This window comes from Pelmatolapia mariae, linkage group LG18, assembly GCF_036321145.2.
Source record: "Pelmatolapia mariae isolate MD_Pm_ZW linkage group LG18, Pm_UMD_F_2, whole genome shotgun sequence".
Classification (NCBI taxonomy): domain Eukaryota; kingdom Metazoa; phylum Chordata; class Actinopteri; order Cichliformes; family Cichlidae; genus Pelmatolapia; species Pelmatolapia mariae.
Window position 1 is genome coordinate 28,100,043 of NC_086243.1, and position 282,208 is coordinate 28,382,250.

General features: G+C 39.6%; 1 protein-coding gene and 5 non-coding genes across 6 annotated transcripts; 1 reads left to right on the forward strand and 5 right to left on the reverse strand.

The window, feature by feature from the left end:
* The first annotated feature begins 78,315 nt into the window (after positions 1–78,315).
* LOC134616533 (contactin-associated protein-like 4) lies at positions 78,316–218,290 on the forward strand. Its single transcript, XM_063461394.1, has 24 exons — positions 78,316–78,473; positions 112,504–112,614; positions 123,785–123,978; positions 131,211–131,358; positions 134,929–135,135; positions 150,100–150,272; positions 150,372–150,518; positions 153,129–153,396; positions 153,517–153,666; positions 158,296–158,467; positions 171,172–171,278; positions 173,028–173,147; positions 174,911–175,111; positions 179,170–179,332; positions 180,766–180,893; positions 182,358–182,528; positions 187,089–187,307; positions 198,434–198,673; positions 202,810–203,034; positions 204,563–204,696; positions 206,775–206,862; positions 212,296–212,514; positions 213,850–213,921; positions 215,228–218,290. The coding sequence occupies exons 1-24, from the start codon at positions 78,389–78,391 to the stop codon at positions 215,422–215,424; spliced, it is 3,939 nt and encodes a 1,312-aa protein (XP_063317464.1). The 5' UTR covers positions 78,316–78,388; the 3' UTR covers positions 215,425–218,290.
* On the reverse strand, positions 141,779–141,861 carry trnal-uaa (transfer RNA leucine (anticodon UAA)). Its single transcript has one exon. It is a non-coding gene; the product is annotated as a tRNA-Leu (tRNA).
* On the reverse strand, positions 161,036–161,118 carry trnal-uaa (transfer RNA leucine (anticodon UAA)). Its single transcript has one exon. It is a non-coding gene; the product is annotated as a tRNA-Leu (tRNA).
* trnal-uaa (transfer RNA leucine (anticodon UAA)) lies at positions 163,751–163,833 on the reverse strand. Its single transcript has one exon. It is a non-coding gene; the product is annotated as a tRNA-Leu (tRNA).
* trnal-uaa (transfer RNA leucine (anticodon UAA)) lies at positions 164,130–164,212 on the reverse strand. The gene has a single exon. It is a non-coding gene; the product is annotated as a tRNA-Leu (tRNA).
* On the reverse strand, positions 165,285–165,367 carry trnal-uaa (transfer RNA leucine (anticodon UAA)). Its single transcript has one exon. It is a non-coding gene; the product is annotated as a tRNA-Leu (tRNA).
* Positions 218,291–282,208: the final 63,918 nt, after the last annotated feature.

Below are 282,208 nucleotides of genomic sequence, written 5' to 3' on the forward strand. Positions count from 1 at the left end.
TGAAAAGGGCAACAAAAAGGACTCGTGTTTTTTTTTTTTTTTTTATGAAAACATGCATGAGCCAGAGGTTAGCTCATGCATGAAGGACATGTATGCACATAGTTCTTCAGAATTTTGAATTCTCTATAATTGCTCTTATCTCAAGCCCCACATTAATACACCTTCATTCTTCCAGGAAAACAGTTTAGCTGAGCTTGCATTCTTTCTCTTTCTAAAGACTGTCCTACTTTAAATTGCTTCAGTTACACATTCATACCCATGAGATGAGGTTAAAGCTGTATTCACCAATTCAATAAAAACAGCTTTTTTAAAAGATGACTTTGACTCAAATTATGTCACAGATTTAAAAAAATAAATAAATCGCCCATGTCCATCTTAGCTGTGAAAGTCCACTGGTTTGAGACCAGAAGACGTAAAATCAACCTCAGGGGGTCACAAAGCTGGTGTATTTAATGCAGCCTTGCAGTACATTGGAGGGTTTGCGTCAGGAAGGGCATCCCGTGTAAAATCTATGTCAAATCAACATGCAGATCCATCCACTGTGGTCAAATAAGGGTCGAGCCCAAAGTACCACAGTCAAGATATATAGGGTTTTCCAAATTTAGCAGTTTCCTCCTCCTTATCTCTTGTACAGAGAGTAAAATCATTTAAAGCAATCTTATGATTTATGGTTGTGTGCGGTAAATACTTGATCTGCTTTTAAGGCAGAAATATGATATAAAATAATCTCACAAGGCTGACTCACAGTCTGGTTGGAGTATAATGTAAAGGCTGTAACCGCAAACACATCTTCATCAGGTATTTAAGCCACATATATTTGACTGAGACTGAAAGATCGAGGACAGGTTTCTTTGAGTATTGGTGGATTATTGTAGTTGACTTTGTCCTGATGTGGAAGCGGAGAGTTTCATGCTCTTCAGTTGGACTTTTGTGGCCCCTCTGAGGATTTTAACACTGACCTTGCAGTCTGTCCTCTGAATTATAATCAGCTAAAATTAGGAAGTTAACATCAATACTCTTAACTCCAGCCTTACAGAGTAAGAAGATTTCTCTGTTATCTTCGAAATTACACAGTGGTGGATGTTGCTGCTGGTGCTCCACAGTGAGGCTGCACCTCAGGCCCCGTGTCAGGCTCCATCAGTGGGGACCATCATTAGCTGTATCCCTGAGGAGCTGTTTCTGCTCCACTTCACCCTCAGCCCTTTGTGGCCTGTGCTGATAAGGCCAAGCTAATATCTGCTCAGTCACTGGCTGCATGGGAAATGATAAACATAGACTGAGCTGCTGTCCACTCCACCGGGACAATAAAAACTCAAAGTCTAACACCTAAAGTGCACTTTTAGCTTTATATGTGGTTTTTAACTTACACTGAAATATTTCATTTGGTACCTTTGATTAGCTTCACTTTGACAAAACCATCAATTAAAAAAATCATCATCTCATAAAAATGAAAAAAGCAACAAATGCTGAGATGTGAGGAGCCACATTCAGTAGAAGTTAGTTAAACTTGATTAAATGACTGATGGATTATGAATAGAAGACAAGCAAGGGAACAGATAATACATTTCTTGGCAATATTTAGAAACAACAAAAGCAACAGTAACTCAAATAACTGCTCCTTATAACCAAGCTATGCAGAAGAGCATCTGTGAACACACAGGACTGAAGAAGTCACTTGGATGAGTGACGAAACGTTTCTCCCACTGAAAATGCTACGTCCAGATGAACAGAATCAACTTTTGGAGATAATGCAATTACCAATGGCCTAATTTTACCTCAGTCTCACGTCTCTGTCAGAATCTTAGAGCCTTAAATCTCCAGTCAAACTGATGCATTTACTCTCCCTAAAGCAAAATCTCTCTCTGCCTTGCTGTATTATAGCCTTCACCCTTTCCCTGAGTCTAAAGTCACAGGTCCTACAGTGGATGTTTTTCGGCAGTTGCTGGTATTCATAATTTTTTCCCTTTGGCTGTAACCCAGAGGTCATGACCGCGTACGAGGGTAGGAATCAGATCAACTGGCTCAGGCTGGTAATGCTACCCCTCATCACCGCAGATGCTCCCGTCTCCGCTTCATTCATGAACAGGATCCCAAGATGCAGCTCTTTCACTTAGGCCAGCATTTGTCTCCCCACAGACAGTTAAATTTAATAGCTGTGTATTTTTTTTTTATTAAGACTTATGACTATCTGCTACATTAATTAAAAGCAGTATAACATTAATTTACATCTCATTAAACAGCTGAGTGACAGCTAGCCTCACAGGATGAAGAGATGCTGTCTGCTGACGACGGATAGCAAGGATAGAGGGTTTAAACGTGTATGTTGCAGGCTGACACAGTTTTTATCTCTTCGCTGAGCGTTTGAATGCATGCATATGTATGTGTGGGACCACCTCTGAGGAACTCCCCTTTCTTCTACAGACATGCAAATGTAGACAAACCTACCTCTGTGTCTCTTGCTACTGGTTCTGCATGGTAATTGCATTCTTCCTGGTTATTTAAAAACACACACACACACACACGCACACTGGTTGACAGGGTTCTTCTCTGACTCCTGATTTTTGTTGCAAACTAAGACTGTACGTTTACTCTGAGGCTCTGCTGAATGGAAACCAGAGAGCGAAGAAGACAAGCAGACTTCAGTGCAGCTACCTCACAGCGTGCTGCATGCAGTATTGAATTTTACTCAAAGTCATTTGAACTTGTTAAACGTGTGTGTATGCTTTATAGTAACGAGTTTAACTCACAGACTTAACAATTGCTTTTCTTGGCACAGTAAAAAAAAAATTACAGACATCAACACTTACATGAATTTAAAAGTGCAGAGGATAAAAGCTTCCTGTGTTTTAAAGTTCCTGTCAAGATTTTTATAAACTCCTTTTTTTAATGATAGTCTGTGGGGATGAAGTGGGTTTAAGACTGCTACAGTGTTGCAGTTTTAAACTTAAACAGACAGGCTGTAAACCTTATCTACTGTGTAGTTCTGAGGTCTCATCGCACATCAATACTACAGTCATTATTTATTATCATTAATCAAGTCTGGAAAACTTTTTAAAATCTAGTTTTAATTAGTTAAACTTTATGTGAGATTTGGCCATTTGCTCAATAATAAAAACTTTATAGTTAATGTTTTGTTCATGTTCTGCAATCATATGCCAGATTTAATATCTAAAACAAATATGAGCATTTATATGTTTTTCAACATAAAAATGGCTGCACACAATACAATGTTTCTTATTTGGTTACTTCTACAGTGGTGCCACTGCTACAGTTTCTATTGCACAAATATGTTATTTGTTAAGTATTTAGTGACAAAAAACAAAACAGAGCATTATAATCAGCCGCCTATCTCGCAAGTAAGTGTTTTGTCTTTGTGTCCATGCGGTACTACAGTCAATCAATAAATCAGTTACAGATACTCCTGATTATTGTATAAAGCACCTGTTCACAGAATCAGTTTGGGCAAATGATGTCAGGGACATGATTGTAGATTGGAATGGGCTACAAGACCCTCAGCAAGAAGCTTTGTGTTGGTGTGCTTATTCGGGGATAAAAGAAGTATTAAATGACCGTCAGTCGCCCTCAGTCTGGAGCTCTATGCAGGATCTTGCCTCATGGGGTGAGGATGGTCATCAGAAAGGTGGAGAATCAGTCCAAAACTACACAGGGGGCGCTAGTTAATGACCTGAAGGCAGTTAGGACTACAGTCACCAAGAACACCACTGGTAACACACTGTGCTGTAATGGATTGAAACCTTGCAGCGCCCACCAGGTCACCCTGCTCAAGACAGCACATGCACAGGCCTGTCTGAAGTTTGCCAGTGAATATCTAAAGTGAGAGAAGGCTTGGGACAAAGTGCTGAAACCAAAATCAAACCCTAGAGCTTGGATCAGCATTTAGGGGTTAGTGGACAGAGCCAGGTACTGTAAAATCTTAGACGATAACCTCCTTCCCTCAGCCAGAACATTGAAGACGGGTTGAGGATGGGTCTTCCACCATGACAATGACCCAAAACATATCGCCAAGGCAACAAAGGAGACTCTAAAGAGAAAACAAATTAAGGTCATGGAGTGGCCTAGCCAGTCTCCCGACCTCAATCCTGTAGAAAATCTGTGGATGGAGTTGACGTTTTGAGTTGCCAAGCAGCGGCCAAGAAACCTAAAGGATTAAGAGAGTTTCTGTGAAGATGAGTGGGCCAGAATCCCTCCTGAGATGTGTGTAAACCTGGTGACCAACTACATGAAACTTCTTACTGCTATGCTTGCCAACAGAAGTTTTGCCACCAAGCACTAAGTCATGTTTAAATTGGGAATACTTATTTCTCTCAGTTACATTCAAATCAGTTTAAAACTTATGTATATCTCCACTCTATTCACAGTATGATGCACTGATACACTGAACTTCAATAACTTATTTTTCTACTATTCTACTTCTACTCTAACCTTCTGAGCATCACTCAGCTCACATTATGAGCTATCACTTTCTAGCCTTAAAAAGTTACAGTAAGGATATGAACATTTTGACATTCTTTGTACTGTTGGGGTGTCTGTCTGTCTAGGCCGTTTCTTCTTCCCCTTTGCTTTGTTCATCTGTAAGTCTTCCTTATAACCCAGGTCTAACAAAATTTCTCCACACTGCCCACATATGTGTCGCTGATACTGTACTATACTGATAGTACCCGTCGTGCTATGAAATGTATAAAATGGAACATAAGTTTTCCCCTCTTATCGTAACCACTTAGTTAAACTGCTGGAACCTGATCAGACCTTGGGGAAAAGAAGACTTGTTTTGGAAATAGTCAGATTTGGTATGGAAAGCACTGATAACGTATGGGAATGTGAAGCTCTGTGTAGGTGCAGCTAAACATGTTTACTTGAACAACAGGAAAAACAGTCACAACTGCTTCTGGTGTTAAAGCTCTGGGCTGGTTTTTGTCTCCTCATAAGGCTTTGGGTTTCACTGGTTGCTCCAAACTGTGAGATCTCTATTAAGATAGACCTGAGTGACAAGAGCTCCAGGTAGCTAACAATCTCTCTGTATCCCCCGCTGGTTGGCAGTGATGGTGTGGTGTAAGCCACTCACTAGTGAGAGGGGGACAGAAAAAAAAGCTAACCAGCAGGATAAAAATCTGCAGGGAAGCTGCTCAGCCTTTTGAAACGTTGCTCTGAATTTCCACTATATTTTTATCCAAGACAGCCCTGAAGAGTCACTCCTTATCTGTCAGAATGAGCTGGAAACTGTCAAAATATATTTCACACACCCGCTCTTTCCTACCCAGATTTTTCTCCCTGTATCTGCTCTTCTTTAGCAGAAAGGCCCAAAATGTTGATGAGTGAGATGGCATGCTGCTCGGAGGCGATATCTTTTGCTACCTTCAAACAGAAATCATGGAGCTATATTTCCCAAGTGAGAAATGACATCCAGGCAGTTTAGGTTGTGCGAGCAGAGAGTCTGATGAAGTGGGATGTCTGAAAGTTGAAATGATGGATACCTTTTGTCCAAGTTGGAATAAAGGACCAAGATAACTTAAGACACTAAAACATTTGAAACACAGCACATTTCATAAAGCCTGTGAACTTTCAGAAAGGCCGTAACAAATAAACTGAACAATAAGGTCATTTTTCCAAAGACTTCCTTGCAATTGGACTTATTTAAAGCACAGCAGTTGCCCCCTGCAGTTCATGCACAAAGAGCCTGCAACAAAGGTCACTTGAAAACCAAGTTGATGAGTCTAGCAAGTAGCTAAAGAGATGCACATGCAGATGAGACACTGGGAATTTCCTGCAAACTGCAGATGAACTAAAAAACAAACAAACAAATGGTAGAGTCACAGTTTGGGGTATATTACATTAAAGCATGGATCCATTCTGCCCCGTATCAATGGTTCAGACAGGTATAGGTAGTGTAATGGTGTGGTTGGTATTTTCTTGGCACACTTTAGGCCGCTTAGTACCGTCTAAACTTTGAAATCGCCACACCCCACCTGAGTATTGTTGCTGACCACGTCCATCCTTTTGTGGACACAGTGTCCCCATCTTTGACGGCTGCTTGCAGCAGGATAACGTGTTCAAAACATCTCAAACTGGTTTCTTGAGCATGACAGAGTTCACCGTCAGGTTCCAGATCTTAATCCAGCAGAGCATGTTTGGGATGTGAGGGAACAGGAGAGTCACACATGGATGTGCAGCTGACAAAATATGGATCAAAATCCATGTTGGTCCATATTGAACATTTTCCTCTTCTCTACACAGGCCTTGGTGAAATTTAATTACGTTTAAGCGATGCAAACATAAATGATGGTGGTGTCATGATCTTTATATTACACAGGATTCTGTTGTTGTTGTCTTTGTTTTGTTCTTTTGTGTCGTTAATCATTGATTCTTTTTATAGTTTTCTGCATGAATTTGGCTTTTTCTCATCAGCGTGACAGCTGGACAAAATCCACAGTTTTATATTCATGTCAAACACAATGGAAATGAGGTTTCAGTAGTCTGAATCAGACAAATAAATAAACAAATGTTGGCATATGCATCAGGTTTGATATTTTTAGCAACACAAATCTCTATTTTCTTGTCGTCAGAGCACAGCACTCATTTTTAAATGCATTTCTTAGTTGGAAAGGACAAGCATTTTTAATATCGCACATAATCCTTTACCAGCTTTTTCTTTTCTTTTCATGCTTCTTTTTTTTTTTTTTATACCTATATAAAAATAGACAGGTGTAAAGACAGAAGCAGCAAACCTTGTGGATCTTAACTCAGAGCTCAGGTAAGATTGTCACATTTTCTTCTGGATGCTCATCACAGCTCCACAAAGAAATACAGTCTGGAAATTAAAAGAGGATATTTCCTTAAAAAAGTTGTTGCTAGAATATTTTGGGAAATATCTACTCAGTCTAGTGTGTTTGGAACACTGAAACCTGGCATTACGTCTTTCATTTAATAAAGACTAGATTTTCCTAACATCTCTTCCAGCTTCATTACTTTAAGAAGGGATCTCTTTAAAGCAAGTATGAAGAGAAAAACAATAACAGCAGCCAAATGCGATGCTTAAAGGCAGACTTTTAATTTAATCCCAAACCAGACCCGCCTGTGAATGCTAAGTTTTACTGAACTGTCTATCACTGGCCATGTGGTGTGAGTCATTTGACACTAACTGAGAAGTTTGTTTTAAACATGAAAGCTCTAGCCTTTGGGGTAACGTGATACTTAGTGTTAAAAGATTATTCACAGCTTGAAGTTTTGCCAGGCAGATTTGGGGATTTTAATACTGCAGAATGAATATGTGTGTAATTATGCTTCTTTGACCCCAGTGCTTTTATTTTTCACATGGACTTCTGGCCCGGCCACGGCCTTCATAGATGACATTTATGTAGTTAAAGTGAAATCTGAGCGCTAGAAGCCCGCTCTGACAAGACTCTGAGAGGTTTCTGCCTCCTCCGTGTTTGATCGGCTTGTTTAAAATCCCTCAGCACACGGAGCAAAGGTGCCAGATTTGTCTTGACATTTTGGTTTGATGACTGACAGCGGACTGGCAATGTTGCCCAGTTAATGAGATTTATCCAGAAAGGCCAATCTGCTGATCCGCAGCGATGCAGTGGCATTTCTCTCACTATAGATTGATCGATAAGTGGCCAGACCTTCCCCTAAAGGCTAAACATTAAAACAAAAACACAGCAAATGCTGACTTTAGATGAAACTGCTCACTGGATCAAAACAACCTTTTTCCCCTCTTCCTCCCAACAGACTGGGTTAAATGCTTGAAATATTCACAAAAATTAAAATGCAAATGTAAAATGCTCTATTATAATCTGAGGTCTGCTGTGTGTTGTTCTCCTAAATCAGTGTGGAGCTGTATCAGATGAAAAAGATAAAAACATTTTAAACTACTGAATTGTCTCCTACGTAAAATGGAGCTGCTGTGCTGAACTTCTCATTGAATTTAAATAGTGCGAGGAGTATTTAAGAGTTTTATTAATATTATGCATATGAGCAGATTTAATATGCACACAGAGGCTGTATACTTGTTTGCTCAACGAGAGCCAGCTGTGCAGATATCTTCTATATGCTAGCTAGCAGACGCAGAACATGAAAAAATCGAAATGATCTGCTTGTTCACTGCATTTTCATTTTCTTTCACACTCAGAAAAAAGCTTCACTATTATTAATAAACTAAACACAAATTAATTGTGATGTTCTTGTACATATTTGATTGGGTTTTAGAGTAAGACTTTGGGGCAGTTAGCCTTGCAGACAGCAGTATGACACTCTATACACTTACACATAGTATGATATACAACATACAGACAACCAGCACCACATTTACTGGTTTCTACTAGTGCAGCACCCTCTGGGATGTCCTTTTTTATGCACAGCTTTAAAAAATGCACTTATTAATTCTCACTCCATAGTAAGTTTTTGTTGAGAGTGACCAGCATGGACAGCCCAGTCTGAGCAGTTTGGAGACAGAGTTAGAGAAACTGTTGAGACATGTGCAGAGGAGGGATAGTGGATATATTGGATAAAGCATGTTGAGTACAGAGCTGTCAGGCAGGAGGAAAAGAGGAAGACGCAGAGAAGATTCATGGATAGTGAAGAAGGACATGCAGATGGCTGGTGTGACATTAGAGTTATGACAACCCACGGCCTCATGTTAGTATTTGTTATTGAGTCTGCTGTTTGTTTTCCCATTTTCCAAGGAAAATTATTTCACCTGAGATACGAGACGGTTTCCTCCCAGGACGTCTCTCTCCTCCTAGAAGACCGTTTTTCATTTGCTTGGGTTGACTGTGTTACAGTTATTCTTAGTTTAAGCCACTTTGTTTGTCTTTTTACTCATTATTAATATATTGTGTGAGGTAAAAAACACAAGTGTATATCTCTCCTGCACAGCTATTGGATTCCCTCTGATTTTACATCTTTAAATTTAAAATTTGCATTTGCAAATTTACAGAAAGTGGATCTTGATGACTTACAGCAGGGGTGTGGGGAACTCCGGGCCTCAAGGGATGGTGTCCTGGAGGTTTTCGATGTGTCCTTGATCCAACACAGCTGATTTAAATGGCTAAATTAACTCCTCAACATGTCTTGAAGTTCTCTAGATGCCTGCTAATGAACTAATGATTTGATTCAGGTGTGTTGACCCAGGGTGATATCTAAAACCTGCAGGACCTGCAGCCCTTGAGGCCTGAAGTGACTTACAGTAATCCCTTGTGTAGTTTCTGGATGAAAGTCTGTTAAGCTGCCTGCGTCTTGTCTGCTGTACTCAGGGGCACCTTCAAAAATTTTTGTCAGCAGGAATAAATTTGACACCAGAATATTTGATCAGAATTAAACAGTGTAGAAAACGCTGGGTATAATTTTCAGGGAAATGTGAAGCCTTATTCACTCATAGATGTTTTACATTAAGTATGAAAATGCACAAGAGTTTAAACATAACTTTTCAGTTAATATCTCTTTTTGAAAACTGGCAAAACAACTATTTAAATAGGCTGAAGATATACTGCCTAAAATAAAAGTTCTCATTATACGCTCTTGCATTGTATTCATATTTCAGTGAGGGGCACAGCTCTGCACATACCTTGGAGTTTTAAATAGTATATTCCAATTAGGATTTTTCCTTTTGCCCTGTTCTCCAACACATTTAATTCCTCCTTAAATATTTCTAGTTTGCACATCAGTGGCTGAAGAGCTGAATATGAGAGCTTCTTCCACTCGATTCACTGAACTGTTCTGGCTGGCTAGAGCCTGAAACATTAGTGCTTTCTCCTCTTCGTTTCACCCCTGAGGTTCTCTTTGTCAAGCTGACCGGGGCTGAAGAGGTGGGCGTGAATGTTGACACCGCTGTCATCTTTTGGCTGCAGCCACTTCTCCTCGGCTCTTAGCGGCGCCCAACATTAAGTTCTGTGTTAAACCGGCACAGGGGTATATCAGAGAGCGACACTGCTGTTTAGAGAAGAAATGTGGTGTGAAAAAATGAACTGTTTAGAGATTTCAACAGCTGCTCGTATACAGAGAAAGTGTCGTGGTGTTTTGGATGGCAAATGTTATAAATGTCTGCTGGCTGGAGCCGTGACACAGATCAGTGCTGAAAGTCAGACTCACATCAGCACCGGCTCGCTCTGTGTGTGTGTGTGCGTTTGTCGTGGCAGGCATTAATCCAAAAACTGTTTCTCCAACTTGCCTGAGGGTGCAGCTGTCTCCATCAAGGGCAAATAGAGGCAAATAATAGAGCAGATTAGCATAAAGTGTCAAGACTCAGCTCAGGGATTTGTCTCCAGACTGCTCCTGCACACTTCTCCTGGCAAATATTCACTGCATAAAAAAACACTCCTCCTAAACTTAGGTCTTCAAGGCTGAACGTTTGTTTTTGTTTTTATTTTGCTTTTCAGAGACAGTAGGAGCAACTACACCTCCTTTTGAAATGTTTAACCTGTAATTCTTTTAAATAATTTATCAGTTTGTTCCTTATGATATGATTTTTTTTTCATAATCTAAATGTTTTGGGGACTCATGTACACAATTCTGCCTTCTGCAGTTTTAATAAACTGAATTATTTGTTCACTTAATATTTGCCATTGTTCCTAAATTAAGACAACACACAGAATCCGGTGGGGTAGGGCTACTCTCTCTGTCATTGCAAATGCAAAGGACTCCAGTGTTGCTTTTATCATCTGCACGGGACGTTATCGTTATTGATCTTCTGCACCTGAGACAGCTGAGGCACGCCCTGCCACGTCTTAGTTGTTTTTAATCATTGCTGGTCTCTGTACAGCCACGGTGAGAGCTTGGTTACCAGCTGTAAGTCAGTCTATATTTACATAATATTTCTAGGTGCTGTCTAGGTGTGGAGAGCAGAGAGTCATCTCTGCTTTTTCATTGGGTCGTGACCTCCAGCTTGGACTGAAGTGGATTGCAGCTGATTGTGGTGCAGATGGGATGAGAATTAGCACCTCCAAGTCCATATCACCCTATTAGAGCACTTCGCTCTCGCTCTGCAGGCCTACTTGTTGTTCCTAGAGTATTTAAAAGTAGAATGGGAGGCAGAGCTTCAGTTTTCAGGCCCCTCTTCTGTGGAACCAGCTTCCAGTTTGGATTCGGGAGACAGACACTATCTCTACTTTCAAGATTAGGCTTCAAACTTTCCTTTTTGCTAAAGCATATAGTTAGGGCTGGACCAGGTGACCCTGAATCCTCCCTTAGTTATGCTGCAATAGACGTAGGCTGCCGGGGATTCCCGTGATGCATTCAGTTTTTCCTTTCCAGTCACCTTTCTCACTCAGTATCACTCACCTCTCTGCATTGAATCATATCTGTTATTAATCTCTGTCTCTCTTCCACAGCATGTCTATATCCTGTTTTCCTTCTCTCACCCCAACCGGTCGCAGCAGATGGCCGCCCCTCCCTGAGCCTGGTTCTGTCGGAGGTTTCTTCCTGTTAAAAGGGAGTTTTTCCTTCCCACTGTCGCCAAAGTGCTTGCTCATAGGGGGTCATATGATTATTGGGTTTTTCTCTGCACTTATGAAGCGCCTTGAGGCGACTTTTGTTGTGATTTGGCGCTATATAAATAAAATTGAATTGAATTGAATTGAAGTCTGAATCTGTGGTTCTCAGCTGGAGTAGGGTGGAGTGGCCAGTCCAGGTCAGTGAAGGTGTGGAGGAGCTTAAGTATTGGTCTGTTGCGGTGAAGAGAGCTGACCCCGAAGGTGTCGATTTATAAGTCGACCTACGTGCCGACACTCGCCTGTGGTCACAAGCTCCAGGTAGTAACTGAAAAAATGACTCTGTGGATACACTGTGGACATTACTTTCACAACTAACAATAATTTAAAAAGAAATACTTTTTGTTGTTTTTATTATTTTGTTACTATAATTGCTTCTTACTGTAAATTATTCTTGAGGTCCCCAGGTGCCCCAGTCAAACATCCACGTGTGTAAAATATGTTGATTAAATAAAAGCTGTCGATCGCAGCAGCATCCCGGCACACACCGTGCTTGGTTGGATCAGTGAGCTTCCTGTTCCACGGGGACACTGTCGAGCAAAAGCAGGACGAATGTCACGTTGTGATTTGTTACATGCTCGGTTAAGTTTGTCCACCGTGTCAGAGTCGAGATTTGCTGCTATGCCTGATTGCTTTCAACAAGTTCCACTTCTCCAGTCATTTGATGTTGACAAGTTCCAGTGGAAAGCATCACACGCTTTGATTTCTGGAGGTATTTGCATAATGGCTGATCTCTCTGTCATGAAGAACCTCTTGAGGAATATCTGTGAGGACCTTGCAAAGGAGGAAAACTCAACCAAACTTTAAAAATGCCATCTGTTTGTATGAGCACTTGTCCTGGTTTCTGTTACAGTCAGCATGACTTTGAAACATGTGCAAACATGTAACTGGGAATACAATATTTAAGGCAAAAACAGAGTTTGTACAATTGTTTCAACCTTGAAAGTTGATATTTCTTCAACACAACATGAACTCTCTTACGTAAACTTTCTTGTAACTTCTTGCAGCAGTTCTCAGGAGTAGTTCTCCAGGGCTCCTGATTTTCCTTTCTTATGGGAAGAGAAATCCACTTGACAGCCACTTTTCCATCGAGACCACTACTGATGAGGCTTCAGCAAACAGTAGTTCGATCAACTGAAAGGGCCAGACGAATCTCTCAGGTCCTGTAACGTAGTTTCTGCCCATTAAGGACATGAGTGTCAGATACTGTTCCTGTGCTGTAGATTTTATAGATAAATATAAATGTATATTTAGGCCTGCCACTCTCCTCACATTTTTAAGGACTGAGGTATGACAAGTTTTCCACTGATAACTCTTTGGGAATCACCTCGTTGATGCAAAAATACTATTTTATGCCTGTCAAAACGTGTTGTTGTTGGCATATTTTGTGGATTCAACAAAAAAAAAGGGAACAAGTAATATGTTTCTCTCGACAGGATGTGAGTAACAAAGTGCCAGCAGACAGAATTTAAAACTGGTCCTTTGATGAGCTGTCTGTTATGTGTAGCAATAACACTGGTTCATCACTTGAGTTAGGTGCCGTTTCTGTGCTTGAATAATTCATAGGTCAGTGTTAAGTGTCTTAAACAGACAACAAACAAAAAGCCCTCTGAAAATCCTCAAGTACATGGACTGGAGTGAAAATGAGTGACAATATCCAAAGAAAACTTTGAAAGAGCTTCAGAAAGCCTGGAGAGGCTGGTCAAGACCACTTAAGTACAGTTAAAAAAAAAGAAAAAAGAAAGGCTGGCTGCTTGAAAGCAAAATATAAAAAGTGAGAAGTAGCTCAGTATTTGTGCAGTACTTTATATAATAATTGTGAATTAATACATTTTGTGTGTTTGTATGTATGTCACAAACTGTTGTAAGGCTGTTACAGTGTTTCACTTTTTTTCCAGTAAGACAAAAATTGTGTAGGTGAAGCCAGATAAGGCGATACGTTGTTTATCTGTTAGGACGGAGGAGCCATGTTGGCAGAGACAATAGATGTTTATGTGAGCTGAGCTTCTTTAGAAGGAAAGGACAATGTTTTCTTCCTTTTTCCACCACTAATCACTGTTTAACTCAAACCTGCCAGAAAGCAAAACAACAGTCCTGGACATCACTGCAGTGTGAATTACAGTGAGGGAATCCTTTCCCTCCATGTAATACAAGTTAACAGGTTTAACTGTGGAGCTGAGAACAATGCTGGGATGCTGCAGGATTGAAGAGATAGGAGGGAAAAAAGCAGAGATGCAGAGAGAGAGAGGCATTCACTCTAAGTTATGTAAATTTCCAGAAGCTGTTCCCAGTAATCATTTCCATTGTAGATTGTGGTGTAATTGTGCTGCTGTTTTGCTGCTGATAAACCTTTGGAAGAGTCCAGTCTCCATTGGATTCTATCAGGAGGGTGTCAGACAGAAAGTGTTGGCTCCACCAGCAACCAGGAAGGGTTTTTGCCACAGTAGCAGTAGTTTTTCTTCTTTGTCCCAACACCGACAACACGCAAAGAGAAGACAGAAGTAACAGGCAGAGAGGGATATCGACACCTTGTTGTCATCATACGTACATGTAGCTCGTTTGAAGTTCTTATCTGCAGCAGCTGGTGGTGCAGAGAGTACACAGCCTCTTAGTTTCGATGGTCCAAGTGGAATAAAAACCACTGACTGAAGAACTAATCAGGACTTTTGTTTGTGTCAGTGGCCCATCAAAAACTTTTCAGTTTGCTCCACAGCCACTTAAAATTTCACCACTAAAAATCTTTACAGAGGCAGTGCTGAAAAGAGTTTAAAAAACATATATATAACTGGTTATTTTTTACCTGGAATATTTTTAGGTTCATATATTTGACTGTTGTGTGAGGGATGTGTCCACTATGTGAGTCAGGAACAGTTCTGAATATCATACACAGCAATGCCACAACACTGAAATTCATTCAGAAATAAAGGTGTTCATTTAAACACATTTTAATTAATTCCAACTTAATATTTAATTGGCTGGTTATTTCAAAAACAGCATTGGGGACTGGATTGGACTCTGACATACCAAATATTCAAGGATTAGGGAAAGGTGCAAAAATTACTAACTTGTACTTCTGTCCTAAGACAGAAATAACATTTTCTTGCACCTATTACATTGCCTGGTAAAGCGTGCATGAAGAGATACACCTCAGAAAATACATGGTTTCTTCTCAAAACACCCATTTAGAGAGTTGTCACACAACACCAATGACAGGTGACTTGTCACTGGAATAAGAACCAGTCAACATCATGAAGGCAGACATCCAACAATGAGCCTCAGACACAGAGAACTGGAGAGCACCAGGGCCTAGCATGATCCATACTAGCTGAAAAAGCACTCCGTGTGCACTTCACAGCAGAAATAAATGAACAGCTTAATTGGCTGGCAGGACAAGCCTGATCATGAAAGATCACCATTGAACTACCGTTGATTTATCTGCCTCTCAGCACCATGGAAGTTCCTCTCAGACATCAAGCTGAGTAGGTGCCTGGGTCAAAACATGAGCACACCACAACCAGAGGCTCAAAGCACCAGCTACTGGTTTAGAGCAGTACACAAACAGAGCAGGAAGTAATGCTTGGTGCAAGTATAACAATGGATCATAGCTCAGTCTAGTACTGGAAGACTCCAAGACTATCAGTTTTAAGAAACTGTTGTTCTCCATGGACCTGAAACTCTTCAGCCAACTCATCTCAATGTCAGATCTGGTCAAAGATTCAAGATTAAAGTGGGCATTAGCTACATCCTGTACATGGGTAAGACAAGAACCTGTACACAAACAGCAAGTGAGACATCAACTCACCTGGACAGACATCAGGATGGAAATTAGACTTGCTAACTGTGGCACTCTGGTGGCAAAGACAATCTGGAGCGAAGGAGTGGCAGGATAGGACACATACAGACATACAGGACAGTTACAAGTACCTGCATATCCCACAGTTCAATGATAAAGGCACAAGGAGGTCAGCTGTAGTCAAATACTGCCAGAGGGTAAGACATATAAGGAGAAACCAGCGCAGTAGTAGCATTAAAATTCAAGCCTTCATCATCAACAGATATGCCCTACCAGTCATCAAATACCCAGCTGGAATAATAAGACAGCTTCATCAGGTGAACGATCCCACTGATGTCGAGATGTGAAAGCTCCTCACGGCAGAGGGTTCCACCCAAAGTCCAGCTGAAGCACTTTGAGCATCGAAAAGAAAAAAGGAGAGGTTAGTGAGTGTCAATCCAGGATGCATACATCAGGATGATTTGCCCTGAGCTTGAGGAAGACACACATACCAGCCTTATGTTTTCTATATATTCACTAAAAGATTAATTAGTTAGAAAGTGTGTTAAAAAACAACGATTATAAATAAAGGTTCTTAAATTCACTACAGTGAACCATCCTCTGTCATTTTTAATCCAATGTGCTTTAATCAGCAGTTTTGAAGGAAAATCCTGCTCTCTAAATGACTTCCTCTCCTTTCTGTTTGCTCAGCCGTAGAGCAGAGGGCAGAGCCGTTTGATGACTTTAAGCCACTCAGGGTGAAGATTGGTAATTACTCTTCAGGACTGTAAAAAGACGTTCAGTGAAGCAAAAGCAGCACCTTTAAAAATAAAAATTCAGACTCTCGTGTTTAAGTAAGAATCCTTTATTTTATTTGCAGCATTATACTTACGAAAGGATAAATAAAATACTTTTTGTGGTCACAAAACCAAGTCCATGAAAATGCAGCTTAAATGAATTTAAAGCTGCTATGCTTTCCTGCTTGTTCACTTCTGTTAAGACAGTAAGAACAAGGCAAGGTGACAAACAAGGACCAGCACAAATGCACATGACTCTCATTTCATATTAATCTCATAACTATCATCAAGTAAAATAATCAGTGACTAATGGAGCATCTGTGCACTAAACAATTGAAGTGCAGCAGCTTCACACATAAAAAGGAAAGCTCCAAATGAACTTGCTGTGACTGTGGACGTCCGTTTCCCCGAGGACGCTTTATCTCCTGGAGCTGAATATCGAGAGAAAACAAACAAAACAAAACAAAACTCCTCAAAAGGTTTTGTTAACATTTTCCCAACACCCAAAAGTCCAAGGTCATTTCATCGCAGCAGCAACAATAAGATGAGAAGGTGTTTCTGTCCAGTGGGACAAGGATTTGCTCAGTGACTGGAACTTATCGAGGTGAATGGACGTCCTTGGCTAAACTCCAGCTTCAGTGTCTGAGCAGAGAGGATGAACAGCAAAGCTGTGAAAACTCTGAGTGGATAAAAAGTCTCCAGAGATTGTCAGTATTTATATGTGCTTTGTGTTGCTGTAACTTGTAGTTAATAATAATAATAAAAAAACTCATAATTTCAGATCACTTTCATCTATACTGAATGTCTTTTAGGAGCAGTGAAATCAGTCTCTTCATATTTCAGCTGCAGCAGACTGAATCTGTAACTTTGAGGAACAGAAGGAGGACGCTAACACGTCCCAGACCTGATGTCTGCCTGAAGGAAGCTGGAGGCATGTCACTGTTTACCGCAGTTGGAAATCATCAACTTATTATTACATAATATTTATAGCTACATTCTGTAACACTATGCATTTCAGTCACACCTTTATAGCCAAAAGAATATTTTCATTTCCGTCTTTTGTTGCTGTTATTTGATGGCATCTTCACCCTTTTCAGAATCAGAATAAGCTTTTTCTTTGCTCTCAGTGTAAACAGAAGACAGACAGTACAGATAATAGCAACATGACACTCACACTAACAACACAGAGACTTTTTTAGGGTTCTGTACAGTATCTTGGCTGCTCGTATTCCGGTCAAAGACCAACTTCTAACGCTGCTTTTACCACTGGGTCCACTTTGTTTTTTTTATTCCACATCTGCTACAGTTGTTCCTTCAGCTCTTTGTACTTCTCTACTTTGTGCTCCTTCTTCCTGATGTTGCAGTCTACTGGATCACCAATCCTGTGCAGAGGTTTGGTCATAGTTCCTCTTACTGTTCCTCATCACTGTCTGTCTTCAGCTGCCCGAGGGGAGCCATCTTCCTGATGTATTCATGGATGCTACATGTTTCACCCTGAACTGTGGTTCTGACACTCACTAATCCCCACTCTCCGTCTTCCTGCTGCTTATAGAGCCTCAGGGTGCTGGACTTCAGGAGAGCTCCCTGGATTGCAAGGAGTTTTCGTGTCTTGACATCAGTGGCGTCTATTCCTTCCTGTGCCCATCTTACAACCTTTTGTACAATTACAATTTTCATTTTCCTCAGACTTAAGCCTTTTTGGGGGAAACAGCAGAAATTCCCCCAAACAGGAAAACAGAATAAAGCCATTAACCTGCACTGTTACATTACCCACCCAACATAAATTGAATACTTAAAGTTAGTTTACGATCACCAGATATTAATGCTTTATTTCATACCACCAGTTGTACATCTTTCCCCATGAAGGAATTGATCTTTAACTGTGAATTCGCAGCATGGTTCCTGGGGGGGGAAAAGATATTTGTTATTGAAAACATTTACACAGCACTCAGTTCCATTTAATTAACTCCAGCTAATTGCTGGTGTAACCCTTACATAGTTAGTGCACAGTTGGTCTGCAGAACATGGAGATGTCTGCAAGCAAACACGCTATTCAACATAAACAACGTTTCCAGTCATGAGTCAAATAAATCTTTTCTCAGGGCTTAAATTGACTAATCCTTGTGAGCACATTTTTTGGGAATTAGAACAAAATTCAACAAAACTGGCTGAACAGCTAACTACTGGGCTTAAAACCTGCTAAAACCTTTCCCTTTGTCATTACTAAATAACAATTTATTCAAGGACAGTTTAGAAATATGGGCCTGTAGCATGAAGTGCCACCCATGTGATTTATCTGTTGTCAACACTGATCAAACAAGCAAAATGTCTTTATATTGGACTTTTTAAAGGGATTCGTCACAAAACAATGCCTAAAAAACATACAATAATGGACTTAAAACGCTAAAATTTAAAACAGCATGCAAATTGAAAGCAATAAAAAAGAAATGAATGAAACAATTCTAGGATGTAAATCAATAAACTAACTGAAGAATTGAAAATAATAAGTAATTGCGGATAAAATAGTAAGACTGAAGTAGAAAAAAAGAATAATTCAGCACACCTAAAAGCAGGGCTGCTGCAACTAATGTCACCCAAATCTGTGTTCAATCAGAGGCTTTTAACCGTCTTCAAAAACATCCACAGGATTGGCAAATCTTAGAGATGCAGGCAGAGTATTACACAGTTCAGGGGACTGAAAAGCCCAATCACACTGAGACCTTAGGCGTGTGTAAAAATCTCTGGGACTGACAGTAAGTTTATTAGACTTAAGCAAGCAAGATGAAGAGTGATTATGAAGGAGATCAGCCACGTATGCAGGAACCCGACCATGAAATGCTCAGCGTGTAAGGGCAAGAATTTTAAACTGGATCCTGAAGTCAACTGGGAGCCAGCGAAGGGAGAAAGTAATACAGTTTGACATAGTAAGGAGCCTGAACTGATCCCGGCATGATGACGCCTACAGGAGGTCATAAACAACAGACTATATTCTCATCTAAAAATATTCACTGTGACCACACTCTTTATTATCTGTAAAGAAATTATCTGAGTGGAAACGTTTTGGATTATCAGTGCCAGACATCAGAGGTGCACTGACAAATAACACCAGATGCCATCACCCTCCACCAAACAGACAGGATAAAGTCTCCAGCAGGAGGATTGGCAGGATTAGCGCTCTGGATGGTGGAGCTTTCTAGGTACTGTTTTGTTTCTGCAGTATAAATGAATAACTGTGACATTGTCCACTTATAGGAGCTGCTTTGCCATACAAACCCATGCCATGAAGCTCCCAGCGCAAAAATATCTGTGCTGATGTTAATGCCAGACGAGACAGAAGACAGAGGGTTCCCAGCCGACTGGTGCATTCAAACGCAGCTGTCACTGCTGTGTTAACCACTGTGCCATTGCACTGTGCAGACTTAGAGTCATTGTTTTTATTATCTCAATTTTCTGTGTAAGATTTCTTCCAAGCGTCGGCTTAAAAAACAGAGTAACAAGAATGACAGTGGGTGAGCTGAAGCGCTCCAGTCAGACTGTGGAAGTTAAATAAAGACTCTGCTGACTTCTGAATCATGCAAACCCACTCTAGTGCGTTTCAAGAATAAAAATGAGGAGTTGTAAATTAACACACAGTAAGAGGTCCCCTTTAAGACTTAAAGAAAGCAGATAAATTATTAAATATCTGCAGAAAACCAACAACGTTTGCCAGAAAATGTATTAAACTTTCTCTTATAAGAAACGCTCAACTTTACAGTAACGACAGTCACATAGTCAATGAGAGTTTTATCACTGGCAGCCACACAGACTTGTAGAAGTTCAGTGAGTCGAAGCGGCTCTCTGTGGGGTTTTGCTTCCTACTGGGAATACATGTTCTACTAAATGTATGCACACCGAGTACGTTAAGAAACTGAACAAAAGCTTTTGTTCTTTATTCTCCTTCAGCACCATTTCCTAATTCATGCTCTTAATTTTCCCTGAAGGAGATTTAAAACATGAACAAATAATTAAAGCCCGTGAAAAGAAAATGGAGAGGAGGGCAAGAAGCGAGAGGAATAAGTAGAATAGAAATGAGGACAAAGAGAGAAAATGACACTCGAGGGGGTAAAAAGTGCACAGCAGGAGGTGTCGAGGAAGAGAAGAAGCAGCGTGTTGACTCCCGCCCTCTCATTATAAAGGTCATTAGTGGTTCCCCTCCTCCGGCTGCTGATTAATAACATCATTTAGATCAAAATGCCGCTTAACTCAAGACCTCTGAATTATAGTTTAGAGAAAATAAGGTCATCAGAGACAGAGGCCGAGAGTTACGAGGTAGTTCTCTTTTTGCAGTGAGCACAACTTTCTGCTCTTGAATAAAAACGCTTTTATCTTCCAACAGTGAGATTTAGATTTAGTCTGGAGCTACATAATTACAAATGTAAAGACTGTCTTATATCAAAAGGAGCCTTTGCACCTCTTCGTATCCATCACCTCTGCTATCTGATCTGGAACTAGTTGCTGATGAGGAGAAACTGAAATTCATAAAAACTTGGACTAATTCCCACCTAGCTTCAGTTTGATTATTTATCCAATATGACCCCTTTCACATCCTTCTATCTAATTTCATAAACCTGGCAACACATTTGACTCTTTTCCCCTGTCTCATTCATCAGTTCACCTGGCTTAGTTTAAATTTTAATTTCTCCTCTTGGCGCCGTTCATTATGTGTGTAATTGTCCTGTTTCTTTATTGGCTGACTTTGCCTGCAGCTCAGAGAGAAAAACAGAGCTGCAGCCGGGTGGTTAATGAAGGCGGAGGAGAGCCACAGACCGAAGGTTCAGGAGACAAATTGCTGTTACTGTACCTGGTTCGCTGATGACGTCAAAGACAAATGCTTCCTTCACAGCATGGCAGTATCTTTAAATAAAAATGTCACAGTGCTGTCATCTTTGACATGGATCCATGTATTTTGTGATGCCACAAAGTGTAAAATTACAAAAATGGACACATTGATACACCTATTAGTGAAAGAAAAACACAGGAGATTAGAATATAAATGTCTTGCTGAAACAGAAAATAGATGCAACAAGCAGCAGTGTGTGTTTAAGTATTAAGGTTTGTCATATAATCTATTTTCATAATCTGTTGCTCTATAAGAGAAGCAGAAAACAAACAATCCCAGATGCCAAGATGAATTCATAAAATGTCCTAAAAATCAGAATACTCAGAATTCTGTATTAATCCCTAAGGAAATGATGTGGTTACAGTTGCTTTAAGACAATAAGAACAGTAACAGGCTGAACTAAATTAAAAAACACAATATAATACAAAGTTCCAAACTATAAGAAATATGTACAAATAGCTCGATTATAAATATCCAGTATGTTACAATGATTATGATTATATGATAGACATTTTACTCTAAAATGTTAACTGTAAAACTATTATTGGTTATTTGTTATTTTACTGTAAAGCATGTGCAAAAGGGTGTAACTATTGCAGTTTGTACTGTGCATCAGATGGAGGAGTTGGACAGAGAGAGGCATTTTTAGTTCTCCACAATGTCCACAACGACACCCTGGATTAAAACAGGGCACCCCCTCAGTCTAAATATTGTCGTGTGAGGTGAGTGTGTGGCAGGTAGAGGGTGCAAAGTGCAAGACTGAACCAACAGAAGTAAACTAAAAGTCACAGATTTATTTAATGCTGGAAAAACATCAGTGAAAAACAGCTAACCAACCAGGGAGGGAGCTGCCGACAACATATACACAGAGGAGACGAGGCAAAGTGGACACACCTGGGAAACACAGCTGAACAGAATCTGACAAGACAGGGGAAGCAAAACTGAACATCATACCCACGAGACAGGAGACTTTCAAAATAAAAGAGGAAATAACACACGTTGAGCCTCAGACTGAGACACTTGAACTAGATTTGGGGGCTGTTTCTCAATACTCAAGTCCGTACTTGTGTTCTTGCTATTTTGCACTTCACAAGTTCACGCAGGAGTCCGGACTTCCCGAGACGGGAGAACCCAGCACATGAGTGTGCTTGAGTGCACTTGATGACATCGCAACTCAGTGTTTTTACTACTACTAACCGCTCTTACTACAAATGTGATAAATATTTGCTATGGAAATTGCAGATAATACATGTAATTACCAGATTTCTTTAAGAAAAAAAAATAGATACATATGATCTGTTTCATTGTGTCTAATAAGCTTAATACAGTAAAGCACCAACAATCAGCACATGACTGAAACACAAACTTCATCTCTCTTAACAAAAAAATATACACGTATACACAGCTCATGCTGCTTATTGGATAAAAACAAACAGGTCAGATGTTAAACTGCTTTTATTTATATTTTAGTAGACACTTTAAACTTACGATGGACAGCTGGTGTTTGGAAAAGAATTAAACGAATATTCAAAACATAATTTGTTCATTTCTATAGCAGGCTTCAGAATCTGCAGGTATCAACATGCCACTCCAGATGTTTCTGCTCCCCGTGAAAATGTTTGCTCCTGGATTAAAATAGATTTATTTCAGAGTAAGCCATTAAAATAAGAACAGCACATTTTTTACATCAGGGAATAAAGACGAACAAAAGACTCATTTCAACAGACATCTCAGAAAATGTTGTAGCTGCACATAGGTGATGTCTCGATAATTCAAGCCGATATTTGACGTTTACATGCCCACATTGTTGCCTGAAAATATCTTAAAAGTTTATTTTGTTTCACAGAAAGACTAATATTTCAAACTTTACTTACAGTTTTAGCCACTCTCCTTTACTGATTTTGAGTTTCGGACTTGATGCGTATCTTGAATTGGAACAGTACTTGGAATGCGACATATCACAAATTCACGAGTACACACTAAATACGCATGTTTGAGAAATGGCAAGGGACAACAAGTACAAAATAACATGAAACGACAGGGAAAACAGACAGAACACAGAGAGAGCAGACAGATCTGGGAACAAGACCAGATAATAACCCAGATGCACTACAGAATACAAAACTGAAGACCAACTAATACAGAGACTAAAACATAAAAATCTCTTAAATCCAAATGAATGAATCTCAAGACGATAACAAACTCAAACACTGGTCTGACGATGGAGGACCATGACAAATATCTACTCTTTTAAGGTGAGAGCAAAACTAGAAACTCAGAAACAAATGACAAACTAAATATATAACACTATATTAAATTTTGACAGATACATATGTTGAAAAGCCCAAGATCCCAATAGCATTTATACATGAATACACAAGGCTTGTGCATGAATGCTACTGGGGTCTTGGGCTTTTCAAATTATGCTACGGTGTGAATTTTAATTCCATGTAAACAAAAAAATAACTTAAAAAAATGCGCTTGCACTCTGCCAGAAGCCAATTTTGTCTTTTCTGTCGCACCATGGAAACTGTATCATTTTGAGCATACCTGCTATTCATTAGATGGACAAAAGAGGCAAAATTGGAGTCCCACAGTGTGTGAGCTTTTGATTTTTTTTGTTATTTTTTTACACTTGTTGTTGACTTGTTTTCCGCCCCGCAGCTGCTCCTGTTCTGTTGAAGATGTACGTGTATTTTTCTGGCTTTAAATTCCATCAATCATCGTTTCTTCCTAGCCTCATCCTCTTTCATCTCTTTGGAATTATTCTCCACTGAAGTCCACACCAACATGGGTATTTGGTGTATTGTAGCTTAGCGTTATAAAGCACAGGTTGCACTGAACCTCATTCTCACCATTTGTTGGTAAAGCATACGACACTCAGATCAAAGCGAATCCAAGAAGGCTGTAATGGCTGATTTAAACTCCTGCAGTGAATGTTTGAGTCTGTATATATATACATTATATATATATATATATATATATATATATATATATATATATATATATGTATATGTGTGTGTGTGTGTGTGTCTCTGTGTGAATATGAACTTATCCATATCCAGGCAGTTGCACATCAATCTATGGCATGTGTTATGGCGTGGGTTGCAGTTTGGGGTTTCAATGGCGCTTGTGGTTATGATGGTGTAGATTTAACACAGAAACAAACTCCCTATAAGATGGAGACGCACAATGAGGAAAAGTATTAGGGATGTACAAAATTAGACATGTAGCTCATGTTTCTGGCTCTGTGGCTTAACTAAATGCTTCACGATTTTCACAGGAGAGATGGTAAATTTGTCTGTCACCTGTCATGCTAAATGTTATAGAACAGTTGGGAACTAAGTTACTGAAAACTGTAAAACTAAATTAAGAATAAAACACTGAAGCCAGCCTTTGTTGACTGGTAATTCTTGACAACTTTTATTCTCACAATCTAGTAAAATATTTTTGATCAAGGCAGCTTTGAGCTTGATTTTTATTTCAGTTGAAGCTCACAAGCAGTGTTTAGACCTATAATTGTTATCAAACTGAAGGACTTAGAGATAGTTTTGTGTGCCGACCGCTTAAATTCACATCTTTAACCTGCAGGAATTCCTCTCTGAGAAAAGTTTAAGATGGAAAAAACTTTAGTCTGGGTCGGTTCTTTTGAAATTACAAGGTTACCTTTTCTTTGAAGTTTCGCACATTTCATTAAAAACCTGACTCTGGCCAGGTAAAAGAACCACCACTGCTTTCTAATGAAATGGGAACCACAGAGAGCTCAGAGTGTGCAGAGACAAGAGCTCTCCTCCTCCACATTTACAGTATCACCAGCGGCGTGCTGCAGGCATCCTGCTGAACTGATCTGAGCCAGAGATCAAGGCAGAGAAGGTAGGGGATGGAAAGACTGAGGCAAAGAAAGAGTGATCCAGACAGAGGAAGAATAGAAAAACAATGTGTTGCAGCAGGCTGAGAGAAACCCTTCACTTTGTATTAAAAGTCTGTTAAGCTCTGCTCTCACTCCTCATCTGGGATTCTCTCCTTTCCCTGCGCTCAGTTTAACGCCTCAGCAGTTATCAAATCATTAATTAAGCATGCTTCAAATCTACTCCCACAGAGCCCACATTGTGTGTGTGCGCGCGCGCGCATGTGTATGTGCGAGAGTGAGGGGTCTGCAGGCAAGCAGTGCTACCCTGCCGCCTTTCGAATGCAAATATGAAGACGCAAAGTCATCATGTTGTCAATGGTGTTAACTTCTCCACAGGGAAATTTTATTAGAGTTACCACTAAATTAAACACAACACGGCATCACATGTCACCATTAAAAGTAAAAAAATTATTTGATTACAATTACATGCAGAGATTGAACATTTCCTTTTCTAGAATTGTACTGAACTGAAACACATCATCAATAACAGTTTGTTTCTTTATCTTTGAAATACATTCATCAGTCTATAAAAGGCCATCCTGTCACTCTTTTACAGTGGTCCTTGTGGCTTTACTTAGATATACCCTTACAGTGACGGAGATTCAATATACAGAGTGTGATGGATAAGTCATTTTCCCTTCATGTTACTGGACCCTGAAAAATTTGGTAAAAATTGATTTATTTTAAAAATGTACACAGATGTGGTGCCTTGGGAAAAAAATGGTCATTTATGGTCATTTGTCTATTCTGACTGCATATTACTAAAAGTGAGTAGTGAGAATAACACAGAGGATATAAGTTATAAAGAGCAGTACAACTTGGTATAGAAGTTGGAAGCTGACTAAAAGTGGCCTTCAAAATAAGAATATATTATTAATGGAGCCTAAGGAAGGACAAAGCAGACCATCCAATAACAAATGGTGGGTAATGGCTTTAATAATGAATGTCAGTGTTCCACAACAGAAATTAGCATATGCAAATATTACAAAGACTGATGTTTATGCAGTACATTCAACACAATCTAACAGAGACTTAAGTGGTAACAACAAGTCTCTTTATTGCCTTAAAGGAAAAAAAAGCATACTAATTCAATATCAGAGCCCTGGTCCTGGAAATCTGTCCCCAGAGATCTTCATTTGTTACATTCCTGTGCCCCGTACACTGCACTGTTATAGAAACACTGGTTTTTTTTAATTAAAACTGAACAACAACCGTTGAACACAAATCCTGAACTAAAGTCAATAATCGTTGTTTTCCTTCATGGCTTTGATGCAATTCTTAACTCACAGACATCATTCTCATCATTAACTCAATTCTCAAAACAGTCAAGGCCTTTGTCATACCTCACTAAAACAATCAAAATCTTTATAACATGTCCAAACATGCAAGGTCAGTCCTGTAAATTTTCACTTTGTGACCAGTGAATAAAATCATTTTTTGACTGTTTTAAGGCGTAGAAACATAAAATGCTTTTATGTGTTTTTCAAAACCTTACCGCCTTTAAAAAAAACTGCTGCAAAAGCTGTAGGGTCAAAAGTGAACAGACACAACAATGAAAGATGATGGATTTGTTTAAAACTTGACACAATCATGGAGGAAATCATTAATGTAATGCCAGACAGTATTAGATAAGTGAGAGCTCAGTAGTTCTGCCTGACAAAATGACAGCACAATTACAAAAAATCTTTAGGAATCAAGTACAAACAATAGATGGGGACAAATACAATGATTCCAGTACTGCTCCACGAGGAAGTAAAATGATGTTTCTTATGTGAGAATTGCGTGAAAAGCAATCAAGAAAAGCTGCAACTGTCATGATCCAACAGGGCGGCGCCTGCCTTCACACCCACGCACACACACCTGTAGCTCATGACAGGTGATGAACACCAACCATATTTAAGGCCTGGTTGGATTGATGTTTCTTGCTGGAGCGTTGTACTTGTTAGTGTAGTCTGGCTCAGTCTCTTATTGATCTCCCTGTGTCCCAGTGTTTCTCTGGCGTCTGTCTCAATCCCCCCTATATAGACCTTCCTGGACCTGAACCTGTCTTCCCTGGACCCTTTCTGGTTGAGCTTGAGTGAGAATGAGCATGGTTTTGGAGTGGACGGTGTGAAATCTGGATTTGGACTGTACAAAGTGGAGTGTGAGCATGTGTCCCAGCCATGGACCTATCCTTGGAAGCCTTCTTCTCCCTGTCTCACTGTATATATGTAAATATCACTGGTGTTTTAAATGAACCCACTTGTTTGACTGCACAGTACAGTCCTGCCTTCTGAGTCCAGTACCAGCAAACGTGACAGTAATAGCTCATCACATTCCACATCACAATAATCCTAATCTACCCCAAAATGATCACAAAGTTACTAAATTGAAGTTTTCTTGTTAAAACAGCCTCATAAGTCTTTGTACTTACCAGCCCAGAAGTTTTCTGTACTTAGATTAATCAAGTACATCACGTTATAAAAGGAAACAAGTGTGCACAGCTATACTTTTTATACTTTATCATAGTTAACATTATCAGGCATATTTCACAGTCTCAGGCTGTCACTTTCCATTTCTCTATAATAAATGGATGTAGATGTAGGGATGTGGGGATTTACTTATGTGCACTGTATGTGTGAGTGTGTGCTAGAAAAGAAGGAGAAGGAGATGATGATGAAGAGAACATCTTCCCAATCAGAGTCTTTGTAAAAGACTCTCCAACCGTTACTCAAAGCATCTCCTCTGTGAGTCAAACTGAAGATTTTTGTTTGTAAAATGTAATCAGAGCCGCACTTGAAGAGCTTTGATTGGACGAGCACAGAGGCTCTTCTTTCTCCAAGGACAGGAACTGAATGTTAAACTGCCTTCGAAGGACTCCGGCAGCCACTCAGGGGAAGGAGGATGAAGAGATAGAAGGAAATAATCTCACATACCACTGGGAACAAGTCCACATCTCCTAGTTTTTGTAAGCGACCATATAAAATGTGTGTGTGTGGGGGGGGGAGTTATGTTTGGAGTGTTGATGGGGGAGTCTGCCTCTAATGTGAGAGCTTTGTCACAGCTTGCTGATGAAATGGGAAGAAATGGAGATTAATGGATGCAGCTGAAGTAAAAAATAAAAATAATAAACCATACAATCATTACATAAAGGATACTTTTATTTAAAATATTAGTTAATTTTGAATTTGATGGAAGCACAGCAGCTCAAAAGTTGGGACAGCATCCTGTTAAGCACTAGGTAGCATCCTCTCTTCTTGACAGTCCACAAACATCTGGGAATGGAGGCATTTAAAATGAGCGCTGATAACACGCCCGATGGTCCCACTCCTCCTCAGTCCTTAGGATGTGGTGTCCACATTTTCCAAAAAGAATTTCAATTTGTTTGCCGCAGAACAGTTTTTCTCTTTGCGTCAGTACATATTAAATGAGCTCACGGTGATTTCCAGGACAGAATCATGTCTGTGTTTAATGCAGTGCTGCCTGAGGGCCTGAAGATCACAGACATCCCACACTGATACTCAGTCTTGTCTGTTGTGCCGAGATTTCTCGAGATTCTCTGAATCTCTGATATTATGCACTGTGAGTGAGGAGATATTCAAAGTCTTCAGTTCAATTTTTTAAATTACATTTTATTCATATAGCACCAAATCACAACGACAGCTGCCTCAAGGTGATTTATACTGTAAGGTAAAGATCCTGTGATATTATGTAATTTTAAATGGAGGAAGATGATTCAAATTATTCAAAGATAATTAATGATTTTAAGATGTCTGTGTGTATCAGTGATGTAAAAGATTGGTGATCTGTCAACGGTAAACCCCGTCTGTTGCCCGGTGACTGTCGTGATGGATGGATGGCCTCTGCTTGCCTTCAGTGTCATCCACCACTTTCTCTCTTTCTCGCTCGTTGCTTTGTGTGCATGTGATTCTGAGTGTGCAGACTTTCTTGTTATTGCAAGATCCTTAAAGTGGACATGAAACACTGCATCTTATATTAGGCTAATTTACACCATGGAGTCCTACTCTAAAAACTTTCATAATTAACTTTATGCTGCCTGTGAAGCTGTATTGAAGCTGTACAATCCTGTTCCAGTACAGGATATGACATCAGTGGGTTGGTTGGTTGTTGCTATTTGAGTTGAATTAGTATACTTTTAGCTAACTAGTAAAAGAACTGATAACTCAGTGGAAAACAAGGGAATGAAAACTAAAAAGCATCCTAAAGGACATTGCACACCAAGGGTATTGCAAAATTACAAATTTTCCGGATCCTAGCCGATTGAACCTGAGCAGCGTCGTACTGTGTGTCTGAGGTCAAATACTATTATTTTACTATTTGTATATCATTGTGTATTCAGCACAATTTTTTAGCAATAAATTCAGTTGTACCCAAATGCAGGGATCTGATTGGCCAGATCTGTTTATTTGGTTGGTTTGAAAAAATATATGTCACAATATCATCCAGTCACGATAAGAATAGATGAGTTTGAAAAACCCACAAAATATTTGCAAGAATGTGTCAACTGTCTTTAACAGGGTCACTTTTCTACTGCCCTCAGCTGCAGCACTGTGTTTATATGCTCTCCACTCTCACTCTCTGTCTATACAGTAATATAGCACTATTTTACCCACTGACATCCTGAAACATGTACGAAAGTGCCTGTGATAAATTATCAACTCTTAGATCAAACCATGAAATTTTGTCTGCTGCTGTCTTCTCTTGAGTGTTGTATGAACCTAGAATCTCTGTTTCTTCTACATCAGGACCAGTTCATTATCACTCGATGTTATTTTACTCTTTTAAAGACTTCATTTTTTAAGGGGGAAATTTCTGCAAAAATCGCAAGTCTTTCTGTCTTTACATCTAAAAAAATCGGAATTTTGTGTCACTTTTTCACAACATGCTTGGTGTGTAGTGGCCTTTATGCTCACTTCTCGCCCTTCTTGTTCCCTAAATTCCACTTGTGTGTCAGTCAGCCTCATTCTAGGAACTTAGTTCACCTATAAATCTACCTTCACTCTGAAAACCACTCACATGACGACCTAACTGGCAGCTCACTCACCGTCATTCCATGCCTCCACTGCCAAGAAAAAAATGTTGTGTCAATTCAATTCGACTTTAAATGTCATTTAATTCAATTTATTTTATTTATACAGTGCCAAATCACAGCAACAGTCGTCTCAAGGCACTTTATATTGTAAGGCAGTTCCTACAATAATACAACAGAGAAAACCCCAATGATTATATGACCCCCTATGAGCAAGCACTTTGGCGACAGTGGGAAGGAAAAACTTCCTTTTAACAGGAAGAAACCTCCGGCAGAACAAGGCTCGCGGCCATCTGCCGCGACTGGTTGGGAGTGAGGAGAGGAAGACAGGAAAAAAGGCATGCTGTGGAAGAGAGCCCGAGATTAATAACAAGTATGATTCAATGCAGAGAGGTCTATTAACAGATTGTGAGTGAAAAAGGTGATTTGCCAGTTCTGCATTGCTTACAACAAATTTATTATTTGGGTGTTGTATTTGTCAGTTAAATAAATAAAAATCCACAGTTTTCGTCAAATAACATAACAGGCTTAATACTGTTCCTGTGTGCAGCGTACCCTTGGTTAGTTACTGCCTGAAGGTCTGTTTTGAACCATTAAAAACCATAAAACCCATAACTCTGTCTTGACTGCCTTGCTCATGGAGTCTAGAGAAGCTCATCAAAGAACTCACTATGGATCAGATAGCTGAGAGTGACCTTGACCAGTATGAGAGAAAGTCAGAATGTGTGTGTGTGTGTGTGTGTGTGTGTGTGTGTGTGTAATCTCTTGGAGGAGCTCTGGTGTCCCAGTGTCTTTTATTTACACAGACAGCTGCATATCCCCCCCCCCCCGCCACTCTTTCACTCGGCCCAATACTTTACATGAAAGCTGGAAAAATATCCAAACATGTTTTTTATCTTAGTTCCCTTTCACTGTCGTCTCGTCTTCACTTATGATGTTGTACTCGGTGGTCTGTTGCTTTGCTTTCCTGAATCTCCTCCACTGAAATCCAATTCTGCACCTGACAGGTTGAAAGCACTGAATTTCTGCATCATCTTTTTGAGGTCTTTGATACCCTGAATGGAGCCATTTTAACCTCGCTGGGAAGAGATTTCACTGTCATGCAGGATCAGAAATTGCTAACATTCATATGTTAACCAGGTTCTTGAGCCGCTGCAGCTTTGAACCATAAAAATGACACAAATTAACAGGTAATTTTGAGGTGGAGATACAGTTTAAATGCTCCTATGTTGTGGTTACGTTTGACTAAACACCTGAATATTTGTGACTGAATATCACCATATCACCTTTATGGATATAAATAGCTGTAATTCCTAAACATTTTTCATAGTAGTAGTGTCCCTTGAATTAAAGCTGAGAGTCTGCACTTCAATCACATATTTGTTATTTAGTTTAAAATCTACTTTGTTAGATTATAAAACTATAAGATTCTGCCTTTGCCCAACACGGTGTGGATCAAGCTGTATACAGTACAAAGCAGTTCTTTAAATTGTCTGAAAATAGCAGCAAAACCAGTTAAATGTCCATCAATCTGTCTTAAAACAGCCTCTGTGATTAACACGCTTCACTTAGGTTACTTCAAAAGCAATTCTTCTGTCACATATCAGCTTTTTGAGGGAAATGAAATAACTGGATTTAATTTACACGCATGTCTTTTGGATTAGCATATTTTAGGATGGTCAAGGCAAAAGAGGACATTTGAAAGTCCTGTTTTCCCTTTTAGTCAAAGGTTAGTAAACAGGATGCTGTGAAAAACTGCCTGGACCTGACCTTTAATCAGTGAAGCAGACTCCCATGAGACACAGCACATACACACAAAACACACACAAATCATTAAGCTCTTATTAGTGGCATCACTAAAAGCTTTTCACATCAATAGTAAGTCTGGGCTTTATGCCATACATCTTCTAAAAAACCGCAACACTGGCTGATATTTAGGATTTACAGCAGGAATTCACCTCTCAAAGGAAATAAATGACCTGACTGAAGATGGACAAAAGCAAAGTGGCCACAAATGAGATAATTGTTGTGTGTTAGAGAACGCTCGGTGAGGACAATGATGGGAGTCGAGGCGTTGATAATTCTTTCAGGTACGAGGCTCTGGTTAGCTGTGATCTCTGTATTTTTATCTTCCTCATTCATATTCCACACGAGACGCTCAGACTGTGTCAAATGGTTGATAATTGCAAAGAGCGGAGAGAGTCCCACTTAGACAGCCAATGTGATGTGACCGAGGCCAGTCCGGCTCTTATGATTGTAGGAAGGGCTGAATACCATCAGATCACAATCCATCGCTCAACACCATTACAGTGGCAGACTGTGATTGGCTGGTTTCAGATGAAGTTGGGAGTTGGTCATCTTTGTGATTCTGTTTTATTATGTCCAATACAGAGAATCACTTTATAGTTTTGTTGAGCCTCAATTTGCTAAAACTTTTTCCCAAGCAGTAAAACAAACTGTAGACTCATGCTTACACTGCATTAGAAGACTTAGCAAAGATTGTCAAAGCTGGTTGCCTGTCCACTTCATATAATATTTATATTCATTCATCAATATTCATTCATGTTGACATTTTAGTCACATGGGACTTACTTTCAGAACATGTGAAAGACTAGAAGATGTTACCTTTCAAATCATGTCTTTCCAACTATTTTAGAATTTTAATTCTTTTAAGCTTTCTCTTTGGGTATACCAAATAGGTAAAAAATTATATAGAAATGGACAGAGGTGAACTGTAAGCACTGGTGACTTGGTGAAAACAGCTGTGACTGAGTTTTATGACCATCAACTGACTGATGGAAGTATATCACAACTTTAGCAAAAAATGGGACCAGTTCTTTGCCAGGAACAGGGACTTACTGAAATCTTAGTGTAACAGTACTTGTCGTGGTTAAGACATAAACTGCTCTGACACAGCAGCAGTTTAGTTTACATCAAGATCTAATCTGGAGGAAAACTTCCACAAAAAAAAAAAAAAAAAGCTGATTATTTTAACATTATATTCTTTTCGCAAACAAGAGATTTAACAAACGGGATGTGGGTTAACTCTAGAAGAGCTGGAACAAAAACTTTTAATACATTGCTTTAAAAAAAGAAGTAGTGTATTGCACATTACCTGCTACTATTTTAGAAGTAATGCATTAGTATTACATTAATTACGCCATTCATCACATTACTTTCACATTACTGTGTAACGTGGCCTGAGATTCATTGTCAGCTAACAGCAGTTAACGATGTAAACCTTAGGCCACAGTCCCACACACTGACACAAATCCCTATCGTAATGAGGACGAGCTTTCTTTTAGCGTTGAAGTGTGAACATAAAGCTGACAACACAAAGCAAAGTTGAAAACCAATCCAAAGAGACTTTAAAGTGATTGCTACTGCAGCGGCTACAAGCCTGACTGCTCATCACTGTCTTTGTTACCTGTTTGTTACCAGGTGCTGGCTGCTGGGCTTGAGTGGGCATGCATTCAACTTTAACATCACTCTGAGTTCTTCGCTAGCTTTGTCATACAGTAGCATGCTGCATCACATACTGAAGTTTTTAAAGAGCGGATGTAGTGTTAGCAGTGTAATCCAAGTCTGTCTGTCCTTGGGCATAATTTGCACTTTACCATGGCACTCGTATCCTTTAATGCAGGGGTGGGGAACTCCAGGGTTCAAGGGCCGGTGTCCTGCAGGTTTTAGATGTGACCTTGATCCAACACAACTGATTTAAATGGCTAAATTAACTCCTCAACACGTCTTGAAGTTCTCTAGATGCCTGCTAATGAACTAATCATTTGATTCAGGTTTGTTGACCCAGGGTGAGATCTAAAACCTGCAGGACACCGGTCCTTGAGGCCAGGAGTTCCCCACCCCTGCTTTAATTGAATTAAATTAAAAGTAATGATAATGTGACAATTCTTCTAATGTTGTAAAACACTACATCATTTTCCATCTCATTACACATAAGCTGAAATCCCCTGATTCCTATTCTATTCTATTCTATTCTATTCTATTCTATTATCAGTTATCTGTCAGTCGTGCAGATAATTGAAGTACCTTTGTAGCCCAAGTAATTACATAATTGTAGCTGAAATCCTGTTGTGATTACAGCAACGTGTTACTTTGTAACACAAAAATAGAAAATTCACATCCGAGTAATAATGAAGCATGCCTAAGTGTAAAGTCATAGCTAAAGGTTTCTGCAGTGGTGCTAGGTCTCGCTTAGCGATATGTGAGGTGCGTGGTCATGCAGGTAGGGCTCAGGGCAGAGTTATTAGTCGTTTACGTCAAAAGGCCCCCCCCCCCCCGTCGAGGGGGTTCGGGAATCTGACTAGGGTGCCTCTGCATCTCATCAATGAAGGCTTTAGGGCCTGATCTACCAGGCGAAGGCCCCAGAGAAGACCCAGGACATGATGGAGAAATCTCTTTGCTGGCTTGGGAACACATCTTTGTCCCCACAGATGAGTTGGAGGAGGTGTCTGGGAGAGAGGTCTTGGTGTCTCTGCTTACAATACTGCCTGCACATTCTGAACCTGGATGAACAGTAAAAAATATTGGATGGATGGATTTATAACAAAAAATAAAAAGAGAGCATCATTGTAAAACAGAAAGCAGCTCATTTTGTCTTTATTATCTTGTTTTCGAATTCATTGAAAGCTGAAATTTTGATTGAAAATAGCATTTGATAAATTGTCTAGACCCACTAATTATTGTAAGCACTATTTATTTTAATCAAAATAAAAGTTCTAATGAATGTCAACATAATTGTCAGTTTCATTTTTATTTTCATTCATTACAGAAAAGCAAACCTTGATATAAAGTGATATTTTCCTTTCCTCATTTAGATCAGGGCATTAGCTAATTAATTGTGCTATGACAAAACAGCAAATATTAAGCTATTAATTAGTCTTGGTACAACATAAAAGAGTGTTACTGTGATAAAAATGACCTGCTGAATCTCTGCTGCTACTCCTTTGAGGGGATTTAAAAGTTTGCAGGTTCTACTTTCTCATGAAGAGAGAGGGATAAAAGAGGAGCAAGATCTCTTCTACTCAGATTAACATGTCTTCACGTTATTTGACTTTCTGGCCCTAAAGAAGAAATAATCCATTAACCCTTTGAACCTGCAGCTACTGAAGCAGCAAACAGCTTTGCTTTAATTCAGCGGAGTCATTAGTATCTCCTTTAATTCAATGCAGTTCAGCTCCCGCACAAGACAATTCAAACAGCCAAAGGACGAAGCGAGCAGGTTTGCAGTGGATTGTTACAGCAGAATATTTATGCCCAGAGGAAAAGTCACAGATCACATATAGTAGTTCAGGTCAAACATCATGATACTGAATCAACAGATGATTGGTGACATTTTGAGGGCGAGCGCTGGGACAGTTCAGAGCTCTGAGGAATGATACAGCTTGGCCATAAAATTGCTGAATTGTTCAATGATTGCTTGACCTTTTGTGGGAAAGTGCTGATGGGGAAATGAGGTGTTTTAATTTGTTCTTTGTCACTCAGAGCATTAGTGTCACAAGAAAGTCAGAAGTTTGATGAAACTGAGCAGGATGTGATGAAATAAAAAGGATTTCACTGCTTTAAAGTTATACATGGTTTTCTTCGTTCGAGAGTTACATTTTTTTGACCACATCAGTGAACACTTGACACTAGAGTGAAGAAAACACCATTGTTGCTATAATCTCTAATGTGGGCGTGTCAGCGGCCAACGCATTTTAACATCTTGCTGCAAAAATTCAACCGTCATTCAGGTACAATGAGGACATGTGGCACTATGCAGTCCTTTAACATGGAAGACATTATTTGCAGCTCCATTAACTGAGGTTTAACAAACTCTGCAGCTCTTAAAATATTTTTGATCGTGCATCCTGCAAATTCAATTCAACATCTTCTGCTAGAACAGTGCAGCTAGCAGTCAGCAGTCAAACAGAGCTTCGAGGGAAAGCATCAATTATCAGAAACATTACATCAAATAATTGTGATACACGTCAGCTCAATGTGTGCAATTAGTTGACTTGTGTAATGGCAGTCTGGCGAGGAAAAAGCAGCTAGCAAGTGCAGCCAGATAACTCGAAGCCAGTCAGTTAAATCGAACAACAACCTTTATTCGTTGTTAGCAACATAAGACCATACAAGCCAGATCTCCTTGGCTCTACTCTGTCCGTACATACATGCGCGGGGATCGGTAGTCCCCGGCACCAGCCCGTTACAATGATGAGGTCTCTCTCTGAACAGACACACGAGCAGCATGTAACGGCTGCCACTACACTCACACACACTAGGAGACTCCCCCCAACTACTAATAGGAGGGCAACCCCCCCCACTGTGTCCTATAACACAATAAGGGTTGTTAAATTAGACAATTATTATTATGTTCAAATATTCAGTGCTTAGTGCTGATTTATAGTTATCTTAGTATTTCCTTACACCTGTACTCATGTCTTCATGTTTTTCTCTTTTTGCTTGTTAAATGTATTAAATCTATTAGCTGCCAGGAACATCTCTAGTAAATAGGCATTGGTTTGCAAGCATGTCGGCTATAATAGCTTCATCAAGCAATAACACGATTGTATTGATTCTTTCAGCAGATTGTGGCATTCTTCTTTCCCCTCTTGCCAATAAATCAATTAATGCAGCTTCAAATGTAATTTCTTTAATGATGAGAATTTCATAATGTCAATATTCAGTCATTAAAAGCCTACGTGACATACTGGGCTGAAGCCAAGAAGTCTGTATTGCATTCAGAGATTTGTCATCTTACTTCACAGGCTGCCACCACGCGCGTTGCTAATGTCTTCTTTTTAAGTGAACCACTGTTGGAAACAACTAATGGCCCGAGGTTTTGTAATGGAAGCAAACTGCAGCATGAAAATGTGGTATATTGTTGGGGAATTGAGGTCAAAGCTTTCTCAAGGTTTTTTCATAGTAAAAGAAACACCTTGTGGCATCTTACATCCCCCCCACACACACTCCCCCCTCTCTCTTTCAGTGGTCAGTAATGGATGTTTACAAGAAGGGAGAAATAGTTTGCTCAGATCTGTGCTGCTGTCAGCAGAGCTGATCTGGTGGAGGGGAAACAAGTGTCTGTTGTGACAGGAAGAAGCCCTGCAGAGAAAAAACCGTCCGAGACTAACAGGAAGAAAGACAGAGGAGGAGGAAGAGAAAGAGCTGCTGTGACATGGATAGAGAGTGAGACAGGCGGAGAGGCACGGGAGGAAATTACATACGTGAAGCAGAAATTTAATCTGAATGGAGAGTGTAGCCTAAGGCGGCTCTAAATGCATTAAGAGTTAGTGAAGAGCAGGAAATTATGTTATTTTCCAAAGAGTGTGAAGCAGGTTATTAGAAATGAGTAATTGTCCAAATGTATATGTGGGCAATTTCCTTTTTATAGGTTTAAGCCCCAAACCAGTGCAGTTTTATAATATGACTTCAGCTACATACGAACCCGCAAACCAGTTTGATAACAGGCCACTTTCATCTCACATTTTACTTTTAAAGTGGAACCTCACTGATTTTGCAAATGTCAAAGTCAATTTATTGGTCATAAGGGGTGCTTGTAAACCTTTGTAAACAGTGTAATTAGAGTATAAAGAATAGAACCTCGGACATTTTAACCTAGAGGTCTTGAGCTTGTCTTTTGTGGATTTTAGTAATAAATAATAAAAAAATACATAAATAAACATACATAATAAATTCTGGGATGGGTAGAATGTGCTGTGTTTCAGTGCCTATCTTTGATGCAGTCCTATGAAAATACCTTTACTGTTTCCATAGGAATTTAGAGGCTAAATACCAACCAGGTGCTGCTAATCAAATGCATCTGATTAGCTGATCATCAGGAATATCTGTAAAAGCAGAAGTTTTGGCAGTTTCCTGGTGTGGAGCGTTCAGGCGTGCATTAACACAAAGTCACAATCTTTACAGCAGGGGACTTCCACTACAAGGTCAGACTGTGAACTGCAGTGCTCAGAAATTGCAAAGAAAACCCATCTTTGGTGCTACAGACCTCAGTTGGCATATTAAAAACTCCCATCAATTAAAAAAAAACAATTAGACATTTCAGTTTTAAAAAATTTAAAATGAAACATTTTCCATACTAGGAAGCAGCTGTTTTACTAAAGAATTTTAACCACTGGAAAGGGGTTTCACACTTTTTGACTACCAGTAAGTCATTTTTATTTATTTTGTAAAACCAAATAGTTAGGCTGACACATACATGTTGCTCCAGTGGTCTGATTATAGTTACAGCTGCAGAGTCAGTGCAGGTCGAGGGATTACCCTTTCACAGCACTATGTTGCATAAAACTAGGTTCAAACATTTAACATTCATGAGGTCCCACTGTATTCAGTGTTCACTTCAAAGTATTTCATGCATTCAATGCATGAAAATGAATTCTTCCTTTGGGGACGTCTTCGCCTTTTTCTAACACAGAGAGACAGATGACAGTTTACCCTCACACCAACAGCCACTTAAGAGTCCCTAACAAGCTGACAATCAGGTCTTTGGATCGGGTTAACCCAAGAACCTTCTTGATGCGAGGCAACTGAGGCACCACTGTGCTGCCCAGATATTTGCTATTTTCCTTACTCACCAATGTAACTAACCACACCATCCAGTTCATAAGATCAGTGTTTTCCCCTCTGCTAGTTTAGTTCATTGTAAATGGACTGAAATTCATTTACCACCTTTGTACTCTCACCTAAAATTCAAAGCACATCAAGCAGTAGCTAGGGAAGGGTATCGTTTAGGTTTTATCCGATACTGGTGCCAAACCGGTACTTTTGAAATGGTGCCGGTGCTTAAACGGTGCTCGAACCGGTGCTTAAAGAATGGAGAACACAAACTTTGTCCAAAAACCTCTTATGTTTTTATTTTTATAAGTCTCTTTTTTTCTGCAAAATGATAACCAAGTTAGCCTTTTCTGTTGATACAACATACCTCCTTTGGTTGGAACCGGTGCTTAAACAATGGAAAACACAAACTTTGTCCTAAAACCTCTCATGTTTAGCTGTTTTTTTTTTGTAAAAAGACAACAATGTTAGCCTTTTCTGCAGCTCTAGGGCATATATGGTATCACTCTATCAAACAAGAAGACAGCCGCATGTAACTACGACGGTGTTTGCTAGTTCACCTTACGTGCATTAATGTAATAACATGGTTAGCCTACTCAATGTAAATTACACACGAACAACATTAAGCTACTCACGCAGAGAAGAACGGCTGCTGCTGCCATCATCATCCGTCATCATTTCTGCTACACTGGCAGGGCTAGGGGCCAGGCCTCTCCTCTTCGGGTTCTTGGGGGATGTTGCTAACTCCGGGTCCGATAACAGGCACCACACCCGCAGTAGATGTGCTCGGTGTGAGGTCTTGCAGCAAGCTATCAAATACGGTGCATTCCTCGGCTGTTAAAAAAACGCTATGCGTCGCCAGGTGTTTCATCAGATTCGAGGTGTTACCTCCTTTGCACAGTATCACCTTAAAGCACTTGTTGCAGGCTGCTGAGTTTGCATCTTTTGCTGTGAAGTACAGCAAGACTTTTGACCGCTTCGCCTTGGCCATTTTTAATCTGTAGTTCTGCTCTAAAAGAACGTACGTACCTGGTAAAATGATTGGCTAGAATCCAAAGTGTATGACATCCCAAGAAAAAAAAAGCACAGAAAAAAAGCGCTGTGAAATGTGCGCTGTTTTTCGGTCTGGTTACTACCGTTTATGTCAGAACCGGTGCCATAATGGCACCGGATACCGGTACCCATCCCTAGCAGTAGCATCAGTTTACTGACTCTTTCAGCATAACCCCTGCTTCCACTGCAAGCTGCATCCACAGACACATTTTCAGAGCTCACTCAAACCCAAATGGATGCTTCGGCATTTTGCCGTAGGACATTTTAAGATGCAGATGCAGGTGTTCAGACCACCCATCTTTTAAATAGTTCCTAGCACTGTACTTTTCTGGACAGAGATCTCTAATGTCCCTGTTACCACTGGGACCACTTTAGACTTTACCATCTCACAGGTTGCTTCTATTTATTCCTGCTCTAACCACTCTGCTGCAGTAATAATGTTAATTTCTCAACTGTGGGACTATTAAAGTCTATCTTAGCTCATCTTATCTTAGAAGGGTAATATATCAGTATGTAGCTCATGAGGTAGAGTAGGTTGTTCACTAACTGAAAGGTTGGTGGTTCAACTCCTGGCTGCTACAGTCTGCACTTCAAAGTATCCTTGGGCAAGATACTGAGCAACAAGTTGCTCTCTGATACATCCATCAGTGCAGGAATGTTAGATAAAAAGCACTTAGGCATAAAAATCAGTCTCTTTACCGTTACGTAATAGAGTTCAACCATTAGTCTGTATTTTAAAGCACATTTTCTCATCTTTCCTTTTATTTCAACTTGGTTAAATGTTTTGTATGATGTATTTCCATATCTCACCTGTTTCCTTTTTCGAGACAACGCCTTCATGTAACTGAGGTTGCGGCAGAGAAATCGTATTGTCTAGTGATATGTCATTCAGTCTCATCCAAACCTATCAGTGTTTGCAAGGTGTTCACTAATCTGTAGACAGTCACTCTGCCCTAACAGGGGGTATAGTATGTTGACCCTCTCCCCCTCATTTCATGGCACAGAGACAGCTTTAAGCAGCATTTTGTTCCAGCTGTCAGTCATAGCTGACAGGTCATAGGCGCTCAGAGATTGTTAGGAAGCTTCCTGCTGTGAAGTTCAGCATCTAATATCACGCTTCACAACACTCTTGAGGGCTCCACAGCTGGATACAAACCTCAAGGAGCAGTCACTCAAACAGGCAGTCGGCAAGAAGTACAAACCTCCTTCCGGGGGTAGTCCTCTTCCTCCCGGTCTTAATCATCTCCTCAGCCTGTTTCCTCTCTTACACACCTTGAGTTTTGGGGGGTGGACAGGAGCTGCATTGGTCACAGTTGGTACTGCCATACATGTGGCTTTGCTGGGTGTGCTGTGCAGCAATCGGTTTCTCCCTTTTTAATTACACCATAGGCATAATATCACAACATGTTACCACACACGAAGGACCTTTGGGGGCAGGAGCACTACTAAGAGGTAGGTAGGCAGGGGTGGCATTAATTGGAGCTTATAAGTGACTGTTTCTATTTTACCAAAACAGAGCTATGGTGAGTATGTTTTAAGTATTGAGTGAAAGTGCCTTACTGTGATAGTTCAATCACTGCTTCCCTCTGGCTCTTTTCTTTTGTTCTGTTATACTTTCTCTACTGCGGTGATACTGGGATCTCATCTAGGAATTATGTCACACTTCTGTATATGTATATTATCATTCACACAGTAATCAGCACTGACAGTCATTGTGAGTGTAAACCCTTTTTGGCAAGAAGCAAAATTGTCTGCTTTAAACTAAAACCTGAATATTAAAATACAGATCTCTTAAATGTGATAAATGACGTTCTATAATTTCATAAATATTGAAGTCCTTGTCTCTAGGATTTCATTAGAGCTCATAAATGCCCTCTTGTGAATCTACTGTGATGTTCCCACATGCTCCTTCACATGCTGCAGGATTTACTGCTGTTAATGAACATGCAGGGATTAATTCCCGCTGCAGTTTGCTGCAGATAAGTCTCAGCAGACTTGACATATTAGATGACTCAGGTGGCAGCTTCAGGCTCTCAGTTTGCTGCTTTATGTCAGTAGATGAGAGGCTCTTCCTTTTTTGATCTCACATCTCGTTCAAAATGTCCTGACAACTAACTCCTCAAAACGCCTGTTGACAGTGTTGAAGTTAACACTAAAATTTTGTTGGCAACACGTTGCATTTCAGACTGAAAAGCAGTGTTTACAAACACATAAAGATGAATTCACATGAGGTGTGCATATGAAAGTTAAGCACTCAGGTCTAACTGCTTATCTAAGCGAAAGCCTACATAGCTCGACTGATAACCTTCAATCCAATTGAAAATCTGACATATGGTGAGCTTTTAACATTTCTTTAGCCTGCCTGTAGTGCCTCCACACTGCAAACCACTTTGCAGCCCACCTCAAACCTAGCTTCTCTTTTGATGTGTCTAACTTAAACAATACTTTATCTGATCTTGTTAATACCTCCTCTGTTCTGTACTCAGGTCTAGCTGCTGCTCTCCCAGAGCAGAGCAATACTGCCCAATCATTTATAAATGACTGCAGATGGAGATAATTCTTCTACAGGTTGCTGTAGCTCAGGTAAAACAGCAGGTAGAGCAATCAGGTCAGTGGATCAATCCCTGGCTGATCCAGTCCATGCGTTGAAGTATCCTTAGGCAAGATGCTGAACCCTGAGTTGTTCCTGATGTATCCATGGAGTGTGTGTGAATCTTAGATAAAAAGTACTTAGGTATAGATAAGCACTGTGTGATCAATGAGTGATGCAATTTGTAGTACAAAGGCACTATGCTCACTGTAGCGTCCCAAAGGGTTTGCACCATTCATGATTTCCTACTCAGGCTTTTGTTGTTCATATGAACTCTTAGATCAGCCTTTTACCACGGTAATTCATCATCCAGCTCACCACTTTTTTCTCATTAAACCATCATATGGTGAAAATTTGGTGAAGGTCACTCAGGTTGAGCTGTAAAGAATAAATGCTTTTTGAATTGTAATGCTGGCATCTCTCTGAGGAGCCTTTGATGAAGAAAAAGCTGCAGCTCTAAACTCTTCAGTAAGTGTGCTGCAGGTCTCTCCTCTGGACCCCAGACTGAAATGTTCTGGGTTTTCAACAAAACACTTTGAAAAGTGCTGTAGTAATAAATTTTGCTTCCTCGCTCATTCGCTCACTTTGAAAATTTGCGGAAGCTCTTCTTACTGTGGGTTCAGAAAATATGAATGTAGACTTTGCTATCTTTTTTTTTCCATTGCTCCTCCACTGCTGGTTGTTTGGACACAAATCAAATAAAAAACAGTCACAGATTAACAGATTAACTCACCGCATATGATTAATAATTGCTGATTTTTTTTTTTTTATCTGATTGGAGTGTATGCACTGTAAGTTAACTTATAATTTTATTATTAGTAAAAGTGAAAAATTAAGATTTTTAATTGATATTATTTTGCTTATTTAAAAAAAAATCATTTTCTTTTTTTTTTGGCCTTTAATGGATTGTGAGACAGTGAAGATAGACAGGAAAGTGGGAAGAGAGAGAGGGGGAGACAGAAGATCAGACTCAAACTCAGGCTACTGCCTTCTGGCCATGTGGCATGTAGCCGGCTCACCCACTGAGCTAAACTGCCACCGATCATGGTCATTTCTGAAATCTTTTGAAGGAACAAAGTACAAGCTTTTCATTTTGTGGAGGCAAACAAGACCATATTTTAGTAAAGGGATGGAGTACTACAACATCAACTACTGCCAGGTAGGTAGCTTGTTTAGCAACAACATGGTGGGCTACACAAAAATTCAACACCTGTATCATTGCTGTGAAGTATAAAATTAGATAGGAACAAAATTGCTTTGCACCAGGCTGTACATTTTTTCTTAATTTCTCCTTTAATAATAGTACATTTTAACGTCTGTGGAGACTGAATCACAATTTAAGCCTCAAGTGGCCACTGGTGGAACTGCACCCTACACACTCTCTCTAATAACCCTTATCCATTAGTACCTACTTGGCTCGGATCAGCTCAGTTTTTAAATGAAAATGTGACATCAGCAGACTGTATGACACCTGTTGGCCAGTCAGTGGTGCGACTCCTTCACACAAATCAAAACCACCGCTTTAGAGACCCGGGAATGAGGGAAATAACTTCATAAAAACCAAAGCCGTTGTCACTGAGCCTGATAAAAGGCCATAGATCGAGCAGTAGGTATACCATAGCCTCGATGTCTTCCATTGTTGTTTTGTGTCGCATACAAATGACCTCACTGGACTTTCGACTGCAATGCTATAACGACCCCATTCATGTGAGGTGGTGCTCAATTTTAATGGAAAATAATGAAAAAAACTAAAGCAAAAGAGGCGTAAAAACTGTGTGAACAGAGACATAATTACAGCTCTATATCTAAGGTGGTTTCTGTTGATCTTTCCTTGAACATTCAAAGGAGCTCTCTACTGAATGGCATGTAAACAGTTCTTTATTAACTCCTGTCCCATTGTCCTCAGTGAAGTACTGCACCATCTCCTTATCTGTGGAAAATGCAAACACTGCTTTGCTGACTCTGCTTTTCTTTGTATCTCTTTCGGCAATGCAAGATAGCGGTCTGATCCTGAACTTGATGTGATAAGACCTGGATAGATTCACAGAGTGTTCGCAGATCCATTGAGGTCGGTTATCTCAGCAAAAGAAAACTAAAAGTCATAGTCACCCGAAATAAGTGAGGAAATTTGTTAAGTTTATCTCAGTTAGACCTCAGTTCAGGATCTTTCTTTCTTTCTTTTCAAGCAGGACAAATGAAAGGAATATGCACAGTGAGAGATAAGCCTTCAACTGAAAGATATTTACCACTCTCTCTTTCACAGCTGATTTGAGATAAAACTATAACAGTAATTGCATACCCTCCATATGTTTGAGAAGGCTTAAGGAGCTCTGCCGTCTCTTATCTTAAAATAGACATTTTGACTTCTGAGGCGAGGAAAGCCAAACAAAGCTTTTGAGGTTCACTTTGCACTATTTTCATTTAAATTTTTGCTTGTGTCAGACATTGTATGAATAAATATAATTTGAACAAAGCGAATAGACAAATACTAATAATAAGATTGAAAGAACAATTTAGTTTCTTCAGCTCTGATTACATATCCTTCACAAAGTTCAGCCATTTCACATTTTCTTCTTTTCTCTTTTCCGTTTAAGCCTGCAGCTTGTCTCAAAAAATTAAAGTGGGACTTAAGAGCTTTTTTTTAATAAATCAAAGAAAAATAAATCCTCTTCTACTGTAAAGTTTGATTTGATTTGCAATGCTTTCAATTATGAGCATGTCTTTCTCTTCATGTTTCATCTTAGGTACATTGTCGGTAACGATATTTAAATATGAAAGTCAGTTCATACCTGTATATCAAAAATGTAACATGTGACTGATGTTCTATGGAGATAGAGAGTGATGTGAAAGACCTTTTAGTACTTAAATAGAAAGTGTAACAATTTCTCTGCACTTTAAATTTAAAATAATAATGTCAGATTCCCTTTAAAATTTTCATAAAATTACTACTCTTTGTGAACTTTTCAGCTTTTCAGCCTTTCAAGAAAAACCTGACCAAAAGTTTCAGTGAGTCTACAATGCGTGTTATATCCTTTTTCTCTGTCGCTTTCTCATATCTGTGTCTTTATTACTGCTATCAAATGAAAGCAGGCAAAGAAATAAAACATAGACATATTCTGATTTGGAAATAGTATGGGCAGGTAGTCCATACACTGCTGAAGAGTTGTCTTTAATTTTGTAACCATGTACAGTCATTTCAAGCAAAGAATGTACATTCATCTTTTCCGGAAACATCTGTTCAGCTGCTCATTAATACAAATATCTATCAGACAGTCATACAGATAGAACCTTGTGGTGTATTTAGAGGCTAAATAAACCACCACATTGGGGTGGGTATGTTTGGTATATAATGTGAGGTGAGTGAAGCTTGAGTTACCTCCCTAGTCCAAATTTAGAATAGCTACACAGCAACTATTTCTGCGGAGCAACAATCTGTTTTCGGCCCTGGTCGCAGAACACTTGTGATGTCTCCTCTGCAGTTCTTGAACCCAACACTGCATGTCTTTGTGTGTTTTCTCCTGTTGTTGTTGCTTCTCCTCCTGCATTTGAGTGTTTCTGTACAGTGCTTGGTTATACAGTCCTTGCAGATGAATATTTTTCCACAGCATTACTTGAATTTTAGACTGCATTTCTGTGCATATTTCCTTCAGTTGTTGTTTCTTTCCTCAGTTTCCTTGTTTTTGTCCTTTGCTTTGTTGTAAAATATTCGTAATTTAAAATAGTTCTCCTCAACGTTGTGGAGAATATGTTGCATTTCTTTCTGTGTCTCTTACAGTTGTTTCTTGTCTGCATTCTTTTGGAGTGCTTTATGTAACATTTCTTGCAATGCTTCATTCTCTTTTTCTGTGTCTTGGAGTTTGCACTGTATTTCATTGTTCGTTGCCTCACGTTGTTCCTTCTCTTTCAGCATTTGTGTATTCTTCTCAGCGCTTAAGCCTTCATTTTTCTTCTCCATGTGCTGGAGCTTGCACTGCATCTCTTGATATTTTTCTTGGAGTTTGCACTACAGTTCTGTGTTTGTTGCCTCCTGCTCTTCTTTCTCTTTTAGCACGTGTGTATTTCTTTGGAGGGCTTCATCAAACATCACTTGCAGGCCTTCATTTTTTTTTCTTCTCAATGTCGTAGAGCTTGCTCTGCATCTCTTGGTGTGTTGCCTTCATGTTTTGGAGCTTGCACTGTATTTCTCTGTACTTCTCCTCTACTTGAATTTTCTTCTCTTGCATTTCTTTAACCCGGTGGTCCATGTGTTGTTTTTCTTTAAAAAAAAAAAACACTCCTAACTCAACTAGGTTAAGTTCATCTAACATTTGCTTCTTTTTGAGTTGGTCAAAAATATTAAGTTGAACTAACTTTAACTATTTTGCACATTAAGGACTTGCTACCTAAAAATATCATTTAATTTTATGTATTTTTTTAAATTGTAATGCAGTCATTTTTGGAAGGTTTTGATTCCTGAGTTAACGTACATAAATGATATGTCTTTAGTCTGAGATAATTACTGGACTGATTTAGATTCTGAGAAAAGAGTGAAGTAAAAGTAAAATGTCCTTGTTGCTCACATGTTCTTGCATTTACACAGGATTTTTTTTTTTAATGTATTTTTCGTTTGTTTGTTGTGGGGTTTTATTTGGTTGCTTTTATTTCATTTTGAAACAATACATAAAAAAATTAAAATAAAAAAAAACCCCATTTGTTATTTATATATTCATATGAATTTAGGAATTTATTGGGGCATTTAGAAAAATGTGTATGAACTGCAAGCCTTAAAAAGAGTCAGCTGCTTTTATTATTTTGAAAATCCCTTAGTGAGGTAATTTCCTGTTTAATATGGAGCTCCGCCCACTTGTCTGCAGTAGCTTTTGAAATGTGAGAAGGTGGGACTGAAGACTCATTAAAAGGCCAGAGACACCAGCCATTAGGTGGCTCTGCATTCATCACTGTTGACCATTAACAGCATTGTGTCACAGTAAGTATTCTGCTTTTCTTTAGATTTCTGTTTGCTAAGACATTTTAATACCATTTCAGCAAAGCAATTCTCACACAATGGCACCGTTAGCTAACAGCTTATGAGCTAACACAGTCATTTGACAAAGTTAGCTGACTGAGTTCCTCACAGTAGCTGTTTTTTTAAACTGTAGACCTTGTTTTTACAAGATTTTTGAATTTTTTCTTCTTTCTCTTTTGTTTTTTGTTTTGATACAATATTCTGTATTGTCGTCAACCTTTTCCAAGCCGAGACCACTTTACACATTTAGATGAAGGCCAGAATCTACCAATTGAAATTCTAAGAAATAAAATTCTACAAATGCATACATACTGAAAAATATTGCGTCTTTTATCAACAAACGGTCAGCCTCTCTTACATTCTCTGCCAGTCTTTTTAAATTTGGGAAGTGTGACAGTCTCCCCTTTCTCAGCTGTATGGTCCACAGACCCACCTTGGCTTTGAATGCTTTGACAGTGTTTATCATATCTGCCAAATCTTTGTCTTTGCCTTGCAGCTCAGAGCTCATTTAATTTAGTCGTCAAGTCTTTGAGAAAACCCAAATCAAGAAGCCATGCATCAGTCTTCATGATTTTTATTTCTTGCTTCCCAAAATGCTTGAATCTGTGGGAGGAGTTCAACATATCACTGTAGCACTTCACCGCAACTTTATCAGCCTCAGCATGCAAGAGCAAGTCCTCATGTTCAGTGCCCACCTCGTCCAAGAAGGATTTGTGAACAGTCTGTGCTGCTTTCCTTTTGGAGTTAACGATTTTTACAACAAGCAATATGAGGAAAAACCTGCAACTTTACTAGTGAGTGGATGCTGTTGTATCACACAGTGATAACTTTGGAAATCTGGAAACTCTGGGTCTTTGCGTCATAAAGCTATAAAACCGGAATGTGTGCCTTGCATCACTGATTCGCTTTGCTTATTATAAATTGTTGATGACCTCACCGACTGTGTTGCTGACTGAACTTAAGCACAAGTAGCTTATTTAATGCCGGCAACTTTCAGCGAATTGTCCTGCAGACTCTACAGCCAAAAAACTTTCATTAGTAAGAAAATGAATGCAAAATTATCTGTCTCCACTGGTTTCATGTAAATGATTACTTTGTGAGCTAAGGGTCTGTAAAGAGGTGGATCTTATCATACCACAATTTCTATTCCACCCTTTCTGAAATTGTCTCACTCTGCTGATGATGTATGCTGGGTCCATCTCCAGTAACTTTACTTCTAGAGCACTTTATCAAAAAGCTCTCAGCCTGCCTCCTCCTTAGGTAGCCCCCTGGCTGTGTTCACACTGCAGTATAGTTCTGCTGATTCTATATGGGTATAAGTATCAGCTGAGCTTAACAGGCTTGTAGTAGAGGGCCCCCAACTCTCCACAGCAGGGAGCAGATGCAACTACAGTAAGTCCAGAGGGGAAAACATAAATCAGTTACCGCCTGCACTGCAAGCTTTTTACAGTTCTTTATGGTTTTTGTTTTTCTTTCTAAGGCAGGTGGTTTGGGTGCAACTTCACGAAAGCTGAGTCAGTGAGCTTTTATCATGTTGGTTTGTAAAGTGTGAACATATGTCTGTTTTGTTTTGGGGTTTTTTGTTTTCTTGTGTGACAGGATGAACCTGTGTGAACTCAAATCTAGATTTGTCCAATTTCTGTGTACTACCCAGTGGTTCTCAAACTGTAGAGGTTAAAACCATTGAAGGGAAAGAAACAACTTGTTTTGCCTTTTGAAGTGGTGCATAGTAGAAAACTTTGACAACCTAAGCTGTCCCTCTGGGACATTTAAACTCTCTTTTGTATCATTTTTACAGAAGCCACTCAGGTCTTCACAAAAAGTCGAAGTGCATTCTTAAGTGCAAAGCAACATGATTTTAGGGCTATATTTGTCTGTCTGGGTATAGGTTATCGTGAAGCTCTGGAAACGAGGCCCTTTCAGGTTGGTATAAATTCTGTTGTTCCAGTGGATGCTGCAGTCATTCAGCTGGTTTGACAAAGGGTATGGCAACCTCTTTCCTTATTAACTACTATCTTTTGTGTCAGTTTTTCTTCTTATCCATCCATTTTTCTGTAGTGCTTATCGTATTTGGAGCTGGAGCTTGTCCCAGCAGTCAGATGGCAAAATGCGGAGTATGTCCTGGACAGGCCCCAGTCCATCACAGAACTAACTTGCAGAAACCTCCAGGGATGGAAGTCAGTTCCTCAAGTTAATGCTAAAAGACTTCCATCTAAAAATGTCCAAATACTTTAGGTCTGACTTCTTTAAAGCCTGCTACAAATAAGGTTTTTGTGTCTATAGCTAATTTAACCCTGTGTAACTTGTAGTGGAATTTTCTGTTAATACAGTCTGCAATACAATCAGCTGTGGCCAAGCTTCCGGTGGCTACTTGGCGGGGCCTGGTGCTTGTCGCTCGGTCAGGCCTCTTCCGGGGCAAAGGGGGCCCTCGAACCTCCGGCCTCGGGGCCTGCAGCTCGGTTCACTCTGGCACAGCTGGCTGCCGGCAGAGCCGGCGGGCGCGCCAGTGCAGCCCCCTCTGGCTTCTGCTCCGTGGCTACTGGGTGACCCCTCGTCTGGGGATCTCCTCAGCCCTTCCCAGGAGGGTGGCACGGATGCCCCTCCGGTGGTACTCCTTGGGCTCTCGCACTCTGGGGTCCCTGGATGTCTGGAGCCTGGATCTCCTCCATGCCTGCTTCATGCCCTGGGGGACGGGGCTATGGCCCTCCACACCCTCTAGCAGACCGTTACATGGGGAAACCTTCTGTATACAAGCGCGCTGATCCACACGGGTGTGCACATGGGTGTTCACTGTTCGTAGACATAAACTACACCTTTCTTAGCTGCTACTTCAAAGCACATTGTGCGCTGTCTGTGCTGCACAACAACATTCAATATTTAGTATTTATTGCTGTTTACACTTAGCTAGATTAACATGATGGTGTTGTGTTTAGTATGTTGCTTTGTTTTTTTTTTTGCTTGTTTTCTATTCTTTTTCTCTCAACTTCTTCTTCTCTCTCTTTGTCTTTGTAAGTAAAATATAAAAAAAAATAAAAATAAAAAAAAAGATTTGCACAGAAGGGTATAAGCTAAGCGGTCACTTGATGTGTGTTTGCAATGATATCAGCTGCTATCAGCTGATCTACCAGGACTGTGGCAGACTGCCTTTGAGTTTGTAGTCTATCTATAACAGAATGTTCATTTTTGTCAGTCTGGATCCATGATTAATATAATTCATAAAAACAAGAAGCTAAAAGAGGTCAACGGCAGAGACTTCACATGAGAATTTCATTTCACTGTATATATGTAACCAGGACTACTGTGTTTTGTTGCATTACCAGCTGCTTCTAATTTAGGTCTGTATTTTTATATATAAATTCAGTCATGTATATGTTGATAGTATAAAGTATCAGTAACAATCAAAAAAAACAAAAAAAACAAAGCTGTGGCCAAGCTTTTTAATTACTGCATGCAGGAGAGCAAAACGGACATCAACCATCACAGTTATACAGTCAGGAAAGCTCTGCTCTTGGGATGTCTCAGCTCCTCTTCTATACCCTCACAAACAACAGTTGTGGCTAATCTAATTTTTACACCACTTCCACGTTCCCACGCTGTCAAGCTTATTGCATCGTCACTGGCCTAGTCCAATCATCTTTCTGCCCGCCTTTTTCAGGCCAATCAGCCTCCACTCTGTGTACTTTAAAGGGGTGTCCAAATTCATGGGCTGCATCCTCCTGAGGCCACAATTACATCACAGCTCCACGACGAAGGCCATCCAAATTCGTAGACTCCTCCGAATGCAGCCGACAAATGCGTCCTCCTTTTCCCCGAATTTGAAGGATGGGTCGGGTGTGTCCTTCGTGGCCCACCATATCCCAGAATTCATAGCGCGGCCCAGCCAATTCCAGTTTTCAACAATGGCGGCTGCTACTAAGTTTTTAATATTACTCTTATTACTCTTTCTGGGTCACAAAATAAATTTTTAACATATTTTCAGGCGAGAATGTAGCTGTGTAAACTTCAAATATCTGCTCGGTTTATCAAGATATCACATATTTGCAAAAGTGCTCCGACGTTTTCAGAGACGTCTGTTATCCACCAGCTCGATAGCTAGCCAGGAGCTCGAGGGTCACTAGAGCCGCCGAGAACGTCAAACTCCCGGCACATCATTTTCAGATCACTGCAGTCTTTCACTACTCAGGTTAAACGTAATATATAAGTCACTTAGATAACCTAAAAATGTTATTGTTTGGCTTTTTCAGTGTTTCATTTGTTCGTGAGTAAATTGGTTTGGCTGAGATTAAAGTTATTAGAATAGATTAGATAAAATAAAACTTTATTAATCCCCCGGGTGGTTTTCACACAGCTGAATAAACGTCAGACAGAAAACTGATTAAACAGAAGTGTGAGATAGTTGAGAATTTACACCAGTGTCCTGTTATATTTTAGATAGCAAGGAGCAGACAGCTGACGCAGATCTGAAGGCTAGACTGTCCAATTTCACAGCCATTTACTTCCGGCCTACCCGACCTTCTGAGCACCCGTCCCACGTAGACCGCGAAGGCTGGGTCCTCAGGAGGATGCAGTCCATGAATTTGGACACGACTTAAATCTCACTGCTCATCTGTCATTCTCCCTTGAAGACATCCTCGTCCAACCCACTATCCTCCCCATCTCTACCTCTCCCATGTTATTCGGCTCCATCCAAGCCTGCATCTTCATCTCCACCACCAGGGTCTAGATTCCGGGGTGTCCTGTCCTAATCTCTATCACTGCTGGACCTTCAGGTCAAGGTGACCAGGTTTTGAACTCTTGCAAGATTTTTAGTAGATGCATCTATGGTATGGATTTCAGAATCCTATGTCATCTTGTTCCCGAGTTATTGCATTCACAAACTTGGGTGTCCACGCCACCTGCACAGCCGGTGAGGCGACGACAATGCCACATCAGGCTTTTGCAGTTAAGGGATGAAAGCTAAACTGAAACTAGAAAAAGTTGCATTCACACTGCGAAAATGCAGTGTCAATGCCGTGTAGTGGAGTCTGAAAACAGCAGAAGAAGGAGAACTATCTGCTGAAAACACTGTGTAGAAGCTGAACTATTTGCTGAAAACTTCTGTATTTGAAAGGGTACATTGAATAGTGTCAATAAAGCAGAGTACATGCAAGCAGGGAAGATGTGCAGCAAACGCTGCAGGTAGGATTCAAACCTTTGCCACCAGTTCTTATGGCGGCTGCTCATCCCACTGAGCCAAACCGGTTCTGGTCTCAAGCAAACATATGATGAGAGAAAAAATGTGCACTATGCAGAAGAAGCTAAATTGTGCTGAAAAGAGGTGAAGAAAATGGCCTGCATTTGTATAGCGCTCTGGGGTGTATCTGGGATGATCAGGAAGAGGAGTACAGAAGTCTGGTGAGGAACTTTGTCGCATGGAGTCACACAAACCACCTTCAACTCAACACCTCAAAGACTAAGGAACTGGTTGTGGACTTCGGGAGGTCCAGAGAAGGTCCACTGCCGGTTCAGATAGAGGAGGTGGAGGTGGTCAACAAGTACAAGTATCTCGGGCTGTGGGTGGACAACAAACTGGACTGGTCATGCAACACAGAGCACCTGTATAAAAATGCCCAAAGCCGACTGTACTTCCTCAGGAGGCTGAGGTCTTTTAACATCTGCAGGAAGCTCCTGAGGATGTTTTACCAGTCGGTGGTTGCTGGAGTACTTTTCTACGCTGTAGTGTGCTGGGGGAGCAGCACAGCAAAGAAGGACTCATCCAGGCTGGAGAAACTGATCAGGAAGGCTAGCTCTGTGGTCGGCATGAAGCTGGACACTCTGGTGTCAGTGGCAGAGAAAAGGACACTAAAAAAACTGCTGGACATTATGGACAATGCTGGGCATCCTCTGCACACGGCCATAAACAACCAGAAGAGTCTGTTCAGTGACAGGTTGCTTCTCCCAAAGACAAGAACCAACAGACTTAAAAACTCCTTTGTCCCACACGCCATCAGACTGTTTAACTCCTCTCTGGAGGGGAGAGGGAGGGGAAACAGGAGGACAAAGGAGGGGGGAACAACTAAGCTGTAGTGCCTCTTCACTTCACTGTGCAATACCTTTTGTGCAATACTTTTGTTAATAGTCAATGGTGCAATAGACTTCAATACTGGAAATGTGCAATTCACTTGTATTTTTATTTTTTATTCCTATTTATTCTATTTATCCCCTTCGTATATTTTATTTATATATGTCTCTGTATTTATATGTGTATATATATAATATCCTGCTCACGCTCTGTAACTTCTGTTGGTGCTGTGCTTTTGGAAACCGAATTTCCCAGAGGAACCCACCCGAGGGATTAATAAAGTTTTATCTTATCTTAGTCCCTAAGGACCCCAAAGCGCTTCACACTACATTCAGTCATTCACACACAGGTGATGGCAAGATACATTGTAGCCACAGCTGCCCTGGGGCGCACTGACACTGGCGCCACCGGGCCCTCTGACCACCACCAGTAGGCAAACATAGGGTTAGTATCTTGCCCAAGGATATTTGGCATGCAGCCTGGAGCAGCCTGGGATCGAACCACTGACCTTCTGGTTAGTGGCTGACCTGCTCTGCCACCTGAGCTACAGCCACCCCAATTGTGCTAAAAAGAGGTGAAGAAGAAGAACCTTGTGCTGAAAGGAGGTGAAGAAGCTGAAAATTCTGCTGAAAAGAGAAGAAGAGGCTGAAATTTGTGCTGAAAAGAGTTGAAAATCTAAACTTTCTGCTGAAAAGAGTTGAAAATCTGAATTTTCTGCTGAAAAGAGCTGAAGAAGTTGAACTTTTTGCTAAAAGAGGTGAAGAAACTGAAAAGAGGCAAAGAAGCTGAAGTTTCTGCTGAAAACAGCTGAAGAATCTGGAATTTGTGCTGAAAAGAGGTGAAAAAACTGAAAATTCTGCTGAAAAGAGGTGAAGAAGGTGACATTTGTGTTGAAAAGAGTTAAAAACTTTGAACTGCTAACTGAAAATAATGTTGCCATAAGCGGGATTCGAACCTGGCCCTCCTGCTCTGAGAACGGCTGCTCATCTCACTGAGCTAAAGCATGGCCCAGCCCGCAAGCTAAACTGGTGATCACACTGATAATGTGGTCCCATTCAGCAAAATGGGCCAGAAAATGACATAAAAAGCTTAATATCTCAAAAAGAATAAAAATTATGAGCACCAAAAGATATAGCTGGCATTAGCAGAAAGAGCAGAACAGTTTAAAATTTGAATGGGGGAAATCGGCTGACAAGGAAATCCACTCTGGAAACTAACTGAAACTAAGCTGAATTAAAAACAAAAAGTGAAAACGAAAGCTAATGAGAAAATCTAAACTATAATAACTCTTCTTTGCACCCTGAAAAAGAACACAAACTGATAAAGCTTGTGCTCTAACCTCTGCAGGTTTTTTTTTTTTTTTTAAGCTCTCCAGGCATCTTGGTGGTAATCTGTGGCAGACAGAAAGTCTGCTCTCTTTACAGTTCATGGATGCAGCTCATTAACTAAGCTTGTCAGTGTTACCTGATAACTTGGCAATCCACCCTCTTCCCCAAATATCTAAATATATTAAAAAAGCTTGTGTATATATGCTAAAACAATGCTTTGACTCTAGAATTTTTAGCCCAGAACCAATGGATGATGTCAACTTCATCTTTTTGTTATTCTGACTGACAGATAACTGGTGAGCCTGTTGTCTTCACGCCATGTTCAGCGGCCCAGAGTCAGGGTAATTGAGCTATCTGGATAAAGCTTTTCTTCAACTCTGCACTTACATGCAACACAGACGCTGAGAAAGAGCTGTACATTGGCAGCTGTATGAGAAGAGTAAACGTATCTACCGTTCAATAACTTCAAATTACAACAAAAATACAATCCAAGTAAATCCACATTATCATGCAGTGCATAAGTAATTTATGAACTACATGATTAATTTCCGCACTATAATTGAGCTGATGATCTGGGCTCAGACAAATTTCCTCCCAAAAACATTTTTAATGAAGGAGGCAAATTGAAATGCTATTTTCAGGTTTAATGAAACCCCTTCTCCTCTGTTCCTTAATTAATCCATTAATGCACAAAAATAGAGAAGCTCTGGTGGAATCAATTTACACTCAGCTGATTGACATGTTGATTAATATCTTGTCAGCAGTCTTCATGTTAAAACTTTACTCTTTTTTGAGAGTATCGGGCAGCTTGGACATCCATATTCAAATAGTTGAACATCAAGAATTATCTATATATAGAATTAGCAATGGTGTATTTTCATCCAGAAGCAAATCCTTGTGTTCCATTTAACTCTACACTTGAACAAAGGATTAGCCGTGAGGATCATCCTACTGTACTAAATGGGTTTTGATTAAGCATCATTGCTTCACTGGATGCAGTAGTAATAGAACATCCCTTTACTGTCTGGGTTTTGGTGGGCTCCTGCTACTTCTTTGCCTTCTTTTACTCTCTCCCTTTCTCTTTGCTCTCTGGTGGAGTTTGGGAATGGTTCTGGTATATCCTGTTACATCTGCTTACTCATTATCCAAAGACTTAAACAGCCATCTGAAATCTTCAATCTTTGCCAGGTTGTTGTAGTAACTTGTGATTTACTTACCTGGGAGGTTCTAATTATGTGACCTCATCTTTTTTCCTAGTTTTCTTCCTGATCCATGCTTTGACTTAACCAAGAGTAAACCAGCAAAATCAAGAAATCTCCAACAGGTTCATCGGTAAAGCAAGGACCTACCTAAAAAGTAAAGCTAGCTGTGTGCATCCAGTAAAAGTCTGAAGGAATAATTCTGTCCAAATACTCTCATGAAAGCATCCTCCATGCTGGCAGTCCTCCAGTTTCCCACTGCTCAGTCCTTGTGCTGCAACACTTACTCGAATCATTCTTTGACTATAATAATTTTATAAATATCACAGCATTATAGTGATACTGATTATAGTGAGTGATTATGCACTCTGCTTTTGTCCGCAGCATTCGGTAAAGATTTTGGTGCTGTCTTCATGGTAAGTAGTAAACATGTATTTAAAATAAATGCAAAGGATATAAAAGTCCTCTTTCAATATAACAAATGTGTATACCAAAAGGATCGCCAGTTTAAAGGAAAACCAGCATAGGGTCTTACAGGCCACAAGCCTGTCACTAGCACAGCTTCTGTGTCCTTTGGCTCTGATTTTGTGTTTGAACTCTACTGGAGGGATGAAAACAACTTTCAAAAGATATTTACTCATTTGGTGCTTTGGTGGTGGAAGAGCTGTTGAACTCATCAGTCCAAAATCTCCCACAGTGGTTAACCAATGTCGATCTGGTGCACAAATGAGTTATTTTGAGGATTTTCATCCTGAAATGATTATTTAGTGAGCCTGCGTTCACTTCGAATGGGATCTGTCATTGTTTTACTCTTTAAAATCAGCGTTAGCCACAAAAAGCCACATGTTCATTGGGCTCTCATAGAGAGGGCAACAAAATAAGTAGTTTGATGTAAGCATGTCATAGACTTATTTCTTTTTCAGCCGTTATGCTGATGTTTAATTGTCTGAGCTTTGCAACAGTAGAGCTGTTGTGTAATCCAGCAGCAAGCGTGTTAATTCCTGGAAGAGATGAGCTGCAGTGAACCGACCAACAGCTCAGACGTCTGGCGCTTCGAGGAGGCTGCTGCCGGTCTGATCAGCTTTGTTCCAAAACAATCGAAACCTGAAATGCCCTGAAAGGGAGACCAACAGGATTAGAGAAGTTGCTGTCTGTTGTTGTCTTAACACCAGTGTTTCAGAGATAAAACATAAAATTATTCAGAGTTTGCTTTTAATGCTGTTGTTTTCTTCTCTGCCCTGGTTTTATACTGTAAATCCAGGCTTAGTCTATGAAACACCTTGAGGCTATTTTTAATGTTAGTAAATCAAGGATGTTGTCTTAATACACTTTCATATATATAGCCTCATACAGGAGTCACTGCAATCATTTGCATCTGTATGTATTATTGTAGGGTCTACCTTACAAGCGCTTTGAGGCGAGTTGTTGTGATTTGGTGCTGTATAACTAAAATTGAATTGAATTGAATCAGGCAGTGTGAGCCAGAGCAGAAGGGGTTCAAGACCCCCACAGTGGTGCAGAAGAAAATCTTTCAAGCAGACTAAATATCTCCTGCTCACCTACTTTATATTGATTGGAACTTTTTTCTGAGGCCCAGTCATGTTTGTTGGTGTTACTATATATTTTTTTTCTTCACTGACAAATTTGATGTTTTATTAAATAATTAAGTATTTGTTTCCAAGAGTGAGAACAAAGTGTGAACAAAAAAGCACTGGAGCTGGACACTGATTAGTATAACTTTCATCTGGGTTTCAAGTGAAATCGTGTTACATAATTCATATATAACTCAAACCTGAGCTATCAGTTCTTCAGATTTCATGTCCTGTTGATTTTGACAGTGGCACTGACTTAAAGTGCATGCATTGTGCAAAAAATAGTTTGCAAGTGCTGACAAATGCCCTTGTTTAATTTTTACAAAGAAGGCAAAGAGGCGTGTTTTCTAAATTACAGAAAGTTGCCAGGAAGCTAATTTAAGCTGCCATTTTTTCTTCTTTTAATTTTGTAACACTCAGTGGTTTTTGTAAGATTATATCAGATTTCACTGGTGCTGCTACTGGTACTAAATGTGTTCATGGAAATCTACAGTAGAAGTAGATTTTAACTCCTTTCCCCCCTGCAGAATACAAATGAATTGCCTGGTAGGTTAAGATAAATGTTTGTTGCAGGGGACCTTCGCTGCATGTCACCCTTCCTCCCGCTGTGTTTGCAGTCAACCTCTCACTGCAGAATGACCCAATAAAACACAATACAGCACAGGTGTGAGTTTTTGTGGGACATGTTGCTAATGCTGAATAACACAATATGAATAATTATGAATTTTTGTTCATATATAACTGGTTATAGCTAACTAAAATCATAAGCTCTCTTACTGTGCATGAAAGGGAAGGCAACTAGTTTCTAGTTTAGTGGATGGAAGATTTTGGTGCTGTCTTCATGGTAAGTAGTAAACATGTTTTTTTAAAATAAATGCACAAGTGGTAATAATTAAGGATATTGAAGTCCTCTTTCAATCTGACAAATGTGTAGATATGTATGTGTAAGTATGTCATAGACTTATTTCTTTTTCAGCTGTTATGCTGATGTTTGATTGTCGGAGCTTTGCAACAGTGGAGCAAGTGAAAATCCTGAGGTAAATGGGGTTTATATAGAACGGAATCATAGAAATCTACCCTATAGTTCAAGAATATAAAAAATGAACCTGAAAAGAAACAAAATTTTAATGTTAACTTCAAATCAAGTAGTGCATTCTTATTATGGTCTCTTTGTTTAATGCAAAGTAAGTGGGTTTTAGTAATAAGTACAAATGGATAATGCAGCAGCCTTAAATGATATCAGATACACCAAGCATGAGTCTTATAATACTAAGTATACTTTCCCTGGACCTGTAGTGATAAAGACATATAGTTGCAGACAGACAAAAGACTGTCAGCTCAACAAACCCTCATTACTCTCCTCTAAAAGATCTGATGAAATGCAGCTAACCTGCAGTCCACCCAGCAAAGGCAGGAAAAACCTCTCTGGTGAAACCTGCCACCGCCCTCATCGGACTGCCAGCCTGAAGGCATTTCTCACCACCTGTCAGGTAAGGATTAAACAAAGCAGAACTATCGACACCTGAGGCTCTCTAACGCTCGCTAACAATTCACCTTCTTACACAAAACCCCAAGAAAAACAGACAAGTCTGGATCTACTTAGCAGTGAGCATCGTGCACCTTTTTTTTTTTTAATTATTAATTCTTGGTGAACTTCATTAAATCCAGCAGAGATAATTAAATGGGTACTTGTCTAGTTGGTGTTTGTGCCCCTGATTAATATTATATGTTCTTAAATTTAATCCTCTCATTGGGACTTGATTGATCACAGATTGTCAAAGGATTGACAGCAGGATGATGTGAAGGTGATCTGAGTGATACTTGTTTGTTAACTTTGTCCCAGATGAAGTTTATTTCATCACGTCAGTCTAACTACTTTGTGTAGAAACATTTTGTCAACGGCTAATTAAGACTTCCTCTTTGCTGTGTAGTTTTAATTATGTCTGGCATATGTTGTTGAAATTGGCAAAGGTGAAATGACATTTTAATGACTTTTGTTCAAATGTTGCTACAGTTCGGTGCTTTTAGAAAGGTTACATGACTCGACTCAAAGGTTTGTGCCTCTTAGAAGCCCAAAAGGAAAGCAGATAAGGAAAACAGAAATTCTGACTCTGTTATCACATAACAGAGCCTCTTCTTACTAAAGGGTGACCTGACTACGTCTGTCAATCATATCTACATTAGTAGACACAAACTTTTTTTTTTTGTATAGAACAGTCAAAGTACATTTTCTTCACTTCCTTCCAGGTAACTTTTAACCTTAAACCTTACTGATGTACCCACTCGATATAGACTCTAAACAATATTGAGCTGCAGAGCATTATAAAGTCACAAAAGTTTGTCTTGAATCTTCCTAATACTTCAAGAAATCTGTCTGCATGTATGCTGCATGTTTATGTAGTGTTTTTTTTTCCAATCTCTTTGGCTTTACTGAGACACATTGTTGCAGTTGCTAATTTGTGTCGTTTGAAAACAAGATTCTTAATTTGTCCAACAAATTATGGAATAACAAAGACATAGTTTTTGTATTTTTGTCTCAACACACCCATATGGAAAGGATATATATAAATCTTATAAAGTGTGTATCTGTATTGTGTGAAACTTGTATGAAAAGCATACAAGAGTGAAAACAGATATAAGATCCCTTGAAAAATTATATAAATGAAACTTGTATGTTTTGGATACTTACTAAAACAATATATGAAAGTAATGAGAAAGTGGCCACTTTCATGAGTAAATCATATAAGCCTTATATGATTCACTATATAAAGTAGGCCACATCTTATGCAAGTCTTTTATAAGTTTTTACTATTTCTTTTCCATATGGGCAACACCATGTTGGACTTTAAATCAATCATCGTGGCTGTGAAAAGCACATTCTCAGCTTTAATTCGAGGGGTTTAATAAAAATTTTGCACAAAGCCTTTAGGAATAACAACCATTTTCATACACAATCTCCCACTTTTTTGAGTCTGAAAATTAATTGGACAGTTGATATCAAGCAGTTTCATGGTCAGGTGGCCCTGTTCTTTTATTTCATGATGAAAAAAAAATACAAAAGTTCAAATGACAAAAATGAATTTTGTTCTTATGAAAACACTTTAGTCTTTAAACACTAACCACAAAAACATAGATTATACTCTCTGTACAAGTGATACTGTAAAAGGTACCAAATAAACATTTTCTATCCATCTCCTTACTGGTGACCCAGATTAGGCACCAGCCCATGGATCCACATAACATAAAGTGAGAGGTAAGCTACACTTTGGACAGCTTGCCAGGTCATCACAGGGCAACCAAGCTCACATCAACCTATGTCCAATATTGAATTGCCAATTAACCAAATGAGTTTGTCTTTGAAATGTGGGAGGAAACCAGAGTAGCTTGAGGAAACTCCTACAGGCACAGGGACAACATGTAATCTCCACAAAGACTCCAGACAGGTTTGAACCCAGGACCTTTTGCTGTGAAGAGGCCATACTAACCTGCCTAACATGCAGTCTCCAGTAGTGAACTTTGGGTTATGTGTTTATTCTGTGTGAATAAAACACTTGTACCATTTGTCCCATGATGGACTGTCAGCCTGTTGAGTTTATACCCTGCCATTTGCCCAGTGTTAGCCGGGATTGGTTTCAGCCCTTCTTAGCCTGAGTTAAATATGTAAGAAAAAACAATGATTTTGTTGCTTCACTGAAGAGCTGAAATTTAACACAAAAAACATCTAGACAATACAAGACTGGGTGGAATGAGCTGATATTTTCCAAAGTTAAATCTACATATAGATTGTAAGAAATGAAAATTGATTTAAAAAGAAACCCCAACTACAAGAAATATAATCCATAGAAATGCACACAACACCACAAATGGTTCAAGATGTGAATATTTGAGTAGCCTTGTAAGGACGTGTGGCAGAGCAAAGAGTGGACCCTAATAGGAAATGGTGGTTATGGAACTAAAGAGTGAATGTAATGTGTTCTACTAATGGTTAAAAACCTCGAAATGAAAGCAAGTAGCTGGCCGCTCGAGCGGTAAAAGCACATTTACAGCATGTGTTATGTATAAGGAGCTTGGAAAGAAAAGCGTCTGGACTTGTTAAAGTTGCTTGAAGACGTTTCACCTCTCATCCGAGAAGCTTCTTCAGTTCTAAGGTCAAATGGCCGAGAGTCCCAGATTTAAACCCAGTGGGAGTATCCCCCCAAAGAGGGACAAAGGACCCCCTGGTGATCCTCTAATCACATGAGCCAAGGTGTGAAAGCGGGTGTGGGACCTAATCAGCCAGGGTTTCGGGTGAGCTCATTGTTAAACCTGGCCCCACCCTATCATGTGAATTCCTGAGGTCAGATGGCCCAGAATGTGAGTGGGCGTTAAGGCGTCTGGGAAGGGATCTCAAAACTGGATTATAGATGGCAGACAATTGGTGTCGTAAACCACCGCCTCTGTTCAAAGATGGTCGCTCACAGTGGACATAGATGGCCTCTTTCACTCCTCTTTCAAACCATCTGTCCTCTCTGTCCAAAATGTGAACATTGGCATCCTCGAAAGAGTGACCTTTATCCTTAAGATGCAGATGGACTGCTGAGTCTTGTCCCGTGGAGGTGGCTCTTCTATGTTGTGCCATGCGCTTGTGAAGTGGCTGTTTGGTCTCTCCAATGTAGAGGTCTGGGCATTCCTCGCTGCACTGTACAGCATACACCACGTTGTTAAGTCTGTGTTTTGGAGTTTTGTCTTTCGGGTGAACCAGTTTCTGTCTGAGTGTGTTGCTGGGTCTGAAGTACACTGGGATGTCGTGCTTGGAGAAAACTCTCCTGAGTTTCTCTGATACACCAGCTACATAGGGGATGACAACGTTGTTGCGTCTGTCTTTCTTATCCTCCCTCGCTGGTGTCTGATCTTCTTTTCTGTGCATATTTGCTGACTTCATGAAGTCCATCTGCATCTTAAGGATAAAGGTCACTCTTTCGAGGATGCCAATGTTCACATTTTGGACAGAGAGGACAGATGGTTTGAAAGAGGAGTGAAAGAGGCCATCTATGTCCACTGTGAGCGACCATCTTTGAACAGAGGCGGTGGTTTACGACACCAATTGTCTGCCATCTATAATCCAGTTTTGAGATCCCTTCCCAGACGCCTTAACGCCCACTCACATTCTGGGCCATCTGACCTCAGGAATTCACATGATAGGGTGGGGCCAGGTTTAACAATGAGCTCACCCGAAACCCTGGCTGATTAGGTCCCACACCCGCTTTCACACCTTGGCTCATGTGATTAGAGGATCACCAGGGGGTCCTTTGTCCCTCTTTGGGGGGATACTCCCACTGGGTTTAAATCTGGGACTCTCGGCCATTTGACCTTAGAACTGAAGAAGCTTCTCGGATGAGAGGTGAAACGTCTTCAAGCAACTTTAACAAGTCCAGACGCTTTTCTTTCCAAGCTCCTTAGACTACGATGACCTGGATGACTGAGAACCTTCACAGACAGCATGTGTTATGGTATTGAGACATCAGAGGATCCATAATGTTCATGTCTTTTTATTCACAAATGTAAACTAAATGACGAGTTGGTCATCATGAATGCTACAAAAAAAAAAGAACAGGACTTTAAATTTAACCCAGGTCACTCGTAGTCAAAGATGTGATGGAGAAATTGTCCTTATTTGAGGCCTGGGAAATTCGATGAACCTTTCTTTGCATCACTGGTATTTGATAGAAATATGTAAATTCAGTGTGTGTGTTCAGTTTCAGTGTATTGTGACACACCTGCATCAGATGTAACAATGTAAACCATTTCAAGACATGGGTGCACACAGTTCCCTTTAGACAAACTCCTCCAGCTACAATGAAGCTGGAGTCCTGTTAGGATTTATTGATCTGCGACTCTGTGGCAGTTCCATGTTGGTAAAATCCTGCACCTTGAAGCAGCTGTTGTGATTTGGTGGTATATAAATGAAATGAAATTAAAGTGACTATCTATAGCTACCATTTCAAACACACAGAAAACTTGAGTTTTCATGAATTATACACATATAACACTATCCAATTAATCCAACCCCGATTCTCATGCAATACACTGATATCTATTGTAGCTGTAATATTTTATATTTGGGCTATTTCTAGAAAGCACCACATACAACAGACAGCGGGTAACTCATTGTGCTATTTGACTTAAATGGCTCTTTAATTTCCAACAGAGGAACTCTCATTCCAGCCCTTAGTACCTAGAATGCAGTAGAGAGTTTACAGTACACCGAAGACTGGACTTCTTTGTAGAACTCGTTAATTTTGCTCCCTCTTTTCTGGCTCCCAGCAGCTTGATCTCTGCTCTGCTCTCAAAGAAACTCTGAGTGTCTTTTCTGCTTCAGCCAACTGGCCGGCCGGTCAGGCAGCAGGCCTCCAACAGCCTGCAGCTGCTGCTGTGAATATAAAGCAGAGGCAGAATGCACTGATCACCAGCTCGCTCCATCTGCTATTCAACACAAATACAACCGTGGACAAAAGGCGAAGCAGTAGCCCGGGCTCACATCATTCAGCTGCAATCTGACTCATGATGTTAGAGACATTTTGAGCCTTTAATGCCTCACTTTACTCCATTATCTACTAATAAATGTGCTTCTCCCTTACATTTCATAATGCTGGATGATTCCACTGCTTTGAGTCAGAGAATTTCATCTTGGAAAGAAATGTGCTTCGAGATGTTTGATGGCATAAGGACGATTTGCAAGTTTAACTTGTGAAATACTCTACTGGCAATGAGTTCATTAATAGCTGGGTTGGTTCGTGGCAGCACTAGTCAGTCACTTTAGCTTTCTGGGAGTCTTGTTCTATAGACTGTACATCATTTAATTTGATGAAGAGTTTAAATTAGCTCTGTAAAACTATGAGCAATTGCTAACTGTAAGTTTGGAACCTAATTAATTGAGTTTCTGGCAGGACTGCCTGAAAAACATTCCTCTTTTAGAGTGTTTATACTCAGGAAGTTAAATAGAAAGTGCAACACTACAAAGAAGTTATAACAGCTTCTTTGTTGGACTTTCCAGCTTTTTGTTTCCTCAGAGGCTGGCGCCGTCAAACTGCTCTTACCTCAGGGCATCAAACAATGCCATTTTGATCTGTGACAGACAATCTACCATTAGGCCATGGTTCATTCCTGTTTAGACATTTTTACCTCCGCCAAGGAGGTCATGTTTGTTGGTAGTGTTTGTGTGCATGTGTGTAATTTTTTCTGCCTGTAAACATCATAATTTGTTTTTAATGAATTCCAATAAAACTTTGTAAGGGTGTAGAGTAGAGTCATTTTAACAACCCATTAAAATTTGGCTTACATCCACCACAGTCTTCAAGGTTAATTCGAAAATTACCAGAACAGTCTTTGAACTTAGAAGCTATGAGGTGCTGTGTATTGTCAACATTTACAAAGCAACTTATGAAGACTTAAAATATAATCTCAATTTTATTACATTCACATCTGCCTTTCTTTCAAGTTGACCCCAAAATGTGTTATATCTTTAAAGAATGTGTTGCTAAGAGAAAGTGAATGAGCAGCCTAGTTAGTTATTATATAATAAAGTTTTATATGTTCACTAATTTACAAATCTATACTTTTTATCCATTACTAACTTCTACATATTAATGTAATCAAAGTAAACACCTGTCATATTACCTTCCTCTTTACTACAAACTTATTTAAAAAGAACAAAAAACACAAAATACAATATTAGTCCCTTTAAAGTAAATACTGCCCAAAGAGTGTGGTGCCATATGGAGGTTTGCCCAAGTGCTGCTTATTTGATTAGTTTTCTTTTCACCCTCTCTTTATCTTTACTTTTGCTTTCATTTCTGTTCAGTTAGGTCTAGGCACCAACATTTGGTTCAACTTTAGGAAAAGATGTTGGTTTTGGTTCAAATACACCTCATTCAAAGAAACCCTACAAGCAAAATGATGCTAAAGGGTACCCAGCATGTTCAAATGTAACTCCAGGGGATCTGCAAGCATTTACATGAGCCATCTAACTGTTGAGGCAACTGGTGAGTGACAGCACCAATACGTGCTTCCCTGTTGGACAAATGCAAAACTTCAAATGTCAAAATTTATCATAGTTTATTCCCAAATGCCATTATCATAGTCGCTGATAATGGTCATAGAATGCACAGTGATATCAGTTGGGCTGTTCCCAGCATTTGATCCCCATGGAGATGAATAAAGTTTAAAGTATGCTTTAAAAGTTGCTTTCAAAATGCTTGGAAGCACAGACCTACCTGTGCAGTAGCCCATTCACATGCTGAAAGCTGTTATATTTATTTGATAATGTTTATTCATCATGCTGGTAATTTTGCTGCTGAATCTTGTGGGGAAAAAAAGCTCAACTTTAATCATTTTTTTTTTTTTTGCATTGGGTTGGAGATGTGAGCATCTCTAATGAGATCGACCACAAACATTATCTCTGCACCATCTAACCTGCAGCATTTCATTAACTCGGTGTCGAATATTTCCCCTAACCCCCTCACCCTCCCTCCCTCTCTCTTTTCTGCTGTTTTCTCCTCAGAAACTGTGAAGTCTGTTTGCAGAAAGTTGATTCTGTTCATTTGGATGCAATGTTTTCACTGAGAGAAACCTTTCATCACTCATCCACATGACTTCTTCCTTCTCAGCTGACTGCAACTTTCCCAAACTTTATGAATAGTCGTCTCTTAACAGTCGTCCTTTGGGACCATTTGTAAACAAAACAGGGAAAAAAAATCCTCTGGTTGCTAGGCAGCATTACAACATGATAATGTGATATAGATAAAACCTTCAGAGGCCTAAGACGTACCTGCGTGCCAGGTTTGGTTGCTCCCAGTCAGAGATTTGGTATATTATAGTAAGACTTGTCTCCATGCTCTGTTAGAAAAAGGTCCTGATTTGTAGAAACAAACATGATATGACTGTAAAGTGGCTCAGACAGCACATTAGTGAATGGTCTCAAATGAAAAGCTTCTCTCTCTTATCAATATTTATCCAAAGACATGCACAGAAATACTAACAGATCCGAAGCTGATCCTTTCACCTATTTTCACACTCTGTCAGGAGGAATTTTCAGCTCTGCTCATGAAGTATAATGAAATGAATTTAGATTAAAAAATACCCATCATAGATGAAGCCATAATTAAAAACCATCTATATTACTTACTTTCAGTTGTAGTTACATCTACACTGGCCTCCCTCTCCCTCTGTGCTCATTCTCATGCAGCTCCTCGTTCTATTTTTCAGAAGTCCATTCAGCATCTCTGTTTAGCTGTGCAGGAAGTTACCATGGTAAAGGAAAAATATTTCATTAATTGCTATGTGGTGCAGAAGTAACAAGTTGCTGGTCGGGGATCAGGTTCAAAATCTGCTGAAAGCTTTTACCGACCAACTTGGCAGGTCAGAGAAAGAAATTCCTCTGCGTTTGACAGAAGAGGAGATGGTTTAGTGCAGTGAAGGATCCATTGGGAGCTGATGGTTGAATGAGTACTCAAATAAAAGCAAGTTTGCTTGCATTTATTCAATCACTAAACCTTTTACTTCTTTGGTTTGGTTTATTCTGCAAAGTGGGAGTGAAGCAATCTAGTGTCATCAATTAGTCTGCGATCTAAAAAGTTTAGCTTTCATCAGCTTTTTATTCTTATTTAGAAACACCAAGGCAGTGATCTCATTTCTAATACAGCCCAGCAAAGATAAATGTAAACATATAGTGTAAGCATAGAAATAAAATACTCTGATAATAAATTACAATAAAGTATGAGATATGAGTCACATAATAAAATCAGTAAGAATATATAGACTAAACACAAAATTAATAAGGTACTGAAGACAAATAAAACCTGTATATACAGTGGCTTGCAAAAGTATTCGGCCCTCTTGAACTTTTCTACATTTTGTCACATTACAGCCACAAACATCAATTTTATTGGAATTCCACGTGAAAGACCAAAACAAAGTGGTGTACACGTGAGAAGTGGAACGAAAATCATACATGATTCTAAACATTTTTTACAAATAACTGAAAAGTGGGGTGTGCGTAATTATTCAGCCCCCTGAGTCAATACTTTGTAGAACCACCTTTTGCTGCAATTACAGCTGCCAGTCTTTTAGGGTATGTCTCTACCAGCTTTGCACATCTACAGACTGAAATCCTTGCCCATTCTTCTTTGCAAAACAGCTCCAGCTCAGTCAGATTAGATAGACAGCGTTTGTGAACAGCAGTTTTCAGATCTTGCCACAGATTCTCGATTGGATTTAGATCTGGACTTTGACTGGGCCATTCTAACACATGGATATGTTTTGTTTAAACCATTCCATTGTTGCCCTGGCTTTATGTTTAGGGTCGTTGTCCTGCTGGAAGGTGAACCTCCGCCCCAGTCTCAAGTCTTTTGCAGACTCCAAGAGGTTTTCTTCCAAGATTGCCCTGTATTTGGCTCCATCCATCTTCCTATCAACTCTGACCAGCTTCCCTGTCCCTGCTGAAGAGAAGCACCCCCAGAGCATGATGCTGCCACCACCATATTTGACAGTGGGGATGGTGTGTTCAGAGTGATGTGCAGTGTTAGTTTTCTGCCACACATAGCGTTTTGCATTTTGGCCAAAAAGTTCCATTTTGGTCTCATCTAACCCGAGCACCTTCTTCCACATGTTTGCTGTGTCCCCCACATGGCTTGTGGCAAACTGCAAACGGGACTTCTTATGGTTTTCTGTTAACAATGGCTTTCTTCTTGCCACTCTTCCATAAAGGCCAACTGTGTGCAGTGCACGACTAATAGTTGTCCTATGGACAGATTCCCCCACCTGAGCTGTAGATCTCTGCAGCTCGTCCAGAGTCACCATGGGCCTCTTGGCTGCATTTCTGATCAGCGCTCTCCTTGTTTGGCCTGTGAGTTTAGGTGGACGGCCTTGTCTTGGTAGGTTTACAGTTGTGCCATACTCCTTCCATTTCTGAATGATCGCTTGAACAGTGCTCCATGGGATGTTCAAGGCTTGGGAAATCTTTTTGTAGCCTAAGCCTGCTTTAAATTTCTCAATAACTTTATCCCTGACCCGTCTGGTGTCTAAATCCAATCGAGAATCTGTGGCAAGATCTGAAAACTGCTGTTCACAAACGCTGTCCATCTAATCTGACTGAGCTGGAGCTGTTTTGCAAAGAAGAATGGGCAAGGATTTCAGTCTGTAGATGTGCAAAGCTGGTAGAGACATACCCTAAAAGACTGGCAGCTGTAATTGCAGCAAAAGGTGGTTCTACAAAGTATTGACTCAGGGGGCTGAATAATTACGCACACCCCACTTTTCAGTTATTTATTTGTAAAAAATGTTTAGAATCATGTATGATTTTCGTTCCACTTCTCACGTGTACACCACTTTGTATTGGTCTTTCACGTGGAATTCCAATAAAATTGATTCATGTTTGTGGCTGTAATGTGACAAAATGTGGGAAAGTTCAAGGGGGCCGAATACTTTTGCAAGCCACTGTAATTTCATGAATATGTGTCAGATTTTAGATCCATCAAAGTGTTTGCTGTGATCACAACTTTACAAAAGAAAGGCAGTATCCTTGCCAGCATTAATGCCCGGGGTGCTTTTTAATTAACAGACAACTTGTCAAAAGTTAGTTTGTGGGATTTCTCACCCTCTAATGAGACCATCAGTTGTGCTACTGCTGGTATACATAAAAACAGTCCTATCTGCCTACGTTGGTAATTCATTGGATAATTGTTTTCCCCGCTCAGCTAAGAAAAGCAAAGCAGCACTTAATCACCAAAAGACACCAAGTTTATTCACAAGAACCATGAAATGCTGTGATGAAATTCTGGAAAGGAAGACCAAAAGTGGCCATCGTCATGTGTCTGGGCCTTGGAGCCAGGCTTTTATCTTTTTGTTGGCTCGTGTGGGTTTTTGGTTTGGAGATTAGATTTATGTTCGCACTCCACAGTCCTCTGTATTTTTGTTTTTCTGTTTCAGGCTTATTATTGTCTTGTCTTGTTAGTTAGTTCTCTCTTGTTTAATTTTTTAACTTTTCCACAAGTCTTTACATTAGTTACCCTCAGTTGTGTTAATTTCCCTTCATTATTTTGTGAATATATATATATATATATATATATATATATATATATATATATATATATATATATTCTGAGTCTTCCCTTGTTCTCCATCATGATTGTATTTCTCATTGTTCTGTGTTTTTATAAAAGACTTGTAGTTTTGTATTTCTTCTTCCTGACTTGCAATTGTTTTATATTTTGTGAGAGCTCAGCATTAAAAGCTGCTTTTTGAGTTTACTCAGGTCTCCCAAATCTTGCATCTGGGTGGACATCCTGCCTGCTAAACAGCTGTTTCATGACAGCCACTGCTGCAAAGGATTGATTCACTCCATTAGAAACTGCATCAGTCCAAGCAGCACATACATCTCAAAATCAGCTGGATGGAGACTGAGTGACTCTTTTATCATCAAACAAGACTTAACCACCATGTACACCAAAACATCTGAGACAGTGACCCAAAACACACCTCAAGGATCTTAAAGGATTCTTGACAAAAAGCGTGACAGAGTCCTGTATCAGCTCACTGACCTTAACCTGGCTGAGAAGTAGTGATGTGCGGATCGATACTGAAATATCGATTCCTTCCTTCCTTTGTAGTTTATCATTAACAGGAACACAGTGGGAAGAACCTATTTCATTCGGATTGTCTACATTGGAAGGAACTACTTCCTCTTGCGCCTTTCATAGTCATGTACGAAATACGGCTGTATAAATGTGTCGCAGCCCCTTGGCGTGTGCACTCACAACAATGGCTGAGCGTAACTGGAGTTATGTGCAGATGTATTTTACATCCACAAACGTGGTTTTGGATACATGTGGCAAGAAAGTGAGGTGTTGTGGCAACACCACAAATTTGTCAAACGCCTCAGAGTAAATCATATCACAGAATATGACGAGCGTATGTTGAGGCGAACTGAAGAGGAGGAGTGGACAGGGACAGGTGCTACTAGGGCGAGACAGACGTCTCTCACGGAGTCTTTAGTGCTGCAGGCAGGCAAGGTGTTCAAATAGCGCACAGCTTCAGGTTTTTTATTTCTATATGATTATTCTGCATTATTAAGTGATAAGAACAAGTAATCTGGTGTCCTGTAATCATTATGACGCTATAATTTGAGATACAATAAATAAAATACGTTTTTGTAAAAAGTATCGGTATCGGATCAGTATCGTCGATACCACCCTGAATTTTACTTGGTATTGGATCGGAAAGGAAATCAGTGGTATCGCACATCACTACTGAGAAGGTTTTAGTAGCTGTTAGAGTTAAATGTAAAATTAAAGAAAAAGCAACCAACAAGTGCAAAATTTGCAGTCTGTGTGAATGACAGATTCATGGGTGTGCTTCCTGTTTTGGTCTCATTTCCCTGCCAGCTCTGGCAGAATGGAAACTTTGCTGAGCTTTGTTCAGTGTCCCAATTTTAAAATAGAGGATTGATTATTCTAACAGTGTCCCATCACACTGTTATGAGCATTATTACACTACCAGACTATAAAATCCCCCAGGCCACAAAGGGTACGCTCAAACAATTTGATAATTCAAAAGTAAGGCAGTTTTTTTCACATGGGTGGCTGAAGGGACTATCTTATTAGAGATATATTGAAGCAAAAGTTAACATTTAATTGACAGTGGCCTTTCATGCTCATCATACGAGCACTTCTCCACAGGCCTGTCACGATGTGCTGTCATCACAATTTGGGTGGATTTCCTTCTGCTGCCAAAATCTCCAACCAGACAAGATGAGATGTTACAGTCTGATAAATGAGCTCCATCCAGGTTTAACTGACTAACTCCAGAGAGTCCAAATTCTGCTATGGAGGATGGAGGGACATTAAAGTGTTCGTTGATGGGTAACGTCTGGGTCACAATTAACTCCCTTGCTCTGCTTTCATCTGTACTGTATTCACTAGTGCCAAACCAAATGGGCACAAAGAGTCTTATTTTCTTTCTTTAACCTGTAAATGAAAATCTGGTCACTTTTTACACACAATTCTTTGAAAGTTTTTCTATTTGAAAAGAAGCAAATTGGTTTTCCCCTGTGTCCCATTGTAGACTTTCACTGAGAACTGCCAAGTGATTCTGTCAAACCTGTCAGATGAGGCAAAAACTAATCTTCCTTTCACAAAGTCGAAACTACACCCGTGTTGTGAAGTTGTTGTTTTTCTTTTCAGACTCTACAAAACCTAAGATTTGTCTGTCTTTTCTTCCCCATATTTTACTCTTTGAGGATTTTTTTGATGTTCACAGCTAGTTGAAAGAGAAAAAAGTGCATTCATTATCCCTTTACCTGCTTCTAAAATGTTAGGAATTGTCATTTTCTGTCTCACCTTATCAATCTACTGTAACTTTCTTGCTGTGTGTCACTCTCAGTTTGACCTCTGCCACCAAAAGCCTGCTGTTTTCTGTCTCTGCATTTTTTGCACGTCTCACATTGACATAGTTTGAAAACCTCTCACTGGTCTGATTTAAACATTAAGCAGCAGCTGTTTTCTCTGTGTGCGGTATGTCCACAGGCCAGCGAGGTGTCTGATGCTAATGTTGAGTGTTTGTATCTGATTCTCCCACTGTGTTTGCTCTCAACAGGTTTTTTATCATCTCATTCCCCTGCTGTCTATACTCTCAGTAGGTTTTCATTATCAGATCCCCCTGCTGACTCTCTGCACGCCTTCCCCTCTCTTCTCTGTTTTCAGGGCTTTTTCTTGACCGTGCATTATCGACAGCACGCACCCGAAAGCTTCTCCCACTAAATGTATGCACTCAATATTCTGCACTGCACCCGATCTGTTGAATGTAACATTATAACCTCATCCCCAGGCACTTCTGTGTTACACAAATTGGTCTCAAACGACTACTGTGTGTTGAATCACGGTTGCTTTAACCGACCCCTTACTCTTGACTTAAGTAAAGCCAAGAACAAATTTTCCTTCCAACTGTAGAGCAAATTTTAACCTAATGTCTAGAAAATCTGGACGCCATCAGACCACTCCATGCATTTTGTATGTGCATGTGTGTGTGTGTTTGTAAAACCTTATACAATAAAAAGTAGCAGACCAAAGTAGAGTTTGAATGTGCTTATCTGAGGAACTTTATAGCCTCCTCTTCTCTACATGCCAATCAGATGCTTTTGTCTCTCACAATGCAAGCTTTACTTCACATGAGCACAGCAAACTATTGCCACCTACAGCGACTGCCTGGCAACGTTGTTGATCTGTCATTTGAATTAGCAGCAGCTCCCGGATACTTCAGATTATAATGGCATGCACAGTGCAAGCTGTTGATATACTTTATCTGAGACAATGTATGAGGAGGAGACATGGCTCAAAGAATCCTGAATAAAAATCCATGGGACAATTCTGAGTGGCTGTTGCCTCACCCCTGCCCCCCAAAAAGCCAATCAAGCGTCAAATGGGAAACATATTGGCTAATTTTCTTGCTACACCGATACATGCGCAAAGCAGATCGTTACAGCTGTTTGGTAGCTGGCACATTTCTACATCTTTAAACATGATTACTGTAGTAAAGCTGTAGGTAACTGTAGTGTTCTTTCATTTTTATCAGCTTGCTGTATCCATCATGCAAATAAGCATGGTATTTGATCACAGTTGTTGTTTTTGTGGGAGGAGCCGAGACACTTTTAATGTCGGCACTCTGGATTGAGCAGTAAATGAAGGTGTAATGTTGTGAAACAGTGCAGTAGCAATATAACTGGTGGAGGGAAAAGACTTTTGATGGCCAAAATAAGCAAAGTTTTTAAGCAGTTTTCTTTAAAGTACCACCACACTTTATATTTCACGTGGCAGTGACCACTGAAATAAAAGCTGTCTCCTCATTCTACTAGATAGGAAGTTTTGACTTTTGTTGTCATGATGCCAGGTCTCTCTTGAAAATGAGATTTTTAATCTCAATGAGATTTTTTATAAATAAAGTGGATAAATAAAGGACAAATAAAAATAAATAAATAAATAATAAATTCAAGATAATTGCCAAAGTTGCAAAACTTGCTTCTGATATCACATTCACAGGTCTTGATAAAACCCATCAGACTAGCTGATGGGTTCGGAAATCCATGAGCCATCCTGATTTAATTGTAATATAACTCCTGGGGTCCAATATTTCAAGACTTCCAGTTTAGGAAATCACATCTCTGCCCTCGGAAGCTAAGTCATTACTGGGTGATGACCAGCAGTTGTTCAATGCAGATATCGTTCCTCTTTCCCTCAGTGACTGCTTACTTCATTCAACCAGTCCTGCTGCAGTGTTGGTATTATAACCAGGAAATAAAATGGACTAGAAATGAAAGAACAACAAAAAACACCCCTTCCCAACTTTAAATGTATTCCGTAGAATACAGTTGCCTAAATCCACAAAAACTTGGAAACATCAGAGCCATAAGCAGTAAGTGAGCTGATCGCCTTTCTCAATCAGAGCAAGTCCACCAGAGTTCTCAGGACTAATTATTTTTTAAGGTCAATCATTTATCAGCGTTGCCTTAAAGTTCCCCCATCTGCCAAATTCTACTTTACCCTTAACAGACAAGTAAGAGTTGTTTTTAACCCTTAATCATTCAAACCTGTGGTAGTAGCTTAAAATTTTTGGGCTGTAAATGATCTCCTGTAATGTTTCTCTTGCTGTGGTTTCTGTGGCTGGCATGGTTGCAGTGAGCCATGGCAGCCAGTCAGAAATTTATTTTAAAAACAACTCACTACACGCCATCTGAAAGTGTTTAGTTTAGTACAACGAGCTAGATTTTTGTGATATTAGAATTTTTGTGGTTTTGCAGGTTCCCAGTGTTTACACAGTGTTTTAATGTATAATGATAAAAACTGATGGACAAAGATTCACTCTACTTCCCTCTGGGATCACATAGTAGGAAAAACAGTCAAGTGGCTAAACTGAGAACCCACACAAACAGAAGAACATTTCAGCTCAAAAGCATAATTGCTTGTCATTGCAGTTCATTTTAATGTTTTTGTCTTTCTGAGTTTTTTATTTCCTTTTTCTCCTCTTCTGCTTGATCCTGTAATACCCAATGTTCCTCAGAAATTTTTCTGAAAGAGAGAGAGAGACCGTAATGCATCACATACTGCAGGAATTTCACTTAAATAAGCATTACAGAGGGTAAAAGTCTTTATATTATATTATATTATATTATATATTTTCACTTAATCCAAGCTTCTACATTTCACTGTGAAATAAATGCATTTTTAAACCCCTTACATTTAACAGACCTTAAATATTTCTGTTATTATTTAAAACCACTTGAGAATAAATACATGTAAGACTAAAGTGACAAGTCAATTAATTTATAAGTCATTTGACAGACTTTAAATTGAACTGATCTAATCTAGGTCTCATCTATGAAAATACAGGTGAACCTCACATTTAAAAATATTGTTTAAATTGAGCATTTTTCATTTTTACTACTTTAAACCATTTATTATCATATTTAAAAACATTAACTTAGGCTGAAGTTTTAGTGCAGGACTTTCACATGTGATGTGTAGTACTTTGACAGTCATATTATGTAGGATCTGAAAACTTTTTAGCACTAACAGAATGTTTTGTGTACAATATATTACAATTTTTTTCACAGCTTCACTTCTTTTCATATATCTTTTCTGCTCTTTTCCTTTATCAGTTTCAGACGACTAAATGATACTAATTTAGTTTAGTTATACTAATGATGATACTCATCAAAACTGCACAATAACCAACTGTGTTAACTCCCGTGGCTCTAAAGTGAGCTATTAAGTTGTCTAATAACATCACAGGTAATTGCTATCACACTCACTCTCCCGGTTGCTCGTTGTCTCTCCTATCATGTTGCATAGCTCAATTTCTTTGAGCCTGATGCAGAGCTCACAGATATCATCCGCCTCGCTCCATGACGCTACAGTAGGATCTTCTTCTGCCGCACTGAAAACATCCAGAGGCTGGTAATCAGGCACCGGCAAAATGTTTGATGTCTTCCAGGCTGCTGGAGCTTCGAGCTGCTGATCAGCACCATCATTCAAGTTGTTAGCAGAGCAGTTGTTTCTGGAACCGATGGGCAAAGAGTTTTTCTGGTTTGGCGCAGGGTCAAAAAAATGACAGGTTTTCTTTTTGTCTGTTTTGTCGTGGATAGAGGGGAAATACTTGACAGCTGCCATTTTGCTCAAAGAGTGCATTGTTATTGTTTACATTCAAATTGGGAGATATCCATCTTAGCTATTCCAGAACAGGAGTTTCCACAACATGGTGCCCGATTGTTGCCTGGTTTGATGAAAAGCCCAAACCCAACTGACAACCCAACAATCACTGACCATGTATCCAGAGTACCCTCTGTAGCACAATGTCATTTTTTTTAAAAAACACACAGGCTGATATTCTTCTTCAGTTTAAAATAAAGATGGACACTGTAGCTTCTGCATTTGAAAAGGGAAGCTAGCACATATGTGCCTAAAACCTGCATTATTTCCAGTTGCTAGAAGGGGGAACGTCTTCAGGTTTAAAAACAAGTCAGATTTTATAGAGGTCTATGGGAAAGCAACCCTTTGCTCACTGATCTATGGCCACAGAAGTGGTCTCAGTCACAAGTTACAAAGCTTATTTAAAATAACGTGAAGATCATGTTATAAATGATGGTTTTCATCTGACTTAAAAAGGAGAACAAAGCAGAACATGCTTTAGTTTGGTGAACTTGTCTCACAAATACATTAATTATGCTTATACCACAATTTTCCTTTTGCAGACCCACCTTCGCTGGGTGCCATACCTGTTCTTCTAATGTATCTGCAGCATCTCAAAGGGTTGTTCCCCAGACAGCCAAGTACAGGGCACTTGTGGATTACATTTTCTTTTTTCTTTTTTTTTTTCTTTTTTGCCTGTCCCGTTTGGCTCTTTTGCCATCAGAATTATTGTCTAAAGGCGAAAACAGATGCCCAACGGATTTACTTTACCAAATGGACCATCCCAGCCTCGCCGTAATGGTCTATTTGATTCACCTTTTATTGTTTATTTTATTTTCACTTGCTGAATACGGGACAGACTTGACTGGGGGAAAGAAAGGGGAGAAAGAAAGAGGGAAAGAAAAACAGCTGAGAAGAGGGACGGGGGAAAAGGGCAAAAAACAAAAACCAACAGAATAAGCAGACAAAAAATACATATATCGATCACCTGGATCACCTGTTGAGAAAGAAAAAAGAAAACAAGCAGAAGAAAATGAGAGTAATAGAATAAACAACATCACAATGATATATGGGAATATGACAGTAAATACTAAATATTAAACATTATTGTGCAGCACGTAAGATCGACAGCGCACAGTGTGCTTTGAGGTAGGAGCCAAAAAGGGTGTAGTTTGTGTGTGTGATCACCCGTGTGTACACCTGTGAGCATGGACGCGCTTGTTTTTAAAAGGTTCCTTCATGTAATGATCTGCTAGAGGGTGTGGGGGGCCACTGCCCCGTCCTCCAGGGCATGAAGCAGGTATGGAGGAGATCAAAACTCCAGACATCCAGAGGCCCTCAGAACACAAGAGACCAAGGAAGACCAACAGAGGGGCAGCCGCGCCACTATCCCAGAAAGAGCTGAGGAGAGCAGAAGCCAGGGGGGTTGCAGTGACGTGCCCGTGAGCTCCGCCGGCAGCCAGCTGTGCCAGACTGACCGAGCACCAGGCCGAGAGGCCGAGGGCACCCCATCCCCGAAGTGGCCCGAGCGAGCCCCAGGCTCCAGGCCCCGATAAGCAGCCATCAAGGAGTGAGCCGGTGTGTACCTGGACGCCCATCCCCGGACACAAAGAACCACCAACGCACCGATGTCTGAGGGCGTCCGCCACTGGCAGGGGAAGTGGTGGGGGGAGATAGGCCTCCAAACCTTGAAGGACCTGAGATGTCCCCAGAGAGGTGGCGTCTGATACCCAACCTGACATATAGACACAGGCACACACAGATACAAACATCCATTCCCACCCTCATGCTCTCATAAGCAAATACTCCACACTCAACCAATGTGGAGACAGACATAAAGAGACACTGTACACACAATCACACTCCCCAAGCGTACTCTAAGAACCAGGTCTAGGTACCTGGATTACATTTTCAAGACAGTAATGGGATGCTAATGCAAACACTTGTCATGTCTTGGTGACAATTAAAAAAATCCACCCAACTTAAAACAACGAGATAATCAAAGATTGTGGAAAATATGCTTGTTTGATTACTTACAGAGCTGGGTGAGAAGATTGATGATGCTCAGATCTTTGTGTGGTAGCAAATGTAAAGCACAGTCACTAGCTGATTAGGTTAGCTTGGGTCTTGGCAGTGACCTCCTGGAGTTGTACACATTTTGCCCTTTTTTTCTCCCCAAGAAATGTAAATACAGTTTTATATGAGATTTTACAGCTGAAAGTTGTAATGACAGCCTTTTTTTATTAGCTATCACACATCGCCTTCATTCTCATGCACTTTTTGTATTGCTTGTTTATATTTATTTTTAAACTAATGTGACTCAGCAAAATTTAAAGGATCCATTCTTCTCACAATCTTTGTTCCCCAGCTGTGCGCACTTTTTAAGCCCACAGGGGAATATAACTTGCTTCAAATGGACTCAAATTTAGGCGCTTGCACAACTACTTTACTTTTTGTAAAAAAGCATTCGGGTTAGTGAGATTTAAAATGCACACACCATAAAAATGAAGTGTTGAGTAAGGCGTGGATTTGTGTGTGCATGTGCATTTCACGTGAAACGAGTCTGCCTGGCAGGATTTATTACCCCATTGGAACTGAAGGACCCAATCTTGCAAGGCGCAGGGCTTTTGAAACTGCGCTTATTAAACATCGATGGACTGAAGAGGAGCTTTCAGAGGAGAGGGAGGCGCACGGAAGCTGGCGCTGGGAACGCGTAGTAAGACCCTCGACTCGCTCTCTCTCTCCCTCTCACTCTCCCTCACTGCCTCCCTTCCTCCCCTTCAGTTCTGGTTTGAGGAGATCTCTCTTGGAGCTGGAGAGGAGAGGTCGGTCGTCTCTCTCCTCCAGCAGCCGCCGGGCTTCTCTGCAGCCTCTCACCGCTTCACCATGGATCTGGGAACTAAAAGAGTTGCTGGGATTATCGCTCAGGTCGCCCTGCTTCTCTCCTGCGCATACGGGACGACCGGAGAAGGTGAGCCGGCTGTGCGTTTTTTTTTTTTTTACTTTTCTTGCAGGTAGCGCAGCAAGTGCGGGGAGTCTGCTTAAAACACGGCTACATTCATCTGATTAGAGCGATAGAAACACGGGGTCCCTGTTGACCAATATGTTTTTGTTACTTTTTAAATTAACATTCGAGAGAGATTTCTTCTTCTTCTTCGTTAAATATATCAGCTTTCAGGGCGTCTTCGTTGCCAATCAGAGGAAATTAAAGAAGTAGAATGGTTTTAAGATATTTTTGCCCTTTTTATTAGAGCAACATTTAAGCCAAACGCTTCTCCTGCACAAGTCAACTTTTCTAGAAAACCATTCCCGTTTCGATTAAGCCCTTGTATTACATCTTTCCAAAGATTCCTGATTCTCAGACTCACAGTGCCTCCTGAAAACCTTTGTATTTAGGATGCTGCAGTCCACAGAAGGTTTCACAGAGCTCAGTGTTTGTCAGTAAAAGGTCTCAGCTGTGTGTTCAAACATCTGTAGGCTGAAGCCTTTATGATAACCGCTGAATCGAGTTCCTCCACTCCATACAACAAGGTTATGTGTTTGCTTTCTGGTTAATTTTGTGCTTGGCAAAGCATGTTGAGCCTGCCCGGAGTACAAGAGTGTGGGTGAAGCTGTGTGTGTGTGTGTGTGTGTGTGTGTGTGTGTGTGTGTGTGTGTGTGTGTGTGTGTGTGTGTGAGAGAGAGAGAGAGAGAGAGAGAGAGGTTGAATGCAGCTTGTACAGTAGATGTGGGCTTGGGACTGAGAGGATGCTGGGTTGCGTCTGAGGTGAAGAATGTCACTTTTCATCACTGAATCATGTCTGAGTTAAGCATTAGTGAGTCTCCAGGTCTCTAGTTATGTGTCAGTGTGGGAATGTGAAGCTGGGCGTTGCTGTTTTCTTCCTCTGCCCGAAAGAAGAGGCGAAGGGGAGAGAGATGGACAAAAGCAGCAGAGAGGGAGATGGCATACACTTGTACACATTGGAAACAGATGGCAAAATGAGTCTCCCGTCCTCCTCTCTTTTCTCGCAGCTCAGTGGTTTCTTTTTATTTCTTATTTCATAGCTTTCCTGCCTTACACTCTTGAAGACGTGATTTGTGTAAAATATTGTTATCTTCACTTTCTTCTCCATAGCCCTTTTACTCTGCAAGTCCTCCACTTTTCTTTTTCGTGTTCCCTTTTCCTCTCGCGTCCATATTTACAGTCACTGACCCCCTGAATCCCACAGTCATTAGAAACGCTTGCTGTGCAGCCAAACTTTGCTCACACTCGCAGAGCTTTATTTGAAATTCAAGTGGAGACCTCAAAGTTTCCAAAGACACCACATTTGTCAGGCTGAGTGTTGCGAGCATGTCCGGGTTAAAGCGATGCACTAGACATCCTGAATATTTCCACTTGATAGAAGGGCGCAGTCATGAAAATACATGAAGTGTTGTGCTTATTAATGCATTTGGATGTTTGAGCTTCACTGTGCAGAATGATATATGGGCACTTTGACACCAGAAGGCTGGATTCACTTTTCATCCGCTGAAGGGGGGGGCTCTCTCAGCTCACCTTATATCTCAGTTTAAATGGAACCTATTATGATTTTCATATTTTGCTGTCTTTACTTTGCTGTTACAGTGGTGGATATTCATATTTTTTAATAGAGTTTCAAATAATAAAGTCAGAGCACAGGTTCAGTCTTTTTCTATTCATTACAATGTGTGTTGTTTTAGAGAGCCGATATCATATATATGGTCATCTCATACACGCAGCCGCTTGCCTCCTCAAACCTTCTGTTTACAAGGAGCAGCTAGTCCTCATCTTCTCCCCTGTTAAGTGAATTTTCTTTGCTTAAGGGAAGGAGAGAGGCTGGACTGTGATGGGCTGCACTGAGACCCCAGTATAGGATATATGAGTGAGCCACTTAGACAAGTGCAAAGTGAAAAAATGAAATATCTCATCTTCTGAAATGGATATTTGCATATTCCTAGGTTTAGGATTTCTGAGACACAGTAGTAGAAACAGTTCTGTGAAACTTATTTGTCTCTATATAATTTGAAACATCATTGAGTGGAAATACCAAATTAAACATAAAAGCAAAGAGAGAATCCTAATATTTCACCCTTTGTAGACTACCAGGAGCAACAAGGCGCATAAAAAGTCTTTTTCAGTTTGTGTGTGATTTTGTTGTCTAAGAGTAATGAGGTAAGGAAAGAGACACATTGCTGCCTCTGCAGACAGATGATGGATAAATGATGTTGTGGAAAGAGTGTAGACAAAGCCGTGTGTAAGCAGTTATAGTAGATGGCTTTGTAGTTTCCATCCTTCCTCCTTGAATAAAACATCTAGAGCTTCACCAAAATATCAGACTCTCTCTCTCTTTCCACCTGCTGTGTTTCTCCTTCAGTTGTTTCCTCGCTTTCCTGCTGCTTCTGACTCAGATGTGGTGCGAACTCTCCATCCGTTCCTCCTCGACTCGTCTCTCTGCCTGTTGCGTTTTTCTTTTAGCCTTCCTTTTGTTTCCTGCCAGTGTCTCTCCACTCCCTTTGTCCTACTGAAGAGATGCATCTCTATTTGTTTTCTTTTCGAGTGTCTTTCTCTTTGTCCTCCTCTACCCAAATCTCTTCTCTACACCTGGATCAAAGAGTATGTCTCACTGTGCCATCACTGTTTTTGCTCTTTCCTCTACCTTTCTTCCAATTCATGCCTCCGCATTTCTTCATCTTTCTCGCTCTGCATGTGTCCTCCCTGCTCACTAAGTCCTTCCACGTGAAGCTGAAAACAGTTTGTTAATACTTTATGACCCAAAATCTTTTTTTTCTGAGCGACCTTGCTCCCCTTATAGATGTGTTTCTGCACATTTTCCAGCTCAGCTTGAAGGTGTGTGGAGCTGTATGTGGAGTCGCCTGCCATCGGTATTACAGGAATAACAGACAAGCCATTTGTGCCACCTTTGCACATGCAAGAAAGCTAACAGGGAAATCCAGAAGATTTGCAGTCTAACACGTAGTATGTGCAATTGTAATCCTGAGACAAAGATAGTAGAAGTGAAAAAGTCTATTTTGGTGTGCTGCGTATCTGTAAATGCTGTTGGCATTGCTTATCTGAGAGTTTATTAGCAACAGAGCGCTTGGCCTCCCACAACAATCCCACATTTGATTAAGGTGTCTCTATTTGTAGTTGTTGTTGGTTGAAACAACTCAAACAATTAATTTGTGATGTGGCTGCAAAACACCCCTTATAAAGGAGCTCTGATTGAAAAAGTAAATCTTTCAAATGTTGCTTTTCTTTTCTCAAAACAAAACAACAACAAGGAGCTATTTTATCAAAAAAATCTGGCAAAACTTGTGATGGCAGCTTGATTTTCTTGTCAGAATGAGACCACCACACATTTGCAGTTTACTTGTACGAGAAGCAGAAGTGACGCATGAACAATGGAAGGTGTCGACATGTTATTCAGCTCTGCCCTCGTTGCTTTAACACTTTTTGAGAAGCTTTTAGCTTTTGCACTTAAAATAACATAACATATTGTCATCAAATGAATGAACAAACAGCAATGCAGCTGTGTCTTGTCAGCTCCACATGTATGTATTTATGTGCGAGGAGGTGTACCCACAGTAAAAGCTGGGAAAGAAGAAATTAGCATCATTGTAAATGACAGCGTGCAGGAGCTATTACTGCATATTGCATACATGTTACAATTAGAATGTAAAGAATCACTGGCAGCAATGATAATTAACTGTTAAAGAAAAACATTATCCATCTCTGTCAGGAAGGGTACCCAGCGTAAAAAATCTGCCAGATGAAACATGCGGCGCTACCCTCTGTGACAAGGGAGCAGCCAACAGTAGCTTTTTATTTTTTGTCAAAGCTGCGGTGATCACCACTGGAGACTGACAAAGAACTGCGTGAGGCTCAGAGCCACAGGTTCAAAACCCGTAGTTTAAACATTTCTCTTCATGTTTGACCAAGAGTGAAATTTACTCCCTAGAACAGCTGCTTAGCTAACTGCATTATGGATCTCCATCTCGGGATATGTGCGTTTGCCTTGAATTAGCTTTTAAAGTGAGTCTCACATGTTCAGTGACAGGAAAAATCAGTGATTTATGGAAGCTTTTAAATGATAAGACTGTTTACTAACACATACTTAAAGCTTAGAAAATACATACAAGTCGTGCCATGGCAGTGGCCTGCCAGTATTGCATGAATATTTAAAAAATAAATGTGACTGTTACAGTCAGTGTTTCTGTCGATCTCTCTCAGTTTTCTTTATTTTTTGCTTTGTGGTTCTTTTCCTTGGCTAGGCTCTTTCTCTCTCTCTCTGTATCTGTCTCTGTCTGTGATTATCTCGCTCAGCGTGACCCAGCAGCACACTCATCATGCACGGACCATAAACCACAGCAGCATAATAAGTTAAGACTGCAGAGATGGAGGGATCCCAGCTGCAAGTTCTTAGCCTGAGCCTCACATCTCAATTCTCCACGGAGACAGTTCACTGTTCATTATGGAGGTGGCACTAAATGACAACAAAGTAGAGATACATATTTTAACAACCGACGGCGCTCGGATGACTTGTTAGCCGAAGCAGCGAGCTGCTTTGTCACTGGAGTTGAGCTGATGAGATTCAGGGAAGTCGGTGTGTGAAGCAGCTATCCGCAGGGCCGTAAAGCCAGTGTGCATTTAATCGCCTTCCAATATGAAAACATAAAAGAGTCAATGCATGTTCAGCAGCTCAAAAAAAACAGCAGCTATATGACGAAAATATAAACTAAAATATGCCTTTAAGCTCCAAAAACAGTGAGTAACTGTTTATCGGCTGGAGCCTCGAGCCTCAGGTCAGTTTTAGGTGTCAGAATGAGGTAATGAGAATAAAACCCTGCAGGTTTTAAACAAACTGTTAGCAAATCTTGATGTGGATAGAAGTTATTTTCTTTGCTTTTTTCTAAATACAGGAGTACAAATGGAATTGAAAATTAGAATATAGAAACATAGAATCTGTAGAATTTGTCAGCTGCCATTGGTGCTTGAATTGGGTTAACAATGTGCTGTCAGTGCACCACTATTCCTGTTTGAAACATGTTTTTGCTCCATTTTGTTGTGTTGAACACAGAGATATACATGCAGAATGTGGAAAGTTACTCTCATACACCTCCTACTGTCTGGAAGAAGGTCCTAACTATAGGCAGTACAAAAGTTGGACATGAAAAGTGAAGCCAGTGTAAACCTGCAGACGTTTTAATAGCCATCAGGGGACAATACCAGTGATTTTCTATAGGAAACACGCCCACGGAGTTAACTTCAGTAAGCACTTTTCTAAAGAGTGTTCAGGTTCAGCCAGTCTTCTTAGGTCATACAAAATAAAAGATTAAGTCCATTATGTAAATTCTGGTCACTTTAAGTTTCCGAAGGGAGGATTATCTGGGGTGTTCTCATTAGCTTGCAGTTTCACAATTAGATCCCAGTTTCAAAACACAGAATGGCAACAATGAAAACACACATCTCAAGTCTTTCAGAAACCACACAGTGACGTCATGGTAACTACATCCACACTTTATACTGTCTATGGTTCTATCCTACTCTGACAGACTGCTGATTGAGAGGGGGACATATGTACAGTGGCAGAAAGTTAATAATTAAACTGACACATTATAACATTTCATTTATGATGCAGATGCTTTTTAGTTTTATTTCATGCACAGAAATTGTGATGTGTAGATGACTATTAATTTGTTAATTTGCAAATGGATTCAATTCAATTCCATTTTATTTATTAATTTCTATACTGCCAAATTATATGGTAAGCTTAGATAGGCTCCAGCCACCCCGACCTCCCCGTGACCCAGATAAGGATAAGTGGAAGAGAATAGATGGATGGACAGCCAAATAATCACATCAATACATTTTATTGCAAGGTAAAGATCGTACAATAGCAGAAAGAAAACAACAATTAAATGACTCTCTGAGCAAGCAATTGGTGACAGTGGGAAGGAGAACTCCCGATTGCCAGGCTCAGGGAGGGGACCAAACTGCTGTGTCTGGTTAGGGGTGATGGGAGGAAGACAATAAAAATAAAGTTCTCTATACTGAAGGTTAAATATTATTTGGGGGCTATTAATTGCTCCAGTAAGTTTTAAAGAAACTGTTTATTTTATTAATATATATAATAGCATATAATGTATATATTATATAATATCAATTAATATTTTAATCTTTATTAAGAGAAGATGTCAAGCTTAAATGGAATTTTAAAGCAATATTAACCAGCCTCGGTGTGAAGCATGTTGAACATCAGAGCTTATAGTGAATCCTTTTAGCTTCCTGCTGGGAAACAACCTGCACTATGAAGGTTGACCTGCAAAATCTTTAAGACAGCAAAGGAACATTTACTACAGCGGTGAGTTTACTCATGTGAATCTCTTAAAAATTCACCTTGCAAGAACAGAATTTCAGCTAAAACCACAAATGTGTCCACAACCTGACGGTGGAGCAGTTTGCACTGAGCATTGAAGGAGCCAAAGATTTTGTATTGCTATACTGAGTGGGTAGAATTGATGCAGAGCAAGAAACTGCAGAAAAGTGAAGCCCTGCGTTGAATAACAGTAATGTAATTAGAGGTTTGTTTCAAAACTGCTGTGTCTCTAATTGTGCCCTCTAAAAGTTTTATATCATGACCTGTTTTCTTCTGATTTATTTTATTAAATATGAGCGCTGCGCTACTTCGAATTTTGAGACTTCTGTTTTAATTACTGGATTTAATTAGCTTTGCTGCATCACTAACTGGTGTTTATTTCTATTTCTTCAAATAGTTTGATTTTACCTGTTTTTTTAAAGATATATTTGGTATTTTATAGAAATTGGTTGGATTTTGAGGGGTTTTATTGATTAATTGTTTTATGTGTGTGTGTGTATTTCCATTATGAAGAATGAAGAAAGCTATTACTTTTCCTGACAGTATTACTCAGAAAAGAAAACAATTAAGAAAAAATCCACATTAGAGGTTTGTACCTCATTTATGTGGACGCTCGCTGACATCAACCAAGTCTTATTGCGGAAATTCAGCCAGTTCTTGCTGCTATATCTAGTCTACTATCAGTGAAGTTCAAGGGGTAAATCTCTGAAGTCTAATATCATGCACTTTATTTGAATCCTAAGATCCTTCTGAGTAGCTTGTTGTCTCTGGTGTACTATATAAGTGTAGGTGGATGAAGCGTTTGTGGTAACGTAATGAACTTCCAGGGGAGGAAAAGTTGTAGTGTAGAGGGATCGGTGTTCTAGCACACGCTTTCCATCTGTTCAAATTATGAAAAAAAGATTTTGAAGAGGCTACTTTGGGTGCAATATTGGTCTCCCGCCTCCTCAGTAATGAATTTTTATGCTTGTGCATTGGAGACAGCTGTGGAGGAGGAATCTTGTTTTTCGAATTGTCCGTTCTTCCTGCGACCACGACACTGCGGGAGTGCGTCTGGAGAGAGAGTAACCCAGGTTATTTTTTCGGACGTAATATTTACAGATTTCCCCTGAACATGCCACATGCAGGAATCATTACGTTACTGTTTCAGAAGAGAACAATAAGGATAAACTGACTCATTCTGTTTTTGATTGTGCAGAATGGACAGATTGTGCGTTGCACCTTTCTTAAGAACTGCTCATCCAAACAAGATGAGTGGGTGACTGAAGTCAAACCAGTGGCAATGAATACTCGTATAAGTAAAAGTAGTGTAGAATACAATACAAAAAAACATGTGTGTATTATGTTTTTGAGTTTTATACCAACAGAATAGTGACATTTTGTAAAGGTTAAACATTTTTTGGCTTGCTGTTATTCTCACAGAACCTTGTAGGCCTCTCGCTCCCCTTACAGACAGAGTGGAACAGGCGGCAGTCGCTGGAAACAACTTTCAGCTAAAACAAAAGAACTGCTCATTTACTGTGAAGCATCTTATATAGTGGCACTGCATTTAATCAGTTGCACAGCTTATACAGCTGCCGAGATTGAAGTGGGTAATCTGTTGTCTGTGTTTGGCACACGTGATCATTTTGGTCCAACGAAAAACGTTTACAATTTTTCGATAAAAGGCACAACATTTTTTTGTCATAACTTAAGAATTCATACACTGGTTACTTCAAAATTTCACGCATATGTCATAAACTGTTTACTGTTATGGCTGCAGCATAATGTTTATCTCTTGGCTCGCCTGCAGAGCTGTTCAGCTGGAAAGTTCTAGGTCCACCTATGATTGCTGACAGTGGAAAGCAACCCTGGAAAAGCAGACTAGGTTGAGGTTGCAGACCAGGCCATATGGCAGATATGTTTTTTGTTTAAACATTTATGTAATCCAAAAAGGAAGATTGCCATGTGGCTGTGATAGGGAGTGATGCCAGTACGCTGCAGATGACTAACTGTCATGTATTCATTATAAGGAGGTGCTGCAAACATGGAATTCAGAAACAAGCAATCATTTGTATGTGCATGTCCAATACTTTAAGTAATTGTAGTTATTTAAAAAAGCGTTTTCCCGACCCCTTGGGTTGAATGCCAGAAGCTAAAAACATCAGCAGGATGATATCAAGTAATAAACTTTACATTGTGAACATATCTGTTTGCCAATCCATACTTGCACCCAAAATACAGAATAACTTGAAACAGTTGATTTTGGTCCACTATATTCCCTATCTTGTCTTTATTTTGACTCCGGTAGGTAGTGAATACAATACTTGGGTTAGGCCAAGGCTGGTGACCTACTGGCAACCTCCCGTCACTAGAGAAAAACACTGGAGGTTGCTTGCTGTTGATAGATGAAGTTGGCCACAAGGAGGGCAGTACAGCAATTAAAACCTCCTTGTGATTGCACCTGCAGTTTGGACGGGAGAAACAGACTTGTCTGCAATGCTATTTACTTGCAAAGCAGTTGTAAAAAAGTACAATTCAAACCAAAATGGTGAAGGTTTGCACCCAAAGTAAAAGCTCTAACATACTGCTGCAAACAATTAAAAAGTGCCACGTTTACTTTGAAGGTGAGCTTTCACCATTTCTGGATATTGTTGTCAATCTCACTACTGCTTGCAACATTTTGCAGACAAGCTGCATACATCATTGCAACCAATTTCAAGCTACTGTCTACCAGCAACCTCCTTAATTTGACAAAATAGGGATAACTTACCAGTAATTCTTCAGCTACTGCAACTACCATTAACTGCCTGCAATCAGTGGGGGAATACACATTTTTCCCTCATGATTGGTGATGATCAGAAGGTTGCAAACCACTCTCTAGGCCTGTGTGACTTGGGCTTTCCACAGCTTGGTTATTGTAGACAATTCTGTGCCACTAATTGTGAAGATGTGGGGCGCAACATTAAAAACAGGAGCTGAAGGATCTTAAAATACTTTGCAGAGTGCAGAGAGTGAAGATCTGGGCCTTTGAGTTTAATGTAGTAAGTAGCCACCGAACAATTAATTCAGTTACTCAATTTTTACAGTAAAAGGGTCACTTTTTGTCTTTTGTGTCATGCTATAAAGATAATTTGAGAATGAAGTCAATCTCAGTTACTTAAATTTGAACATTACCGGTGGATTAAACTTAAGACTGCATTGACAGAGGCAGGTTCAGGAGTCGATAGAATGAAGACTAGTGTGCTCCCTGAAAGAAAGAGAAACGAGATGAAAAGAAATAAAACTTTAATGTTCCTTGTGCGGGGAATGGGTCAGTGCAGCTGGAAAAAAGAAATACACACACACACACACACACACACACACACACACACACACACACACACACACACACACACAATAACGTCATACAGAAGGCGAAGCTTGTGCCTAGCTGTGTATTAGTATGAACATTAGCAGATTTCTTCTTTAGGATGGAGAAGAAAGAGGAATTTTATGTATTTAATTTATTCTGTGCAATAAAAATTATAATGATTCTGAGATGAAGAATACACTTATAAAAGCCATACCCTGACATCTTACAGAATTAAGGATAAATCAATATGTGGATGAATGGTTTCTAAGGGGAAATCTAAACATGAAAAACTACATTTGTAGAGGTTTGGTAGAGGGTATATAAATTTAGAAAACAAAAGCTGCCACTCAAAGTACATGCACTGCCATGAAATTAAAACCACCTTATAGCCGAGATGGAAAAGCTTCTGGACCCAGAGGAGTTTCTGCCATTTATAAGCTATAACCAAACACAAACCACAGATGCCTGAGACCAATAAGTTGTCCTTCAGCTATTTACTCCTCAGAGAATCCACCTATAGCACATCGTTCACTTAATAATCATCCACGTCGACTTTTCCCTCCACATTTCATTTGTTTCAGTGCTCTGCCGCTGCCAGGGGCAAGGTCTGGCTAAAGCTGTTTATCAGAATGAACTGAAGGAGCTAAAATACGCCCTGAGAGATTTGATATTTGTGTTTCTTCACTAACAATATTTCACTTTTCATCAGGATTAGGGGGGGAAAGGCTTTACATTGATGAATCACAACATTAAAACAAAAATTAAAACAGCTCTGACCCATTAGGGCATAGATATGTTGGTAATGAGTATTTTGGGTTTTGTGGGGTGAGGGCCTCAGTGGATTGGACTTACTATGGGGCATCTCGCAGATGTTCATTTGGACTGGCATCTGAGGAGTTTGGAGGCCTGGAACTTTTGAAGTATAGTGGGGCACATGTCCTGCAGGGATAATCTGCATTCATTGGTTTCTGGGCCTCGCATGTTGAATCCTAAACATGAGCATTCTCGCCACCACCGTGTTGTTTTTTTAGAACCAGAATTGACAGTAATTAGCACTTGTCCTAACATTAAGCCTTAACCAAATGAAAACAGCTGAGTTATAAAACAGATCATTTTGCATACAGCTGTTACAGATGAAGGGCGTGGACCATAGAGATGGAAAATGGACATTTATGTAGCTCTCTAGACTACAAGGCTCATTTAATTATACATTCAGTGCTTTTTTTCCTGTATAAGTTCTCTACCTCCCATCCATGCTCAATTTAGATGCATCATTTAACTTAAGGTGCATGTTTTGGACTGTGGGTGGAAGCCAGAGTACCTAGAAAAAAAAACAAAACAAGCAGGCTTCACACAGAAATGCAAGGAAGTTAAAGGGGACTGAACTGTCTCATTTCTGGAGCCAGCCTCAAGTGGCCATCAGAGAAACTGCATTTTTTTGCTACTCTGCATTTTTTTTGTTTTGTTTTTGCATACAGGCAATGCATCATGAGTACTTTGATGTTGTACTCACAATAGTGAATACAGTGAATCCACCGTCCCTTTAAGCCAACATCCTTCTGATTGGTTGCTCTTTGCAAACAGAAGGTTTAAACAGCAGGTGGGTGGGGCTTGGAGATGCACCTGCCTGAAATGACTGTATTAAGGACAGCCCTTCTTACTGACATTATACAGCGCCAAAAGTGGAATACTTATACATGGGTTGACCTCAATATTTTCATTTTGTCACCCTTTAAGCTGAACATCTGTGTTTACAGCCAAGAAAAAGGAAAACTAGTGGCCTCTTACGTGTTTAATCTGCTTTCTCTGTCCCAGTGTTATTGCTGGCTTGTTTAAATTATTCCTACATGTCCTTATATTTATTTGTGTAAGAAATGTCAGTAATTACTCTTGATTTAAAAATATCTTGTTTACTGGGCCAAAAGTCTTTGGTTCAGTTTTTGGAAAATTATTCCAATTTAAATAGGAATTGCAAAATTGGTCAGAAAAACTGCGTTTGGATATTTTTCTCAAATCGTTTAGCCTTAATGGAATTTTTTTTTACTTTGCATGTCTTCATCTTCATAATACTCTCCCCCTCTCTCATCAGTCTTCCTTGAGGATTTTATCTCCCCTCTGAGCTGGTTCACATCCGCTGGAGTGTGTGCTATAATCATAGCCTAATGACAGATAATCTCAAGAACACTGAGTGACTTTAATCCTAGCCTAATGACAGATAATACCACACGATCCCTGCTGTGTGTGTGTACACTGATTTGCATTTTCGCCCTGGTCCCTCTGTGTTTAAATGATGGTGACTCACTGGTTCCTCTGAGTCACCACATTCCCAGTACGACAAATAAAATTAAAACTTTGTAGTCGGTTTACTTTCTGCCTGCAGAGAGAGCCTGAGGTGTCCTGTCCTGCCTGAAAGTCAAACTAAATGCTCTTTATGAGTCAGGTGTCAGACTACTGAGTTTCAGACTGCCTCTGCCCATTTGTCCTATGACTGAACTTCATGATGGTTGATATAATTGGACAGGTAATCCTACTTTCAGTATCTTGAACTTAGTAACCTGTTTCTAAGCTAATTAGGCTGTAAGATCTGCATCGTTATTGGTTATTCACATGCTTGATGCTGAAGGAAAAGTTTGATTATTCAGCTGCTGCAGGCTGGAGGGATTTAATATGAGTTAGAGTAAATTATTGAGATGCTGAAGGCTCAATGGCAAAATCAGAGGTGTTATTACTCACCCAATGAAGGCTATTGGCTGCCTTTAGAAAGAGTTGGTTATTTAAGCTGTGGAGGCTCCAGGGGAATATTAGGAGGGCTTGATTAAATCTCTGTGCTCATGAAGTATCCCTCATCTGTTCCAGGATTAATCTGGTAAAGAAAATCCTGAGGATGGAGAGTGTGAATTTGAACTCATTTCAGGTGTGGCGCAGCCCTGTCTCAGGGGAATTTATTGCTTTTCAGTGAGGTAGCTGAGAAAAACAATGGCATTGTCATTTGGTGTGAATATGTGGTGAAATTCCTTGCAAACCTCCCGGCCGTTTATGATTCATGAGAGGGCAGCATCAGCAAGAGCTGGGATATGGGGGGGGGGATTGAAAGTAACTGAGGGGAAATCCCCTTCATATTTCTTCTTTAGTGTCATTTATGGAAATGCGTGCTGGCAAAGTGGAACCATGAATGGGTTTTGATGAAGTCAAGGTTGCAGAGCAAACGAGAAACCACCGGTCATGAATCTGGATTTATTAACCCAGGAACAGGTAGTTAAACCAGGAGCTGAAAAGGGAGCTACAGTCCAGCCTTGTGATATTAGGACCTGCTGGACTGGTGTTTGTTCAAGGCTGTCCCTAGCAGAAGTCTGACTCCCAAAACAATGAAGCCATTTATCAAATGCAGCCATTGTCATCGAAGATGACTTGTTGTCGCTTCAGATATCAGCTCTCATGTGTGGAGGTCACGATGCTCCATCACTCTGAGACTGTAGACTCTAGCAGTAAATGGATTTTGCACTTAAAACTCTATTTGCAGCAGCTCATACTGTATTAGTTATGAGTGTCATAATTTGATATATATACTGAGGACATCAAACTTACCAGCTCTAACTGCATTAGTTACCAGAATTGCCATGCTGTTTCACCCTCTATTACAGCAGAGATTAGCCTTTCATGAGACAGATTATACATTTGTCAAAGTTCTGCTGCAGTTAGTATAATAACAGATTATGCTTTAAATACTTTGAAAAATACTTTGAATTTAATGATGAAAAGGCTCCAGTAGATTTAACAAATAAGTATTTGGTGCCCAAAATGAATGCATTAGGTCCCCTTTAATGTGAAGGAGACAAGAACGCATGCCTGGATGATCTATGGAAACTCTACAGGTGGATGGTGTTGATGTTCATGACACACTGTCTCATCTATATCTGATACATATCTGAAACTTTGGCCTCTTGGTGGTGGTAGAGAAAAGCTTTGCATTGACACCAGCTACATCAGGATTCATTCTCTGGGGATCATAAGCTCTAAAAGACTTTAAAAAAATGTTTGGAGAATATGAACGTGATGAATATTTAATTGATTGCAATTTGAATGTCAAGTTACAAATTTGCTTCATGGGGCAACCCAATAAAATTCACCAATTACTAATTAATTAGATTATTTTAGTACAAGACACTGTTGAAGAGCGATAAATATTTATATAATTGAATTCCTTGAACTTAGTAGTTAGAGCTCTGCATATGCACTGGTGTGATATTTGCCTTGTGGATGTACTCATTGCAGCCTGGTGGTAGAGCCTCAGGAAGTCATAAAAGTCATAATGAGTCATCGTTTGGGGATCTTTAGTATTCTCTGTATCATCTGTATCCTTTGGCCTTTGTGTCTACCCTGCATCTCAGTACTGATGCTCCCTAGATGAGGTCGCAATGTGAAAATGGTTTTTCCTCAACATCATTTGACCCCTTCGTTTCCACTTATGGAAAAGCCGACATCATCCTGCCCTCACAGTGTGACTTAGATATTGGGAATATAGAGTCCATGCAATTCTCCTGCAAAGCTAGTGTTTATGCTGAAAAACAAGACTTTTCTTCTGAATTGGACACGCTTGCATTCAAAAGTGTTTTCTCTTTTGTGCCCATTTTTTTCCTCAAACAAACTACTCAGTGTTATTTAACACCAGTATCGTATTAATACAATTGTAGTCCTGAAGGTTTGTATTATGGCCTGCAGCTGGAATTCTTTTCACCTTTTCCCCTGTATGTCAGAGGCTCAGGTCACATGTGTGAATAAAGTTTCCAACCAGAGTTTCCGAATTTGTCCGTAATTGGTCCAGAAAGCAAACTGGAAGTTGTATTTTCAGCTTTCTCAACACTGTAATCTTCAAATTTTAGCTGTAGTTAAAAATTTGATGGAACAAGAAATTCTAATTGGTGTCTGCAATTTTTGAGCAAAGAACCAGATATTTATATACAACTGAGTTGTTTATTATCGCATCATCCTGAACTCAGCAATTTATCAGTTAGTTTCATTCAGGGAATTTGTGCATAATTCTGGGTTTAATTTTCACACTCACAGAGTAGATCCTACCACTACTGCTACTACTACTGATTTTTAATTGCATAGAGAAATTTTGGAAAAGAGTTTAGCCAGAACAAAAAGTCTGGTAAAACAGACACACTGGCTTCATTGCACTCCAGGAATAACTCATTTCATTCTGGTTTAGTCAAGCCGTTTTCTACTATTTGCCTTATTAGAGGCAATAATTACAGTTTAGTTAAGTTGGTGTTTGATGATGGAGTCTGCATTAATTTCATGTGCCAGTTGAAACCACTACCAAAGCGTGCCAAAAATATATCGCCCACACAACACCAGCAGCAGCCTAAAACTGTTGATACAAGGCGGGAAAGGTCTGTGTTTTCAGCTTGTTTAGGCCAAATTCTGACCCAACCATTTGAAAACTGAATCAGCTGATTCACATTGTAGCCTAGTGCTCGGTGTGGTCTTCTTCTGCTGTAGCCCATCTGCTTCAAGGTTCGCTGTTTTGTCTATTAGAAATGCTCTTTTGCATGCCTTGTTTGTAACGACTGATGATTTTAGTTACTTTTGTCTTCCTATCAGCTCAAAGCAGTCTGGCCGTTCTCCTCTGATATCTGTCATAAGCACAGCATTTTCATCCAGACAGCTGCCACTCACTGGATATTTTCTCTCTTTCTTCAGAACATTCTCTTTAAATCTCACAGATGTCTGTGTGGGGAAAATCAGCAACAAACATGCCACATTCTGACGTACTTAAATCACCTTTTTTCTTCATCCTGATGCTCAGTGTGGACGTCAAACCTAACCTCAGGGCTGATGAAACTTTTCCAGAAGCTATGGAAAATGGAATAAATTTTTTTTTTCAGGGTTTTGTTACAAAGTCAGAAATTCCAGCGCAACATACTGTAAACAGTAGTTTTTACTGCTGTCAGTTTTAAGTAGCTGGTGTATCAAATTTACTTTATACCTCATTCCAAGCTCTAGGGTGTCATCTTTACACACCAGAATGGATGCTGATCATAGTTCAGTGTTCTCTCCTGACTATTTTTTATGATTTCAGTGTCCAACAGCTCTGCAGTTTGCTCCTTTGATATTCTGCAGCAACTGCTGATGAGAAGAAGCACGGCCAGTCAGTTTGTATTAGAGAGGAGGACAGAGCTGAGTCAGTGGCCATTAAAGACAGAAGGGTGAGGCTGAATTTCTACACAACAAGACAGCGGTAAATCAGAACTAAGCACTTTGAGGTGAAACAGAAGAGGATGAGGAGAATAGGTGGACAGTGAGGAAGAGGAGGAATGAGAAGTGAGGAGAGCTGTATAAAGTTTGAAAGGCTAAATTTTATGGGTAGCAGGCTGTCTGGCTGGAGTATTCCCTCTGTGTTTCTCACAACCGCAGTGACATTTTCCTCTGCCTTTCCCATTTTATCCCTCACTGATTTTGCTGTATGTGTGTACCGGCCTCCATCTGCTTCTCTGGATGCACCACCTCACATCTTGGAGATGATTTGACTTCATGAGAAGCAAAGAACAGACTGTGTATGGGGAAAGAAATGATAAGCACTCGAGGATAAGAGTGTAGAGAAGACAGAGGGGAAGAGGAGGATTAGGATGAGGTGAGGAATGAAGAAGGAGAGAAAAAAGGGATGATAAGAAAAAACGTCTAGCTAATAGTTCCCCTGTTTGTTTCCCTGCTGTGACACGCTGAACCTCTTCTACAATTTCACCCCCGCTGGCTTTTTAGGGAGTGTTAGTGTCTACGTGTTCCCATGCAGCCCTCAGTTTTGCAAAGCCTCTAGAGTACTGGGTTTCTGCAAGGCAGCAGTGCTATAAATATTAATGTCTGTCCAGAGAAGTGAACGTTTAAGCAACAGATTTTTGCTAAGAGTGGTCGGATCTGTCTGTATTTGTGTCAGTGTCGCTACTTCCTGAAACGATTACAGGGGAGTTTTCTCTGCATTAAAGAGTAAGGCAGGGCCTAATTTCCTTGTTTTTTTCATCATAGCCAATGAAATCTAATCTCATATGACTTTGGGCTCAAGACACTAAGGATGTGAATTTATCTGCATCAGACATTTATAATATATTCATTTATTTATTTTTTTGCATCTAAGCCATCAGCCATCCATTTTTTAAAGCTATTCTCATGAATAGTTTTAGATTAACACTGGATTAAAAAACAGAGTCCCTCATAGTGGATGCACCCACAGGGATTTTCACCCTTTTCAACTCTGTGGGGCATTTAAGAGTGTTGTGGATGATTTTTAAAAAGTTTTTCTAGTTCTGTCTTCCCCATGAAAATGATCCAAAATGTTCAGTAGTTTTACTAGATAATGTTATTACTATGCATAACCACAAGCAGAAACTATGTAGATGGCATGGAGTGTAGTATCATGTTTTTAACATCATTATAAATTATATTACACCTCATGTCGCTCTTTCTGTAAGCCAACTTATTAGATTTTCCAAATAAAACTAAGGAGCGAGTAACAGAGAAAAGAGGCTCGACTTGAACTCACATCTGGACCTGCTTGTGGCACCGCCAACCCACCTACTCCCTAATGCACATTCTCTGCATCCCTTAAAATGGAAACACTGTTATATTTTGTGTCAGGAAAATTTACACGGGTTTGAGATGGAAGCAAAAATTGTTTACTTTAGAAAAATCCATGGGAACTGTCTGAGAAACATATGAATCAATCCTGTTATTGGTAAAGGAACTCATCATTTCTCTTCTCTAATTATATCCCCGATGTTGATGGGTTGAGACAGAAAAGGTGATGTGTTGGCATTCTGTATTGAGCCGCTAATGAAGACGTAATGTTGTTTACTTATGGTGGAAGTGAAACTTGTAGGGAGCAAAGCTTTTGGAACCTTAATTTGGGTGAAATTTAGTGAACTTTAAGAGCATTTTATGGTGATTTTAATTTAAAGTGGTGATTCTTTATTGCAGATTTTGTCACCATGACTTTTAAAGAAACAAAAGGCATAATGATATTAAGTTGATTAAGTTGAGCGGCAGAGAAGTATGTGACTGTTATGCAGGACATGTATGAGACATATATAAGGATAGCGAGACAGTGGTGAGGTGTGTAGTAGGAGTGACAGATGCTTTCAAGGTGGCGGTTGGCTCTGAGACCTTCCTTGTTTGTAGTGGTGATGGATAGGTTGATAAATGAGATCAGGCAGGAGTTTCCGCAGAGTATCGTATTCACAGATGACACTGATCTGTAGTGTGAGTAGGGAGCAGGTGAGAGAGAGCCTAGAGAGGTGGAGGTATGCTCTGGAGAGAAGAGGAATGAAATAGTAGAAGCAAGTGTTACGTCCCCTGGCTAGTCTAGGGGGTTGAAGGGACGAACATAAAGGTGGACAGTGAAGGAGGAGCCAAGGTGGTAATTTTAAAAGGTTTATTTAATGCAGGTGATGAGATTTGGGTTCAGACTGAGATATAACTTCAGGGAGAGCCAAGGCCAACATAACAAACAAAACATCCCTGATGTAAAAATAAAATAAACTTACCTAACTCCAAAGAAAACAAAAATATACAACCTATAACCATAACCTACCTAACAACACATAAACAGGAGAAAACGGGATGTCAAAACAAAAGGCAGCTCTCCCCTACAAGCAGTCTGAACATGAAAACAAAATGCACATACAAGTCACAAAGGCATGCAAGCCTGCGCAGGTATGGCAACCAAAATGGCCAGAGGGCCCAGAAGCACAGTTCCACAGGCCTTAAATAGTGCTCTGCTGATTAACAATTAGCTGGGCCCTGAGCAGCATCCAATCAGCGCAGAGGAGGTGGAGCCTAGGCAAAACAAACAGTTAGTAGGGAGAAGAGACATCCTCCTGGGGGATGTAACACAAGAATACATCTGTGGATGAGATAAAGACAGGTGTAACCGGGCAGATAATAGGAGCAGAGGTAGTGAAGGTAGATACATCAAGCAGAGCCATGGATGGAGTACAACAGAGGTGAAGAAGAGAGTGAAGGCAGCGTGGAGTGGGTGGAGACAAGTGTGAGTGGTGGTTTGTGACAGAAGGATAACAGCAAGAGTGAAAGGGAAGGTTTAGAAGAGGGTAGTGAGACCTGCTGTGATTATGATGGTGGTGGAAAAATAAGACAGCTGGAGGTAGTGGAGTTTAAGATGCTTTTGAAGATTTCCACTGGGAATGGCCTGAACGGACAGGATTAGAAATGAATACATCAGAATGACATTTTAGATCAAGTGCTTTGGAGACAAAGTTAAAGGGGCAAGGTTGAGGTGGTTTGGGCATGTGCAGAGGATGGATAGTGGATATGCTGGACAAAAGATGTTGAAGATGGAGCTGCCAGGAAGGAGGAAAAGTGGAAGACCACAGAAGAGGTTCATGGATGTAGTGAAGAAGGACATTGCTTGTTCATGCTTGTTCAAGCCAGAAACTTGCTATGAGGTGCTCACCGCTGCATGATTGAAGTTCGTAAGAATACAAACTTCTTTCCCAGAAAATGCCCTTGAAAATTGTGCAGATGACAAGTGTTTTACTCATCCCTTAACACCTCAGATACCTAAAAACAATCAGTGAATGCAGCTCTGAAACAACCCTTATTAAAATTGTTCTTCAACTACATTTGTAGGTGTTTTGACCATGACCATGAAGAATATATGGTTTTTTATGCCAAGAACTATTATGGTGCTTTACAAATAATGAAGAAATGTATGTGGAAAACATAAAGCTGCTGTTTTTTCATAGTATTTTGACTCTTAAACTTTCAGTAACAAGAACTAAGAGGAAAAAATAAATATCTGAACTATAAATTAGATGAAAATCAGTGTTTGTTTCAATTTCATGAAATATTTTACCTGTTTTGCAAGTTTTTATATTGCCAGTGGTATCACACTATCTCCCTCTTATTACAGCATGGTATTTTTCCAGAGATGAAATGTAAAGGGTTATCCAAGTTACACGTGTTGTAATGGTCCTCAGGGAGAAAAGTGCAGCTTGAGGGGATTTCAGGTCTTGACCGATCATACTGCAGTTGTGTGATAAATTCTAAACCCAGCAACCAAACACCAAAAAATTGAATTTCTCTACAGGGTGTATTATCAACTTGGAGATAAAACACTTCAAGCTTCAGCAAAAGATTCAATTTAAGGCAGGCTGAGAACAAATGTGTGTAATACTGGTCTGGAGCAATGCGACCTACAATCTTGTGCTCCCTAACCACCATGATCACCCAGACCAGCTTTTTTTCTGAAAAGGCATTGGAGTTCATCTTTGGTGTGACGATGCTGGTTTATCAGTTTGTGTGTCATATTGTAGAAAAGTTGTGTGCTTTTTTTCATGTGAGCTGAAAGAAGGACTCTAATGATTGCCTGTCTGGCTGACTGATGAAGTCTCAAAAGTTCTGCAGCCAGTGATGTTTTTGGACTCAAGGTCAAGTCAAGTTTAACTTTATGGTGCAAATGGATGTTAATGTTAGTAGTAAGATTTTGGCTGGAAACATTCTTCAGATTTTGGTCGATATTGACATGATAGCATCACACAGTTGCTGCAGACAGATGCACATCCATTGTGTGAATCTCCTGCTCCATCATCATCCCTAAGCTGCTCTGTTGCACTGAGATCTGGTGACTATGGAGGTCATTTGAGTACAGTGATCTCGTATTCATGTTCTTGGAACCAGTTTTAGATGATTTGAGCTTTGTGACATAACACATTATTCTGCTGGGAACCGCCATCATTAGATGGGTGCATTGTGGTTATAAAGGGATAGAGATGAACAGCAGCAACAATGGGGTACACTGAATGGTGAGCTTGTGCGATTTTAAGACTTAGTTTCCTATTTTTAGTTGACAGTAGTAGCACCCAGTTTGGTTGTCTGTGGCTCATGTGTTGAGCTGAGCATTTAGAAATGTTTTCTGGAGCACCTCACTGGATATTTTCTCTTCTTCAGACCATTCTCTGTAAACCCTAGAAATGGTTTTGTGGGAAAATCTCAGACCTGCCCATCTGGTTTGCTCTGTCAGCGGTCTGCCTCTATATCACCGAAGTAGGGCGGCATTACCATAATACATCAACACAAAACTTGCCTTACTATCAAAGCACAAGTAAAGAAATGAAATGAGTAAATGATAGATGATGATGTTTTCTAAAGAACCAGTTCGGAAACTGTTAGTGCAAATGAATGAATCGCTTGTTACCTCTGAGTGTCTCAAAACCACAGTTACGCATTCATAACTACTCTCTTTGTGCTTGTTTAAGTGGTGAAACATCATATCAAATAGTTACAAATTAATTCCAGATTAATGGAGTAACACAAGAATGACAACTGATGGCGGAGTAATCAATAATAAATGAGCAGTGGTATACTGGTATATTTTGAATCAACGTTAATCAGGCAAAAGCAATTTACGGATAGTTTTAAACTAATTATTACCTAGTAAATCTTGATATAATGTTCTATATATTTTTTTATGAAAGTTTTTTTCAAGGTCAGCTTTGACCTTAGGTGCTAACATTGAAGGCCAAGGTCAAATTGTTAGTCAACCTAGGTACTTATGTCCCCCAAGGCCTAGAATATTGTTGTGAAGTTTAAAGGTGATCCATAAAAATGTGGGTAATATAAAGTTTTTACTGATTTTCACATTTGGTTCTGTTCCAAGATTCAGTTGGAGATCATAGTCCTTCTACTACAATAAAATGCTCAATGAAGCGAACAATATCAGAGCCATTTGCTTTAAAGTAAAGCCATTTCAATAGGTGCAGTCACAGCCATGTTTAAAGAGTACAAAGTACAACTATGAGGAAATCTGGAGGGAACAAAGAGCTCTCTATAGAGGCACTTAATCACCTTTGCTTTTTGGAATCTATCAGACAGAAAGTCCAACATCCAGGCATAATATTGGGTTTTATTCAGGCTTTCCCACTATGACAGGAGATAGTCACCATAACAGCCTTCATTTGTGACCGCAGGCCTAATTGGAGTCCATATTTTAACTCCAGCTCCCCTCAATTACCCTGCACTGTGAAGATTTAACAGTTCAAGCCAAAAGTTCTGCTTCAGTACTTTCCTCTACAACTTTTTGGAAAGCATTCAATCTCTGCTGTTAGCTAGAGAAAACCTAGTAGCTTTTGTGTTTCAGCCCTGAGGAAACCTGAGCTGGAATTGCTGAAGAGGCAGGGGAAGATCGAGAACATCAAATTATCTGCAGAGAAGATTTTTTTAAGAGCACTTATTTTAATGTCTCCTTGGGGAAGCTGGCTGTAAAGTAAAACTAAGTAGTTGTTGTGAATGTGGCTCCTGTTGTGGTTTAGTGAAGGTGTGAAGCGATTGTGCGCACAGACAGACACCACACAGGGAGAGAGACAGAATTTATAGAACGATGTATAAATGTCCTCTGTCATGACATCAAGGTTTTTTTTTTGTTAGGTTTGATGCTCATATAAAAAAATTCTATTATAGCGGTGACAGTGCAGTGAGGTTTTCTGGTCTCTGTGCAGCAGGTTGCAGTGGGTGTGGATGTGATCTTCGCTGCCTTGCTGTTGCAGTGACTGGATCCTAACCTCATTTTACAGGAAACCTGTCCCCCCACAGACTGACAATATTTTCTGCAAGCAGCATTTACTCCAAGCAGTTCTCTAGCTGACCACCGCTGTTGTTTATAGATCAGTGATGGCCCTCATAAACCTCTAGAGGAGGGAAAGAAGCTTAACATGGCTTTGCGTTCATGCAGTATTGGTTTAAAACTTTACTATACAGCTTATAGCTAGAAGGAATCCAACCTGAACATGTTGTCTTTTTCTCTGTCACTCTCAGTTTATGTAGTGTCCCTCTAACAACGCTCGCCAACATTCATAGACAGAGCTCAGTTTTATTTACAATATCAAATATCACAGTGTTTTGGAGTCAGCTCTTAAAGAGTAACTTAACACCTGGCAGAGAGTACGGTTAGTACTTGGCACTAAGCTATTCAGATGAAAGTTTCTGGCCTGAGCAGAAATCTGTTCCAAGTATGACTCCTCTCAACCGTGAAAGCACTTTGAATATTAATACCAGTTCTCTCATACCAGATTTAAAGCATGTTGTTGTGCTGACAGAGTGTTTTTTTTTTCTCTCTTGTAGAAAAAAAGGTAATCTTGGTGAAAATGTCTGAGATACCTATGTTAATTTGATGCCAGAGCCAAAGAAAAAGGGGTTGTAGCATTTCCTGTCAATCATTGTTTGTATTTTGTAGTTTATTAAAGTGCCTAAACTAGCTTCAATCAGGCGTAAGTTAAATGCTCTCTAAAAAAGATTATGTCATCAACCAGCTAATTGCAATAATTTACACAAGCAAGAAATCAACTGTTAAGTTGAAAAAGGTCTAATCAATTATATTATTCATCCTATTTAAAGAGTAGGTGGGCAGTTAAGCTTGATTTATAGTAATGTGATAATTCTGTTGCAACCTATGCTGTAGCACGATGCACAACTTTCCAGAAAAGTAACAATATGTCAAGGCAACAGCTGTGATTAGACTTCTTGTTCTTAACATGTCTTGGTAATAAAGTAAATTGATTAGCACAAAGATAATTTCTCTGTTTAAGAAAATGTAATAGATGGTGTATTTCAACGTAAAGCACAATGTTAATAACTAGTGCTGTTTCAGTGTTAACACAGTTTTCTTGTTTCATAGCTTTGAAAATTAGTGAATAGATTTGAGGATTTAAGTCATCAGTGATTCCAATTGTTTAAAATCTGTTACCACTAAGGTTGAGCTAAGCTTTAAAGCTTTCACATGAACTTAACGGGATCGTCCACCCCAAAATCAATTTTACATGTCCGAGATTTGTGTTTTAGTCTTTTAATTTGACCCACACAGGGTCAAAGGTATACATACAGGTTCAAATATATAGCTACACTTGAACCTTTTAAAAAGTGCCACTGAAGGATGTATAATGTACAGGGGTTTCTTTATTGGTCTTTTAACCAATAAAGAAAACCCTGGTCCAAAATCAATACCCTAAGCTCAACTGAAGTTTGCAGCTTTCCACTCAGAGAAGCCAAAAGTTTTATGTTCATTAGAGACAAAGAGCTACCTGGCCACAATGACAAGAGCTATGCTGAGAGGGTTAAAGATGAGGCTTTATAACCAAAGAACACTGTTCATCTGTTAAGCATCATACAAGTGGCAGCAGCATCCTCCGGGGTTGTTTTGCTGACAGTGGTGCTGGTATATGGGCCAAAGTGGATAGAATAACGAAGAAGCAGCACTAATTCTTCATCCTCACTTCAAATCAGCAGCTAGATGGTTGAAACTTGTACATAGTTGGGTGCCCTAGCATGAAAATGATCCCAAAGATTTAACTGATCTTAACTGTTTTTCTACCCAGAAGAGTAGTTAAATATCCAGTCAGAATGATGCCAGAATTATGAGTGTATGTAAACTTCTTACCAGAACTGTATGTGTACCTTCTCTTCAGTTAATTAAAGGGCACTCACGTTGTGGTGCTTAAAATTCCACAAAAGTACATGTGAAAAACAACAGTGTTTTTGGAAATCATTCACGGCTTACTCCAAAAGTCAACATAGTAACCAGTTTCATGTGAACTTCATTAACTATAACTGTGCAAAAGGATTACCTGTGATGAGAGGGTCGTAACAAAGTAGATTTAAAATCCTGATTACACCCACTCGGCTGTAATGTCAACTAGCTGCATGTTTCCTTTGGTTTGCAAGTGAATTTCAGCATAAAGAAAATTGTGGTAAGATGACATGAAAAGAGACACTGATGCTGTTCAGTTTTCCAACAGATTTATTTTTATTTCTTTTTTTTTGTGGTGCTGTTATATTATAGTCAAGATAAGCTAGACGTCTTAAAAACACACATCTAATCACACTGGAATACAGGTGGATAAATGGCACCAGAGGAAAAATTACATTTGTGCATTTGATTCCTGAGGTGAAGTGCCCTTTAAGGGGTCTGAACCAACATATATCAATGCAAAAAATTCCCCTTTAAGCATGAAGCAAAATGAAAATCAATAAAATATAGTTTCATATTACAATACTGCTTCATATTTATGGCTACTGACCCTATGAAAAAAGATAAAAGTTACACTGTGTTTTCCTAGATCTCATTTGCATAAAAATAGTTTGTAGTGTAAGCTCTTCTGCTGGTGCAATGCAGTTTTCAATTTTATGAATCCCCAGTGTCCAATTCAGTGTTTCCTTTTTGAAATAAATTAGATTTGCCATTGCTTGGATGATATGAACATCCCTGCATTTTACTTGAATGACAGAACAATATTACATTTTGTACCATTTCTTTTCCCCACAGAGACTTGTTGGTCTGCTGCCCTCTATTAATAGATATTTAGAGGCAAATATATTAAAATCATTTGCTTATTGCTGCCAGTGAATTAGTGGATTTTTTTTATTAAATATATATCCTCTTGGGGCCATCACTATGATTGGTGTTTCTTGCAGCACTCCTTCTAAATCTGCATATTTCTGGCGTTGTGATTCACGATAAATGTTCTCGGTTTTAGCAGCATATAAATGGACCAAAGTCTAATCTCTTAGCAGTTTCTTGTAACTCTGTGTCCGTGTCTTTTTGCAAGTTAAACCTGGCAGTTTCAAGATGAAGGAATTTTAAATGCTGTGGTTCTGTGGCTCGTTGCTGTTTTGATCACTTCATTTGGTTGATGTCTGTCTCCCACACAGCCACCCACATCACTGATCAGTGTGACGAGCCTCAATAAGAAGGATGATTGTTCTCTGCTTTCAAAGGCAGTGTCGGATTGTGTGTGGGCTACTGTATAGCCTTACATACACAGATTGTGTTGCACATAATGAGTTGATTATCTGGTGTTTTCCAGCTGGATAAGGCCAGAATGAATCGGCATTATGCAGGAGCCTGTTCGACATCTGGCTAAAGAACTGGAGCTGAAGAACAAATATCCTTGCCATTGCTCACAGCCAGAGGAGTTAAAGTGCTGAGCATCTCAGTTTGGTAGCTGTCAGACAGGCAGATGTTTGCAGGGAAGAACACAGGAAGCAAACAAGAGGAAGCCCATCATAAAATACTGATTCCTTATAGCTGATCTTTGAAGCATTAAAAACAGTGAGCAAGAAATATAATTCTTTATCTTGAGTTTCCAGTGTCACACAAGTATCAAGAAAACTTCAAGACTCTACTCAGTTTTTTTTTTGGCTGAGTAGTAGTAGTAGTAGTAGTAGTAGTAGTAGTCTATTACCCTTGAAGGTCATCTTCCTATCACCCTCTGGACCTCTTTCAGGCTTTCCATAGGTCTGTTCTGTCCTCTTATGCTTATGGGTCAGTGATGCACACTTTCTTTCAGTTTGTCAAACAACAACTTAAATTTCATTTTGGGTAAGTGGACAATGGGAAACGAAAATTGTCCGGGTGTATCTCAGAAAGCTCTTTGAGTTTAATGCATGATGTCCTGCAGTTTATGTTGTTTACCCGTTTTTTTCTGTGTCAGAGCTCTCAGAGCACTACTTTAAAACTTTAAATCAACAATATGACCCTAGGGAACACATTCAGGCTAGACAACCTTGTGAATGTCCAAAGAATAAAAGAAATAAATAGTTATGTGATGTGTACGTCTGAGGTTGGAAAATCAGAAGTGTTTGACTTAAAACTGCCGGTTAGAACCTCAGCACGGGCAACGGTCAGTTTGACAGAAGAGTTGATGTTTGCTCTTCAAGTTTAAGGTCCACAGTGAAATCACAAATGTGTAAGTGCAAAAGGAATTTCTCCAGAGAAATCTGAAAATAGCAGGAATCCTGGTCAACAGATACATAACAACAATCCAATTTAAACCTTTTTTCTTGCCTCCCTGTATCTTTTAAACAAATAAAATGTGTGAGACAGTGGTGTGGTTTTACATCTAAAATTACTGTACAAAATGATTAATGTCTGAATCAGCAGTAAGATCAACAGTGGTTTTATGTCACAATGACTATTTCTTTGTTTTATTCTCTTCTGATAGCACTGTGATAAAAAGCCATACAATTTGTATAAACAAATGTAGGTTATACACTTAAAAATTAGAAAATATAGTCAAGTTCTAACCTAAACAGTGTCTTCAAGTAGTGTGAGTAATGTGTATGTTTTTAAAATTTGATGTTTAAAATTAAAAGCCTATATTTAAACCTACATTTAGTACATTGTTCAGCACTTTTTTTGTACATTTTGTCTTTTTTCCTTTTTATTCTCACTTGTCGATCTGACCTTTTCATTTAATTAACCTATTCCTCCCTTGCACTCCTGGTCTAAAAAAAAACAAACAAAAAAAACAACTTATGGGGCTATTTTTCAAAACTGCATGGCAAGTTCATTCAACCAATCGAGAAATCATTTACTGTTTTCTGACTAAGGGGATGTAGGATTTGTTGCATTTGATTTATGTTCCAACAAGTTTGGTGACAGTTATTTAATTATTGTAAATTTGTCAGAGTTTCATGGAGTTTTGCAAATCGCAGTCTGGACTGATGTGAATGCATTTTTCCCAAATGTCTTTCATAAAAGTCTAAGGTTATTCACGGTACTGTGGAACAATATTCAAGGACTTAAAGGGTTACTTAACTATATAAACTTGGGTAAACTTAAATGATTTAGCAGCCTTGAACAACCAGGCTTAAAGAAGTAAAGCTAAAGCACATAATCTAAAAAACATATTGGGCCAAAGGTTTCAATAAATTCTGCAAGTGCAACAACAATAAACTGGACTGAACGAGTGGGAAAAAGTTGAAATATATGTCAAAACTAAATTAAGTGATACACAGCTATTTAAGTTTCAGATGGAAGACCCCCTATGTCATTGATAAGACAGCACAAGATTTAAATATCCTAAATGTCAAAACCATTTGAACTGATAACAAAATCAAGATCTTTGGTCTATTTGGAGACGATTTTAAAATACCCTTTACCAGTTACAACTCAAAATATAAGACTTTGGGTTATTTCTTTTAGCTTCGCAACACTGAAAAAATAAACCACGCGGCTGAGCTAAAGTAAAACAAAATGCAAAAAAGCTCACTGTGTTGTATTTTTAATGCGTTCTTTCTTTCTCTGTGCATATCCAGGCAGGAGCGGGCTTGAACCCCCTTGGGTCAAACTGGAGGTAGACGTTGTGCGGATTAGTAAAATGAGCATTGATGTTTTCTGCTTGAGGATGATTGTTAGCGCTCTGGAGCAAAAACAACCATCGCTGGAGCCTCATTATCCTGCTTACTGCTACGTGCTTTGAACGGCTAAATAAGTTGGCTCATACTGAGAGGCACTGAACTTTGGGTTTGTGGGGCTTATAGAGCTCTGAAGTGCAAGACCTTCTGTTTGCTGAGGTGATGGATGGAGCTCATCGGTATTCAGGGTCCCCAGCTCAGTCACGGACTCTGTGGGCACTTTCTATTCAGTAAAGAAGTGGACAGTGCAGGTGAATGAGCCACTCTGTCTCTGGTATTAGTCTGTCATTTCAGGGGTGATAAAATGTATTTGCCTTATACCCTCCAGAGATTTTTTCAAAATTTCCTTTAATGTTTTTTAATGCGGTCAAACTGACCATTTGTCACATTGGTGCAACGATAAAGTTGGCACTGTATGAATTGATGGATAGTGCAGACGCTGAGTGATGGGTGTCCAGGAGGTTTTTGACTGAACTGAAAGGATATTTCCCATCACTCAGAGTTCAATACATGATTCCTTCTTTTTTCTGCCAGGAGATATTTCACTTTGCTGAAGATTGAAGAATCATCTTTTCTGTGTAAATTTATAATACGTTGATCAGGAATAATGTTTTTGTGGTGATCTGAATGCCTAAAAGCATTATTATATATATATATTTTTAGTCTAACACGCTTAAATGTGAAGCTTACACAAAGACAGGAGGTGTTTTCAGGAAGGTGCAGCAGTTTAATATTCAGAAAGGCTCTCTGTCCAACACAGCCAGGGTCAGTGTTGAGGTTCGTTGGCTACAGAGGCCAGCAGGTATTCAACATTTAGCTCCATTTTCCTCTGAGCTGTCTGTGTTTGTGCTCCACTAGTCACACTGTCAGGGACATCGGCTTTTAAATGCCACAGCTCCGCCGAGGAAAAGTGGCCCTGTGTTTTAAAACTCCACTGCTCTCTCTCGACTGTTTCCTCAGCGAGGCTGTGCTCTCACCACACATTATCTCCTCAGGGATTACAGCACTCCGCGTTGGAGAGCCGTCCCTCTCATCTCACCTCTTCAGACTACTGTAATTCACCTGCTTTTCATACTGAGAGCTCCCCCACCACCCACAGTTACCAGTGTCGGTAAGGGCAAAGCCTGGAGGAATAAAGACTATCAGGAGGAACTTCAGAGGACAAAAGAGCTGGACGCCTTCTGATGATTGTTGAGTAGCTGGATGGCATTTAAAATGCTAGAATTAAATATGTATGAGCCTCTGCTCCACTCTGGTAACTATAAAGTGCAGTATAACTGTGTTATATGGTCTGATGTTTAATGATAACTGCTGCAACACACTGTACTAAACAGAGTTCAGACTCGGTTAATACCCAATAATTTTACAATCAAATTACAGTGCCACTGAGGCCAAGCTGAAGGCTTTCTAATGTTAACAAGCAGCTGGACCAAATATTCATAGACATTTATCCCTCCACGTGGATATACACTCACCAACTACTTCATTAGGTACACCTGTTCAGCTGCTTGCTGGTGCAAATATCTATCAGCCAATCACATGGCAGCATCTCAGTGCATTTAGCTATATAGACATGGTGAAGATGAAGTATTGATGTTCAAACTGGGCATCAGAATGGGAAAGAAACGTGATAGAAGTGACTTGCATGGTTGTTGGTGACTTACAGACTAGTCTGAGTATTTCAGAAACTCCTGATCCTCTGGGATTTTTCCACACAATCATCTTTAGAGTTTAAAGAGAATAGTCTGACAAAAAGACAATATCCATTGATCAGCAATTCTCCATTCTGCCTTGTATCAAAAGTTCACTGTCTTAGTGCCAACTAAGCATCATTTAAATGCTACAGCCTACCTCAGTATTGTTTCTTAGCTTGTTGATGCCTTTGTTCACATCTTCTGATGGCTGCTTCCAGAAGGATAAAATGCCATATCACAAACCTCAAAATATGTCAAACTGATTTCTTGAACATGAGGTCACTGAGTTCATCGTACTTAAATAACCTCCATAGTCACTAGATCTGAATCCAGTAGAGCACGTCGCGATGCGGTGGAATAGGAGATTCACATTATGGATGTACAAGCGACAAATTTGCAGCAGTGTCAGTCTGGACCAAAGTCTGTGAGGAATGTTTGCAGGACCTTGTTGAATCTCTGCCACAAGGACTTAAACAAGCTCTGAAGCCAAAGGGGGTCCAACCCAGCACTAGCAAGGTGTACCTAATAAATTGACTGTATAATTATAAGCTTTAATTCTTAGCTTCCCAGCTGTATTGTGAAACGTGTCTATCACAACACTACACAAGAATTAGTATTTATTTGTATGCCTTTGCACGCCATCCTTTTTTTTTTTTTTTTTCATTTTGTATCAGTTCCTTTAGGAAATATCAGACTTTTAATCTGTGAAATGACTCATTATGTTTAGCTGCTCTTTAACTTTATCTACAAACTGTTGCTGGGTGGATAGCATAGCAAAGTGTACAGATCTTTCTAGCTGAAAGCAGCTTTCTGCTGTGCTTGGAATTAAGGCTGATGATAGTCTTTATATTTTTATTAAAGCAAACAAACGATTGAATTTTTAACAGTAGCTGCCCACTGTATTGCTTTTCACTGTACATTGCAGTGCTTTTTATGTTACAGGCAAATACTCACTCCTGTCCTAAGGAGGATTAAAATAGTATCAGCACATAAAATTGGCGGACAGAAATTGCTACATGCAGGTACTGGATGTGCTGCAGGAGACAGAGCTAATGCATAAGTAATGGTGAAGAAGCCCTTTGATCAAATATTCTTGATATATATGTTTTAGTATACTCACCACTCCAAGCACTTTACACTAGGGCTGCCACAAACGATTATTTTGATAGTTGTCTAGTCACCGATTATTTTTGCGATTAGTCGACTAATCAGATCATTCATCCATTGGACGTACAACGTACAGCTTATTGCACCAGCGTGCGTCTGCTCTTATATAACTATCATTAGCTTACAGCTTTAAATGTTTAAGGTATGTGCTAACTAAAAATAAAGACAAGATGATAGTTTATTAAATTTTAATGAAATTTGCAGATTGTTTCGGTGAAGTTTAATAAACTCAGCCGTCTGCTCCTTGCTATCTAAAATATAACAGGACACCGGAGTATATTCTCGAGCATCTCACACTTCTGATAATCATTTGTCTGCTTGACGTTTATTCAGCTGTGTAAAAACTATAACTTTAATCTCAGCCAAACCGATTTACTCAGGAACAAATAAAATACTGAAAAAAGCCAAACAATAACATTTTTAAGTTATCTAAGTGACTTATACATCATGTTTAACCTGAGTAGCGAAAGACAGCGGTGGGTTTGAAAACGATGTGCCGGGAGTCCGGTGTTCTCACCGGCTCTAGTGAGCCTTGAACCCCGGCTAGCTATCGAGCTGGTGGGTAACAGACGTCTCCGAAAACATCGGAGCACTTTTGAAAATATGTGGTGTCTTCATAAACTGAGCAGATATTTGAGGTTTACACAGTTACATTCTCACCTGAAAATATGTTAAACGTTTATTTTGTGACCCAGAAGGAATAATAAGAGTAATCTTAAAACTAACTAGCTGCCGCCATTGTTGGAAACTGACTGTTTCAGTCCGTTATTACACTCTTAAATCCTACTGCTTATTCCTGTGTCTTTTGGGATCTTGCAAAGCTTCAAACGACGCGTCGACTATTAAATTAGTCGTCGACGATTTTGATAGTCGACGTAATCGTGACTAGTCGACTAATCGTGGCAGCCCTACTTTACACTGTCACAAACTGTGATGGATGTGTCAGCTGTTGCTTTTGGCACTTATTATCTTGTCCAGGGTCACTCTGACATGAAGACTGAAGTATTGTAGCTTGAGATTGAAGCATTGACCTTCTTATTAGTGGGCAACCCACTCTACCACCTGAGTCACAGCTACCCCTCAGGGTTCCTATGTGAGACCGTATTGGACAAGACTGTTGACTGTTTCTGTATTCTCTTTAACAGAAGTGTAAAATGGTAAATCCTCAACTGACTTGTGGTGTGTTTGGAATTACAGCTGTTGCTCATTGCATTTGTGTTTGTGAATCCTCTATCGTGTGTTGCAGTTTGGTTAAAACACCTGCCGAAGATATAGATTTAATAATATCAAAATCCAGTATTTTGAAGCATTCAAATGAGAAAAAATTACATTTAGACCATTATCTTGAGAGTGAATGCCACATTTGGGCTCTACAGTGTATTTAATTGTGTATCCAAATACTTGGCATCCACAGTTACTAAGTAAATATTCCAGGATTTCAGGGTTCAGTTTGTGAATCGTCAGTGCTTTAAAATTTAAAATCCTGCTCTTTTCTAAACTGATACAAAATTTTCTTTAACTACAGGTAAGTAGGCCAATATTGTTGTTGGCTCTAGCTACAAATTTCATTTGAAAAGAGCTGCTGTAAATGGAATGGTATTCCTCTTTGAAATTATCGGGAGGCGGATGAAGACCTTGTGTTGTTGAGATGAAGTGCACTGATGTTGACAGAGTAATCGAAACTAAAGCCTTGCTGTCAGAGTTCTGGGCCCAGATCGGACTGCTGCGTGAATCATAGTAATTGGCTCTTGTCTCAGTGGTGGAGAACAACATCCATTAACGGAGAGGCTTTGGATGGAGGCGGTGATAGTTTGGCTTTAGCTTACAGTTTGCAGCTTGAGAGGAAAACTATGAATATTTATGGGGCTGGTGATCATGAATCCGTGTGTATATCTGTGGGATGTGATTATGCTGTGCAGACCAAAGACAATCAGATACAGTAAAACAAACATTCATTTGTATTCTGTCTTTACAAATGATTTCTCTATGTCATGTAGCTATAATAAATGAAAGAGAAATCTACTTTAATTTGAACAAAAAAGTGCTTGTTTTCTTTTTTTGTAGGTTTATTGGAGACTGCGAGAGAGGCTCCAATTAAAATAAGAGTAATTAATGTTAATTACTGCATAATGTTCAATATATTATGTTTTGATTGCAGGGAATCATCCATAAACTAAATATGAGAAAGATGTAAAGGTTTCCTCTGACAACACTGAATCATCCCCATCAGCATCCAGCCTATAATGACTCACTCAGGACGCCATTCATCTCCGCAACACGACATGATTGCAACGTTCATTTATCCATTGAGCCAGAATTACACCATTTACTCATCCAACTGGACATTATTACGCTGTTCATTCATCTAATATGGAGCCATTACTGCCGAAAGACCTGTTTCTACCTGGGGAACATTAAACCAGCTCCTGAATGATTAGACTCCTCTTTGACACTCATGTTGTTATATTCACAGGCTCAACACTTTAGTTGTCATTAGCGCCTCTTTAAGGCTTTAGAACGAAACAATCAAAAGCCGTCCGAATAAACTTCTTTTATCTTAAAAAAGCTGATCATTTGCAGAGACAAGGCTTTTACCTCTCAGCATCAGAGCACTCCCACCCCGCTGTTTATAACATTTCATCAGGTTTTCACTCAGGCTAAGAGATGGAGACTAATCCATTTCCAGCTGTGTCGGGTATTGTGATATTCTCATTGTGCTTTTTGCTGTTGATCTCTACTCTTTGAACCACTCAGCTTTTTTTCACTCAGATAAAAAGTTTGGATGCTTCCTTTTTTTTTTTTCCTCTTGATTTTAAAGCATAAAAAAGACATTCCTGCATCAACCTACTGTTGTGAACTACTTAACTGTGCAGCGAGGAACTGTAGCTGACATTAACCCTGCAATTCAAAGATAACACATCCACTGCTCCTCTCTGCTTACTGAGGCTAAAACGTGGCACTGAAGCCCAGTAACAGATTTCTTGAGCTAAGAGTGCTATTACTCAGGATGCGTCATAGCTGTGTTCAACTACGCTTACTTCTCTCAGACTTTTAATTTTGTTTTGTTCACTCTAGGAATATTTTGAGGAGGCTATATCTGTGTGGAGATGTTGAAACGAACGTAATTATAGACCCTCAAAAAGCACAGCAGTGGACATGCAGACATTTACATGTAAATGTCCAAATCTGAAGGACATTTATTAAACTGTATGTTTTGATGTTTCTTGACAGAGGTGTGTGACAGCGCACTGGTCTCCAATCTGCCGCCATCTTCCTTCCGAAGCTCGTCCCAGCTGTCCAGCAGCCACGCCCCGGGTTTCGCCAAACTCAACAAAAGAGAAGGTGAGAAACTGTTTCTGCTGCTTTCAAACTAAAGTACCTAACTAGTATTAAAATATATTTGATGATCTGAAACATGTAAGTGTGACAAATATGCAAAAAACTGATGCGAATGGTGTTTGTGCCTTTGGCATGGTTTGGGGAAAAAATAGGATTATGGATTAACTATTAGTTGAAAGGGTGGTACGTGCTTTTAATTTGGACCTGAATGTTTTTAACTGGGGAAAAAATGCAAGCTTGAACAACACAGCGTCTGTCTTTAGTTTAGTATGTGAGACTTACAGTAAACAAAAAGGTGCCAGTCTGATCTTAAGGAAAAAAATCTACTTCTGTAATTTGTATCTGAGCAACTGTAGGAGTACTCCGTCAACACGCTGCACGCTCTATATTAAGTGCTAAATTATTTTAGCATAAATTATAATAGAGCGTGACTCATTAAATCTGAATTTGACTTTCTACTCTGCTTGGTAGTAAAGAAATGAGCAGGCGTTGCAGTGACACTTCAGGCCGTGTATTAAAGACTGTAAGAGCTAATTTTTCATTGTTGCCCTTTGCTGGCATTTGATGTTCAAAAGCCACCCTGCTGTAATGGAACTGACATTTCTTGGTCTTTCATTAACTAGGAGACGCAAAGATGACAGAGACAAGATTTCAAAGATTTGTGAACATTTAAAACTCTTAAAACTAATGTTAAAAGTAACCTGAGACCATTTTGTATTACCCATAAAGAAGATTTTACTTACTGCTGATTGATTAAAGGCACATACATAACAGCCTGTAGACTGTTGACTTGATTTATAATACTACATTAAGTCTGTGATCCAGACTACAGCATATACAGACCTGCACCTTCTCAGAAATATAACTACACACTACAATAACCAGACTTCAGTGACAATGGCAGGTCTGTTTGGGAGTAATATGTCTTGTAAACATAGCATATTGATTAGCACAAGGATGATACCTCAGTGAAACAACATGTAATAGGCTGTAATTGTCTCTTGCTTGCTCATTATGCTAATGCAATAGCCAGTATTCTTCCAGAGTAGACATAAGCAGTTTTTCTCCAAAGCTGTGACAGTATGTAAATAGATTCAGAGTTCCTGAAGGCTTCCATCTTTCCGTGCTTCAGTAGGTGTTTTTTTTTATATATTGTGTGCTGTTTGTGTTTAAGATTTATTAGTTCCAAATCCAGTATGAACAGCTCAGTTTGCCTTGTGATTGCAGAGGAACATAGACCCAACACTACACAAGTATTATTAATGCAAATATCTACATCGCCCTATACGTTACAGATTCAACACAGTGCTGTAAATCATGCCTTACCCAGTAAGACACCGGGTGTGTCTCCAGTGCAGGTTTGTTACAGCCTTCACATGGGTTCAAAGTACATAGGAAGTGAAGCATTTAGTGTGCACTGAGCACTTTACTCTGGTAATCGACCAAGTTCTCTATCCATTCCTGTGTCTGACTTCCTGGTATCTTCATCTACTTGCTAGCACTTACCTACATAGTGCCAGCATGCACAAGCAACCCACAAGCAAGTATCGGTCAGCGTTGTCATTATTAACAAGGATTCCCTCAACGTCATGCAGAGAAGCGCAGCTTAATAGCTATTAATTAATAGCTTAATTGTTTTTTTCAGAGTATAAATGCACTATCCATTGCATCTTGCTCATGTGATGGTGTTTACACAGTTATTATCCGCGTGAGCTGAGTTTGCAACTGGAATTGTTTCAGCTGTCTTATATGTTGCACAGTATACGATTGGGTTTTTATTTCCTCGAAATCCAAGTGAAATGTCTTGTTTCCATGTTTTGTAGTTATGTTAAACAGTAGTAAAAAGAGAAGACAGAGAAGAGATAGAATGTGCCTCCAGGATTTTATATATTGAGTAATTTCTCACATAAATCCTCTCACTGCTACCATCAATATCACAGACACTTTGTGCTGTATATTTATGCAGTATATACTGTATATATTAAAAAATCTCAGTGGTACACAGGCATAAATATTCATTTCTGTACTGTGGGAAAAAATCAAGGTTGGAAGACCAAGGCAACTGTAATATTTTTAGCTCAATCTTATGCTGTGGTGAAGTGTCTATCGTGCATCTACCCACAGTTTCACTCCTCCTCCTGGAATGATCGGATTTTGGTGAAAGTTTCAGACAGTCACCTGATGGATCTTCATCAAAAGTCTGCCCATGGTCAAGGTCATGTTTGCCGTTCTCTGTTAACTTTAGTTCTCATTAGTTTGTGTAGTACTGCTAACCGATGACAAGAAAACTGGTCACTTTTCTTTTCTGCTTCACATGCTACAATAATCGGTGTGCACCTGTGAACTGTGTTTCAGATGCACCTGATTTTGGGGTCATGTTGAAAATTTGTGGCACGAGTTGTTTGTTGTCATTTTGAATATATAGGTTAAAGATTAAGTCTGAAGAAAAATGTGTATAGTTTTATTCCTCAAAATCAGTATTTTTGTTCAAACTCGTGCCCTTACCTTTATCAAGGTTGGGACAGGATCTCGCTGAGCATGTGCAGAGTCAGGTTTCGGACTCTAGCTTGTTTACTGAAATTAGATTGAAATTTGTAGTCTTACAATAATATGACAGTTGTTAGAATTGCCCCCAGCCGACCCATACATTTTAAATTTGCCAGAGAGGAGAGCATTATAGGACAAAATAACTTCCTCAGGCTGCTAGTTCATTAAATTTACATGAATATAAAAACATGATGTTGATGCTATACCCCTGCACTAAAATAATCCAGGTACAGTCAAAACACCCAGCATAAACTCTACATTCTTTAAGTAGTACAGTGTATCCACAGGGGTTGCCGTTAATGTGTGAAGGGAAATCTGTAGAAACAGATCATTTAAACACGAAAGAACTCCTGGGCTATAATGGGCAATAGAGTACCAGCTGAGATCCCACGGCAACATCTGGTTTAATGTCCTAACAAATAATTTCAAGACAGCGGTAACCTTCATGCATTTATTTTTCCTAATCTTGCTCTAGTATGTTGCCAGTAGATAAGGAAGTTCTTGGTTCGGGATCCCAGGGAGCATTCCCAGCTGTTTGCTGAGGAAATCGATGAATAAATGAATGTCTCCGACTCATTTCCATCTCTGCTGCAAACTCTGCTTCCTCTGGTTGTTCTCTAAGGAGCTGCTTCACTCTCACTTCATTTATCCACTAAGTGAACACCGATTATCAGGCTTTAAATATGACCTACACGGCACACCATAACAAGAAATCTATAATGTTTCACTCATTCAAACTTTATTGTTATTGATGAGCAGTGAAGGTCATGAACATGTCTTATATGTGATGAGATTATTCACTTTAAATGGAATAACTATAGATTACAATTCCATATTTCATGATATACCAAGTACATTTATACACCAAAAAAATGTGAATACGAGCAGAGCAGCCTCAGAACAGAAGATTGTAGTGTCTTCTTTAATCATGGGAGGTCTGTGTTCGCTGATAGCAAACCAAAACAATTTTTTTTGGCTTCCTTTAACCACTGAACCAGTTTTGAATTACAGCCTTTTGTTTGACAGAAACTGTGATCTTCAAAGATCAGTTATTTTCCCTGCCAGGGACAGTGGTGCTTTGAGCTAAAAACTGGCATATTAACATGTTCAAATACACAATGTTAATATGTTGAAGCTTAGCGGAGGATTGTCAGTGTGCATGTTCAAGTAACTACAATGAAGTTGATGCTGTTATCATTTTTGAGTGCAATTCTGTATTTTTTTTTTTAATGAGACTAATTTGTACTAAATTATAAAGTAATACATCCTCTATGTCTGTGTATAAACCTCAGTGTCGATCAAGTAGTTGCCAAAGATTTTATTATAAACGATTAAATAACTGCTGAAGCATTGCAAAGTTGTAGACCAAATAACATAAAGAAATTGTGGATCTAAGTCTCAAAGTGCTCAGACACCATAAAGTTGGCTACAAAAATCACGTTTCAGGTGGCCCAGTTTTCTTGTGAATCTAAACTTTGATTTTGTGGCAGAGGCGTGGTCCCTGGCTCAGTTGCAGGGGAAGGGTGGTGCAGTGAGCTCAAGGGGGCGGTGGCAGGGAGGCAGGTCCGGTCCGGTCTGGTCCGGTCCGGTCAGGTGGTGATGCTCTCCTAATGAAGAGTCTTCGTTTTATAGTGAAGCTGGGGACCGAAGAGGAAGGCGTATGTGCTGGAGACCAGCTGCAAAGTTGGCGAATCGGGTGTCGAACCGAAGGCAACTGCATGTGGGAAATTGCAATAAACAAAGTGATCACAATAACTGTGTGTCGGGTCGGGCTTTACAGATTTGTTTTTCAAACTTTCACTAAATACTCACAAATAGACTGAAAAATGATACTGATTGGGTTGAAGTCCAAGTTACTTTATTTCTACCCGTCAACAGATTGAGTGAGTCATCCATTCTCGCCAGTATTTCCAGTAAAAACGGAGACAATAAAGAATCATAATACAAAATACTGAAGAATTAAATAAATTACAGAGAATGTAGAATGGCAAAGTTAAGATTTGTTCATCTGGAATGAAGCTCTTTTTAAACTGTGCTGATCTGTATTTCTCCAGAAGGAAGAAAGTGGAAGTCATTATATGTAAAGGGTGAGAGAAAGTAAAACCAAACCAGCTGAGAACTTCAGGGTTCACCACTCACCTCAGTCTGGAAATATTGCACATTTATGTAAACTACAGCTTGATATTTTACTGACGCACGCAAGGAATGAATGGACTGTTTGTATATGGCTTTATACTATTCTTCACATATATGGAAGACCTAAGGAAGAACAGTCAGGGATAAATCTGATGATAATGAGGATGCTAATAGAGATCCAGAGGAACCACTCAAAGTACTTTATACTGCAAGCAAATTTGTACATAGAGCTCTTCTCCCAGCACAAGCAGATAACAGATGTCTTACCCAGGACTGGAGGAGCGAGGGTTTAAACCAATAAGTGGATGACCCTCTCTGCCTCTTCAGCCACAGCAGCCATACAACAACAAGGCAGCAACACTGGGATTTGCAAATGAAAGACAAAAAAACAAAATCCCAAAGCCATTTATAAAGGAAACAAAAATATACTTTCAAGCCAGACACTTTATGAAACAAAGCACCTTCCCTTTGCATTCACACATTCACCTGAGGACCTGACAATGTACTTGGGACTTTAACCTGATGTAGCTGATCACATTGGAGGTGTGAAGGGGACACCAGAAATGGATAAAAACCCTTTTATAGTCTATTGATTGGAGATGAATGGCCTATTAACAGAAACCTGGAGGATGAATGACTCAACTATGTCAGTTTCCCCACTGGTTACTGTTATCCTTCATTTATCTTTCCTTTCTCTGCCGCTCACTCTCTCCTTCGTCCCATTTTTCTTTCCCTTTCCATATATCTTGCCCATCCCACCTCATCCTTTCACTGAATTGCCCCTGTCCAGCTTCTGCTTCATCTGCATTACATTTTATTTTCACTGGTAAGAAGTCATTTAGCCATCTCGGTCTTCTTGCCAAATGTTAATAGCAGTCTTCATGTTTAAACATTTTCTTTCTTCTGTAGGCGCCGCTGACAGTTATCAGTGACGCCACTGCAATTATGCTGAAATTGACTTGAAAAGAATTATTGTGCCACAGTAATCATTTTCCCAAAGGGTTAGATTTGAAGGCAGAATTAAACTTTAATTGGAAGCTGTAAATTGGAACTATGTAAGAGCAGCCAACTAATCAGGTATTGATTTTCATATTCAGTTACGCTCTGCGGTTTCCAAAAAGTTGTTATTTCTGAAATAGTATTACTTAAGTATCTGTTTTTTTCCCTGCATGTAATTATATTTGCAGCAGTCTGAGTACATGTTTCTATACTGAATAATTCATAAATTCCCCAAATTTACATGATGCTGGATCTTTTGAAAGTAATCTTCTTGTTTCCATAAATTGCAAGAACAGCAATATTATCACAAAGGTCAGAACAGATTCATTAATTAGTTTGGACACCTGACACTTATCAAGTCAACTGCAAGTGTCGAAAACCCCACGAACACTTTGATTAGTTTGAAACTATTTCAGCAAATTCTGAAAATTGAGATTTTTACACTCTAAAATAAGATGTATTACTTTCTTCATGGGCTCTTTTTGTAGCATCTCATATGGATGAATCTTTCCTGCTTCTCCTGCAGAGAACCTGCAGTATTCCTCAGCCTGCTGCTGCTGTCAGTGCCGCATTGAGCCCATTGGCGTCCTGGTGGACTTTCTGTCCGACTGACATGTTATCAGGCTGCTGAAATTACCCTCCAGACTTGGTATTCTCATGCAAATGACCAGTGCTCATTCTGGGTCGGGTGCTTGTTTCAATCTGTTACATGTCTTTCCAGCTGCCTTTCTATCCCTTTAAGCTGCCTGTCTCTCTCTACCATTTCCTGTCTCACTTTTTAATTGTCTGTCTTTCAGTTCCTTTTATTTCTTCCTCTGGTCATTGCCTCTGTTCTGTTCCACTCAGTCTGCCTGCCTGTAGCTGCATGATCATGTATTAGTGCACAATTGAAGGTGAAATAGTAATTTGTTTATACTCATTCACCAACGTTGTACTTGGCAGCATCCAATATTGTTGCATAATTAATATTAGACAAAGACTGGATTCGCCCTCGGGCAGCTAATTATGAAAAACACCTCATTTTCTCTCCATTCAGTGCTGAATTGTATGTAATCCATCCATCTACCCACCCATTTTCTTAACTGCTTATCTAATTCAGGATTGTGGGGGTGTGGGACGTAACACAGAGAGACGGACAACCAGTTGCACTCCCATTCACTTCTACAGCTGTCACCAAGTGGCTTGTCTTGGACTCCAGGAGGTTCTTAGAGCATGACACACACAGTGGTGCAGTGGTTAGTACTGTCACCTCACAGCAAGCGGGTTCTGGGGTCAAATCCACCGCCTTCAGGCTTTCTGTGTGGAGTTGAGACACCAGACTGAAATGCCCTAAATGTTATCATTCAGTACCAAAGATTGGAAATGCAGGTGTAGGTTTCGTTTCTAAAATTCGAAGTGCCTTAAATCATTTCTTCTGGAATGGCCAGCAGCCGATAGATCCACTAGATCCAAAAGTTCTGCTTCTATAAGAGTCTGTGGGAAAATGGTAGTGGTGATCTAAAATTTGACCCCTAAAGGCCATCATGATAAGTCTGGGTGGGAATGAAGAAATGCACTTGGCTCTCCCAAATTTCCATCACTGAAGAGTCCTTGAGCTGCTCAGCAGCCCAAAGGTTAAACTGTTTTGGGAAGTTCCCAAGGGTGGACTTGCTAGTGTGCTAAGAGTATTCCTTGAAAAGACAACTGTCAGTAAAACTATCTGAAAAGTTGAAACAGGTGTAACGTTAATCGCTGTTTATTTGACTTTTGGAAAAATATCCAAAACAGATCTTGGCAAAATAACAATGTATGCAGCGCAGCGTGACTCTGCCCCGATTCGTCGGGCTACTTTCATAATTTCATCCTCTGTTTGGCCGTCAAGGCTGTGATATCACACTCCTGACCTCCATTAACCTTTAGCTCTTTTTGTAGGTGGTCAGATCAGGTATGCTGACAGACAGTGGGGGAGAAAGAATCCAGAACGATCTCTTTGATTTAAAGCGACAGCCGTGACACAAAGTGTTCAGACCATCTACCATCAGTTCACCTCCATTGTATTAGCTGCAGTTACTGTGACAGGGTGGACACAGTAAATCTTTGTAACGCCTCTTAGCCTCTCAGTCATTTTGCTTTAATCTCTTTCTCCTTTTCTCCACAGTCTTATCTTTATGAGCAAAGGTCAGAGTGTCTGCTCTTTTCTGTTCTGCTGTCACTGGACACGTCTGTTAGTCAAGTTCTTACCTCTGGCCTTTAAAGATCAGACTGGACCTGCCACCAGACCGGCACGGATTTCCTTTCATCGTTTAGTTTTTTTCCCATCAGTCTGCCACATTGTTCTGCATTATTTTAAAATGATAAACAAAATAAATAGTTGTTCCAACTGCTGTTTCCCATTTGAACTTCTTTATCTCAAAGAGCGAAATGTCACTGTACAGTTCAGGTTGTCAGTAGGGACAGTTTTCAAAATATTGAAAACTGCAGAATTTGCTGGAGAGTTTATGTAATTTGTCTGGCCCGGGAGCATCTTTGAATCCACTGGGAGGAACTTGTAAGCATTGCTAGGCAAACTGACATCTGAAATACCCCCCTAAACCTGCTTCCACTTTGACCCAGCTCTGCCTCCCAAAAATTGGACAGAAACATTCAAATCTGTCATGCTTGTCTCCTTCTCATTTAATATAAGTGTGCCTTGTTACAGCACATAGTAAATGCTGCACCAATGTCTTTTTTTTCTTTTTTTTGAAGGTTTATAATCTCTTTTGTGAAAATGAAGGTCTCAGGGAAAGACTATAAAAGCACAGGAGAAAATGCAAACTCCACAAAGCAAGGCCCTGCACAACTTATGCTCAGGAACCTCGTTTTGAAGGAACCAGTGAGTAACAGTGCTGCTTATGGTCTGCATTCATTCTCAGATGATGGCACAAACTGTCTGCAGAGCTGACAAGTGGAAGCAGCAAGCTAAAACTAATGGGCCAAACTGATAACATATGACTTCAAACCACCTGATATCACCTGGAAATGAGACAGTGTGATCCGTTGTTCTTTTGTTGTTTTAGGCCATGGCAAGATGCAACTATTTGTCTAGGATACTCGATGAGCCTTTAGCTGAAAGATTTTCATTTGTGATTATGTTTTGTTATGCCAAAGCTTCTGTCACTGGTTCTTACTGCTTTAATTCCTTTATTCATGATGCAGGTCGCTCTAAGCCATAATTGGCTAGGATACAGTGTTCGGTGACACAGCAGGTTTTTAAGGAAACATAATCACCAAATCTTACAAGTGGCCATCTGGAATGACACCGGTGTTCTGTAATCTGATCTTGATGGTCTAGATTTTGTCATGGGGCTGCAAGAGGAGGTCCAGCAGCTATTTAGCTTTGTGCATGCTTTTGCCTTTTAGCCTGCCTACACAGCAGCATTTTGAGAGAAAAATTGGCTCCAAGCTGATGAAAGAAAATGAGAGATGGCTGCGAGCGTGTTTATGTTCTCTACGGCTTTCTGACACGCAGCATGGGTGTGTTAGCTTGTGAGCTCAGTGGGACTCTGGTCAGCAGCCTCCTTCTTCAGAATTCGTCCATCTGGTGTTTGAGCTCTGTGTCGCTGTTTTGGCCTGAACAAACATTTTCCACACATGCAACCACACACACAAAATTGCCTCTCTTTTTCTGCTTTTAACACTTCTTTATTGTGCAGCAGCCCATTTAATCAGCTGCAGTTTATCTGTCCAGGCAGACTTCTGTCAATAACTCCCACACTTCTGCATGCATTGTGAGCAGTGTGCATGTTTTCACTAATGTGTACACACACACGTGCACACACACACACACACACACACACACATACACACACACACACACACACACACACACACACACACACACACACACACACACAACTGGGGTTTACCACTTCGGAGGACATTATATTGACTTACATTGATTTCCACCTTGGCTCAGTCTTAAAGGGGATCTGTTATGCTTTTCCATATTCTGTTCCAATGGTGTATTCTCATAATTACACATTATGAAAATTGATTATGTGCCCTGTTTCTAAACTTTCACTTGTTCAGGGCAGTTTCATGTCACACTATCAGTGTACTTTCTCTAATGCGAGGGTCGGGAATAAACTTCCTCCGAGGGGGGCTGGGTTCTCTCTTAGAGACAGGGTGAGGAGTTTGGTCATTTGGGAAGCACTCGGAGTACAGCTGATTCTCCTCAGCATTTAAAAGAGCCAGTTGAGGTGGTTCAGGTATCTGTCTCAGGATGCCTCCTAGGTGAGATATTTTCAGGCATGTCTTAGAGAACAAGGCCCTGGAGCAGACCCAGGACACAATGAAGAGGTTATAGCTCTTGGCTGGTTGGGAATACTTCTGTGACTTCCCAGATGAGTTGAGGAGGTGGCTAGGGAGAGGGAGGTCATGGATTGTCTGACTGCTGTGCCTGCAATGGATGGATGGCAATGAACCTATACCTGGACCTATAACACTCATTTCCAGTTCAGTTTTTTTTTATTGGATTCTACTGGAGTAGCTTTGCATGATTCATAGTTCAGAATGATCTCTATTCATATTATTCTGGGCCTTGGTGCAGCCGACAGTTCATCCTGTCTAAAGCAAAGTATTTTAGCTCTCTTTCTTCTCCCTTAAGCCAACTTTCTGGACTGGCTATGTAATAAGCACATAGGTGGGGCTACCTATCAGCTCAAGCGCCTGTGTGACCTCCTCTTCTCCTTGACCTTATACAGAGCTGTAGGTAGAGAAAAATGTTTTGAAATGGAGCATTTTGTGCAGTTTAACCTCTAAGCTTTTGGCTCATATGGACTGTTAGATTTACTGACCTCATTATTAGAAATTTAAATATGAACATTCACCACTGCAACCGGATATCTTTGCAGAATGAGCTCCATTTAATCAAATAAGGAATATATTAAATTTAATAGGATGAAGTGATCAGGTTTAGTGTCGCTGTCTTAAGCAGATCTTTTACAGATCTACAGTTTACACACAGACATTATCTGGAGATGGTTTTTTCATTGCTTTGAAATATTTAATGCTTTTCATGTAGGGTCTTTACCTTGAGGCAACTGTTGTTGTGTTTGGCGCTATATAAATAAAATTGAATTGAGTTGAATACTGCATCTTTTAATCTTACATGTGACCTATAAATATGCTTCTGTTCCAAAACTGAGATGAAAAAACACGAATTCTTGAAGGCCCTGTGCATCGTGACAAATTCAACTTTTTAAGTTCCTAAAGAAAGTTCTTAAAGTACGATTTATATTTGAGTATAGCTTCTGAATGGTTCTAATGATGCATACTGTGGTTCAATCAATTTTCATTATTCGGGTTTCATAGCTGAAAAGTGGGATTTTTAGCTCACAATGAAAGGTCAAGCAATGCAATTCATTCTTTTCTCCTCACCAGAACTTATTTCATCTCATCCAATCTACATGGACATCTAATACATCACTTATCTATAAATGGTGTCTTTTTTTATATTCACAACTCTCTGCAGGAGCTGGAGGCTGGTCTCCTCTCATCTCAGACAAGTATCAGTGGTTGGAGGTCGACTTAGGCGAGCGCACCAAGATCACAGCTGTTGCCACACAAGGCCGTTATGGCAGCTCGGATTGGCTGACGTCCTACCTGCTGATGTTCAGTGACACGGGACACAACTGGAAGCAGTACAGACAGGAGGACAGCATAGGGGTGAGTAGGGTTTGGCGATCTTCTCCATAGTCCTATCGTCCCCCTGTGAGATAAGTGTCCCCTCGTCCCCTTCCATCCACGAGCAGGGAAGGTAACTGAACAGGTAGTTGTTAAGGCAGCTATCAGCTTCCATAAAACATACAGTGCTGTGTGGGAAATAGAAAAATGCTACCGGCGCTACTGCTGTGAGACAGACGGAGAGAAAGACCGAGGATTGTTTTTACACTTCCAGCATGATAAGAAACAAGTTGGCTACACCAGCAGGAGAACATCATTTAGATATAATTTTGAATCGTTTAGTCTGTCATAATTAGTGCCTGTAAGTGGGCTTTTTCAATCTGTTTTTGTATATGTGGAACTCAGCTCATCTGTCTCTATTCTTCACCATGACCTCACCACACACAGCAGTCTTTTACCAACAAACACACAAAACAAAAAAGTTTCGTAGACCAGAGTGACAACAGACTAAAGTACCCTCTTCCTATTTTTGTGATGCTGACTGGTGAATGTAGCTGCTCTCCAAACCATACCTGCCAACAATCCTTTTTCCCCAGGTTTCTCCTGTGTTTCTCCCAGGAAAAATTCACAGTGACTGTTGACTCCCTGAGCCTTTCTGCCAGAGGTTTCTTCCTGTTGAAAGGGAGTTTTTCCTTCCCACTGTTGCCAAAGTGCTTGCTCACAGGGGTCCTGATTTTTGGTGTTTTCTCTGTTTTCTCTGTATTATTGTAAGGTCTCTACCTTACAACATAAAGGACATTGCGGTGACTATTATGATTTGGCGCTATTGAAAATCAAATTGAATTCAATGCTGTAATCCATAATCCATAATCCATGCATCCATAAATTTTGTTAGTTTGTCTTTTACCCCAGTGCCAAATTGACAAAGAAGCACAGTCTACATACACAGTCCACACACTACATACAATTTCAACTCACATTTCACTGCAACCTGGAAACAACAGTCTTATTTCGGGACTTTGTAAGCAGCTAATCACTGCATCCGCATTCAAGTCAGATGCTGAATAAATGAGCTTGCTGTCTTCGCTGATTCTGTTGCCTCACTACCTACAGTACAGACACAATAAGTGTTACACAATAAAAAAAGTTAACCAAAAGAATAACTTTTTGGATGTGTGTGGCATTGAGTTGTTCAGTTTCCCCAACAATCACTCTTTTCAGCCACATTAAATGAGTCAAAAACTTAGTAAGTCTAAGCTCCTACCCTGTATTGCACTGTGGTGTTTCCCCCCAGGGATCACTAAACATGTTTCATTCATTGTAAGTCATATGAAGTGATGTGTTGTCTTGTTGTGGCTTGATCTGTCCTGTACAGATAAACTCAGCCATTATGCATTTATCCTTTCATTTCTGATGTATGAGCCCATGTCGGAATCTGCTGAGTCTGCAGACCTTCTGACACCACAGTTAGCTGCAGATCATGAGGAGAGAGGCAGTCAAATGAGGCAGTCAAAAATAGATAGATAGATGATAGATGGATAGATAGTTAGATTTAAATAACAGTTCTACTTGCTCTTGCTGTTCAGAGCACTTTATGTTTTGTTGCTTGTTGAAGCGCTTTGAAAAGTCAGAAAGACTAAAATAAATTATATATAAATACCACTCTACTTACATTTTACCCTTTAATATGATTCAAACTAAATGCAAATAAGATCCAATTATAAAGGCTAACCCCAGCTGTACACGATGAACCTTTGATTTTTAATCTCAAATCAAACATGTGATCATTGCATTTTAATTGCAAGAAGGTTAAGGCCATTGTTTGTTTTTAAAGACAAAAAGCAATGATTAAACACATTATACTGCTCTTATCTGTCCAAAACAGCTTCACCTACCTACAGCTAGTAATCTAAGAGAACAGAAAAGAGCATGTGTCACCCACATTTAAGGCCCAATACATTCCCCCCCCCCCCCCCCCCCCCCCCCCCGTTCTCAATTAGTCTACCAAGACTTTGGTTCAAACTCCGATGAACCCTTTGCCATTAGATCTTAAAAAAAGATGTAATGATCTAACAAATTAAGTCCATCCACAATGTCTGCTGATATTGCATCATACACTTGATCACTTGACACTTTTTGCTGTTGATTAGTGGAAGATGTGCGTGACCCAGGAGTATAGATGAGACTGAATGGGAAGAGCGCGTGTTTTAAAAACAACAACATTCTGTGCTCCTCATTAATTCATTTTTTATATATATTTCATTTTTATTCTGCAATAAAAATAATGCGAAAAACAACACGCCCCAAAGTTACTTGTTCCAGTCTGTCTGTTATAGATATCAGCCAAGGCCACATGATAAAAAAGCCCTCTCTCTTACACACTCAGTTAGGTGTTTCACTAAAGTACATCCTAAAGACAGAACCAGAGTAAACAGACAGATAACAAATGTAAAGGAAAACCAGAACCACTTAAGTCCAGTAAGTCTTTATACTATAGGAGGATTTTGTTCACGGGGCTTATTTCCACTTGTCTCCGTAAGGATCAGTGCAAATTAACCAAAAATGATCACGTTTGTGCTGCGAGGAATGACTGTGTACTCATCACAGTACTGTTTACACTGGGTGAAATAGACATGAAAGGATCAGTGAAGCTATTCTGGAAATCCTGTGTTGACCCAAAGCCTTAATCAGACACCTTCTGTAGAATTCTTCTGTAATTTGTTACCTTCCTGTGGATCATTTTATTACTTTTCCCCCACTGATCACAACTAACAACATGGCAGAAACATGGCAAAACATAGGCATGAAGTGATAAAGCCTCAGCTGGTCTCTGTAGGGCTGATTAATGAAAAAAATCAGCGAGATGGGTCACAGACGCAGCGAGGCATCGCCTCCCGCCTCTTCATAGACACAGCACTTCCCTTTGGCGTTTTCTCATTGCACAAGTGTCATGTTGGACTCTGTTGTATTTGTCCCACTGCAGTGGTGATACATGGTTTAGTATAATGGCACTAGAATACTAAGTAGTTCTGGTGTTGAAAGCAAACACAGTGATGAATCCTGTCAGCTCAGTGAGCCACTTCAAAATATGTACCTGCATGCTCCCAGTGACTGGACACTAGATCAAACAACAAACCTGCAAAGTTTTCCACTGTGTGGACACTGATCCAGGAAGAAAGCGCATTTGTTACAGAGCTGCAGAGAGGAGCTTTGATTAGAAGTCAAGCTGAGTTTTAATCCAACTAATCTCAGAACTGTGGATCTTTTCTGAGAAAGCAGAGGAAACTGCTCCTAACAGTTTAAAAACATGTTGATCTGAGGTGCTACACGAATTCTCTACAAACCCTGTCACATTTCAAAGGGTTTCGGAAGCTTTGTGAATTTGTCAGCCAGGCATAAAGACTCTTCCAGAGGAGAAAGTTAATGGCAGAGTTCCTGGATCATTTGCGACTTTTGCTTTAGTGGGCAGAAGACCAGGGAAGGGAATTTGTTGTTTTCCTCTTCCTCTCTGAGGATGACATCTTTTTTTTCTCTCTCTCTTTTTCCTCAGAAGCCTGTGGGTGCTTGGAAATACTGCAATCCATCTTTTCTTTATTGTCTCGTTCCTCTTTATCTGTTTGCTTTCTCTTGCCTGGAGGGCTGAAGATGAGGAAACAAGTCCTGCTCTTTTCACTTTTCCCTGTTTCTCAAATTTCCTTTATTACTTTATTTTGTTTTCTTATTCGCTGTCTTTACTGCTTATCGCCCTCCTTCTTCTCACCAGGTGATTCTCTTCCCCCTCTGTCATTTTCCACTGATACTCATCGCTCTGGTACATCCTTCCTGCTGTTTGCCTCAATGCTTTGAGCAGATGAAACACTCAGCCTCTCACTTTTTTGGACTGCAGCTTTCACTCAACTCCATACAAACAGAAACATTACTCTTACACTACTAAACAATTCTGTATCAGATTTTTCTCAGCAGAACAGCATTGGCCCTGAATTCCAGCACTTAAAAGTAATGTAGTAATGCCTTCTCATCCTCTCTGATGAGGTCTCTGTCTTGAGTCAAGGTTGCAGGTCTGGTTCATAAATTTTTTGGCTTTGAGTCAGAAGATTGATGCTCACATCCTGTCTACAAACAACATGCTGTTTTTTAACAATAATCTATTGTTCTTTTAGTCTCTTCAAAGGAACATGTAGTATCAAAAACCTCCTAACATTAATGGAACATTCCTGTTAAGAAAAACCTGGTGCAATTACATCACATGATACAAAGAATACAATGTATTCCAAACTTACTGATGTTGCAGATTAATTAACTGCTTTAATCTTTTCTTTTCTTTTTTACCTTATAATAGCTTTCCACTTAAAATTAGAATTAACATAAGAATGCTTTAAGAGCTGAGTATATGTTTTATTTTAAGAGAGCATCAGTATCATGTTATATGTGAGGATTTTCAGATGTTTCAAAAGACCAAGAGTTTAAAGTTTTCATCCTCTAAAGAACAAAGTGAACTAAATCATACATACAAGTCTCAAAAATGAATTCTCTGATTTCACATTGAATGTTTTTTTTTCCTTTCAGTCAAACATAGAGTCTCTTTTCATCATATGATGTGATCCAACTTCACTTTCTTTTGATTACATAGGAATTAATAAGTTAATTAAGTGTCTAAGTTTTATTCAGCATTGGGAGAGCGAGTTAACCTGCGTGTCAACTTCAAGGGAGGCATGTAATTAGGGTAGATAGCCAGATGGAGGAGATGGAAAGAAATCCATCAGGCATTATGCCCAGACTCTGAGAGAGACCGACAAACCAATTCGCTGCTAACGCTCCACATTTTATGGAAGGATTTTAGCATAAAGTAGGTTAATGAATATAATTTCCTCAAAGGAAAAGTTTCCAAATCTGAAAAGATACAAACTGCTGTTAAACTTCCCCCTCACCTCTGCTTCCTGCCTCATCTGCCCATCAGAAACAGCTTTTTCTATGCAGCATGGTGTGTCTCCAATTCGTAAGGGAAATGTGCTGTGTCCTTAACATGGTCATTATATAAGCTGCCAGTGTGATCAGCTTTATTTTATGCATTTAAGTACAACACAGATGGCATATCTCTGCCTTTCATTTTACCCAATTAAAAGCACTGTGTGTCTACATAGGTGGTAAGCCAAGTGAGAACTAGATAAAACAGTCTAGACTGAATGACCTTGAGATTAAATTAAATAAAAAAGCTACAAATAATCATAAATTTGTGTTTTTAGAAATACAGAAAAAGCGCTGACCCTCCGTCTCAGAAGCTGAATCACTACTATTGCTGCTTTTACAGCCCATTGATTGATTGATTAAAGATTGAAATAGTCCACAGTCAGACACAAAACTCTTATTTGTTTCAACAAAAAAGTGGAATAGCGTTGTGATTAAAGGAGTATCAGAGCGACGAAAGAATATTGTGAATATTGCATCAGTAATTGCACTACATGTGGATGTATTTGACCCTGTACACAGTAAATGTCCCCTTTTAATGATGCTAATGGGACGGTTGATCTTGTTGAGTGGACAGCTGCTAAATGATTTTCAGTTATTTCGGTGCTTCCTTAACATTTACCGATTTATCATCAATTAAAAATTTTACTTTACTGCTTTTATATTTTTGCTTTCGATGCTTTGGCGAATGTGGGAAAATTTTGACATGATAAACATTACAGCTTGCTACATATCATATCATATCTTACTCTTTAATATCAAGATGATTGCAGTCATAGGCTAGTCTTGTGGCTTAGTCCCTGGGGGAGATTTTCCAATATGTCAGGACTTTTGGTGGAGCCACAAGACACCCAATCAAAGACCTCCTCTTCCCCCAGCCATTCATTCTTCAACAATGCAAAAAAAAATTAACAGAAAGCAAACAACAAAAAGATACGCCGACAGTAGTCTTGGTTGATATATTATTATATTATTGGGAATGTGGATTATACAGTGTGAATTATATGCCCTCAAAGCTTCCTCAAACACGATTGGTCAAGAAAGCTCGAACTGCAAGCAGATTACAAACATCCATTTTCTTCCACTTATTCGGGGCAGCAGCCCAAGCAGAGAAGCCCAGACGTCCCTCTCCCCAGCCACCTCCTCCAGCTTATCCGGGGGAACACCAAGGCGTTCCCAGGCCAGCCGAGAGATATAATCTCTCCAGCGTGTCTTGGGTCTGCCCCGGGGCCTCCTCCCGGTGGGACATGCCCGGAAAACACCACCCAGGAGGTGCCCAGGGGGCATGCTTGTCAAATGCCCGAACCACCTCAACTGGCTCCTTTCGATGTGGAGGAGCAGCGGCTCTACTCTGAGCCCCTCCCGAATGGCTGAACTTCTCACCCTATCTCTAAGGGAGAGGTCAGCCACCCTTCGGAGGAAGCTCATTTCCGCCACTTGTATTTGTGATCTCGTTCTTTCGGTCACTACCCACAGCTCGTGATCATAGGTGAGGGTAGGGGCGTAGATCGACCGGTAAATTGAGAGCTTCGCTTTTACACTCAGCTCTCTCTTCACCACAACAGACCGGTGCAGCGTCCGCATCACTGCAACCGCTGCACCAATCCGTCTGTCGATCTCCCGCTACCTTCTCCCATCACTCGTGAACAAGACCCTGAGATACTTAAACTCCTCCACTTGGGGTAGGAACTCGTCCCTGACCCGGAGTGGGCACGCCACCCTTTTCCGGCTGAGAACCATGGCCTCAGATTTGGAGGTGCTGATTCTCATTCCCACCGCTTCACACTTGGCTGCGAACTGTTCCAAGGCGAGCTGGAGGCCATCACCTGATGAAGCCAACAGGACCACATCATCTGCAAAAAGCAGAGATGAGATCCTGAGACCACCGTTCTGCCATTTGGCTACGCCTAGAAATTCTGTCCATAAAAATTATTAATTGGTGACAAAGGGCAGCCCTGGCGGAGCCCATCACCCACCAGGAACGAGTCCGACTTATTGCCGGCTATGCGGGCCAAGCTCTTGCAATGGCTGTATAAGGACAGAATGGCCCGTAGCAATTGGCCAGACACCCCATACTCCAAGAGCACCCCCCACAGGACCCCCCGAGGGACACGGTCGAATGCCTTCTCCAAGTCCACAAAACACATGTAGACTGGTTGGGCAAACTCCCATGCAACCTCAAGTATTACAAACAGGAAACCAAAAAACTTGAATTTCCAGTGCAAATATTTACATATGTAAAGACTGCGAAATATTTACATATGTAAATATTTACATGTAATTTTTTTTCTCTGCTTGTATGTTTTTAGTCATTTCCAGGTAACAGCAATGCAGACAGTGTGGTTCAATACAAGCTGCAACAACCAGCGATTGCACGTTTTCTCCGCCTCATTCCTCTGGACTGGAATCCCAGCGGACGGATCGGACTGCGACTGGAAACCTACGGATGTCCTTACAGTAAGTTCTGTCTTCTTTATCCCGACTGGAACTCCTGAATTTATTCAGTCTTTTCTTGAAAAATGTATACATTTCATGATTTTGTTATTGGGCTGCTTTTCTTTCACTGAAAGCCTTTTGTTAAGAGTTAAGAGCTGCTTTTATACATGCTGGCCCCAGCAGCCGTAGCATCAGTACAATGAACTAAACAAATACGACATTGGTTTTGCACATAAGCATTGCTGTCAGATTTATTCACATTCAGTTACATAACATATGTGAGTCCACTGTGGCAAAAAAAAACCCCAAAATATTTCTTTTTGACAAAAATAATAGATATGTAACCTGTCACAGTTTCTTCTTTCACCCTGACAGCACACCGTGGCTTTACCTTCTTAGAGTTGTTGTTTTTTTCATATAAAATATGAATCCTCTTGACTCAGCATGACTTTAAACACATTAGACTATATTTTCAATGAATGGAACTCCTCTTCATCCTGTTCTTTATTCCCTTTACAGCTAAGGTGTACAGTCAGATGTACAGGCTTTGCTCATATTCTTAAACGAGCAGGTGTTTGTAGTCTTTTGTCTTCTCACTGTTCATTTGCTGCTCTGCCCTGATTTCTGTGCTCTGATCAAAACACGACATACTCATGAATATCAAAAGCAACTCCATATATTTACATATACATGCTAGAATATACTTATCAAACAATAACTATTCATGTGCAAACACGGTTTCCTGGGATTTCCTCCACAGCCGTCTCTGTGTATTATTTCAAGTTTCCACCTATATTTCGCCGGCTGTACTCTGAGTGGAATTTTAAAATAGAAGTATAAAAATAAAAGGACATTAGCTTGTTTGCTTTGAATATACTAAAAAGGAGAAAGCAATTTCACAAATACGACTAGGTTTCAAAAGGTGTCTTTTGAAAGTGTTCTACTTTTTCCATTTATTTCTAATTCATACTGAATGTCACTCTTAGAAGACACAGAGTCTTCTTTTATTATAAGACTCTTTGTTCTTCTAATAAAAACAACCCGGCAGTGTGAAACTGTACCAACAGTGTCCTCAGGTTTTCTTTAGTTTGTTCTTGGTGATCGCCACTTTTACGTGATCTCTGTATCTTCTTTATAGTCTTACATCTTGTACTTGCGTCTTCATCACTTGTAATCTGCCAAGTATAAAGATGATTTATGCTAAAACCATTGTATATATCCTTATTTAACTCTATTTACTGTTGTCTGCGTGAGAAGAAGATAGATTTGGAGAAACATTAAAAGATGGATTTTGATGAATAGCCTATAGTCATTTGGAAATATTCGAAAGTTACTTACAGATATATTTGTGTGCTATATTTATCAGCTGGTGTCACAGTTGTCAGAGAAGATTCCTGGTGTTCCTGCAGAAAACTAATGCAGCATTCACGGCAGAATCCTCCCCGGAAAAACAAATGTAATACATCGCGGGGAGCTGCGATATAGCTGCTGGTGACAAACGGTTTGCCACAGTGTGAGAAATGCACTGAATGTAAATGCTCGGTGGATATTAGTCTTTTTTAAGGAAACATAAAATAATGTGTTTTGTAGGTAACATTATAAGAATTAATGGAGAACATTTTCCCTGGCCTCCATGAGTGTTTAAACTTCTTAAAATCCATGCAAACTTGAACAAAAAAAAAACCTATTCATGATTAAAAAGTTAATTAGTGGAATTAGCCACACACCAGAGCTTTTTGGTTTTTGGAAGTGTGATGGTCTGTATTATTTGCTAACAGTGTAAAACACTTTAAGAAGGCAAAATAAGGGAGTATAAATGAGGAGTATTTTCACTACATCTTGAGCAAAAGAACATTTTTCTGTGAAAGGAAGGTTTCTTTTTGCACTAACGTCAAAAGTCTGTAAATGACAGTAGGTGGTTAAGCTGGTTCTGAAATATACCAGCATCTGCTGGATGGATTTAAAGTTTATACAGTGAGTCATGGAGTAAAGATTATTTTCCTGGCACCACGAGGATGACTTTTGGAGTTAAATTATTACCACCCATAGGATAGTTTGTCTTAAATGTAGACACAGACAATTGTGCTGTCTGCAGCTTGCAACACAGAGGTGTCAAATGTTTAAGTTAATAAATCACATACAGTCCAAGTTAATCTTAAGTGTGCAGGAGCACTATAAAAATACCTCCAGATCTATAGAACAACAAGTCCAGTTTGATTTTAGGAAGGCTAAACATCGATTATGATTCAGATCTCTGACTCAAATGACATTAAGAATTGGATAACCGGTCCCTTGACGTCCTCTATTCTTAACAACCTGTAACCCAATGCTTCCTACAGAAGCAAACAGTGGGAAATACATAAATTCTTCCCAATGTTCTCTGCAGTATTCCTAAAACCATCCCATGGGCCGGACTAGTCCATTTTGTAGGCCTTCTTGCTGATAACCACATATCTTTGAAGTATGACATTCATACCAGTCTAAATTGCTCTCTGCTAATTAACTGATCCTAGAATGCAGCAGCAGAGCTAAAGGGACTTGTCTCCTCTATTTATGTATTTTTTATTAATTTCTTCCCATTGTCATATGTGTGTGCTTCTATGATGATATTTACTGCAATTGTTCAAATATACATATGTAAAATTATGTCCAGCTAATTACTGCACTCACATTGTCCAGTGCTATTTCAGTACGCAGGTAGTGAGTCAAAAATAATCAACTATATGTTCTGGGGATAATTACAGGGATATGGCTGATTGTAATTACATAAAACGTAATATCGTAGAACAAAATGTAATCTGGGACTTAATTAGAATGGCTTGATAGTCCACAGAGTCGACTTCAAGTAATGTTTTCAGCTTTCAATCGCAGAGGATGACTCAGTGCTTCTGAGCCCGAGCCTACTGCTCTGCAATCAGCAGGAAATACACTGTACAATGCAATAAGAGCATTACTGCAAGCAAAGTGGTTGGCTGATTGTAAGTCTTAGGAAGTCAAAGAGTTGCCAAGTCAATTAAGAAACATTCAGTCGGAGAAATTAGTTGTACAACTGAAAAGGCTTTTGATGCTGAACTCAGCCGCAGCTCTCTTTAAACAGTTCAGTATTTGCAGTTCATTCTTTACCACCTACACCGTTTTCCTCACATCACCTCAGCCCAAATCCCCAGCGAGCAGCACGCAGTAACTGAGAGACTTCTTGATGAAAAGTGTTAAGCAGAATACAGATTCAGTCCTTGCTGCAAGGTTTTCCCTCGCTGTTTAACAAATTGTCTGCTACAACCACAGAATTACAGGTACAGGTAGATTGTGTCATGCAGGTGTGAGTAATTGTGAGTTTATGCAGGCTAGCATAAGCATTATTTAAGAACCTTGAATTAGAATATTACATGACATTAATAGCAACTCTGACACCCAGTTATTAGTCGGAGCTTTGAACAATCTGATGCTGTAGGAAAATTGCACAAACACAAGGACTGTTGTCTGTTTCAGGGTTATATGATATGAACTGTTAAGCTTTTGCTTAAGATTCTGGTTTCAATGTTTTGCTCTCGTTCCTTTTATCATGAAGTCTATTTTGTTTTTGATTTTTAGCCTCTGATGTGGTGAGCCTAAACGGTGGCAGCAGCAGCCTGGTGTACAGGCTGAGTCCCGGGCCGTGGCGGACATCCAAAGAGATTGTCTCTCTGAAGTTTAAAACCCTGAGGAATTTTGGGATACTGCTGCATGCAGAGGGGCAGCAAGGAGTCAGCCTCAGCCTGGAGTTAGAGAGAGGAAAGCTACAGCTGCTGCTCAGACAAGGTACAACACAACGCAAACATAATGGTAGCCATTTATGGGAGCAGACTTTTCCTCATACATACTGGAGTAGAAGTAATGGTATTTAAGAGAAAAATGTGGGACAGATTTATTAAAAACCTCTTTTAAAAAATTGTATTTAAAGAAATAGACACAAAAAAGATACACAACAAAAGGATCCAAAATACAAGATGTTATTGGCCAAAACTATAACCTGATATAAATTTGTCTGATCTCCCAGTCGGGGTCATAATCTGGTACATGTCCAGTGCTACTGCCTTTTTTAGATCATACAGTGGAACTTCCCCTGCACACGTGCCCCTTCACTGCATGCTTTCATCCTTGCTGTGTGAAAACAGTGACGCTTCAGCTTGATTTTGGTAAGGAGGACACCATCACAGTTAGGATATACTGGAAGAGCAGGTCGCGAGTCAAGACTGTGTCAGTTTTACCAAACGACTCCTGTATTTTCAGTGTTCTCTGTGTTGGCACAATGGCACACCAATGGCACATGCCACAGTTCAGTATTCCACTGAACATACTCTATCAGACACCCCAGGACACTACAGTAAAACTGTGTTGACTGTCTAATGCTGTGAGTGAATTTGCGATGTGAATGTTCCATTCCTGTCCTTCTGTGCCTCCTTTGGGCTTCAAAGCTTTGCACTCTCCTGAAAACTGTTGTACTATTGCCAGTCTGTCTGGTCAGATTGAAAGTTGATGTTTTTCTGTGTGGTGAAATCAAAGCACACACATAATACATGTAATGGCACTGTCACACTAGAGTGGTGGTGATCTGGTGATTGCACTGAATTTCTGTTACATTAAGCGACCCATTGCAAATAGTTGCAGTGACCAACTGGTGTCCCGGAGGTTGAGCATGCAACATCCTCAGCTTCTGTACTACCACTTTTAATTGTAAGGTGCTTGCAGAGGTCAGCTGGTTGGAGGGAACCTATATGTTTGGTCCTATTATTTTTTTTATGGTAGATTGCCAGATTTTTTTAACTGCACCCTACGCACAAAAAAGCAGTATAGCATTAGCTCTGGCTCTTAACTGAAATTTCCCTGCAGTCCCCGAAGATCAGCTGGTCTCAGTGGAAGCCAAAATCATCTGATGGCTCATCATTCTTTGAGCCATCAGAGAATGATATTGTCAAGTTATTTGTGGAGCTTTAGTTGGCTCACAGCTGCTACATAACCACTGATCTTACTTTTCTTTCTGTGTGATACCTTTAAAGGTTATCTGTTATCAGCAATGCTTGTTGTTGCTCTGACTTTCCATTTATTAACAAATATTTGAAGTATAAAGAATGGCAGCATGTAAAAATGCAATGTGGTTCCTGATATTTGACATAAGTATACATTTTAGTCTAAGAGGCTTTTTGAGTGTCCATATGTAAGATTTTTTTAAATCAAACTGATAATCAAGCAGTAACTACGCCAGGTTTTTTTTTATCCTTTCAGCGGTTTGTATACAAATAGACAAAATAAAGGCATCTTAGCACTCAGAAATGCTACTGCAACTGGTAACAGCATTTTTAGCACACCGATTTTGCAGTTAAGCACATTTACTCTGAGAAGAAACATGCTATTTCTGTTTTTATTTTCTGGTTCTGGTATTCTATGTTATTTTAGCACAGAGAGTTTTTTTTGTCACTTCAGGGTTGTATTGGTAAAAAACATCTGTATAAGTTTGAGGACAGCTCAAACTCTAAAATAACTTTAGATTGTTTTTGGTTTGAGATGGTCGTTACACACACTGCCATCTGATTGGTTTAGTCTTGGCTGCTGCTGCATCTCTGTCTAGTTACAGCCGTGATGGATGGTACCCGTTCACTGTAGCATGTGTTGGGGCTGGACTCTGTAAGCCTTGATGCATGGCTTACAGTCTGTATAGATTGTGTGTGTGTGTGTGTGTGTGTGTGTGTGTGTGTGTGTGTGTGTGTGTGTGTGTGTGTGTGTGTGTGTGTGTGTGTGTGTGTGTGTGTGTGAATAGGGTTAAACCAGAGGCTGTCAGACTGCCATCGTTAACATATGGCTTGCCAGTCATCAGGATTCCCATCAGGTCTATCCATCCATCTATCTATCCATCTTTTTGCCCTCTCACCATTTCATGTCTACTAAAAATGATTCCTCCATCGCCTCCTATTTGCTTTCATCTTCCCTTTTATCCACCCCCTGACTTCTATTTCTCACAAATGCTCTTCATCTCTGCATCTTTATCTCCCATCCCTCCCTCATGTATCCGTCATCTGTTCTACCTTTCATCCATCTGTCAGAGACATCGCTGTGTGTCTTCTCTGAGACTGTAAACTTGTTTTGCACATCCTTAAAGAAAGTAACATCTTAAAGAAAGGTTACGACTTCTTAAAACAACATTCGCTATGTCCCCTCCAGCACTCAATGCAGGCAGCAAAGAAACCCTACCACCTCAAAAAATGACCTAGACTTTTTCAAAATGTCATTGTAGGAAGTTGATCACCTTGAAGAGCTTTCTGTTTTCGAAGGTGGACTGTCACCTTCAAGAAACTTAAATCAATTATAACGAGAGCGCTCTAACTTAATCAGATTAGGCATCATTTTACATAAAGGCAGGTCAAAGTGTACTTTCTCTAATATGCTTCCATATGGGATATACACTGTGTACAGGGGTCCCTCGCTATAACATGGTTCACCTTTCGCGGTCTCGCTGTTTCGCTGATTTTTTTTTGGTGCAATTTTGCATGCTTTTTTTTTTTTTTACAGTGCATTGTGTTCAGCGTCCTGATTGGCTGCAGACCATTGTCAATCAGTATTGTGTCATGTCTCCTGTACAGTACAGAATGCGTTCAGCTTGTCAAATTTATCTTAATCTTCGATCGCCAGCAGTGTGACTCTGAAGTGCTGTACTGTATGTTTGTAAGTTTTCTCCGATAAACACAAAAATGTCGATGAAACGTTTTGCACCGTCAAAGGCAACCGCGGGTGCCTTTGGTTTTATTGTATAATAATGGACTTATTTTTCTACGAAGGTTTGAACTTTTAGTGTTTAAACCATAGAGAAAAGTGTGAACATGTTCAAGCCTGTCGGAGAAAAGTGTATAAAGGGTGTAGTGACGGGTTTTACAGCCATAAAACATCTATAATAATTGTAAACAATAAAGTTGGCTACTTCGCGGATTTTTAGAATGTAACGCCCGCGATAAATGAGGATAAACAAGGGACCCCTGTACTTGTGTAGTAACCCATCAGGGTGGTTTGATCTCAATTATAGACTTAAATGAAATGACATTAAAAGAAGTGACTGCAGTTAATTATACATTTTGTTAAAGTTTTGCTGTTATGTTGGCTCTGAATTCACCATATAGCATGTAATAGAAAACATTAGTGTAGAAAAAATGTATGGTAAGTGTACTGCTGTTAGCTAGGTATCATTGGCATTGCCATCGATGCTGAGGACATATCATCCTCCTATTGGCTGAAAATGTAATGTTTGCCCCCCCCTTTCATTCTGCTATTTAGCCAAGCTGGCCATTCACCTTCCAGTTTTTGCCTGCCCTGTTTGAACCAGGGGTGTGAGCGACTAGTTGACTAGGTTTTTAAATACCGCCACCCTTGCTATACATACTTGCCGGAGCAATTATTCTAATTGTATTATTTTACACTGCCAGTTAACTGTCACTTCTGAGATGTTATGCAGATGTTACACAGACTCTTAGCCCGAGCAGACGACACCAGCCCTCTCTGCCTTGTTGCCTCAGAATAAGCTGGCAGATTACCGCTCGCCCAGAGCAATGCAGAACTACATGTAGCACAGCGGGTGGATGTTAATTTGCAAGGAAAGAAGGCAGCTGGCACAACCACTGCTAATGTTAGCAACACTCAGCATCTGACACTGAGCGTGTACAGTGTTATACATGGTGTCACACCTTTCAGCTGCATTTTGATTATTGCCCATGTTTAACCTCATCCATTAGATTGACTTGGATTTAATTTCCTTCTTATTGTTTTCATACTTGCAGACTGGTTGATTAGTCAGAATTTTTCTTCCCATCTAATCAACTAGTAAATTAGTCATAAGAAACATCCCTAGTGTGAACAAACACATGTACTCAACATAGCAATATCCCAAGTCCTTTGAAATAATAGCAACAGAGCTTTCATTGTGGTTTCTCTTTCTGTTCCTCTCCACCCTGTTTCTCAGCAAGACTTTGTTTCCATTTTCCTCCTTTTCTGATTTAATTAGTGTTGTTTTTCTGAGTTTCTCTGCCCACATCTCAGTGTTTTATTTTATTATTATTTTTTTAATCAGAAGAGACAGTTTGGCTGTTTTTAGTTGTACTTTAATTTTCATTCTCCTGTCTTGCCTTCTTGACACACACAAAGACCTTTTTGATATTCTCTCCAACCATCTTTTCTGTTTTTCTTCATTGTTATGTATCTCTGTCTTTTGGATATGCCAGACCAATTCTTTTCCTCGTATCTTATTTCAAAAGCTTCCGTAAACCATTTTTCAGTTCTTCACCTTTCTGCCTCATATTTTCTACTTTTTTCTCCCTCTCTCTCTTTTTCACTTTTCTGCACAAAGTTTTTAGGTTATGAATTGTGTAATTTGGGTCATCTGCTTTGTGCACTTTTGTACTAACACTAACACATCCAGGTCTGACCCCCCTGGAGCAGATGCTGTCCACATTATGAGGCAACACTGAGTAACAACCCTGCACAAACAGCAGCACTGTCCTGATGACAGAGGAACCAAAATACAAAATAAAAACTAGGTGGTAGATTAATTACTTTTTAGCAGATGCTTTTAGCAGATGCTTCAGCAGTTCAGTACTTTACATAATGCGATTAATCACTCTCCTTTTACTTATTAACCAATTATAATTTTCTGCATGAGAGAAATTAAAAAATCACCTCTCCTGTCACTCGTTGCCAATTTGTCGACCATCTCTTTTTAGATAATTGCATTCTTGATGGAATTTGTGTGATTGCAGCAGGTATATGTAGTGAATATGCAAGGAAGCAGAAGTTTAAATACATAGCTGACTGTATGGAAAGCCCCAGCACATAAAGAAGCCTTGTTACTTGCTTCCTAGATATGAAAGTAGTAACCAGGTCATTAGTCACAGTCACCTACTTGGCTGCACTGCAGGGTGTAATTACTGGCCAATCTTATTTTGTGACACTGCGTTGGCAGCTAAACATGTTATGAAATCTCACAGCAAATATCACACTACCCCACAAAAAAAATTCCAATAAAAGTTTACTTTACAGCAGGTCATTTTAAGTTCATTCAACTTATAAACCCAGGGGCCTTTAAAAATTTGGGTTAACTGAACATACATTTGAAGAGAATTAATTTTGAAGTTAGTTTTTAAGAGGACCTTTTATGCTCATTTCCATCTCCTTATTTTAAATTCTTGGACTAGTTTTTCATTATTCACATTTCAAAACATATTTTTTTATGTTATGCTGGGCTTTGGTTCAGTCTCTCAGTTCATTTACTGTCTGAAACAAGCTGTTCTAGCTCCCTTCTCGATACCTTTAAGACAGCTTTCTTGAAATTTTGTGCACCTTGCAATAGAGACTGTTTTAGTCGTTTTGAATATCAGTTGGATGGGCTTGTGTGGTCACAGTCAGACCAATGTGCCACCATATTACAGATATCAGCACCATTTGCATCATAGAGAACAGAGTAGAAAAACTGTCTGAAAGCAAGAACTGAGAGCAGCGTGAAGCCTACATTTGTGATTGCTTCACATATTTCGCCTTTATTATTTTGAATCTTTGGCCTTCTTTGATCTTGTTGATTTGTCCAGGGTGTAACCTGCCTCTTACCCTATGGTAGCAAGGCTAGACTCCAACGCTCCTGTGACCCTGATAAGTGGAAGAGAATGGATGGATGGATGACCTTGTTTGATGTGACTATCAATGATTGTAACAGTATAACAGAAAATAGGGGAGAGGATGAAAGGTCCACTTTAAGATACTAAGATTAATCAACAGTCACAGACTTATTACAGCCAGATTTGTTTTTCTTTCAATTTTCCTCAATTTTATGCATATTTAATATGCAAAACCTACAGCTGCAGCTATCAAAGCGATTTTGTACCAAAGTCAGTGCAAAGACAACAGTCTGATGCTTCTCTGGTGAGTTTTTTGAATTATAAGTACTGAGGTAATGCAGTGAGGTCAACACTGAAGACATAGAGCAATGAATCTCCTCTTCACAGTAAAAAAAGAAAAAAAGAAAGCTTTAATTCTCAAGCAGTCTGGGCTGGGAAGTCAGACATGTTTGTGTCTTTAAGTGCTTGTTTTTAATGACTAGAATGAAATCTCAAAATTTACATTCAAGCATCCTGTAATTGTCTGATTTTTCCCAGCTGTCTGCCAGATGGCCTTTCTAAATGTCGACTAGAAAAGCTTTCTGGACCTTGTTGCAAGGTCGCAAGGTTTTTATAACTTAATTGTTGTTCAGCAAATATAACAATGCTAACAGCTAAGGAGCTTGGAAAGAAAAGCGACTAGACTTCTTTGAGTTTCACCTCTCATCCAAGAAGCTTCTTCATTTCTAAGACCAAATGATGGAGATTCCCTAGTGGGAGTTGTATATTAAGAGGTTGATTGGCCCACTATTGATCATCACATGAGCAAAGGTGTGTACCAGGAGTGGGGTTTGAACCCACGAGAGCATTTGCTCATTGGAACTTAAGTCCAACGCCTTAACCACTCGGCCATCCTGGTACTTGTGCAAAAGGAAAAAAAAGGATTTATACTGCAGTTTGGTAAATTAGTACAAACTTTCAATGAGAGCCCAACTAAGATAACTACGTTTTAAGAGCTTTCTTTACATGTATGTGTTCCTTTTCTTTCCCTTCTGCCCAGCGTTGCAGGGTCCTGATTACTCCAAGTTTGTGTTCCAGCACATCCAAGTCCAAGAGTAGGTACTGGTCTCTGTGTGTGGGCTTCCAGTAAACTTCAGTGTTGAGGTTTCCATTCTCCTCAATGTGCACAGCACAGTACAGAAGTGGCAAACTGTTATCCTTTGTGTCTTCCCTGTTGAACTTCATGTTTCTGTCCACTGAGTTGATGTGAAGGCTTAAACTTCTTGGCTTTTGATTTTGACCCTGTTGTCATCCACGTATATGTACCAGTGGCTAGGTGCTGCCAAGGGCTTTACTGTCCATTTCCTCCATGTAAAGGTTGGCTACAGTGGGTGACACTGGGGAGCCCATGTCACATCAATGTTTTTGTCTGTAGAAACCCTTGTTGTATTTAAAATATCTGGTGGTAACGCAGAAGTCTAACAGTGTGCAAATCTGATCGGGGGTAAAGCTGGTTCTCTTTTCTAAGGAACTGTCTTGCTTTACCGTCGTTTTCTAACAGTCTCCACTGCCTCAGGTATGCAAGTGAAGAGTGAAACCACATCAAAGAACATTTTGGTTTAATCTGGATCCAGAGGAACTTTCTGGAACTTGTTGGTAAAGTCAGTAGAGTTTTTGCTGTGATGGGGTGTGTTCCCCACAAGGGAAGCTAGGATGGATTGTTGTTTTCGTGGCTGTGATTAGATCCACTGTGGGCAGCTGTTGTGGAGAAATGGCAAAATTGAGTCCTTTGGCTAGTGCCTTCTTTTCAGGTTCAATGAGGTTCCTGTCTGATAAGTTCTTCACTCACTTTTCATGACTGTCTTCAGTTCACTTCAAACAAAAACGTATAATTTTGAGTCGATGCCTAGACCAGACAGACAAACACCACAACCGAAGACTGCTGAAAGACCTTTAGAAGTCCTGGAGAAGTATTGGTCAAGACCACTGTAAAAAAAATGACAGAAAGCCTGGCTCCTAAGAAGGAAAATGTAAAGAAATAAAGAGTGGCTCTTTCGACAGTACTGTATGATTGTTTTTCCCTGGTTTGTATGAGAGGGTATGACTGGACTATTATTTGATGTGTCTCCTCTGGCTGTCTGCCTCATAATCACACTTTTGGCTTCAGCCTTTGACCATTTTTGGCCAGAGACACAAAACGTCTGTCTCAGCGATGTTTGCTGGGATCACTGAGCTCTCTGACTAAGCCCAAAACAGAACTATTCATAAAGTACTCACAGGCTCTTCCATTGCCTGTAAATAAAAATGATAAATGAGATCAGATAGTCCACTGTATGCTTTAATTTGTTGGCAGCTACTTCAGCACATACATATAATGCAAGTTTGAACCTTTGCAGCTTTTCTAGCTTTGGAAAGAAGACATTAAGCTCTTAGCCCCTACAGCAGAATTCAATAAATCCCACAGTATTTCACAATATCCAAATTATAGCAACACTCAAATGCTCAATATATATTAAATGACTCTTTTAAGATGAGAAATGGTCCTGTATCTGTTGGTTTTTGTTTGATCAGCTTCTCTTAATGTGACCAAATGTGATTTTTGTACGTGTCATTTTTGTTAGTTTAGATTATTGTGCAAATTAAGTGTACAATAAAAAGTGAAAAGAAATAAAAGATAAAAAGATGATTTACCTCACTTCACATGATGCAGGGGGAAAAAGCACTAGAAATACTTTCTGAGGAAGCAAAACTCTTCCTGCAAACTTCTCACTTGGTGACCTGAGCTGTGAATCATTAGCGAGTTTCTGTGACAGACATGGTGTTTTATGGCAGTCAGTTGCTGAAATAATTATACCAGCCAGTTTTCTGATAAGAGCAATCAGATTTTGAGGAGCTGTAATAGAATAGGAGACAAGATACAGTGACGCGATAGTGTCTTGCGGGCATGAGTAGAATGACAAAATGATTTAAACTTGTGTTCAGTACAGACTTATAATGATGAGACAGCAGACTCGGTCTGAGGAAGAACTGCTGCAGTCATTCACAGTTTAAACTAGGCTTCAAACTTTTTTTCCCAGTCTATTTCTCAACAACGTCTTGCTCGTGGGCACACATATTTCCACTTAAGTCAGATTTCAGTCATTAAAAAATGGATCTGATCTGCATCTTCTCTCAGTTTTGTCTAGTAAGGCCTTCGGGTGAATATGCTGAAGACAGATACTCAGGATATTCTGTCTTTTTCTCTGATATTCATAAATAAAATCGTGCACAATTTATCAAATGACACATTTTTTAAAAGTTTAAAATAGATTTTCTGACTGTTTCTGGGATGAGATGTCGTGCAGCTACAGAACATCATCTGTGTTTATGTGTGTTACACGGAGTCTAATCGGATATACTTACCTTATGGTATATTATTGATTATTCCAGCACGTAGGAGTAAGTGTTTCTTGTAAGGTGCCTGGCTTTGTGTGTGCAAGGTTAAGTGATCTGTTACTTTAATTGGTTCTATTTAAACAACCTGGTAAGTTCTGATCCACAGAGTTTTAATGCAGAGATATAACAGTGTGAAGGTCATAAATCTACAGTGCATAATGCAGTGTTTCCCAACCACTGAGGTGTGATCAGGTGTGCCGTGATCTGGTTCCATCTGATCAGTACTCTAAGCAATCGGCATGAGTAACCGGCAGAACAATTACATTCTCTTCCACTAGAGGGCAGTACAATTACCTTGCTCTAATTAAATGGTTGCCAACTACCAGTAAAACATAAGAAGGTGAAGAAGAAATTACATAATAGTCATGCTGTGAGATGACACAGTACATAATAGCAATAGATAAATATTTGAAAAGAAAAAGTCCTGGAGAAACCTCCAACCCAGATGAAGGCCCTAGCATGATGTTGTGTGATTTTTCTAATGTGTGCAGTGGCTCCCAAAGGTTGGGAAACACTGGCATAATGAATAATGAATGGTATTAAATACAATTCAAATACTCATGTTTTCCATTTAACTGAAGAATGGCAAAATAAACTATAAACAATAAATAATAATAAACATGCAATCATTACGTCTGGTATCAGGTTTCAATCAGTGGGATCAAAGACTTGTATGACTGGGTACTTAATAATTTAAAAATAAAAACATACTGACTGGTAGTTGGCCAAGCTCTACATGTTTATCTTTGGACTGCAGTTTTTTGGCCTAGTCCCATTTTGACTACTTGTATCTGTGTATCTGAACTGTTTATCTATCCTAAGGGTTGCAAGGAGGCTGACTAACATTTAGTGAAAGGCAGGTTACACCATGGAAAGCCTGGACAAGATTCTAATTCAGCCCCAACCGAACAGGACTTTTGAATATGAATATGTGAGGCAGCAGTCCACTGCACCACTGTGCTACAATATGAATGCAGAATTCAAACCTGTTGAGAGCAAATATCAACTTATATGTCAAACTGACTCAGAAGTCACCTTAATAAGGATCATCACTGGTAATGAGAGCCGGGGCTTTGGCTACAACCCTGTCAGCAACCAGAAATTGTCAGAGGAAAAGTGCACAGTGTCCAAGCCCAAAGCCACACATCAGTTCGGGGAGATAACCTGGAGCATGTTTGTCATTTTTTGTGACATTCACAAGGTTGTGCACATTGAAATTGTCCCCCAGTGTCATACTGTCAACATAAGGTTCTACTGTAAGGCATTTGACAACATTCAGCACAACTGACCTCCATGATAGCACATGCCATCGTGGCTCTGACTTCATCTTTTTACCTAACCAAATGAGTAGGCTGGAGTTTTCATCCACTGCAGGGTCCAGCAAAGATGCACAAGTTCAAGTTGTCAAGGTTCAGCTGTGTGGTAGGCAGGGAGTGGACCCAAATGCAGCTTATTGCTCGACTTTTTACAGATTTGTTTTTACAGTTATGGGATAAATAATCCCAAAGGTTGGGAAGACATGAGACAGGACAAATGATAATGAGGCTAAGGGAAAACAGGTGGAAAATATGGCAGGTGTAACTCAGGGATAATGAGACAGGTGAAGTAAAACTGAACATAGAACACACAAGACAAATGTTACCCAAATAAAACAAGAAATAACTTAAAAGTGAAACATAACAGACAGAGACTTGACAAAATGTGGGGAGGCCTTAATTATCCTTAATTATTAATTAAGGATAATTAAAGACTAAATTAAGAGCACAAACAAAAATGCCTGTAACAGAGGATAAATTAAAAAAAAAAATACACAAAAGCGACAACTGAACAGTAAGCAGCTACAAGCTTAAACAACGACAAACGCAACTCAAAAGCATAAAATGCTGGGTCAAAGACTCAGGACCACGACACAACTGGTCATAGTGGGACTTCCAGAGTGACCTAAAAGATATCAGGCACAGTGAAAGTAGTGAAGAGGTGCACATGAAGATGACCTTGAAGGGAAGGTTGTAAATATTTACAAGTTTTCCTTTTTATTGTCATGTTTGTTGGAACCTTTTGATTGCAGCTCTTCTACGGCTCAGCATAATTATATCATTTATATCTAACATACCGGTGAGTTAAACTGACTGCATTGCTAATTAAATAACACAAACTACTCGTTTAATTAACAGCTATGTCTAACAGAGGACTGTGATGACAAAAAAGGTGAGACAGTCTCAAATTTTGTAACACTAGGTCCTCAAAACTGGAAAAGTTTCCTCCCTCAGAGGCGATGATTTCACAGCCAAAAACGATTGGAGAATACGAAAGACAGAAAACACACGAAGAAAGATTGATGAAGAGATGGAAAGAGATGGCTCTATTTATTAATATTAGTAAAGCAATTTTCTGTTTTGGCCTCTGATCTCTGATATTGATTCCTGCTTTCTCTTTCCCATCATTCATGCAGTAATCAAATCATCCATCTAATGAAACATCCATCCAGTAAGGCCCTCTTCTCTACCTCCTACAACACAGTAATTTTTCCATTAATCAAAGCCCATAAAGAGATTCTCATCTTTCCTCTCGTATTGATTGCAGTGTCTCTTTCTGTTCATCCAGACTCTAATCAAATAAGTCATCACAATAACTGTGTTGACAGGAGAGACTTCCTCTGTATCATTAGTTTAATTTTCTCTGATAAAATAATAAAATTGTTTTTCTTCACTCCACCTGATGTAAGAATATGAAAACGTGACAAACTCAAGTTAATAAAACAAAAGAAAGCTCAAAGCTCAGTAAGGTGTTAACATCAGAAGAGTTTTAATGTTTCTTCCTTCCAAGCACGAGCTATCCAAGAACATTGTTTTTCTGGTCACTCCAATTTGTGCTATTACTATTCTTGAATTGTACCAAACTGCAACAATTCGTGTTTATCCAAGTAAACAATTTTCTGTTAATTAGAGCTTAAGGGTTTAAGGCCTTTGAAGGTTAAAATTAGTTCTAATCTGGTCCAAGATTTGGTGAAAGGGGGAAGTTTATCAGACATCTGCATCACATCTTTGTTTCAAAAGAACATTTTTGTAAGATTTGCTACATGTTTTAGATAGAATATTTGATTGGCATTTCATTTAGTTATATCAGATTGAAGTTTTTTTTAAAAAAGAGCAGCATGTTGCAAGTATTTGTAGCAACCTCTGGAACTTATTGTTCCCACATGCCAGAGTGGAGCAGTAGTACGCGAAGTTCCCTCGAAGCACAAAGGGTCTGGGTTTGAATCAACCAGCTGTCTGAGTTTGCAGAGGCACTGAGGAGAAGGACTTGTCATCTTTTGCTAAATGTATTTTAAATAACCTGAAACGCTGGCCTTCCAGCTTTCGGTATTTAACCAGAGCTGCAATATATGCATGTGGCAGAGTCATTCTTTAACATTGTCTGAGTTGACATTGATTCTTTGATAACTTTGCTGAAGGATAGAAATGTAATTCTTTGAAAAGATATTCATTTTTCCTTCATTTGGTTTTTCAATGATGGCAAATGAGAGCATGGTCTAGCATATCATTTAATCCTCCCAATACCTGATTACTGTGAAGGGCAGAGCATATGAAACCATATTCATACTTTTTAAACCTTACAGTGACCTCTTGCTCCCTATCGATTGTCATATGGGATGTTGTGCAGACCACTTATTTCAAGAGCTTTGTGCTGATTTAAAGTGACTCTCTAAAGCTGGGTATAAACAGACTGTCCCACACAAGCACCATAATCATCAAATCACAGCAATATCTTTCTTTTGTAGTGGCTCCAAAATGGTGTTCTTAAGCAGAAGGCTAAAGGCTAAAGGTAGCCTTGAAAAAAATTCCGACAATGTTCCAAATTCAGGATGACCACCTATTCAACTCTACCAACCAACAAACAGGAATGATTGATGATGAACAGGAATGGAACAGCTTGAAATGATTTAGTGGTTAGTGTAACTATAGCGCTAGTTAGGAAAAACAACAACAGAATAGTAACTTATCTCAAGCAGACAGCAGTCAGTAAAATGTGATAAACTAAATGTTTGGGACACCAACAAGAAGAAAATGTGGCAATAGAAGATGCGTGGAAGCAAAAGGTGGAGGAATTCCAGCTGTGCATCATAGCCCATGACTGACGTGTTAGGAGACAGTATTCATTTGTAACACCTGATGTTGTACAGTTTCATTAGAGTTAAGTCAGAGAGTTTTTTAAGCTTTGTATTAAACTTGTAACAAACAGAGGAAAGGGCGTAAATCTAGGGCACCAGGAAGTAGAGTAAGTTTAGAAATCCAAATCCTTTAATCCAGGTAGGAGTTACATTTAAAGGCAGTCAGAGGAAGAAAACACTTCCAACAAGGGGTTAAACCCACACCATAAATTAGGACATTGGTAAGAACATAAGGAAAAACACAAGGAGATACTGGGAACTGCTGGAATACTTGTTTTATTACAAACTCACAAATCTGGCTAGTTGTATTTAGGCGAAACAGATTCAGCAGAGGTAAAGCTGAAGAGGACCAGACAAACAATTACAAGGACAATAAACTGACTGAAGGGAAAGGTGAGTGTAGGCACCTCAAGATGAGTTGATCCAAACAACTCGTGCATGATCTCTAACTGTAAGCATGAACAGTTCAGGGTTTTCCTTTGATTTCTCACTAGGTTGTATATATTCTCACAGACCGAAGTGAACTATCAAAGATATTTGTCAATCAGCTTCCAAGTGGTCTGTTTCTTTCTCTGAAGTTGAAATTGCTTTTCCCTTAAGAATATCTAATACATTTTTAATGACTGACAGTATTCTGCTCTCTCCAGTTCCCCCTCTAAGCAGAAACACAGTTTCTTTCACATCCCTAGGGGGGGAATGGAGATGGATCCACTTATTAGGACCGGCTGGTGCTCATCTATCTTTAATGGTGTCTTGCCATGTGTCTTCTCCAGTTTTTTTCCCCCAGATTAGGCATTAGCACATATTTGGCTTTGGTTTTCAGTGTTAGCATGCAGTTATATCTAGTTGTTCCTAATGAGATGACCAAGGGTGACCTCTCAGTGATCCTCGCTGTGGGATTCAGAGAAAAATGAAATATTTAGATGCAGTATAAAGTCTGATTGTTGTTGTTCCCCAGAATAATGGGTCAGATATCGACAACCATACAAGCTAACAGGTCATATAACAAAAGTGGCTGTCAAATCAGGTAAAAATAGAAAAAGTGCTAAAAGCCACCAGAAAACTGAATAATCCTAATGACATAAGTCAAATCATTTGATGAGTGCCTCAATTCTTTTCCATTTCATACTGACCAATTTGATGTACAGTGTTTCTTTTTTTTCTTGTTTCTTACAAATAAAACAGTTTTGGTGTCTTGATTAAAAAACAAAGTCTGTCTTTATAATTTCAGTTTCACTCTGACTAGTTTTCGATAACGGTCTATTTGTCTCTGCCTGCTTTATCCGCTACCACCTCTTATTCTTTCCCTGCCATCTATCAGTTCTCTTTGTTTTTCTTCCATGACATGTATCTTCTCTCCCCACCTCTCTTCTTCCTCTAGCTGATTTTTACCTTCTTCACCTTCTGTATCCACTTCTCCCTTTGTCCCATTCCTTCTCCTTTTTATCCTAAATGTATTTTTCCAACACTTTCTTCTTTTGTCTTTCCTTTTGCATTCTTCACTATTTCTCTTGTTATTCTTTATTCATCTTTTCTGTCTCCCGCTTTCAGGTAAGACTTCCCCTGAACCACTGCGTCTCACCTCCCTTGGCAGCCTGTTGGATGATCAGCATTGGCACCATGTAGTACTGGAGCAAAAAAGTGCTCACCTCAACCTCACTGTGGACAAAAACACGGAGAGAGTGCAGCTCCCGGCAGAGTTCAGCCGCTGGGCCATCGAACAGGTGTGCTAAAACACACTGATATAAAACTGACCAGTGACATGTTCATAGAAATGTGCACAGAAAATATACAATATTTTTTTCATTGTGATCTCTACGTAGTTGAGTTTAGGAGCTGTCCATAGCCTTCACTCGCAGAAGCCAGACACCTCCAGTAAGGACCTCCATGGCTGCATAGAAAACCTGCTGTACAATGGCTTCAACTTGATAGAGCTAGCTAAGAATAGTGACCACCAAGTTACTGTCAGGGTAAGTACATGATAGCAAGAACACCCATTTTTCTGTTTTCAAGAAAGCACTTATATGCTGTGACTCCAGGCTCTCAAACAGTTTGCCTCAGCATCTGAGGCTTTGCAACAGTAACATAATGCCCTTAATAGCATTATCATAGATGTTTGGATTTAGTATTTTACATTTATTTCATTAGCTGCCTTTTTATTTATTTACATTTTGTTACTGCACCATTTATTCTTGTCTTGTTGTCCTGATTTTATATATCTATATATATCTATATATATCAATATATATATATATATATATATATATATATATATATATATATATATATATATATATATATATATATATATATACACACACACACACATTATTTCCGCTTTTTCAATTTGGGGTCAAATATTAGAACCCAAGACATCTTCCTCTACTTAAATAAATGTAAAAACAAAACCCTGGATACTCAGGGTTTAAGCTGGGTATCTTGCAAAGCTGTCTTGATTCTTGTCTTCCTAAAATAGAAAGGGATACAACATTACAGCATAAAATATCTGCAACATGCAGGGCTAATAGCTGAGCAGACTATTAGCACAGGAGAGGGAGGTGTTACTTCTAATGGTTTAGATAAGATAACTGTAACAATTTGTTGGTTTAAATTAGTTTAAATTAGTTGAGAGTAATAAAAGCTAAACATGAGTTATGGATGTTTTTAATTGTGCTTCTTCTTCAGGAGTAGTAATCAATTGGAAGAAAAATAAATTTATTCTAAAGACATAAGCATTATTAAACAATTATTAGTGTGTACAGCTAGCAGAGTAACCTGATACCTGATGAAGATTTGGTTGAGGTTTCCTGAGCATCTCAAGAATCTGGATAAAGTGTAGATAGTGACGACATGGCTTAGTTGGCAATGTAGCAAGAGATTAAAATTCATTTTAAAAAATGGACTAATCTTTCATCTATTTCCCAATAGATGAAAGATTATTGGGAAACAGTGTTCTGACTGAAATTTTCAGTGAGGTGAATTCAATAGACTACAATTAGCAAAGAAAATAGACTTTTAGGAGGTAAATGCTTTGCAGAATGACCTATCTGTGAGCTGTACAGCTTTCCTTATATTTATCTTTAGACATGTTCTATTTTCTTAAAGCTTAATCCGTCCTTTACACACTCAGATAATTTATTGATCAGTGCATCGAGAGGGTTGATATGAAAAAAATACTAGTTCAGGTACCTCTTTGGGATACCACATAAACTTTTTTATTTTTCTATAGTGTGATGACGACTGATTTTGTGTTTTGATGTTTAGCTCCTCAAACTCCCCAGGCTCTGTGGGTTTAATATCTGAGAGAAAACACAGCATCAATAGCTAGATCGGAGCCACTAAAAAAAAAAAAAGGTATAAACTGCAGACTCGTGACTCAGTCAGTTTTTTTTTTTTCTTTTAGTGACTTGATTATTAGTATTATTAAGAAATCCCTACAAACACCACGAGGCAGATTCCTCGGCTGCTTATCCAGCACTCACCAATCCTCTGCGTGCATAAATAACGACAGGTTAGCCTCGAGAGTATATGAATGTGTTACGTGCAGGTGTGTTCATACATGTTCACATCCTCAGAGCACCACTGGGAAATTATGTGGATGCCGGCAGCGGCGCTGCTAGCTGGTTAATGATGCTAATGAGCTCCTAACGAGGAGACTGAGTGATGAGAAGACAGAGGAGCCTTGATGGTGGTTAGATTTCTAGTAAGCCCTTCCTCGCCTTTATCGTTAGAAAAAGAAAAAAAAATACATTTCTCCAATGACAATAAGTGTAGCGAACTCAGTGGAGAGCAACTCTGAACCATTTTGTAACAAATGGTTTCTCATTACAGTTTAGGATGAGAGAGCAGAGAAGCAAAACGTCTTGGTAAAAATGGTTCAGAAATTCACATGCATGGCTGAAGGTCTAATAGAGGCTGTTTTACAAGAGCTCCGTACATCTCATAGTAATAGAGTATTAACACTGTTCTAGTCTGTCTTGATAAAGAGAGCACTTTTAGCCTTTCTTAAAGGCACGGCAACAGTAATGTGGAGTATTTTGGTTGTGCATATGTGTTAGTGAATGGCTTTTGGGGAATTTTATAGCCCACTTTTTACTTTTTATTTTGCAGTGGTGAAGCTTTCTCCACCGTATACTTTCATATATCACTTTAACAGCTCTACAAAGGGCTTTTAGATGTCATCTGTGTTTCCAGAGCATTATAAAGATAGCAGGCTGATATTCCCAGAAGAGAGCAGGGGCTGTAATATATAACTGCTACAGCCTTAGCAATGGACCTAGTGTCATTACCACTACTCAAAACAATGGGCCACAGTGGAAATGCCTGTATAGTACTGTTCATATGCATATCTACCTCCCTGTACAGCTCTGTGATGGGTGACATTGCTGTTTTCAGTTAGGAGCCATTGCTATATTGCTATATTCAAGGAGACTTGCTGATGAGATTGCTGCGACACAAGGTCACAGCGACACGCCCTCAGCAGCTGATTAATATTCATGTTTTATGTTGTTTTATCTCACCAGTAATCATTTTTTTTCTTCCCACCTCCCCACTCTGCACTCTTCATGTTTCTCTCTCAGGGCAATGTGACCTTTTCTTGTGCTGAGCCAGTTTCCGTTGCTTTGACGTTCCCCGGGCCACAGAGCTTCCTCCAGTTGCCCGGGACTACAGCGTCCTCGCCGGGTGATGTGTCTGTCGGATTCCAGTTCAGGACGTGGAACAAGGGAGGGCTTCTGTTCACCTTTAGCCTTCCTCAACAAGAGGGCATGGTCTGGTTATATCTGAGTGATGCCAGACTCCGACTGATGATCCATAAAAGTGGCTCAGCGGTGCTGGAGCTCAGTGCAGGTCAGTGTATAAACCTGCACAATGAAATCCTAACCTTTCATGTGTCAACCCCTTACTGATTTATGTTTTTAATACTGTTTTTAAAATATTAGGTTTACTGTTTTTAACATTAATTCTCAGGTGCTGCTCTAAATGATGGTCAGTGGCATTCAGTGGATTTTACAGCCAGACGCGGTCGCTTGACAATCTCTGTGGATAAAGGAGAAGGGGGCATTGCTCATGCTGCTCCCTCATTTCCCATCACCACAGAAAGTCAACTGTTCTTTGGTGGTAAGAGTGAATTCAGGCTTTTGGGCTTTTATAAACTAAAAAACTTTGAAATTCCTTAAGTATATGTGTTTCTACATATTATATCTATGCTTAGATTAACTGGAAAAGCAATTAGAAGATTTCTGTTCCTTCTGTTGGCTGTAATTAAAGTTCTTATTCAGTTACAAGATCCCCTGAAAAGTGATTTTAAAAGTATTTCTCTGGAAAGCTAGATGTTCATGAAAAAATAATCTTTTAGGTGTTTAACACTACATACACAGCTAACCTCCTTCATCGTGACTGTGTGGGTGTGTTCTTATTAAATTCAGGAAGCTGAGAATAAAAGTGAACAATCTCATATCTGTTTAAATATTGCATAATCCTGATTCGTATAATAAATTGAATGGCAAAGTACATCAGAAACCAGTGTGGAAAATAAATCATGCTTGATATCTCTACTGATATGGATTAGGTAATGCGTGAGGAACAAAATGATACTACATCATTTCATGGAAATAAAAATTATCAACGTACAGAGGACTGAATTCAAAGACACCCTAAAAATTAAAGTGAAAAAATGATGCAGCAGGCTGGTGGTTGTATGCATGCCTGACGATGTTGGGACATTTTCCAAATAAGATGATGAATGGTGTTCTGGGGAATCTCCTCCCAGCTCTGAACCATCACATCAACAAGCTTCTGGATAGTCTGAGGTGCAAACTGGTGGCATCAGATGGACCGAAATGTAACGTCCCAGAAGTGCTCTATTGCAGCGGTCCCCAACCTTTTTTACGCCACGGAGCGGTTTAATGTCAGACAATATTTCCACGGACCGGCCTTTAAGGTGTCACGGATAAATACAACAAAATAAAATGATACGACCAAGACAAAAACTGTGGTATTATGTAAATATAATAATAAACGCAAATTCACTGTGTAATTGTGTAACTTTATTAGCAACGTCCTCCCAACAACATTGAGAGTAACATCCTCCTCTCTGCCCCTTAATGCTCTCTGGTCACTATGGTAACGTGTAAATATTTCTTTCAAAATAAGACACACAACTACAACACGGGAAAAGACCCAGGGAAACAGAGTTATCGATAAAATCCCTGAAAACCATAGATTTCACACCCGAGCCTCAACTCTCATGGACCGGTACCAAATGACTCCCCGGGGGTTGGGAGTGAATAATTGGAATTAGGTCAGGCATGCACAGGGGCACTCAGTGGTATCAATTCCTTCATCCTCCCCGAACTGCCTGCATACTGTCACCACATGAGGCGTTGTGGTGCAGCAGGAGGAACCCTGGACCTATTGCACCAACATACTAGGGTCTGACAGTGGGTCTAAGGCAACAACATCCTGATACCTAATGGCAGTCAAGGTGCTGTTGCCTAACAGGACAAGACTGAGCTGTACATCTGCATCTAAAGGATGAAGGTCACTCTTTCGAGGATGCCAGCGACCATCTTTGAACAGAGGGGGTCGCTTACAACTGTCTGCCATCTATAATCCAGTTTTGAGATCCCTTCCCAGACGCCTTAACGCCCACTCACATTTTGAGTCATTTGATCTCAGTAAGTCAAATGACTGGGTGAGGCAAGGTCTCACAATGGGTTCACCTGAAACCTTGGCTGATAGTGACCCACATCTGTTCTCACACCTTGGCTGGTAAGATTCGGCGGAGGATCAATAGTAGGCCCATGACCATTATAGGGTCACTCCCAATAAGACTTAAAAATCTGGGACCAAAATCTATCAATTGGTCTTAGAACTGAAGAAGCTTCTCGCATGAGAGGTGAAACGTCTTCAAGAAACTTAAACTAGTCCAGATGCTTTTCTTTCCAAGCTCCTGTATCCAACAAGGGTCCCTAGGCTAGACCCCCCCATGCTATCCAAGCCTACCTCAGACATGCAGCGAAAGACAGAAAACTGAAACCATACCAGCTTGGATGTTGCTCGGATGTTGAGGAACCAGGACACACTGATGAGAAGTGGGCTACTGGAACAAGAAGGCACAAGTGGGCTATTGATATAGATATACACACACTTACAAGGATGGATGCTCATACTAAACATGGCTCAGTTTCAAATGCTGAGGTCAGTGCATGTGCAAGTACACCCTACATGCCAAAAACTCATGCAGGCTTTAGACTGGTCCACATTCTCATTTCAGTGAGAGGTTGGATATCCCTAATATGGTCATCTCTGGCACACAACAGTTCCACCCATCTGTTGTTCAGATTTTCTGTTAATGAGGGGAAGTCAGTCAGATTAAGTTGGCTTAAAGGCAGAGGATTAAACAGCTTGTTCCAATACAGTTTAAAAGAGCATAGCTATGTTTATATAGAGGATGTGTATATTGCATCATACAGTTAGTGTACTCTTTCTCTCATCTTGCTTTTGTCTCTCTTTACTCTGTCCTTGCCTCATGCTGCTATCCACTTCATTCTCTTTCTTTTTTCTCCCTCCCTTTCCCCCTTTTGTTCATACTCCACTGCCTCCCTCGCTGCCTAAAAATCTCATCTCCTTTGTTTTCTCTCTGCTCAGCAATATTGTAGTCTAGCATTTTGTTTAACAGCTTTAGGCTTTTTTATCATCCTGCAAGTGCACTCTCACACATTTACACATTTACTCTCGCTAGCTGCAGTAAATGGACAACAACAAAAAAGATTACCTGTTTTCATATGATTGAAAGATAGATATAAAGCAATAAAATAGCCAATTAAAAGGTGCAAATGTTCCCCGTAAGACTAATCATCAGTATTATGAACGCTATTAACTGCAAGGACACAGGATCACCTGAACTGCTCAGTTCAGGAGATCCTTTTGTGTCTAATCCACAAAAGAATAAGCTCTGCAAAGCAATGAGAAGACCAGGTCATCCTCACCAGTGTTCCCCTGGTACTCAAACTGTAATGGTTCCAGTGCATGTTGGACTTGTGGTCTCACTCCCCATATCATGTCTCTGTTATTTGAGAAGTGAGAGCAATTGCTCTGATGGTGATTAATCAACGTTATCTGCCCTGCCTTACTGGCATAAGACATGTTTTCCTCCTGCACCAATGACTTAGGCTGAAGATAGCACAGGCAGGCTCCACCGGCTTTGACACATGGTCTTTAAGTGCCAGAGTACCGGGCACCACGGTCTTCCGCCTTCCCTGAATTCTGCCTCCTGAGCTCAGCTCTCATCCAATCCACTGTAAAGAAGAGCTGAGGAGAAGCTGGTGTAGAAGGTGCTTAGTGAGGGTGGTGATGGCGAAGAGACTGGACTGGCAGAGGTTGGAGGGAGCAGCTGGTCAAATCCGTTTGCAGAGCATCTTAAAATCCTTTGATATGAACATATCTCCTGGAGTCTGATTTCTCTTCTGCTTGAAGCCAGTAATAATGTTCATTCCTCTCTACACCTCTTTGATGTTATTGCACTGCAATTTCCTGTCTAACTTCCTTTTAGAGTCCCCTTTTTCCTGTTTCAAACTGCTTTTCAACTCATTCTATACCGACCTAATTTTTTTCCCAGTCACTAAACTTGAAAACTTCCTTTTTCTCAGTTAGGATGCACTCGATAGTGCACACAATCCAAGGTGTGTTAAAGGGAAAGGAGTGAACTCTGGTCCACATTTGCAGGATTTTAGGCACTTAGGAGTACAAGAAAAAAGCACAAATAACAGCACCACTCTTTATGTGGTAGAAGACCTTTTACCAGAGTTTGACTTCATTTTACTCTCAATGATCATTTTACTCATGCACCGCAGTTCTGACATTTTCTAAAGGGCTTAAGGACTTACCTAAGACAGCTGTATGCAGAACAGAAGTGTTCAATGCAGATGAGATATTAACTGATCTTTAACTAGTGAGCTCTGTGGGACAAAGGGCATGTGATGTTGGATTGTGTTGATATAAGAACAGAGCAACTAATATTCGGGCACATTCACTAGCAAGTGGGTGTTATGTGCTCTGTCTCCTGTATGCACTAGTAAGGCAGCGGTATTACGTAAATTTTACAGATTATTTTCACTGGTACAAATGTGTGTGAAGCAGAGTTTTTACTGCTTTGTGCTACATGTAAAAAAAAAATCTGACCTGGCTCGTCCAAAATTAAAAGTCAAAATGGCTAATATGAATGCACTCAGTGCATAGTGACCTTTTCATAAATTTACTAAACTCAGTGAATTTTAACCAACACATCAGGTATATGGTAAAATGTTAATTTTTCCATATACAGCCAACGTGAGTGTTACGAACACATGATATATAAACTCTTTTCCTTTTTGGGAGGGCTTTTTTTAACCGTTATTATGAGAGGAACCATAGAGAGTCAACAGGGAAATAGGAGAGAGTGTATGGGGGAAGACACATGCTGCAAACTCTCAACAAAGTTCATTGGTCTTCATTCACTTGCTGTTTACTTTGTTTTCACTTCACAAGCATGCTGTAAAGCTTTCATTTATACATTTAAAGCCAGTCTGAAAGTTCCTGCAATATACATGTAATTTTCACACCACCACTAAACTTTAAAACCAAACTACTGGTCTTGTTAACACCTTGTGCACATGGCCTGTCCTGTTGTTTTCTTTGGAGGATAGCATAATCTCATCGGTGTTGTCTTGGCTTTTTTTTAACTGATAAAACTTCTTTCCCATCAAGGTTGTCCTGCTGAAGAGCACAGTGAGGAATGTAGAAACCTCTTCGAGAGTTTCCAGGGCTGCATGCGTCTACTCACGGTGGAGAACCAGCGAGTCGACCTGATCAAGGTGCAGCAAAGACTGCTGGGAAATTACAGCCAGCTGCAGATCGACATGTGCGGCATCATTGACAGGTCAGCACCAGCAGAAACCCATCTCACTGAGCTCAGATTAAATCATTTTATACCCTCGCTGTCATTGACACTGAGACGCACCGACACCGATGCAGAAATCCTTACCGCTGTGTTGCTTGGATAAGCATTCATGTTTAATTTTAGCCATAATTTGATGGAGTGGCTCTGTCATTGACTGCAGCATTCTGTACACATACACAAGCATGACACACATTCCCCTTAGCTAATAAAACATGCTATTCTTTTTCCTTGACTGTCTGGGGTGTTTTTACATACATGTGCACAAATAATAGTTCCAGATTGTCAGTTACAATTTGTTGGTAACTCATTGCATATTCACTCCGTCATCCCATCGAGGAGTTCAGTCTGTCACACATAAACACGTAGCAGCTAATTATTTCTAAGTAATATAACAATAAATTTTATTAACCCAAATGGGTACACGGGCTTCTTGGGCATAGAAAGACGGTTTAATTTAAAATTCTCCAAAAAGCACCAAGGCCACAAATATGTTCGGGGGGTCCAGTTCAGTGAATCCAATTAGCAAAGGTGAAGCGCAGCAGACAGCCCATGGCTACAGCTGCCTGAATCAGCATTCATCTGCCGATACCCTTAGCGTAAGCCTTGATAAAGTTCAAAGGGATGAATTACAGTAAAAATAATAAATCAACACACAAACATTTAATACACAGAGACAAAATAAATGGAAACCATAATCATTGTTGTGCCACACAGTAAAGTAGACCATGTTTAATAATAGGAGTACATGTCAATTAAATAGTTTTTCTAGCTATAGAGGTGGGTTGACGAAAAATGCCTTTAATGATACAGTAATGGGGCACATGTAAAAATGCCCTGCAGTAAATACAGACCTGAGTTTTCAAACACATGGATGCGAATCTACATCTGTCCCTGTTCCAAACCAAGCAATATTTGTCCCTAAAGTCTAACTGAGAGTGTAAAATACAAAGTAAAAGCAGTGAGTAAAAGAAAACATAAAAAGAAAGGCAATACTTCTAAAGAGAGCAAGATCTAAAAATTGGATATTGAACATGTGTTCAGTGTTAAAGCTCTTATCGGTAATGCACCTGCAGCTCCTCCTGCCTCTTGTATTCATTTGTTGTTCTTTTGAGTCTATTCCTGACATTCAACAAGCTGAATGACAACCTTTGAAAACTGTCTATTCAGCCTGCTTGTAGGTGGAGTCAGTCTTGGTGTGGTTCTTTGTTTGGTTTTTGAGGGATAGCATTTTGTAACATTTGTCATCTTTCATATACAGCATTTTGGCTGCTGCCTTTCATCCTTTTTATTTATTTTTTTGTTTGCATTATCGCTTTTAGCACCATCATTTTCTTGCTTTCTTCCGTCTTTTAGGAGCTAGAGAAGGAATTGAGCATCACACATAATACACCGGGTACTTTTGCTGATCACCTGGTGTTCTCTGTGTTTGGTGCTTTGATCCTACAGGGAGTATGGATGTGATATTCAGGGAGACTCAGGGAGGGTTCAGTGAATAACGTTTGGCACAGATTGAAATTGTTTTTCTGGTAAAATAATTTATTTCCTCCCAAGAGATCTCAGTGTTTTGCAGCAGCCTTTGAAATATGTTCACCCTCGGTTGGTGGGTGTGCGTGACGATGGGAACATAATGGAGCTGTAGTGAATGCAAACACAACAGTGTTCACATCTGTCAGTATCATTGTACTAATGGAATAATTGAGCTTTTTGGCATTTTCAATGGCCAAAATCCAAGAATATGAACTAATCCAAATCAGACCTGTTGAAAGAAAACCATACAATGCTCCATTTTCACAAATGAACATTAATCACACACATGCTAGCGGACATATATTTTCTATTCTTGGATATAATCAGTTTGATTTTAGGTAAACTGCCTGCTGTGAATTCACTGGATAATTATCACAGGTTAATGACTGTGTGGTTCTGAAAATAGAAGGAAAGTCTAAGGAAGGGGTGTCCAGCTCCAGTCCCCGAGAGCTTCGGTCCTGCAGCTTTTAGATGCATCCCTACTCCAACACAGCTGAATCAAATGATTGGATTACCTCTTCAGCATGCCATCAAGTTTGGCAAAGGCCTGGTAACAAGCCATTCATTCACAAGGATGCATCTAAAAGCTGCAGGACAGTAGCTCTCAAGGACTGGAGTTGGACACCCCTCCTCTAAGGTTTAATGAACATATGAACCCTTACTCTAACACAGGGGTCTCAAACTCCTGGCCTCCAGGGCCGGTGTCCTGTAGGTTTTAGATCTCACCCTGGGTCAACACACCTGAATCATATGATTAGTTCATTACCAGGCCTCTGGAGAACTTCAAGACATGTTGAGGAGATAATTTACCCATTTAAATCAGCTGTGTTGGATCAAAGACACATCTAAAACCTGCAGGACACCGGACCTAGAGGCTTTAGTTCAAGACCCCTGCTCTAACAGGGGTGGGATTTGAACCCACTGGAACTTAAGGCATCATTGTAACTTTTTGGTTATAGTCACTACTTTTTACTAACACCAAAGTAAATCAGAACTTCACATGGATAGCAAATTTGACTCTACCAGGAGTGGGGTTTGAACCCACGAGAGCATTTGCTCATTGGAACTTAAGTCCAACGCCTTAACCACTCGGCCATCCTGGTTTCTATATAACTTTCAAATGCACTTGATCAAGGCATATATGAGATTGACTCTGAGGAGGGATTTTAAGTTTCTGACATAAAATCCCATCAGTCATCCACACACAAAAAAGTGAAATGTCATCCCTAAGTATGGTACTGTAACCATTCCAGTTTAGTTTCACAATAATTCAGTTTAATGTCCAATAATTAGCAATCATTTTACTAGTGCAAGATGTCACCAGGATGGCTAAAAGAGGTCTAATTGTTGTAAATATTAAAGGCAAATATGGCAGGGCATACAGCAGATGCAGAAAGACATTGAGAACGAGTGTAAGAGTTTCCATTTTCTAAAAGTAATTTATAGTCCTCTCAGATCGGTAGAGTAAGTCATGCACAACAGAAACAATTGCCTTCTGTCTTGATGATACACTAATTACACAATGCAATAAGAGGAACGATTATCATAATTATGAATGTTCCTTTTGGCAAAAACCATAAAACACACACTTATATATGATATGGAGTTCGTGAATACAGTTGCAGACATCAGCTACACATTTTCACCAGAGAAAGAGGATCTCCTCCAGCTGGTTTAATTAAATACCTTTCCTTTCTCACATTTATCAGATTATTTTTCATGAGAATTCAGCTCCTGCTCAGATCTGGCTGCAGGAACAGAACAAGACAAAAAACAAAAACAAAAAAACCCCCATAGCTTCTACTGTACAATCGTACTTTGATTAGATTTAGGGTGTGTGAGATATAAAGAAAAATGGGTCACACCACACACACCTTCCATATAAAAGAGACTGTTATAGAAGTATATAGAAGCATCCATGTTTTTTATACTCAACACTTCAAACTGCAAGCAACACAATTAAAATGTTTTTTAAGCAGCTCGAGTACAACACCATAACTACTCAGCCAGCCTGTTCACAACCTTGGAAGAGATTTTCTTGCCTACTCTTTTGTTTTTTGGTTTATTTTGGTGTTTCCTTGTATGATTAAATGCAGCCCACATGTATTCATATCTAACAATACCACATACTATATATAGTACATGGAATTGTTCCCCCAGGTCATCTCTGGTGAGGTGTCTACATACCAGTGGAAGATCATATTTAGGATTGTTCACCTAGAGCTATGAAAGATTGAGCCTGCTTTGACAGACATCAGCTGAACACGTAAAGCAAGAAAAAATTCTCCACCTTTCAACTGACTTGAAAAGCTGTCAAAGATTCAAAAAGAACTGTTTTGTCCTCAAGAATATCTGTGATAGCTAGAGTAGAGCCTAAATCCACATGGGTACACACCCATCTGAGTCCAACATCTTAAATATTCAGGTCTTGTACAGCCTGGTGATGTACAAGGCCTGATACATGTCATGCCAGCTGTTTCACTGTAACAGTCCTGGCAAGGACTGTAGCTTTAAATGTAGTGAACAGGGCCGTAACAAGATGAATCACAGAAAGTTGAATCTGCTCATCTGGACATAGTTTTGTCTTTTGCATTACTGATTGTTTATGGTTCAGTGTTTACATGACATTAACCCTGATATTGAATATGTACAAGTCTGTTTGTGATAAGCAAACTGATGGCAATTTTTTCTTAGATAAACTTGGTTTCAAGCTTGATTGCTCTTGTCAGTGCAAATAGAGTTGCCAAGCAACCAAGGATATGTGATCACAACCAGGGAGTAAACTAAAACATTGCTAGAGTGTCATGACACTAACATATGTGCAGTATAGCTATTTAGAAAAAGCACAGCTTACTGAAAACCAGTAAAACTGTAGTGTGGAGGCAAATATGCCTGCAGCAGAATTTTCTGTTGTTGTAAACATCTTGTTTACATCCAAACCTGACTACAACCTTATCTGAGCACTGACTTGGTTCTCCATATTTACCAAAACTCAAAGAAACATCAAAATATGAAAAAAAAAAAAAAAAAAACTAAACACATAATTAAATCAACAGGGCACTGCTTTCACTTTCACATTGTGCTGCATTCCTGTTGATTAAAATGTCACTCCAGTGATTATACCTGCATGATGGATGTGACTAAAACTCATAGCAATGTAGTCGACAGCTGTGAGATCCCTTTCTTTTTGTCAATTTGGAAAAATACTTGCCTGAGGGGACACTTTATATTTTGTCCAGTATTTTGCCCCTGAAGCTTTCTGTACTCACCGTGAATCACTTACCTTTGGCCACAAGCAACGCAATTGGCTGGTGAGTTCAGTGTGTTTTTGTAAACTTGATGCACACACAGACATGTTATACACGTACAATGAGGATTAAGGATATTTGAGTTTATGTTCATGTTAGTAGCCATTACATTGTTTTCCTTGGCCTTCATGCATGTATTAAACTGCAGTTTACTGTGGTAACGTTAACCACTGAGATTAGATACCAGGGGTTGCTTTTGAACTCACAAGAGCATTTGCTCATTGGATCCCACTTTGTTACAGCAAACCAAGTTTCCATTTTCTAAAAGTAATTTATAGTCATCTCAGATCTGTAGAGTAAGTCATGTGTAGCAGAAACAATTGGCTTCTGTCTTGATGATACACAAAGTAATAACAGGAACAATTACCCTAATTATAAATGTTTTTTCAGGAAAAGAACAGGGGAAATGATTTGAGTTCTTTAAGTATACCAGGAGTGGGGTTTGAACCCACGAGAGCATCTGCTCATTGGAACTTAAGTCCAACGCCTTAACCACTCGGCCATCCTGGTGTCTGCTCACATAACAATAGTCTGTCACAATCGTGACCAACAAAACCAGAAATACGTAACTTTTTATCAACTACAGAACATTTGCTTGAGAAGGTAACATATGATATCATATAGTAAAAATCACTGTGTCTAGTAGATATATATGATTAGGCCAAGGAAAGATGAAGTACTCCTTTTTGAGCTGCATTTCATTGTCTTCCTTTAACACAACACAGATACTTACTAACATGCAGAAGGCAGCGCAAGTAAGTTCCCACAGATAACTTCCAGATTACCACACATGGGGTTCCAAAATGTACCAGGAGTGGGGTTTGAACCCACGAGAGCATGTGCTCATTGGAACTTAAGTCCAACGCCTTAACCACTCGACCATCCTGGTATCTACCACTGAGGAACGCCAACATCGCATCAAGAAGGCCCTGAGTAAATGTGGTTATCCCAGCTGGACTTTTGTTAAAGCTGGGAAGGCGCCAAAAGAAAGCTCCAGTCAATCCAGGAGAGAAGGACAACAGCTGCCTAAGCAAAAACCTGTAGTGATCCCGTATGTGTCAGGAGTATCGGAACAGTTGAGATACATTTTTTCTAAACACAGAGTCTCTGTGGCTTTTAAACCCCAAAACACGTAGCGCCAACAAAATTGGTCCACCCCAAGGATCGGGTCCCCCGACACAAACAGAGTAACATAGTGTACGCTGTTAAGTGCCAGGAGGACTGCCAGAATTTATACATCGGGGAAACCAAACAACCTCTGGCAAAGCGGATGGCACAACACAGAAGAGCTACCTCGTCAGGCCAGGACTCTGCAGTCTATTTACACCTACAAGCCAGTGGACACTCTTTCAAGGATGAGGATGTACACATCCTGGACAGGGAGGAACGCTGGTTTGAGTGTGGAGTCAAGGCGGCCATTTACATTAAAAGGGAAAGACCATCTCTGAATCAAGGAGGGGGCCTGAGGGTACATCTTTCGCCATCGTACAATGCTGTGATTGCAGCCATTCACCAACTCTCTGTGAATGGTACTCATGGCCTTTGATGAGTGGTTGTTGATCAATGGTCATGAGAATTTGCATAATTATGATGAAGGAACTGACCTCCCAGCCCATTGTTTCTTCAGTGGGCTGGTTTCAGTCATTATGCAAATGTACTGTTTATAAGGTTGGGGAAACCTGCAGTCAGCTGAGACTGAAGAAGTCACTTGGATTAGTGACAAAACGTTTCTCCTACTGAAAATGCTACGTCCAGATGAACAGAATCAACTTTTGGAGATCCACTAGAAAACATTTGCTTGAGAAGGTAACATATGATATCATATAGTAAAAATCACTGTGTCTAGTAGATATATATCATTGGCCAAAAGACAGAGCAAGTGCACCTTACTCATTGTCTTCTTTTAATATAACACAGATACTCATTAACTTGCAGTTTACCACACATGTGGTACCAAATTATACCAGGAGTGGGGCTCGAACCCACGAGAGCATCTGCTCATTGGAACTTAAGTCCAACGCCTTAACCACTCGGCCATCCTGGTACACTGCCCACAAGAAAATGTATTTCAATCATGATCCACTTATACCAAGGTAAGTTATACCTTCTGCGGTGCCAGAAATTTGAATTTTGTTGCGTGTCTGTCTTTTAATCTGGTGCCACTCATCCAAACTACTCCTGGAAACTTTAAGCTGCACCTAGCAAAGAACAACTGTGATTGGACTCTTTATGGTTTTAAGAGTCAGAATAACAGTGTGAACTGTCTTACTTGAAAGTGAATATATATTCCTGTAGGTTTAGGACAAAACCACTAAGGCCCTTCATAGAATCCATATGATGCTGACCGAATCACTAACATCTCATATTGCAGTGTGAGCTAAGTGTGAGGGCTCCTTCTTAGGATAATGAATGTTTTAGACCATTTAAACAAAATTGCGAAAGTGATTCAGAGCGCAAAACAATTTCACACATTCATCTCCTCACAGGCTCTCAGTAATTCATATTTGTTTGCTACCCCTGAGTGCATGCACATCTAAGACGTGTATAGACTTCTCATTTCCACAAAAGCCGCATTGAATTCGAAGCTCATCAGCAGTCAGACAAAAGCATCTATATAGATCATGTACAGTATACACTACTGACACACTGAGTCTGATTGCATCAACAGTCACGTTCCTGAAATCCTCCCTGCTACTGACTCACATGCATACACAAACACTCAATATACTGTGTAAAATAAAGGAATGGAGCAAAGTGGGAATGTGAATTTAAAGTGAAAGCTAAGTGGTTTATCTTCAAGGCTCCAGCTTACTCTGAGATTAAAGTAGTATAGAGATAAATGGAGGTTTTTTTTTAAAAAAAAATCACACTGTTGCAGGCTGACAGGCTGCTGAGTTAGGGCTTTTATCTAAATAAAGGCGAGGTTGCAAATTCTGTGCAGTCATCTGTTTTCTCTTAAATATTACTGCCTGTGTTCGGGCAAACACACAGTTTAACACTGTCACATACATTTACATAAGTAAACTCACACACTGAAATGTACGTTTAGGATAGAAAGAGAAAAACACACTGCTCAAAGCCTGCACATACTGCCGAGCACTGCATCCACCGCTGACTTAAAATTGTCTTTGTGTGTGTGTGTGTTTGTGTTTGTGTCAAACCTCCTGGAGGTGCCAGCCGGTCGTGGAACAGATGGAAAGCAACCGGTGTAGATAAAAACACTGTTACTCATCGTTTCCTGTTGTCCTCTCTGTGTCTTTATCTCAAGAGAATGAGGTCACATTACTCCTTTATGTGGGTTAGCAGAGACACAGCAGCTCATATGGCTATTTTAATCTGTCACATATATTTTCTAACTTCTCTCAGGTACAGCACAGTTTTTGAGGTATCTGTCTCAAAGATTGCTGTTGTGCAGTAGTTTGAGAGCTCAACACACCAGAGTAACAAATACAAACAGACAATGCTCAAGCAAGCTGAGAAAAAATGCTGAAAATTGAACCTAATTGAAAAACACCACTAATACTATTCTTAAACTTTATATCACTGCAGATACCACTGTTAACCAAAAAAGGTTGGTACCATCAACCTGTGGGGCTGGAAAAATAGAGTCTGTGTGAAAATGTCAAAAAATGCGGGCCCTTAAATGGCCACTTCAGGCTGGTTTCAAAGATGAGTCAATCCCCCTAGACTCCCATGTTAACATTAGTCCTTTCCTCAACCGCTTATCCAATTCAGGGATTCAGGAGGGCTGGACCCTGCCGTAGCCGCCATTGAGTAAATGACAGGGGTACAGCCTGGACACGTAGCTAGTCCATGAGAGGTCGCATGACAAAATGCCCAAATTTAAAGTGGAATAAACACGTTTTTATTCAGGGTTTACATAAGTGACCCAACTGATCTATTAAAACATAAAATTATGCAGTTTTGGAGTGTTGTCCTCTTTGAGTGACACGTGGGTGCCAGGGCAGGCTAAACTGTGTCAACTCTAATGATTTCTGTCAGTGAACTGGACCTCGAAATCTATGCTCAATTTTTATCAGCGTTCTGGTATTATGTTTTAAAGTTTGTAATAGGTATCTGTGTCTTTGTGTTACACTTTACATTCTGTGGAGCAGTTGATAATTTATCACTCATTATTTTCAAAATATGGTTGGTTCTGGCTCCAAAATAACAAGATGGCAACAGCCGAAATGCCAGTGTTAAGGCTTAAACAGAGTAATACATGATGTCACATTGTCTATACTCATCTTTTGTGTGCAACTTATGGAAAATAAACATAATCTGGGTATAATCTATGGGCCATGTTAACAGAGTGAAGAGACAAATAAGACAGAGGATTTACATATTTGTTTACCTTCTAATACAACTCATGGATTATTGATTGAGTAACCTCCTGAGTGACCCTGGCAACAACACTGTGTCCCAGTCATGCCATCACATTTTGGTGGAAACTGAAAATATCTGAGTTGGAGTCTCAGGGCCAGTGAACAAATAAAAGTATGAATTATGTTTCTGCAGTGTATATAAACATATAAATAAAGTGATAGAAGTTCAGAAATACCCAGAAGAATGAATTATGCCACAGTACATATTATAATGACATATTCAGCCATTTCAGCCATGTCATTAATAAAAGAGCAATTAGTGCCTTGATTTGTGTTTTCAGCTTAAATAAAACAAGATGAAGACTCGCACATAGAAGATGCAGAAAGATGTACAGCCTTTTGAGTTTTCATAAAAGTAAAACTTAACGCAGAACTTAGAAGCAAAGAGAAACTAAATTAATAAAAGTTAAGTTTTTATAACTACATAAAACTTTTCTCAAGTTGCCATAGGCCACGATCATGTAACTGTTAGTAAGATTATTTCACAGCTGAAGTAATATTTTATTTTGACTTCACAAGTTGCTCATTTAAAGGTTGCCGACAAGTTTTTCTCTTCCAGTTGCGCTTTAGAAAATCTTTAGACAAACAGAGAACATAGTTTTCTATCTGCGACTGTTACGGCCTCAGCAGGGCTTCCTGTGAATTCAGCCTTGTGTGGATGTTCCTGCCATCTCTCCTGCTTTAGGCGCCACCCTTTTTGTACAGCTGATTCTACTCAGCAATTAAGATAGAGCACTTAAGTCCAGAGAAAAGGTGAACTCTGGTGCCAGAGAGGCTTGTTGGTTTTGCAGCTAGTGAGCTGTGTGTGGGGTGGCTGTTTATTCCTGCTCTGTGGAGAGGAGTGTGTTTCAGTGACTTTTGTGACCCTTTTTTGGGCTTACTTTTTAGTTTAGTATCCACCTTTCTTTAAAAGGTCATAGCGTCTTGAACATCTCTCTTAATTTAATTAAAATTAAATAAACTTTAACTTAACAATTTTGCCTCATCTATTTTTTTTTAAAACTGGACATTATTTGTTACTTTACCACATCCCTTGGACTTTATAGGGGAACATAACAGTGGCGTTCACTTAAAATAGCCTTGTTTTCTTACCTTTACCTTCTACCACTGTGTGCCAAAATATTCTGCTCTTCGCAGTTGTGCACGTTTGCTTTCTAATAACAAACTGCTCTGTTTTAGTATAATAAATTACACATTTCGTCACAACAAATCTCCCACAGTGGACAAAGTAATCACGAGTCACATTTGCATACATGTATCTGACAAGTCAGTGAAAAAGGTAAAAGCAAGATGATGCAAACAAACAAAAAACTGGGATCTGGAGTCATTGACGCAAGTTGTAAATATGATTTCAGTCTCTACAATATTTGTCATTGCACAGGCAGTTTATAACTCCCTTAGTAGCTTGTGAGCTGCACACATATCCACTGTAGATCACATAAATGTAGGGGAAGGGGAAAGCACACGTCAAAGGGAGCAGAGTTTTTAAATGTTGGAGTTTAGTGATTTCATTTTCGTAAGATTTTTACAGTCTCTGCCTGCCTCCTTCAGTCCACACCATCCCTCCTCCTCCCACACAGGACTGGTGTCATGATGGTTACAGCAGTATGATATTTATCTATAAATAACACACATAGCTTCAGTAAAGTCTCCTGGGATCTGGAGTCATTGATGGAGCTTCTTCAAACAGTCTTGCAGCAGTCAGAGAAGATCTGCCGCTGAGAAGAAGGGAAAAGATATCCTCTGTTCACTGGAAAACTTTTCCTTTTATATAAAATGAAAGAAAAATCTAAAGCACGGGTCTGTGAAGTAGTGAAATTATTCTTTTGATCTCACAGAGGAAAGGTATTTCAATGGATATTTTCCATTAAGCATAAGGAAGTCAATTTCTTTTTAACCCAGCAACATCTCAGATTGTACCTAAATACAAAAACCGATACTGGAAATGATTGAAAATTTTTATGTCGTTTCACTGCTGTTTAGTAGCACATTAGGTGGATTTAGAGTCTTAGGGTAAATGACCTTGAACATCTGCAAAAAACTTTTTTCCCTCTGTGAAATGAAAAGGTGAATTTTAGAAGCAGAGCTAGTTTAATGATGGTGTTTTTTATGTTTGTTTGTTTTTCTTCTCAATATATGCTTTTGATCTGTGACGCCAAGATTCAAAGTGCATTTACATGCCAGTAAATACCTTTATTACAATGACACCAAGGCACACATTATACAACAACATGTAAATAATTTAACTCGGAGACTTCCCCAGCCTTAGAGGAGCATTGAAATGAATATTTGGGTGCAGTTAATATAACATCGGCTTCAAGCTGTACTGATACTTCGGAAAGATTTATTTTCCATACACTCTTTATGTCTGTGAATAATGTATGTGTATATTATCTTCAGATTATTCATTTATCTTTTAAATTGCTCTTATAACTCACAGGAGGTGGCATAGTCTGATGAATGTTTTACACTGTTGCAGAACAAAATACTGTGTAGAGGGAAAACATACTATTTCGCATATATATATGTATGTTTTTTTCATGGGTTATAATAACAGTCTCAAGCAGAATTAGTCAGAAAAAAGCAAACGATTTCTGATCAATGTTGACATCAAACTGAATCAATAGTAGAAAAAAAATTCTATCTGAAACTGACCTCATTATTTTGAAACTTTGACCATTTTCCTTATAAGATCTGTGACAGTATACAGCAGAAAATGAGAAAAAGCACAGTAGATCCCCATGTAACACATTAATCTTGTTATTTTTCACTATCAAACTGAAATGATCTTTTTTGGTCATTTATTTCTTCCATACAAAAGTAAAGTTTACAAGGCAAACAATTAAATGCTCGGTTGCTAGATCAGCAACAGAAACACATTATGTTCCCTTTTCTTCAAGGTGCTGCTGTTCTGTTACTCTTTGTCATGGTTCTCGTGGGATCTGTTAGTTTATTTATTCATTTAGTGTTTTTTTTCTTTCTTTGCTTTCTGTGTTTGGTTATTAGACGTGTCTTAATGGTAGTTACTTGTCTTGTGATTTGCTTTGAAGGTTATTTTGTGGTGATTTCACGTCCTGCTTCTGTTTCCCTTCTTTCTTTCCCCTTGTCCTTGTCAGATTGCTGTTTGCACTCTCTGGGGTTTCCTACTGTTCCACACGATTATGTTTATTTATTTATTCATTTATTTTTTTCTGCTTATTGAATTAACATAAAATAACAATTAAAAAAAAAACCATTTGTTCCCGATTGGTCGTTTGGGGTGTTTTTTGTCAGTATTGTCTGCATCTGCATCCTGCATCAGGATCTTCTCTCCAGCTACACGTTACAGTCTGCTCTTAAAATGCTTTAATCAAAATGAATGCAGCATGGTGCTTTTTCCTGTTGCTGATATGGTCTCTTTACTTGCAAAAACTTGATGGAAACTGGGATTTCTTCCCCTGGTTTATACATATCTCTCTCTCAGGTGTTCTCCCAGTCGCTGTGAACACGGTGGCCGCTGCAGCCAATCCTGGACCATCTTTCACTGTAACTGCTCTGACACCGGCTACAGCGGAGCAACCTGCCACAGCTGTGAGTCACCTGACAGCTAAACAGCAGCACATGACAAGTACAACAAGTGAGGGCAAATGGAGAAAGATGGGGGGAGGGGTAAGAGGGACAGATGAAATGCAAATGAGGAACAGATAGCATGTCAAGCAAGATAATGAGGATATTTTTCATCTTGAATAATTTAAACTAGGAGGGGGGAAAAAACAGGGAAGGGGAATGGAAAATAAAATCAATTAAAAATGCCTTCGGTGGGTTGGTTCAGTCAAAATTATTAAGTTATTTACAACATATCCAACATTTTACATTGGTAACACAAAACTGTGATTCCTGTCATTATTGTGTGTGACAACCAAAGTAAACTCTAAGGGTGGTACACAGCTATGTATTGTAATTGATTTTTTCTTTTGCTGTTGCTGCTTCCTGCACACTCATATGGTACCACTTGTCGGTGAGGGAGGCCCACTCTGAAGTAAACCCTACATTATCCCCCTTTTTGACTCTAACTAAAGAAAGATGAGGGTCACTTTCCCATAGACCTCTATACAAACAGACTTTGTACACCTCAGGAAGTCACTTCCTGCTGGCCAGGTTTAAAGCACTTCTGCATCAGCTTGATTTTTGACACCTGATTTGTGTTATTTACAATCCTTTCACCTGTTACATACTCACATGTGATGAGTATGGAAGCCCCAGAAGCCTGCCATTCAGATTTTCAGCCGGCCAGAAGAAAGATCACTTGAAGGAAAGTAGAAGAGAGCTGAGCATCTTGAGCAACTGCACCAATGCTCAAAATAAGACAAATAAGAGCTATCTTCAACTGTGACTCTGCTGTAGAAAGAGTCTGAGAATAAAAGTATGTAATTTAAAATTAATATAAGTATTTGTTAGAGAATAAATATTGACTGCTTAGAAAATATTGTTTATCTGAAGGAAGATGAAAACTCTTGTGCGATCTTCTGACTGCTTGCGTGTCCATAAATCTTTATTATGGAATCAAACTTTAAATGAGGTGTCCCCTGAGATCTATTTTTATTACCTGCACATCTTTTCTCTCTATAACGCCTTTTTGTGTATAAGGTGATATGATGGAGGTTAATGAGACTAGCTGTGACTAAAATACCAAAGAGGGAATAAATAAATAAAACCGTGACAGTGAGTTGAGCTTGCAGGTGAGATTTAGTGGCTGTGTGCTGACTGCCTCGAGTCAAATCCTCGAGACTAAAACAAGGAGAGTTTCCCACACGGTTCACCTCTGGTCTCATTTTTATTTCTGATGTTTCTTTGAAAACTGGTCTCTAACCACACCCAGGGAGTGTGAGGAATAAAAAGCCTTTGGCTGTGGAGAAAAAGCGAGATAAACAGGTGAGCAGAGTGTGGGAACTTTCAGATATGGATTTGAATTGAAGGGCTCCTTTCTTTGACTGCAGAAGATGTACTGTTGTGTGCTTGAGACGGAGATGAGAGGAAGACTTATGGAGACACAGAGAAAGAGGCGAGAAGGTCTGATAAAGTTAAATTTATTGAGGCTGTGTATTCCCATCAGTCATTACTGTCATCTCCAGTTGGATTAAACTTTAGTTTATGGGATGCCGGTGCAGAAAAGGAACCTCCGATTATTTTTTTTTTCTCTGATCATGAGACTTTGATTCAGTTGTGATAAATATGTAGCAGCACCCACAGCATAGTAATCCTCCACAGTGTGTAATCTTCATGCCCTCGCAGCTCCGGTGGGTCAGCGTGTTGATGTAGTTCTCATTATTTTCCTCTCAGCTGTGTACGAACAGTCCTGCGAGGCATACAAACACAACGGCAACACGTCAGGACATTTTTATATTGACGTGGATGGCAGCGGACCGATCAAACCACAGCTGGTCTACTGCAACGTAACAGGTGACACACACAGACTCACACATGCTTTTACACCTTGCCTGCCTCCCATCATCACTGAACCTTTTTTATGATTAAGATGATTACATAACTTTAAATGATGTCCCCGCTTATCACACCCAGATCCACATTATTGTCCACCTTCATCTTTTTTTTATTTCATCCTAGACTTCAATCACTCCCTCTCCACCTGTCTCTCTTTCACTCAATCTTTCATGCCCTTTGTGTAATCATATAAATGAACTATGATAACGTTCTTTACCTTTCTCTGAATCACATGCTTACTTAGTTTTTTGTTTTTACTTTTCTATCTTTGTCCAACTCATTGACGGAAAGTGAAAATTTACCGCCTAGTTTTGGGCTGGGCTATCGTAAGGCTAACACTAAGAATAGGAGTAACACACTAACTTAACGTGCATGTGTTTGGAAGCAGCATGAAAAACATGAAAAATCCACACACAGAGTGAGCTGAGCTGAAATCACCCACTCAGAAAGAAATGAAAAAAAAAAGGATTACTTTTTATGTTTCGTCAATTATAGCGTTAGACATAAACATTAGGAAAAAAGGTCAAAACTTAGCTGATGAATCAGCTGGCTGGTTTGCAGAAGATCAAATGACCATTAAATACTTTAGATCAACTATTTGGATAATTGATCTGTTCCTGTTTCTTCCCGTAAAACATTCCCAAGCTCCAGCTTCTAAAATTTGACATTTTACTTTTTTTCATGTAGCATCAAAAGGGCAGTTATTTGTTAAAAGAATAGTAGCAAGAATGAAAGGGAAGGTTTACAGGACAGTGGTGAGACCTGCTATGGTATATTGTTTGGAAATGGTTGCTCTAACAAAAAGACAGGAGGCGGAGCCAAAGGTGCTAGAGTTGAAAATGCTAAGATTTTCTTTCCCTCCTGGTAGTGACTCGGAGGGAGAGGATTAGAAACGAGTATCAGAAGAAGAGCTCAAGTTGAGCAGTTTGAAAGGAAATTTAGAGAGTCAGGGTTGAGATGGTCTGGACATGCGCAGAAAAGGTATAGTAGATATTTTGCACAGCAGTAGTTGAACATGGAGCTGCCAAGAAGAAGAAAAAGAGGAAGACCACAGAGGAGGTTCATGGATGTAGTGAAGGAGGACATGCAGCGGGTTGTTCTGACAGGAGAGCATGGTAGTGGATCAAGGGAGATGGAAGCAGATGATTCGCTGCGGCAAACTCGAAAGTGAAGCGCTGAAGGAAAATATGAAGATCCAGCATGAAAAGGGCAGCTTCATCAGCTCTGTTGCATCATAGCAAAAGATTTTGTGGCTAAAAACTCCCGGTCAGCTCGAGTCCTTCTGTGTTCACCTGTTCTTCCTGTGGGTACTCCAACTTCCACCCACAGATTAAATAGCGATTCAAACTTGGCTGTAGGTGTGAATGTGGGAGTCTGTGGTTGTCTGCATGTCGCATGTTACACTGGAATAAGCTCCAGCCACTCCATGACACTAAACAGAAGGACCCAAATGAGGGGGTATTTATACGAAAGTAGACGACTCTTGAATCTGTGCTATTTTCTAAAAAGTATAATCTGCAGAAATATAATTGTCATCCATTTCACTTTCTTCCATCACAGGCTTATTTGTGTAGTTACATCATGCATATATTGCTAATTTCACAGTCTGGCTACTTAGATGGTATTTAAATGGTACACATTCTAGGAAAGAAACTTTGCAGTAGAGCTTTATTGTAATAATAATAAATGAGTATAAATTGCATGCTCTTCTTTCCAACCAGAGGAAAACACATGGATGGTGCTCCTGCACAACAACACTGAGCTGACCCGAGTGCGACCCTCTCCGGCTGTGTCCCAGCATTTGGTTCACTTCGACTACTCATCTCAAGAGGAGCAGCTGCTGGCTGCCATCAGCCAGTCAGAGCACTGCGAACAGGAACTGTCCTACCACTGCAGGAAGTCCCGCCTCCTCAACACTTTGGGTAAAGATTTGCTGTTAGTTGCAGTATAACATTATATGTCTTTCTTTATTATTCTGTAGAGGATTATTCTGATGCTGCTCAGCTGGAACAACTGGAAGTGTTACCGTGTAAAAAGCACATGGCTATGAAAATGTTTTTCAACCTGCAAACACTAAACTCTCTTCTGTAGCATGAAGTCTGCCTCTCCTTGGCTCGTTGTTCATTTCCCATTTGCTGCGAGGCAAAACATTTCTTTCCATTTTGACGATGTTCTGTAATATGAGTGCTTGATATTCACTTTGTATTTCCCTCTCTGAAAATAGATACTAGTTTATCAGTTCACTTTCTGACAGCTTTATCTTAGACAACTTGAATTGTGTTATCTGTTGCTGCTGAAATTTTCTTTATGTACGTTACACTTCAGTAATTCTCACTATTTAAACATCCTATTTAATCCTCATCCCTGTAATGTTTAAACTGCAGTTAAAATATTGGCGTTGAGGTTTTAACTATGCTTTTTCCTTTGATATGTGTTAAGAAAAAACTGTCAAATAAGACAAAAACTTGCTTTTAATTAATGTGTTTGGGTCAAAAGGAAAAAAATCTATAAAAACTTGATTAGGCTGACTCTGTTCAGCTGGAGCTCACCACATCATACTCTCACTCTCAGCCAGAGAACAACAAACTTATTTCACTCCTTTCTTCAAACTTAGTTTGGTTGCAGGGATTTTCTTGTCTTTCACAAATGATTCAGAAACACTGATTGTTCAGGATTTGTTAAAAACCTCCCCCTTTTGGAATGAGTATCGAGTTGGATTAGTGCTTTCTTTGTTTGGTCATGTGTTTTGTTGTGATTGCATTGACTCAGAGGCGGTGAGTATTAGAAACAGAATTAGAATTACTTTGATCCCTAAGTTGCATTAAATTTGTTTTAGTAGCAGTGGATTCAACAGCTTATCCTTTCAGAGTCTGTGTAAAAGAGCACCCGAACATTCAGTGTTGAGAAATAAGTTAAATCAATGTTTTTATTTTTTATCAAACGCTGGTCTCACGGCAAATTGTGATGAAATGCGATGCTTGTGAGGGGCAACCTAGCAAACTGATCTTTTTCTAAAGCTTTCCAAAAAAAACTAAACAAAAAAAAGGAGGAAATAAAACAATTAAGAAAGAAAATGTAAAATATTGCTCACATGTGGACTTCAAACTTACTTAGAAGTCCTTTGAGTTTTGTCCTTGCAGCAACCCAAAAGTGGTCAAGAAATGTCAGCCTGTAGTAACGAAGCCGACTGACCCTCAGAAATGTCCGTCAGGTGTCTCAGCTAACCAGATAAACAGTTTAGTTTTGTCTTTTGATTGCTACCCGTCCAATGCAGATCAGTGGGAGTCTTGAAAGTTTTTATCAACTCAGGACCTATAATGGAGTATATAAGGGAAAGATTTCAGCCCTGAAGAAACTTTTGGTCTGGTGGGTAATAGAATGATAGATGAAAGTGGGAAAAGTGGTCGAAAAGGAAGAATGAGCGGAGAAATAGAAGTTCCATTATAAACTCTCTGGCTCTCCCTGGGAAAAATAAAGGAGTGCTGACTCAGACATCTCCAATCACCCTCTCGCCATCTCTCCACCTACACTCTCTCAAAATGTGAAATACATATTTCAGCTTATACTGTCATCGTCCTCAATATGAAAAACAATATATTCAGTGTTAGGGTTAGGAGCTGGCAAGCATCCCTCCGCCTCAAACACTAGCTTTGTCTTTGGAGGATCATGTGGGCTCTTTCCATGCCACACTCTACTTTCTCACAGCCCAGTCCATCTTGGGACACAATATGGCATCCAAAGAAAGTGCAATAAGTTATGTGTTGTACAAATGGCAACATCCTAGCCTGCATTTGAAAATTGAAAAAACTGAGTTTCAAAATTTTAAGCACAAAGTTTGAAATAATTCATGACGTTACAACTCCCACATAATACTTAGTGGGTTTAAAATGACCAATCAAATGACGGCAAGCGATTCTACAGTCATTCGATTGGTCAAATGACTGCAGGGGATTCTGGTACAGGTCAAGGCTGTTCTCACAGCAGTGTTTAAATAAAAAAGTATAATTTAAATAAAGTGAGATTATTATTTTTTTTTCTGCTGTAATTTATGTTTGCTGACTCTCTTCTAGGTTTTTCTCACCAATATGTTCACACCTCCTGCACTTATATGTACTTACATGGAAAAACTAAGGCTGGGAGACCAATAACAAGACTGTTCCCTGCAGAACAGAGCAGATATCAATGACAGCAGACATGACTTTAAGTCATGCAAAGCTAAAGGTGCTGCTGGGTTATGGCTGGGTGACAAAGCGGCTTGCAGATGCTCCAGAATTCTAGGAAAACTAAAGAAAGCTAATAAATCTAACAATCTTGTCTCAAAAAGAGATTTTTTTTTTCTTAAAGGAGGATCCCCCTTAAAGCTGAAGGTCATTTACAGAGAACAGTAAAATGCTTTTATCACAAAATAATCAGTCTAGTTGTTGTTTCATTTTGAATTTCATGATTTTATAGAACCGGACACTTACATAGGAACAAAAATATCCAATTTAATTTGATCAAAAACACCCTCTACAAGTTTCCAAATGCAGAACCTTATCTTTCCATCTCCTGCTTCTTTTTTAGGCTCCATTTATTGAAATCAGTGAAAACAGTTGTAAGAGTGAGATTTGTCTGTTTCAAGCATTGGAAGCTCCACAGGTTTTCCCAGTTTTCTGAAGATTATTTTTAAAAGGTGGAATTAGACTGATGGTAAATTAAAAGTAAAAAGCCTGTATTCAGAAGGCACGCATGCTGTAGTGAGAGTTCTGATATTTCCCGAGATTTGAGTAAAGGATCTGCAGAAGTGCATCAGTTGCAGTCAGCTAATTTGGGCTGGCACTGAGAGCAGCAGGCTGAGGTTAAATCTGAAATAAGATGTGCTCAGTCTTTGAGAATAAAGATAAACATTTCTTTGATTTGACAGGAAGAATATCTGTTAGTGTAGGAAATTATACCAGTTATGAAATGGAAGACTTTGAAATTTCCCAATGCGTAAGCAGTCTAGCTGTAGTTTAGATATTAGAGATGCACTGAGTGAATTTTTCTTGGCCAATTATGATTTTTATCTTTGAATTGAGGATATGGATTTCAGCCAATTCCAATTTTCCTTATCAGAACAATAATTGACAGGAAATACAAAGAAAACTAAACTGTTATTCTATGCAGTATATTATTTTCACAATTACAAAAAAGTTCAACTTTACGGTTTCCTCCAAAACCAAGTAAATCACAGGATCTTCTTTGACTGAAACAATTGAAAACAAAATGCTTTGCTACTGGTGGTAGAAGTGAAAACAATTAGCTGAAGATGAGCTGCTATTCAACCACCTTTACCCAACACATTTCACCTTACCAAACAAAAGCAGATGCAACAGATTTATGTAACAACTCTCCATCATTTTTCTGATAGCTGCTTAGATTCTTTGCTTATACCGAGGCTGCTGGCTTGGAGCTGGATCTGAGATCTGCATAACTTTAACTTTAGCCACTTTGATTTATGGGTGTCTTTAAAATGTCCATGTTCAGCAGAGTCAGGATGATTTAGGTTTGAGTAGGTTTGTTGTTGAGAACATTTTTGCGGCAATCTCCTCACAGTTTGACAGACTTTGTGTCTTCTCTCAAAATAAAGAACTTCTATGTTAACGATGTGTTAGCATGCATCTATGAGTTTGTGTATGGCTGTTTGGCAAGACTGAAATGAACTGGCTCATAATGAGACATCCATGTGACTGACGAGCCAGTCGCTGGAAATCCCTGGCTGTCCATCTCAATTAAATATTTTTAATTTAGCCTTTTGATTTGTTGTATGTGTCACGGTTTTCAACTCAGCAATAGGTAAAAAGAAGTAGAAGGATAAACATTTAAGGATTCCTTAGTTGGACAAGGGGTTGGTGTTACTTAATAATAATAATAATAATAATAATAGTAGTAGTAGTAGAAGTTATAGTAGTAAAAAAAAATTTATGTTGAAGCTACACATGAACATGATTGTGTGTTTCAGAGGGCTCTCCATTTAGCTGGTGGCTTGGCGGTCCAGGTCAAGGTCGAGTCCAGACTTACTGGGGAGGAGCTCATCCAGGAAGCCAGCAGTGTGCCTGCGGCCTGCAGGGCGACTGTGTGGATCTACAACACTACTGCAACTGTGATGCCGATCGCCTGGAGTGGTACTGACCTTTAAAAATTCATAGGCATTATTATTACTTTGTTCATTTCATGCCAAGTTTGCTCTCTCAACATTATTTCATAAATTAAACTATGATCGCCCTGCCACAGTCCAACATTAATGATCCATTCTAGTTTGAGGGGCTTCCTCCTCTCTGTGGTAACTTTTGGTTGATTTGTTAGTGATGTGTTTGTACTGGAATTAATTATTTACAGCAGGGGTGGCCAACCACATGCCAGTGTGCAGGGTTTTTTGTCTAACTAATCAACTCAGCAAGTGAGTTCGCTAATGAAGTCTTCTCTGCTAATCAGACAGGTGGAGTTTGGGTTGTAAAACAAAACCTGCAGAGTCTTGGCTTTCAATAGCACATTCAACTCTCTACCTGTAATTTAAAAAATGCAGCATCAGCAGGTATTAGGTATGTGCTCTCTTTTTTGGGCTTAGATTTAGAGTTTGTATGATCATTTTTCAGGTTACCTGCCATGCATTTAAACATTACTACCTGTAACGATAACTGAAAAAACTTAGGTACACCAAAAGCTGTAATTTCTAAAAGATAAAAGAAAACGCTAAAGTAGGCAGGTATTTATTTATGATCAAATTCTTGTGTTAATCTTTTCAGACTGTGGGATTAATTATTTTGAATATGACTTATTTTTGAATACACGGACAAACAGACTTTCTAGCCTCGAGTAATAAATTATTGCTCTTTACTTACTTTTCCTTATGCTGTGAACAATCCTGCTGCTTTCATCACACTTCACCTTCTACTTTCTCTCATCTCGCTGTCAAGCTTTTCAGCGCAGACACAGGCTTTACAGATCTGCTTTGCGAGTATGCCACTCATTTCCAGTCTTGGATAAAATTCTCACCTGACAGCGAGACTGTCTTGTAGATTATCTGAACATGTGTGTAAATGGACGGCGCTGCTCGTTCGGCTGTCTGTCTGGAGAGCGCTTTTGGAAAAGGCTGTCACAGAAACTGGCGGAGATGGAGTGTTGAGTGTCAGGTTGGATATGATACGATCTGTCTCACTGTTAAATTGTCTTCCTGAAAATTTGTCTTGCACATAAAACAGGTTGTGGCAGATTATTACAGCAGTCTGGACTTTTTTTCAGCAGTGCCATTTGCTTGGAGATTTATGCAAGCAAATTAGCCTAATTAGCATACATGTCAAAGCAGTTAATCCCAATAAAAAGTAATTTGTCCTTTTTCATGGTTTTTCTCATCTTCTTCCCTCTCTTCTCATTTTTCTTGCTCCTACTCCAACTTCCTCTTTCATCGATTCCTCTTCTTTCCCGTTTTCCTTCCTAATCATTCTTCATGTGTTTCTTCTCTCCCTTGTCTCCTGCTCTCTCAATCTCTCACCACCTTTTCCATCTCCCTGCTTACTTTTCTTCATCTCTGCTTCCTTTCTCGTCTTCCTCTTTACAGGACTGAAGACTCAGGCCTTCTGACCCATAAGGACACCCTCCCGGTCAGGTCTTTGGTGCTGGGTGACATCCAGAGGCCAGGGTCGGAGGCTGCCTACCGGGTGGGACCACTCCGTTGCCGTGGAGACAGTAAGTCTCCATAACTGCTTGGTTACAGCAAACGGAAAGCTGACAAATATCATCCTATTTATAGGTTTTATGTGACCACACATCATTATATAAATGCCCACCTGGAAGGCAAAACAAAGCTCTCTATCGCTGCCTGCCAGTTGTTTTTTTGGTTGTTGTTTTTTTTATAACAGGTTTGTTTAGCCAAAATACTGGATGGTTGTTAAATAATATGCACTAATGACTTGCCGTCAGTGTCCTAAATCTGCCATACAAAATGTCCACATTGCACAAGTATGCCTGTCTGCAAACTCTAGCAGCATTAAATGTTAACCATTTAATCCCAGCCCATGTATTTTAATTCGTTTAAATGCTGAATTTGGGCAGTGTTTTTGGAGGTGTTAAGCATCAATATCATTGGTTTAGACGAGTTAAGTTGTGGTTATGCATTAATTTGGACTGATTTCTGAAAAGTTAACCATCTACTTAATTGGTTTGGACAGCTTTGAACATGTTTTAACATTGATTTCATCGGTTTGGACAGTTGGTAGGAAGGGCTTAATGATGATTTCATCGGTTTGGACAGTTGGTAGGAAGGGCTTAATGATGATTTCATTGGTTTGGACAAGTTCCAGTGGGATTAAACATCTATTCCAACTGGATGTGTCCCATTTTAATCAAAGCCTAACCTTTGACACTGGAGAATTTCATGGTCTTCACCGTTCTGAAGTGGTGACATTGTTAACCAATCCCGAAAGGAAATACATAAAGCAGTCTGTTTTATTGTACACTTTGATCCTGGAAGCAGGTTACAGATATGATTTGTCTACAAGATATTTTTAAACATGATGATGCTCTGACTTGGACTTTGCTCTTTTTAGAAATTCAGAAAGTCTATTCAAACACATGTTTGTTTTCCTGCTTTTTAGAGGAGGTCAGATGTTTGTGAACAGAAACAGAAGGTTGACAAGCTTGTGGGGAAATTCTGTGGTGTGCCCATTTTGGGCAGCTTGTTGGAACTTTCCCTTGAGATCTCAGTCATGTGACACAGATCTATGAATTATGGAAGTAATGCCATTTCCTTGATGTAAAAGATGCTGAGTACTAAATTTAAAAAAAAAATAGACTAGAAGTTTTTATTAAGTATCAAGCTTAGAAAAAAGGATTATGTGTCTAATGTTTAATTAAATTAATTAAATTGAATTAAATGGATTCTTATGGGTTCAGTACCACCTCCTCCTTCTAGCTATCACTAACATAACTGTTACTAATCCATATTTCCTTTTAAGTCTTCATTCTCTGATAACTGCTTCTCATTAAGAATAAAATACAAGGTAAATCAAAGTCAAAGAATCGCACTGACTTTCTTCTTCTTTTCATTGATTGCTGTTCCAGTCACTGTGTAAATGCTTCACAACATTGATAAATAAGTGTTATGAGCTACATTTAATGTTCATGACACAACGTTTTTATCATGCTTCTTAGAGAACTTCTGGAATGCCGCATTTTTCGACAAGGAGACGTCATACCTGCACTTCCCCACCTTCCACGGAGAGCTGAGCGCCGACATCTCCTTCCTTTTTAAAACCACGGGCTCCTCTGGTGTGTTCCTGGAAAACCTGGGCATCAAAGACTTCATTCGCATCGAACTGAGCTGTGAGTACTGTATGAGCTTGAGGGCACCGATTTAATGAGGATTAGAGTGATGTGTCACTAAAAGCTGGAAGTTAAAGTTTTAATCTGGATTTGTGTAAACCCAGAGGTTAAAGACTTTATCTGTGTCAAAACTGTCCTGTAGGCACAAATATTACATTTTTAAAACATCACTGTATCTTTCTGTGTCTTGCACAATCTGAATGCAAACAAGCTACATTAAGTTGACACAAGGACACCATTTGTAACTTTGGCAATGGTTTGCTGCAACATTACCCTCGATTCTTCCGGGACACCGTCAAACCTAGCTGCAGGAAACCGAATAATGATGATATCTGAATCATCACAATCATCATCCCAACAGTTCTGGATAAAGTCGAGTACCTGAACTCAACCCTACGTGCAGGAATTTTAATTCCAAACAAAAATAGGCTAACACTTTATTTGTTTATGCTCTGCCCGACTCAGATCAGCTGGCTGTGTTTGTGGCCCACAGACCTGCTGCCAACAGGGACACTGCAGAGCGCCCTCTGGTGGACAAAATGTGCAGCATCAACAGTCATAGCATGGCTAAGGGGTGTTTCTCTTCTTTACTTTTGAAATTTTCATTTCTAAATGCTAGCTTTCTGTGCTACCTGCAGAATCTTCTAGCAACTTAAAATTTAATGAATAATCATTTTTGAAAATATTTAATTTAATGGAGACATTTAGCCAGAGGAAGCCAGAAGAAGAGAACTGTGGCACAGTCTATGGCATGGCTATGGACATCACTTTTTTATTGCGCAAAAGGACAAGAATGTGATGGTAAAGTTGAAAATGCATCTACAGAAACAACTCCATTATGCTGCTAACACAGCTTTGGCGCTTTGCTAACATCTGCACAGACAGCATGCTGATGCTAAGTAGCCAAGAATACAGTGTGATGTTAAAGCTGAGTGAACTGTAGCCTGTAGGTTTATATTGTTAAATAGTAATTATGAGACAATGCCACACAACAATTAATTTGTATGCACATAATGTCTTTGATACGCTGTTTAGCAATGGTGGTGCTAGATGATTGGTACCAATGTGAACCCAGTGGGAGTCAATAAGAGAATCGATTGAACTGATAAGTTTAAATTCTTCTTTTCCCCCCATCTAATGGGAACCCTGATTTACAAAATGAGTGTACCCTAAGAGTTTAAACTAAAAAAAAGTTGATTAGGTAAGTGTTTATGTCTTTAGAGTCTGAAAATCTGTTTCTTTTTAAACTCAGAAGTGTCACTCCACGCTGGCCATCAGACAGTGCATGTTTAAGTCATGTGTCCATCTTCTATATACTTTCTATAGTATGATTTAGGAAATAGCAGAACTACACTCATGGATGCTCATTACTTTGCCTACAGCACTGACTGCAGTGCAGCAAAGTGACAGGTACACATTTATGAGCAAGTTTTATAGTCAACCTTGGTTCCTTTTGAGACGGTTTCAGTCCATTTCACCAGTTTAGTTTGAGGTTAGTTTGCAGTGTTATCGCTGCACTGCTTTTTGCATTTTCCTAAAAAATGAATTTAAAGGGACACATACACAGCTGAATACAGGGACACTGCTGGAGCAACAGCTTTTCTCCTCGGGGAAATCATTGTCAGCGAGGTTGTTTCAGATCTGAGCAGTGTTGCTTTGTTGGCAGCTGCCTCAGATCACTCTGTAACACTGCAGCTGGGCCTGAGAACAATTTCTAAATGAAGTTACTGCAGGATATTGTTTCATCTTGTTCTGTGCTCACAGAGTAATACATCTTCTCCTTCCAAACCATGAAGGATGAGAGTTTGTTACACAACCGCCATCGTATCTTTTTGTTCGAATGAACACCGCAGGAAGCTTTTTTTCCTCGAGGATGTGCAAAAAGGTGCAGCACTTTAAAATGTGATTAGACTTTTCACTTCCTGCTCAGTGTTACCAAAACTGCTTCCCTGGTTTCTGTCAGAGCTTGGTGAAAGGATGATCTATACCATGACACTATAGATTTATCAGCCAGCTAGGATTTAGTTACAGCCTTTATTTCATATATCATATATATATATATATATATATAGATCTGTGAGTTGCTTCATCGCAATATAGCCATACTGTGTGTGTGGGTGTCTTCTCCATCAAGTCATTTGAAAAAAAAAACCTATTGTAGCACTATGTTAATCAAAAGTTATTTGTTTTATAAGGTGTTTTTTTCTCTCTTGATACATGATTTGCAGGGTTGATGGTTATTAGTAGTCAAAGTGTGGCTAAAAATGGAAGCGAGAATGGAGGTGCTCACCAATTCAGGCTGACTCATAAAGCCAGTCAGTCCCATAGAAAAGGCAGCAGAAATACGCATGTTTACAGCCTGGTACAATAAATGTTTTTGGTCTCTATACATCACACCTTCAGGAGCTCATCCATGGAAATACATGCCATGAAACTCCTGGCACTCAGTCTCTGAGTTGCGGTTCATGCTAGAGGAGGTTTGGCATGGTTTTTTAATCAGCAGTGTTGCTGAGTGTTACGCACTATGTGCATCAGCAAACAGTGACCCCGCTCTGTAACTTTACATGGCCTCCCACTTCATGGCTTTGACAGTTGCTATGGTTTCTAAACACTCCCACTTTGCAATAATATAATTTACAGTTGATCAGTGGATATCTAGAAGGAAAGAAATTTCACAAAGTAACTTGCTGCAACAGTAGAATCCTGTTACAGTACAGAAAATCCTTTATTTCACAAATGGTTATGAAGACAAACTGGAGAGCAAGGTGCTTCATTTTTTTTATACCTGTGGCAGTAGAATTAAAAACACCTGAATTCAAAGTCCATAATGTATAATTTATGATACTCCAAACGTGTTTGTCTGCATACGTGTTTCTGTTTGCAGGGAACAGAGTGGCACTTTCACCCACTACAAATGTGCTCCCAGGCAATCCTCCAAAACCCCTTCTGTACGTTGGGGCGTGGATGACCGATGCGTCGGTCAAATGCTGATTGGTTGGCAAAAGAATAGGGAAGGGAGTGACAGCAACTTTACCAAGAATTGGAGAAACTTGAAAAATCTTGAACTTGACTTGAGAAGAAAAAGATTTAAAACAATACAGCATGAAAAGTAGAGACAAACACTCAGTTTCACTTCAGGTCTCTATATATTCTAACTTCACTGCTTCCTGCAGCTGACTGATAGATCTACAACAGATGGTCTCTGCAGGTTGTTGGACAGACTGTGACCAAGGTGTGGCCTAATACTTTTGCCTGTATAATGTTACTGTATTGGGTGACTTTTGTTTTGTTGACTCACTCTTTGGAATATGTGAATTGGGGGCATGCTAACTTTGATTGACAGGCAGCTGAACCTGATTTATGCCTTCTAGAACATTATTTTATTGAATTAGCTAACAAATACTAAAGCCTGCTGTATGATGGTGAAAGCCCCTCCAAAACATTAGTGTTGTACTTTTGGGTATTCTAGTTTTGGTGAGTAAAATATAAGTACTGTATTTTGGCAGGTGTCTGTGTGTTGAATCCATATAGCTTATTGATAGTTTTAAGAATGTGATATCTGACATATTTTTCCAAAAGAGAAGTGTTTCCACAGTCACTTTAACATACAGATAAAATACCTGCAAGTACTACAGTATACTATAGAGCAGAGCTCTCAAACTTAAATGAGCCGTGGGCCACTGCAGGCACTGTCATGTCATGTGAGGGCCACTTTAGTGTTCAAGTACTTCAAAGGAAAACAAACAAACAAGAAAACACCCACAAATATTTCAGAAAATGTAGTGTTTCAAATATTGTATAACATGACAAAACTGCAAGCGTGAACACAATTTATTTTTCTCACTTTTAACTAACTGAAGCCTTTCATTGAACTACCAAATAAACAAATTGGTGCTGTCTTTCTGGCCAGGAACATGGAAGCACAATTTTGTTCGTATTTAACAAAATAAAAATGCAGACATGAGTGTACACATTAGTTTCTGACTACTAGTGAAAATTGTTTTCTTTTAATTATTTCCCTCACTGAACTGACACAACCAAACCCTCAACATGTTTGTGCTCTCTGCTCATATTGCCTTCATATTAAATAATTTTTGCTCTTTAAAGAACTTATTTTAACATTGCACACAACAACAAAGAAATCCTCCCTAACAAAAAAAGTAACTTCAAGGGTGCATTATATTTCTTCACGTCAATATACGGGCTGAAAGTAGGGGTGATGTGGGCCCTAAGTGGCCTCCCGGGCACGAGTTGAGACCCCCGCTATAGAGAGTTGCACAATGAAATACACAGATTTTAGTTTGTTAGTATTTACTAAAAGCTTCTTAAATAATATGAGGTTGTTTTTAATGAATTGTTGTTTTTTTATTTTAAAAGGAGGACCCTCTTAAAACTTAAGGTCATTTACACAGAATACTAAAAGACTCTTATCACAAAATAATCAGTCTAAATTTAACAGCCTATGAGTTTTGTGATTTAATTTATATAATGATACATATAATTATTATTAAAAAGCGTTCTATTAATCAGTTGTTTTCCTGTCTCTTGCTACTTTTTCAGCCTCCACTCAGGTGGTTTTCTCCTTTGATGTTGGTAATGGCCCGCTGGAGGTTCGTGTGGAGTCGAGCGTCCCGCTGAATGATAACCGGTGGCATCGGGTCCGAGCAGAACGGAACGTGAAGGAGGCATCGCTTCGACTGGATGAACTTCCTGTCACCACACAGGAGGCGCCAACTGACGGACATTTCCACCTGCAGCTCAACAGCCAGCTGTTCATAGGTGAGAATGACATGGATGCATTTGCACAGTTTTTGTTTGTTAATAGTAGTACTGCTGGTTTTGGTGTCTTTTTTTTAATGTCTCTTTTGTTTAAGGAATTCTCTGTCTCCATATATTCCCCCGCACTTCTTTAGAATATAATATACGTAGTCTATATCTCAGACAATATCTTCTTTGTTCTCCGGGGAACAGTAGTTCAGCTCAGTGTTTCTGTACTGCTCCTTCTAAAGTCTGCTTTTAGCTTTTAGTCCTTTTCTTTCCTCCGTGTCCCCATAGTATAACTCTGTGCCTCCCACTTAAGTTCACATCAGATGTCACTGCATGAATTGTTGTACTGTACAGGGCTATTTCTGGTTCCCAAAGGCTTTGGTTTAGAACATTTCATTCTCACGGTACCTTGTACAGCCATCTGTGCCAGGAAGTAGAGCTACCTCAAGTTTTAGCTTTATTTTAAATGTTTGGAACCCGTAGGTTACAGTCGGCATTGGAGAGACGGAAAAAGTAAAATATGGAAAAAATACGGACTCGTATTTGCATGTGTAGCATTAAATAGTCACCTGTTAAGTTTTAATTCATTCTCGAGTGTCTTTGTGTTCTTCTTGCTGTTGTGTTTTTGTTCTCGCTATAGTTTGCTAAATTCAGGCACACGTTTGCTGGATTTATTTGTTGGTTCATCATCCACAAATTTAACCTTAATGAACAGTAAAAATTAGTGTTCAGCACATTAAGCCGAACACTAATTAGTAATGCATGTTAGCGTTGATGAAGCACTGATAGTTAGGATTTTTGTTATGTGTTTTGCAGAATGGTTGTTGTGTGTCCTTCCGACGTTTAGGCCAGGTGCAGGATAATAGATACAGTGAGGGGACAATACGTGCACAGACCATTTTATTGGAGCGTTTATTTGGCAAATATCCAATGTAACAAAGAAGTTCTATTGTTTACGAGGAAAAAACCCCACACAGAATTAAATTGTGCTGATATATATACTTTCAAACATCCCTGAAGATTAATTATTAATAAAAAACAATTCTGTTGGTTTTGTCGAGCCATTTTTCACAGACACCAAAATGCCCAGCTGTTGTTTGGAACCGGAGAGTTTTATTGTGTTAGTTTGCTGATAACTCGTATAAACAGTGCAATTGTTCCTGTAGAGGACGGGCTCTCAAACAGACGGTGAATAGATCCACTCAGGGGGTCCTGATTACCTTTAGAAAATATATATAATAAAACTAAGTTAAAGGAATATGAATGAACCAAAAACAAGAGCTTTTTTTTTTTACCAATATTTCAACCAGTCTCTGGATTCTTAACAATTTAAAAAATCATGGCACTTTTTTTTCCACACACACTTCTTCATTGACTCTGATTATTGTCATCTATCTCACATCCACACCACAAATTTAGAAGCACCAGTTAACCTCACATGCAAACTTGGAGAAACCCCTCACTGGTGCAAGCAGTAGATGCCAACTCCAGAGAGAGAGTGCCAAGGAAAGATGCTGACTACTGCACCATCAGAGCCTATACGAGCCTTATTCTTTTTGGGGTTTGTTTTTTGGGCTTCTAAGTAGGGCTGCCACAAACGATTATTTTGATAGTCGACTAGTCACCGATTATTTTTGCGATTAGTCGACTAATCAGGTCATGCATCCATTGGACGTAAAACGTACAGCTTATTGCACCAGCATGCATCTGCTCTTATATAACGATCATTAGCTTACAGCTTTAAGTGTTTAAAGTATGTGCTAACTAAAAATAAAGACAAGATGATAGTTTATTAAATTTTAATGAAATTTGCAGATTGTTTCGGTGAAGTTTAATAAACTCCTTGCTATCTAAAATATAACGGGACACCGGAGTATATTCTCGAGCATCTCACACTTCTGATAACCAGTTGTCTGCTTGACGTTTATTCAGCTGTGTAAAAACTATAACTTTAATCTCAGGCAAACCGATTTACTCAGGAACAAATAAAATACTAAAAAAAAGCCAAACAATAACATTTTTAAGTTATCTAAGTGACTTATATATGTTTAACCTGAGTAGCGAAAGACGGCGGTGGGTTTGAAAACGATTTGCCCGGAGTCCGGTGTTCTCACGGGCTCTAGTGAGCCTTTCCCCCGGCTAGCTATCGAGCTAGAGGTTAACAGACGTCTCCGAAAACGTCGGAGCGCTTTTGAAAATATGTGGTGTCTTGATAAACTGAGCAGATATTTGAGGTTTATACAGTTACATTCTCGCCTGAAAACATGTTAAACGTTTATTTTGTGACCCAGAAAGAATAATAAGAGTAATATTAAAACTAACTAGCTGCCGCCATTGTTGGAAACTGAGCTGGGCTGCGCTATGAATTCTGGGACAGAGCTACTTCTTCTTCTTCGGGGTTTAACGGCAGCTGGCATCCTTGTACATGCAGTGCTGCCATCTTCTGTTTCAGTCCGTTATTACACTCTTAAATCCTACTACTTATTCCTGCATCTTTTGTGATCTTACAAAGCTTCAAACGACGCGCCGACTATTAAATCAGTCGTCGACGATTTTGATAGTCGACGTAATCGTGACTAGTCGACTAATCGTGGCAGCCCTACTTCTAAGCTAACGTTGGGTGGAAAAATAAATTTTAAAGATTAGTAGTCCACATTTTTTTTTACTACTGTTCATATAAATCCTGTTGCCTGATCATTTCTAAAAAGCTGACTTGGTGGGAGAGAGTGTTTTTTAGAGGCTCCTAGAAAGCTAATGCTTGTTTTTGACCCTAAAGTGTGTTTCACAAGTGCAGCCTATCAGCTCCACTGCAGGATGTCTATGAAAGCCAAAACCCAGCCAAAACCCGGGACCAGTTGAGAGATTAAGTAGAGGTTTTACAGTCTTTTTTTGATTTGAACTCTAGCAGTTGAGCTCAGTTGAGATCTAGAAGATAATTTTGACTAAAGTTGCTCTTTTCAACTTCTTGGCTCTAGGTCAAATAAACTGTGAGTGAGATTTTCTTTTAAATAAAATTTAAAAAGTACAAGAGAAGCAAATCTTTTTTTCTTTTTTCAGATTATTTTCTCCTAATTTTGCGAGAAATCCTCCTAGACTTGGATTCAAAGGCAGGCCCCACGTCTGGTTTCCTCTTTCAGAGTCATACTTTAAAGGAAAAGAAATCATCTACAACAGAGAGCTAAACTGTTCTTGGCCAGATGCCACCAGCTCTTCAGCATTATTGAATATGAAAGTGCTGAGGCGATGGTTCTGACCACTGAACAATAATCACAATAAATAAGCATGCAGTGGGGAGTTGTGATTATATATATATAGGCCATGGTGATTTCTTGCAGCAATAAACTTTAAATAAACTACAAAGAACTCTAAACCTCTAAGTTATTCATTTCGCAGTTATCTTATTAACCAGCTACAAACTTCATCAATGCAGCAGCCCTATTTAACTTACAGCCAGTACAATTCTACAATTCAAGTCTTATCATTCTGTAAATATTTAGTCTTTCACTTCTTATCAGTAATCACACTGAAGGGAAAACAAGCCAACAAACTCTGAAATTGTCTGGTGGTCACAAGAACAGACAAATCAAGGAGAATATAGATTGGCTGCATGTGTTTAACCAATAGGCTCTTTGTAAATTAACTGCGCCTCACCTACAAAGCAGAGCAGGCAGCAGGTGGCAGAGAAAAATATCTGCTGTCGTTTTGCTGCTTCCTATATATTATGGTTCTTCTGCAACTTGTACGCTGTCTCCAGCAGCTGTTAAATCTGATGAGTTAGCCTCTTAAAGTGCTATAAAGTCGGTGATCTCTCTTTACGAATGGTCATGGTCAGTTTCACATGAATTCTCCTCAAATCAGCATCTCTTAATGGCTGTATATAAATCACCTGACCCAACCTGTCCCTCTCAAACAAAGTAACTCAACCAAAGACATTAATAGAGGAAATAATTACAAAAACAACAGGTTTCAGTGTCTAACCCCTCACCCTTCAAACAGTCATGGCGAAAGGTTGCTCTTTCCTGAGTCTGGTTCTGATAGAGGTCACTTCCTGTTAAAATGGAGTTCTTTATCCCCACATTCACAGAGTGCTTGCTTATATGAGCGTTGTTTGATTAAGCTGTGCTGTCTTTTTCTTAAAATATAAAGAACATCAAGATTACTTTTGCAAAAAACAGGTGGTTCATACTGTAGCTTTTCTTTAAACAGCAAGCAGTTATACTCTACTGTTTATACTGATAGTTTATGTCAGTAATTAAAAAAGCAGTAGTTGACATCAATTGATACCTGGATGGATGATAGCTACATTACCTGGTTTGTTGTTGGTTCTCTTTTTGTTTCTATATTTTGATTTTATTAGCTTTATTTGTGAATTAAGGTTTTAAATATTAGCAATGATGTTGTTGAGCAGAAGACTCAAAATTTGGCACCAAAGTAAATAAATTGATTAATGACTTGTAATTGTTGAGATTTATTTATTCATTTACGCTACTTTTGAAGGGCAAACACATTTTGCTTATCATCAGTGACAGGGTCTTAGATGTGCACACCTTTTCCAGCAGTTTATTTATGAGAGATTTTTCTTCACGTGTTTTTTTTGTTTTTTTTCTCAAACCTGAATTTTTTTGAAGACGGCAGCATTGCTCCCTTACTTAATGATAATAATAATAATGGATTGCATTTATATAGTGCTTTTCTAGGCACCCAAAGCGCTTTACAATTCCACTATTCATTCACTCTCACATTCACACACTGGTGGAGGCAAGCTACAGTTGTAGCCACAACTGCCCTGGGGCAGACTGACAGAAGCGAGGCTGCCATATCGCGCCATCGGCCCCTCTGGCCATCACCAGTAGGCGGTAGGGTAAAGTGTCTTGCCCAAGGACACAACGACCAGGACAGAGAGAGCAGGGGGATCAAACCGGCAACCTTCCGGTTACAGATGAGCTTCCCAATCCCCTGAGCCACGGTCGCCCCCACGTACATGGATGGATCTACATTTTTGGCACAGGTTTTACAAATGCCTTACCTGCCACAGCCCTCCCATTTATCCGGGCCTGGGACCAGCAGTAGGAGTAGAATGGCTTGAGACCCCCCAAATCACATTTTGAGTAATATTTAAATGAATGCCTCATGGCTGTTGTGGGGCTATTTGGCATCAGCTTAATAACACGTGCTGTCCAGTTTGATTTTCTACGAAACAGCTCAGTTGGTTATTAGCCATACTAGCAGCAAGACCTCAAGGATCACGTCTAGATATGTCTAAAAATTTTGGTTTGGATACAGATCCCTCAATAAATTGTTCAATTTTGTTGGGGTTTTTTTCCCAGTAAAATTTCGGTTTATTTACATGTGCCCCTTTCTTTTTTCCTATCACCATCATCAGATCAAAACTGTAGCTATATTGTCCGGTTCTTTGGTTTATTAGTAAATATATGCTAAAATGGATAAATAAAACTAATGACATTCCCGTCAACCCTAGCTGTACTTTGAATTTTGTGCAAATTTGTATGCTAATAAACTACGATTAAGATGCTGAACATTAGCTGCTAAACATCAGCACGGCAAGCTGATGTCAGCATTTCTCTCACCACCACGGTGCCTAAGTACATCCTCCACACAGCTCCCAGCATGGCTGTAATCTCATATCTTGTTTTTTATTAAGCCCTCCCTGACAGCTGGATGGCTCCTTACTTCTACCTCTCATCCCCCCAGTTTGTACCAAACCATCTCACTTTAAAAGTTAAAAATATCAAACCTCTATAGGGTAATATGTCATCCAACACGTTTCTTAAAAGATATCATTCAGCTATATTACACTCATAATAATCCCCACAATTATTAATAAGATTTTAAGTGTAAAACGTATATATGAAATGTAACCCTTTTAGTGTCTTGGCGGGGGGTGACTTTAAAGCCGTGTTCGGATTTCTCTCTACATCGTCAGTATCTCACCGCGTCCCTCCTTGTTCACATAGTATGAAAGGCTGAATATTAATTTATTTGCATTCACAAGCCTCAGCATGGGCGTGATTAAATTTACAATCCATTTTACCACATGAATTGTATTTGTAAGACTCCATTTGTAAGGCAAAACTGTTCTATTGTGTAAATTATAAGCTCCTGTGTTGGTTTGTATAAATTCACAAGCCATATTTCAATGTATGCTGTACTTATGTGCCATAATCCTGCCTTGCTTTATAAGGCAGCGGATTCCATTGTCTTGATTAATAAGCCGTGTTATTGCCTTGCATGGATTTATAATCCCCAGCATGCTGTTTGCGTTGGAGGTGCTAAAAATCCATACACAGCAATTTAAAGTGAGCTCTGCAATTAGCTCAGCAGAAATCACTTCCTTTGTGAAGGTTAGGAGCAGTTGTTTTGTTTGGTTTGGATAGTTGAGCCTTTGTATATTTGTGCAGCATCACTATCCACCAACTGATAGTGATGCACAGTTTATTCCTCCATGCTGGGATGTGTGGATGAGACTCCAGCCTCTACAAGGATTTTCAAGATTCCTTTGATCTTCCCTTCATATCCCTCGAAATGCAGCTGCATTGGCACCAGACTGTCCTATTATAGACAGTGCGGTGTGCACAATATCCTGTCAAGTCAAGGTTGTTATTTTTCTTCTAATCCTCTTTGAAGAGCAGCTTAGTGGGTTTTTTTTTTGGGGGGGGGGGTTTCGGGGGACCCTGATGTGTTGATCTAATTTGATTACATTGATTATGAAAAGTTATATGCTTTATACGAGGCGTATTCAACCTGCAGGTTAAGCCAGTGATGACAAAAGAATTTTAAAAAAAAAACTTATCAGTGTTCACTAGACTGTTCATATCCTGTTCATCGGAGTTCACATTACAAATGTTATACACCATTGTTTCCATTTTCATCTAACTAGGTTAAAAACACTCATTAGGAGGATAGACTTATCTTTGTTAAGTTCAAGAGTCAGGAGATGCCCTCATGAATGATGATGATGAGGCTAAGAATACAAAAAAAGTATGGGCAAAGAGAGAAAAGCTCATGAGCCAAAGCATACCACATCATCTGTCAAACATGATGGAGCCAGTGTTATGGCCAGTGGGACCAGGCTACAACTGCTTATTAATGACTTCTTAAGTGAATTCTGAAGTGAAGAGCTTTTCTGTTTTCTGAATATACCGTCAAAGAGACAAAACGGTAATTTGTTTAATTATTATGCTCAGTATTTTCTCCCTGTCTATGTTCTGTCCTTCCTCTGTCATTTGTTTTACTTGAATTCAGAATTTATTTTTTTGCAGGATAAATGGAGAGAAATCATAGCCTCCAGTTGCAGTTTGCACTGTATTTTTCACACTTTAACCATTGCTCAGCAAGAGTCAAGTCTTTGCACACGAGTCAACATCTTCCTTGCAAACCATCACAGCAACCCGCTAACGATCAAAGCAATCACAAGGAGGTTTTCAGTCCAGGACTGTATACCATTCGGTGCCCAGTTTCACATAGCAACTGCCAGAAACCACTTAGCAACCAATCAGGGAATGAACCATTCTTCCCTAGCAACCTGTAGCTATCAGAGGGCCACAAACAGGTTTCTAGGCATGTGTGATTATTGCCTAACTTCCAGTGGGTTTTTTTAATGCTACCATTTTTTGCTGCTTTTATATGCCTCTGTGTTCTATTCAGTAAAGATTATAAAAATATTCTTGCACACACAGTTATTGAGTAAAAATGATCTTGCCAAAATTTTGAGATGTGGCAATGATTATTTTGTGAATCAGTGTTTATCAGTGATGGTACAAAGTAAATACTTGCTCAAACATCTGAAATTTTCTTCTCAGTAATGAGTAAATTGAGGAACTGTTGTATAAGGAACAGTGAATGAGTGAAAAAAGGAATAAACAGGCTAACAAAACTGTATGTTTCCTTTTTTATAATTGCAACTTTACAGACTCTTAACTGTAGGGGTGGAATAGACATCAAATGTAAAGTGTTTAGGCTGAACATATATATAAATTGCCATGTTATCTATATGCTCTTTTCATGTGTGCAGCATAAGCAGCCCACGCAGCACATATAGTGTTTGATGATTGTTTTGTTTGCCATCGCTCAAGCGGTGCAGGTCAGCTCATCCTACAGCATACTGTTTTTGGTTGTTTGTTTTTAATCTGTGTTTTCAGAAAATATCCTGGTTTCATATTGAGATTTTAAGTCTTTTCTCTAAGGCTGTGCTGTGCTTTTGCTCCTTCTTAGTTTAACTTTTCTTTTTCCTGCGTTTTGCTTGTTGAGCTCGGTGTTCAGGCTTGAACACGCATCAGCTTTGATCTCCATTTCACTAATTAATTTCTATTCACTCTGATGTCGTCTCACGTGTCCAGTATTACACAGGATCCAGACGTATAGTAGACACTGAAAATGTCTTGTTAGAGCTGATGCATTTTTGATGGATATGAGGCTGAAATTCTCTTGAAGGTCTTACTCGTAGCTCTGCTCCTTTGGTCAGAGGTGGAGTTTATCTGCATTTCAATTCTTTGATGTATGCTTTGATCCCCACATCACAAATCCCTCATTATGCTGTTTTAAGTGTTTTCTTTAAGCAGCGTTTCCATTTGATGTGAAGAGTGTGTAATCCTTGTTGGAGCTGAAGTTGTACGGCAGGATGTTTGTTGAAAACCCTCACCGCTCTGATAGCCTCCCTGGTAGGAGGGTTTGTTCTTTAATAACCTCTCCTTGCTGCTGTTTTATTGCTTTGATCAGAGGTGGTGGTCCTCAGGGATGCTTTTCTGCTCACTGCTACAGTCACCTCTTTCACTCTCACACACTGCCATTTAAAAATTTCCAGCGCTACTAAAGCTTTTCTTTTGGCTGCCAAACAAAAGTGGAGTAAGATATTTCCGACATCTGGGGTTTTTGACGTGACAAAGCTGAGTGGAGCACTTAAAGCTTGGATAGACGTGAAAAATATCCTGTTTAAATGTTCGTCCTGAAATATGAGCGTCTGTGTCGAAAGATGTCTGTTTCCTCGAAAGAATATGCATAAAACTCAAGAACAGCAGATAATGGTGACTCTTAAAGTGCACTTTTGGGAGAAACATCAAGTCAGCAGGTTTCTGATTTGGTTGCGTGGAAGCTAATGATTGTAATTGTATAATTCTGATAAAAGTTTTCTTTCACTTAGTGGATAAATATTTGAATGAAACTGAATTTAATAATAATTTACTTTTAAATATATTATTCTGTTTTGCCAGCTTTCTGTGTCTTCATCTCTTCAAAAAAGCAAAGGACTGAAGGTCATTGGTAATATTAGGAGCCATAGGAAACCTCTTAAGGGGACAAAATATAGAATTCCTGATAAATGAAGCTGAAATAATTAAAACTGGTGGTCATAACTACAAAAGACATAAAATTCTTAACTGTGTGAATATCTCCCAGGGCTCAAATTAGTGTTTGGTAAAAATGACTTTTATGTGTGCTGGGCGTTCTTCCTGGAACCTTTTGAAACTTTATTTAAAATGTCCAAACTTGCTTCCTGTTGGGTATTTGAAATCACTGTTGTATAATAGGCCAGCTGTGAGCTGTAGCTTTAATATCAGAGTCACAGCGTGAGATTGTGTTAGTTATTTCAGTTCCTTTATATTGGGTTGTTGTTGTTGTTGTTGAAGGCCAGTTTAAGATGACTACATAGGTTTTTTTTAAACTGTGACTCATTTCCAAGCTTTTTGAGTCTCAGAATGCAAATCTACAACTTTTAAGAAATCTTCTTAATAACTAAACATGACTGAATGGAAATTTTATTTTAAAAAATGGTGTAATAAGTAATATGATTCTTAGTCTTCTTAATCTCAGGCCATGCTGAGATTAAGAATCATACTGATTAAGAATGTCAGCATGAGCCTAAACTCCCAATTTTTACATGTGAAACTCTTGACTGAAAAAAATGTAAAAACATTTGTCTTTTGTCAGGATTTCCAGGAGGCATATTTAAACATGTGACAGCAATAACTTGAAGATTTATAGCCACATACTTGTTCAGATGTGGCTTCCGGTTTGACTATCACAGTTTTGTATGTGTACACCTGCGTTTAATAAGTGCAGAGTGAAATGTTCTAATACATTTGCAGCTGGAGATTTGTGGGCCGGGACACATTTACAGTTAAAGAAAGGTGTTTGCATATTGTATTAATTTGAATCACTATGCAGAAAACTGTGGTACAATAGCTGTGATTATAACACTGATTAACATGTGATTACACTGTAAGTCTGACCACTGCAGGGTTGCATTGTTATGCAAGTGAAGTCGTCCAAGTGTCTAACCTCTCTGAGTGATTATTTTAAGATTAACAGTTGAAAGGATGACAGGATGACTGGATTGTAGACATTTGAATCATGAACAATGACTTCCAGGAGAGTCTATGAGGATTCAATTGACTATTATGTTGTGTCAGAAGCAAGTTTCATATTATGCGGTGCTTTGCTGGTTTAATCATTTATGGGAGTTGTATCAGAGCAAAGACGGAAGGCCTAGATGAGACTCTAACAGAGATCAGTGACTTGTTGGTGTGAAAAGCTGCTGCTGAACAACAGGACGTTGCCTCCTTCTAACTTTGACTGCAAAGAGCTGCTGAGTTAGTGCCTCGAGCGAGGTAATAGATCGACTCTGATCTATGTAGAAAAAGAGGGGTTGTCTTATTTGAACTATGTGAAGAATCGGTGACCGTGTATGATCTCAGAGAGAGTGTGTAACAATGAAAACAAGGTTTAAACTTCCACTAAAGAGAGCATGCAGAATGTCCTGTTAGACAGGCAGACAGATGGATGATAAAAGTCACGTCCCCCAAACTGTTTCCCACCTACAGTTTGTTGCTTCATTGCTGTTTTATCGTTGAGTCATTTCATAAAAACTGTTTTGACAGTTTGGAGCTTCTGGGGAAGCACAGGCGACATGTGTATCTGCTGTAGTTGACAGGAGAAGCTGTCAACACATAAAGAAATGAAAGAAGGGCTGAAACAAAGACAACATGTTGTCATGCTGTAGTAGATCGTTAGCTAAACATGCAGAATTTTGCTTCCTCTTTGTTTTGGAGGCTTTGAGTTTTAGTTCATTAATGTTTAAAATGGAAATGGGATGCTAATGCCATGCCCTCTTTTTGTGTTATCAGGAGGCACAGCATCTAGGCAGAAAGGCTTCCGGGGCTGTATCCGCTCTCTGCAGCTGAACGGCGTCACTCTGGACCTGGAGGAGAGGGCGAAGATAACACCAGGGGTTCAACCCGGCTGCCCGGGTCACTGCAGCAGCTACGGCTTGCTCTGCCAGAACCATGGCCGCTGTGTGGAGAGAGCCAGTGGCTTCCAGTGTGACTGCAGCCTGTCAGCGTATGCTGGAGTTTTCTGCCAAACAGGTGAGCAGATACAGGAACACACATTTTACTAGTAATATTGTGTATGGCTTAGGAAGTTGATTGCACAAGCTTTTCTCTTATAAAAACAGATTGTTTTAGATACTTAGTGATGCTGACCCCCAGGTCTGTCCCACTCATTTTTTTTTTTTTTTAGAGGCTTTTTTGTTTGGAGTCCTTTTTTTAATGCTGGGTTTACTTCTCTATGGTTTCTTTGTTCTTTATTTAATGCAGGTTTTGGTTTTCTATCTATTTGTCAGTGCCTTAAGTCCTTGTTTGTTTTAGTTACGGATTTCATTTAGAATTTTATAGTTCCCTCAATGTTTCCTTTGTCCTCATCTCCTGTGAGTTTCCCTCTGTAAACTTTATTCATGTGTCTGTATCCCCTCGTTTTTTTGTTTCTCACTTCTCGTTTCTTTTTGGAAGTTATTTTCTCTTGTGTCTGGTTTTAGTTTAATCTGGTTAAACTGTTTTTTCATCAGCCCTTCATAAAAGTCTCAGTCTGCTTCACGCATTCTGCATCGTGGTACTCTCACTTCATTAAACATGACAAATGTATTGTTTATGTGTAGAAGAACTCCACAGCAAGGTGAGGTACATGGTCTAGACATTCGCCCTTATCTTATTTTGGCTTTTTGAAAAGTTTGTCTTTTTTGTTGTCTGTTGCTGGGTAGCTTCTTATTGACGAGACACCTGAGGTCGAATGAGTAGAGTAAAAGTCCAGTATAACCAAAATGTCTTAAAGGCGCTCCATCGTTGATGAAAAAATGCTTAGTTAATGTTAGATTTAAACTTTATGGAAGCATGATTTTAGAAACAAACCGCGACATCTTATTTGACATTTAAAATACTTTTTGTCACGGTTCTGGGTCATTTTGACCCAGCATTTTCAGTTTCTTGTATTTTGGTATTTTTCTGTGTTATGGTTTTTCTAATTCTTTAGTTGTCCTGTTTTGAATATGATAATCCTAGGTTTCAGTGTTATTCTGATTAAGAGTTTGTTCTTAGGCTTAGTTCAATGTCTATTCTGTGCCTGTCATGTTTGCTGTTTTACTTTGAAGGTCTTGTCTCATGTAAGTGTATTCGATTTTACTTCCTTGTCTTGCCTAATAAGTTCCAGCTATGTGTCCACCTGTTCCTCATTTCCTCATCTTCCTGCTAGTGTATTTTAGCCCCTGTCAGTCTGTACTTGTCGTTGCGTCCTCCACGTTAGTTGTGTGTATATCCCTCGTCTTCTGTCGTCAGGTTATGTCATGCCACGCCATGCATTCCCAGTCTAGTTAAGAAATCCTAGTTTGAGTTGTGTTTTTGTATTGCCAAGTTTGTGTTTCCAGCAAATAAAGCTGCCGTCTTAAGTTAATGTTTTGTCTCGGGGGCCTGCACTTGGGTCCAGCCACTTCCAGTCACACAGCTCATCGTGACACTTTTACTTTTCAAATCTAAAACACCGAGCAAAAAGATCACAATGACTATTTGTGATACAAAAATAACTGTTCAGTTTGACCTGGATTCAAAACAGCATCGAGCTAATCAATGCACAAGCGTATTTTAATCTAAGTAGCCTATGTCAGGATCCCCATGCAGAACTATTCTGACGCACATGCTTTTCATTGTGCATATTGAGGTTTATAATCACACATAAATTTTAAATTAACCAGAACATTTCTATTCTAAGGCATTTTTAGACCTTATGGTTAGTTGTTTTTGCAGTTTGCTGACTGGCTCAAAGCACACAGGTAAAGAAACCAAACACAAGTTCTTCTGAGGGTGGGAAGAACAGAAGATAAGACTGTGAAATATGAAGTGAACCCCTTCCCCTGTCTTTAGCTCTCTTGTAACATCCTGACCATAACCACTGTTCTGTGTGAAAAGCAAAAGTTTTGGAGATGGCAAATCATTTGATATTCAGAAGAGAGAGTTTGGATTGGGTTTTACTTCAGTGGTGTCACCTGCTTTGACCCCTCTCCAGAGGATCTGTCTAAACTCTACAGTATGCTGCACAGTGTCACATCATACCTCCATCCCCTTCCCTCAGCGCAGCTGCCTTATACATCTCGCACACTAAGGTTAAAGCATAGTTTGAAGGTATGTAGGTTAGTTTTATTTCTCTGAGAAGAGTCCTTCACTGTGAAGATCAGTCCTGATTGTCTCTCTCACCATAGAAAATTAGTCTTTCAGAGTTATTTCTAATACAGATGGGTGAAATTCCTCAGGTTTATGGAGTGGAAGTTGAAATAATGCCAAAGCACTTACAAGTGAGTGTTTATCCTGCTGCCTGAAGGTTAAGAACCTATACTTTACTGAAAACATTTTTCTGCTTTTATGCTACTCAGCACCCATCAAGAAGTACTTGATGCGGTTTGATGTAGATAGCTACTGTTTCATATGGTTGAAGTCTATTTTAGTGATTTGTTTTTGATGTTAAAGTCACTAACAGTGCGTCACCACGTTGACCTTTGTGTTCTCCATTAGTTCAATAACTGAGTTCAACCATCTGTCCTTTTTTAGCCCTCCTCCCACTAAACACCGATATCTACTGATCTCCCACATCATGCTGATGCTGATGCTGATGCACGCTTTGTTTCTCTTTGTGAGTCACAGTGACACACTCTGTGTTTGATATATTAAAAGTTAATCTCTGTATCTGGTTGGAAAATGAAAGCAAGAAGTTCTAAAGACTAATTTCTGTAATTAGAAATATAAAGTTCCTAAGTAATAAGACATGCACGATCCTTCCTACACCACAGCCCTCATTTGAAGTTAATTAAAGTTGGAAAACACTATGGGGATAATTTTGTATATATTTATTGTTCTGTGCCCCAGAAATAATTTGTTTACTCTTACATTATTGAAAGCAGAGCTAACACTTTTCAAACTAGAATCTTTTTCATGTAGGCTAAAAACTTAGGATGTGAAGTTTTCAAATTATTGCTAATGCTCTAGCAATCAGCTGAAAAGCAGAAGATTATTAATGATATTTTTGATAACTGCAATTCTGGAGACGTCAGTAAACTGGTAAAACAAATAAGGTGGGTTTCAAATATCCAGCTAGTTCAGGCGGGGTACTTGACCTTCACTCTGTCACACAGAGGCAACACACCTCACTCGCTCTGCAGACTCACACATGTCTGCAGTGATGTGGACAATGTACGACTCTCTTGTGGTAAAGGTACAGCTGAGAGTGAAAGCAAAGCTGTCAGTTTACCAGTTAATCTACGCTTACCTATAGCCGCAAGCTATGAATAGTGACTGAAAGGATGATATTGTGGATGCAAGCAGCAGAAGTAAACTTCATACCTTAGAGCTTTCATTTAAGAGGGAGTTTAAATAAAGCCACTACTCCTCCACAGTGAAAGAAGCTAGTTGAGGTGGTTTGGGCATCTAGCTGTGATGTCTTCAGGATGGCTCATAAGTGAGGTGCTCAGGCATGTCCAGCTAGGAGGACACCCTGGGCATCGCTCCTCAAACCCCTACCTTTGCGAGCTGGACCCGGGTAAGAGAAAGAAAATGATACTTTAGGTTGATGGGTTCATTCCAAAGGCTGATCTCGTTGCGCAGGACTGAAAAATAGTAGATAAGTAAAAGTTTAAGTTTGAGCTCCAATGACCTTTGATACCTCAGAACAGCAGTCACCAACCTGTCTTGCGCCACGGACCGGTTTATGTCCGACAATATTTTCACGGACCAGCCTTTAAGGTGTCACGGATAAATACAACAAAATAAAACCAGTACCGGTACCAAAAAACCAGAAGATTTATTCATAACACACGGGAAAAGACCCAGGGAAACCGAGTTAACAATAAAAACGATAAAAATATAATGATAAAACCCTGAAAACCATACATTTCACACCTGAGCCTCAACTCTCGTGGCCCAGTACCGAACGACTCACAGACCGGTACTGCTCCGTGGCCCGGGGGTTGGGGACCGCTGCCTCAGAATGATGATAAAATATGCAATGTGAGTTTAAAATTTTGTGTCAGTTGACTTTTTTTTATTATTAGAAAGTCATATATTTCATGTATGTATGACAACAATAAGATGTTGTTGCACTATTATATAACCTCTTTAACTCTTTTAATGTTTAATTTGAACAGCACCCTAAATCCTCGCCTATTTATTTTTGTCCTGTCTGCCAGAGGTGTCAGCCAGCTTCAAGCCTGGAACATCAGTCAGCTACACCTTCAAGGAGCCCTATGAGCTGAGCAGGAACAGCAGCGCTCTGCCGTCCTCCATCTACTCTGAGATGACACTGAGAGCAGAGAACATCTCTTTGAGCTTCAGGACGAACCAGAGTCCAGCTCTGCTGCTCTACGTCAGCTCCTACTACAGAGAATACCTGGCTGTGCTCATCAGCAAGCATGGTAAGAGGGGCACAGGCCTCCTACGCTTGTTTCTCTTTTCTTGTTTTCCTTTTAATGATCTCATCTCCTTTCTTTCCTTATCCTCCTCCTTAAGTTAATTGAGAGGTGTCTTGATCCTCCTTGTACACTGTTCTTCTCAGTCTTACCCCTGCTAACTCCACTTTTAGTTTTCCCAACTTTTAAGTTTTGAAACCTCAGAAACTTTTAATGCCAGCCCTCATTTTTCTCCCTAAACTTTGTCTAGTTATATTTTTTAAATTGATGCTCCTCTCGTTTCTCTTCTCCTCTCCTTTTATTCTCTCCTGTTCTCGCCTATTCATTCCTAACAACTTTTCCTGATTTTGACCTCGTTTCCTGCTCTGCATCATCAAAATCTGTCAGATCACTCCTCTCTCTGGATTTGCCTCGTCAGCCTTTAGCATTTTCTATACAGCCAGCTTTGCCAGCTATTAGGTTTTGTCTCAAGTTAAGAATAAAGCGTTTTCTGGACTTATCTCTGAGACCCAATGAGTGACACTGCAGGAATAAGGATTAGGTCGGCCGATAATAGGAGGCAGGTCAGCGCACTTCTGAATAAAAGAGCCGGAAACATGCTGAAGTGTTTTCTTAGCTTCTGTGTGAAATAATTGTGTTGTGAGTTTGACTTTTAAGAGTGGTACGAGGCACTTTGAGTTGAAAATTACATTTTCAGCATCCAGGAGTCTAATAAAATTGGCACTTTGCTGCTAGATTAGTTATAAATGGATTTTTTCTGGTGTTAATGACTCAGAGAAAGCTGATGGACAGCAGGGCATTAAGATTTGCTGCTGACCGTGGAGTCGTCAGGTAAATGCTCTTAAAATGAAGCGTCCAATTAATTCCCTGAGAGCTTTCTCTTGTTTGCCCCAAGATGGCTCATTTCTTTTTATCCTTGACTGCAGTTAAACCCCCTCAGCCCGAGCACTACTGCTTCACTTAGGGCCCTTTTTCCTTTTTTAAAGAATACATTTATTGTTATTCGAGCAGTAGCTGGTACCTGGAGGTCTTTAATATTTCCCTCTTCTCCTCAGCACCTCAAAAAGAAGATATTGAATTGTAATTTTGACCTTGTGATATGATTTATTCACTTTGATTTATGGAAATATTGCAGATGTGAGAAAAAAAACTTTAGTTTTTAAAAACAATCTTTAATCTTCACTCTTTTGATAAATCTCCAATTAATATGCTTGACTATTAGGGGAATTAATTGGATTAGCTCTGTTATTGATGGGGAATTAGCGCTTATCCTCTTAATATGCAAATCTCAATTAATAGAACAACAACTTCTTCAAAACATTCAGATCCATATATGAAGGATTAAATGTATGTTTGCCCTGCTGGTGAAGATTATACAACGTAGCAAAGCCTAATTTTCAGGAAAAGACTTAACTTAATGCTGATGATCTCAAATCCTTCTGTGAAAGTGTAGAAATGTTGTTACTTCTTTCATATATCTGAGTTGTAACACTATTATTTGATGAGTATGTGTGTTTGTCTGTTATGTATAAAGATAAGCTGGAGGTAAGATACAAGCTGGACAGCAGCAGAGATGCTGAAGTGTTAAGGAGCAGCGTGAGGAACGTGGCCAATGGACAGCTTCACACCGTTACCATCAAGAGGCTAACTGACTCTGTGTCTGTGCAGGTAAAAACACCTCATCAGCTCATGAAATTACTGCAAGTTTGCAAATTGGCAAAGTACAAAGAAATCCAGCTCGCACAAAGGCGTCGGTATTGTTTTAGGTAAAAAAAAAAAAAAAAACAAGTCCGGCGTTTAATGCAAATTTGCAAGGTTGTTGTTTTCTTACATTGGAGGAACAAAAGACAGATTAGCAGAATACAAATGATCCTGTTTCCAGAGTTAATGTGAGTGACAACAGCAACACATTCCATTAGAAACCTTTGGCCACATCCTTACCACCTTCGCTTCGTAACCCTTAAAAAGTCTACAAACTGATCTTTCATCATTGTGGATCTCATAAACTTTGGTACACAACATCATGTTTTATTCACTGTTTGCAGACTGTTGTAAAGGTGATATCTACTATAGAATTTCAGTGCACGGTAGCAATCCCGAGGGTGTTTCTCTCCATATTACTTGCTCCTTTGCACTGTCATTATCACACCAGAAAACACATCATACAAACAAGCTTCTGCTGCCACAACTCGACAAGAGTTTCTTCTTTGCTGGAAACATTTAGTTTGCATGTTTGAACCACACACTGAGAATCATTTTATTTTGTATTTCCAGAATGATTAGCAGGTGTGGCTCGTAACAGTCACAGCAGTCTCATTGTGAGATGGGTATAGTGATTCTTCTGACACTTCCAGAATTTAGCCTGATGCAACAGGCGTTGCATCAGAGTTCAGCAGTTATAAGAGTCACTGCTGAACTCTGTAAATGCCAACATTTTGGAACCACAAAATATCACCACGTTTCTTTAACACATGTCATCTTTCATCTGCAACAGCTCAGTCTATGCCTGACTTTAAGAGATGGTTAGAAAAGAATTCTGCTTGCTGTCCATTTCTGGAAAAGAAATACATCCTGAATAACTTAGTCGTTCTTCACACAAAACTACGAAAAAAACAAAGATATCTGCAATCTGGGTTTTTATGTTAATACTACACACAGGTAATAGTCTGGTCTTTTTCTTTAAATTTCCTGCAGTTATGCTGTCCTTTCAGCTCTCTTAACTCTCATTTTAAGCCTAATTTATGTACAAAGAGAGGGACTAAGAACACAATAACAAAGTTGGATTATTCTTATTTTCTAAAAAAAAGTCAGTAATAATAACTGATTAGTGAAAATACAATATCCTAATTGTGATGATCCAGTAACCAGTATCGTTACCAGTAATGTAATGGTGCTTGAGCCACTTGCTAAAATTATTCCATAAATAATGCAAAGTCATGCATCACTGTGTCGTAAAACCTGCTCCTTTTATGTCGATGATGTGCTTTTGTACACGCAGATAAAGAAGATGAGGTGCAAAGCTACTTAAGATAAACTTTTTTTGTTCCATGTCTTTGCCAATGAGGAGCTTATCTCAAGGGCAATAACACACACACACACAAGCAGTTCTGGTGTGGACCGCACTACAGTATTGTAAAAAAAATCCCTCTTTGTTTTAAGCCCTAGTCAGCAATTTAGTTTCACTTCCACTCACAGTAGTTGGATGCAGCTATAGCAGGACAGCACGGACAAACCGCCCATTAAATAAGGCGCAGATGAAATATGAAGCATCTTCATCGTATCTGGATCTCCTGAATCTCCTATCTTGTTAACAAGAGCCTCAGATGATGTATGAGGTAAATTTTATCTAACCAGGAGGCAGCAGCCAGAATGCCTATATAATTATCAACTGTGAGATAAATTACAAGGTGACCTTGTCTTGCGTGGGTGTAGCCTCCTGATTCACTGCGTTGTGAGGCTCCAGTAAACTATGAGGCACATTTCTTCTTATCACTTTCCATCACACTGAATTGTTGTATCTTTAGCAGCATACAGTATATGAGTCATAAGGTGATGGAGATAGTTTTACATCCATTTTAAACAAATTTGAATCAAATTTGAAACACGTTTAGAGTACCTCGTAATACCGTTTCTGTTTCGGAGAACTCTGTAAGATGTTTTTCTCGTGCCACACCTGCTGGTCAAAGTCGCCAAAATTAAAACAAAACTTTCCTATTTAAATAATTTAAATAGCTCTCTTCCTTCAGATTGATGAAAATGCCAGAGAAGAGTTCAATCTGACATCTGATGGGGAATTCAACTCTGTGAAGTCGCTGGTGTTGGGCAGAGTGCACGGTAAGTGAGGAGCCTGTAAAAATAGAGAAGAAGCCCTTTTACTTAAAGAACACTCAGACTCACACTCATTTGAATAACAGCTCTGGGGTGTTTGGCCTCATTTCACACTCAGCTTTGGGAAACTTAAAGAAATAAATGTAGCTTTAGCTGTTCTCAGCAAGCCTGATTATTCAGATTATCTGGAAAAAAAAAAGACTGAGGCAAAATGGAAAAATGTCTTTAATCATGACTTTAACCCTGAACTTCGTGTATAGCTGCTGCAGGAACTGATGTTCAGACATTTCTGGTATCTTTCGTTTAAAAAAGATGCCATAGTTCAGAAGCCAAAAAAAGCATAAATGATATCAACTTTAATGTATGATGTCCTGAAAGTGTTTCATGGCATTGTCCATTTTCTCTATAAAACACAGGCGATTATAGGTAGCTAAAACTAAAAAGTAGGTATAAAAAACATTTCAGTTAACTTAAATAAAAATAGAAACAAGATTTTAGAAAAAATAAAGCTAACGATACAATATTGTTGATTAAACATTGTTTAATTGTTGGGGTTTCCATGTATTACTTTAGTGTCTTTACAGTGTAAGCTCTTGTAACTTGGCGCTTTTTAATAAAACCAATTTGAATTGAACATAAAACTACACAGGAAATATGTTTAATTTTAATGCTCATCAATTGTGGGAAAATTTTTTATTACAACAAGCTAAAGGAAACATCATTGCGTATGTGTATTAAGCCTGAAATATGATGAGTGTAGGCATGACTTACTTGGCTTCACCAGTTGTTGCACTTAAACCTTGTTTTTAGCATCTCTATAAACGTCACAGACGATATTATTTCTGTAATTAATGGAAGCTTGGAAGCTAGTTCAAACAGACAACTTGAGCTTTAAGAAGCTTCACTCTCAACTTGAGACAACTCGATCAGTCTTCATAAAACTTTGCGTAAACATTGCGTGAGGGCCAACGTCTTTGAACGTTGACTGTTCAACTGAGCACTGAACAAAGAGACATTCATAGTGTGGGGGTTTACTAATTCAGTTAAATTATATTTTTTTAAAAATCAGTCTAAGATGAATGCAGGTGTTGTTGTATGAGGTTGACAAATTCCCTCAGCAAATAACAGCTGGGGAGTTTGAACGTCATGCCTTTTGCAGTAACGTATCTGGGATTACAGATTTTTCAATTAGTGACCCTTATTTTATTGAAACCCTAACTTTACAGTATTTTTTTTTCTTGTGTTGTAAATTTGCCCTGTACAGTCTCTTATTTCTTGTATTTTTACTTGTATTTTATTTTTACTGTTGTGTGATTTTTATTTTTTTGCTCCATTTCTCTCTCGCGTTGCTGTTGGAACAGGTGAATTTCCCTAGTGAGGGACAATAAAGGATATTTCTATTTCTACCAAATACTATGCAAATGAAACAAAACACAACGATGGTGCATTTATGCAAATCATGGTACTACTAAACAATCTTTTTGTTAATATTCACAAATTGGTACTTCTTGCATTTTAATTATGGATATGATCTGTTTGGTCCCAGTATAAGGATGTGCTGGTGAGAAGGATTCATAAATATTAAGTTAATGGAGAATATGGGATTCAGTTTTTGTGTTTTTTGTGTTTTTGCCATTAATCTGAATTGCATTACACTTCCATTATTTTTTCCATCCCATTTCTATTAATGAGGCTAGGATAAATATTCAGAACATTGCTCTGTATAATGCAATGTATGCATAAAGCAATACAGTATTGCAAACCTTAAAACATATGGTTCGGTCAACACAGTATAATCTGTAAACAGCATAAATCTTCAGATGGTATAACTACTTCACTTATAGTAAAATGCATGTTATTATCGCAGTATGTGCAATTTAGACATGTAGATATTTAAAAATTACATAACAACTAAAATAAATACAAATGTTTTCCTTTTTTACCTTTCTATCATCCAAAAATAGATACTTATTCTGGCAAATGGGGTTCCGTCGAGGGTTTACCATGATTGGTGGGTGAGGTTAAACCAGAACTGTGTTTGCTTTAATGCACAAGTGCAGATTTTACACCTGGGGAAAAGTACTCACTCTCTGGGAGGTGTAAACCACATCTTCATTGATCTCCAATGCATACTCTTGAACTGGGACCTGTAACAGTGCTGGGGTGAGGGAGAAATGGGCTCTGTCATGACTTATTCATGCTCTCCCTGAGCAGTACCATCAAAGACAGGCTGAGATATAAGCTGTTAATAACACGAGGTGCTGTGAGGCTGCAGGCTGTGGTCACAGCTTTCTGATAAGACTCAGAGTCACAGCAGCACACTGGTGGTTTAAAACGTAACACTCTGCAATTAATAGTGAAACATGAGTCAGCCGAATGAAATGCCTTTCATCCGGGGCATCCATCAGGACGTGCTATATAATGAACATAAGATAATGTAGAATTTTGCACCATGTAAGAACTGAAAAACTGTGGCAAAATCTTTAACAGTTTAAAAGAACAACAATTAACAAAATAATGGAAATCCACATGTAATAGAAGCCGTGCACTCATTCGGTCTTATTACACAACTAATACAAATCCCCTCAGGATCCTTTTCTTTATGCAGTAAATCTGCTCAGTGTTCCACTGTGGGTTTTAACCCTGTCATGTCAGCATGTGACCGGTCCTCCCCTCTGTCAAACCAGAAGAGGCCGGGAGTTAGATCAGGATCTGAAAAGCAGCAGGAAAGTGGATTTTCTGTCACTCCCCTCGAACCCTGTCATCCATCAGCCTAACTAATGGACCCGGAAGGAATACACAGAAGCAAAGTGGGGGTAGAGAGAGTGGCTGTAGTGTATCAGCCGAGAGGAGCTTACAGGCTGCGCCAGTGTCTCCTGCTGCTCTCATCAACATGCAGATGTGTGCTGCTTAAACCACAGTCACCTCTCAGTCATCTGAACAGATAGTGATGCAGCTGTTTCCAGCAGTAATGTGGGCTTTCACAGCTGCTGTTTACACTGCTGTGAAGGAGCAGAGGTGAATGATGGAGAGTTTGAAGTCAATAAAATGAACAGAAAGAGCTGGAGAGTGCACGTGTCAAACGGAGTGATGGATGCAGACTTTAAAGCTGACCAGCTGAACGGTTTGTGTTGTATTGACAGTGTGTGTGAGGTTGTGTGTGTCCTTATTACAGTCAATGAGCTGCCACTATTGTCCCACTCTGATAACGTGGGAATGTGAAGCAGGATCAATGTACCTGTCAGTGTTTGTCGTGTTTTTTGTCGTGTCAGATCATCCTATTGGTTGACAGAGCAAGCTTCTGAAAGGTTAAAAGTTCAGTTATCTGAAGTGATTAACTAAACTGTCCTATGGAAACCATAAGGTTTATATTTTTAAAGCTGTTGTTGAAATGATGGCTTCTTTTAATGTAAAGCATTTCATTTACATTTTAAATTTACATTTAAAGTTAGTCCTAAAACCAAGTTAACAAGTTCAGTCTGATAATAAGACAAACAGCAAGGTCTGGCCGCTGTGGCATGCCAGTAAATTGTAAAACTATAGATTAAACTTACAAGGTGAAGCTAACTTACGGCTGACAATAGATACACATTTCTTAGTGATACAATGCTTCTCACTAAACTCTTGCCAAAAAAAGCAAAGACATGCACGTCTCAAATACTCGAAGCAATAAGTTACAGACGTGCACAAAATTGTTGATACCCTTCAGTCAATAAAAGAAAAACTTACAATGCTCACAGAAATAACTTTCATCTGACAAAAGTCTTAATAAATAAAAATTCTATGAATGTTAACCAGTGAAAGTCAGACATTGTTTTTCAACCATGCTTCAACTGAATTATTTAAAAAAATAAATAAATGGAACAGGCCTGGACAAAAATGATGGTACCCCTAGAAAAGAATCAAAAATAATGTGACCAAAGGGACACGTTAATCCAAGGTGTGTCCACTAATCAGCATCACAGGTGTCTACAATCTTGTAATCAGTCAGTGGGCCTATGTATAGTCACTGTGTTGTTAGGTGACATGGTGTGTGCCACACTCAACATGGACCAGAGGAAGCAAAGGAAAGAGTTGTCTCAGGAGATGAGAAAGAAAATCATAGACAAGCATGTCCATGGGACTGTAGCCAACCTCCCTGGACGTGGCCGCAGGAGGAAAATTGATGACAGATCAAAGAGACAGATAATCCAAATGGTAACAAAAGAGCCCAGAAAGACTTCTAAAGAGATCCAAGCTGAACTTCATGCTCAAAGAACGTTAGTGTCAGATCGCACCAGCCGTCGTTGTTTGAGCCAAAGTGGACTACATGGGAGAGGACCAAGGAAGACATCATTGTTGAAAACAAATCATAAAACAGCCAGACTGGAATATGCCAAACTACATGTTGACAAGCCACAAAGCTTCTGGGAAAATGTCCTGTGGACAGATGAGACAAAAATGGAACTTTTTGCCAAGGTACATCAGCTCTATGTTCACTGACGGAAAAATGAAGCATATCAATATCCTACTGTGAAACATGGAGGAGGCTCTGTTATGTTCTGGGGCTGCTTTGCTGCATCTGGCACAGGGTGTCTTGAATCTGTACAAGGAAATCTCAAGACTATCAAGGATTTCTAGAGAGAAATGTGCTGGCCAGTGTCAGAAAGCTTGGTCTCAGTTGCAGGTCATGGGTCTTGCAACAGGACAATGACCCAAAACACACAGCTAAAACACCCAAGAATGGCTAAGAGGAAAACATTGGACTATTTTAAAGTGGCCTTCTATGAGCCCTGACCTCAATCCTATTGAGCATCTTTGGAAGGAGCTGAAACATGCCGTCTGGAAAAGGCGTCCTTCAAACCAGAAACAACTAGAGCAGTTTGCTCATGAGGAGTGGGCCAAAACACCTGCTGAGAGCTGCAGAAGTCTCATTGACAGTTACAGGAATATTTGATTGCAGTGATTGCCTCAAAAGGTTATGCAACAAAATATTAAGTTGTGGGTACCATCATTTTTGTCCAGGCCTTTTTCATGCATTTATTTTTTAAATAATTACGTTGAAGCATGGTTGAAAAGCAATGTCTGACTTTCATTGGTTAACATTTATAGAATTTTTATTTATTATTACTTTTGTCAGATCTAAGTTATTTTTGTGAGCATTGTGAGCAATGTGAGTTTTTCTTTTATTGACTGAAGGGTACCAACAATTTTGTCCCCGTCTGTATTTGTTCACTGAGCTTATCTCACTCTCACATTTGCACATGGCAGTTGTACAACAACTCGCCTCCAGCAAGCAGAGCGATCCTTCTCCTTGCACAAGGCTTGCTGGTTGATTTGTAAAGTTACACTTTCAAATTATTATAAAATCGACAAAAGGGCAAAACTCTCAAAAGTGGATTATATGGTTGTCACAAAAAAATATTTTATTTTAAGAGTCTGATATTTTCTTATTCCCAGAATCTGATGAACTGGATCCAGACCTGGCCAAGTTGGCGTCCCTCGGTTTTACTGGTTGTCTGTCGGTGGTTCACTTTAACACCGTGAGTCCTCTGAAAGCAGCTCTTCTCCACTCAGACACCAGCCCTGTCATCATCACTGGACCTTTAGTCCAATCAAACTGTGGCTCTGCAGCTTCAACCAATCCCTATGCAGCTGAGAACACACACCACCTGTCAGGTAAGAAAGGAGGAGCCTCATTTGCATCATCTGTGAAGAAGCTGTTTTATGGTAATTAAATTGCTCACAAATTATTAGAGTCTTAAACATCAAAAGACTTGCTCTATTCCATAACTAACTCTAAAAACATATTCTAGATGCTGTTTTCCTGCAGAACTTATTTGCTGTTGTCAAGTAGGTGTGTGTGTGTGTGTGTGTGTGTGTGTACACACACACACACACACACACACACACACACACACACACATACATATATATATATATATATATATATATATATATATATATATATATATATATATATATATATATATATATATATATATATATATATATTTCTAAGGGATGGTCATGTAAACTGTTTGGTACACAGAAATCCTCCAGCCAGAATTTATCATTCCAGCTCATGGTTATTTCTCTGGGTCCAATCAAGCTGTCATATAGCCCGCTGTGTGCTTTGCAGTTTGGAGAAGACGTGATGTGCAGAGGGTGGGATGGGAGGTCAATAGAGGCTCAACAGTGAATTCTTGCCTCATGCCATGGCTGGAAAGTTGTTTCATAAAAAGCGAAAGCCCAATTTTCTTGCACTGGAAATATCAGCCTTGCTGAATGAGCCCTTGAATCACCCAGGGTGCTGTACTTTTGCTCACTGCAGATGGGAGTTCTATTAATATTTCTGGAAAAATATATTAAACACGCCCCAAAAAAACATTCAGAGGATACCTCTGCCCTTTCATTTTAAATGCAACTGCTGTTCTCGCTGGCCTAAGCGCCTAATAATTTCCGACCCTTTTAACGTGATGATAAATGTGCAATAGTAGGTTAGAAGGCTAACCAAATAAAAACTAAAATGTCATTGTGTGTTTTTTGTGTGTGTGCGTGCGTGTGTGTGTCTTATTGATGGGAGCTGCTTTTTGTGAGCTACATTATGGTCTCATTAAATTTGTACACCTTGTTGGGGCGACAAATGACAATGTGCTTGATAACATAATTAATTAGGCCCACACAGGGGAGTTACAAACAGTTCCTCCGGTCTTGTTTTCATCCAGTTTTATATTCCTTAAACAGTCGTCTAAATTGCTGCTGTAGTATTTGCTTTGTATCTGTTTTTATGATAGTGTTATTGTTTCTCTAAATAGCCCTCCTTGTCCATTTCTTTTGTCTGACCTGTTTATTGCCTCTCATTCTTCTATTCATCTACCTTACCTCGCTTTTCTATTATAGCTCTCTGTATCTCTTCTTTTAATTCATGTTGCCCTTGGTTTTTCATCCTTACTGCGTCTATTTGCCTCGTTTTTCCGTCTTTATCTCATCCTTTCTCTTTCTCTGCTGTAGATCAGTCTGGTTCAGCAGGATCAGGTCAACCTTTGATCAATGCCATTAGGACGGACTCGGCTCTTATTGGAGGTACCGTGTTTTTTTTTAAACATACTTCACTATACCGTGAACCTTTTTCACCTTGTTTTGCTGCGTTTTGCTGTTGAACTTTTCTTGAACTACGTGAGACTCAATATTTCAGCGATAAGGGGTTTTTGGCAAAGGTGATATGATGAGCAAAATATTTCATTTGAACTAAATTACATCCCCCCACTTCTCTCCAGAATGATTCAAAATGAAGATTGATTCCAAAGTGTTCCCATAAAGTTGTAGCGAGACAAAAGTGAGAGAGTCTGGTGTTTCAGTGTACAAAGGGCAGCTGAACTAACCAAACCTCTGCTGAAACTTTCATACTGTTATCTTCAAAAGTTTTAAAACCAAAGTAGTAAAGCGCAAAATTGATTTCTGTTTTTGAATTCCAATTAGATGAGACTTTCTCTGAATGAAGAAATGTGTCAAACAGAGGAGTCCAGCTGGGTACAAATGTGTGAAATTCTCTTCAGTGTGTGCTGAAGTTAGATTAGAACAACCAGACTGCAGGGCAAGAAAGCTGACTTACCCAGGAGAGATGGGCAGACAATGTACTGTGAGACTGTGAGCACTGTGAGAGATTTACAAGTGAATTACAATGTGGATTCTACTCAGTTCATTGTCTAATCAAATTATAGGACTGTAGGTATTAGCTGTTTTACTGCAGGACATAAAATTATTTCCAGCTTTCTTATGATGACAGTTCTTTATGTTTTTTTGACGAGTGATTTCCAAAGCGTGTTACTGTTATTGACAAACTTACAGTCACACTACATAGGAATAAAATGCCAAAGATAAGAAAAGTAAGACTTTAATAAATAAAAATGTTAGTGTTTACCTTTTAAAGGGCTTCTTGTGTTATATCTTTGTCCCTGAGATGAGATATCCACTCTGTGTCAACAAACCCAACAGCAGCTGCTCAGCACTAACTATTTTGTACCTTCTTTAATTAACATTTCTTTTAATAAACAGCACTGCGAGCAGGTTTTGAGCCACCTCAAATAGGTGCAGGGATTTATTGAAACATGTGCAAATATACAAGGACTTGCAGGGTATAAGGCAGAGATAGAGTCATACTAATATTTGGTTTGACTGCCTTTTACTCTGAAACACAGCCTGATCTCTGTTAAGCAAGCTTTGTTGTGATTTCTGCAAGTAGTTCTCAGGCTTGTAGTTTGTAGTGCTTTTAAACTCTATTGTGTATTATTAAGTCCACTCCATTGATTCAAATACAAAGTTTAAGTGCGGGCTACATAACATAAAAGACCTGTCCAAACCTGAATGCCTGGATATGTCTGCCCTGCAGGTGTCATCGCTGTTGTGATCTTTGTGGTTGTGACTGGGCTGGCAATAACGGCCAGATTCCTCTACCGGAGAAAAGAGACATATCGAAACCAGCAAGTGAAGGAAGTCCGGCAGGAAAACAGCCAGGATTTTCCTTTTAGCAACCAGGCTGATTCCCAGAGCGTCCCCTGTGAAAACCCAAAGGAGTATATCATTTAACAAGAATCCTGAATGCCTGATGAGATGGTGGTTTTTGGAGGGGTGCAGACCGGACTGTCCGTCATCCCTCAGCACTTCAGACTGCACACTGAGCCACAACGCAGCGGCTCCACCCAATAGAGAACGTATAAAAGGAACAGTTTTGTCTTTTATTGTATATTATGTATATAGTGAATCAAACAGACTACAGTGCTGGACCTAAAAAGTGTTGACAAACTTGTTTCCACTACTATAAATATTTAAAAAAAAAATGTATATGTTGGAAATTATGTCTACAGCAGTCTCTAGGTATTGTCACTCTGTCATATTCAAAGGTTGCAGGTATTTTGTGTGGGGTTTTTTTGTTTTGTTTTTTTATGGGTTGATTTAACTTTATTTCTTTATTCCTGAGAATCAGGGTGTTTGCAGTTATTTGGCTGATGGTACATTTTTATGAGGGTCATGAATGTTGTTTGCTTAACTGGAAGTGGAAAAGTCTGTCCCTTAATCAGGCCCTCAGGAAGACTACTTCTGTAAGTGCTGGCATTTGTTCATTTGTAATGCCTTTTTATTATGTGGGAAGTTTTGGGAGAATAACAATTTCAAGTTTCTGGAACCTTGAAGATGTCTTTAAAGGAAACCTGTGCGAGCTTGTACAATTGTACTTTGTTAACTAAATTCCTCTGACAAATATCTATGAACTGCTTTTGTCAGCATTTCAATTATACATTTTATTGAGTGATTTCTCTCCAGCCATGCTGTGCTAGAACAGATTTTTTGGTCCTTTTTAAGTGACATCTTAAAGTCAACAGTCTTGCTCACTCATGAATAAGCACATATTGCATTTGTACTGTTGGTATGCTGCAGTTGTGGAGATAAGAGATTTTTATACAGTAGGGACTCATTTTCTCCTTTCTTTCCTTTTCAGTCTCTTCTTTTCTCTTCTGAGCACAGCACAACATTAAACCTTTTCTTGTAGTTTCCTGGCTTTTTATATATATTTTTCTTTTATTAAAGTTTTCTCCCCCCTGCTGCATGTTGCCTGCTGGGAGCATCCTCTCCAAACGCTCTAAATGTCTCTGAATGGGGAAGTTTTTAATGCTGGCGGTAACAGTGTGGCTGTCTGTCACCTCATTCACTGCACACAGAGACGGTTAATGTGTTTCTGAAATGCTAATCTGCTCTGATCTGACAGGTGGATTGTGATTTGATGGAAAGCAGAGACAGAGGAGAATAATAAGACTGAAAGATAATCTGAGAGACTGTGTCAAGCAAACATGGTTATAATGAAAACACCACCAAGCAGAGAGGCCCAACAGCAGCTGTTTATCAACACACGCACACACACCACCGTCTCTCTGAGAGACCCCAATGCACAGATGGGATTTTAATGACAAAAGTTGCTAAATCTTCAAAGTGCATAATTCATCTCTTTCTTTGCATTGTTGTCTGTCCCATTCTTGATTCCAGAGAGTTCATTCTCTGGTGAAGAAGCACTGACTGTCCTCGCAGCAGAAGTTACTGCAGTGCAGCACTCGATTACTTAGGCTCAACAGGTAACTTTGACATACAGACTGAACTGTGCTGGATGACACGCTGCATATGTATAAAGCAAATAAGACGTTTCTCAAGACCCAGAGAAGAACATTTTCAAAAGTTTCCTCTGCAAACACAGCATAACATTGGCACCAGTCACTAATGTGGGATTTGTGAAGTGATTTGTGTAAACCGTGTGCAAACTGTCACTGTGAGCATCTCTGGTTTTGTCAAACCATTTTAACACGACGAACAAGATTACAACCATGTTACATTTGAGGCTGATCATTTTCTACACTATTATGTAGAATTTTGTTAATTTGTCATTTAAAGGATGAAGACCTGGTCACACGAGAATTAAAGGAAGCCTGTGTTTTTAGAAAATTGCGTTATTATATTATATTATATTATATTTAGTGCTGTCAGTGTTAATCTCGTTAAAATGACATTAACGCCATAACTGGACGACGTCAATGCATTAACGAGCTAATCATGCTAACGCGTTGATGCTGTGCAGCCCCACGCACGGGGCGATCCGCAGTAACTCGTTAACGGAGATTTGCAGCATCAATGCAGTTATGGCGTTAACGTCATTTTAACGAGATTAACGCTGACAGCACTAATTATATTATATTACACCGTTGGTGTGGGAGGTGGGGAGGTTACATCCCACTTCCTGTTGTATATTTTCTGTTGTCATCAAGTGGACGTATTAAAGAGAGCTGGATACTGTATTAAAAATTGTGGCTCTTTCATTCAGGTTCTAAATAAAGCACGGGCTAGTTATCCTGTATGCTCTGCATGTTCGCCAAATTTAAGCCCCGTGAATATAGGAATATTATCTGTGACACTCTAGAGCAGCGGTCCCCAACCCCCGGGCCTCGGACCGGTACCGGTCCGTGAGTCGTTTGGTATGGGGCCGCGAGAGTTGAGGCTCAGGTGTGAAATGTATGGTTTTCAGGCTTTTTATCGGTTTTCAGCGTTATTTTGTTATCGTTTTTATCGTTAACTCGGTTTTCCTGGGTCTTTTCACGTGTGTTATGAATAAATCTTCTTTTTTTCGTTACCGGTACTAGTTTTATTTTGTTGTATTTATCCGTGACACCTTAAAGACCGGTCCGTGAAAATATTGTCGGGCATAAACCGGTTCGTGGCGCAAAAAAAGGTTGGGGACCGCTGCTCTAGAGAGCATGCATACCCGAGACTCCCACATGCCACTCCTACTGACTTCCACTTGGCTCCCTCACACCCACTAATGGACTTTAATGAAATAATCATACCGCTGCTTTCAAAGCATTACTGAACTTTTGGTCCAATACTTTGATCTTTTACTGAGCTCAATGTATCAAACTCTGACGATTAAAACAAAAAAATTAAGTTTGTTACTTTAAAAAATTGTCTAAAAGAGTAAAAAAGAACGAGTTAAAAATCAGAAATGTGCAGCAAAGCCTGTAATGTGAGCACAGCCACAAGAACTATACATTCTTAATGCTCCACTAGCCTATGAGCTACAGCTTCTTGACTGTCTTTTAGTTTAATTGTGTACCGGGCTGTTTACACTGCCTGTCATTTCGTCATCATATTTGTCAGTACAGATTAACTGAGTAAAGAACTTTCCAAAAAAAAAATCAGGAAGTCCTCATTGTCATCAGGTTTGGCCACTCACTAACTTACACGTTTTAAATACATATTTAAAATCATGTATTTTAAATTTCAAGTTCCCGATTTTATTTATTTATTTATTTTTGATAATCTAAATAGAAGTGATTGATGCAACATAGCTAACAACCTACAAAACCTTCCTCTATGATCTCTGGCTCTACCTTCTCTCAAATGTTGAGAAAATATGAAAATTGGCTAATAAACCTAAATTAATGTGATTAAAATAAAGCAAAAAATTTGCATCAATTCACTTTGCATTGATGACACGTTAGATCATTACCCTAGCAGGTTGTGGTTAATATTATTAATTTGATGAAACTTACATCATGTGACCAGGTCTGAAGTTATGCAGTTTTCTTATTGACATCAAACTCTGTGAAGTTAAAAAAAACAATAACAAAAAAACAACAACAACAACAACAGGTAACTGATATTAATTGTGATATATATTTCTCTGTGACAAGTAATCATTACCAGTGAGACTTTACTTTGACGAGTCATTTTGTTACCGTGAACACAGTACACAGGTGCACCCATAGACAGGATAAAACATGGACATAGCTTCCAGGTCTGAAAAGCATTACTGAAGTGCCTTAAACCTACAGTTTTTTAATTGTCCAGCAGGGGGCAACTCCTCTAGTTTCAATAAAACTTACAGTTGTATAGAAGTCTATGAGAAAACAGTCCCTGGCTCCCTTGCTCTGTGTGACTTCAGTAAATATTCCCCTGATGGATTTATGGTCATTCGCCATAACGAATAACAACATTAAGCCCATTTTGTAAATTACTGTCATCCAGAGAGTTGTGAGGGACTTATCAAAGATATGCTCATTGCACACTATTTCACTGTTAGAACTGCCCCTCCCTCATTGCATCTGGTTTCAAATGGCTTGAAATGCTCTACTCAAGGCTTCATAAAAGGACTTTATTGACCAACAGGCCAAATCAGAGTGGCTACGTCCATCCTTTATACTGTCTGTGCATAAACTGTCCTGCTATGGGAAATGCTTGCTAAAGTATTTGTGTGTGAATCTACTGCTGAACTGAGTTGCTAACAAATAAAGTACGTAGTGAAGTCCCGGTAAACTACCGTGGTCTCAAGTTAGTTTTTTGTTTTGTTTTTTCAACAGTACTGAGGCTAGAAAAAAAGTTTGGGGAAGTGAAATTTGACCTTTTCATGGGATTTATTGACTTTAAGATAAATATAGAGTAATTAAAGTCTTATTCTTCAGTATTTTTCTTTTTGACTGACAGTGGTGTAGTTTCTCTCTGACAATGCACTTGTTTAACGATGAAATGTTGTCAGTGTATCTGTAGTGTTGGTGAATACAGTGATGTGAGTGTGAGTGACATGCAATAGAAATATACAGCTTTCATCCATAACTCTGGTTGTTTGGTTATCAACAAAAAAGGCCTGTTTGATGAAAATAAATAACAATGCTTTTTTTTTTTTTAAACCTATCATGTTTTCATGCTTTACACACGAATTGCAGGAGTGTTAAACAGTAATTGTGCTTGTGAATCAATTTGCTCTTACATTTACATATCTGAAGGGTTCTGCAGGACGATGACATGTGTTTCCGAAACAAAATGAAAGAAAATTAGTTGAGGTAGGATTCTTTACAAAAAAAATGTAAACCACTGCGATCTTTTGTTTCTTTGTTAAATGAATGTGACATACAGCAAAGACTTCCCCCTCAATAACCATAACAATTTACATACATTTACATCTTTTATGTGTGTTCCTTTTAACTGGAGTGTGGGAGGATGCTCATCCTTCAGTGCTGACATTTATGATGGCTGTTAACATCCCAGAGATGAGAGAAATATGTAAAGCCGTGTGGCATCCAGGAGCAGAGGGTGACAAAGTGATTGCCTGTGAAGAGTCACTTAGCGCCTCTCTCTGTTCAAGCGCTAAGATGCCTGAGGTTATGATATGATTCAGCTGCCGCACATCAGTGGTCCCTGCTCGATTCATTTAAGTATCCGCTTACTGGTTGTGATCAGAGGCCACAAGTAAAGCTGATAACTGACATCTTCAGCATCAGCGGTGATATCAGAGACTCGCTGAAGAAAACATCAAACGGATCAAATAATCTCTACAGCCAACTAGAATTTAAACTCGTTAAAGGATTCAGTCTCATCTGTGGGCAGTGCGGTATACATCTAATGCGTCTGATTAGGATGATAAATACCAGTCTCTTCCCCTCTTCGCCAATCAGTTGACAGCAGAGGGAAAGAGACTGTCATCCTGGGTTAACATTTGAAAGAGCTTTGATGTGCTGGCTTTTTCATCTGCGATGGCACTGTGACTCACAGGGCTTTATGTAGCTCCCTTCCTTTGGTTATTTTCGATACACACAGTGGTTGAAGCTTTGGAGCTGCCTCTGTTTTAAAGCAATGTCGTGTTAAAACTGCACCGAGCGTTTCTCCTGAATGGTGTGCTGTGCACGTTTGTCACAACCATACAGTATTTTTGCAAAATATACAAAGTGCAACAAATATGTTTTAATTTAACTTTGCGTTATTATAGTTTTGCTTGATGTTCATTCACATGTTAGATAAAGGCACCTGAAAATTGTTCTGGAGTTGTTACGCTGAAAAAAATATTATAAATTACACATTACTTTTAAAAAGTAATGCATTATTTTACTTCCTGCTTTTTATGGTGTGGAGGTAAATGCTAACAATATAACAATAAACATTATATAAGTCCACTTATCTTAATAATTATATGGTATGGTTTTGCCCTTACACAGCAAACCTCATTGTTGGTTAGTACAAGCTAGTCGTTAAGTTTCAGTGAGAGCAACTGCTGAGAATAATGTGATTTCTATTGCCAGTTGCCTTCAGACTAAAATTTGAACCTTACCACTCCAACCATTACATTTCAAAAAGCCCAACTTTAGATTGAAGATTGAAGGGTTTTTCTCTGTACCTATGAAGCGCCTTGAGGTGACTTTTGTTGTGATTTGGCGCTATATAAACAAAATTGAATTGAATTGAATTGAACTAGGGGCAACCGCTGCAGTCTGCTAGCAAACTAAGCAACTGCAAGGAGGTTTTTAATGTGGCACCATATCGCACTTATTTGCAATCAATTTCAAATAGGGACTGCCAATAACATCTAGCAACAACTCATCGATGGTCCAGGTGTACACATTATCCATAGTGAGGAGGTCACTGACCAGTCTTGAGGTTTGTGTGACTGAGGTTTTGCAGAATCAAGGCAAGGTATGTTTTACTACCTTAAACTGTAAATGTAATGTGATTATTATATTGAGATACTGTAATGCATTACATCACTGTATTACAGACAAATGCAATGTGATTGTAGAAAAGGTTTCACTTGTATTATTATTATTATTATTATTATCTGAACTTTCAAGCAGTATTACTTATTATTATATTTAAGAAAATGTGTGTGCCACAAAAGTAGGCAGCTCCATAGTCATTACACACCACCAAAACAATATGAAAAAGATATTGTTTTGGTGGTGGGGTGGGTAATGGTGAATTGAAATCACTTCCATTTATATTAAAGCACATGCCAATGGCTGGATGAAGTTTATAGCGTAAAGCACTTTGAGTCCAGAAAACCACCATGGTAATGCAGTCCATTTACCATTTACAGCAGTATTACACCAGTGGTCAGTGGTCTGAGACAGAACTATATCACCCAGTGCTGCCTGTAGATGCAGTGTTACTTCACAGCACCTCCACACAGATGAATAATTTAAACTTTACTGGCATCTCTTTGCTTTTGTTTTTCTTTATTTTATCATGAATGGACAGGTAAGTTTGATCTATAAGTCACATCAGCAGAAAATAGAGAAACCTGAGTGAAATTAAAGAGCATGCCCTTTGCTGAAATCAGGTACTGCTATTATTATTCATGTTTTTTCCCCCATTAAAAATCTCTGGCTCTGTTTTCTCCTCCAGTTGGCCAGTTGGCCATTTTGCTGACTTAAATCCCTCAATTATTCACCTCTACTCCTCAACAGCGATGTAAACAGCAGCTTTAAAATCTGTAATTACTGTGGTATTCAGCTATATTAAAGGCTGCTTAGATGACAGAGGGGTGAGTGAGGGTTTAGCGGGACAGATCTGCATGTTGATGAGAGCTGCTGATGCATGCTTTTTGTGCGCCTGTAAACATGGTGCAATTATGTTTTAATCTTTACGTACAAGACGCTAATGCAGTAAGTATCCAGTTATGTCATCACTCACACAATAAATGAGCAGAATATGCGGCAATGCAATAGCAGAATAGTACTGTAAGCCAGTTGAACGGATGGAAATACACATTTTCATGACTAGGCCACTAATCCCACTTTGCAATTGAAATGACTTTTTGCTCACCCTAAACCCTGCAGTTAACCCAGAGCTAGCCAGAGCTAAAATTTGTTATGTGTCAAATCATGTTCTTTCATACTTGCAATTAAGAGCACATAATGCATGGATTTGCACATACTGTTAGGCTGAGAGTGTAAGTAGTGTAGCCGTACCCAGATTATAAACCCTGTATTTGGTGAGATTTCACAATTTTGTAGGATGCAGGAAAAATGGAGCGCTGTTTTGGCTCTATGAAGGGCCTTTTGGTAGTGTAGAGATATTGTGTGTTTCCTCATCTCAGCTGAAGACAGGGTAGAAAAAACTGAACTTCCGATTAGGGACTTGATTCCAGCTTTTCTGTATTTGTTTTTCTTCTTTTTGATATCAAGTAATGTCCTAAAATCTCATCATTATTTACTGTGAGACACACTCCGTTAAAGCATCTTGAGGCAACTCATTTGAACTGAATTAATAGTAAAACAAAGTATTTATAGGGTGGTTATAGGAAAGCTCTAGGGCCTCAACCTAGTCCCAGTCTCAATCTAACCTTAACATTAAACACATATTATCATCGCTTTAAAATGTAATGACTTGTGTGTAGCCAACATCTGTAGATGGACCTAGCTCTGCAACCACTTGCAGCCACTTGGCGTCTTTAACTCAACTTCGAGGGATCAAGATAAACATAAATCTATGAGGGTCACAAATAGTTACATAGTTGCTGTATGACAGCAATTTAAAATGACACAGGTGCTTGGCAACCTTGCACTTCAGACCGTTCTCACTTCCGATGCGTAATATACCGACGAATTGTCACATCCCGAGGCGTTCTATGGGAACGCGAAAGGCGACCTTTTGCATTCCTCTGCTATGCACCGGGTTGTGGATGAAATCCAGTAGAACAACAGTCCCGCGGTAATAGACATTCCAGCCCTAACCCTAACCTTATCAGTAACCCTAACCACCACTGTAATGACGTTAGATAGTGTTTTCCAAAGCGATTTAAGTAAAATAAATGTACATGTGTAGATTTATTCCAAACGGTTCAAATTTTTCTGATCTTGTAATATAGGGACATGTTGGGTGCCTGGAAGCATAATATACTGACGATTTGTCACCTAGCGTAAAATGTTACGCTTTGGCAGTGAGAACGTGTTGTGCATTTATATATGGAAATATAACCAGAATACATCCAACTGAGTCTGATTCAGATTCATGGCGAAGTGCTGGCAGTCTGTCTGCATTTATAAATTAGATGGCAGTTATTTGCAAACTATATTCAGACAAAGTCAACCACAGTTGTTTGGAATTGGGTTACCTTTGACTAGGTAACATGTGCAATCGCCTTGTAAATAAAGAGGTCCCTACAGTTACTTGCAATCTGTCACCAAATGCAAAAAAACTGGAAACCACTTATTTTTTCCCCAGTTGCAGGGAAGTTGCAATTCTACTTTTAATCTAGTGTGACTGAGCAATTATTTAAAAAAAAAAAAAACTTCAAGCTGTGCAGCAGGTACACAATAGTTAAATCAAGTGAGCAAAGCTGGCAGATTTTAGCAGGTGATTACTGCAGTCAATGAGGTCATCACAACTTGCCTTCTTAGATGCTGGACTCAACCACCCTGCACATTGTGTACATAGTGAAAATACAAGCTTGCTAATGCTCTGAGACAAAGTGAAAGAGACTCTTCAGCCAGATGCATGAAGTACTAATTGGTAGTGACCAGTGTTGGCTTTGTTGTTGCTTTGCTGTTTGTTGGGTACATCTAGACTTTTGGCAGAGCACCGGTTAGCTTGTTATTAACAACCCACTAAAGCCTTCAGTTCCCTTCTTTTGCTCCTCTTATTTTTCTCACACGCACCTACACCATTTAAGTTAAATATCTATTCCAAATTCAACATTATTAAAAAGTCTAATCGTTAGTCTCACCAAAGTCCAGCATCTCCACTTGGTGGGAACAGGTTATTGTCTTGAGTAGGCCGTGTCATATCAGTACTGCATGTAAGCATATTACATCTGTGTTAATGCACCAACTAAAAAAAGAAAAATCATTGCATTACAGACTTCAAAGCTTTTAAAGGAACCCAGTCTAATTTAGCCTTTGAAGCTCTGTAACATGGTGAAGATGCTGTTTTTTCCTTGATGTTTACAGCACCTGCTACTGAATGAATTAAACAAATGACCCTCAACAGCCCCCGAACTTATTCTGTAATGTCTGTAATTCTCTTCCTCACATTCAGCTACAAGGATCAGCACATAATACAGTTTTTATATATTTTCTGCTCACCATGTCAGCATCAAACCATTGCAACATGATGTTAGAGACCTTACAGCTAACAGCAAAGGTAGTTATTTCATGATAACCAGTTCTATGCTGCTTTCTCAGGGAAGTGAGCAGAGCGGAGAAGCGCTCTCATTAAAAAGCAGTGTCTGGTTCAGCTTGAAGCCCTTGATATTTTGACATGATGTTTTGCTGAAGGGAAAAGATCTCTTCTCTAATAGCAGGCTTCTGGTAATCATCCAGACCTCCCACAGATTATAATTTGAGCGACTGCGGAGTAATTAGATGGCAGAGTTTGTCCTGCTAATTATCAGCCCACCTATAGTACAGCATGTAGGAAGTAACAAAGTCTGTCCGCTGGTACTTCCCTCCACTTCTCCTTCATTCATCTCTAATGAACACACTTAATTCCATTCATGTGTGGGCTGGTTAAATGAGACACTCAGACATTTGACACAGGAGCCTTGTCTGAATAGCTCATTACAATCAATTAAAGCTGGGGTTAGGCAGAGTGTTTATGGTGTCACTGGACAATAAGCCGTGTTAGCTTTTCAGCATATTCGAGTCCTCCGAGCGGGAACCAGATTCCTGTATTTCCTTTGGCCTCTTTTTCAGGCTTGAGAAAAACGATCCTGTCAGTAGAGACTTTGGTCTATCACAGGGATTTCAGACCAGATCAGGTGAGACATAGGAAATCCATATAGGAATTCATATAATGGTGCTCTTATCTGAGAAAGTGGTGCTTAAATCCTGTCTTCTTCTTTCTGTTGCTTCCTTTAGGAGTCATCTGCCTCAGTCTCACCTCATCTGAAGCATCTTCTGTCAGGTCAGTCGTCAGCATGTCCTTCTTCACTACATCCATGAATCTCCTTTGTGGTTTTCCTTTTTTCTTCCTGCCTGACAGCTTCAACATCATTTGCCCAGTATATCCACTATCCCTCCATAGCACATGTCCAAGACATCTCAAACTTGCCTCTCCAACTTTGTCTCTCTTTTAAATCGTGTGCAAAGTGTTATTCGTCCCTAAATGTCAGGAATCAATCAACATGGTTAAAATCAGCTCTATACATTGGCATTTTAGTTATAGCACTTTGAAGAATTACATTTTGGGTTTTTATCTTTCTGACGTGAAGAACGCTGCAGGAAATTACTGTTCTCTATAAAACTGAACAACAACTCTTCTTTCTGTGGCACATCAACATACCTATCAGGCATTTTTCTGTATTATACCTTCTTGCAGCTCTTTCTCAGATTTATACCATACTTATTATTTATTAATGACATTTGAACTACTCTCTTGGATAATCTCAGCCTTACTTTTTTACTCTTTATTACCTTACCTAATTTGTATTTTTTATTTTTGTCGTTTTTTATCACTGTTGTATATGTAAAGTGATCTGTTTCTCTCTCTCGCAATCTATCTATAAAACAGAAGCAGAAAAATAATTTATGACAGCAACTTGCTTTAATTTTCAATAATTTTGTTAACACCTTAAACATGTTGCCATTTGAAATGCACATTTGCTACACGTATTATACCTAGATTTGTACTCATATTTCCTATATGTTTTATATTTTGAATGAGTATATAAAACTCAGAAAAAACAAAAGAGATTCAGTGGAAATATGTGACAAAGATATGTGAAAAAGCAGTTTTAACCCACTAGAACTGCCCTGGATTCCACACAGTATATGTGTATTTATGTTTAGATGGAGGTTTTAGCCTGTCTTTTTTCTTTTACTTCATTCAACAACTTCAATAAATAAAAAGGTCACAGATAACAGACAGTTTGTTGTGGTCACTGAACACCGGAGCTCTTATAAAGAGAGCTTAGCGGCTCGTGCAATTTTTGAGAAGAGCTCACCTTCCCTCTCCCACCCTCAGCACTATATCGGCACTATAGACAGTTTATTGACCACATGCATGTGTGGTTGGGAGCCTGTAGAGAGTAGTAAGGTCAGTGGAGAAGATCACTGGGCTCCGCTTCTCCACATCGAAGATTTTGCACAAAAACGCTGCCTAACCAGCACAAACAAATTCCTGGATGTTTCAAATGCTCAATATGGAGATTCTCAGGGATCTCCTGACCTTCACAGGATAATGTTGGACTCTCTCATCAGTTCATAAGAATTCATTCTGTTTCTGTTTTTGCATTTCTGTGTGACTGTTAATGTGTTGCTTTGCTTGTAATTGGAAAAGTAACCATGGTTCATTCATGCAGCAACAACACTGCACTGCAGCACAATAGTGCCTAGCAGTTTCTTAGGGAAAATACAGGCAACACAACAGACAATCTTATGTTTGTAAGGTAAACATCTGTAAACTTGGCGTTTAATCAGGCTCTATATATTGAGCATTTTTTCCACAATACTCCACATCCATAAAGATATAATTAACAAATCCAATTGATTTCTAACTTTTTATCAGATTTAAGTCTTTACCCAGATTAGAGGGATTTAAAACTGGATAAAAGATCATAATTAATAGAAAAAATGTATGGGCTGTTGAAGGCTTGACCCCCCTCCTCACAGCCTTCAACATGGCTGATAAGAGCATTTGGAAAATCATTTCATTATTGGATGGCAAGGTTGTAAGGTAGCTCTGCCGTGATAACTGATACAAATCAGGGCAAACACTGACTCCACTATGTGGAAGCAGACACAGAAGAGAGGCTGGAAATGTTTTTGGGGAGAGAAGGCGATGAGTGTGAGGATAATCCGTTAAAAGTACATGTCGTCTGCAGGCAGCCATGTTTAAAAAGTTGTCCTCGTCTGCTGTTATTTCTCTGTCACAGATTAGCTCTGTTTCTCTGGGGACTGTTATTTTTCCATTAGAGATTAGACCAGTGTTATCTCCTATTAAGAAGGAGAGGTTGGAAGAGTCAAGGTGCTCTTAAACCGAAGCAGGGGAACTGTAGAGCAATCTGATAAATATTCTCTGCAGACCAGGAGAGCTAATGCTCCATTTAAACTCTGTCTCTTGACTTGTCATTGCCTTCTACCTTCCTCTGTCTGAGTTCTTTCCTTCATCTTCCACCCTCATCAGTCTGTTTTACTGTTAGACTCAATCACTGACTAGTGAGTCATTGTGACCATGGAGGAAAACTTGGTTTAAAAACCATCAGCAGCGCACTGTAGCCTGACATTTGCATGATAATCCAACCGCTTCTCAACGCCAACACATGATGCTGCCTAAGATCAATGTTATGTCTATATGTGAACCAGCTTCTCGTGGCACCTGTTATATTTGTTGGTTTTGTTGCTTGTCTTTGTGTTTCTAGTTTATTGAGAACTTGAAAACAGGAAAGCAACTGGACTTCTTTAGTTGTCTTCTTTTATTAAGCTCTCAAGGCTACCATGACTGAAAACCTACACAGACATTTCCTGGTTTCTGCTTTTCATTTTTAGTGCTAGCCTGTTGCGTGTTTACCGTGTCTTCTTTACTTCCTACTTTTTGTTTCTTTCCCTCCATTGTGATTGCATCATCTCTATTGTCTTTTAGCTGCCTGGTTTCATCATTAATCACCACTGTGTATGGATAAAATATAGTCCCGTTTTTAACTCTCACTCTCATCCTTTACTTTTAGTTATGTAACCTGTCTCTGTGCCCTGCACTTCCTGGCTCATGTATCCTGAGCCTGAGCAGGTGTAATTAACCTGAACACAGTGCTGTCAGATGTTTATCCAGTCGAGTCATTAGACATTATATACCTTGTCATATATTTGAAAAATAACGCTTCTGTTGTTTTTATTACTTTGATTTTGTTGCAATAAATACGAAAATATGTATTTCCTGTGTCTCTTCACGATGCAATTAAAAAAGTCCATTGTTCTAAAACAGGAGGGGACAAACTGAACTATTAAACTGGAAAACTGGAGATAACAGTTCGTGCTCTTCATTTCCTTTCTGTTGTCGCAGTAGTATGCACAAATGTGAAGAACGAAGAAAGAGAGGTAGAAAGAATTTCACATCTCCTCAAAAATTTCTGCATAAACTGGAAAGTTTTAAAAAAATGTGCCAGAAGAACCTTCAAATATCTGACAGCAGGAAGATGTGAGGGTAGGAGATTTCTGACACTGTCCAACAATCTAATCCCAGAAATTCGTCGCCTCGATGTCTGTGGCGCAGTGTCTCCAAGACTGTTTGTTTTTATCCTTTGCACACCGTTTAGTCGGAAAAGGCTCTTTTTTTGAAAATTGAAGGACTGGAGTCATACTGCTGTACGTTGTAGAGAAGATGGAGTTAACCTCCATGACATACCTCACTGACAAGTGAAGTCTATCAAGCTGAGGTGTTTTGTAGACAAAGTGATCGTGGCTCAAGAGTTGGCAGTTCGTCTTGTAATCGGAAGTTTGCCGGTTCGAGTCCTGGCTCCGACAGTCTCAGTCGTTGTGTCCTTGGGCAAGACACTTCACCCATTGCCTACTGGTGGTGGTCAGTGTCCGGCAACCTCGCCTCTGTCAGTGCGCCCCAGGGCAGCTGTGGCTACAATGTAGCTTGCTATCACCTGTGTGTGAATGGGTGGATGATTGAATGTAGTGTAAAGCGCTTTGGGGTCCATAGGGACTAAGTAAAGCGCTATACAAATACAGGCCATTTACCATTGTTGTGCAGCAGAAACTTGTCAATTACCAGGTAGGCCAGCTTAAAGCATATCTTGTTTTATCTCCCTTTCTGTCTCTATTCCATCGTATATCCATCCATCCATTCTCTACCTTTCTGCATGTTATGCAATTCAGCGTCACAAGAGAGCTGCAGCCCATCCAAACTTTCATGGTGTTACAGGCAGGTACACTCTGTGCAGGTCACCAGGGTGTACCCTGTATACCCAGAAGTCCATCAAAGTACTCTGACTCTTAGAGCATCCATAATTTACAAACTGAACATTATGTACTATTATGAACTGATCTGAACTGAAAATAGCTTTTTTCTGTTACACTTTTACACAATCATATTTATTTTTGCAGCCAGATGAGTGACCCCCTGGTGGGCATTCAAAAAAATACAGATTTGCGGCACTTCTAGTCACAGCAATGCGTGTAATGATGTCAAGCTTTGCCTGTCGCAAGTTGCTTAAGTTGCGGTAAGTTGCAGTATCAGCAGATGGCGATATTTTATTTCAAGCCAACATGAAAAAATAAACGGAAAACATTTAAAGAGACATTGCTAGCACATTTACTTCTAAATACATATCAGCCACCGTCTTAATAGTTCCTGGCATGGAAGGAGCCTAGAATGTATTTCATACCTCCCACAGGCGGTAGCGACTTGTTGGCTTTAAATATGATCTCCCCCTGCTGGTAGTGCAAATTAACCATGCATGTCCATTTGACGCTTAGGACAGAGAAAGCTGGACATCCACAGGGTTTACCAGTGTGTCCATTACACACTTTGCTATGATCTTGAGTCACAACTTAACTTTTTAGATGAGAAGATGTCCATTTTTTAAATGCAGTCTAAGGATCGTTAACAGATTAGGGTAATAGAAGTTACCTTAAAAATTTAGATGTCATAATCTGTTTGATAGTGTTAGACACATTTTAATCCATGTTAGTACAGCAAAATCTTTTTCTTTTCTTTTCTTTGATTTTTGTAATGAAACTAAACCTTTAAAAACATTCTGCTGTAAAAAAAAAAAAAAAAAAAAAAAAAGCTCAGGTTTATTCTCAGCAGCCTCGGTTCATTTTACAACATGAGCTGCCTGTTCTGTTAAAACATAATGTAATTCAGAAATTCAGCTTCCACCTGCACAAATGCCAATTTTCTCATGTTTGCCCGTAAATGACTTGGACTCTAAAGTGATATTCAACAAGCCCAAGTCATTTTCAATTCTTTAAGATTGTAATGAAAATTACCCGTGTTTTCAGTCATATATAATTATCTCAGTAAGAAGCCTGCATTTTCCTGCAGGTATCACCTAAGCTGTCCCATTACAGTCGATATCATGAGGTTCTCTCCAGCTAAAGTCTCTCATTTACCCTGTGACACACCTCCCATTACACACGCCCACAGGATGACATTTACAGAAGCCTCCTATTTGTTGTTATCTCACAAACCGAGATGGTGAGCTATTTTCTGCTCAGCAGGAGCCTCCATCTCATTCTCCCTCAAATTATTGTCTCTCTTTTTCTTCTTCTTCAGTTTGCTGTTATATTTTCCCAGATATTGTCAGGCTATCTTCAACTTGGTCAACTTTTCTCTTTTTTTAGAGCTTTTTCAAAAGATTTTCTAGAGTCAATGCGAAATGACTCTCACAGGAGCAGCAGTGGCAGCGTATATTGTTCAATTTAGGATCAGTTTGCTTTTTATCCAGGTGACGGGCAGAGGAACAAAGATGCTTTGACAGTCGCCTGGCACCATGAGGATTACACTGACATTGGTTGTGTGTTTTCGGTGCTCGATAAGATGCTCAGAAAACAGCTTTATTAAGCCAAAGTACACGGGATATAAACTCTGTAAATATAACCACAAATCTCTTAACATGTTTTCCTGTTGTGACAGTGGGATTTATATTATCAACCTACAGCAGAGTAAAGTGGATTATGGTCAAGCGTTGCAGGAATCATTAGTGCAAAACCATCCCTGCAGATGCTTTAAAAGGGCAATATATTCAGCCAACAACGAGGCAAGAGAAATGTTTTCAGGCTATAATTTAAAGTCAGTTTAATGTCTACTGAAGGGCACATGAATAATGTATTTCTAAATAGATCTATTTAACCTCACATCGGTTTTCTGCATTTTTTTTATTTATTTTGCTCAGAGAAAGCTGTTAGAACTGGCAGCTGCAGTTTAATTTCCCCACCAGGCAGATTCTAGTTTTAGAAAGCATTGCTACCCTTGTTTTCATTTGTTGTTTCAAAATGTAGGCGTCGTGAAGCCCTGTGAGACTGCAGCCTTGATTAAAGTCATTACAAATCAAATTGACTGGACTTATAGGAAAACACAGAGCGCATTTAACGCTGCACCAGGCAAGGCTGCGAAATGTTGCATCAAAAAGTCGCCATCCACTTCCCCAAGTACTCCTGTTCAACTGTTATTTAAAGAAATCCATGTACATCCTCACCACCACGTGGGGCAAGTGCAGAGCTGAACATAGAAAAGAATTGACAGTTTGCACACAGCAGAACTCAAATTTTCTTATTTACTGCATCTAGTAATGTGCAATGTTTTGAGGACACCTCTTCAACAGACAGTGAAATACAGGGAAACGCCATTTTAAATCACCCGTGATAAGTCACATGAACACGACCAGTGGCAATAACGTCTAATCAGAACCACGTATTAGATAGGACATACATGCTGCCTTGGCATAAATCAGAAAAACAGAAAAATGCCTCAACGGACAAAAGGAAATAAGTACAGAAAATAAGTAAATGAAGATTATCCCCACAAACCGGTTCAGGGTTTGACTTATAAACCATCAAGGTTAACAGAGACTGGTCCAGAAAAAGAGAAAATACCCAGTGTGTAGCAGTTCGCTGAGCAGCAGAATTACTTGACTCTGTTGAGCTCATTACACCCAAGGTATGCAGAAGAGCAGGCGTGTCAAACTCCTGGCCTCCAGGGCCGGTGTCCAGCAGGTTTTAGATATCACTCTGGGTCAACACACCTGAATCAAATGATTAGTTCATTAGCAGGCCTCTGGAGAACGTCAAAACATGTTGAGGAGGTAATTTAGCCATTTAAATCAGCTGTGTTGGACACACCTAAACTTGCAGGACACCAGCCCTCAAGGCCTGGAGTTCGACACCCCTGCAGAAGAGCGTCTCTCAAAAACCAGCACATCAAACCTTGGAGCAGATGACCTACAGCAGCAGAAGACCACACTCTCCTGTCAGCCAATAGCATGAAACTAAGGCTAAAATTCACCTGGACACATAAAAACGGGACACCAGGTAATAGGATTACTATAAACAACATGAGTCTCTTGTATGTTTCAAGAATGCGGACACAGCTTACCATCAGTCGGGCTATTTCATCTCTTAAGAACGCATGAACGATATGATTGTTTTGCTCAACAACAAGCATGGATACATCCTGCTTTGTATCAACAGTTCAGGCTGATGGTGATGTAATCTTTTGGGGGATATTTCCCTAGCACCAATTGGAGTATTGCTGCTGATCATGTCCATCCCTTTATGACCACAGTGTAGCCATCTTTTGCGAGCTGCTTCGAAGCGGAGAACACACCATGTCAAAAAGTTCAAATCATCTCAAACTGGTTTCTTGAACATTGTACTCAAGTGACCTGTGCGGTCACTAGATCTCAGTCCTACAATAGAGGACATTGGGATGTAATGGAACTGGAAACTCACATAATGGATGTGCAGCAGACAAATCTGCAGCAATTGTGTGATCCTATCATGTTTACAGCACCTTGCTGAATCTATGGCATGAAAACACGAAGGCTGTTCTGAAGGCAAAAGGTGATCCAAATCAATACTCGCAAGGTGTATCTAACAAAGTGACCGGTAAGCGTATATAGATTTTAAGACATTTAAAAGATCCCTATCTTTGCTAAGTGAGAGCTGTCCACATACTCCAGGTCCCTAATTGAAATTCAGAAGTCATGTGGTCACTGGTGAGAAATCCTCTTCACGTACAAAGTGACAAAAAGAAAAAAAAACAGCTGTGATTGAACGCTCTGTCCAAAGGAGGCTGAGATCAGTCGTGTTAATCTTTTTCCTTTCTCATCCTTTTGGTATTATTTAGTGTAAAGCTTCACAGAAAAGCTGGATTTGTACACTCACTGATGTGCTTTCAGAGAAATTAAATGAAAACATTTCAGTTTCCTCGCTCCCGGCTGGAGGCAAAGCAGAAGCTCCCATGAAGTTAGTTTTTTTTTTTTTTTAGAGAGAGAGAGTTGATTTCTTTATATTGCAGATATTAGCAAAACGGTGATACAGACCAAAAATCAGTAGCACTCCTGCAATAAATGTATTTTGCAACAAATCACATTAAGAAAGCATTTCATTGTTTCAAAAGTAAAACATTTGAATTAGAGGGTTTGAAATGTCTCTTCAGTTTGTGCAAACCTTTATGTAAATAACATATACTGTATTTTCCGCACTATGAGGTGCACTTAAAATCCTTTAATTTTCTCAAAAATCGACAGTGCGCTTTATAATCCGGTGCACCTTATGTATGAATTCTGGTTGTGCTTACTGACCTCAAACCGATTTTATGTGGTACACGACGCTCAAAAATCTGTCAAAAAATGTTTTAGTACCACTTTGGTAAGCTACGAAGCCGCACCGCTTGATGGATTGTCGAAGTGTTAAGGCTACTGTAGTCAGGAGCCTCGCGGAGTAATCTGGGTCCAAAACTCCGTCCGCTTCAGGTCCCAAAGTCAAACGAACACTGCGGCATCACTGAGAGTTAAAAACTGTCTAAATTCTTTCATCTTTAATAAAATAATCAGTGTTGCTGCTTTACCAGGTGTAACAATTAAGTTTAACATCCAGGCATCCATGAAAACAATTTATTAAATTTAACAGAGTTAGAAGTTAGTAGGAAGTTAGCTCGCTAGTTTCCACCCGAACATGATATAGCATGTTCTGACTGAGAGGTTTCTGAAAAAATTAAAACGTACAGCTCTGCTACCATTTCCAACATAAATGAAGACAGAAAACTAAACAGCAGTCACTTTTGTAGGGTTACTGAAGTTGGACTAGCAGGTATATAATGATGTGCTACGTGATCGCTAGCGACACAGCTATGTTAGCATAACATGAACACAGTGAAGCTGGAGGATGAACGCTAACTTTGTTCCACTGGATAAAAGTAGAGGTGAGGGTTCCCGATAGTTAGGGACAAATGTAATCGCATGGAAGGATGCTGTAAACGAACCAAACTTCAGTCAGGAGAACAACTGAGATAATCCATACGAGGTTAGTCATTAATATACTGCAACAACATGGGAATAGAGCAGCTGCGAGAGAATTCAACATTAATGAATCAATGGTATGGAAATTGATGAAGCAAGAAGAATAGTTGAGTAAAGTTTGACTTATCTGACTGTTTTGTTTCGCTTAATGCGCCTTATGGTCCGAAAAATACGGTACATGTTGTTCCTTATCCTGATTATATACAGCAGTAATAAGTTTATGAAAGGTTTAACATACAACTTTTAACATACAACTTGAACACTGTAGCTTGAACTACATATCTGCATGGTGCAAAAAAAGACCATTTACATGAAACCACCATTGATTTGTTAAAAAAAAAAAGCATGAAATTTAATTAAAATAATAATTAAAGGGAGCCTTCCATGTTCATATCGAGTTCTGTTTACTTGAGTGCAACCACTGTGTGGGAAAGACTCAATCTGTGTTATTATTCCTGGTTGAACATTGCGTCACCCATCCTTCTCCTGATTCCACATCTAAAGTAGAAATGTTTCCAGAATGAGTACACAGGTTCCCCTCAGATGGGTTATTTTATGTTGTAAGAACGATGTCTGATATGATCGTTTCGCTTGAGGACTTAATGACATCAGTGTCTTCAAATAAACAGATCATAGTATCTTTCCCTCACATCTTTTTTTGTGACTGGGGGTATTTAGGCTTGCTTCATTATGATCGTGTCTCCTGCTGTTTTTCTTTTTCTTTTTTTACATATGAGATCAGAAATTCATCACGAGCGCCACTGAGCAGTGATATGGAGTTACATTTGGAGTCATTAATTTACCACGTGCAGCAGATATGAAGGGATTTATCTGGATAGCATTAAAGCAACTTTATTGAAACCATCTATATTGCCACCCATGCTGTTTTCATGTATAACCAGATTTGTCATCATAATTAAATTCACTACATTGGAATATTTTACACGAATAAAACTTCGTTCTCTCTATCTCTCCATGTATCCATCAATCTATTCCCAGCTCCATCTCACTGTGTTTCCACCATAATCAGAGCTGTGATCGCATCCATATTCACATCCCACCTGGATCCATATTTCTACTCATCCATATTGGCAATGGGCAGCGAGCCAGTCGGAGCAGGTGTTGAAAGTTGTCGCCTCTCTGTGCCGTTTGTGTTGTTGTTGTGATGCCGCTTATGTCCCAAGGTCAGAACGTCCAGTGATGGATTATTACTTTGCACAGCTTTGAACTGCATGAGACAGAGACAGATTTCAGTGAATCGGAGAAAAGCAGTTTTCTGTGGAGCGTTTCAGGCTGAAGCATCAGAGTGGCTGGATGAAAAATGACCTCTAAGTTCTCCTGAGTGGGACAATGAACAACAATCAGAATCACTTTGATCATCTTGTACAAAAAACGCATGGGACTTTATCTTTGTGTTGACAATACTGATAGATAGGAAGAAGATACTGTATGGGAGTCAAACAAATCACACTGACAGACATGGAATAGGAAATCTTTAGCCAATCTGCTGACTGCGTTGACCTTACACTTCTCACTCATTTTGCAGGTTTTCTCCGGGAGCTTTGCTGGTGACAGCCTTAAATTTGCTTTAAATTTTCCGTATAACCTCATGCTTGAATACAGATGAGGTGAAAATTCTGCTCTAGACTTTCTAAGAGCGCTGGCCTGATTATGTGTAATTTGAAAAGACAGAGCTGAGGCGTTGAAAGAGTATAAATCATTTTTAAATGTCAACGTTACAGCAACAGCAGTTCCCTACTTTGTAATAAGAGTGCTTTCCTTTCAAAGATAAGGGAACATTCTTGTTTAATCACTATGTGCTCCACATTATTTCCTTCACAGACTACAAGACTCCAGTGAATTAAATGTCTTCATGCGTTTAGTCTTTTATATTGAAAAATACGGTGAATTTTAAAGGTCTTTTGGTGTGACTAAAGTAATCAGAGTGAGCCAAAAACTCAGGCTTCAGAATGATCTGATGTCACCAATATGGTGTCAGTAATAGCAGATACCCCTAATATGGTCAGAGTACGGAAGCCCCACCCACCTGAAAATGTTTCGTTAGCGAGGGGCACCCAATGAGAAGAAAGTTGGCTTAAAGAGATGAGCAGCTTATTTCAGACAGTGTATAGACTGAGCGGTTGCATTGTGCGTAGTTACTTTGCTATAGAGTGAAATAATAAAAATAAAGAAATGTGTAACAGGTAACCTCAATAAATAACATCAGCCACACATTATTATCAGATTTTTAATAAAATGCTGAAAAATTAGGATTCTGTATCTTATAGTATGTTCTTGACACTGAGTATTGCATTTTCATGGCCTTAAAAATGTCTACGAGCTGGCTGTGTGAACACTACTTATTGTGTATGTAGTGATGCCTCTTCTTGTGCAGCTTGCTAGTTATACAGTAACCTGGTGAAGCTAGTTCTCTATTATTATCATCAGGCAGTTATCAGTATCTTAATGTCATTCCTTTTGTGTGTGTGATGGACCTGTTGTTGGAGAGGAACATGCTCTGCACCGGTGCTTTATGTGGGCATACTCAGCCTTGCAGCTAGGCCCATCCGGCACCCTCGTTTAAATAACCTCTGAACAAAAGTTTGTGGTGATGTTTGGCCATATCACAGTAGAGAGGATGTTCAAATACTGCCTCACAGTGTGTTATGCCAGTTGCTCTGTAGCTGACAGAAAAGCTCCACGGAGGGTCATCATCACTGCCCAAAAAGTAATTGACTGCCCCATCTCTCCCTTCGAGACATTGCAAACATACGTCACCTTTCCTGAGGCCAAAATGTTGTAAAAGACTGTTCTCATCTCAGAGACCATCTGTTTGACCTTCTGCGGTCAGGGAGATGCTACAGGTTACTAAAAACTGACTTACAGACACACAAGCACTTCCTACCTGAGACTGTTCACACTCTCACCATACAAGATGAGCAGTCACAGTCCACACACAATATGTTTATATGCTATTTATTATGCTTTATGTTGCGAAAAACGTTACTTTTGCAAAATCCGTTGACGCTGGCACTTTATTGATTACAGTATTTTATGTTGTCTGCATGTGGTTCTTTGCAATGTGCTTGATGTTAAAATGCTTCTATTTAAGTAGTCCTTTTATGGTGTGCTTAATGTAATCTTTTATTAACCACAATGCAAGCACGTGAAGTTAGCCTTGGTGCGCCAAGCAAGAGCGGCACTTCCAGTCTTTTTGTATCCTTAATGCAATGACAGTAAAGGCTTTCTATCTTTATGTCTGTTCAAGAAATATTATGGCCACTGTGTCCAGGATCTCTGTTTTTCTCATGCTTGACATTGAGTACTGAGACCACAGCAGGATTAATCCTTCCTATTTTGCTCTTTTAAATTGAATAATTAGTTAAAATTGTTCAGAATTTGCAGGAAAGAAAAAAAATATCAGACTACATCTCTTCAAATTCATCTTGTGGCACCACAGGGCATCAAAGCCCCAAGCTTACTCTTCTTCCTGCTTCACTATGTAATCAGACTCGACAGGGTCAGTTTTTACACTTTTTTTTCCTGACCAGCCCTTTGCATCACACATTTGCCCAGCAGAGATGTCAAAGCTACAGATCTTCCATCATAGAAGATCTCTGCATGTTGGTGCTTCACTTTGGTTCTGCACCGGAATGGAGGTCGTCTTTTTCTCTGCCTGAAGGAGGAGGTTAGTGTCAAGCAACTTGAAATAGTTGCAGCAGGTTGCACGCCAACTGAGCGGAGAATTCCTCCCATGCCCCTTTGTCTTATGAGACAGGATGGAGTTGCTCTCCTGAGATTTCTGTGAGGGAGAAGCGTGCCAGGTGGGAAACCAGCAGTCGTAGAGGTATGTCAGATTCTGATGTAACTGTTGTCAAAGCTGTCAAACATTGCTAGAAGGTACCGTGCTGCTCTGCAAGGAAGTCAGCATCAGTGGACTGAACCAAAGCTGCTGTCTGTACTCTTGATTTGGTTGCCTAATTGTTTTTAGTCTGTGAGGAGCATATTTCTCCTGTTGTGTGTGTTTGTTTTTAAAATAACTGTATGTGTGGCTTCCAGCTTTTTTTGCCTTTATGCTAAAATTTGTTTTAAAAAGTTGTGTTTTGTTTTTGTTTTGTTTTTTAAAGGAAATTGTTTTTCTCAAAGATATTCAGTCAGTGATGTAGGTCCAATTTTAAATATCATGGTATCTTTTTAAAGTAAAGCCTTGATTTATTTATTTTTTAAGAACAAGTTTAGCACCTTCCTACAAAAGTAAAGAATCTTAGTTAAACTAAATTTATTCATGATTACCCAACACTTGAAGCTGTTGAGATTTATTTGCATGCTGTTTCAAATAACAACCTCTTTTTTTATTTCACCACTGATGCAGTAATAAAGCCTCTGCAGTCTGCATATAAATAAGCTCTCAAGGCACTGGACAATTGCTGTCATATAGGTATGTTTTCTTTGTTTGTTGTACCACCTCCATAATTTATTTAAAAATGGTGGGACATTTTTCTAGACGCAAAAAAAGAGTGGAAACTGCTGTCCCAAGGGGGAAACCTGTTCACCATCCTTTCACTAAATATGCAAACCAGTGAGTCTTACTCATCCCTTACATGTAATCACAAATGTGGTTAAAAAGATACTTGCTACTTTACCCATGAGGAAGGAACAAAGGGATAGCTTTAGCCATTTAGCGTATATTTTACAATTACAGTGATCTTGATTCATTTGCATATTTGAAGAATAAACAAACAACTTCTGAATATGTAATGTGTTTACAAATTTTATCAGGTCTCATCAGTGACTTCCATAAAGTCACTCAGAATAGGAAGACTTTAAATTGAACAGTCAAAGTCAAAACAACAGATGCAATAACATCTTTACTTTTTACTCCAGTTTGACTACCAAAACTAGACTAACAAGACAGCTTTAAACCAAGGATGTCAACCTGATTTTGCATCAAGGGCTAGATACTTTGATCTTAAGTGGGCCAGATTGGTGAAATTCCCCTTTCTGTCGGTGTAAAGAAGTTTAACAACACATTCACTCCCTGAGATGTCTTAATATGAGGAGAAGAAGTGCAATTTCAACAAGACGTCTCAGTTTTCCTACATGATACAGAAATGCTGATGTAGCAAATGAAAGAAATCTGTCAGCACAACTTAAATTGTAAACAATAGTTATTTCCTCAGGGATTAATAAAGTATTCTGAAAATTATGGCAAAAATTCTGGTATAGCTTGTTGTTCAGACTGTCCCATATTTATGAAACAGAAAGTTTTGTTAATTTACAAAAATTCTGGCCCCCAGACCTCATGTCTGACACCCCTGCTTTAGACTAACTCTGCCTTCTTAATACTGTCTTAACATTATATATATTTTTATTATGATCCCTGAGTTGGGAAAAATGTTCCTGTCAGTCTGAATCATAACAGCTGTAAATCCCCCACAGCTGGTTCACAGCAGCACAAAACTGCAGCCCAGTAATACTGTGCCTTTAATTCATTTCACTCAGGTAATTTAACACGATTTACTTGGTAAGACACAACATAAACCTTTGCCCTCACACACAGACTCTATAAATATTCACAAGATTTTTCCACCGTAGCCTTCAACATTGAAATGCCCCACTTTACAACAGAAATAAACATTTTTACAGGCTCACACACACATACAAAGCTGTTTTAGTTTTTATAAATAAACTGCCCGCTTAATCACAACTGCAGAGAACATCATAAGTTAATTATTGAAATTGAAATGTAAACTTCTGAATGAATATAAATGTACGCTTTGTTGGGGATCACAGGCAGCTTTAGCAGCTAGATCTGGTAGGCTTCGCCACTACTTTACTGAACAGGCCCTCCTGAATATGTTTGTGTCGTTGCTATAATTATAATATGGCTGACTGTGCTCCAAACTGTAGGTAATTTAGCACTAATTAGCATCTGCATTGCATACACACACACAGTGTACAGTATGGCTGCACCTTGCTCACACAGCTTGCAGGCATTAACTTCTTTCTTTTCTTTCACTTTCTCATCCAGATATTTTGTTCAGGTTCCAAAGAATCCAGAGGACTATGGCCATTATGTTGTGGGTTTCAACAAACCAGCAGGTGGTTATGTCAATATTTTATTCAAAGGGCCTGGTTAACAAAACAGAAGCAGATAATTTTAGACATTTATCTGATGTGACAACAAGGTTTGCACCAGGGATGTACACTCAAATTGAAGTGGCATTTTTCTGGTTCTGTGTGAAAGCAGCAAAAACAGCACACCTCAGGTTTGTAATTGTTTTTGCTTGCCGTATCAAGTTCCACAGAAGACATTAAATTCCTGTTCTGACTGACTGATTTGCACTTCTCAGCTGAGCTTCATGTGTAAAATCAGCGGAATTCCCCCTTAGGGAATTTACGAGAAAATGTCATCTGTTTCCATGAATACAGAAAGTGCATTCACCTAAAGGGAAGGTTGTCCTGCGTCTCCTTTGGCTGCTGCATTCAGTCAATAAGAAGAGTAGATCCTGTTTTATTCACATTTAGTGTCACGAGCCCTGCGAGTAATCCTGAGAGATTCTCCTCAGTGCTGGTTCCCTTTATTGCTAAATAATTAATAATACCTGCTGGTTGTACTACAAAAGTAATTTGATTGTTGTTTATGCCTGTCTTTGCTCCGCACCACACAATCATGTGTTTGGGAATGTTTTTGTTTGAAAGGTGCAGGAGATCTGTGGGGACTCACCTGGTAAGGAAATAACAAACTGGCTTTGCTGTGGGCTTTTCATGTTCAGTCACAGTTCTTCTAAATACACACCTGCCTGTTACAGCCACCTCCACCACTTTGTCTGCTTATTGAACAGGCCTGCTGTGATTTGACTGTTGTTTTCAGACCCAGTCTTGGGGGCTTTGATAAGAATTGGCACAGCTCAACGCTCCACGGGGCTTTCGCAGCTCCAAGAAACAATTTGATATGAACAGAAAAATGGCTGCAAGATCAAAAATGCAGGGATGGCTTTATAGAAAGTACAGAAGACTGGGAAACTTCTGCAGAGGTGCAACAAAATCCACACCCCTTGGGTTTTGCAAAACAAAACAGAGCAGACCATCCTCATTAGAAGCAGATAGAAGCAGATACCTGCTGGGTTTCTGTGGTTGTCTTGAAGCTCGATGGCAGTGTGACTTTGAAAAAGCAGGCAGCTCCTTTTATTTATCGGGGGAGATTTTCACCGATGCTGGCGTGGCCCATTAGGCAACATAAGCAGCTGTTTAAAGGCGCACCTGCTGCTCGAATGGACTCCTGGAAGTCTGCATCATGATGCAGATGGCGAACCAATCCGGCCACAAGCAGCACACATCTGAGGCTCAGGGAGAGTGAGCTATGTCACCATCACCTGCTATCACTCCTTTGTATAAAAATGATCTAATGGTCAAAGGTTGAGTAGAGTTAAGTTGGTTTAATCATGTGTGAAATTTGAAATCTCACTATGTGCAGCTTGGAAGCAGTGGAAACATCAGCGCTGAGGTCAGGCTATAGAAAGCGGCATTCACATCAGTCACATCATGCCCTTTTGGTGAAGTTGTTAACAGACAGATTTGTTTTTTTCTCTCTGGGTAATTTCCATAAATAGAGATCTGCATTTGAGCACACAGAATCTAGTGGCAAGCAAAAGATTTAACTCTCTGGTTTCCATTTTATCAGGGACCAAGCAGCCAAGAACATACAGACACAGGTGAAATCTTAAAAAAATGGGTTTTATTATACCCCAAAAAGGACGAAATTATTACAAAAATTCAAAATGACAAAAACAAACTATATTAAGAACCAAGTCGGCCCATAAAGCAGGTCAACTTAACAAATTTCTACTCAAAAGCCACTTAACAAAACATAACTCAGCAAACTGACCTTCCCAAATGAGAAACAGCCCCAGTTATAAAGCAACGAATAAACCATTGTATACACCAAAGGTGAAAACCACAGAGATACCAGCTAACCATAATTCAAGAAGAACCCCATTCCCCCCTGCATGGTGACAATAGATGGATCAGTCCATTTTATTGGCTTCTGCATTCAAACCAGCTCCACCCTCAGCCTCCTCTTTCACACAAACCAGGAAGGACTGGAGCAGCAGCCAGGTAAGTCAAAAAGAACAGAAAATAATTAATATACCATACATACATATTACCATAACAAACAATACAAAACAGATTCTATGCCATCATTTAGACTATAGCTGTAGCTGTCATGTATTGCAAACCAACTCAAAATTTAGAATTGATGAACTTTGAAGCTTTACAGCACAATGTAAAAATAAGACAAAAAGGTAAACATGAATATTACCTGAGTATTTCAGTTGTGTGGTTGCATGCAGCCATCACACATTTGTTGTCCAAGTAGTATTAATCCATCCCATCTGAATCATCTGTGGGTATATATACTGTAGGTAAACTGTCTCCATGGAGATCACAGAAGGGCACACTGGCTGAATAGCAATCGCAAAACCATCGACTATCTGCTCATGAGCATTTCGGTTTTTGTTACTTATTGTATTGTAAATTTACCTGTATTCAAAACAGGACTTTAAAACTCCACTCAGAGCAAGACGTTTTGGTCCGGATGTCATATGTGTATAGTAGAAAGAAAAATGCTGGTTATTTAAAGGCTGCCTGGCTCTTCAAAGAACATCTTTCTTTTGAGGATGATTCTTCAAGAACTTTATATATATGAAAGGTTCTTTATGTGTATTAATTATTTGGTTGCTTTTAATGGTTGGGTGGATTAGGAGTGGAGCTGGAAACAGACTGGACAGGTTGTAGTGAAGACAAAGCTAAGCATTAAAGTGAAGCTGTTGATTTACTGCTTGATTAACTCTTCACCTATGGCCACAAATTTTGGTTGGTAACTGAAACAATAAGATCATGGATACAGTTAGAAAGGATGAAGACCTCCGTCATTCATGAGCTGCTCCTCCACATTGATGTAGGATCTCTCAGTAACTGCACAGAAGTGCTGTAGAGAGGGATTTTGAGGCATCTGTGCCTTTCTTTCAATGGATGGACACAGAAATGCACAAATTCATTTGACTTTATGCAGTGAAACTTACCAAAATGTTTCATACTGGAAGCCCCTAAAAACTAGCCAATAACCCTAGATGCCAAGTCGTCAGACAATTATCGGTTCCCTGATCTGTGAGAGTAGTTCCTATCGTGCCAAGGACGATAGGAGAGCAGTGAGAGTGGAACAGAACTATAAATTTCGAGGCTGGACAGCCAAACAATGAGCTACAACTTACGATAAAGCTCTGTGAAGCCAAGACGAGCCTCAGATTTAGATGATAAGTCATTGTAGGGTTGTCACTAACAGATACTTCTTTATTCATTTCATTGCATCTTTAACTATAGAATGTTGGTTTTAGCCACTTTTTACCAAATATTTATGCCTCACAAGTCATCCTCTTTCATGATTCAGTTTAAATTCTAGTTATACAAAGTGAATAATGGACAAATACGCTATGATCCATTGACCATTATGTCAAACAGTAGCACATTCCAAATAGTTTATCAATAAACAGTGCAAATTAATGTGTCGAACTCTTTATAGTTTATAGAAACCAGAATCGCTGAACATTTAAGATGTGACTGGAATTTTATTCTTCGTGCCCTCAATGCCTGGTCGGTCTCCTCACCACATACCTGCATCTCATTTGTCATCAGCCTTATTTTCCAATAAATACTACCCTGCTCACATTTATAAACTTCTCCAGTTTACTTCCTTTGATTTATATTTTTCTGTCATCTTTTTGTCTTGCCAACCTGAAATTTGTGACCCCTTCACTGTATCTTAGATACCTGTCTGCTTTAGTTCCTTTCTTCTTTCTATATCTGGCTGCCTTTCACATAATGACTGCCTTTTATTTTTGCTCAAGTAAACACTGTTTCCTCCCCTCTCACGCTTCATGCAGCAAACACATTTTTTAAAAGACACACTTGGAGTTACTTTAGCGATGCTGATTGCACCTGGAAAAATAGAAATGCCTCCTACACTTTTCTTCTGTTGCTGTGTGCTCATACAGCGAACAATATTATTTCTTCAGTATATGTTGAAAACTACTCACCATGCATTTCTATTATGAACTGGCAAACATTTAGAAAGTGTCTTTTATGTATTGAGTCACACACTGTCTCAATTTGGGTACTTCTGTGAGCACACAATGTGCAGTACTTACTGGCATGATACATGTTTGACAGAACTGTGTTGCCTCAAACTGAACATGCAATGACAGCTGTACCATTTTGACCATGATTTACACCTTTTGCAAACATTTACAGCTTGTCGGGCCTTTTGCCATGTGTAACACATATATAACACTGTTTTATATGTTATGAATGGCAAATTAACATACACAAACATGAGGTAATACCAAACCACTGTAATTTCAGTGTGTGCCCAAGAACTGCTGCTGTGAGCTAGCATAGACGGTATAAAAAATCTGAAAAGTGAAGACAAGAAACTTGTGCTTCATATGTGCATTCTTTTTAACAGGCACTAGGGGGCGAGGCGAAGTCCACGGTAGAATTAGCCCTCAGCTTCTTCACGTTTAATAAATGTTGATAAGGTTGCATCACTTTGCATGTGTATATGCCTACAGAGCACCTACTGAAAACATGCTTCTTTGCAGTCCTCCAAAATCCAGACTTTTCATTCCTTGAGGTGAATGACACTGTTTGCCTGTCCAATGGAGATTAAGTTTTGGAATTTCAGGAGCAGGACCAGGCCTACAAACATGCTCCTTCTGGTTTTCATCTATATAGGTTCCCCCAGTACGTGGGGAGCTGCCAGGCCCAGGAGCTGCCGCCAGTCCCCTTCGAGGCCTTCCCCAAACCGCAGCTCAATTCATGTCCAAGCCATTCACCTTTACCTACAAAAACGCTGTCAAACCTAAATGAGGACGTAGGCCCAGCTAGTGAAATGCCAGTTAGTTGACAAGTCCTCCAGAACAGGGAAGCGACAGTTGGGTTCACCAGAAATGGGAGCAGCACAAAAAAACTCAAACATTAACAAAAAGCTACTTTCAGCTGCTCCTTTATTCACAAGAAGTTTCTACAGCAGGTAACTCTGCATATTTGGCAGATTGTCACACCAGATGTCCCTCCTAATGCAACCCACAAGGAATCTGTAACTCCATGTAGGATCAAACCAGGAATCTTTTACTTGTTAGGCAAATCTATAAATCCTTATACAATGGAGCAACTATCAAAGATTTACAAAATACAGTAAGAAAAGTAACGAATGTGGACAGTTTTCACTGTTTTTAACACTCCATTTCACTCTGTATGTTATAGTTTCACTCTTCTCCACAGCTGGCTGACAGACCAACAACAGCACAAGTCAGAGACACCCACAGGCTGATTGTACCACATATACAACCCCAGTCTGACAACAGATGCTCTCTTCAGGTAGACGGCCCCCACTCCCGCAAGAGTGACAACCACCACTAAACCATAATTTCCCCTTCACTCTGCAAACACTTCCCTAATGACTTTACAGGCTCAATCAGTAGTTTCACTTCTTTTGAAGAAAACTGTTTCAAAACAGGAAGATGGCAATAGCAAAAACATTGACATCACTGTGTGCATAATCTATTATACTGTCTATGCTAGCAATAGACAGCTTAAGCTTTGCTTAGCTGTCTATTCCTCCTACCAACTGAAAACTGGTTGGCTACCTTGTCCTCTGTTCAGTCAATATGCCATTAAGTATATTGATTATTAGACCATTAAGCATCCACAGCTTTTCATACTCAACTTTTTTACTGTTAGGCCACCATCTGGGTTCTCATATACCTGTTTTCCCCAAATATGGTATCCAGTATTTTATGTAGTATTGCTAGCAGAAGTTAGTCATTTATGTTGGCAGAAACTCATTACAGAATCTGTGGGCAGAAAATCACTGGTGAATTTCTCCCGTGGTTCCAGCTTTGGGTCCAGTAGTGTTCTGGTGCTGTCTGTTTTTTACAATGCAGCACCGTACCTGATCTTAGATTTCCACCGACAGCTGAGTTCTCCCAGATGCATGTAGCCATGCGTGTTAGTGTGAACACACAAGATAGCAACAAAGTAGCAAGCGGAAGTACACAATTTGAGGCAAAACAAGGATGTTGACTTTGAACTATGTCTTCAATGTAAAGGTGAGCATTATATGGTTAATGAGGTTTCCATACTGTATGTGCACACAACCCTACTGAGCATATGACCACTACTAACACCATACCAGGAAGCTGTCTTGTACACACATGCGTGCAGAGTCTGGCTGCAGTCATATCATCCTGTCTACAGCTGTATTTTTCATCCGTGGTTTAATCTCTGCCTCCTCTGATCTATAAAACCAGTGAAGCCACCAGAGCAGATGGCAGAGATCTGGCTGTACATTATTTTATAATCACATTCAGCAGGAATACCGGCCGTCTGACACCAAATAACTTTCTCTGCCCAAATGAAAAGTGTCACATATTTAACACCTAGCCAGACTCTACTTTCACCGCACGTAGAAACTGCTAATTAGAGGAATTAAATTCACACATGGCTGAAAGAAAACATGTGCAGCTATAATGAGATCTGACCCATATTCATTTCAGCATCATTTGGTTGTTTATTCCCACTGGCCACTCCTGGAGATGGCAGCTCTTTTCATTACCTGTATATTAGAAGTGAACCAGCCTGCTTGTTTATAGAAGCCACTTAAATCTGACACAGACTCAGACCGAGCCCTTCCAGCTCTGCTCCTTCATTTACTTCTTAAGGTCCGGCAAGCTGTAACGACATCAGCTTATGTGCTGCAGACAGCCCTGGTTCTCTCAGGATGATTTCATTATATTTATTGTAACACATTGTTTCAGTTTGACCTCTGCACGACATGTCCATTAAATTTTAAGCCTGCTCTGCATCACCCCACCTACTGTATTTTTAAACAAATGCTTCTGCAGAAAAGGATATTCCATTGCCACAAACCACTTTTCAATTAAATATATGCTGCTACTGAATAGCTTATAAATGGCTTGTTACTCATGATCAACTGAGAGATGCCAGCAATAACAGAGATAACAGGCTAATCTATGATATCACATGCCACAATTGCAGTTTGACCTGCAAATGGCATATAGATTCTTTACTGGATATACTTTTCACAGGTATATGCCACACTGTACAACAGACTGGCAACAGTTACCATGGATCTAGCCACTGAGTCTAAAAAGTGAAGCCCATGCATGTGGAAGTGTCTTAAACCTGCAGTTTTTTGTAATGGCTAGCAAGGACTGGCTCCCCTGACTTCAAATTATATAGAAGTCTATATAGAAGTCTTACTTCTCCCTTGATTTATTACTTTAGCAAGTATTTTCCTGATGAGAGTATGTAGAGTCTCAAATGCTAGGTTCGAGTTATATTCAACACAACATTATATCCATGTTGTAAATTATGGTTGACAAGTTTTTGTACACAGGTGTTCTCAGGTTCTACCCTCCACTTTTTGGTAAAAACCATTATCAAACCAACATGTTACTTCTTGGTGGTTACTTTCATGTTTTATATACAGTTCCTGGTATAACTTGTTTCATTTCCTCTGCATGTACTATTTTTGTGTGATTTAATTACAAATATTTGACCCAATTACACTTTGCTCCAGACTGAAGTGAAGAAGACACCACATACACTATACTGCCAAAAGTATAGTGTAGTGTGAAGGACTCTGTGCAGGCCAGTCAAGTTCTTCCACGCCAAACTCATTCATCCACATCTTTACGGACCTTGCTTTGTGCACTGGTAAGCAGTCATGTTGGAAAAGAAAGGCGCCATCCCAGAGCACTTCACACAAAGTTGGGCGAGATGTCTTGGTATGCTTATCGTACCACGCTGGAATTCACTGAGCTCCTTAGATCGGCGGTCCCCAACCCCTGGGGTGAGTCGTTTGGTACCGGGCCACAAGAGTTGAGGCTCGGGTGTGAAATTTATGGTTTTCAGGGATTTTAATCGGGTTTTTTTAGTGTTATTTTTATTTACCGTTTTTATCGTTAACTAGGTTTCCCTGGGTCTTTCCCCATGTGTTATGAATAAATATTCTTTTTTTGGTACTAGTTTTATTTTGTTGTATTTATCCGCGACACCTTAAAGGCCTGTCCGTGAAAATATTGTTGGACATAAATCGGTTCGTGGCGCAAAAAAGGTTGGGGACCGCTGCCTTAGACTACCCATTCTTTCACAAGTGTTTGGATGCCTAGGTGCTTGATTTTCATACACCCATTCAAGTGATTGGAACATCTTCATTCAGTAATTTGGATGGATGAGTGAATAATTTTGGCAATATAATACATGAGAACCGTCATTTTAAATTTTAAACGAATATGAGGATGAGGTTGCCATTTAAAGAGCCTCCTTAAAAAGCCCTTTAATGTCCCTTTTCCTTAGCATTTCAATGGGAACCATACAAGACCGTCTCCCACACAGGGCTTAAAGCAGAGCAGTTATAGTCTATCAAACAGTGTATAAAGCCACCGTTATGTCCTTACAGGCTGCTTAAATCCTCAGTCAGAAGCCTCTGTGTTTGTCCACACTGTCAGCTAGACGGCCTGATGAAAGGCAGTCACTCTGCGGCCGGTCCGTCTGTGCTTTCAGGTGAGAAGGTTTCATTATATTGATTTCCCAGGAGGCTCACCTCTACTCAGTTCTCTCCTTGTTGGGTCATTTCTGCTCAGTTTCTGAGACCTTCTCATTATTCTGCAGCCCGATACCCAAACGTATGGATCAACGAGTGATTCTGTGCCTCGATACATGCTGTTATTTTTTTCTGTTCTAACACCCACACTATCATTTACTTTTATATTCCTCATTGCTGTAAAACCAGCAGCAGCCATTAATCATGAGTCTGAATGCTCACATTGCTTGTTTCTCATTCAGCCCGCAGGCTGTCGTGGATGCCGCCTTCCCAGAAGGCCGCTGGCTAGCAGCTTGTTACTGTGTCAACTAACTGACCACCCACGACTCTGCCTGCATGCCTTGGCCTGGCCCCAGAGGCTCATGGGTAATCTGTCATCCAGTGTGTGTGTGAGTAAACAGAAGAATATTAATCTTATGTTTGCCAAGACCTCAAATCCACTCCCACTCAGCCTTAATTAACTGTTTCACAGTAATTCAGAGAGCTGATCTAATTATTTCACTATCTGGCCAAAATGGTTATAAAAAAGTTCTTTCCAGGTCTGATGCATTCAGGATTCAAGGAGGAAATGATGGTGCTAAAGCCTTAAAGGATTGTTACAAACTGGAATATGTTTGTTTTGTTTGGTTGGGGGGGTTTTTTTGGCCTAGTCTTGACATCTCTAGTCTGCGTCATGTCTTGACTTTTGAAGCCCACATTACATATCAAGAGAAAATGTAATCACTGCTTTCCAGTCTCATGATCTCCGTGTTTACTCCAGCAGCTGTGGGCACAAATGAATCCTTGCGGCTTGAAGTAATCCTCATCAATTCAGCACAGTGTTTTCTCAGCGAGCATACTGCCAGTGCAGAATGCCGTGATTAGGGTGGACTAGACAGATATTAACATGACAATGAGCCAGTTCTTTGGTCAAGAGTAACACTTTATAAGGTGCAGAACAAGTATGCAAACACAGAGACTTCGAGCTGTTTAAGGCTGATTATAAGCTGAAGCTGCAGTTTGTGCATCACTACAGCATGAAGTAACAGGAACAGACTGACCCTTTAGCTTTGGTTCACTACAGCTCAAAACAATCACTTTCGCAGAGATCTAGGTCGGGGTGGGCAATACTGATGAAGCTAAAGTAAGTAAAGGGCCACACTTTGGAAAACTGAATTGTAACATGGCACACGTAGCGCTCATTTATATTAAACTCCATGAATATATTAGACACAGTGTTAGTATTTGCCAGCTAATAAGGCTTAAGTCCTTCTATTGTGGTTATGTTTTGACAAAAACACTGCGGTCTAGTTTAATACAGTATTCAACCATAGCAAACAATTTTACTTGATGATACTTCATGATAGATGGTAACTCTGGATCTGTATCCTACCATAACTCCATGTCATGGCCCAGCAGCCCAAGGAAAATGAGATGGACACAAGCGCAGGATCCAAACCGGAAGAGAGGCAGTGAATGAACAAAAGTTTATTTTCCCCACAAGGTAAACACAAAATCCAAATTTAAACTATGACACTATAAGAGTTTGCATGCTATTAAAGCTAAGGCATTTAACTGAAAACTAGGCAGCTCGAGAATACAGTGGTACAGCTGTGACTGTGGGGAGGTGGAAGCTGGGCCGGGGGGGAAACTATGACCACTGAAATGAGAGGAGAACACAGAGTGGTCCAGCGGTAAATCAGAGTTCCCAAAGTCAAACTGAGTCACCTTATTTGGTTACAGGTGGAGGGAAGCAAGAGGGGACGGGTGGAGCCAAGGTTCAGGTGAGCACGAGGCAGAGGCGTAGGGAGGCAAGCAGGTGAGTGACAAAAGAATTGGCAATGGTTTACCAGCAGCAGTTAATCAAGGTCCAGGTAAGCGGGGATGACTGAGGCAAGAACCCCACTCCAGGAGCCGACTATGAAGACAGGAAAAAACAGATACATTTTCACACAAGATCTAGACTGAGCGATAAGGCTAACATGGGTTAGCAGATACTCAGGCAATGACTAATTGAGCGCGCAGGTCTTATATGCTCCTGGAATAATTGCCAACAGGTGGCCGGCCAGGGAGGAGCAACCAGTCTCCACCCAGAGGAGGAGGGCTGCTGCTGGATAAAGACACTCCACATCTGGGAGAAGGGCAGAATGGAGAAAAATGTGAATAACTGCTGATGTTTGTCAGATAGAATGATTATTTTCTTTGTTCCCTGATTGCCGAGATTTGGGAGAACAGTTTCATAAAAACTAAAATTACAGTTAGAGTCAAGAATTGGTTTGGAGTCATTACTGACTTTAGATAGTTGCCTGTGCAGACCCTACCCAGAGAAGTATGCAACCCATGTGTAGATGTATGTGGATGATGCTCTTCTTAGACTGAATCCTGACTGGAAGTGTAGGATAGGAAAGGGAGCGAAAAAGCATCAGATTAAAAAGGTGGGGACACGAAAAGCACAGGCAGCAGCAAAGTGGACAGTGTCCATTGTTTTTAATGCTTGGTTCCACTTCAGCTCAGTGCATTTTGAAAACTGCACTTCTCCACAGCTGCTTCAAGGTCACTAGCAAGAGTAGCCCACAGACTGGTGTTTGCAACAATAAAGCCTGGTGGGAATAAACAACTACAACATGTAGACCACGGTCCGCAGTGCTGTTCATAGGCTCTACATAGGACCAACTCACAACTATGTTTAAGCCGAGACCTCAGAGGGTTGGCAAAAGTGATTTTGGTGCTTATTTAATGGAGATGGAAGTCTGACTGTGAACTATAGCGTCTACGGGCTTTTATAAATGTGGTGCTTTTTTCCTCTTAAAAGAAAATATCACTCAGTAAGTTATTTATATGTAACTGGTAAAAGAATAAGAGTAAATGTCCTGAAACCTGATTTTTGGGGGGCAGGGCTGTCTGGTGTTTCATTCTCTGCAGGTAGAAAACTTATCAAATGGGCTGATTTTATTACCTTTGAACAAAGCGTTTCCACTCTTTGCGCTAGACTCAGATAACCAGCAATTTGATCTTTTTTTCTCTCTCAGTAAGAAATTGAAGCACATTTCCTAAATCTCACCACCGTAAACCATCTGCAACATCTCCAGATGTAACATAATCTTTTTTAATTATCAGTTTTCCTCCCACTCCTTCCCATCAGCCCACTCACTGGCAAATTGGACAGTAAGTCGACATTCATTGAGAAACGCGTTATTTACATTTGCAGGTTTTGTGATAAATATCTAACTGTATGATTGTGGTAAAGAGTATTCATTGGGCTTGTACGTTATCCTAAATACATTAAATATACAAATGAATATTAATTATTGTACTTTATTTGTTATAACTTACCGTGGACCTTCGATAATTTGATTAATATGTTATGGAAAAGTTTTCAGATCTTCAGATGACCTTTCTTTGCACTTCATATATTTTATTTCCCACACAGCACAACCTTATTGTTTTTTAACAGGCAGAACAATGTTTAGACAGGAGCTTTACAAGTTAAATTCTCGATCTTATATTAGCATAATACATATACAGTACAGCGCTGCTTTGTTCGCCTTAAGCAAAAGCTGATTATAATTAGTGAATTAAATTACAGTGTCGACTGCAGTAAAGGAAGAAGATAAAAAGCTTATTATTTGTTTGAGCGTGGGAGTCTGTGTGTGTGAGTGTTTGACCTTGAGCTTGTGTGAATGTTTATTTCCATCACAGTATATCCATTTTTTTAAGAAAGCCCAACAAAAACTCTGAGACCTGCACGCTGCCTTCTCTAACTTGAGCCCGGTGGAAAAATCCAAATGGTGAATTCAGAGGGATGCATTGCTAATCTGATTGTTCTGACCTCGCTGCTCTTTGCTAACCTGTAATGGAGGAACGCCACACTCACAAAGACCATGAAAGAGAAATTAGACTCGCAGACTGGAAGCATTTTAGCTCCACAATCTGCATAATGAACTTTAAGCTGCTGATCCCCGGCTGCGTCTTTCTTTCTGCCTCACTTTCTTTCTATTTTTTTTTCCTTTTTCTTTCTCTGTCTCCCATAACAGGCTGCAGCCCGCTGATAGCAGACCTTCAGTCAGAGAGGATGGAGCTGTGATGTTTCTATCAGCAGACAAGCGAATGAACGAACTTCCAGCTGAGCCTCTGAAGCCACATCAGCTGCCTCCCTCCTCTTCCTCCTGACCCCGTCCTCTGTCAGCCTTTTCTTTTGTCTCACATTATCCCCCCGTGCCACTCTGTGACTCTTTTCTTCTCTTTCGTAAATGGTTAAAGTCACTCCTAGAATATGCTATGTTCCTTTATCGTCTCCGTTGACGCTTTCATCACAGTTGTGAAACGTTTTTGTGTGAAAACAGCAGAGTCCCATTAATCATTTCAGTCGATTGTCCAGTTCTGGTATCAGTGTTTGAATGTTTGATGAGGTTTGGACTGCTGGAGGATGTTCGGGTGGAGTCCAGTGGGAGTCGGTCCAGCTGCTGAAGTGTTCAACAGCCTGAAGCTGTTTGCCTGATCATTAGTTCGCCTGATGTTACTACTCAAACAGACCTTTTTTTTTACACCGTAGTTTGGAAAGATTAGAGCATATAAACACAGAATATGTATGAGAGACCCGAGGAGCAATGATTTCAACGGATGTAAGCCTTTAGAGTACCTCTGTTATTTTTTTTACTTACATATATGCTTATTTCCTTGAAATCATGCTAAGCTAAACATGGACTCCATCTGAAGTCCACTTGTTGTCATATTGATATGACTAATTACATGTTTTGCAGGCTTTGGTTGCAGCATATAAACAGAAAACTGTGTGGGGAGCAAAGGAAAAGTATTTGCAGAAAAGTGCCATGCATCAGTCTAGGTTCAAATTGAGTTCAAACAGGGAACATAAAATGTCATATACATTATTTTATAAAAATACACATTACTTGTACTTTAGTCAAATCTTTCAGAGATGTCTGCTGGCTACCTGAAACATATTTAATAATTCTATAGGATGCTAAAAGTGACAACATAGAGGAAACTTAATGTCTTGTTTTGACAAATTGCAGTAATATATTTCTCTTTTTAAAAAATAAATAAATAAAAAAGGTGATAGTAGGGCTTACATTTCTCTGGCACTGTGATGGAATCTGATGGCAGATAGTTATGTGTATAACAAATAGTCTTCCTCATTTTTTTCTAGCTGTCACATAACTAGAAAATGGCTGCATATGCATGTATTAAGCCAGACCTCCCTTATGTCTTAGTCTGATATATTTTAGACTAACATACAAAGTATATGTGAAAAAATTTATCTTTAAGATTCACTTAGTGAAATAAATTTTTATTATTAAAAAAAGCCTGTGTTGTATATTAACAACATTGTTTAAATATTAAGAAACATAATAAACCTGCAAGCTTTTTAAGTATGTGCTGTAATACATATGCAGTTATGCACACTATGTCTTATTTTTGTGACAGCGATTTAATTTAATGGATGAACCCTCAAAAGGGTTAAGATGGTAGAAACATGGGCAAGAAGAAGTGCTGTGCGAGAAGGTGGACGTCACAGATGAAGGAAGAAAGAAAATTCACAGAGGGAGCTGTCAAGGTGAAGGAGGGTAACAGTTTTGCTTTTTCCTTTGTGCAGCTCCCCAGAGGCTCTCCATTTATCTCTCTTCCTCTCTCCTGCTTCTCTCTGCCTCAAATAAGAGATTTCCTGGTGGTGTTTTTACCTCTCTGTTCTGTCCCAGTCATTTGGTATTTATTCGGAATCCAAAGAAACACTCGACAACTTTCTTTTTACCGTAAGTCTGGTTGTGTTACTGTGTCTGTTCTGTTAATGCTTCCTGCAGGTGTCTCTTTCTACTTTCCCAACTGTCCCTTCTGTTCTTTTCTGGCTCTTTTTCCTTTTTGTTGTCATCTCCCGCTTACATGTGATCCAACCACAGTCGCTGATCTCAAGAATTTAGTAAGATTACACCCAGAGCCAGATCCTTCATTTCCTTTCTGCTTCTCTTTTTTCTGCTGCACTCCTGCTGTGGATACGAAGTCAGAGACAGGCTGTCCTCAGTGGAGCAAACCTCCCCAGGTGTTATGACTCACCTGTCTGACACGACAGACACAAAAAGCTTTCAGACTCCACTAGCATGACCTTGTTATATCTGTTACAGCTTTACCTCAGTGCCCTCTACATTTCTATGTATATTATGTGGGGAAATACTGCAGCAGAAATTGTTCTAATCAGCCGTTTGTGGCAAAAGCTGCTTTGCATTTTCAATCCCTCTTTGCACAATCAGATCCTAAAAGAAGTACAGTAGTGTTCTTAGTTTTAACTGCTTTAAAAACCAGATATACATTTTATCTTTTTAAAGAATATTTTTATCAAAATCACATGTATGATTTCTGGTTATTTTGTGTCTTCAGCTGTGAAACTTGCATGTATTTTGTATCATTTCGTGTCTGCTGCATTCCAGATTTTGTCCCATCATGGGTTTCATTTCACTTTGCCTCTTCTTTTGGTTTTTATAGTATACGTGACTTTTGTGGAAGTGTAAGTTTGCTTCAGCTGCTCATTTTCAGGCCCCTCTCCTCTACCAGGTCCCCCCTCTCAGCATCTGTCAGAGCTTATGCTTTAGATTTATGCAGTACAGCTGTGAGCTATTTTAATGATGATCTCTAATTACTTTTACTGGCGCACTTCAGACTTCACTGATTTCAGATTTTCTACTACTTACCAACCTGTGTAGAGCTTTAGCATCTTTAAGTTAACTGTTTTCATTTTAACGCTTCAGCTTGCCGCCCACCATTCTCTTTAGTGTCACGAAAGCTTCAGAAACGCTGAGCATCAAACAGCAGAGAGACAACAAGAGTAAACAACTGTGTGGAGATTAGAACAACTAGAGGAGATGTTGATAAAAACTAAAACACATTCGTCAAAGTGGCTAAAAACAAAATAAATGTGGGTGTTGCTCCCAAGGTACAGCAAAGGTACCCAGTGCATTCAAACGTTCTAGCAAGGTTCTATCTTCACTTTAAGAACATTTGCATCCTCCATGACCTGCATGCACATATAATGAGCACATAAGTAGAGAGAAACGTGTTTATGCTAGTTGATTAATGTTACATGTGTTTTATGCCTTTCTGGGTTTAATTTTGTTAGATTTTGAGTGTTTTTTTGTTGTTACACAACTACTGTTTGAACAATAAACTTTCTCCAGGACTTGAACAGATCCCTAATGCAGACTGAGTTCAGTGACTGGCGCTCCCGGCACTCAGAGAAGAGTTCCTCGCTTCTGTAATGGAAATGTTGCAGTATGCTTAAAATGAGATAAACATTTAGCCATGATGTCCCCTAACTACTCCTGTTGTGTTTGCCAAATGGAATCAGATGAGGAAACTTGTGTTTTCTAAATGCCACTAAGCTAAACGTCTCATCAGAGAACAATAAAACAGATTTCATATGCAAATAACACAGACACATGCTGCTAAAGCAAATTAACACTTCCACAAGGGTCATTTGTGCCTGGTCTCATCTCAGCTTAGGAACTTCAGATAAACTCTGCTGGTAATTTTGATGATTGTTACATCTTTTGTGGGATTTCTTGTGTGTGGAAAAGACTAGTGAGTAAATGCAAAAATGCTTTAGGGTTGAAAATACACCACATTAGAGGATTCAAACCCTTCTGGAAATGCAAACAAGGACAAACACAATCTGATTTGGACAGTCTGGGGACACGTGAATCACAACAATGACGCATCCTGCAGAGACTCCTTTCTGCATGACCTGCACTGACACGGGTCAAAGGATGAGATTGTTTTGTGGTCACGCAGAGAAGAAAATAAAAACAGAGTTTGGAAACTTGAGGAGCCGCTCCACAGCCAACTGTCAGACACTAATTGGTTTTGCAGCCTGAGGTGGAAAACAGACCCACCGGTCCACTGGATCCACGGTTGCAGCAGCAGGTGATTGACAGTTTAGGGGTAAGAGCCGAAACTCAAAGTGAAGCAGGAAGCCGGGCAAAGTGTTGGAAGGGTGGCAGGGTGTGTGCAGGGGTCTGAGGCTAGCGGTGTAGGATGATGCTGAGGATTTGATTAAGGCTGGAAGTGGGCCAGAGGGCTGAGTCTGAAGCCATGACGGGGCTATGATGAGCAATGGAGTCAAAACCTCATTCTATCAGTTCAGCAAAATTAGTATTTAAAGTGGACGTATTTTGATTTCTTTGATTCAGAGTTTGTGTTACAATGGTGGATGCTCAAATTATGAGGTCCACAAAGTACAATTAATCAGTTTCTGTCATGTTTTTTCTGCTCCTGGCTCTGCATGATGTCAGAGATCTGTATGAATACGGTGATTTTAGGCATGCCTCTCTTGCTGTGAGCATTTTAGCCCCACCCACCTGCAGTTGAAACCCTCAGTTTGTGATGGACAGCCAATCAGAAGAAGGACGTCAAGACGTTCAAGTTTATTTCTACAGTGCATTTAAACATCTTCGGTAGTCAACTAAAGAACTGCTGTGCACGCTATGCAAAATCTGTATTACACACAGCAGTCAGTAAGTTGAGAATAAATATAGACTAAAGTGCACAATGAAAAACAAAAATTATAAATCTTAATTTGAAAAATCTGAATCAGAATCAGAATACTTTATTAATCCCTGGGGAAAATATGTGGGTTACGGTTGATCCAGTACAGTAACGTTAAGAAAAACAAAAACAGACCAGACTATTAGCAATACAATATGTTAAGATATAAGGAATAGCACGATATATACAAATCACCAAATAATAAATATCCAGGGTTGACAGATGTGATTATAAATAAATATCAAGAAAATAGACAGCAACATTACAGAGTCAGAAAAGAGTGTGTGCAAAAGGATGTAACTATTGCAGTGTTTACAGTGTATTAGATGGAGGAGTTGTACAGGGAGATGGCCACAGGCAGGAATGATTTCCTGTGTCGTTCAGTTGGACTTTTTGGTAAAAAGAAATCATCAAATTAAACAGTAACAGAAGGAAATATGACTGTGTTTGTACAATGAAAAACCAGGATACTCTGCTCGACTAGAACTGGAAGCATGCATGACTAAACGGGTTTTTAACAGTGCTTTAAAATGACGGAGTGATTTGGCAACTCTTATGCAAAAAGGTAGATTGCTTCACAGAGTAGGAGCCACCACTGAAAAGGTTTCTTCTCCTCTGCTTTTGAGCCTTGAACCAGGAATTTCAAAGAGCAGCTGGTTCAGCGCTCTAGTAGGAGCATGGGGCTGTAAAAGTTCAGTTATGTAGGGTGGCGACAAACCGCTAAGACTGCTGAAAACTGTGAAATTTAAACTGGGTGGATCCTGACATGGACTGGAAGCCAGTGTAGGGCTTACAGCGATGTGATCTTACCATTTCTTTCCTGACATAAGGTGAGCTGCTGCATTCTGTACAGCCTGCAGGTGATGCAGTAAGGTTGGCTTAAGGCAAGGTTGGCCTTAAAGAAAAAGAAACTGCTTGTTTAAATCATAAGCAGCTGCACAAAGGCCCTGCATAAGATAAAAATGATTTTAGGAGTGTCGATCATCCAAAGCTGCGCTAACAAAATCCAATATTTAAAATATCGAGCTGTAAATAAATATAATATGTCCACTGCAACATCTCACTGTGGTATATTTTGCACTGATTTAAAGCTATCCATCTTGATGTAGTAATAAACATTTTTATGGGTATTGCTGTCACTCAAAGTGACACTGTTTAACAAACTAAATTGATACATACAGCCGTCCCAAACGTTTGACACAAATTAATCAAAAGTTTATTCAAAGTTGAAATATCCTGGTCACATGGCAACATTTGCTGAACATTGCCCACACAGCAATGAATGTCTGTCTGCCTAGACGGTATTTGACCTCGACTGACAGACTGATTTGGTTTGTGTCCGGCTGCCTCAAATCAGCCACAGGTCCATCTCATATGGGCCAAATTGCAGATGTTTTTTTTGTTTGGGCCACATAAAATTTATCTGTGCCATAACTAATTCACAAATGCCGTCTGCTGTAACATGTTTGCTACCTGGCCATGGAAGTTGTACAAAAATAGTCAGAAATTTCACTAATGCAGCATCTGGCGACAGATAAAACTCTAAAGGTTTGCCGCCATCAGCCAACCAAACCACATGAAACTGTAGCAGCAAAGTGGATTTTATTGTTCGTAACCTTCGTTCTCTTCTCAAAACTTAAACAGGCTGACGGTTTTCTCTTGTAACTGTGAGGGGAGCACACGAACACTGAGCAGTGTTTGTTTTAGAGATCCCCTCCTCCTGTGCCTCCAAATGATGTAATGGGAAGCAAAACTCCAGCATCTGTTTTGCGAAGAAAAGTATTTTAGGGCTTATCCGAAGGTAATATGAACCCACAGCAGTCTTAATTAGATAAATTAAGCTTCCAGCTTTGCAGCTGTTTAAGTGCCAAATTTTCTTATTATGTTTCTCTCTTAAGTTGCAGGAACAAGCAGAAGGATTTGATGTGTCTATCTGAGACTGCTGAAGCCTCATATTGATTTCAGATAAACTTTTAAAACAATTTTGGAATTGAATAAGGACTGTGTGTTTTGTGTTTATCACTTGCACTGAATGTCCAGGATGAACAGAAGGGATGATTGGTGCAAGGAAAGCCTTTCCTGATGTCCATGAGAGGAAGTGGCTGATGTTTAACAGCAAATTTAAATTGTTTATTTTTTGAAGGGAATCATAGTGACTTTGGGTGAAATTTGGTTACAACTGGTAAGTATAAATAATACTGTTTTATAATGTTTTCTTATCTATGAGAGAAGAGCTGATCTGACTGAAGCTAGGTGGGAAACTAACCTGTGGTCTGACCAATAAAAATTTTAAATTATTTTGTGGATATTGTGAATAAGGCCAGAGACTTTCTAACCTGTTACCAATGCCCAGTTTAAAACTCGGCATCTGCGAATGCCCCGTTATATTCAACAACACATGCAGGTTTTAATTTAAAAAAACAACAACTTAACAATCATATGAGCCCCTATGAGCAAGCACTGGTGACAGTGGGAAGGCAAAACTCCCTTTTAACAGGAAGAAACCTCCGGCAGAACCAGGATAAGGGAGGGGCGGCTAGCTCCTGCGACCGGTTGGGGTGAGAGAAAGAAGACAAGATAAAAGACATGCTGTGGAAGAGAGACAGAGATTAATAACAAGTATGATTCAATGCACAGTGAGTGAGAAAGATGAATGAAGAAGAAATACTCAAAGCATCATGGGAATCCCCCAGCAGCCTACACCTATTGCAGCATAACTAAGGGAGGATTCAGGATCACCTGATCCAGCCTTAACTATATGCTTTAGCAAAAAGGAAAGGTGATCTTAAAAGTAGAGATAGTGTTTGTCTCCCAAATTCAAGCTGGTTCCATAGAACTGGTTCCAGTATGTTGCTTTAAAACATGCAGGTTTTAAAGCAACATATGCAGCCATCCAGATAACATCAATTCAGGGATGGCAAGACAATGTCAAACCACATCCTCTCCATAATCCAGCACAATGCCTTCACGGTATTATGACAAAAGAGGCCCCTAAAGTGCTGAGCAGCTCAAATGACAATGGGAAACTTTTTCGCCTTTAAAGCAGCACCAACAGGTCTCCTCAACTCTGAAACACTGTTGTTCAAATAACAGAGAATGCTTTGGTACTATTTTAATTAAATGTAGCCAAAGATGCCAAACCATTGAAGTGGGATGTCGAGGATTCGTGGGCCAATCCGTTTGTCATAGGGGCTAACCAGCGAATAGCTATCAAGTTGGTCACCAACCCAGCAGAAGCAGCATCGAGGTGGCTGTGGATCAAAAGAGGAGAGGCATGGCATGTAGGGCAGCGCTACCTGGACGCAAGCTGGGGCTTGATCAACCTTGGCTGGGTCGCAGGGGAGAGGGGGTCTGATTGTTGAAAGACCCGAAACCCCCAATGACTACAGGTTACATCACTGATGATGTGTCCAGGGGCACCAGATGGTGTACCATAAACTATGTATTGAGTGATCTGCTGATCACTGCAATCTACTGGAACTTACACTTTATACAACATCCCAGTTGTTTTGGGGACATCATTAATAGCTTTAATATTGCTTTAATACAGATTTAAAGCTTTAACTGAAAAATACATTTTCTCTTTGATCTTTTAAAGCCAATGTTTTTTATATAGATATAGTCAAGTATTTTTGTAAAAGACATTATGTAAATAAATTATATATATGAGATTAGTGTAAACACTTTTTTAAGTAATAGTTTAATATGAACCGATAAGATGCAAATATGTTTAAAGGTTTTTGTTTTAGAATAAGCCTTAAGCAAAGTGGAACAGAAAAAAAATAGTTTTTAGCTTCAGTAGGTGGCAGCGTGCACATTTAATGTTGTGTGTAGCATAAAAACTAAAGAAGAAGAGCAAAGCCAACAAGCTGCTAAACTTCTACTCTGGTAAATGGCTTCTGATTCCTCTTTTACAGCTGAGATCAAACCTGTGAAATGTTTATTAGTGTGTGAGGGTGGCATTATGTCACTGAGAAATCTAGAATTTTATAAGAAGACATCTGCTGTGGAAAACCAGTTTGAGAACCAAAGACGCTTGTCTTAGAAAGTTTCAACTTTATTTATCTAGAAGTTCATAGACGATTTCTCTCAAACCCACTAAACCTGGGCTCTCTGGTGTAACCCTGAGTTTTGGGGTTTTGTGTTTGAGTAACAGAAAAAAGCTGTCATCTTTTCATTATTTGCATTATTGATTTAGAGAGGTCACGTGATCACGTACAGCTTTCTGGCCCTCTGTTATCTCCTGTTGAATGGCTTCCACGTCAGACTGCACCTGTGCTCCCGTTTTCAAATGTTTACCTGATTGTAGTAAGCAGAAAGTGTTGGTGGAACTTGGCGAGCTGTCGTTCTTCCTCTGATCGTCTCTCCTCCGTCTGCTTTGTATTATTCAGCTCGCTGTACTAAAATCCAAGTTTTGCCTCCGGTCACAGCGCAGAATAACATACTGATTACTTTAATAATTCAATACTCTAGTGGTTCACTACAAGTTGAAACAAGGAACACTAGAATATTTAACTCGCAATCAGTCAAGTCTCCTCCATCCCTGGAGTTTTAGGGATGTTGCATGCTTTTAAAATCTAATTTTAGACTTTTTAAAACTTAAACAGAAACAACTTAATACAAGTTGATAAGAAGAACAGCACCAAATTGAATAATTTACCCTGTTTTATTTCTAACACAAGTAAACATCTGTTCACGTTTGGAGTCAGGAGGTCCAGCATGCATGTCGTTGTGCAGAAAAACCTCAATCCTCCTTCTGATAGACCTGTTGAGGTTTTTCCATATTTTTGATCACATACAGGCATGTGAAAAGGATAGGTTTACAAAGGATAGCAAAGCTTCTTCTAAAAAACAAAGTCCATTCTCACTGCTTCTGTAGGAATTAAGGGATTACGTTTAATTAGTATCTAGGTGCTGTTAACGAAATGCATTCGGTTAATCGATCAACAGCAAGTGTGAGCGCCTCTATAAAATCATACAGAGCGTGTGCTAAAACAGTGCCACAGTCTTCGTCCTAGGTGTGGACATCTCAGCAAGTACCCCCCCCCCCCCCCCCCCCCCCCTCCCTAAAGTTGTATTTTATTATAATGCAAAATGAAAAGATTTACATGAAATTCTTTTCCTTTTTGATACCTTTTTAAATGTTTCTTCTCATTGTTTGTTTTAAAGTAATTTGATTGTCAGTCTTTGAGTAATATTTAACCTGTAATGCACCCTTTTATATGAAATGGTCGGGGTCTCGAGCCACGTTATCAACACTGCACATTGTACTGGACTAATTTCTTTATTACTAAATATCAAATAAGCTGTATTTAGTGGTTGCTGTCTGTTTTATTCAAACTGAAAACCAATGAGAATCATATTTGAATACTAGATCATAAATTGTGTGTGCATCTCATGTCATTTTCTTGCTTTGTTTAGGTCCTTTAGCTTGATGTCTGCTTAAATAATCCAAACTTTATCATTTTGAGTTCTTTTTTTTTTTTCCAGTGGTCTCATCCTTGATTTTCAGAAAACTGGTTGTGGGGAGAAACCAATCCCCAGCCTCATACGGATGCTGCCCAAAAATGTTTAATTCCCAACCCTCAGTTCTTGTTTTTTGATCAGATATTAATTAAGAAAAAAAAATTACCTCCAAAGTCTGTGCGAGGTTAGGAGTAGTCCAGAGGACTCCTGGGCTCTTTAGACTCCGAATCAGAGCAGTGTTACAGGTGAAGCTGCTTGTCGAAGCAATGTTTTGAATATTATGATAAAAACAACATCGGATTTGAGCGTTTAAACAGTTCAGTCAAAAAATTGCTAAAGGTGATTTTACTCATTTGCTCGTGCTTTTTATTTTTAAGCAGAAACTTTCAGGACTCAGTGGTAAGATAAGATGCTTTGTGATTTTGTATATATCTTCTACTGCGCTTGCTGCCGTGGCTCAGGAGGTTGAGCAGGAGACCGTGTTTATCTAGAATGCAAAAAGAGCACTGTATGAATGTGTGTGTGTATGAATGGGTAAATGTGGCAGTGAAAATCTCTATATAAATGCAGTCCATTTACCCTTTTGTACTGATTAGTCAACTGGATGAGTTTTATAGTGACAAAGTGGTTGAACTGTGAGTCATTTGTCAGTTTCCTTTAAGGAAAAAAATACTTAAATTAGCTTTTTATATTGTGTGTTTTTTTGTTTTACCACCAAGAGTCAGGTGGGAAGTGCTCAGGAGATTGACTTCCTTTTTGTTTTTCTTGTCCAACCAAAGTGAGATAAATTTAAAAATATAAGGCCAGTTGCTTAATGCTGAAGCAAAAAGATCATTGTTACAGTCAGCATGGCCAGGGTCTAAACACTCTTCCTCCCGGTTGATGATAATGTTGACATTTTCACTGCACTGCAAGCTAGATTGGTGCAAATAACCTCAGTCACACAGCCTGAGAGATCGGTCAGCAACAACCTCGCAACTACCAAATCACAAGAGAAAAATCTGCATTTCCTCACCAGTTGGCAAGTGGTTGCTGAAGGTTGTGGGAGTCCTAAGGTAATACTGGTCACAAAGAGACATTTGATGTTGCACCAAAATTTTGTTTGCTTCGGTTGCCACAGTTGCTGTAGATTGCAGTGAAGACACCAACTTCTCCGTTTGCAGTAGTGAAACTGTGAGAAGTGCAAATGCAAACTGGAAATGTAAGCCATTTTTCTTCAAAGTAAAAGTTGTTCCCTCTGAAATTTATTGGCTGCAGCAGTGAGACACAACTTTCCCTTTGAAGATAACTGTTCCTGCATTGCATTTTTAAAAATGTCTCCTGCTGTTTAGCCAGGGGTTAGCATTTCCCTGCAATATTTTCCATGCAAGCTATAGACAACTACAGCAATCTTGACATTATGACCATTGTGTGGCTTTATATTCTGTACCTGTGTGTGCATTGTCTTTCAGATACAGTCTGTGACTGATGTCAGTGCAAAATTCTCCAAGTAAAATGAACAAAGTCTCGTCAATTTTCTGTTGAAGAGATAATCCGTGTTTTGCTTTTTTTGTGTTTGTAAGTATTTATTGTCTATCATGTTATCTTGTAACATTGCGGCAGACATCGCACTGCTTCCTGAGCCTTGTTCTGCTGGAGGTCTCTTCCTGTTAAAAGGGAGTTTTTCCTTCCTGCGGTTGCCAAATGCTCATAGGGGCTTGTCTGACTGTTGGGTTTTTTTTCTATGTTACTGTAGGGTCTTTGCCTTACAACATTAACTGCCTTAAGGCGACTGCTGTTGTGATTTGGGACAATATAAATAGTTGAATGGAACTGAATTATTGCCAACTTTGCTACTATAACTACTTTTCTTACACCCATGAATTCAGTGAGAAGTGTGTCTCTGAGCTTTATTTACATTACGGTTACAAATCAATTCTTCTAGTTAGTTTCTACATCATATATGATCAGTTTATAGGTCTGCATTCACCCTAAGTGCTAAATTTACAATGCAATTTACAATATGTATAAGCTGCTCTTCAAAAGCGCCTTTGTTTCTGTGGATGAATCTGACTCCTAATACAGGTCCTTCTCCTTCCCTTGTTTAAGCCTTCCTTCTTTAAAATACAAGTGACATGTCCCCTTTTATAAGTCCTGTGCTCGAATTTCTGCCTTCCTGTGATAACATTTACTGAAAAAATAAGCAGTTTCTGGCAGCGCAAGCTCATAGCGTTCACATTTGAAAATGCTTCCAATCATTTTAAAGCATGAAAGCGTCCACACCCCGTTGCTTTCAGCCTCTGTATTCAGAGTCGTGCTCCAAGGGTATTTTTGGAACGCTCGTCAAGGACAATCCTACAACTGTGGACAAATACATGATCTACGCAAACATTTTCACTATGTTTAGGATAAAAATACTTTTTTGTGTCTCTGATAAAGAAAAAGATGAGTCATCTCTGACCGTCTGAATGGAGGGTACAGTCACCATTATGTTGCGATTGCATAAAGCCACATTTTATGATAAGCCTTCCACTATACCACACTCCACACTGCCCTCTTTCCAGTCGTCATGGAGTGAAGAGGGGTGTCATGTGACTTTGCTATTGATTACATTTTGGAAGGTGTTGGGATTAGTGCAGTCTGCTACTGATGCTCCTGCTTTTACTGTCCTGCTGCAATTGTAAAATTGATTCCAGTGTCTGCTGAACAATAACAATGCAAAGCCAGGCGCACAGATTGGTTGCTTAGCTTCCCACACAGGCAGGGTGGAAAGCTCCCAGATCTCATCTCATTCAACAAAGAAAGTACCGTTACATTTGCAATGTATGGGAGAAGGGAGACACCACAGCAGCAGAAATGAGAGCACTGCTGCACCTCGGGGATTATTGAGAGCAATGGATGGAAATAAACAGCCTTAATATAGACTGAGCTGTCAGACAATAATCCATATGTACTGTAAATGAAATCTCTGGAGAGCTGGGAGGTTCTGATAAAGGGTAGGAACACACATATATGTACTCACATTCACATAAAGCTTAGATATATGCATGAAACACATTCCCAAAGCATAGTGAGTAATCTATGACAACTCAAGGGAGTGCTGCGTGTTTATACTTTACTATCTCATCATTTTAATAGACTGCACTGATCCCTCCTCGGCATATTTATACAGCAGAAAACATAGATTGAGTTATAGTTTGCACTCCCTCTGCACAACAATGGTAATCTCAACCTGCAGAGACAAGTTGAACATAAGTAAAACTGACAATTTCACCAAAGGGAGGTTCGCAAAAAGAGAGCATCAGTTTAAAACCAGATAAGTCTGCACACTGCTGTGCTCCCAAAGTGTTTTAATAGTAATTGCTGCACCGTGTTCATCAAGCTCTTCCTTGCACACTTTTTTATGTACAAATATCATTTTTAATTTGTACATATTCAACATTGTGAGTGACATCCATTCATCCTACTAAAATCCCACATTGTGCACCACTTGCTGGCAAAATACCATAGCAGTGCAGCAGTGTGCTGCAGTTTTCTTCCTGTGAAGACTGCACAGTAACAGAGTACTGCTCTCAGACTGCGGGCTTACTGGTGGTTCCTAAAAGCAGAATAGAGGGCATCGCCTTCAGCTATGAGGCCTCTCTACTATGGAATCAGCTCCCAGTTTGGATTCAGGAGACAGACACTCTCTCTGCTTTTAAGATTAGGCTTAAAACTTTCCTTTTTGATTAAAGCTTATACTTGGGGCTGGATCAGGTGACCCTGAGGCATCCCTTAGTTATGGTGCTGTAGACTTAGGCTGCCGGGGCGCTTCCCCTCTCTTCTCTTTCCTCTCATCCCCAACCAGTGGCGGTGGATAGCCGCCCCTCCCTGAGCCTTGTTCTACCTGAGGTTTCTTCCTGTTAAAAGAAAGTTTTTCCTTCCCACTGTCACCAAGTGCTCTTTCTAACACTGAATGGTCTTTACCTTACTATATAAAGCATCTTGAGGCGACTGTTGTTGTGAATTGGAACCATAAAAATAAAAATGAACTAAAAAACACTAGAAGACGCCTAAGAAAATGAACTTTCAAAGTAAAACAGTAAGAAGACAACAGACAATTAGCACTGAGATTGGAAGACTTGCACTCAAAATGAACCAGCTCTCACTTTGGATGCAGGAGACGGAAAAACCTTTTTTGTTTTTCATTAAAGCTTACAGTTAAAGCTGCATCAGGTGACCCTGAGCCATCCCTTAGTTATGCTGCAATAAGGTCTGGTTGCTGGGGAACTTCCCATGATGCATTGAGCACTTATTCTCCATTCATCTTTGGGTTTTCTGGGGGGGTTTTCTTTTTCTTTTTTTTACTAAGAACAACACCCCATAATTTCACTTATCTAGAACATATGCAGTTTTTCTTCAGTTAATTTCAAGCTTTTATTTTTTTGTTTAACTCCAGCTCACAACAACAGCACAATAACCCCACTAACCTTTTCTTTCCATCTTAACACAGATGCTTTTATCTCTTCTCTTCATTCACCACCTCTCCTCTTTAATCTTAACCCCACCAGTCTCTCCTCAGTCTACAACAGGGTCTCCTCTCAGTTGGACATATCCAAAATATGTCACTTACAACAAGGAGTCAGACACCTTAACCACCTGAACTGGCTCATGTCCATGTGGAGAAGCAGCAGCTCTACTCTTAGCAGCTCCCAGGTGACCAGTCTTATCAATCCATGTGTAAGGCTGAGCAAGACAGCCTTCCAAAAAAAGCTTTCCACTTGTATCTACTATCTACTTCTCCTTTGAAGCGTAAATGAATGAGGTCATAGAGGATGGTGATTGTGTACACATGCACTCAAACTGTATCAAGTCTATTAAAGTCAAATTTCTGGCTTCAAATGTGCAGATACTGCGATACATTGTTTATCATTGAACTACTCATGTTAAAGCTTTGTTATAGCACGCAAACGATGTTTTCTTCTAGTAAAGTTGCAGATGTTATGATCGGCTCTGGATGACAGCATCAGCTAAATGTTTGAAATGTAGATGGAGAGATTGTGTCTGCAGCATGATGGACGAGGCGAGCAGAGAGACACAGACAGATATAGACGGAGCGAGCCTGGGGAAAGCTGAACTCGGCACAGCCACAGAGGGACTCGTGACAGACAGACTGTTTCTCCCTGCTTGGCTGCTTTAATGACAGGCAGCAAACTCATTCTGCAGGACAAACAAATCACTGGGACAAACCTCGGCAGGCATCTGCTGTTACACACTGACACATACTAACAGTGCTCCCTACTGGAAAACCTGTAATTCTGCTGGGGTCTTCAATTACACTGAAAAACTGAGAGATTTGTCCATTTCACGGCACCCAGTGAGAGGGTCAGTGGGTCATAGTGAATGAATGGAGAGGAAAAAAGGAGACTCGCAGAGACGTAAGACACAGGTGGATTCTATGTGATGCTCTTTCCCCTGCTTCTAATGTCCATGCAGTCAATATACCTCTAAGTTATCTCACTCAGGGATGAAATTCAGCTTTTATGGTTCGTTGGGCTGAATGAGTTTTTCACCAACAAATCAAAATGAAACCGTGCAGCAGGAATGATAGAAACGGTGAGCGAGCAGCCTGAAGCTTCATGAGAACCAACTTATCTTGAAATGCTGTTTGTTCCCTAATAGCTCTTGCTTATCGGCGAAAGTGCAAAAGAAAAGGTTAATATAACTGTTACACTGACTTCAACATGTCATTTCAATTTATTTATTAGTTGCTGCGTTTGGGAATCTAAAAAAATCTTCAGAAAACTCCCATTACAGCTTCGCAGAGCTGAAGACTACACCTCAGAACAATATCTGTCTGCTCTGTGGGGCTGCCTGGATTAAACACTCTGATTTTCAACTCTGACTTGAATCAGACTCAGGGAGCAAAGGTAGCTCAATAAGGAGAGATAATTTGCAAGAATTTAATATGATTTATTAAGATGCAGAATTTGATTAATAAGCTATTTGACAATTAAACTCGGATTAACCAACATAGCAGAACAGAAATTATGACAGGACCCCTCCTCCCCGGAGTCTACACACTGGTGGTGGTGAAGATGGAGGCTTGGATGGGAATAGGGCAGAGCTGGGGAGGTGGCGGTTTGCACCAGAGTCTGGAAAGCAGAATGACAGAAGAGCACTGAGATTTAAAGCACACCGAACGGAGGCTGAGTTTGACAGCGTGAGAAAGAGGAAGTGATGTAAAGAATAGACTAGCTGCCTGGAAAGCAGGCGAATGAGTCCCTGCAGCCTTTCACTGGCTACCTGTTAGTTTTAGAATTGATTTTAAGATTTTATTGTCGGTTTTCAAAGTCCTACACAGGCTGCCCCCCTGCCTGTGTCTGTGAGATGCTCCATATGAGGCTGGCTGCTGCTTGACATCTTCTAGCGTGGCCTTGTTAGTGATTCTGAAGGCTTGTTTAGTCACTAAAGGTAGTACAGGCCCAACGACTTTGGACTTAAGTCCCTCCTTAAAATATATTTTTGTCATTTGGCTTACCGCTTTTATTGAGTTTGAAGACCCCAGAGTGTATTTTTTTTTCTATTTGTATTGTTTTTCATTGCCATTGTATTTATTTTTCATTTTAACTTGATATTTGTTGCTTTTATTATTGTTCAGCAATTTCTATCTTTAACAAATTGTCCCACCCCCAGTGAGCCTGAGTGGAAATGTTTTAAGTTAGCCAAAGTATCCTATATTCTTGTAGTACCTTTTAACCTTGAGATGTTCAGTTTATCCCGCTCCACTTATGTTCATTACTTGAAAAAATAGTTTTTCTTTTTTGTTTGCCATAATATGAAACAAACTCTGGCTGGAATGTCAGTGCATGCAAAAGTAGCCAGCTGCATCATTATAGTCCTTTATCACCCAGAGTTTAATGCAGTTTTCATATTTTGATGGTATTATATGTGTAATGTGTGAACAAGCTATCCTATCTCTTATGAATGTTTTTCTGCATTGTGCACATTGCATTAAACTATGTTGGTGTATAGCATGGGATTATTTATTTACTTTTTTTATACATTCTGTCACAGTTTCTCACCCTGACCCAGAGAAATGGTACCTTTTTGTGCCAGACCTGCTGGTTTACTCATTGGGCACTGGGCTTTTTTCCATCTTGTGATACAAAAGTAAGACCTTAGCATGTGCCAGAAAGTTGATTGTGTTCATCTGAATGCAGGTTTGCAGTGTTGCCTCACAGTAAGAAGGTCCTGGGTTTGAATCAGCTCTCTGGCTGAGGTCTTTCTATGTGGAGCCTGCATGTCCTCCCTGAGTCTGTGTGGCTTCTCTCCGGGTACTTCGGCTTCTTCCCACAGTCCAGAGACATGCAGTTAGTGGGACTGGGTTAAATGGTGATTGGCTATAGATGTGAATGTGAGTGTGGTTGGCTGTCTGTCTGTGTTAGCAGTGTGACAGACCTGCGACCTGTCCAGGGTGTAACCTGTGTTGCAGCTCGACTCACCAACCCACCATGATGGATGGATTAACTGACTGGTTGACTGACTGATTAATTGATATGGGAGAAATGTTTAATCACTCATTCCAGTCTTCTTCAGTCTTAGCTGACTGCAGGTTTCCCAAACCTTAGCACCTTTTCCTCTCTCCAGCATTAAAACTTTTGGCCCCTGCCTCAGTTTATCAATTGTCATTTCTTTTTTTCTGCTCATCTTAGATGTTCATATCCTTATCACTGAAGGAGAGGCCACCATCTGTAGGTGGCAGAGTCCTATCCTGATGAGATGGCTCTTCTGTATTGTGCCCACTGCTTAGCCAGTGGTTTGGTTTCCTCCAGTGTGTAATCCACAGCGATGCAGATTGAAACCTGCAGTCAGTTTAAGACTGAAGAAGTCAGTGGATGAGTTATGAAATGTTTCCCCCACTGAACAACTTCCTCTGTATCCAAATGAATGGAATACATTTTCTGGAATTTCCTTGACTTGATTAATGCGCACATTTCCACATGTGGACTGTTTCTGCGTTTCCCTCCATGCAACAAGAAAACTTGTGAGTGGCAAAAGTATTAGCAGAATGAGAATGTGAACAAGAAAAGCAGCAGAGGGAGGTTTTGAATAGCAATTTACATATTCATAACCCCGCTCGTGTTGAATGAGACCAGTTTTATAGAATTACATTCACATACAGTGTAGAAGATCTGTGGTGTCACCCCCTGGTTGCTGTTGCCTGCTTGGTGTTTTGAAACCCATTGTGGTGAACAATGAGTGGATGTGGACATCACACGATCACTGGGTAGAGACTTGTGATTGACATGTTGTAAGCCAATTAGCAAATCCTGGATAATCCTTCTTTCTGAAGTTAACAATGAGCACAATTTACAAACTGAACATTTTATTCAGCACGATGTGAAACTGGTGAATGAGCTCAAACTCATCAGGAAAGTGTTTACAGAGATCTCAATGCACAGCAAACAAAAACTGTTTTTTCTCAAAGATTTCTGTACCAAAAAGCTGTTTACAGTTAGAGAGGCTGCCCCCTGTTGGCCCTTAAAAGTAGTACAGGTTTAAGGCACTTAAACTTTTCAGAACCTGAAGCTAGATCTCTTCTAGAATGGTGGTAACATTTAGGCCACTTTTAAGGCATGAAGGAATTATTTTGATAGAAAATTTTCTAAGAATGTGATTTTGATGAACCGAGACCATAACTGTTATATGCTGAGCATCAGCTGATCAGTGTCTGGAAAGGTTATGGGACTTACTGACAGGGACGATGTGCCTCTGAGGATCCTAAGAAAGTTTGACAAATGTCTCGATGTGTGTCGCATCACAAACTGCAGCAGCGTGAAATGAGCTTTAATTACTGCTTGTTATTACCGCTCTAACTTTGTTTGCTTCACTCCGGCAAACACAGATTTGTTTGCAGATGAGCGGAAGAAGTTGTTGTCGTTGAAGGTGAACATCTGAAAGCATCTGTATTCGATGTGTGCAGATGCATCAATTACTATAAAAATTAAGGTACTTGCGGTCGCTTCAGCACATGCTTGACCTTCTGAGTTTACCAGTGAATTTTAAGTACAGACATCATGAGATGAACAGAAATAACAGCTCCTTTGTCTTGACATACTGGTTTCATCTATTAAGAGCTATGTTTGCTGGAAAAACAAACATTTTATAAGGGGGGGTGTTGGCAGCGATGGGATCCTATGACTTCTGATTCAAATTTATCGAACACTTAATTAAAGCTTAATTAAATTGTCGCTACATTTTTTTATTAAAGAGAAATTTGCCAGAAATTAAGAAAATTAACAACGCCTACACGCTTTTGAAAATTTAAAAAATGCTAATTTAAGCTAACTGCTGCAGTATTCAAATATTTCCTGCCTTAACCTTCCTCTACCAGCTGACACAACAATAATTTGTCTCTGATGCTCCGTCAATTGTGCCACACTGAATAAGACACAACAGTTATCGTTCAATACTTACTTTAATCAGATGCTTAATAGATGGTATTGGAAGCCTGAGGAGTTTGCTAAATCAATATCGTTATCAGCACCAAACACTCTCAGCACGTCTTGAGATTATCAGCTGACATGTAGAGCTGCAGTCTGGCTCAAACGCATCAGCTGAACTTATGACTTTAAAGAAAAACGTAAGATAAAAATAAATAAAAAACATGTGCAGTCAGTTTATGTCACTATAAATTTCATCAGTCTTTCATCGCTGCCTTCAACATGTTTCTCCTGAGACATGTGGTAACGTCTCATCTACACCTACTGCATCTCAGTTTATCCTGACAGTAAAATCAATCTTATACCTCGATGAATATTAGTAGGTACCTCCGCCAGAACATACACTCACCAGCCACTTTATTAGGTATACATTTCTATTCAATTCAATTTTATTTATACAGCACCAAATCACAAGAGCAGTCCCTCCCTCTAAGGCACTTTATATTGTAAGGTAGACCCTACAATAATACATACGGAGGAAAACCCAACAATCATATGATCCACTATGAGCAAGTACTTTGGCAACATGGGGAAGGAAAAACTTTCTTTTAACAGGAAGAAACCTCCGGTAGAACCAGGCTCAGGGAGGGGCGGCCATCTGCCACGACTGGTTGGGGCAAAAGAAGGCACCAGGTTGGACCACTTTTTGCCTACAGAAGTGTTTTAATTCTTTAAGATGCTGAAATATTATTATAATATTTTGGTTGATAACATCACAAAGTTGCTGCAAATTTCCTGTTCTAGCACTTCCCAGACCACAAGCTGCTCTATTAGACTGAGACTGTTGTGACTGTGGAGGACATTTGAGTACAGTTACTTAATGTCATGCTACAAAAAAGGACAGTTTGAGATTATTTGAACTTTGTGACATGGTGTGATTAAAAGATGAATACACTGTGGTTATAAAAGGATCAGTCATGGTCAGTGATACTTTGGTAGGCTGTGGTGTTTAAAAGATGCTATAGATGATTGTAGAGGAAAATCCCAGTAGATCAGCTGGTTTGTAAAATACTGCCTGTATGGCACCAACAATCATACCACTTTCAGAACTCTTTTAGAGGTCTTTCTTCTTCCTGATTGTAACCAGTGGTTTGCACCTTGTTGTAAACCCTTTGATCTTGACAATGATACACCTTCGTTCTTACAATCTCAACTAGACTGGATGTTGTGAGGCTGTTTTTCCCAATCATGGAAAGAATTCTGTGATCATACACTTTAAATGTGTTCTGTGGTCTTTCAGGCCCTTTGGTGTTGCTGGTAAATTCATTCATTCTTTTTATGATTGTAACAGGTTGCAGATTTAGCCACTAAACTTTTTGCCAACTCTCTGATTGGTTTGGGGGGTTTTTTCAGCCTAGTAATGGCCTCCCTCACTTGCATCTTATTGAGCCTCATATTGAGAATTACAGTGAATTGGCTCCCAAGTACAAATCCAACTCTTTAAATCAAATCCAGATCGTTTATCTGATAGTTTGTCATGGATTAATGAGGGAGCAGGCCTTACATGGCCAAGAAACTACTTGCCAATTAATTCTAAGCCTCTGAAAATGAAGGACTGTGCATAAAAATAGCAGTAATACCAAAACAATTAATAGACACTTTTGTTAAACCCCTTGAATTAAAGTTGAAAATCTGCATTTCAATCACATCTTGATTGGTGGATTTGAAATCCACTGTGGTGATGTGGAGTTTTAATGTCTTAATCAAAGCAAAACTCAAATGTCTTTAATGAAATGTTGTGGTTATAGTAACCTCTTATTGGGATTCACTGCTTCACTCTTGTTTGGCTATGATCAGCCCATTGTGCTGTCAGACGCTGCTTTACTCGTCTCTATTTAAGTCTTAAAGCACTGAATCCATTCAGCATTCAAACTTATGTGTTTTCTTCCAACAAAGCCCATCAGCAGAGTGGTGCATTATATATATCTACAATAACTGCAGAAAACTGCTGTAGGACTAATTTGCACAAAAACAACCCACACTACATATTTATAATTTCATTGTGTTGTAGTTTGCTTCGGGTAAAAGGTTCATTATGAGAGCACATTTTCATTACCTGGACATTACAGTAGGAATCTCCTGCTCTCTAAAAACCAACTTCACCTCAGGCTGTAGTACTTAAACAAATGAAAAAATAACTTTCTTAATGTATTTGTCCTTTAGCGCTGTTTTTAGCTGAGTGTGTGCTCCACGGTAAAGCTCTCCTGACTCTCATACAGCATGTTATTTTTCTCTGCTTCTCCCTCTCCCACCTCCCAATCTCATCACAGATTTGTCCTGTAATTACACATAATTGGTTTCCCGCACCAAAAATCATTCACGCAGATAATTTCTCATTTGTCTCAGTGAGAAAAATGAATGTTAGATTACGAAGAGTTGCATTTTAAATGCTATGTAGAGGCGGCTGTATGCACTTCTGCAAAATGTTTTAATGTTTTCAAATGACTGAAAACTAATTGCATATCCGATCAATCACAATGAGAGTGACAACATAAAGAGGAGTATGTTTCATTGTTTTAGGAATGTCAGAGGGATCCAAGAACTCAATTGTGTGGAAAAGATTATATTCAGTCACTTCAAAACTACAAAGAGAGGCTATTACAATTCACATAGAAAGATGCAGCAAAACTGAGGGGCAAGTTTAATTTGAGGCTTTTTAATTAGTTAAACAAAGGAATAAGTTAGTTTTTGTGGATTTTTTTTTTTTTCAAACATGATCAGATTGACAGTATAGGTGTCAAATTAAATTACAGCAGAATATGGTATAAAAGTCACATGTCTGCAAAAGCAAAGTGACACTTTATTTGATTTTGTTTGTCAGGATTGCTTAAAAAGTTCTGGATGGATTTTCATTACAGTTTTAGAGACTAAACAGTATATTTTACCTGTGTTTACCACCCCTGTGGATTTTAAATCAAACGATCAATATGCAAGTAAAATGCAGATTTTCAGGGTTTTGACAAAAACAATACATCAACGGGAAATGAATCACAAAATTGACTGGAGAAACTACCCTAATAAATGTAAGGACTGTAGTCGAGAATCCCATGGATAACACCAAATGCTTTCTTTGCTCCCTTGAGATGCTCAGCTTGGCCTTTATTGCAGCACCTTCAGTTGCTGCTTGTTTGTGGGTCTTTCTGCAATCGGTTTTGTCTTCGGACACTGAAAAGCATACTCTACTGGATTCAGGTCAGGTCAGGTCAGGTGGCTGCGACTGTGCTTTAAGAAACTATTAGGTTGCTTTTGCAGTATGCTTTGGGTCCATTTGCGCTTTGAAGTACCGAAGTGCAGTTTTGCAGCTTTTGTATACAGTACAGCCCTGCACACCATCATCAATAAACAATAATTATATGTGCTTCTACCAGAATGTTGCCATCATCATGTCTCTCCTCCTCCATATTTTTCTCTTCAGAACTCTGTAGATCGGTTTTCTGCCAAGGTCTAATCTGACTTTCTTGTTGTTGACTGGTTTGCACCTTGTTGTAAAGTAAGTAAAGCTCTTTTCGCAGACTTAGTGCCAGATTTACTAATGCACCAAGTCTGCGAAAAGAGGGTTTTGGCTTAGAAAAAAAAAAGTACTGTTGATTGAATGTCAACGCGCAAAGTATAAGCAGGAGAACATTAAGCACACAAATGTTTGTGACATGCATTTTAGCCTACTGCTAATTGCATCTAAATGAGTATCTGTTAGTAAAATTAATAAATTAATCCTTTCAGGAGGTTTATCTGTGATGGTGGGTGCCTGAGGAATTCATGACGCTGTGACGACGATCACAATGACATAAAGAAGGTTGGCACTTGTAGTAAAATAAATGCTGATACAATATTTAGTTTTTAGGGTCTCAAAGTTTTTGTATTTTCAGTAGTTACTTTTTTAAGATTTAGTTAAATCTAAATAAATAAAATAAAATAAATTTCTATACAAGTATTCCGTATTGTATCAGCAAAGTTAATTAAAACTCCCTCCACTCATGGGTGTGCTTAATCTTACCCCCCCACACACAGAGTTAGAGGCGGGTACATCACCGGGGTAACAGAAAGAGGCACCCAACCACACACTCTCACTGATTAAACTTAAAAAACCTCTAAATCACAGGTGTCGAACTCCAGGCCTCGAGGGCTTGCATGTTTTAGATGTGTCCTTGATCCAGCACAGCTGATTTAGATGGCTAAATTAAAAGCCACTTCAAGACCTCAACATGTCTTGAAGTTCTCCAGATGCCTGGTAATGAACTAGTCATTTGATTCAGGTGTGGAGGCCTGAGGCCTGAGAACTCCAGGCCTGGAATTTGATACCCCTGCTGTAGACCATTGTCAATCAATCTCGTGCCGTGTCTCTTGTACAGTACAGAATGCGTTCAACTTGTCAAATATACATAAAAATACATAAATCTTGGCATCACTGGCATGGAACAGACGCCACTGCCCATTCCTTCACAGATTTGAGAAGGCCTGGCCAAACAAACTTGGAGCTGACCAGTTTAACAGAGGCTCGGACCCCTGGATGAGATATAGCATGTATCAAGTCAAAAACGCGACAACCCCATAAAAAGGGAAACGTCACAGACTGGAGAGGACCGCCATCCTGCACTGGTCTGTCCTCCAGCATAAGGCATGTCTGCGCAGATTTAAGTACAAGGATGTCTGGGTCACCACTCTGATCAGCAGCCATGGGGGAGTAGTCTATGCCGACATAAACTGGAGAAACCAGCGAGACAAAGAGTCAGCCATGTGGTTGGACTTACCAGCCACGTGCTGAATGTCCGTGGTAAACTCAGAAATGGCTGCCATATGGCGCTGCTGGCGCACACTCCATGGGTCAGAAACTTTGGACATCGCAAACGTCAAGGGTTTGTGGTCCACATGTGCGGTAAAGTCACAACCCTTGAGGAAAAAAAACCAAAATGACGTGTCGCCAGGTAGAGAGCCAGTAGCTCCCTGTTGAAACAGCTGTATTTGCGCTCGTTGTCCCATAGCGTGCGGCTAAAAAGGTAAGCGGTTGCCAGCCACCTGAGATTGGCTGTTCTAGCAGTGCACCCACTGCTATGTCCGACGCATCGGTGGTGATGCAATCTCATCCTGCCGGTAGGATGGTTTAACAAATATTTCAGCGATGTCTGGTAAACCATCCTACCAGTAGGATAATTTTACAGCGATGTCTGGTAAACCATCCTACCGATAGGATAATTTTACTGCGATGTCTGGTAAACCATCCTACCGGTACCGCTGAAAAATTATCCTACCGGTAGGATGGTTTACCAGACATCACTGAAAAATTTGTTAAACCATCCTACCGGTACCACTGAAAACTTATCCTACCGGTAGGATGGTTTACCAGATGGTTTACCAGACATCGCTGAAAAATTTGTAAAACCATCTGGTAAACCATCCTACCGGTAGGATAAGTTTTCAGTGGTACCGGTAGGATGGTTTAACAAATTTTTCAGCGATGTCTGGTAAACCATCCTACCGGTAGGATAAGTTTTCAGCGGTACTGGTAGGATGGTTTAACAAATTTTTCAGCGATGTCTGGTAAACCATCCTACCGATAGGATAATTTTACTGCGATGTCTGGTAAACCATCCTACCGATAGGATAATTTTACTGCGATGTCTGGTAAACCATCCTACCGGTACCACTGAAAACTTATCCTACCGGTAGGATGGTTTACCAGATGGTTTACCAGACATCGCTGAAAAATTTGTAAAACCATCTGGTAAACCATCCTACCGGTAGGATAAGTTTTCAGTGGTACCGGTAGGATGGTTTAACAAATTTTTCAGCGATGTCTGGTAAACCATCCTACCGATAGGATAATTTTACTGCGATGTCTGGTAAACCATCCTACCGGTACCGCTGAAAAATTATCCTACCGGTAGGATGGTTTACCAGACATCACTGAAAAATTTGTTAAACCATCCTACCGGTACCACTGAAAACTTATCCTACCGGTAGGATGGTTTACCAGATGGTTTACCAGACATCGCTGAAAAATTTGTTAAACCATCCTACCGGTACCACTGAAAACTTATCCTACCGGTAGGATGGTTTACCAGATGGTTTACCAGACATCGCTGAAAAATTTGTAAAACCATCTGGTAAACCATCCTACCGGTAGGATAATTTTACTGCGATGTCTGGTAAACCATCTGGTAAACCATCCTACCGGTAGGATAAGTTTTCAGCGATGTCTGACAAACCGTCCTACTTTGTTAAACCGTCCTACTGTACATTATTTATGCACATTTCTCCTGTCACACAATAATTCCAACATAAATTTAAATAGGTAGGACAGTTTGCCACTAATCTTGACCCATCAGAGTATGCCTCTAGCTCCTCTTCATAAAGGTAGAATGGTTTGCCACTTGTCTGTAGAAGCAGTCTGCATGCCAAGGTGCTTAAAGTTATACCCCTGTCACCATGGAAGTGATTGGAACACCTGACTATATAAACTTTAACAATGAACTCACTCCATTGGACTTACAGCATATATTTACTGAATATATTTACAGATACATATACTGTGGTCCCTCGGTATAACGCAGTTCACCTTTTGCAGCCTCACTGTTTCGCAGATTTTTTCAATGCAATTTTGCATGCTTTTTTTTTTTTTTTTGCTTTTTTTTTAACAGTGCATTGTGTTCTGCGTCCTGATTGGCTTTAGACCACAGGTGTCTAACTCCAGGCTTCGAGGGCCGGTGTCCTGCACAGCTGAATCAAGGACACAGATGTGTTGGACACAGATGTGTCCTTGATCCAACACAGCTGATTTAAATGGCTACATTACCTCCTCAACATGTCTTAAAGTTCTCCAGAAGCCTGGTAATGAACTAATCATTTGATTCAGGTGTGTTGAAACCTGGAGGCCTGGAGTTCGACACCCCTGCTCTAAATCATCTGACCTGAAAAAATAAATAAATAAAATGGGTGGTATACGCACATTTAAGCTGAATGAGCAGGATGCCTCTGAAAGTTAGTCATTAACAGATGGATGTAACAGCCAAACTATCGTTGGACAACGCTGAGTGTCTCCATATTTAACTGTATCCTTTATTTTTCTAGTTTATTTTTCTAGCTTGTCACTTTGAAAATGTAGAAACTTTTTGAGGCGTTTGATAGATTTAAAGTTACCGTTGCTTCCTGTTGGATATATCCCTAAATAAGTTCATCTGCCTGTGACTCAGCACCTCATTAGGTTTGTTTTTTCAAATGATGCAACAGCTGCCTTGAAGGAAAGAAACGATTAGGAAAAAGGGGGGGGGGGGTTATTTGCTGGAGGATTTCTCAAGCAGTTACTGAAGCGTGGTAAAGTCCTGCTGATGTGCAGCTTTTAAAAAGTTGGGCAGGATATTCGTGGCTGTGCAAATGATCAAAATCTTTGTACTTTCCAATCCATCTGTTAGACTTTCTTGCGACCTTGAATAGAAAGGAAAAACATCTCTTGTGTTTTAGTGCAGCAGTGGAAATGTAAAATATAGCATCAGAAAATATCTACAGGTTTTCCTTTGTGGGTTTTTTTTGTGTTGCATTGTTGGAAGTGAGCGAGAGGCTGATGAATTCTACTTCCTAATCCTGTTGCACAGAAAAATGGCTGCAGTTCAGCCGGGAGAGCAGCAGTGGCGACTCTCAAGCTATTTCTCAATGAACAGGAATGGAACTAATCAGCTAAAATAATTATAATTATTTAAATAATTATTTATACAGCCTAAGCAGAGAAGTCCACACTTCCCTCTCCCTGGACACCACTCGACATCTTTTCCTGAGGCTTTCCCAAACCAGCCAAGAGATGTCATCTCTCCAGTGTGTCCTACTGCCCCGGGGCCTCCTTCCGGTGGACCTGCCTGAAACACCTAAAACCAAGGAGACCACTCCATGAATTGCCAGATTATCGTGCTGGAGGCCTTTGTTTGTCCTAGTTATCCCAGGAGCTATGTTGTCAGGGATAATTTTTGGGGTCTCCCAAGAGCGAACCAAAAGACTTCTATGAAGAAAATTAAAATGTGGACCAAGTTCGCTCCCCCAGACTGGAGTTACCCAGGCCCCACTTCTGAGACCTGGAAGCTACATCCATCTTTTATAGAGTCTGTGACAGGAAATTGCTGCTTGCTTCATGCCTGAAATCAAAATGTGGCCGTAAAGTGGCTCATGGTTCTGTGGCATACTCACAAAAGTATTTTACTACAATTGAAACGTATAAAAAAACTAATAATTTAACTCAATTTATTGTTAAAGCTCCTCTTTTTAAAAAAAAAAAATATAAATAAAATAATAATGAATAAAATATGAGTTTGAGATTTACAAATTGCATTTGCACGCTGTCCTTTTTTGGAATCGGGGTTGTATTAAAAATCTGGCCTGTTCACAACTGCCTTTATTATCATTTACAGTGAGTAACAAAAGTGTTTACAAGTAGTCATAAGAGAATACAGCTCAGAGGTCCAGAGAGAAGAAGCAGCAGAGTTCAACACTCATACCTTAAAGAAAATGTCCTCCTCCAGATGGCGAATATGGTTGTGTAAAAACAATATACTACGCCACAGATGTCATTATGGCCACTTTAAAGCAGCCGGCCATGCACAGCTGCTGCATCAGCTCTGTAATTATGTATAATCACACTCAAGAACATCCTGTCTGCTGTTAGCATTCCTATATCAAATCCAGACACTGTCACTGAGTAATGGTGTCGCTCTGTGTCTGTGTGGGTGTCTCATGCAGGGAGAAGACAGAAAGGCAAAAGTATGTGAAAAGCTGTTGAGAAAGTCATGATGAAACTTTTGGTTTAAATTTATTGGAAAACACACAAAACCTTCAAGACACAATGTGTTTACAGAGTTGGTGATTGTTTGCCATTTATCGATCGATGCCTCGTTTGTTCACAGGAGAAACCGCACCAGTGCACCCAGCAGGAAAATGGCTCCGGGAGTACATATTACACAGGAGAGAAGCAGGAAA

Coding starts and splice junctions, on each gene's coding strand:
- LOC134616533 (XM_063461394.1), top strand. CDS start 78,389: ATGGATCTGGGAACTAAAAGAGTTGCTGGGATTATCGCTCAGGTCGCC. Junction 153,397..153,516: donor GGTGCTGGAGCTCAGTGCAG/GTCAGTGTATAA, acceptor ATTAATTCTCAG/GTGCTGCTCTAAATGATGGT. Junction 175,112..179,169: donor CCGCCTCCTCAACACTTTGG/GTAAAGATTTGC, acceptor TGTGTGTTTCAG/AGGGCTCTCCATTTAGCTGG.